The following is a 223,998-nucleotide window of genomic DNA, read 5'->3' on the forward strand; positions in this document are numbered from 1 at the left end:
AACTTTGCTTTTTATAGCTATAATAATCATGGATTAAATAAATAGCCTAAATAATAATTCATTTTAGAAATGGAACTTGGATCATATATTCCATGACTTCTATTGAGTTTTTTTTTACTTGTTTACCTTGAGCATTTTATCATTAATAATTTTTCAAAAATGTGAATTTTAACATTTTATAGTACCTCTTCATGGGATGTTTAAGTTATTTAACCATACACAGATTACTGGAAATTTAGGTTGCTTCCAATCTTCTGCTATTATGACAGTGCTTTTAATTCGTTTGCACACAAATGTGTGGCCATATTTCTGATTATTTCCTTTAAACTGAATTCTAGTTCTTTAAGTGGATATAGAGTAGATATTTACTTCTCAGGAAGCTTGTATGAATCATATTCACACCATTAGGAAAAGAGTGCTACCAGTTTCACTGGACTCTGCTAGCAAATATGAGCTTTAAAAGAATTGTGACTTTGATAAGTAGAAAAACCTCACCTTTGTTTAAATGACACTTTATAAAATGAATATTCAAGTGAAACATTTTTTATGTTTTTGGTCATTAGTAGTTTTGTGGTTTGGGTGAGTTCCTTATCCATTGTTCTGATGAGATATCTTTTTTCTTATTTCATAAATGGCCTGAAAATATTTTGCCATATTTGTTCCAGATACTTTCTTCAGTTTATTATTTGCCTTTTAACTTTTCATGGTACTTTCAATATTCATAGGTTTAAAATTTGTATATAATGAAATATGTCAATCTTTCTATTTTCACTTTTTTCGTTTTTGCAAAAAGTCCTTCCTCATCCTTAAATTATTTCAATTTTCCACCACAGTTTCATCTATTTTTCAATAGGTTTGTTGTTCATATTCTCTCTCGTTTGATTTATGTTTTGATATACAGTATAACATAAGGACTTGATACTTTCGTTCTAATACTTTTCTTAACACCATTGTTTAATAATTCATATCATCTGCTGTGTATGGGTATCATTCTGGGAGTGTCTTCATCATATACTTAGCTTCATGTATTCCAGAGCCTGTCCTCACTCTTCAGCTCTTTCACTGATTAAGTGACTCCAAATGGCAACCCACTCCAGTGTTCTTGCCTGGAGAATCCCAGGGACGGGGGAGCCTGGTGGGCTTCCGTCTATGGGGTCACACAGAGTCGGACACGACTGAAGTGACTTAGCAGCAGCAGCAGCAGCAGCAAACTAATCCCACACCCTATATGATGACAGCACCATAATGCTAAGTAGGGCCTTCTGCCTTGTCATATTCTCTTTCAAATTATCCCCATTCTCTACTTTCTGTTCTTCTAGATGAACCTTGAAATCATTCATTTAAGTACTCCTGGTCTCTAAAACATTTGATAAAACTATGAATTTCTTTCTGTAAAGAATATCAGAACTACATGTATGATAACCAGACTTTCCATGCAGGAGTATGTCTCTATATGTTTAAATATTATGTCAGTGATCTTTTTTCTTCATTAAGGTCACTCCTAAGTATTTAAATCTTCTAATTGCAAGGATATTTATTTTGAAACCAGCATCTTACTGAGCATTCTTTTATCAGTCCTAGGAGATTATTATATTATCCATTATCTCTTTTCCCCTAGCTATAAGTTTTATATGTTCATATTTTGTTGCATTGACTAGAACTTCCAAGTGGATATTAAATAATAGTAGTAACATTGTGTATCCTTGATGATTTAATCTTAATTTTATTGTGGAGTCCTTTAAATTTTAATGATTCAACATGAACGTTGGCTACTAGTTTGAACTAACTATCAATTCCTTTGATAAGACTATACCAAGTAACCAAACTGGGAGTATTTTAAAGATGAAGAGTAGATACAGTCCATATAGAAGCATATCTCAGAGATATTACAGGTTTGGCTCCAGACCACAGGAATAAAGTAAATATTGCTATAAAGTGAATCACACAATTTTTTTGGTTTCCCAATACATATAAAAGTTATGTCTGCACTATAATATAATCTATTAAATGTGTAATAATATTATGTTTCAAGAAATCATTTATACAACCTAATTTAAAAAATACTTTATCTCTAAAAATAATAACCATCAGCTGAGACTTTAGAGTCATAAGCTTTTTGCTGGTGGAGAGTCTTGCCTTCATGTTCATGGCTGTTGACTGGGGTTGGTGATTGCTAAAGGTTGGCGTGGCTGTGGCAATTTATTAAAATAGGATCACAATGAAATTTGCTTGATTTACTCACCCATTCATGAATGATTTCTCTGTAGCATGAAATTCTATTTGTCAGCATTTAGCAACAATAAAACCTCTTTCAAAACTGGAGTCAATCCGGTCACTGCTTTGTCAACTAAGTTTATATAATGTTCTAAACCTTTTGTTACCATTTCAACAATTGTCATAGCATTTATGCCAGTAGTTTCCTTCTCAAGAAAGCACTTCCTATGCTCAGCAATAAAAAAAACAACTCTGCATCCATTCAAGTTTTATCATGAGATTGCAGCAATCAGTCACATCTTCAGGCTAAACTTCTAGTTTTAGTTCTCTTGCTATTTCTGCTTCGTGTACCGTAACTTTCTTCACTAAATCTGGAACCCCTCAAAGTCATCCATCAAGGTTAGAATCCACTTCTTCCAAACCCCTGTTAATACTGATATTTTGACCTCTTCCAGTGAGTCATGAATGTTCTTAATGGCATCTAAAGCACTGAACCCTTTCCAGAGATTTCCAATCTACTTTACCCAGATCTAGTAAAAGAGTCACTACTTATGGCAGCTATTGTCTCACAACACACAAGTCCTAAATTATAAGACTTTAAAGTTGAAATTACTCTTTGATCCATGGGCTGCAGAAAGGATGTTGTGTTAGGACATGAAAACAGCATCAATCCCATTGTACATTTCCATCAGTGCTCTTGCGTGACCAGGTGCATTGCCAATGAGTAGTATTTTGAAAGGAATCTTCTTTTCTGAGCAGTAGGTTTCAATAGTGAGCTTAAAATACTCAGTAAACTATGCTGTCAACAGATGTATTGTCATCCAGGCTACCAGCGTTCCATGTATAGAGCACAGGTGGATGAGATTTATTATAATTATAAAGGCCCCTGAACTTTCAGAATGTTAAATGAGCACTGGCTTCAACTTCAAGTCATGAGCTGCATTAGCCTCTAACAAGAGAGTCAGTCTGTCCTTTGAAGCTTTGAAGCCAGGAACTGACTTTTCCTATCTAGCTAGGAAAGTCCCAGATGATGTCTTCTTCCAATATAAGGCTGTTTTGTTTACACTGAAAATCTTTTTAGTGTAGCCACCTAGTTAGATCTTATGGAAAACTTGCTGCAGCTTCTACATCAGCACTTCTTGCTTCACCTTGTACTTTTATGTTATGGAGATAGCATCTTTCTTTGTTGAACCTCTTGAGTCAAACTCTGGTAGCTTCAAACTTCTCTTCTGCAACTTCCTCACCTTTCTCAGCCTTCACAGAATTAAAGACAGTTAGGGACTTGCTCTGGATCAGGTTTTGGCTTAAGGGAATGTTAAGGCTGGTCTGATCTTCTATCCAGAAGAAATATAAAGTTTCTCTATATTAGCAATGTAGGCTTCCCTGGTGACTCAGATGGTAAAGAGTCTGCCTGCAAATCAGGAGACCCTGGTTTGATCCTTGGGTCAGGAAGTTCCGCTGGAGAAGGAAATGGCAACCCACTCAAGTATTATGGCCTGGAGAATCCCACTGATGGAGGAGCCTGGCAGACTCCTGGGGTCGCAAAGAGTTGGACATGACTGAGTGACTTCACTTACTTACTTATATCAGCAATGAGACCTTTTCACTTTCTTATCATTTTTGTGTTCACTGGAGTAACACTTTGAATTTCTTTCAAGAATTTTTCTTTTGCATCCATTCCTGCCTAACTATTTGGTACAAGAGGCCTAGCTTCCAGTCTGTCTCAGCTTTTGACATGCCTTCCTCACTAAGCTTAATTACTTCTAGCTTTTGATTTAAAGTGAGAGATATGCAACTCTTCCTTTCACTTGAACACTTAGAGGCCACTGTCAGGTTATTAGTGGGCCTAATTTCAATATTGTTGGGTCCCAAGGAATAGGGAGACTTGAAGAAAGACAAGATAATGGTTGTTTGATGGAACAGTCAGAACATACAAAAATTTTAGAGATTAAGTTTGCCCTCTTATATGAGTATAGTTCATTGCCTCCCAAAATGAATACAATGGTAACATCAAATACCACTCATCACCATAACAAATATAATAATTAAAAGTTTTCCATGTTGATAATATTAAACTCTCCAATCTAGTAAAAAAAAAAATAATAAAAAATAAAAGTTTGAAATATTATAAGATTATCAAATGGGACAGAGTCACAAATTGAGCAAATGATGCCAATAGATTTGCTCAGTGCAGGGTTGCCACAAAAAAATTAAAAATGCAATATTTGCAAACAATAAAACAAGGTACGCCTGTAGACAAACCCTGTATTGCTGCAGGGAGGAAGCCAATTCTGACTCCATGTTGGAAACTGTCTCTTTGACTTGCTTTTCATTGCTTTTATTATTATAATCATACTTAATGGCGTGCCTGGAGGACCCTGCTCCTCTGCTTGACTGTAAACTAAAGTGCCTTTGTTCAGCTCACGGAGAGAAAGTTTGTCCCTATCTACCTGTGAAAGGAGAGATTAACACACCCCTTCCAAAGGCAGGCCATTCCCTTGGAGATGTTTTGCAAGACTGAACACCCTTTCAACTTTACTTCCCCACTGCATCACCCTCTCTATACTGACTTTTGACTTCAGTTCCTCATTGCTTCTTTCTCTCTGATCTATAAAAGAACCTGTTATCCAGACCCCAATGGTTATTGTGAGGCTCTGCCTGCCATCTTCTCTGTCAGCTGGCTTTCTGATTAAAGTCTCTTCCTTTCCTCAGCACAACTGAGTGACTGAACAACACTGATTGACGTATTACATAAGTGACATATTATACATGTCATTTATATGTGTTAACATATATGTTAATTATACATGACATATAAGGTTATATGTTATATATATAATTTCAATTTTTTCAGCACAGTCTTAACAGTAGATACCATTATCTTTATCATAGAAAAGGAAATTGAGGCTCAGAGACTTATCTTTAGAAGTTATACACATTTCTTCAGCCAGATTTTCAATAAATCATCAGGAAAGAAAAAAAAAACTGTTCTAAAAAAGGTTTTTAAACAGCAGTGCTCTAGTAGTGTTCTAGTCCAGTGCTTCTCAAGTTTAAAGCGCATATGAATCAACTGGGGAGACATTGTTAAAATGCAGATTCTGATTCATAGATCTGTGATGGGAGCAGAGTTTCGGCCATCCTAGGTGGTGCAATGTTGACTGTAAGCAGACCACACTTTGAGTAGCAAGGCTCTAGCCTACTTAATTAAATCCTATGTGATCAGCCTGATTTGGACCTTAAAAATGCTTATTACAAAAAATCCCAAACCCAACCAGTCAAAAAAACCCAAAAACCCTACATTTATAAGAACTAGATTTGGTCACATCTTTAACACAATCCTTTGGTCATGGAAAAGGAAGAGTCTTGCAAGATACCTTTTAATTTGATCTTTCTGGTCATTTCAGAGGAAGTTGTATATGTAGATGAGGGATCAGAGCTGCTGGTTAGAAAAAGCCACAACTTCCTAAGGACCACTAGTTGCCAGAATGCTCACAATTCTATTCATACACTGGAGTACAGTCTTTTTCTTGATTTCAATATTAATAAGTACTATGAAATTCCCACAAGGGTGGCAAATGGTGCTGTTCTTGACAAAATGAACATTCTTCTTGGGGAATACTTTCACCTACCCAGGAAAAGATACAATCGCCATCAATAAAATACATTTTAAATACTTTTTCATTTTTTTAAATAATGCAAGCAATAGATCATTAACATCTTTGAAACTCATCTACTCCCTTTTCACCCCATTTCTGCCCAAAAAATTCTCTCAGATAAAAGAACACACGAAGTTGCTGTGTGTTCTGAAGTGGATAGTTCCAGTCCAGGCACTATATAAACTTAAACGCAGACTGAAAATTCTCTAGGTCTCAAAAGCCTTCTTCAGAGAGCTTTTCCAGTGAAGCACAACCTCTGTTCAAACCTAAGAAAATCTTGGAAGGATTTCTGAAGTCCTGTATACGTGGAAAAGAAAATGTGAAATGACAGAGAAAAGAGCTTGATTCTCAAAGAAAACAGGGTGCATTCTGGGCCTCACCTTTAAAACTAGTTTTGACTTTAAAAATAAACTTCAAAAAGCAACTTTGAATAGGACAGCCTGCTTTATGGTTGTAAGCCCAGTAGGAAATTTTGCTTCTTTACAAAAAAGGAGTGTGTGTAACCATATTTTAGATTTAAAACTTAGAGATAAATGCAGAAAGTAAAAGGAATAATCACAGGACATGAATGAAAAGGTGAGAACACAAAAGGAATATATTTTAAAGTAAGGAGTGCGTGGCGAGTGTAAGCTAGAGAAAGGAAAGGAGAGTCTGAGAGGAGGGGAGAGTCTACTTCTATTTAAATGTTACAGATAAGCTTAAAGATGGTGGAGAGGACAAGAGAAGGACACTGGTTTGGAGAGAAACTTCAAGGGAATAGTACAATCAGGACCTGTAGTGGATGCTGTTTGGAACACAGTGCAAGTAACACTCTAGAATGTGGAAGGAAAGCAATGCCAACTTACACCTGTGCAGTGTTTTATGTTTTTCACATGCTGCTATAAGTGCAAACAAAACCAGGGTCAGTGGATAGGAGACAGACGGAAGGGGCTGATGGCCCTAAGTACGGGGAAAATCACCAAAGGCGAGAAAGAGCTGTTATTAAAGTGGCCATTGAATAACTGGACGTGCTGGGGATGGGAGTGGGGAGGGGTGGGAGAAAAGTTACAGAGAAAGGAAGTCTGCAGGAAGGCATTGGGGGTTGACCGGGAAGAGGTAGAATTTGAAAGTGAGACTGGAAAAGGTCAGTCTTCATTCCAATCCCAAAGAAAGGCAATGCCAAAGAATGCTCAAACTACCGCACAATTGCACTCATCTCACACGCTAGTAAAGTCATGCTCAAAATTCTCCAAGCCAGGCTTCAGCAATATGTGAACCGTGAACTCCTAGATGTTCAAGCAGGTTTTAGAAAAGGCAGAGGCACCAGAGATCAAATTGCCAACATCCACTGGATCATGGAGAAAGCGAGAGAGTTCCAGAAAAACATCTATTTCTGCTTCATTGACGATGCCAAAGCCTTTGACTATGAGGATCACAATAAACTGTGGAACATTCTGAAAGAGATGGAAATACCAGACCACCTGACCTGCCTCTTGAGAAACCTGTATGCAGGTCAGGAAGCAACAGTCAGAACTGTACATGGAACAACAGACTGGTTCCAAATAGGAAAAGGCGTGCGTCAAGGCTGTATATTGTCACCTTGCTTATTTAACTAATATGCAGAGTACATCTGGAGAAGGCAATGGCAAGCCACTCCAGTACTCTTGCCTAGAAAATCCCATGGATGGAGGAGCCTGGTAGGCTGCAGTCTGTGGGATCGCTAAGGGTCGGACACGACTGAGCGACTTCACTTTCACTTTTCACTTTCACACATTGGAGAAGGAAATGGCAACCCACTCCAGTGTTCTTGCCTGGAGAATCCCAGGGACGGGGGAGCCTGGTGGGCTTCCATCTAAGGGGTCACACAGAGTCGGACACGACTGAAGTGACTCAGCAGCAGCAGCAGCAGCAGCAGAGTACATCAAGAGAAACGCTGGGCTGGAAGAAGCACAAGCTGGAATCAAGATTGCTGGGAGAAATACCAATAATCTCAGATATGTAGATGACACCACCCTTATGGCAGAAAGTGAAGAGGAGCTAAAAAGCCTCTTGATGAAAGTGAAAGAGGAGAGTGAAAAGTTTGGCTTGAAGCTCAACATTCAGAAAACAAAGATCATGGCATCTGGTCCCATCACTTCATGGGAAATAGACGGGGAAACAGTGGAAACAGTGTCAGACTTTATTTTTGGGGGCTCCAAAATCACTGCAGATGCTGATTGCAGCCATGAAATTAAAAGACGCTTACTCCTTGGAAGGGAAGTTATGACCAACCTTGATAGTATATTAAAAAGCAAAGACATTACTTTGCCAACAAAGGTCCGTCTAGTCAAGGCTATGGAGAAGGAAATGGCAACCCACTCCAGTGTTCTTGCTTGGAGAATCCCAGGGACGGGGGAGCCTGGTGGGCTGCCGTCTATGGGGTCGCACAGAGTCGGACACGACTGAAGCGACTTAGCAGCAGCAGCAGCAGCAGTCAAGGCTATGGTTTTTCCCGTGGTCATGTATGGATGTGAGAGTTGGACTGTGAAGAAAGCTGATCGCCGAAGAATTGATGCTTTTGAACTGTGGTGCTGGAGAAGACTCTTGAGAGTCCCTTGGACTGCAAGGAGATCCAACCAGTCCATTCTAAAGGAGATCAGTCCTGGGTGTTCATTGGAAGGACTGATGCTAAAGCTGAAACTGTAATACTTTGGCCACCTCATGCGACGAGTTGACTAACTGGAAAAGACTTTGGTTCTGGGAAAGGTTGGGGGCGGGAGGAGAAGGGGACGACCGAGAATGAGATGGCTGGATGGCATCACAGACTCTGTGGACATGAGTTTGAGTGAACTCCGGGAGTTGGTGATGGACAGGGAGGCCTGGCGTGCTGTGATTCATGGGGTCGCGGAGAGTCGGACACGACTGAGCGACTGAACTGAACTGAACTGAACTGAGGTCTAAGAAGCGGAGGGAAGTGAGAGGGTGTAGTCTGAGGGAAGAATTTTCTCAAGACCAAAGTGTGAGCGGCAAGGCCGGGGACACCGCACTTCAAAAACGTGACGCTCTAGGCCTCGCCTCTCTCCGGGCCTTGCCCCAAGAGCCCAGTGTCTCTCACTCCGGCCAGGGGCCGTGAGAGTCTAACGGTTACTCGGAGGCCCGGGACTGCCCCCAGCTTCCAGATGGGAAGCCTCCACTGTTTAGGGTCCCATGACCCCTGCGCCCATTGGTTCTGCCCTTTCGGCCGCTCCCTCTGGAACCAAGCTGATTGGTGGCAGCGCTGAGCTGTCTCAACCAACGGGAGAGCGGCGAGTGAAGCAGGCGGGGCGGGCCTCCAGTGGGTACTGGAGTGGCCCAGCCTGGGGCAAATAGTTACAATATTAGTAAATAACGACAGTCGACTTGAACGTTGAGTGCTGACTTTAACGGTCCAAGCGCCGGTGCAGGTATAATTTCATTCAATATTCACATCTCCACTTAGCCCCATTTTACAGAAAAAGAAAAGGAGGATAAGAGAATTTGCCCAAGATTACAAAGCTGAGTAATTTACAAATTACAAAGCTAATTTAAAAGAATGTAAAGCCAAGCCTGAAATGCAAAACCTTTAATTACTGTATTACACTTTCTGATCTACCCTCGGCTATTTAAAGGACAGACAGCTTCTGGATGTCACTGATAGACAGGTCAAGAATTTGCCTTATTTCTGACCTTCCCTCTCAGACCCTTACTTCCCCTCTCTTCCCTCTCCTCCAATCCTCTCCTCTTCTGTTCTTTAGGCCTCTCCTTCCTGTCTTGCCAAATTCTTACCTTCATTCCATCGAGAAATGTTTATTGAGTTTCTCCTGTGCATTCTGCTAGTCAGTTGAAATTGTCGAGGGAAATAATAAACCAGTCTATTCGAGGAATAGAAAAGAGATTTTTTTTTTTTTTTTTTTAAGCCATACTGAGGATTAAAGGCTGGGAGACAGATTCAAGAAGCACTTGAATTGTGTTCCACCAGAGAACCAACCCTGCTCACACCTTGATCTGGGACTTCTAGCCTCCAGAATTGTGAGGATAAATTTCTGGTGTTTAAGTCACTCAGTTTGGGGTATTTTGATAATGGCAGCCCTAGCAAACTAAGACAGGCATGGAGTCATAATCAGACCTGAAGGCTCCAAGGTGGATGTGCTTATTACCTCACTCTGCTGCTGCAATAATAGAGCTAGTAAAAAATAAAAACACACCCTGCCTCTCCCTTCCCAAATAAATGGCACAGTTCAGTTCATTTCAGTTGCTTAGTTGGGTCCGACCCTTTGTGACCCTGTGGACTACAGCACGCCAGGCCTCCCTGTCCATCACCAACTCCTGAAGCATGCTCAAACTCGGTCCATCAAGTTGGTGATGCCATCCAACCATCGCATTCTCTGTCATCCCCTTCTCCTCCTGCCCTCAATCTTTCCCAGCATCAGGGTCTTTTCAAATGAGTCAGTTATTCGCATCAGGTGGCCAAAGTATTGGAGTTTCAACTTCAGCATTAGTCCTTCCAATGAATATTCAGGACTGATTTCCTTTAGGATGGCCTGGTTGGATCTCCTTGCAGTCCAAGGGACTCTCAAGAGTCTTCTCTACCACCACAGTTCAAAAGCATCAATTCTTCAGCGCTCAGCTTTTTTTTTATAATAATAAATAAATGGCACAGTAGTCAAATAAAACATTGACTACTCTTTTCCAAAGGGAGTAGGAAATAGCAATCCACTCCAGTATTCTTGCCTGAAAAATTCCATGAACAGAGGAGCTTGGCAGGCTACAGTCCATGGGGTCGCAAAGAGTCAGGCATGACTGAGCGATTGAGCATGCACTCTTTTCCAGTATCTGTATTTTGTGCTCTGGAAGCCCCTCTTTCCTAATTAAGAGGGGGCTGAATGAGTGGATGACCTGGACAGACAATTTTCATAGACCTATAGACTAAATCCACTAACCTACTTGACTCTGATCATGTACCCCTTCTAGGGCTTCAAAATCCCCATAGTTAATAGATTTTTGACAGCAGCATCATCCTTCAGATATTAGTAATATCCAAATTTGTGCTGTTTCCTTTGGGTTAAAATTAAAAGGATGTGTCCTAAGAGTGACAGTAGGGACAGCAACCCTCCCGGTACTCATATTAAGTTAGTCCAGACAGAAAAAGGGAAAAGGCTCTCCAGGTGGCTGCGCGACTGGCCCTGGGCTATGGAAAGGAATCTTGAGAGAGCCTGTTCTGGAATCTTGAGCAAGCACTGGAGCCCAGGCCACAGGCCCTGAAGTATTGAAAGTCGGAGCCTCGTGACTGCGGCTAGGGCTCGCCTGCCGCCGCCAGGGCGCCGGGCGTGGGAGGTCAGGGTCTGGGTGGGGCGTGGATCCACTAGCCTGCAAAGTGAAGGCTACCATCCTTCGGAGTCAGGGAAGGGCTCTGAGGATTTTGAGCGTCATTTGTGCATCTTCATATGTCAGCACCTCTTGGCCAGCACGATGAACTCTTGCACAGTCGCCACCTGAGGTGTTTTAATTAATACTTAACCCCCACCAAACCCGGAAGGCCGGCGCTGCGTCAGAGCTTACGGGGTGCGGCCGTAATCGCCCACCAGGCGAGCGGGCTGCGGCGTGTTCTTTCTTGCAGAGGGTGGGGAATGCAGCAGAGTGTGGGGTAGGGCCGCCCCAGAGGGCTTCTGCGCGCGGGTTTGCTTTACTTCTGATAGGAAGGGAAGGCGGGGCAATCGACTTTTTAATTCGCCTGCAAACTCCGGGGCCAGCTTTACCTGTGCGGCGGCGAGATGTCCGGAGGATCAGCTAGGAGCCTGGGCAAGGGTGAGACCTGCCGACATTGATCCGACGCGTGTTGGGGGGTGGGGGCTGGTTCTGCTTCGGAGCCGAGCGGCCCAGGAGACTGCACATTCGCGGGAAACCGGCCAGAGGCTGGATGTCCCCAGTGCAGTTCAGGCTGTAACCGCGTCCGCTTCTCTCCGCAGGAAGCGCGCCCCCGGGGCCCGTCCCCGAGGGCCTGATCCGTGTCTACAGCATGAGGTTCTGCCCTTACGCCCAGAGGACTCGCCTGGTACTGACGGCCAAGGGTATCCGGTAAGGACCGAAGCAGGGGCCGCTACCAGCCGGGCCGGGAACCAGCTGCTTGGGGAGGCCCGGGGGCGGGGGATGAGCATCTCTGATAGGGTCCCCACAGCTTCCTTTACTGCCAAATTCTCAGCCTTCTGCGGGGTGATAAAGGCCTAGTGGTAAAGAACTCGCCTGCCAGTGCAGGAGACAGAAGAGACTCGAGTTGGATCCCCGGGTTGGGAGGATCCCCTGGAGGCCGGCATGACAACCCACTCCAGTATTCTTGCCTGGAGAATCCCATGGAGCCTGGCGGGCTACAGTCTACGGGGTTGCAAAGAACCATACAGTATTGAAGCGACTTATTGCACGTATAGAAAGCTGTGAACTCTGTTCCCTAGTGGGGAGTGAGAGGAATGCCACAGACTGCACCAGTTGAGGACATCTCTTTTAGATTAACCTAACCGTTTTATGGGTCAGCAAAGCTGGGGCTCCAGTAAATTGGTGGCATGCAGAGATCACTGGAATGGGAATCACCGATAGCAGCTCTTTTAGCTCTGGCACATCCCTGATTCCTTCTGTACTTGCCTTCTCCATCCCACTTCATTCACATCCTATTTATCTATATATTGTTTGCTGTTATTCTGAGGATATAGCCCTTTCCTGAATAGAGGGTAATTTACCCTACTACAGACTCCAGACCTTGACCATCCTACTGGTAGAGTGCTGAATTAACTATATGGTGCATTTTCTTATAGCTTGGGTTTTTGAATAAAATAAAGTGTATCTCTATCTTAAGATTCAGATTTGGGGGAAACCCCACAGAAACTAGTTATCTACAGGAAATAGCCAAGTCACTGACTTTTCTCTGACTTGAACAGCCATTGGAACTGCCTCTCTTCCAGTGACTTTTGGGATCTATTGAACAGACATTAAATACCTGTGATGTGGGAGTTTAAAACATAGCCCCCATTCCAAAGAAACTTTCCATCTATATGCTTAGAGTTTTTAAACTAATTTTGGCCTTCTAGAGGGAGAATTAAGCAGGCAATACTTTTCCCTAAAAAAAAGTAAGCTATATATTCTAAAGAAAAAAATTTTTTTGATTAATCACTTCAGTAACTCTTGCATCTTTAGATGAAACTGATTCTAAATACATAGCAAAATATTTAACATTCAGTAACATTTATCAATACATAGTAGATATCCAATTCAGTTGGATTGAAAAATGATATATCTTGTGCTCATACAACTGAAAAGTTCAGGATCAAGACAGCTGAATTAAGGTGGTAGACTTTACCACATGATAGAATCTACCAAAGCACAGTTTTCTCTAAAAGACGTATCTTCCAACTTGTTGCAGCAGGCTCATCATTACCAAGATAACCAAAATGCATATGTACTCTGAGAGCCTTCTTTATTACAAAAGCCCAGGATTTACCTTTTCTTTTCACAGTATGAAATTTCAGAAATCTTGATTGGCAGGGAGCCTCATTGTTCTTGCAGTGGCTTGTATCTGAGTGTACAGTAATCTGTCAGCAGACGAATCTTGTAATACATACACACAGATGCCAGTATTCAATCTGGCTACTCCTTTGTTTCCATAGGGGAGAGGGTGAGGTTGGGTATTTAATAGTACCTCAAGCTAAATGCTATTGTAGCTTCTGAGGTGGATGGGGAGAAAGGAAACAAAAGATGTTAGGGTGTATTATTTCTGAGTAATCTGTTCTATTGAACACTCATCCAGCTTTGGCAATGATATGGACCTGGCTGTAGCAATTAAATGAAACTTCCCTTCCTCTTATTTCCCCTAAAATCTCTCAGACAAGAGAGAAGTTAGATCTAAAAACAATCTTAATATAGTCTGGACTTCACCTGTTTCTTCTTTATGGGTTTACTTAGTGTGATTTACCCAGGTGGCAGTTTAAAAAAATATCAATGCATGGAGATTTAATCTGGGAGCTTATTTTGTGGTTGAATTTTTTGAATTCTCTAATATTATAAAAAATGACTAGCTTTCTATTCAAATTATCAAAAGGAATTTAATTTTATCATATTGATTCTCTACAATGGGTGTGGACAAACTCAATTAGTTGGCTGATTTATTTTTGCAATTAAGATACATCTTAGTCCCAAATGGAATATCTAATTGACAATCTTGAAGCATTTCCACTTATTTATTCAACCAGTGTGTACTGAGTACCTATCTGAAAATGTTTATATTTTTTCATAGCATATAAATCTGTTTAAAACTTTGCTGATTTACATGTTTGTTTATGAATATGACCAAGACGTACAAGATCACTGCTTTCCTGGAGCTTATTTCTAGGGAGGTGACATAACAAACATGTAATTAAGTGAGCAAAGTAATTTCAGTTACATATCATCAGTACAATGGAGAAAATAATTCAAGAAATATTAAAAAAAGGTCACTGTGGCCAGATCATAATGACCAAACCAAAAGTCATAGGAAACATGTGACAGGTAAGCAGGGGCCAGATCACATGGCATGGAAAGGGGTTTAGAGTTTATCCTCACTGCAGTGAGGAGCACTTGAGAGGCTGTAAGCAAGCAGGAGGGTGGCCTCATCCAATTTACTTTTGTAAATGGATGTGGAGAATGAACTATAGGGAGGTCACAGGGGAAGCACAGGGGCCAGTGGGACTGCTGTAGAGGTCCAGGTGGCAAGTGTTAAAGCTGAGAAGCAGATGAAGTCAGACTGATTTGAAGGTCAAGCTGACAGGTCTTGCTGATCCATGCAATTTGAGGAAGAGGAGGCGGGGGAAAGGAATAAAGGCCACGCTGACTCCAAAATTTGGGGTCTGATCAGCTAAGTGGGTGATGGGACCAATGACATTTTATTCAGGAATACAAGATTACTGTCTTCACTGTCGTCTGTGTTTTTCAGGCATGAGGTCATCAACATCAACCTGAAAAATAAGCCTGAGTGGTTCTTCAAGAAGAATCCCTCAGGCCTGGTGCCAGTTCTGGAAACCAGTCTGGGTCAACTGATCTGTGAATCTGCCATCACTTGTGAGTACCTGGATGAAGCATATCCAGGGAAGAAGCTGTTGCCAGGCGACCCCTATGAGAAAGCTTGCCAAAAGATGGTCTTTGAGTCCTTTTCTAAGGTGCGTGTTTATGAAATTTCAGCTCCTATTTAAAATGCCTTTGTTTTTAAAGCTGAATCAGTGCTGTCACTCTTGGTTCAGTGATTTGGGAGGGAAAGAAACAGGATTATGCTCTTGCCGGCTCTGACATGTCCTATGAGCCCTTTCATAATCTGGACCCTGTTTACTTTTCAAAGTTACATCTTTTCACTCTTCTCCTAATACTTTATATTCATGTCATGCTGAATATTTTTATTTTTCCCAAACTTGCCACCTTCTTCTCTATTCTTGCTAGAAGACTATTTCTCCTTATCACTTTGCCAAATTGTCTTCAAGTCCTCTTTCATGTACAGTACATGTCATTCAGTGTCCTTATATTTGATTCAGACTCACCAAAATGGCTTATTTGCAGCTTATAAAATCCTGAACAGTACAGCATCTTTGGTGACAAAAATGTTTCTAGGATCAGTATATAAACTCTGTGAACAGGAACTGGTGCACATTTCAAGTGTATAGAATACCCTGACATGGACTATAAGGGTTCTATCATGCTTTTATGTGACAGAGTCAGTATGGTTAGCCTCAAACTGATAAACTAAGAAATTATTCTCTGTCTAGGTACCACCTTTGATATCGAGGATTCTTAGAACACAAAATAAGGAAGACTGCTCTGGCCTAAAAGAAGAATTGCATAAAGAAATCACCAAGGTAGAGGAGGTAATCAATCCCTTCTTCTTGATTCTTATTGGATTAAGTGATATATTATACCCACACTCATTTCTCCTCTTTTCTTCGTACTCCCATCTCCAAAATGACTTTAAGGTAATTAGAAAATAACATCAAATAGGAAACTTTAGTTTACAACAGATAAGCTGTTGTATTTAAGATACAAACCAAACTACCTAAAAATGTTTTGTCATGGGCCTGCTTTTAAAATTTTTTATTGCATTGACACCAAAATATTAAGGAAAAATTTCAACCAAATTTCCACAGCTTTATACCTGTTTGCTTTTCCATGCTTGTTTTCAGTCCTTGAACATATATTTAAAATGTTAATATAACTATAATCAGAACATAAGTCATTGTGGTTTTTTCCCACTTAATATTATATAATAAACTTTATAGAAATAAAATTATTTTATACATTAAAACAAATAAAATTATATAAAAATGTTTATTATATAGTGAACATTTCCCACAAGAGTCTGCCATTAGACAGACACTTGGGGAAATCCAGATGTGTTTTTTTCCTCCTTTGTGGGAGAGATGCTATTTGGACCTTTAAATGGAATTCTCTTCCATTTACACTCGGCCTTAGGTTTTTACTGAGGGAAGACACAGTTCTTATCTCATATGGAAATGCATCCTAACCTTTTATCAGTAAGTTTGAAGTTTACCATAAAGTGAGTGAAATCACTCTGTTGTGTCCAACTCTCTGTGACCCCATGGACTAAACCACCAGGCTCCTCTGTCCATGGGATTTTCCAGGCAAGAATACTGGAGTGTGTTGCCATTTACTATAGATTTTTTCAAAGCTTTTTTTCCCATTAAGAAAGTCCTATTACTAGTTTGCTAATATTTTTTAAAAAGTCAAGAGAGTGTTGGATTTTACTCAGTATTTTGTCTTCATCTATTACATCTGCTGAAATGTTCACTGAATATTTTCCCTTTAATCTGGTGAATAGGTATGGTAGCATTGACAGATTTTTTCTGGTGTTCAACTATGCCAGTATTACTGTGTAAAACCCACTTGCTTTCAATGGATTTTCATATATATTTTAAAACTAGTTGATATTTGATTATTGCATATTTGTTCATAAAAGAGACTACTTTGTTCTGATCATATTTTTGTGTTTTTTTGTTGTTGTTGTTATTGTTGTGGTTGTTTGTTATTTTGGCCATGCCAGGAGGCCCCTGGCAATGAAAGCACAGAGTCCTAACCACTGGACCTCCAGGGAATTCACTATTTGGTTTTTATATCAGGGATTTTCTCAACTCATAAAAAGAGTCGGGTTACTTTCTCTGGTTTTCTAAGTTCTGAAGCCATTTGATAGGGTTTGGCAATTTCTGTAAGACATTTGAGTCTGGTGTCTTTCATAGGGGTAGAGTTTTTATCAGTAGTTCAGTTTCCTTAATGTTAATTGATTTTCAGGATTTTTATATTCCAGTTTTGTAATTGGACTGTAATGAATTGTAATTCATTTGTAATGAATCAGTTTTGTAATTTATATTTTTCTTTAAAGTTACATATTTCATATTCTCATATATACAGACAGAAAGAGGATCATGTTTCCTAATTTAGAAAAATCTCTATGTATAACTATAGCTGACTCTTGAACAAGGTAGAGGTTTAAGGTGCCAAGTCCCCAGGCAGTAGAAAATCCACATACTACCTACTATATTTGGGGTTAGTTGGGGGATATATAATTTTCTTCCCATCTAATTTCAGACTCCAGGTTAAGGACTTATGCGTTAAAGTGAGTGGTACTATTTCCATGTTTCAGGCTGCTGAGAGAGTATTTCCTTCTGACTGAAACTATCATACTTAATTTTACTTATGCATAATATAATTACCAGGCACTACAACTTAAGGACAGACCTAGACAATAGTGGTTCAGTGTACAATTCTGAGTGCCTAATAACTGCAAGGCACTCTGCTGAACAGTATGGGAGGTAGAAAGTGAGAGGCAGTCCATACCGTTCAGATGATTGGTTTGATAGTAGACCAAAAATAAATACTCAGGTAGATATAAATAATCTATCTACAATGCAGGATGTTATAAGGGCCTGAGAAAAATCATGGATGTTTTATAAAACGCTTTGGTGTTTATTAGCCAGATAATATTCTCAATCTTCTGTTTGCAAAACCATAATGTCAATTCACCTCCTTAAATTTCAGACATATACTTTTGTACTTGGTTTTCAAAGAATTTTACGTGGCATTGTTTAATAGTTAATCTAGTTATGTCCAGTTTAAGTAAAGTTTTTATATTGACGTATCATATGCAGAGATTTACCCAAAGCGTAAGAGTATAGCTTGAATTTACAAAGTGAACACAGCCATGAAATTGGCATCCACATCAAGAAACAGAATATTAGTTTTGGATGATTTCTGTACTTTGTACAAATGGAATCATAATATACACTTTGGGGCCTGACTTATTTCATACAGTATCAAGTTTCTGAGGTTGTGTATATTGTATATAGTTCATTCCTGTTCTTTGTATAGTATTCCAGCATGTGACTACTGCACAGTTTATCCAATTTAGTCCTGATGGACAGTATTCTTATGCTGTTTAATACTCAGGTTCTGACTGATAAGAAGACAACCTTCTTTGGTGGCAATTCTCTTTCTATGATTGATTACCTCATCTGGCCCTGGTTTGAACGGCTGGAAGCTCTGGAGTTGAATGAGTAAGACATTTGAATATTTTTTGCATAATTTAGGACAATGATAACTGGAATAATATATACTAACCTTTCATATAGACAAAAATTAATGTATCACATTCAATTGACATGAATGGGAACAAGCAGACAGGAGGAGACTTGGACTTTCCAGAGCATGTCGTATTCCTACACTCACCATTTTCTCCCATCTCTGGGCTGGGCTGCTGCTGCTGCGAAGTCACTTCAGTCGTGTCCGACTCTGTGTGACCCCATAGACGGAAGCCCACCAGGCTCCCCCGTCCCCGGGATTCTCCAGGCAAGAACACTGGAGTGGGTTGCCATTTCCTTCTCCAATGTGTGAAAGTGAAAAGTGAAAGTGAAGTCGCTCAGTCGTGTCCGACCCTTAGCAACCCCACGGACTGCAGCCTACCAGGCTCCTCCATCCATGGGATTTTCTAGGCAAGAGTACTGGAGTGGCTTGCCATTACCTTCTCCGCTGGGCTGGGCAGGAGTGGGGAATTCTGTAACAGGTAGTAAAATGTTTGAAAAGTGATTTACTTCTCCCCTCCTGGTTAAAAATCCATAAGGATGCACATTTTCGTAAGGATGTCAGGCAGGATTATGTGACCAATGCCACCTTCCATTTACCAGCAAGAGGCCCAGACTGTTTCCTGAACTCCATGTTTTGAAGTTTAGCAGCCACCTTGGCTTATTCCTATTTCCTAGAGCTTAGAGCTGCTCAGTTACTATTAGTCACAGTCTGACCACAGAGTAATAAATATGTCATGTTCTTGATTGTCTTTCACATTCTCATTTTAAAAAGCTATCAGTCTCTTAGTTTGGACAAGTTCTCAGGTTAACCCATCAAGTCACTGCACTCTAGTTTTAGATTCCTCTTCCACAAAACAAGGACCTCTACAATATCTTCCAAATCTTATATTTTATGATTATGCACATCTTAAAGAAGTATTTCTAAAGAACTGTTTGAAAAGATTAGAGGAAAATGATATGAAACTGCAGAGTGATAGGAGCCTTTGCAATGCCTTCCTATTTAGCCTTGTTCATCCCTTTATTTTCATCTCCCACAGGTGTGTAGACCACACTCCAACTCTTAAGCTGTGGATGGCAGCCATGAAGAAGGATCCCACAGTATCATCTCTCCTCACTGATGTGAAGACCTTTCAAGGTTTCTTCAACCTCTACTTGCAGAACAGCCCTGAGGCTTGTGACTATGGACTCTGATGGGGACAAGAGTCAGCAATGAAGACACCGCTGATACTTTCCTTCACTAATATGAATAATACCATTGTTTTATTTTGAATCACCTCTGATTTGACACCAAATTTGGTCATACTGTGGGCTTTCCTCAGGGCCCTCCTGCAGCAATATAAACACATTTCCTATCTCAGGGTGTTCAGATGACTCTAAGGGTTCTATCACACTCCATGCTGAAAATGTCTAACTCACCTCTAGTGAGAGCTGGAAGTCAATCTGGATTTTTAACTGCCCATAGGACATTTCCACATGGATACTGTCTTGTCATTGCAAGAGATGCCCTTTCAAGTTTTTCTTCTAGGTTCTGAGTTAAGAACTTTTCAATTCCTCATTCTTTCATTTCCATATCTGACTCAGTTTCATGCCTTTCATACAACAGTAATAACTGCTGTTGCCACTGAAGTCCAGACCCACATTAACTCAAAGCCAGGTGACTAGGTGGTCTCCTATTGGTTCTCTCAGGCTTCAATCATTAACCGTTTCAAAATCCTTCCTACCAAATCCTATGCAGCCCAGCACAAAAGGTGTTCCATGTATATAACTAAATGCTGAGAAGGCCATATCCATTCTAAAATTGGATGAATAATTCGGAAATACTAATGTCGTCTTTATACACTTCCATAGCTCGTTGGGCTTCTCACTATTCACTTTCTATCATCACATCACCTCATGAGAAAGTAGGTCGCAGGGCATCATTTCATTCTATAGATGATTCAGTTAAGGTCCTGAGGTTAACTGAAGTCTTAAACATGCTGGAGGAAAGTGCTGGAGAACATACCCAGTACAGGGCTCTTACATCAGAACTAGGGAGCGGGCTTTCTACCTGCCCTCATACTCTTAAGTAAGAGCGCCTAGCAATCCCCTAAGGCTCACCCCTGGATTTCCGATTCGGTAGGTCCGGGTGGGCCCAGGAGTACACATATGAAATGGGTCTTTCGCCCTATGATGATGCAGGCGACCTGGGGGCCGCACCCTAGGAGGCAGCAGCGAACTGGTTGACTTCACAAAAGGTCTCCAGCCGCCCACCTCCGCCGCCACCAAAGCCCACGCTCCGGGCTGACCTATCTCTGCTGCCGTCCGCCTGCCCCACCCAACAAGCCCCGGTCGGCTGCGGGCGGACTTCAGTCGGATGTAGACCCGGGCGCTGAGGTGCCACCACCAGCCACTCTTCGGCTTCCACTTTGGCCAGCCGCAGACCCGTTGGGATCCAAGATTCCGGTACCCAGGAGCCTGTAACGCGGCCGCCCATTAGCTCAGCTTTGCACCGCTCGGCTAGAGCGCTTCCAAAGGCTTGGAGGATTGGTGAAGCTCCGGGCGCCGCGGCCAATTGGCGGAGAGAGTCGCGCTCTAAGGGGCGGGTTCCGCCTGGGCCCCGCCTCTCTCTGCGACTCTCCGCCCCCCCCGCCCCCGCCCCATATCCGGTTCCGTCTGCCGCGAGCCGGGAGGTGCTGCCGGGGCGTCTGTCATTTTGCCTGCACCGGGTGGGTTGCTGTGGCCTGCGTAGCACTTGAAGGGGGAAGGGGTTGAGGTGAATTCTGAATCTTGAGATTTTTCACGAATCTGGGGACCCAGAAGGGGATTGCCGATTTAAATGGCAACCCACTCCAGTGTTCTTGCTTGGAGAATCCCAGGGACGGTGGAGCCTGGTGGGCTTCCGTCTATGGGGTCACACAGAGTCGGACACGATTGAAGTGACTTAGCAGCAGCAGCAGCAGCAACACTTTTAGACGAAAACCCAACAACGAAAGCCCAACTGTCTTCACCAAAGTTTCACCAAAGATTTTAGCATAAAAAAAAGCTATTCTGAGAATAAGAAACAGGTCTTTAAAGCGAGTACCTTTAATTTAAAGGGGGGGGGGGGCGGGGAAAGTAGTCCGTTTTCTGATTTGACTGAGACAAGTAAAAGATGACTCCATGTCACTGATTGTCGGCCCTGCATTGGGCACCGCTATTTCAGCTACATTGTAGGGACCTGGGTTGGGAAGATCCCCTGGAGGAGGGCATGGCAACCCACTCCAGTATTCTTGCCTGAAGAAGCCCACGGAGAGGGGAGCCTGGTGGGCTACAGTCCATGGGGTCACAGAGTCGGACACTACTGAGCGACTAAGCACAGCACAGCACAGGGCACTGTTCTGTCTTGTCAGAACTATGGGTCTTCCATGCTACGTTCAGATAATAAAAATAATAGCTATTGTCGAATGCTTACTAGGTAATAGAGGGATCCTAAGTAATACAGGCTTGTCATCCACCGTCTGAATTAATTCTCCCCAAACCACATGATGTGTTGGTATCATTGGCTTGGAATTACACATGAGAACACTAAGGCATAGAAAGTTGCACTATGTCCAGGGTCACCGAGCTAGTAAATGCTGAAAAGGAGATTCAAATCCAGCATGAACTCTTATAGTCATTCAGATCAATCTGAAAATAAGAATATACCTGTGCCCCCAGACTCTTTATTCATCAACTTTTAGGTTTTAGACAGTGAGCTGGAAGAGGACTGAATCTACCTTTTTGACACACCGCTATTATGCCTGGGCTATATCAGAAGTGTTGACATTCCTTTTCGAAACCCAATGTGTTTTGTTTGATTTTACAAATGTTTGATTTTGGCTTATTTTAGGATCTTGAAAATCTGCCATTGCTTATTCAAGTGGAAAATCGTTAATTTTTTTGTTTGATCCCATAAGTTATAAAATAGGGATATGAAAGGAGAATCAAGTACTTAGAAAATCTCCTTTGACCCGGCCCCATTGCAAAGAGGATGCTTCTCCCACCGACAACTTTAGTAATCTTATTTAATGTCCCAGAGACATTAGAACACAAGATTCTGTATGATCCTAACTTCTTGGAAACAAGTCCTAAATCTCGGCCCATTTGAAAAAGAGCCTTTTTCCTCACTTGTCTAACTCTTTGAACTTGGTGAACAATAGTGGAACTCTCAGTAGCATAATCTGTTATGTAAATCAAGCTTCTGAAATATCAAGAGGAATGTCTTCCAAGTTCTTCCACTATCTGAGATAGTATGACAAAACAATTTTGAAAAATTGCAAAATGCAAACCCCATTTCCTCTCCTCAAAACAGAGACTCATGTAAATAGAGTGAAAGATGATTTCTGTGGTGGCACTTTTTTTCCTAGAAAGCTTAAGACATCTTCACCCAGGAGTGAAGATCTCCACATTTTCAAAACAGATCCGATCATATTTCAGGTCTCTGGAAACCAATTTGGAGTGGGTTTAATGTAGCCTAATTACCATTTATTCCTTGTTTGAGTGACTCAGTATAATAGAGGTGTAAACATGATATAATAACTAACAAGGGAAATTTGCAAAGAGGATTTCCAAGCGGTAATTACTGAGTCTCAAAGAGAAAATAGGGTTAAACTTAAATGTCACAATTAAAATCTTTCTAGGGTAACCATATTGTTCAGTGGTAAGATTAAAAATTGAAATATAACCTGCCGCATTCAGCCCATTCAATTATTGTTGAATAGGTAACTGGTGAAATAAGCATTCTGAGTTGAACTTTAATTCTGATGTGCAAGGCAAAGCTCAATTTCAGTGCATTTTATCTCTTTGGATATAAAATCAGAATGTACTATACTATTAAAAATGTGTCCTTATTCACTAGGATTAATCATTAATTTTGAAGTAAACTCTTACTATACTGAGGATAGCCACCTGAGCAATTGCATTTGATACTCAAAACCCATCAAGTAGGTACTTAGTGGTCTCATTTTACAGGTGAGGAAGATAAAGATCAAAGAGGTTAGATAGGTTGCCTAAGTGCCAAAGTCAGGGTTTGAATATAGTGCCAAGTGAGAACCTTGACATAATATTCCTTCCCTTCAGAGGAAAAACTTTTCACCCCGTTGTCCATTCTCCCCTGACTACATCAAATAGACCTTCACCCCATTACTTCCCATATATTAATACAAATATACAGTTGACCCTTGAACAACATGGGTTTGATTTGCAAGGATCCATGTATACATGGATTTTTTTCACTGAATACATGCTACAGTACTACATGATCTGCAGTTGGTTGAATCTGCAGGTGTAGAAGCACAGATGTGAAGGGCTGACAGTGGTGGACCAGTGCCCTAAAATCTCTAGTTGTTCAAGGGTCAGCTTTATTTTTAATAAACAATATTTACCAGCTCTCAGAGTTGTTTTTATTGAAAAGGTGGGAATAAGGAGACACAACATGAAAATACATTCTCTTCTAGTGTAGCAGAAAGATGGACCCAAGAACCTTTTACTTTTCAAATGGAATCCTCAGTTTGGTTGCTAATCCAGACATCATCAGTGTATACCAGGGATGGGCAAACTAAAGCCAGTGGGTCAAGCTGAGCCCACTGCTCATTTCTTTGCAGTTCAAGAGCTAAGAATAGTTAGGGGAAAACATTTCCCTGAAGAAGTGTAATTTGTAACATGTGAAAACTACGTGAAATTCACCGAGAGTGAGTCCAAATGTGAACCATAGACTTTGGGTGATAATGATGTTCAGTATAGATCCATTAATTGTAAGAAGTGTACCACCCTGATGCAGGATGTTGATGGGGAGGCTATGCATGTGTGGGGATAGGTTGGTAGGAAACTTCTCTATATTCTGCTAGATTTTTCTGTGAACCTGATTTAAAAAATAGTCTGTTAAAATATACCTGTATATGAAATTCAAATTTACTATTCATAAACAGTGGTTTATTGGAACATAGCCATGCCCATTTATTTGTATATTATCTATGGCTATTTTCACCTTACGAGGGGAGAGTTGAGTAGCTGAGACAGGATGGCTTGAGAAGCCTAAAATGTTTACTGTCTTGACCTTAACAGAAAAAGTTTGCCCATCTCTGGTATAGATTAAGATTCTAGATGGAGTGACTTGCCCTGGAAATCAAACTTCCAGGCTTCATAAACCTCCTTCCATCTCTTACTCTAGTTATCAGGCTTTTGACAAGTGACTTAACCTTGCTAGCCTCAGTTTACTTGTCTTTTTAAATGAGATAAGAAGAGAACCCTTGTAGGATTATTTTAAGGATTTAGTGAGTTAATACACATAAAGCATTAAATACATGTTAGTATAATTTACTTTGACTTTAGAGAGTTTCACATTCTTCATAAGGCCTTTCCCTTTAGAATCTGTTTATATGAAAGTCGACTATTTGAAATACTATACTTTCTTTATGTGAGTGCCACATTTACCTGATCAGGAGTCATTTCCTTGTCTACCAGAAGCTCTCACATGACATGGGTATGTTGACTGTTTCTTTTTTATGCACCAGTCAGTTCATTTCAGTTCAGTCGCTCAGTCCTGTCCGACTCTTTGCGACCCCATGGACTGTAGCATGCCAGGCCTCCCTGTCCATTACCAACTCCCAGAGTTTACTCAAACTCATGTCCATTAAGTCGGTGATGCCATCCAACCATCTCATCCTCTGTTGTCTGTCCCCTTCTCCTGCCCTCAATCTTTCCCAGCATCAGGGTCTTTTCAAATGAGTCAGCTCTTTGCATCAGGTGGCCAAAATATTGGAGTTTCAGCTTTAGCATCGGTCCTTCCAATGAATATTCAGGACTGATTTCCTTTAGATTGACTATTTTGATCTCCTTGCAGTCCAAGGGGCTCTCAAGAGTCTTGAACACCACAGTTCAAAAGCATCAATTCTTCGGCGCTCAGCTTTCTTTATAGTCCAACTCTCACATCCATACCTGACCACTGGAAAAACCATAGCCTTGACTAGACGGACCTTTGTAGACAAAGTAATGTCTCTGCTTTTTAATATGCTGTCTAGGTTGGTCATAACTTTCCTTCCAAGGAGTAAGTCTTTGAATTTCATGGCTGCAGGCACCATCTGCAGTGACTTAGGGTCAGAGAAAAGGCTAGTTACCCGCTTTATCTCATGTAGATGGAAGAGCTATCCAAGTGACCTCTGTATTGCTGGGCTGTTGGCAGTATGTCCTTGGTACTTAAAAAAGGTCTGCTCTGAAATGTATACTGGGAGTTGAAGAGAGTGCATAGATTTGTCTCTGATTCTAGATATCTTGTTTCCTATTCATTACCAGTTTTTCATAGCTTGAGTAAAATCTCATAAATAAGGCTGGAACTAGAGTAATGAGGACATAAAATTAAAGGAGACACTTTAGGGTAGGGCAAGATCTTAACACTAAGTTTTTCTTCTTATCTGCTAGATGATGGAAAAGTTTGGCCTTATTTTATAACTTGTTTATTTAGGCTGTACTGGGTCTTCATCGCTGCACAGATGGCAAGCGGGGGGTTACTCTTTAGTTGCTGTGCCCCGGCTTCTCATCGATGTGGCCTCTCCTTTCCAACCACAGGCTCTAGGGCACAGGGACTCGGTAGTTGTGGTTCCCAGGCTCTAGAGCACAGGCTTAATAGTTGTGGCACATGGGCTCAGCTGCTTCTGGGCATATGGGGTCTACCCTGATCAGAGATCCAAGTCCTGTCCCAGTGAGCCACCAGGGAAATCCATGGCCTTATTTTAAGATAAAGTACACTCATGTACAGAGTATGGCCAGGAGGGCGGGCTTAGAATGAGAAAGAAAACGTTAGTGTCACCCTGGTCAGTTTCTATTAAACTCCCTTGGAATAAGTGGAATTCACATGCCTGTTCTTCACAGATTCTTGATGCAGAGAAAAGACCGCGCAGGATGTTGTGAGTTCAAAGCAAGGGGTACTTCTCAGGTTTGTTTGTTTTTCCCACTCCTGGTACGCTGGCTTCTGAATCTGGGGCTCTGTCTCCTCAGGTTGAATTATCTTAGCTGCCGTCCTGGATCACTTCCCTACGACCCCGTCACGGCCCTGTTGCTCCAAAGTTGCATTTGGGGCCCACGGAGCACGCCGGAACGCTGCTGTCCTTGGACCCTGCGCCGGCGGCAGCAAGCCTCACGGCAAAGACTGGGAGCGTTGGTCGTTGTGCAGACGCCGGGAGAGCATGAGTGACGATGCGACCAGGACCTTGGGGAAAGGTGAGTCCTCTTGACAGTTGTCTGCGGGCTGGGGGTGCCGGCTGCCTGGATGTTGGCTCTGGAGAGGCGGTTGCCAGTCCTTGGCTCGCACACCAGAGCGGCGGCGAGGAGGATCGCGCTTCCTCCGCAAAAAAGCCACGTGCAAACAAACAAACAAAAAAAATGGTGTCCTCTCTGGGGCCCGGGAGGCGGAGGCCCGCTGCCCTCGTGGGGTCGTGGGAAGGCGAGTGAGCCCCTCTCCACACAGGGCTAATCCGCCTCCCCGTCCCCGCTCCACCCGCAGGGAGCACCCCCCCAGGGCCGGTCCCTGAAGGCGTAATCCGCCTCTACAGCATGAGGTTCTGTCCATACGCGCACAGGACGCGCCTGGTCCTCCGGGCCAAAGGCATCAGGTGAGCAGCGGGAGGCCCCATGGGGCTCGGGAACGTTCACCATCTGGGGCGCCCCGCTTAGGTGTCACAGGCGGTCTGTCGCTTTCTTCTGAGACGAAGTCAATAAACGGTTAGCAGAGGGCAGGTGGGTTCTTGAGTGGGCCATCCTGAAATGCAGAATCAGCTCTCTGCAGAAAACTGTTAGGACCACTCGGAGTAAACTGAATGATGGCTCTGGTGAGCTGGGTTTCTTCCCTAAAGTTTGTGAAAGAGGGGACCGCAGAGGCTACCGAGGCCTTCTCTGACAGCTCTATGAAATGCAGCCCAGACCCCACCCCAGGTATATTTAGGTCAGTTCTGTTCCCTTTATTGCACTAACAATGTTGCCTTACTTATCTGTTTTTCCTCCACCTCCCCAGCCTCATTTCTATTGCTCTTCCCCCAACACCCACACATCCACACTCACACTCTCTCTCTCTCTCTCACACACACACACACAAATGTATGTTCTTGAACTCAGGGACTTTGTCTTTCTTATTCATGGGCTAGAAGAGAACCTGGCCAATAATAGGCACTGAAAACTACTTTTTGAATGAATGAACAAATGCTTCCAAACAAAGAAATAGGAAGGACTGCTATCAAGAGGTTTCCCACACACCTGAAAAATGGGTGCACACCGGTCATAGAAGGAATTTTGCAAGACTAGCTCCTGCAAAGGAGGTCTGGATTTTGAAGGCAGAGCAACTTTACTGGAATGGGGGAGGCTGCACGGAGCCAGCTCAAAGCTAAAGTGTTACTCTAGCCTCCAACGTGTATCATTAGGGGATGACTTCAGAGTTCTGGATTTGTGTTATAGAGATGCAAAGACTATTACAGAGAGTTAAAAAAAAATTATGTAATTCTGCTCTGTAGAGTGTCTATGGCTTTTTTCCAGGTTCTTCCCTCTTGCTCAATTCTAGTTGGCCCAAAGGTTACTTTAAAAAAAAAGAAAAAGAACAATAGACTGATGTTTTACCCACAGTGATGAAGTGACAGTTTGAGAATTGATGGAAATCCTTCTTTAGGGCACAGTTGCTCACCCTCGGCACTGCTGACATTTGGGGCAGATGATTCTTGGCTTTGTGTGTTTGGTGAGGGGGAGGAGCTGACCTGTGTGTTGTTGGATATATTGCAGCGTCCCTGGCCTCTGCCCATTAGATGCCAGTAGAATCCCCCTCCTTCCAGTTGTGGCGAACAAAAAAATGTCTCCAGATATCGGATTTGTACTTTCAGACTTTAAAATGTACTAAAATCTGTGGTGCCATGGTTAAGCTTGTGAACTCTGAGTCAGACTGCCTGGCCTCCCATCTTGGCTCTGCTACTTCCTGGTGGGTGATATTGGGCAAGAGATTGAACCACAAGGAGCCTTATTTCTCAGAAGGGACGTGTTAAATGATTTCTTTGTCTTCCCTTGTTTGCACCTCATCATGATGCCCCAGTTTACCTCATGGGAATCATGAGAGCGAATGGGATAAGGCATAGGGAACATTGAACACATCCTACTGCTGAAAGGAAGAATGATGTTGTTATGTACTTTTCTTTGTACAAACCTCAACTTAAAAAACTTGTTGCAAATTTTATTTTATAGATTGATTGTTTCTGCTTTCAAGATGAGTGTCTGGGGATTTCCCTGGCAGTCCAATGGTTAAGACTCCGTACTTGCACTGCATGGGGCACAGGTTTGATCCCTGGTCTAGAAACTAAGATCTCACATGGGGTCTTTGCACTCTTTGGAAAAAAAAAAAAAAGATGAGTGTCTGCCTAATCCTCTCATTTTTGTTCTGTCCTGTTTTCCCTTTGCTTTATAAGACACGAAGTTATCAACATTAACCTGAGAAACAAGCCTGAATGGTATTTTACAAAGCATCCTTTTGGCCAAATTCCTGTCCTGGAGAACAGCAAATGTCAACTGATCTATGAATCTGTCATCGCTTGTGAATACCTGGATGACGCTTACCCTGGAAGGAAGCTGTACCCATATGACCCTTATGAGCGAGCTCGCCAAAAGATGTTATTGGAGCTATTCTATAAGGTATATTCATTAAAAAAAAAAAAAAACACTTAACACTCTTTTACTTTATATGTCTTTCTCAAACTCCAATCCATTTTAAAAGTCAAATCATTGGTGAAATTGACTTGTTTTAATACCTGTGTGTGCCTTAGGAGGATAACTGGTGTGGAATTATAGTAAAGCTGTGACCTCTGATATTAAAGGTTAAAGTCTTTGCCAATAGCTACTTTTCCAGTGGAACTAGCAGCCTCAAGAGTTATGATTATGGCATAGTTATGACTGTAACTTGAGACGAGGAATATTGAAAGAGTGGAAAACTGGTGATACTTTGAAGGAACTATTTCCAAGGTCTCAAGTGAAAAAAATATCGGGGTGTGAAAAAGGTAATGCACAGAAGGAGATTGCTCTTTATGGGGAACAAGAGTGCCAACTGTCCAGGAAGTGTTAAGAAGAGAGAAAACTGGACAGCTGTTGATATTGGGAGAGAATGTGGTGGAGAAATTTTATGATCGTTTTTTTTAAAAGAAACAAAAATGACTCAATGATATTAGTGACTGATGTCTACTGAGCACTAGCAATGTGCCGAGCACTAGCAATGTGCCTAGCACTGTTCTAACTATTTTATAAAGGTTAATCTGTTTAATCCTCATCACTGCCCTTTAAGGTGGGTACTATTCTTGTGTCCATTCTTCAGATAAGAACACTGAGGCTTAAAGTAGGAAAATGCCCCACCTAAGATTGTACAGTATGGAAATAGCTGAACAAGTCAGGCATACCAGAGAGCCCGCTTTAAAGCACCTTGTTTGCCAGTGTGCTGTGACAAGTGGACTCCTGAAACCACAGAGATGGCCATCAGGTGGCGCTGCTGACAGAGTGACAGAGCCCTGGCTGCACTGTCAGGCAGAGCAGGAGCACAGAGTGCCCTCGGGCTCCTCTGCTCAGAGCCTGTGTCCTCCGATCAGGTCCCGCATTTGACCAAGGAGTGTCTGGTAGCATTGAGATGCGGGAGAGACTGCGCTGATCTGAAGCTGGCCCTGCGTCAGGAGTTCTGCAACCTGGAAGAGGTAAAAATGGGGCCCTCTCCTGGCCAGATGTGGTGGATAAAGTGATGCAGGTCCACACCCTGGTCACCCTGACACCCTCCGCTTTCACAGACTTATGTACTGTTCCTGTCAGACTTTGATAAGTTCAACTACTAGTCATCTGATTTGTGGGTACTTGCGCTCCACTATCATCCTCTGGAATTTTTCTTGAAAATCTGGCTAGGGGTAGGGGAGGGCATGTGATGAACTTGTTCCTTTCCCAGAATCACCACATTCCTGACCTATCTCTGCACGGACTCTGTAGCTTCTGCTTCTGAGTCCAAGGTCAATATTGGTTAGGGATTGTGTTTGGCTTCTAGTATTGGTTTAAAAAATTATAAGGATTTATTCTTTCACACACATACACACAAACCTAGAGGTACAGTAGTATAAGGCCATTTTAATGGCTTCTTTATGAAGTTACCAGGGACTGAGGTTTTTTTTTTCTCTTCCTGTTTTGTCATTTTCAGTGTAAGGCTTATATCCTCAAAATAACAAAATAGCTGCTGGAACTTCAGCTATCACATCCAAGTTCCAGGTTATTGAAAGGACAGCAGAAAGGAAAAAAATTGGCAAAAGGCTTTAAACTGGCAAAACTCCTTTAAAGGCTTTCCTAGAAGTTCTGTCCAATGATTACTTAAATTTCATTGACCAGAACTTAGTCATTGAGTTATAAGTATCTGCAGGGGAGGTAAGGAAATTTAATCTCTTAGCTGGGACCACCTTGCATAAAATCAGAATTCTTTAATTAAGAAAGAAGGGGGAGAAACTTCCCTGGTGGTCCAGAGACTAAAACTCCATGCTCTCCATACAGAGGGCTCAGGTTCTATCCCTGGTCAGGGAACTAGAACCCACATGCCACAGCTAAAAATATCTCACATGCTACAACTAAGACCTGAGCAGCCAAATAAATAAATGTTAAAAAAAAGAAGAAGAAGGGGGAAGTGTCTATGGGTAATCAAGAAGCAATCTCAGTTATCAGATCCTCCATGTATCTAGCAGTAATAGGGCTACTTACCCTGTACCTCTCTTATAGGCTGAAAGGTGGTCCTTTGACTTCCTTTATCTTTGTTCTAGAAACTGATAAATTCCCCTATGGGTGGGTTGTAATTCTTTGGCAGCCAGGGAATGCTGTTTTTATCCCCTTAAAAGAAGGCTGATTACTAATATTCTTCCATCTGACCTTTGTGAAGTGGAAGCTGTTAAATTTATTTATAGTTACAGCTGCCTGTCTTAGATTTATAGAGTTTCAGCATTTATGGATTCAGCATTATGTGTAAGATGTCAGCCTTCGGTCCTGAGGACACAGACTGCGGTCTTAACTCTGGGGAGGCAAGCAGGATGAGGTGGAAAGAGTCTTGGCTCCTAGGCTTGGCTTTACGGGATTCCAGAACCTTCATCAAGGTTCTGGACCTCTCTGTGCGTTCGTTTCCCCATTCACAGAATGAAAGAGTCTTTTAAAAGGTGTGTTCACAAGTTTTGCAGAGGGACGGCCCAGTGAGAGGAGGTCTGGTGGTGGTTTGAGACCCTGCTTCAGCCCGACCAGCCCTGCTTTCAACACTGTGTTTACCAAGACATCTAATAAGTTTGAATTTGAAGAGGGAGGGGGACCTTGCTTTCAAAAAGTAGTTTGGTAGCTCTTGCCCATAGAGAATTTTTATGGTCTTTATTTTCAAAGATTAGCTGAACTGATTTTATCATGTCTGGTTACCTTCTTACAAGTTAAAATGCTGGGCCAGGGAAAGGAGCCTTGAAACAAAATCTTTTAAATTCAAAGATAATTGAAAACATACATTGACCTATCTCCTTCCTACTCTGCATTTGAATGATGGATGAACTTTGAAAATTACAGATTGCTAAGTAAATGTATTGGAGAAGGCAATGGCACCCCACTCCAGTACTCTTGCCTGGAAAATCCCATGGATGGAGGAGCCTGAAAGGCTGCAGTCCATGGGGTCTCTGAGGGTTGGACACGACTGAGCGACTTCACTTTCACTTTTCAGTTTCATGCATTGGAGAAGAAAATAGCAACCCACTCCAGTGTTCTTGCCTGGAGAATCCCAGGGATGGAGGAGCCTGGTGGGCTGCCGTCTATGGGGTCGCACAGAGTCGGACACGACTGAAGTGACTTAGCAGCAAGTAAATGTATAATATTACAATGGAGGCACAGTTCCTTAGTTTGCGTTCTTCCAGGGAAGTGAACCTGTATTTTTGTGCTAGGCATGATGCTAAAGTTGCTTTGCATACTCCTCTTATTTAATCTTGCCAGTGACCCTCTCAGATTAAGTAGCATCAGTGAAATTCTGGCTAGTTAAGGGTTGCTGCTGCTGCTGCTGCTGCGTCACTTCAGTCATGTCTGACTCTGTGAGACCCCATAGACGGCAGCCCACCAGGCTCCCCCATCCCTGGAATTCTCCAGGCGAGAACAGTGGAGTGGGTTGCCATTTCCTCCTCCAATGCATGAAAGTGAAAAGTGAAAGTGAAGTTGTTCAGTCGTCTCCAACTCCTAGTGACCCATGGACTGCAGCCTTTCAGGCTCCTCTGTCCGTGGGATTTTCCAGGCAAGAGTACTGGAGTGGGTTGCCATTGCCTTCTCTGAGTTAAGGGCTAGCCAGGCCTAATTAAGGACCACTGAGTATGCAATATTGTTCCAGATTTGAATTGGTTTTTGTCACATAGAATGTTAGTAGGAATTATAACTACAACATAGGTAATATCAGAATCTGAAAGATGCCCGCTGAGCTTGAATTATTTGATACATTCCTCTCGATACCAGTATATTCACTAGGAGATTCTAGTGAAATTGAAACTTGTCAGAATAATTCTAACAGAGATGTTTTCTCTCTATTAATAGAGATGTGTACAATTTTTTCTTCATGGTTTTGTACAATCAGGATTTTCTGTAAGTTGAAAATATCTTAAATATCTATGGGTTGTCTTGAGTGATAAGCAACTCAAGAGACCGGTGTATAATATTCCATGTTATCTGCAAGCAAACAGGTCAGTTTAAGTTGGCAACCTTATACTCTAATGTTTTCTTCTTTTTAAATAAATGCCGTTTGACTTTTACATTTTTCTTCCACCAAGTGTCACCAAAATTGAAGGTTTATTTGTGCTTGTTATATAACCTCATTTTTCCGTGTTGTTTTTATAGTTCTTTGAGGTACATTTTTTGTTGTTCAGTTGCTTAGTCATATCTGACTTTTTGCGACCCCACGAACTGCAGAGGCTGGGCTTCCCTGTCCTTCACTATCTGCCTGAGTTTGCTCAAACTCATGTCCATTGAGTCAGTGATGCCATCCAACTATCTCATTCTCTGTCACCCTCTTCTCCTCCTGCACTCAATCTTTCCCAGCATCAGGATCTTTTCCAGTGAGTCAGTTCTTTGCATCAGGTGGCCAAAGTATTGGAGCTTTGGCCCCATCATTCCAATGAATATTCAGGGTTGATTTCTTTTAAGATTGACTGGTTTTATCTCCTTGCAGTTCAAGGGACTCTCAAGAGTCTTCTCCAGCACCACAATTCTAAAGCATCAATTCTTCAGTGCTCAGCCTTCTTTATGTTCCAATTCATGTCCGTACATGACTACTAGAAAAACCATAGCTTTGACTAAATGGACCTTTGTCACCAAAGTGATGTCTCTGCTTTTTAATATGCTATCTAGGTTTGTCATAGCATTCCTCCCAAGGAGCAAACATCTTTTAAGTTCATGGCTGCAGTCACCATCCACAGTGATTTTGGGGCCCAAGAAAATAAAGTCTGTCGCCATCTCCATTTCCCCCCAATCTCTTTGCCATGAAGTTATGGGACTGGATGCCATGATCTTAGTTTTTTGAATGTTGAATTTTAAACCAGCTTTTCCACTCTCTTTTTTCATCTTCATCAAGAGGCTCTTTAGTTCCTCTTCACTTTCTGCATTAGGGTGGTGTTATCATCTGCATATCTGAAGTTATATGCACACATGTAAATAAACGCCTAGATAAATGTCTGGAGAGACTCACATCAGACTCCTGCTGGTGCCTACTACTGGAAGGGGATTAACCTGGGGTGGGAAAGAAAAGTGGTTAAGAGCAAGGATAGGAAGGGAGAGTCTTTGCCTTCTACACTGCTTTCTATGTTTTTTTTCTTTAATAATGAGAACATTTTTCTCTATTATATGTGTAATTATTAAAGATGGAAAAAATCACTTTTCATTCTGCATAATTTGGCATATGCATAAGCCAGAGTTTTGTATCCAGCACACTCGTTAGGGTTATTTAGATTGTTTCAGTTGCTTATCATTATTAATGATGCCTCCCAGAAACAGCAGCTCCTTTGCATAAAAAGCCCTTTCTTTGTTTTAAAATATGTCCTTAGGCCAGACTTCCAGGAACAGAATTACCGGATCAAAGGGTATGACCATTGTAGAAGCTAGAGCTGGATGTTGCTAAATTGCTTCCCCCAAGACTTGTGCTGCATACCCAATACCCTCTGAGTGTCGAAAATGCCCTTTGAACCAATCCCTTTTCACTGTTGGGAGATTTCATTTAAAAAGATACTTGCCTGTCTTGAGAACCATTAGTTTCTCATAGTTGCTTTAATGTATGTTTCTTTGATTGATAGGTGGTATATTTTCCCCAAAGTATTACATTTCTTTGTGTTATATTTGTGAAAACGGTCTGCTACCCATCTGTTTGTCAAGATCTTCCTGATTTTCCTTGTTAATTTTTTAAAGAGTTCTTTATATGTAAAGGATATTGGCCTGTTTTTAAGATAAATTGTTTTAACTTTTTGTCATTTTTGTACATATAGAAATTTAACATTAAAAATATTGTGCAATCTTCCCTGTTGTGATTTCTTCCACTGCTTTTGTACATAGGAAATCCTTTCCCCCTTCAGAAATTTGATAATATACTTTTATATTTTCATCTACCACCCATCACTTTAAAGATATTTGACTTGTCAAGCCTTGCCCCACTAGCTTTCCCCCACTATTATCTTACAAATATATTGCAACAAAAATAATTAAACCTATGAAAGGGATTCCAGGATAGAATTTTCAGGGTGGTCCTTTGATCACCTGCCAAATGTTGACAGATTGCATTCTTTTTTTTTTTTATTATTGGAGGCAAATTACTTTACATTAATATATTGGTTGGTTTTGCCATATATTGACATGAATCTGCCCCGGGTGTACATGTGTTCCCCTTCCTGAACCCCGCTCCCACCTCCCTCTTCCCCATATCCTCCCTCCAGGTCGTCCCTGCACCAGCCCCTGTTATGCCCTGAGTCCGGTCCCCCCATACTGGTAGAATAAGACACTCGCAGCAATGCAAAAGCAAGAATGGGGTTTATTTCTAGCTCGAGCTAGGGCTCATGCCTCCTCCAGTGCAGTGCAGTGCCGACAAGAGCCCCGAGCCCAGGTCACAGCGGTCTTTATAGTCTCAGATTACATAAGCACCTATTTTTGTTCAAAAGATCAAGCTGGCAGAAGCTCGTTGGCCAGTTCATGCGCGCGCAGAAGCTCATTGGCCAGTTTATACACGCGTGGGGTTTTTTCCGGGGGATTTCCCTTTTTCCTCTGATTGGCCTGATTTTTGGCGCAGGCGGGATTTTTCTAGGGAGGCGTTTCTTATTTTTGGCGCCGGCTGGATTTTCTTAGGGAGGAGTTTCTGTGAACTTAGCCTCCACCCTGTCTCCAGGAAATGGAAACTTAGGCCTAAGCAAGGTCTCAGGCCTATCATGGCTACTCAGATGTTAGGGCTCCTAACACCCCAAGCATCCTGTATCATGCGTCGGACCTGGACTGGTGATTCATTTCACATATAATAATATACATGCTACAATGCCATTCTCCCAAATCATCCCACCCTCACCCTCTCCCACATAGTCCCAAAGACTGTTCTATACACCTATGTCTCTTTTGCTGTCTCGTATACAGGGTTAAGGTTACCATCTTTCTAAATTCCATATATATGCGTTAGTATACTGTATTGATGTTTTTCCTTCAGGCTGACTTCACTCGGCTCCAATTTTATCCACCTCATCAGAACTGATTCAAATGCGTTCTTTTTGATGGCTGAAAAATACTCCATTGTGTATATGTACCAAAGCTTTCTTATCCATTCATCTGCAGATGGACATCTAGGTTGCTTCCATGTCCTTGCTATTATAAACAGTGCTGCAATGAACATTGGAGTACATGTGTTTCTTTCAATTCTGGTTTCCTCGGTGTGTACGCCCAGGAGGGCGATTGCTGGATCATATGGCAGTTCTATTTCCAGTTTTTTGAGGAATCTCCACCCTGTTCTCCATAGTGGCTGTACTAGTTTGCATTCCCACCAACAGTGTAAGAGGGTTCCCTTCTCTCCACACCCTCTCCAGCATTTATTGCATGTAGACATTTGGATAGCAGCCATTCTGACTGGTGTGAAATGGTATCTCATTGTGGTTTTGATTTGCATTTCTCTGATTATGAGGGATGTTGAGCAGTTTTTCATGTGTTTGTTAGCCATCTGTATGTCTTCTTTGGTGAAGTGTCTGTTTAGTTCTTTGGCCCATTTTTTGATTGGGTCGTTTATTTTTCTGGAGTTGAGCTGCAGGAGCTGCTTGTATATTTTGGAGATTAATTCTTTGTCAGTTGTTTAATTTGCTATTAATTTCTCCCATTCTGAAGCCTGCCTTTTTACCTTGCTTATAGTTTCCTTTGCTGTGCAGAAGCTTTTGATTTTAATTAGGTCCCATTTGTTTATTTTTGCTTTTATTTTCAATATTCTGGGAAGTGGGTCTTGGAGGATCCTGCTGTGATTTATGTCGGAGAGTGTTTTGCCTACATTCTCCTCTACGAGTTTTATAGTTTCTGGTCTTACATTTAGCTCTCTAATACATTTTGAGTTTATTTTGGTGTATGGTGTTAGGAAGTGTTCTAGTTTCATTCTTTTACAAGTGGCTGACCAGTTTTCCCAGCACCACTTGTTAAAGAGACTGTCTTTTCTCCATTTTATATTCTTGCCTCCTTTGTCAAAGCTAAGGTGTCCACAGGTGCGTGAATTTATCTCTGGGCTTTCTATTTTGTTCCATTGATCTGTATTTCTGTCTTTATGCCAGTACCATACTGTCTTGATGACTGTGGCTTTGTAGTAGAGCCTGAAGTCCGGCAGGTTAATTCCCCCAGTTCCATTCTTCTTCCTCAAGATTGCTTTGGCTATTCGAGGTTTTTTGTATTTCCATACAAATTGTGAGATTATTTGTTCTAGTTCTGTGAAAAATATCGTTGGTAGCTTGATAGGGATTGCATTGAATGTATAAATTACTTTGGGTAGTATATTCATTTTTACAATATTTATTCTTCTAATCCACGAACACGGTATATTTCTCCATCTATTAGTGTCCTCTTTGATTACTTTCACTAGTGTTTTATAGTTTAATCTTCACAGGAAACTCCTGGTTGTAAGTGGTGACCAGCAGGAGGGGCATGTTCAGCACAGACCCTGCTTCTCAGGCTTCTTTCCAGAGAAGTGGATTTTATCTATACTCTAAGTTTGTTCTGTATCTTTGGTTTGTTTTAAAGGGAATCTGTTTGTCTTCATTAGCTCAGCCTCAGCTATAGTATGTCAGTGGAGCAGACACCTGAAATTTGAAATCTTGAGAATCTTCCCTTATCTTGTACAAACTCAAAAGATATCTGCCCTGGAGTGGATGAGTGTTTCTGAACTGGTTAGGGTCTGCATTGCTGATGTAACAGCAGGTGGCTTTGTGTATTTTATAGGAGGGGGACTGATTCTGCTTCATAAGAACTGTTTCCATCAAGAAAAACCGCTTCCTTCCTACCCTAGCCAGGCCAGAGCCAGCATGCTGTCCTGGTTAGAGCCAGGAGACTTCTCTGTGTGCAGGGCAGGTGGTGCATTAAGGCCACAAATGCAGTTATTGACGTGGCACTTGAGCGCCCAGGACTGTAGACTGAAGATTCTTAGGATGTCTGGTTTGAGGGAGTCTGGGCTTCTCTTTATAATCTTGTCCCTAACAAAAAATTTTGCAGATTTCCTTTTCCTCCTTGGTGAACCTTCTCGCTGGAGAACCTTGGCCAGTGCGCCTCACCACGATGGCCACGCGGGGGAGCCCAGCGCGCTTCTTCCTTTTACGTGCGCTCTAGCGGGAACCTCTTTTTGTCCGCCTGGGGGAGCCCGAGAGGCCTTCGAGGCAAATAAGCGGCCATTCCAGGGTTCAAGTTCAGGGGTGGAAACAGCATACTCATATGTTACCAACCAGTCTCTCCCTCTTCATTTGCACGCTCATTCCTTTTTCCGAATCACATCCAGAAGCAAGAGAAGGATCTGTAGTCATTTTTCAGTGAACTGGAGAACAGAGAAATTTTAAAAATAGCGTTTTCTACTATTCCAGAACGTCAAATGGCTTTTTCCTAAAATAGCTCACGTCTTAATCTGAATGGAAGATTTGTTAATTCATTAATGAAATCCCAGGGCTTGAAGCTAGAGGCTCAGATTCTTCCCCAGGCCATGTGTGGCCTTCTGGGAATGCCTAGGGCCTTGGTGGAAAGTATCTTCTCTAAGAAGGCCATCTTGAAGGGCAGTATATCCGAGAATGAGAGAGTCCATTGTGAGAAAAGTTAGTCAACATTAAGAATGACCAGTATCACTTTGTGACAGGTGGGTGACAGAAATACCGCAAAACAGAGTTTGTTGTTGTTTTTTTTTAAAGACATTGGCTATTAACATAGCCACTGCTCAGTGGGTGGAGGCAAAGCTGCAGCTTCCTGTTCTGATGACAGAACATTTAGGAAAGATAAGACAAAGGAAATTAAGACTGTCATATTATTTACTTCTGACCGTCCTAAATTTGTCAAGATGTGGGAGTTGGACCATAAAGTTGCACTCTATACTTTGGAATAGCCACAAAATATTCCAACAAGAGTTAATGCACTTTGTGATTACCTCTACTAAAAGATAAGTCTCAATTAAAATCTATATTATTAAATAACACTTAGAATTGATGCTTTAGAACTGTGGTGCTGGAGAAGACTCTTGAGAGTCCCTTGGACAGCAAGGACATAAAACCGGTTAATCCTAAAGGAAATCAGCCCTGAATATCTATTAGAAAGACTGATGCTGAAACTGAAGCTCCAATACTTTGGCTACCTGATGCAAAGAGCCGACTCACTGGAAAAGACTCCGATGCTGGGAGAGATTGAGAGCAGGAGGAGAAGGGGACGACAGAGGATGAGATGGTTGGGTGGCATCGTCGACTCAGTGGACATTAGTTTGAGCAAATTCCAGGAGACAGTGAAGGACAGGGAGGCTTGGTGTGCTGTGGTCCATGGGGTCGCAAACAGCTGGACACGACTGAGGGACTGAACAACAACAAAAGGGACTTAGTTTAAACTGAGAATACAGAAGAACCATTTTAAGTCACGTTTCCCGAAGACCGTCTTAGCCATGGAGTGAGACAGGAAGGAGAGAATTTTGAGAAGCTCTTTTGCCATGACTGTATCTCCCCTCTCAGTCAGTTAGTTGCCTGACTCAGAGAGAATGAGAAGGAGGAAGATTGCGAGGCGGGGGTAGGGGAAGTCCTCACAGGGACTCTCAAAGCTGGGCCAGGGTTTCAGGGTTTGCTGATTCTGAGCTTGTTGCTGATACTTAAAGAACAGACAAAGAATTCACAAGAGACTTGGGAAAGCCTCTGTGATGACAGTCCTCATACATACATATTTGAAGTTGACACAGGGTTGACACTAGTCTGGGACTTAGGAGAATGTTGTCTTTGTCTTGGCTCTGGCACTAACCAGACAGCGCTCTTACTTCCCTGGGACGGAGTTTCCTTCTCTCTAAGCAAGAGTCTCTTCCATGGAGGAGACAAGAATCAGCTTACCAGCATGCTTTCCTCTCTGCTTGAACTGCCAGGAAACTCAAGTCAAATTCAAAGCTTTATTTATTAAGGAACTCTGCAGGAGCCTTGGCTTGATATCTTGATACCGTTTTCCTTCCTTATTTTGACCTTATGTTCTAACTTTTATTTTTCCCTTTCTTAGCATGTTATGATTTTTCATATTTAATATTTTAGGGTACACATTTTTATACACTGCACCTCCAATCCTTTGTCTAGTGAGCATTATATAAATAAATGGAAAAATGGAAGGGGAGTTATACTAGATGAATACAGGGGCCCTTCCAGTACTGAAGTTCTGTGATTCTCATGGAAAAGTCATTTTACATGTCTGGAATGTCTCAGGTTTGCGGAGAAGGGAGCTCTCCTACTGAAGGTCCTAAAGATGGTAATGAGCTTCCAAAGAAGCCTGACCAGGATGTGCCCCTGGGTCACTGTGATGTGTCTGTAGAGAAGCTGGCACTTTGGTTTATAGGAAGACTGCTTTTCTGTTGGGATATTAAGACTTGCTTTGTATGAAATCTGGTGGAGAAATGCCTGTTTGAGGCAGGGCTCAAGAATCTGCAGCTGTATCAAGAACTCCAAGGAATTTTGATGTCACACTTGGATTTAAGAAAGTCTGAGAGAATGTGTAAATGTATCACAGGGGCAGGGGAGAGGCTGGCGGAAGACATCAGTTTCATCCATATACTTATCTTGACTTTTTATTGTAATGAATACCTTGATAAAGGTTGAATTACATTAGTAATTCTTTTTTTTTTTTTTAAGACTCACTTTTTTTTTTTTGGACTACACTGCATGGGCATGCAGGATCTTAAGTTCCCTGACCAGGGATTGAACCCATGCCCCTTACAGTGGAAGTATAGAATCTAACCACTGGACAGCCAGGGAAGTTCCTATGAGTGTTTACATGGCTGAGGGTAGTTTTACAAAGATATTCCTAAAAAACAGAGGACAGACTTCCTTGATAGATAGAAGTAAAGCAGTTTCAATGGTTCCTAATGTTTGAATGAATAAGTGTACCATTCTGTTAAAAATTAATTGCATCTATATGATCATATGTATTCAAAGACATACTCTTATTTTGAGTAAATGAAAGGTTTTAAAATATACTAAATAAACATCAATTATTGAATTGTTATTCATTTTCAAAATATCTCATCACCTTAACGAAGGACTTATCATGGGTTCTAATAAATGTCCATAAATGGTCTGTTTTGATAAGGACTTTCTCAAGAGCATCTCTGCTCTGTAAAGCAGAAGAGTTATATAAAAGTTCCAGAGTTAATCAGTTTAGATTCAGTTCTGATTTGTGCCATGAAGGCCAATAATAAGCTGGACATATACGTTTCAAAGGCAGTGATAAATGTTTGGGTAAATATTATCTGATCCTGACCATAAAGAAGGTTTAGGGCTTCCTGGAATTCATGAAAACTGGATTGTTCCTTTTCCTTGTAAATCAGGTCTTACTACATATGATCGAAAATAGCCTCTTTTAAATTTTCATTGGCCAGGCTCTGCCGTTAAGTACCGTCTTCTTAAAACAAAATGATGCCACCTAACATTGTTTCAGATTAGTCAGGGGAAGTCCCCTATGCGATGCTGGGAGATGGTGAAGCCATAGACTTTAGGGTACCAAGATTTGCTTTCTCCTCTGAGAAGGGTGGTGGCGAAGGATTTACTTTCTGTAGATGTAACCTCTGGAGGGCTCTGATTTTTCATCATGAGAGCTCATGTTTATCGGTGCATGATTCCATCATTCCTTACTGTAACCTCTAAGGTGGGCAGTAACATTACCACCATTATACAAATGAGAGCACTGAGGCTTGGAGAGGAAGGTGAGTAAATTGTCTGGGTTTCATGTTGAATGAGAGGCAGAACCCAGGAGAGGACCATGTCTGCCAGCCCCAGAGTTCATTCTTAACTCCACCCCTAGACTACCTCATAGAAGCAACAAGCTGGCCTGAAGGATGAAGAATCAAGCCTGAGAGACAGGAAGTTTGAAATCTAGGTAAAGGACATGTGCTCAGTTGCTCAGTCATGTCCACCTCTTTGTGGCCCATGGACTGCAGCACTCCAGGCTCCTCTGTCCATAGAATTTTCCAGGCAGGAATACTGAAGTGGGTTGCCATTCCCTACTTCAGGCGATATTCCTGACTCAGGGATAGAAATCACGTCTCTTTTGTCTCCTGCATTGGAAGGTGGATTCTTTACCACTAGCACCACCTGGGAAGCCCAGATAAAGGATATAGGAATCTAGATAAAGGGTATAGGGATCTAGATCTTTTGCTACAGGGAAGTATTTAATCGATTATAAGTTATGCGGGTCTAAGAGAGTCTTTTGTTTGACTTTTACTTTTCTCAATGGGAAGAACTGGCCCAACAATAACCTCTGCTAAGTACTATTGCTTTTTAAATTTTCAAGTACCTCCCCATCCACTCCCCCCGCCACCACTGTCTTTGGCTAGCTCTTGGTCAAGAGTTTGTTTTCTTGATGGTTCATCTATCTGTATTGATTTGTCCCATTTGGGAATGAGAACGTTTGTTTTAATGTAAAAATTTGATAATGTTGAGTGGCCAACACACATGAAGTTCAAAAAGCTCAAATAAAAAAGGAAAATATGATAGACAGTATTGGGATTTGAGAGAGCCCATCAGATAGCCCTGCTTTTCCTTGCCTTAGTTTTGAATTGGCTGAAAAATGAGGCTAAAGAGGAAGACATGTGGAGACTATGGTATCCCCTTTATTACAGATAAACTGGATCCTGGAGAATGGCGGGGGCGCACAACCACAACAAGTGAGGTTCTTTATGTGGCCTCTCCCCCCCAGTAATGGGCGCTGGTCAGAGGCAGGGCCCCTTCTGCAGGGGCTGAGCCCTAGAAGGCTTAGAACAGGGAGCAGCCTGTTTTAGGCTGAGAGAGGCGGGGCTGTTCTTCCAAATCCTCCAATCAGATGAGCCGCTGGGGTACTCCAGGGTTGAAAGGAGGGCGGGGCTAAGTGTGGCCCGGAGCACAGACCCTAAAGGGGATGGAAGAAACTTCAGAAAAAGGGAAGAGGCATTTACCTAACCAAATGGAAGACGACTCCAAGCCTTGGGTCTCCTCCTTTGGGAATTAATTTGATAGTTGTATTTAGCGCCTATAAATACATTAGCAGATAGGTTAATTAATTTGCTTTTGCCCTGTTTAAACTTCCAGATTCTTGGCTATCAGAACACTGTCTTCTTTGGCGGAGATTGTATATCCATGATTGATTACCTCTTTTGGCCCTGGTTCGAGCGGCTGGAAGTATATGGAATAGCCGAGTAAGACATTAAGCTGTATGGTCATAAATTCCTAGGGTCGCACTGGGTAGCAGTGCTTCAAATGATCTTTGTGCCATCTGCCCTCCTCTGGACATGTTTCACGTGAATGTGGAACGGAGAGTTTTAAACTATGTGCTTCCTTGTTCAAAACGCACCTGTGCTCTTAGGCCGCTAACTGCGGACACATACTTTATCCATGTTTCTGCTGCTAAGACTGCATCCAAAAGCCTCCCTAGTGTTTCAGAGCCTGCTGGCTGTCCTCACCACCCATCCAGCACAGCCGGTGGTGAATGCAGAAGCAGGTGGACGGTCTCAATCACAGGGTTTTGGTGGCTTGTCTGCAGCTCCCTCGGTGGCCTTGTACCTGGTCCTGCTGTGTCACCCAGTGGACATCCCTTACAGGGCACCTTAGTTACCGGAGGAATCTTTCCCCAGATAGGCATACCCTTAAAAAACAAATGATTTTTAAAGTAATATATGCTTGATATCAGATAAACAAAATGGCCAGCCATACACCACACGAGCGTAGGGATGCTTAAAGTAGAAGAAATTGCCCTGTAGACTCAGGGAGACCGCATAGGGGCCCCGGACAGACATGTGCTTTGTTCCCACGACACTCACAGGAGAACTTGCACTTGTGCTGGCTCTGCTCTCACACCAGCCGGTCACATGGCGGGTGCTGGACCATTCTGGTGTTGGGGAATGCAGTCCTGCCGAGGTGGAACTGCATCTGGACTTTTACAGTGCACATGCTTGAGTTTACCCAGGATTCATCTTATGAGCTCCTCACTTAGGGCAGGTCAGATGTCACAGACTTGGATATTTTAAACCATGTCAGAACATAAACCTCACCAAAACCTGTCTCCTCTGGGGACAGAGCTTGAACCACACATTAGGAACCCTCTCCTCCTGGATTTTCCATTAACAAGTTTACTGTCTGGGCAAGTCACTACAGATCCGAGACCTACATGTCCTGATCAGTCCCTGAAAGGGCCCAGTCAGCTCCATTATTTCAAGGTTTCATGATTAGTTTTACTTATTTCTTTAAAAATGTGTTTTTGGAAACTTTTTCTTCAATCCCCCAAAAGTAAAATCTGAGAATGACTGAAGAATGTGTGTTTTTGTTGGTAAACACTGAAAAACAGATTTCCCCAGAGCACTCAGTCCACAAGTATTTTAACTGCAGGGTTAAAAACAACAACTTTGGTGACTCTAAAGACACACGGCCATTTCAAGAATCAGATTTTCCTCCAGTGAGTGACTGTGCTTAGTTGATAGGAAGGTAACTAAGATAGCTCTGTTGCCCCAATAAACCCATCTCTTGTAGCTTGTAGTCTAAAAAAGTGACTTGCGTCCCCCTTCACCTTCAGACCGGCTAACGCTTCTCTCCTGTTCTGCAGCTGTGTGAACCACACCCCCACCCTCCGGCTCTGGATTGCAGCCATGAAGCAGGATCCCACTGTCTGCTCTCTTCTCACAGATAAGAACACCTTCCTGGGCTTCTTGAATCTCTATTTTCAGAACAACCCCGGTGCCTTTGACTACGGGCTAAGTTGCTGAGCCTTGCAGTCCACCCCTTCACCACCCAGAATTCTCAAGCCTGTTGTGATTCTGCACTTCTTTTGGTGGGGCAGTCAGTCTCTCTTCATTTTCTTTAAGGTTCCAAATAAATGTGGAAACAGAATCATTTCCGATAATCATTTTATGACTCCTCTAGCCCCTAGCATCTAATGATTCTCTAGAAACCTCAGTGTTAATGTCCAGAGATGTTTAGGGAGACCGTGTGCCTCCCAGCTCAATGACCTTTGCCCCAGTTTGACCTCCAGGTTATTGGTGCTGATGCTGATGCTGAGGTTCAAGGCCGCCCCATCACTGAAGCTGTCACCACAGATTGGTCCCCTGCATATCTTCCTGGTGAGAGAGATGAGAAGGAAGAAAGCACTTCAAGTCCACATACTCTCCATTCGGCGGATGAGAGCTGCAGCCCTTGTGGGCGTGCATGAGTCTCACTCTCGCGCCAACTTTTTGGCTACAGGCCTGGGAGACACCAAGGTCTTGTGACGGAAAGAATTCCAAAGCAGGAAATGAAACACCCAGTATCACCCTGGACTAATGATGTCAGAATATCGCCGGTGCTCTCAGCACTCAGAATGGCTCACAAAATGTTCTAGAGTTGACATCCTGCCTTAAAAAAACACACATACCCTAAACCCGGTCGCAGGCAAAGGTCGTCCTGTTGGATGTGAGTCACAGATGCTTTCAGTTCACCCCAGCACATGCCCCCGATTGCCTGTTGTGTACCAATCCTGGGCCACGTGAGTGATAAAGATGACAGAGATCCTGGTTGAGGTTTTAAACCTAGAGCTTTGGAGCTGCTTGCCTTGTAGTGGGAAGGTTTCTCTTTTTAAAAAAGGTTGTTTAAACTGAAGTATAGTTGATTTACCATGTTGTGTTCATTTCAGGTATGCAACAAAGTGATTTAGTTATATACACATATTCTTTTTCAGATTCTTTTCCATTATAGATTATTACAAGATATTGAATACAGTTCCCTGTATTATATAGTAGGTCCTTATGGTTTATCTGTTTTATGTTTAGCAGTGTGTATCTGCTAAGCCCATGCTCCTAATTTATCCCTCCCCCATTTCCCCTTTGGTAACCATGATTGTTTTCTATGTCTCTGAGTCTGTTTCTGTTTTGTAACTAAGTTCATTTGTATTGCATTTCAAATTCTATACATAAGTGATATATAGTATTTGTCTTTCTCTGTCTGACTTACTTCACTTAGTATGATAATCTCTAGGTCCATTCATGGTGTTGCAAATGGCAATATTTTATTCTTTTTATGGCTGAGTAATATTACTCATTACTCTTTCTTGGTGGCTCAGTGGTAAATCTATCTACCAATGCTGGAGACGTGAGTTCGATCCCTGGGTCAGGAAGATCCCGTGGAGAAGGAAATGGCAATCCATTCCTGTATTCTTACCTTGGAAATCCTGTGGATTTCCATCTTCTTTATTCTAAGTGTCCACACTTAAGTTGCTTCTATGTCTTGGCTATTGTAAATAGTGCTGCTATGAATATTGGGGTGCATGTGTCTTTTCGAATTAAAGTTTTCATTTTTCCCAAATATATGCCCGGGAGTGGGATTGCAGGATCATATGATAACTCTATTTTTAGTTTTTAAAGGAATTTTCATTTGTTCTCCAGGGCAGCCACACCAGTATATTGGAATGCTTCCATTGGTCAGGTATGGCACCTCGGCGGGCTCTGTCCAGTTGTGCCCCCCTCCAAAGATGATAAGGAGCCCCAGAGGATGGCCAGGTGTGATGACAGGCGCCTTAGGAGTGGGACAGGCCGGGCCAACACCATTTTATCTCAGGGTCTCAAGATCAGCCTGTGATCATTTGCTTTGTTCACGTGGGATCTTTTCCCAGCCTCTAGCCACGCTGAGACCAGGCAGTGGCAGGAGTGATGTGGAGCAATGTTCAGACTTGTCAGTGCCCACGGAGGAGCTGTCTGCTACTCCTGCCTCTGACTCAGCCCAAACTGGCCCATTACTCCCCATGTCTCATCCTGACCTGGCCATCTGCTGCTGCTGGGCGGATTTTGACTCATGTAAATAGTTACCAGTGTGACTCCGTGCCAGCTGGACAGAGCAAGCCAGCTCAGGGAGGTAGCCAGTCTGCCAGAGCAGGCGCCACGTGACCGGGCAGTCTGCTGTGCCATCTGCTCAGGATGGGGTTCTCTGTTGCCATGGCGCCCAAGCCAACGTAGAGTGAGGTCTGCGAGTCACATTTCCTTGGGATGCTTGCTCGGTTTCCGAGGCTCTCCTGGGATTCAGGGACTGATCATCTTTGCAGGTGTAAATCCTGTGTGCTGGCCAGCATTTGGCACGGGACTGAGACTGCTGTTGAGATAACAAATAAAGGCCTGTCGCTGGATGGCTAAACCCAAAGATATTCTCTTCTGAGGCTCCACGAGCTAATTTAGAAAGCTTGGAGAACCAGGAAATAAAGGATGGAGGAGAGTACCCATGGGGAAGTGTGCAGGCTGGGCCTTCCCTGACTTCCTTCTCATTCCTTTATGTCATCTGTCTGAGCCACAGAGGGATCTGAATTATTGACCTCTAGATGAAACTAGGCACATTTAGCCTGGAGAAAAGAGACAATTAAATAAGGCTCCATGAGGAGCTTTCAAAATAACTACTTCTTTTATCGGTGGGGTAGGGGAGATAGAAATAATACATCAGGGTTAAAAAAATTTCAGTGAAAGAGAAACAGGAGGTTGTGCGTCATCCCATGTCCCAGAGAGAACCACTTTTGACAATTGGAGAATATCTTATAAAAAGCATGTTGAACTGTGGATTTAAGGTGAAATCTGTCCTCTATGACCAGCAAATTAGAAAAAAATAGTTTAAACCACCACATTGAAAGAGCCTCGTTGTCACAGATGATGTTAATATCAGAGCTGATGATCAGAGGAGTCATGTAGACTTCTTTTCTTCACGGTTCTGGACAGAAGCCCATCTGGGCTGAGTCCAGTTACATCCTGACACAGTGTGGGAGGGAGTGGTCAGGATAGCTGGCAGTGGTTATGGTAGTGGCTGGGTGGTGAGGATGGTGAGTAAGGGTTACGTGAGATTCCTTCTAGCTCTGAACCTTTCTGATGGTGGGCAGCAAGCAGAGTGGCTGGGTTAGAGTGGATTAAATCTAAACGGTCAAGTCCAAGGTGGAGCATCTTCACTGCTATACAGGGACTCCCCTCAGGTACCTTCACATTTCTCCATGTTGGAGCTTTGGTGGTCGGGGTGGGGGTGGGGTGTTTCTGTCCCTTAAGTTCTCACCTCATATACCACCTGGTCCGCATCTCCTCTGTTGGAGTCAAAGGTCTTCTTGATGGAAGGGGACATCAGCTCTCTGCCTCAGGCTCCTCTGTGGTTTCTGTCAGCTTGGTTCTGTTTGTTATCAAAAGTTATACAAACAGTCAACCATCCAGCCCGAGGGGCTTCTCACTGATTAGCCTTCAGTCCCTTCTTCCCCTCACTCACACAATGAACACTGGGCCCACCCAGGAGCACTCCCCTGCCCTCCACCACCATTTCCCTTTTGTTCACATCTATGAGTCCCTGGAAGGCTGAGCATCTGGTCTTCACCAACATTTTGCTTGCCCCTGCCTTGTCAGACCTCTAGAGCCTTTGCAAATGCTGCTTCCTCCATTCTCTAATCTTCCTCAGAGCAGCCTCCTGGTGCTTTTCTGCAACTAGATTTTCTTTTGCAAAGTTCAGATAAGAATTCTTCTTTGGGCAAAGAGGTGGTATACCATAGAGGATAAGAAGAGGCCTGTGTGGTCAGATGAATGGGTTCAAATTCTCACTCTGCCACTCATTAAATTCCATGGGCAAGTTGCTTCAGCTTTCTGAGCTTTAGTTTCTTATCTGTAACACGGGACCACTAAGGACCTGTACCATAGGGTTGTTGAAGAATGATGGGATCATCCATGTCAGGACTTAGAATCTGCAAGGGAAATGCTCAGTGAATGGACAACAACCCTAATACCATGGCAAGCGAGGCTTCTGCGGATGGTCAAACATGAACTCTGAGTTCATTCTCCCAACACTTCGCCAAACAGGATTGCACACAGCTTGATCCATGGTTTAGAGTTGTTTTCGGGTGGCTTTGGGGCTTCCCTCATAGCTCAGTTGGTAAAGAATATGCCTGCAATGCAGGAGACCCTGATTCGATTCCTGGGTCAAGAAGATCCACTGGAGAAGGGATAGGCTACCCACTCAAATATCCTTGGGCTTCCCTTGTGGCTCAGCTGGTAAAGAATCCGCCTGCAATGCAGGAGACCTGGGTTCAATCCCTGGATTGGGAAGATCCCCTGGAGAAGGGAAAGGTTACCCACTCCTGTATTCTGGCCTGGAGAATTCCATAGACTATACAGTCCATGGGGTGGAAAAGAGTTGGACACGGCTGAGCGACTTTCACTTTCACTTGGGCGTGTAGGTTTAATCTCAGATGCTCCCTTCCCCCATTCCCATTCAGTGCATCCAAAGCCTAGTTTTAATATCGTGCATCTTGGAATCTTGCCATGTTGCTGATGATGGTAAAATAAATACTCTCCCATGTTATGGAGGAGTACTCAATCCGGCTTCTCTACCCTCTTGGAGCATGTTATCACCTTACATGGGTGAAAGTATTAGGGGTTTGCAAGACCTGCCCAGCTACCAGATAGCTTGGATGTTGCATGGAACACAGAAGCACCTGGGACCATGCTGTTAATGGAAAGGATGATTACCATGTGCTCCAGACAACAACTGTGGGCTACTCTGCCCTGTCATTTCCTCCCAAGGATCCACCGCAACCAAGAATGCCTTCGCAGAGAGCAAGTCCCCAGCCCACTTTGTTAGTAGCAGCCTCCTCAAAGGGCCTGGTTGGAGAGCAGCAGTCAGCTCCCTGGCTTGGAGCCAGTGGGAAAGAGCCATTCACAGGCCCAACCATCGGCCACACAGGACAAGCAACTGGGGCAGGCTCTGTGCTGCCTGCCCTGGGGAGGCACCCCTCCCCCAGCAGCACAGGACTGAGGGCTGGAAAGCAAGAAGGGTTGATGTCTGCTAGCAGGGGTGTGTGTGCTAAGTCACTTGGTTGTGTACAACTCTTTTGCGATCCCAATGGACTGTAGTCTGCAAGGCTGCCCCGTCCATGGGGTTCTCCAGGCAAGAATACTGGAGTGCATTGCCATATCCTCCTCAAGGGGATCTTCTCAACCTGGGGCTCGAACTCATGTCTCCTGAATCTCATTCATTGGCAGGCGACCTCTTTACCATTAGTGTCACCGGAAAGCCCCCAGTTCAGTTCAGTTCAGTTCAGTCGCTTAGTCGTGTCCAACTCTTTGTGACCCCATGAACCACAGCACGCCAAGCCTCCCTGTCCATCACCAACTCCTGGAGTTCACTCAAACTCATGTCCATCGAGTCGGTGATGCCATCCAGCCATCTCATTCTCTGTCGACCCCGTCTCCTCCTACTCCCAATCCCTCCTAGCTTCAGACTCTTTTCCAGTGAGTCAACTCGTCGCATGAGGTGGCCAAAGTATTGGAGTTTCAGCTTTAGCATCAGTCCTTCCAATGAACACCCAGGATTGACCTCCTCTAGAATGGACTGGTTGGATCTCCTTGCAGTCCAAGGAACTCTCAAGAGTCTTCTCCAGCACCACAGTTCAAAAGCATCAATTCTTCGGTGCTCAGCTTTCTTCACAGTCCAACTCTCACATCCATACATGACCACGGGAAAAACCATAGCCTTGACTAGACAGACCTTGGTTGGCAGAGTAATGTCTCTGCCTTTTAATATGCTATCTAGGCTGGTCATAACTTTCCTTACAAGGAGTAAGCATCTTTTAATTTCCTGGCTGCAGTCAGCATCCGCAGTGATTTTGGAGCCCCCCAAAATAAAGTCTGACACTGTTTCCACTGTTTCCCCATCTATTTCCCATGAAGTGATGGGACCAGATGCCATGATCTTCGTTTTCTGAATGTTGAGCTTCAAGCCAACCTTTTCACTCTTCCTCTTTCACTTTCATCAAGAGGCCTTTGAGTTCCTCTTCACTTTCTGCCATAAAGGTGGTGTCATCTGCATATCTGAGGTTATTGATATTTCTCCCGGCAATCTTGATTCCAGCTTGTGCTTCTTCCAGCCCAGCGTTCCTTTCCTCATGATGTACTCTGCATAGAAGTTAAATAAGCAGGGTGACAATATACAACCTTGACGTACTCCTTTTCCTATTTGGAACCAGTCTGTTGTTCCATGTCCAGTTCTAACTCTTGCTTCCTGACCTGCATACAGGTTTCTCAACAGGCAGGTCAGGTGGTCTGGTATTCCCATCTCTTTCAGAATTTTCCACAGTTTATTGTGATCCACACAAAGGCTTTGGCATAGTCAATGAAGCAGAAATAGATGTTTTTCTGGAACTCTCTTGCTTTCTCCACGATCCAGCGGATGTTGGCAATTTGATCTCTGGTTCCTCTGCCTTTTCTAAAAACTGCTTGAACATCTGGAAGTTCACGATTCACATATTGCTGAAGCCTGGCTTGGAGAATTTTGAGCATGACTTTACTAGCGTGTGAGATGAGTGCAATTGTGCGGTAATTTGAGCATTCTTTGGCATTGCCTTTCTTTGGGATTGGAATGAAGACTGACCTTTTCCAGTCCTGTGGCCACTACTGAGTTTTCCAAATTTGCTGGCATAATGAGTGCAGCACTTTCACAGCATCATCTTTCAGGATTTGAAATAGCTCAATTGGAATTCCATCACCTCCACTAGCTTTGTTCGTCGTGATGCTCTCTAAGGCCCACTTGACTTCACATTCCAAGATGTCTGGTTCCAGGTGAGTGATCACGCCATCGTGATTATCTTCGTCGTGAAGATCTTTTTTGTACAGTTCTTCTGTGTACTCTTGCCACCTCTTCTTAATATCTTCTGCTTCTGTTAGGTCCATACCATTTCTGTCCTTTATCGAGCCCATCTTTGCATGAAATGTTCCCTTGATATCTCTAATTTTCTTGAAAAGATCTCTTGTTTTTCCCATTCTGTTGTTTTCCTCTATTTCTTTGCATTGATCTCTGAGGAAGGCTTTCTTATCTCTCCTTGCTATTCTTTGGAACTCTGCATTCAGATGCTTATATCTTTCCTTTCCTCCTTTGCTTTTCGCTTCTCTTCTTTTCACAGCTATTTGTAAGGCCTCCCTATACAGCCATTTTGCTTTTTTGCATTTCTTTTCCATGGGGATGGTCTTGGTCCCTGTCTCCTGTACAATGTCACGAACCTCCATCCAGAGTTCATCAGGCACTCTATCTATCAGATCTAGTCCCTTAAATCTATTCCTCACTTCCACTGTATAATCATAAGGGATTTGATTTAGGTCATATCTGAATGGTCTAGGGGTTTTCCCTACGTTCTTCAATTTAAGTCTGAATTTGGCAATAAGGAGTTCATGATCTGAGCCACAGTCAGCTCCTGGTCTTGTTTTTGCTAACTGTATAGAGCTTCTCCATCTTCGGCTGCAAAGAATATAATCAATCTGATTTCGGTGTTGACCATCTGGTGATGTCCATGTGTAGAGTCTTCTCTTGTGTTGTTGGAAGAGGGGGTTTGCTATGACCAGTGTGTTCTCTTGACAAAACTTTATTAGCCTTTGCCCTGCTTCATTCCATGCTCCAAGGCCAAATTTGCCTGTTACTCCAGGAGTTTCTTGACTTCCTACTTTTGCATTCCAGTCCCCTATAATGAAAAGGACATCTTTTTTGGTGTTAGTTCTAAAAGGTCTCCATGACCAAGGTAAGTGAAACCCAAATAAGAGAGTATTGGGCATTAGAGGGCAGACACACTGAAATCATAATCACAAAAAACTAGTTGATTTGATCATATGGAAAGCCCCCAGACTTTGCTAAATCTGAGTTTATACTTCCAAAGCTGTGGAATGTTTCATTTACACTTCACGGGTTTAGGAAAACCTCTCAAAGTAGGTGTGTGTGTATGTATCTGGGTATTTCTGTCAAAGGAGGAAAGTAGCAGGATGGATACTGAGGAAACTTATAAATGATCAGAGCAGGAGAGAGTTAAAAAATTCTACCCTGAAATAAGCATTGGCCATACATGTGCTAAATAGAAAGGCCCCCTTGGGGTCTTTATCTGGGACACTGTCCTGGTGATCTGCTGGCAGCAGGGGGTGGGGTACACAGTGTTCCCAGGTGCAGCGACAGGGGCACTACTGAGCCTTTAGCCCGGGGAACAGTTAGCTGAGGCTCTGCGGAGGAGGTGCCGGAGGACGCTCTCACCTAAGACTGGCTTTGGGTGTGTGGAGGAGGGAACTCAGGGTGGAGTCAGACAACAGAAAATCGTCCAATTACTGAGTGCTTGCCTGCCATATGCCAGGCACTTTACATATCCTAGTGATACCTCACAGTCTTTGAGGTCACTGCTAATTACCCCCATTTTATAGATGGGTAAACTGAGGCTTTGAGATGAAGGGACATGTCCAGATGTCACATGGCCAATAATGGGTGAAGTCCAGGTTTGAATGCAAGAAGTGGACTCCAGATGTCATGACCTCTACACTCCTCTGCTCCCCCTTCACCCATACCCACTTGACTCCTGCCCTCCTCTGACTTCTCCTTCTGCCTACCTCTCTAGACTGGGAGCTCTCTGAAGGTAGGAATATTGTCTCACTTAAATTTTGACTTCCTAGCAGCTAGCACCGGAGAAGGCAATGGCAAGCCACTCCAGTACTCTTGCCTGGAAAATCCCATGGATGGAGGGGCCTGGTAGGCTGCAGTCCATGGGGTCGCTACGAGTCAGACATGACTGAGCGACTTCGCTTTCCCTTTTCACTTTCACACATTGGAAAAGGAAATGGCAACCCACTCCAGTGTTCTTGCCTGGAGAATCCCAGGGACGGGGGAGCCTGGTGGGCTGTCGTCTATGGGGTCACACAGAGTCGGATGCGACTGAAGTGATTTAGCAGCAGCAGCAGCAGCAGCAGCAGCAGCTAGCACAGTGCCCGGCATATAGTAATGGTAGCCACTCAGTGTTTTGTAAAAGGGCAGACGTGATTGGATGGATGACAGAATGAAGGGGTGTATTGATGACATAGAAACCTGCACCCCCTTCAGGGGCTGCTTCCAGGCAGCTGTCATAGATGATTCCCCTCTTTGCTGTCCAGAAGAGCACCTGATCTCCCAAGAAACAGGGATGCTCTGCCTGGTACCCTCTCTCTGGCTCTACTGTTTCAATGCAACTGCTTGTCTAAGCTCTGGTTGTTCTGCAAAGGGACCAAGAAAGCAGAGGAGGCAGGGACGCCAAGCAAAGTGCCCCAGACACTATGATCAAGTGCAATTTCTGAGCATGCGCCTGGCCCTAAGGTAGGTGTGAAGGAAACAGGTCCTGCATGTCCCTCAGCACGAACCCAGGGAAGACAGACTCACGTGGGGAGAGTGGGTACCTAGGGACAGCCTCATCATCAGCGGGGGAAACATGAAGTAGGAATTTGGCTGTAAGGAGCCCTCCTAAGGGCAACGGTAATAACCGCTGCTGTTTTTCTTATTACTCATCAAGCCCTAAGCTACGGAGAAGGCAATGGCAAGCCACTCCGGTACTATTGCCTAGAAAATCCCATGGATGGAGGAGCCTGGTAGGCTGCAGTCCGTGGGGTCACTGAGGGTCGGGCACGACTGAACGACTTCACTTTCACTTTTCACTTTCACGCATTGGAGAAGGAAATGGCAACCCATTCCAGTGTTCTTGCCTGGAGAATCCCAGGGACGGGGGAGCCTGGTGGGCTTCCGTCTATGGGGTCACACAGAGTCGGACACGACTGAAGTGACTTAGCAGCAGCAGTAGCAGCCCTAAGCTAAGTGCTTCCCATGTTCCCTGTTCACTCAGTCTTCTCACTAACTCCACGGGATGGGCAGCATTATTCCCAATTTACAGAAGAGATGGAGGCAAAACCATGGCTCATAGAAATTAGTTGACTTGCTGAGCAGGACGTGGCACTGCTGGGACTTGACCACAGAGCCCAAGCTCTTAGCCTCTGTGCCATCTGCACTGTCTGGACTCTCAGTCTTATTGGTTCTTGCATGGCTTTGTCACAAAAATCTGGGTCTCCCAGGGGCAGAACCTCACAATGGCCCTCCAGTTTGAGCAGACACATGGAAAGGGGGCAGGGGGCCCTCCCTTCCTGTCTCTCTCTGGTTCCTTGAACACTCAGCTAAGCAATCTTACTGCTTGAGGTTTTGTTCAGTCCTGGAGGGGTGTGGCTTCAGTAGCTTCCCTGTCTGAAGGATTACAAAATACTGTGAGGAGGAGACATGTGTGGAGAGAACGTCTCGGGAATCCTTCTGGTGGGAGCTGTGTCGTCAAGGGAGCTGAACGCCACCCACCTCTCTGGCCTTGACTCCGGCTCCACTGAAGTTTTTGCTGTTGCCTCTACTGGCCCTGATTCTGGAGGTATCAGGAATTGGGGGCTAGAATAGGTTAACTCCTTGTCTCTGACAGGGAGTTCTTGGACCTGAGGTTCAACTCCTGGGGGCTGATTCAGCACTAGCCATGCCTTTTGGGAGAGATCCAAGGCCATTTTCCGCCTTTGGAGGTCCAACCAGTATCCCAAGAGACCTTTGGTCTAACATAGCTCAGTCCCCTTCAGCAACAGGTGAGAAATGAGACTTGGGGGCTGTGTGAGTCATCTCTGGGAAGACAGGCCCAAGGGAAGCTTGTAAGAAGTGGCAGGAAGTGGGTCTCTGTTTTCTATTTCTATTTCAAATAAACTGACCCTAGGCTCCAATACTTTGGCCACCTCATGCGAAAAGTTGACTCACTGGAAAAGACTCTGATGCTGGGAGGGATTGGGGGTGGGAGGAGAAGGGGATGACAGAGAATGAGATGGCTGGATGGCATCGCCGACTCGATGGACATGAGTTTGAGTGAACTCTGGGAGTTGGTGATGGACGGGGAGGCCTGGCGTGCTGTGATTCATGGGGTCACAAAGAGTCGGACGCGACTGAGTGAACTGAACTGATTTGGAATTAGCATGGTGGAAAAAATAGGAGTAAATAAAGGATGATTCAGAAAATTCACCTGGAGCTACTATCCACCCTAGAGATTTAGGAGATCTTATTTTATTTTTAAATTAAGTCCTTTGTTTCCTTCTTGCTAAAAATATAGAGTCCTTTTGCTCTGCTACTCAAAAATATAAACAGCAGCAACAGTACAAACAAGTTGCCAGCAACTACATTCATCACTATAGAGCATGTTTTGAAGGAGAATTAAATTATGTGTAATTAATTTTGGAGTTTCCTAGAGTCATAAAAACGTTAACCGAAGTCCTCTTTTTAAGTCTTGGACTTGGAGAACTTGCATATGGAAACAAAATAATAAAATCTTGTAGTTGGAATAAAGAATGTAATATGAAAGAACAATTATCCTAAGTCAAAGAAGACAAAATAGAGGATTCAGAAGCTCTAGCAGAAGGACATTCTCCCTAGCAATGGATCCAAATGTGGTGGGTTCTGCACTACTGTCGTGGTCAGGACGCGTGTTCACTCACTCACCCATTCGGTTAGAAGTGTTGAGTTCCTGCTACGTTCCCGCTGTTCTGCTACACTGGATCCAGATCTGCTAGGATGTGACAGTGATCAGAGCAGAAACGGCAACTACTCTCTTTACTTCTAAAACTGCTTATTTTGCGTAAGTTAATTATTTATGAAATTAGACACAATTATTTCATCATGTGGGTTCACTCATTAGCAATTAAGTATTTAACTGTCCTTGAAGAAGCACAAGCTGGAATCAAGATTGCTGGGAGAAATATCAATAACCTCAGATATGCAGATGACACCACCCTTATGGCAGAAAGTGAAGAGGAACTCAAAAGCCTCTTGATGAAAGTGAAAGAGGAAGAGTGAAAAGGTTGGCTTGAAGCTCAACATTCAGAAAACAAAGATCATGGCATCTGTCCCATCACTTCATGGGAAATAGATGGGGAAACAGTGGAAACAGTGTCAGACTTTATTTTGGGGGGCTCCAAAATCACTGCAGATGCTGATTGCAGCCAGGAAATTAAAAGACGCTTACTCCTTGGAAGGAAAGTTATGACCAACCTAGATAGCATATTAAAAAGCAGAGACGTTACTTTGCCAACCAAGGTCCATCTACTCAAGGCTATGGTTTTTCCCGTGGTCATGTATGGATGTGAGAGTTGGACTGTGAAGAAAGCTGATCGCCGAAGAATTGATGCTTTTGAACTGTGGTGCTGGAGAAGACTCTTGAGAGTCCCTTGGACTGCAAGGAGGTCAAACCAGTCCATTCTAGAGATCAATCCTGGGTGTTCATTGGAAGGACTGATGCTAAAGCTGAAACTCCAATACTTTGGCCACCTCATGCGACGAGTTGACTCACTGGAAAAGATTCTGATGCTGGGAGGGATTGGGGGTGGGAAGAGACGGGGACGACAGAGAATGAGATGGCTGGATGGCATCACCGACTCGATGGACATGAGTTTGAGTGAACTCCGGGAGTTGGTGATGGACAGGGAGGCCTGGCGTGCTGTGATTCATGGGGTCGCAAAGAGTCGGACACGACTGAGCGACTGAACTGAACTGAAGAGAAACCTTAAATATTACTGATCGGTGGGTTTAAAGAGACAGATGAGACTGAATTCTTCCTGACTCCCTATCCCCACCCCCACCCCCAGCCTGAACATCTCATCTTGTAACTTCTGAGACCTACCTGTTCTGATCTAGGAAAAAAGAAATATCTTTGAACATCACTGAGATTTATGTGGTTCCATCTTGGTGGGAGAGAATTTGTTGTTGACAGTTTTATCTTCTGGTCTCTTTGTGGGGCTGTAGAGAAACACCAAAGGGACAGAAAACACCACTGTCATCTCTAAAGCAGAGGTTCCTCATTGTGCAGGAGAAAATAAACCAGCCCCAGGGCTCAGATGAATTTAGCACAGGCATTTGGTGCTGGAACGACAATCGTACTGATTTGATTTCCTTTGGGGAGGCTCTTCATATTTTCCTGTGTAAAAGGACAAAGGGTCTCACTTGCACTTTGTTTTCCTAGCATCTGGCACAGTACCTGGCACAGTGATAGCCACTCAGTGTTTTGTGAAGGGGCAAATACATGAACACGTGACTGGATGAATGATGTCTTAACAGCTCAAACTCTAAGCTGATCCAGTAGCTCTCATATTCCTGTCTCTCTGCACAGGCCTCAGAACCATATTGGTTCACTTTCAATTACTTACCAGTCTTCATTTTTCTCTGGCTTACTTTGTGGACTTTGTTCTTACCTTCCTAAAAGACTCAGTTCCTTGAGAAAGAGCCCTCCCCTTGTTTTATATTTCTGTTCCCTAGAGATCATCTGACCCAGGGTGGAACACAAGCTGTTACTCAGTCCTTGGTTAAAAAAAGAAAAAGTCCTTTCCTCACTCCAGAGTCATGATGATTAAATAAATCCCAGAATAAAGGGATTATTCTTAAGATGCTTGGTGGTAAATCCATATGCAACAAGTTGGTGAGTACAGATTATAGCAATTATTAGCAGAGGTTCACTTCAAAGCAGGTTTAATACAGAGATGTTCACTGCAGTGTTGTTTAAACAACAACAAAAAAGTGAGGATACTTACGTGTTCCTCAGGGGAGGGTGGGTAAATTAGGGTACATCTACCACACAGGGAGATAGCAAGCAACTAGTTTAAAGACTAAAGTAGATCAAACAATCAAAAAAGATGTCCAAGAAAAGTTATATGTTGTGGTGCAATTTATGTGAAAAAGAACAAAAGGCCGACTTCCCCTGTGGTCCAGTGGTTAAGATTTCACACTCTGAATGCAGGGGGCATGGATGTGATCCCTGGTTGGGAAGCTGGGATGCTGTATGCAGAAGAGTGTGGCCAAAAACAAAAGAACAAAAGGGATGCATCCACACATGTGATACATACACAGAAAAATGTGCTTCCCAAGTGGTGCTAGTGGTAAAGAATCTGCCTGGGTGGGGAAGCTCCTCTGGAGGAGGGCATGGCAACCCACTCCCGTATTCTTGCCTGGAGAATCCCATGGACAGAGGAGTCTGGGGGCGGCTATAGTTCAAAGGGTCGCAGAGTCAGACACGACTGAAGCGACTTATCACGCACGCACACACCCACACAGAAAGATGTTGGAAGGATACACAGGTCACTTCCTATTCAACGCTGGGGGAAATGGGTTGAGAAGTCAAGAGTGGGGGCTTTTATCTGTTACTTCATTTTTCTGTCAGTGGCTGCAGTTTTTAATCATGACTACATTGTTTTTGTTTAAAAAAAAAAAAGAGTTAGAAAAACAAGCTATCTTTGGATGGCATGGAAAAATGTTAACTCTGAATGATGTCCCTCCAGGGTAGTGGGAGGGGGTGAGGCAGCGAGGCAGGGGAGGGGACGGGGGAGGTGAACTGAAGGCCCACACTCTGTCACTGGTTCTTGGCTCTCTCTGCTTGTCATCCACTGGCCAAACCAAACAATCTTCCTGCTCTATCCCAGAGGGCAGAGACCAGACAGGGCATGAGAATATTCTGAATCACAGTCTGCAGAATGACTTCAGTTAGAACTTCCGGGACATTTGCTGACTGCTGCCACCAAATCCGCTCTGGAAGGGTGCTTGGTGTACAGCAGGGGCGGCTTAAATGTTGCCTATGTCCATGGTGCTTTCCTGGTGGCTCACAAAGTAAAGAAACTGCCTGCAATGCAGGAGACCTGGGTTCAATCCCTGGGTCGGCAAGACCGCTGAGAGGAGGAAATGGCAACCCACTCCAGTATTCTTGCTTGGTGAATTCCATGGACAGGCGAGCCTGGCAGGCAGAGTTGAATATGACTGAGCAACTCACACACACACAGACACAGACACACACGCGGTGCTTTCTTGCTCTCACTCCATGGTTCTGGCTGAAATGCTTTTCCTGGTCAGTACTACCCAGCTTTGAGAAACAGTCTCCGGCAGTGCCTGACCGTGAGGCTTTCCCTAATCCTCCAGTTATCAGGGGTTCTTGGACTTCCAGCATCACCTGGGGAACTTGGCAGAAGGCAGATTCCTGCACTGAACTCTTAGAGACTCCACTGAAGTCTGCTGTGTGGCCCAGGAAGCCATGAGCCAGTGATACCCAAACCTGACCTGCCAGAAGGGAGTGCTCACCAGCTTTGCCTTCCGCATCCTCTCTGCTTCTCATACCACTAGTGCATTCTCAGAAGCCTGTGGGGTGCCAGATTCCCCTTGGACCATAGATCCCAAGCAAGCCTGTGGGGTGCCAGATTCCCCTTGGACCACAGATCCCAAGCAAGCTCACTGGCTCCTGTGTTCTAACAGTTTTGGAAAGAAAGTGAAAAGCCATGCTCAATCAACTAGGGGGTATCATCAGTCACTTGAGGGCGCTTTCGGAGCCTTACCTGGGTGCCCTGAAGGTTCAAGTTTGTGTCTGGGCATTTGACCTAGCTCTTCATGTTATTCTGATGACAGCCTTGATTACAAACCAGTGCTGGTTTTATTACAAAGCAGGTTCTCAACTTAAGCTGTGCTTTGACAAGGTAGAGAGAGGGGCTGGGGTTTTGAGGAGGGAGGAGGGGTCCTCCTTCAACCTAACCAACCTTGTGGCTTCAGGCCGGCCCTACTCATTTCACTTGCCAAGATGCACAGAAAAAGTCCTGGGCATTTGGCACAGCAAGTGAGCAGACACTGGGTAAAGTCTAGCATCCTTGGGAAGAAAAGAGATTCCTTGGAGAAAAGTTGTCCTTAGTGAAAAGGCCTAAGTGCCCTACAGGCCTAGAACGCTTTTGTTTATAAGGCAATCTGTTTTCTTCAAGCCAAAAGCTTCATGTTACTCCCAGGCCCCCACACTCTCTACACACAATCAGCTGTGTGAAACAAGGTTTTGTGCTAAAATCCACCCTATAGCTGGCTTTCAAAGGCCCTTTCTGAAACTCTGCAGGCTGCCTCAGAGATGGGCCAGAAATACTCTATTTTGCAATTTTTAAAAGTTTTCGAAAAACATAAGAAGAAAAAAGGGAGTGAAAGCTTCCTCTTGTCAATAGGAAATCCACCCTCTCCCCAGCTCTGCCCTGGGAAGCTCACAGATTTCCTGAAGTTAAAAACAAACACTGTGACCAGTTTCTACTCCTTGCAAGAATTTAATTCTTCCTTTAATATAAATAAGGCAGCATGAAACACCAAGAGTCCCGCTGCTTCCTGCTTCAGAAGCAGCTTTGGTGCATAAAAGATCCCCATTTCCCCACTGAGTTGTTGTCTCTGTATAAACGAAGAGGCCAGAAGGTAATTTTTTGGTGAATTTTCTCCTGGAAGCAAAGGGGAAGCTGGGGGAGACTGAGGCTTGATCTTGGCTTAAGGAGACTGGTTCTTGGTCACTGGGGTCTCTTCAAAGTACATCAGATGAGGATGAAGATCGGAAAATAAAGGCATGGGTGACAATAAATAAGGAAATTCACCCCAACTCTGGAAATGAATCCCCACAGAATGGGTGCTTAGGGTTATTGCTGGAGACCATGTGGGCCTGGGGAGGGGCAAGCCCCAGGCGCTGTTCAGTCTAACCCCAGCTCACATGGAAAGCTTCTTACAGCTTCCTACAGTCTGTAATGCCTCATCACAGCTGAGCCAACCACTGCGAATTAACCCTGTCAGGCAAACTGTCCATCTTCTGGAAATTTCCAAGGCTAGGTGAGCGCACTCCTGGGGCAGAGACAGGATCTTTTCTTCATTCATGGTAAGCCTGACACCCTCAAGGAATCAGGCATGAGTCTGGGAGGTATGGGCAGTCTCAGCCCTGGAGGGAGAGTGCTGGGGACGGAGCACTCATCCTTGCTTCCTGCTTGGCCCTCTGTATGGTGACTGAAGCGATGCCAAGAGAGGAGCTCCCAGAGGGCTAGTGAAGCCACAAACGGAGGAGGGAGCGGCTTCAGGCCCCCCTGAGCCAGGCCTAGAGACGGAGGCCAACTCTGACCACAGGCTCTAGAGCCTGCCCAGGGACCGCAGCCCAGTAGTGCCAAGGTGCCCTCTCTGAGGCCCGTGGGCTTTGCCTATGGTCTGTCTTCGTGTGTCCCAGTCAGTCAAGCCTCTGTCAGGCTCTTCGGGTGCTGGTCTTCTGTGTGGCCAGCAAAGCCCATCCAGAAAGGGGGGTTCTGTGCAGTGAGGGAACCCCACTGGAATGAACAACCAAGGGAATGTGGGGGTCTGCACGTAGAGCTGGGTTTCCACAACGGATCTTGCTTCCAGGCACCCTTTGCTCTAAGAATGGAACTTGGAGGGAAACCCAGGGCTATGGCATCCCTCATCTCTAAGATCTTCTCTGAACTGGGCATCTTCTCTGAAGGCCAGACTTCAGGCCAGACCCCAGCACCCCAGGTACCAGGCTCTGTCCTTCGCCCCAGTCACCCTGTGAGTGCCCTTTTCTCTCATCTTCCACCTTCAGTGCCTCCACCTCCCAACATACTGGTGGCTGGAGAGACCAGCGGTGGAGACAAATGAGGGTGAGAAGCCACTGAGCTTGTACCCACATGGTATGTGGCCCCTACAGGGTTCAAAACGCAGCATCCAAGGGGAAGGGGCAGAGAGAAATGGGTGCACCCTGAGTGAGATGTGGAGCTGAAACAACAGCCAACTTCAACTTCTCTCCGCCAGGTACCCACTTCTGTACAACAGAGACGTCAGCCACTTGGGCTGTGAATCTCCCCAAGTCTTTTCTCCACCCAGTATAAAAATGGCAGCCACAGTGGGGATCCCTATAGTGCGGGCTATGGGTGGAATGCTGCAAATACTCATATTGATGCCCACTGTTTGGCTGCAGATGCCTGCGGCCAAGGGTTACTGGAAAATCAGGGTGCGGGGTCTTAACTCAGGTTCCTGTTAGCATTCCTGTAGATCCTTTGTTGATATTCAAGTAAAGACTGAACCGGGGATATAAAAAGAATCACACCCAAATCGCTGTTTGCGCTGTTGCATTGTCCCATAACTCAGAATCCATAGAGTTCAATCATCTTTGTCATTGGTAGTGATCCAAAAGTCAGCTGCAAAGGATCAGTCCCTAAACCCAGACAATAGCTTCAACTGGCAAGTCCCAACGGCATGAAAGCAAACCAGCTTTGGCTTGGAATTGCAATTCCTCTGTGCTACAGGGTCTAGCTTTCCCGGCAGGCTGAGCCATGGCACCCTAAAAAGCCTGCCGTCTTCCCAGGACAGGGCCTGCAGATGCCCCCAGGGGTGTGAACGCACAGGATGCCCTGTGTCCTGGCCCTCTGGGTCATGGATGCTCTACAAGACGACAGTTTTCGGGGGCAAGCTGGCATGGTCTGAGGGGATATGGAGGGAGTACTCGCTAATGAGCGCTGGGGCATTCTTGAGCATCTCATAGAAGGAGTCCACTGTCTTCCGGTAGAGACTTCGCTGTAGGACGAAGGGCCGGAAGAGGTTGAGAGGCTCCGCCCTGCGCACGGCCTCAGGGAGCCCCATGGCTTCTGGCACCTTGCCGTTGCCGATGAAAAAGTGCTGGAGCTTCTTCTCCAGTAAGCTCTTCTCCAGGAAGCAGAGCAGCTCGTGGAGACGAGCGTCGAGCTGTTCGGCCTTCCAGTCGGCGGGCCGCCGGGCGAGCAAGAGGTGCAGAAGGGCGGTCTTCAGGTGGTAGTTGCCCAACCCGCTGGGGCCGGTCAGGCGGCTCTGCTTGGAGAGCAGGAAGGAGGCGATCTGCAAGCAGCTGAGGTGGCAGGCGCCCTCGGGCAGCGCCTTCGAGGTTACCCTGAGGAAGTGGCGCTCGTAGACAGCGAAGGACAGAAGCCAATCGGTGCTGGATGCCCGGGTCCCCCCGCCGGGCTCCCGGGCAAGGTGGGAGACGAAGTACAGGTCGGAGTCGTCACACTGGATCACGGGAATCAGGTTGAAGGGCATAAACTTCCCCGAGCGGAACCTGATCTTGAGGGACCCCGGGGTGTCCAGCTGGCCAAAGGCCAGGTCGAACTCGTACTTGTGCGCGATGCGGTGCCAGGCTCTGGTGAGGGCGGTCTGGAACCACTTCATGACGCGCATGGTGTCCAGGTATGGGGAGTTGGGGGCGCACAGCGGGTCTGCCGCCTTGCTGCCGCGGCGCACCACGTTGTTCCTGCCGTGGAGGAGACACAGCATGTCTTCTCCAAGCTTGGTCTTGCCACAGATACAGCCCAGCGTGTCCTCGTCGGCCCGGACCACCTTGATCTGGCCATAGCCCTGGCGATCCAAAGGCACGGAGCGGCTGGAGCACCAGAGCTCCGGGTGGAAGTGGTAGGGCTCCGGGGGCATGAAGGGTACGAAGAGGTCGCACAGCAGAGGCTTGTTCACCTGCCAGTTCTCGTACATGCTGTCCACGCCGATGAAGTCCTCCACCTCCATGTCCGAGTCCCGGCTGCACAGGCTCCTCAGGGCTTCCAACAAGTCATCCACGAAGCCTTCCACAAACTCCCGGGTGCGGGCGGCGTCAGCTGTGGCGCCCCGGATGCAGCGCTCGTAGAAGTGGTCGAGCGTGGCCCTGTTGGGCAGGGTGAGGCCCCGGAGCGGGGCGCCCTCCAGGTCGGGCAGCTCGTCCTCATCCGAGCCCAGGCACTCGGGCGAGGGCGCGTCCTGGTGGTCTTGCCGCCACACCTCGATCACCAGGAAGAGGATCATGCAGAGAGTGCTCCACAGGTCCCAGGCGGTGCGGCTCTCATGCTGCTGCTGGCCCTCCTCCGCCTCCCGCTCCAGGGCTTCCTTCTCGGCCTCCTTGTCGGCCGCCAGCCGCGCCATCTCCTCCTCCAGGCGCAGCTGCTCCAGCCGCAGCTTCTCCTGGTGCGCCTGCATCTGACGGATGATCTCCTCCTCGTTCTCGGGGACCGTGGCGTTCTCTCGCGGGAACAGCAGCGGGTGGTTGATGATGGCCGTCACCACCACGAGGCACACCCGGAAAAGCCCCAGGGCCATGGCGGCAGCTTTCCTGGGAACAGAGCGAGAGACACGGATGGTCACACTGAGCTTTCCTCAACACCGCGCACTCCCTGTCGTTCCCTCCCACTGACCTCTGCCCCACCCAACCCACAGCCCAGCTTTGTTGGGAACAAGAACCCTGAAATCCCACCCCAGCATCCTGGCTAAACCACCACTGTGGTGGACCTGTTTCTGTCTGCCCAAACAGTCCTCTTTCTGGGAGCAGCACCCACTTCCCCTGGGAACCGAATCTTTTCTACTCCTAGTCCTCACGATTTGGGTGCGGATGAACCCACCCCCAGTCAAGGGGTGAGGAGATAACCCCGGCCCAAGACTACTTCATACTCCTCCTCACTCTGGCAGTGGTTGTTTCCGGATGAGTTTATGACTTGCTCTGGCCAGTGGGAGACAGAGGTAGGATTTGTTGGGACCAATGGGGAGAAAGACACCCTGTTGCCTAGGGTTGCTCAGGAAACCCTGAGGGATTACACCTGTTATTGGCTCTCTAGCTACCTCAAAGGGAGATCTGCCAGAGAGAGATGCCAACATGGACCCATCTGTGCCTGAAGCCATTACCTCTGGACTTTGTAGTAATATAAGTCAATACATTCCTTTTTTATTCTGGCTGCACTGCATGGCTTGCAGGATCTCAGTTCCCTGAGATCAATAGGAATTGAAACTGGGTCTGACAGTGAAAGTCCAGAACCCTAATCACTAGGCAACCAGGGAATTCTCAATATATTCTCTTTCTGTTTAAGTCAGTTTCTTTTCTAACACTTGAAACCAAAATAATCCTGTATAAGACATCCTTTCTTCTCCCTCAGTGAATGGCTGATTCCTCGGTAGTAGGAATACCTAGGAACCTGCCTAGGAACCACTAGGTAGGTAGCCTAGTGGTTAAGAAAAGAAGGGCTGGGTTCCAAAGCCAGTCCTGTCACTCACTGAATTAGCTGTGTGACCTTTGGAATGTTAACTCACCCCTCTGAGCCCCACTTTCCTTACTGTACAATAGGAGAGCCAGAGCACCCAGAAGGTCATCACATTAATGAATTCACTGTTTATGCAAACTACCTGCACAGCACGGCACACAGCATGTTTACTGAGCAGTAGCTGAAACAGTCTTGAACCCTTATCTACCCTCAATGAAAACCTCTCCCACCCCAAATTCAGACACTGTTCTCCTGGCTGATCCTGGATCTTTCCCCGGACAATCTAGGGACCAACCAGAGTGACTGAGTCATTGACTTTCCTCTCACTAGTCATCCGAACTTCTAACCTGACTTCTTAATTGTGAAAGGAGACGTGCCATTCCTCCAGGATTTTTAGGTCTCAAGTGACTTTGGGGTAAGGACTAACCCCTTATAATACTTGCTATTCAGACTGTGCAGCTGTAACATCCCCTGGGAGTTTGTTAGAAATGCAGAACCTTGGCCCCACCCCAGACCCACGGAACCAGAATCTGCATTTTAACACCATCCACATTAAAGTCTTCGAAGGACTGTCTCACATCGTAACCCTTATATTATACCCTCTTTTCCCAGGCTGGAATCTTGGGAAGTAACAATTGGCCTTTTCTGCATTTGCCCCACCCACTTCCCGTTGGGGACCTCAGCTAGGAAAGCAAATGGACAAAGGAGGTCATTGCTGGAGAACCAAGAGCCCCCACCTCTGCCCCAATGCATGCCAACAGACCTGATAGGAGCCCCATTCCCTGACCTTGAATTTGCACCCTGAAAGCTACATGTTCTGGTTCTTGCCCTAATGGTACCAAGAAGCAGGTATCTATCACTAGGTTAAGAATACCTTGGGATGGTATCACCAGTGCAATGAATATGAACTTGGGCAAACTCCAGGAGATGGTGAGGGACAGGGACGCCTGGCATACTACAGTCCATGGGGTTGCAAAGAGTTGGACACAACTGGGTGACTGAACAACAACAACACCTCTGCAGGTTCTACCTGGCAGTGCCAGGATGTAGATAGCCTGAGTTTTCACACTTGGGCAAAACCTGCTGCTCAGAGGTGACCCCTCCTCATTAGCAGGAGCCAAAAGTGCTGGGGGTGGGGAGGTCCAGCAGCAGCAGAATTCAGTGTAGTTACATTCAGGCCTAAGAGGTGAACTTTGAGACACTTAGGCATTTCCACTTGAGAAGTCAATGGAGGACAGGAGAAAGTGGAGGAAGTTGGGCTGGGAGGGAGGGAGGGTGAGGAAAAAGTGCAGGGGGCAACCAGCCAGTTTCTCTGCCCCAAGACAAGGAACAGTGTGCTGGATAATTGCATGAACAGGCCAGCCCTGGTTTCTACATTAGAGAAACATCAGTGGAAAATTTGACCAGGGTGGTCCAGGATAAAACTGTAGGGCTGGCTGATAAACATGGATCAGAACTTTAGGATAAATGTGTGGAGTACTAGTATAGAAATGACAACCCACTCCAGTATTCTTGCCTGGGAAATCCCGTGGACAGAGGAGCTTGGCCGGCTACAGTCCATGGGGTTGCAAAGAGTGAGACACGACCAGGCGACTAACACATACAACCTACACAATAGTAGAACACCAGGCAGCAGTCAGTCAGGAGATAATTTGGGCGTTCTGAGGCCCTAAAGGGCCTGTACTACAGACAGCCACATTTGGGCACAAGCAGGCCCTGACAAGTCACAGCCAAAGTCTTTGGCAACACCTGATTCTTGAGGTCAGCTTCCAGGGTAGGACGCCACCAGCTGGAGAGTGGGTTGCCATCACTAAGTTCTATAACTGGGAGATCCTCCTCTTCTCTATCCAACAGCTTCCAAAGGGCTCCCTGTGTATGTCCTCATGCCTGCTGCAAGATGATGTGCTAAACTAGGGCAGGCAAGTTTCAAAACTCCAAATCAACTAGAGCAATCAACACTGTGATGAGAGGCTAAGAGGATGGACTCTGGAGGGGACAGACTGGGTTAGCACCATCACTTACACTACTAGATATGTGACCTTGGACAAACCATTCAACTTTTCAGAATCTCAGTCTTTTCATCTGTAAAATGGGAATAATAATACCTACTGTTGTAAAGGAAATAATGCACAGAAAGCACTCAGCAAAATGCTTGTGTGTTAGTCGCTCAGTTGTGTCCAACTCTTTGCGACCCCATGGACTACAGCCCACCAGGCTCCTCTGTCCATGGAATTTTCCAGGCAAGGATATAGGAGTGGGTTGCCATTTCCTTCTCCAGGGGATCTTCCCAACCCAGGGATCGAACCCAGGTCTCCTGATTTGAAGGCGGATGTTTAACATCTGAGCTACTAGGGAAGTCCAAAATGCTTGCCCCTGAGCAAATTTTCATATAAAAGGTTAGCTGTGATGGGGTGGGAGTAATAGATGAACCTGCCTGCAGGAGTCTGCAGATGCAGTGGGCCAAAAAAACGCCCCTACAGGGGATGCAGGCAGCCATAGGAACACTAGCAATAGTAAGGTTATGAACAAGACTCAAAAGGAGCAGGAATCACAAAGGACCCTGGGCTGTAGAGACAGGCCCAGGTTTGAACCATGACTCTGTCCCTTGCCGAGGGGTCGTGGGTGAGTCACTCGGCTTCTCTAGGGCTCCACTGCTTTACCTGTGAGATGGAGCCAACAGCAGGCCCTCCTTCATAGCGAGGGGAGGTTAAGCAAGACCATCCAACTCAGGTGCTGAGCACAGTGCCCAGCATGGGGTAAGCACATTACAACACTAGCTCCTTCCCCCTTGGCCTCTATGGGCTTATTATCTCACCTGTCAAGCACCCAAGTCCCAGGGGTGTGGAGGAACACAAGCTCAAAAGTGCTCTGAAAGCACAAAATGATCCCCTAAGCCTGCTGTTCTTCGGTAAACCACTCCATCCACCCTGCCCCCCAGTAACAGGGTGGCGGGGGTGGATGGGTGGGTGGTGAAGCCTTGCAAGCCTTGGATCCTCCTGCAGGTGGAGTTCCCTCTGACTCACTTCTAGTTTAAACCACCTCCGCCCTCCTGGGGATGGGATGGGATCCCAGCTGTTGTCTCGCTCCTGATACCCTTTGTGCAGGCTGGCTTTGCCTGCGGCGCCTAAGTGATGGGGAACAGGGCGGAGCTGCTGAGTGTGTGCTAGGTGGGGCTGGGTTAGAAGCCTCCATTACTTCCCCTCCCCAAGCCAAGTCACAAGAACTCTGCCCCAGGGTCCTCGGGGGTCAGAAGAATGAGGGAGAGAATCTGGATGTTGGGACTTTTGGAGACCACAGGGGCAGGACAGCAGCTAGAGCCTCTCACAAAACCGTGGAGACACACACAGACACACCTCACCAAAGTGTCCCTTTCCACCTCTGCCTTGGCCCAAATCTCTTACCTCTGCAAGGCTGCCCCATACATGTAGTCTGAGACATCCAGCTGGTTCAGTTTTGAATATAAACCTGGGTCACTTGGAGGACTTTTGTGGGTCTGCTTGCCAGGAAGTAGGCAGGAAACCTGCTGAGTTCCTCTCCACCCCCGCCCCTGCCCACAGAGCGTGGCAGCCCATGCAGGTCACAGCTAAACTTAGCCTGGCAAATGTCCAGGGTCACCGGGGCAGTAGGGGCTGGGGCGGAGCTCTGCGTGTGGTCAGCCCGGACTAATGGTCTACTCAAACCCTTACTCTGAGCCTGGCTGGAAGCCCCAGAGCCTGGGGGTGAAATCTAAGACCTCCCCTTCCTTCTGTGGGTCCCTCACTTACACATCCCCCAGGCCCCCAAGGCACCCCCGCCACAGCCTAACCCAATAAATGCCACTAAGGGTTGGTTAATAGTGGGACTTCTCTAGCAATCTAGTGGTTCAGACTCTGCACTCTCAATGCAGGGGCAAAGGTTCCATCCCTGGTCAGGGAACTAAGATTCTGCATGCCACACGGCCAAAAAAAAATAGTGATACACTTCATTTTATCAAGCCCTCACTAGGATCTGCGGCTTCCCTGGTGGCTCAGATGGTAAAGAATCTGCCTGAAATGCAGGAGACCCGGGTTCGATTCCTGGGTCAAGAAGATCCCCTGGAGGAGGGCATGGTAACCCTCTCTGGTACTCTTGCCTGGAGAATTCCATGGACAGAGGAGCCTGGAGAATTCCATGGACAGAGGAGCCTGGAGGGCTGCAGTCCATAGGGTCGCAAAGAGTCGGACATGACTGAAGCAACTTAGCGCTCATGCACAAACATAACACAGTGGAAGCAACTTGGGCTTTGGTAGAGGAAGTCAGAGCAGGCTTTCTCAGCCTAGCTGTGCCTTTTCTAGTTGTGTGGCTAGAAAATTACTTCTTATCTTGGGCTTTGGTTAACCCACCTGTGAAACAGGGGCAATACCCACCACTTAGAAGGTTACAGGGGTTGCTGTGAGCAGTGCCCAGCACATCCTAGTGAAGTAAAAGTGTTGGAATTCTCCAGGCAGGAATACTGGAGTATGGTGCCATGCCCTCCTCCAGGGGATCTTCCCACACTTAATAGTGTGCAAGGAACACGCTGGGTGATACAGGGCCCACAAAGATGAGGATGGCATGATCCTCAGTAGTGAAAACCCTACAATCCATGCAAGAGGCAGACAGATGAACAATAGGCTACAACATTGCAGAGGGAGTTTCATTGCTGTTCTTTGTGGGAACTTCTTTATCTGTAAATCTCCTCTGCGCACATCACCTGGTTCCATATCCACCACGCCCCTTTCCTTCCAGGCAGAATTCCAACATCAAATCGAGAACAGCAGGAGCCTGTGTCCAGCCCTATAACGTCACCCGCCTGGCTCTGTTACCCACCCGCTCTCACCTGGGGCTGGCTGACTGTGGCCTCAGCAGTGGGGGTACCTTTCTTAGCAGCCCAGCAGCCCAGGCCCTCTGCCTCCCCGGGACAGTGGTTCCAACAGGGTTGTGGCTCAGCATCCCTAACATCACTTGGAGATGTGTTAGAAAAGCACATTTTCAGGTGCAGCTCCAGACCTACTGATCAGAAATTCCAGGGGTGGGGCCAGCACCTCTAGGTGGCTCTAATGCCCACTCCAGTCTGAGATCCACCCCTTCCCAAGCCAGGCAGGCTTCTAGGGAGGAGGAGGGTGGGACGCCACAGTGTCCCTGCAGCCCAGATCCTGGCACTCGCCAAGGGTTTGTCCCATGCCTAGCCTCTCAGATGCAATTGGCTCTGCTAATTACCATGGCAAATGTAGCTCAGGCCCTGGCATCATCTTCAGAGCTGAAAGGAGAACCTATGTGTCATTACAAAATGGAATAGGGAGGTGGGCTGATGGCAGGGGAATGCACTGACAGCCCAGGTCCTGTGGGGTTACTGGAGGCCCTTTCTTGTTGCTTAGGTTCTGGGCCTCCCAAGAAAGAAGTGGCTAAAAGGAGACCCAAACGGTCCAAAGTTTGGGCTGAACCCCTCCTGTGTCCCTGGCCTTGTGCTGGAGTTTCACAGTCCTGGCCAATGAGATACATGTTGTTAGGGGGAAATAAATCCACAAATTTAAGAAAGTCAGAATTTAGAGTGGGACTCATCTAAGCCCCATTTTACAGATGGGGAAACTGAGGCATAATGAGGAGACACACTTGGCTGGGAGAGTGGGTGAAGGTGGAAGTGGTCCAGGTGGAAGTGGTCCAGGCGGACTGTGGACCCTCACAGGCAGAAGAGGATTAGTGAAAGGTGATGTTTTCATTAACAGCTAACAGGAAGCTAATTACTCCCCGTGTGTTTTGTCATTTAATTTTCAGAACACCAGACAGGTGACCGCATCCCTATCTTGTGAAGAGACTGGTGGTCAGGGAGCTTCACTGGGCGGCCTCTAAGATTTCCTGGACTGCAGTCTGTGATGAAGCCTGCCTTCCTCTCTCTGCTTTACTCCTTCCATCCCCCCAGGGGCTGACAGGAAACCTCCCCCGCCTGGTGACACTTCCCTGGCTTCCCTGCCAGTGGCGACCACCAAAATCATCAGGTTGGCTGACCCCAAGCTTCCTAGGCCTTGGAAAAACAGGACTATAAGCAAAGAGAGGTGGATTGCAGAGTGTGAGTTTGGGCCCCTGGAGCAGGCTGTCTGAGCCCTGGTGATGTACAGTCTGTCTGTTTCATGCCCGATTCCACTCTTCTCTCTTGGCAGAGGCCACGTCCCATGCTAGTGTCTGACCAGCTTCCCTGCTGTTCAATAGCACCCACCATTCAGGGCTGGCTCAGGGGTCCCTTCCCTGGGGAGTCTGCCCTTTCCCAAACCCCGTGGGTCAGGCCACATCCCTGCTCTTTACTCTATGGGTTTACGCTGTGTCCTTGCCTTTCTACCTGCAGTGCCAGCAAGGGCTCGAAGCTGAACATCGTCTCCATCCCCACCCCTACCTCCTCCAGGCACCACACATTGGGCTGGACACCTGCAGGCGCCCACCGTGTCAGTGGGAGTTGGCTTATCACCTACTTGGGAGGAATGGCCCTCTGTGTGAGTGATGGGTCTCCACACATTCCTTCCTCGCTGCCTGACTCTGGGCCAGGGGACAGACAGACTCAGCACAGACAGTGCCATAAGGGCAGCGCTGCAGGCATTGGCTGCTGCCTCTCAGGATGGGACTCCCCTGCTGGAGAGGAGAGAGGTCCCACCCAGGCAACGCAGACAGCCTCCACCAGTGTATTTCAGGCCGGGGTCTCTTCACCTGCACCCCGTAAGCAGTGAACGGCTCTAGGGTGGGAACTGGGTGCTGGCTGGCCTGAGGCCTGGGCAGAGAGGGGAGGGGCGGGCAAGGAAAGAGGAAGGAAGAGGACCAAAATCAGTTGAGAAAGTGGGTAGAAAGGGTGCAGTTTGGGGCCCCCAGGGCTTCCTCTTTTCAGGGTTTTTGCAGCAACCCCACCTTCCACTGCATCACCTTTAACTTCTCCCACTGGTGGGCAGGACCTCCTTCTTGTCTGCAGCCTGCCACTTTTGTGGCCACTGGGCTCCTTCCTTTATCTCTTTTTTTTGCCTTCCTGGGGGCAGGAGTGGTGGTGATGCGGGAATGGAGTGGGGAGGGGACACTTCCCCACTGTAAACAGCTCAGTGCAGGTGATGGACAACTAGGCCACTCAGGCCTTCTCTGGGGAAGCCCCCATACTGCATGTTCTATGTACCCAAAATGGCACGATCTTTTCTGTCTCCCCCAAGAGAAGTCAGAAATCTGCATTTGACCAACATCTCAATTCTACTCTGCTGTCCACTCTTTCAAAAATTCTTTGAAATCCATGTGAGCCAAATAAACTGTATCAGAGGGCCACCCAGTCTGCTGCCCCTCACATGCCTCCTCTCCCTGCCCACTGCCGCCCCCCACTCCCCACCCAGCATTCCACTCAAGGCTGCCCATGACCCCGGGACTCTCCTCACTTTTCCCCTCAGCCACGCCGCCACCTGCTAGCTAGAGCCTTTGCATCCGGGACTCCCTGAAATACCTCCCCATACCACTCACCCCCACTCAACTTTTCACTCCAAGTCCAGTGCTGACCCCATTCCAGGGTCTTCCAGTTGGCCCCAGCAGCTACCCTCAGTTAATCCTAACCAGCCAGTGCCTGGGGCTTGCATGTGCCTTCCCCACGGCTTCTCCAGGGACGAGAAGGAAAGAGAGTGACCATGTGGTCTAATGGGCAGGCACTGAGCAGCACTCAGATTATAGTCCAAGGCCCGTGGTTCCCGGGACCGAGAGCTGCACCCTCACCACCCCTTCCTAACCCAGGGAAATGCCAGGGGTCAAGACTGGCCCTGGCCCTGGTCGGGGTGGGGGAGCAGGGCAGAACAAGGGAGAGAGCAGAGCCCCCATACCCACGCCCAGGAAGCTGGACTCCCTACCGATGGGCCCGTGGGAACTGTACACTGAAGGGAGCAGCCTTTCCACTGATGGGAGCTCTGCTGTGGCCGCACGTGGCCATACTGGTCAGACTCCTTGAGGGAGCCCACTCACATCCTCCAGAATGTGGAGTTTCCACCAGGCCCACTCTCAGAAGAGGGAGGCGCTTCCACAATGCCACCAGGATGCCAAGCTCATCCTCTGGACTGGGGTCAAGCAGCCGGTCAGCCCAGGTGCAGCAAGGACAGTGGCCTGGACTCTGCCCAGGTGGATGGGACAGCCCACATCCCTCCTGTTCCCGCTTCTCCACCGCATCCCATGTACGTCCTTTGGCCGGCAAGGGATGGACAAGGCAGGGAAGCCATCAGTCTCCCAAGAAGGACAGGGCATCCTTCTGTCCAGCCATGTTGCCTGACTTCCCCACCACCGAGGCCCTGAACCACAGGGCATCATGGAATATCACAGTAAAATTCTTGGGATGGAGAGACAGACAGACAGACTAAGGCCTGGGGTCTCAGAGGCTAAGGGATAACAAGAAAGCCTGCGGTCACAGAGACAAGGAAGGGTTCCCCTGGCAGCCCTGAGTTGGGGCCCACACCCTCCTCTCTCATTCATCCTCCCCAAGGCTCCTGGAATACAAGTTACTGCTGCTGAATGGCAGACCTCAACAGGCCAAGTCCATGTGCTCACACCCAGACCCTGTGAATGGGGCTGTGTTTGCACAAAGGGTCTTTACACGTGTAATTTAATTAAGCATCTTGAGATACTTCTCGATCACCCTGGATGCAAAGACAACTGTCCTTCTAAAGAGACAGGAAAGGAGAAAACAGACAAAAAGGAGATGATGGAAGATGGAGGCAGAGGTTGGAGTGATGCTCCATAGCCCAGGAAGGTCTGGAGCTATGGGAAGCTGGAAGAAGCAAGAAAGGATTCTTCCTTAGGGCATTTGGAGGGAGCATGGTCCTTGGAGTACCTTGATTTCAGACTTTTGGCCTCCACAGCTATGAGAAAGCAGAATCCTGTTGTTTCAAGCCACCATGTTTGTGATCTTCAGTTACAACAGCCCTTAGGTGACCAATGCAGTCTCAGCACATCCCGGCTTGGCCACCCATCTTCCCATTTCTGGTCACCAGCAGCAAACCAGCCATCCCCTGGGATTCCAAGTGTCGGAGGCCACACTATTGGGCTCTCCCTCCTGGCTGGGTGTACCCCTTGGGAATCAGCTCCTCTGAGCTCTCCCCTAATTCCCAGCCCCCTCAGGTAGCCCTGGCCCTGGAGATCTCCCTGCCCCACTTCAGGGAGATCCTGTGTCCATGAGACACAGGTCTGAGATCTAGTTCAGTCAGGGGACCCCCTTTGTTCCCTTCCCTCCTGCCAGGGCCACTTCAAATTATCTACTGTCCTCTGAACACCTCCTAGACTTACTTCCCCACCATTTCCTACAACGTCCACACCTAACCCCATCATACATTTATCACAGTCAGCCCATTTCAGAAACCACTTCCCAAAGTCTTCTGGATCATCTCTTCCCCCAACTCGAGACAAATCCTTTTCTTGAAGGGGACAGACGAACAAGGGAAAGAGACAGCCTATTTACTAAACCTCTAAGTGCAGGCGGGCATCTGGCACTAGCATAGATGGTGTCTTCAGAAATGTGACCCAAGTAGGGACCCAACAAAGACCTGCTCCTCAAGGCTTTGTTCTTGGTTTTTCTGCCTGTGCAGCCACCCCATTTCTCAGGCAGGAGCCCAAGGCAACGAGAGGTTAAGCAATTGCTCAAGGTCACACAAGTAGGAAGTGAGCAGAGGAGCCAGAGGCCTGTGCCAGACTTGCGGTTCTGGACCTTGCCGTCTCCCCAGTCGACCCAGGCTGCTGCTTCATCACAAGGAGCTGTAGGCCTGAGCTCTGGTCGTATCCCCCTGCCTTCTGTGGTTGGGCTCCTCTGGGGTCAAGGTGGGCCTGTGTGCCTTGACATTCTGCAGAGCACCTGGCAGAGACCATATGCAGGGCCACCCGCTCACTGTGCCAAGGACATGGCAACCCTGGGGACCACCGGCTTACACCCTGCATAGAGAGACATTTGCTTTCTAAAGGTTTCTATAAACACCCTCCATGCATTTCCTACAGCGGGTGTGTACCCAAGGGCTTCCCTTGAAACCCAATTCCCACACCAGGTTTCTAGACATGAAGTTACATGGTGCGTTTTAACAACAGAAGTGCAGTACTAACCGTGTCCCACAGCGAAGCAGTCTTTAGACATTGGCTTGGCTTAAACTGGTGTTTCTGGGAAGCCTCCTCTGCCCCTGGGTCCCATCTCACTCCCAAGAACAGCTGCCCGGAGGGAACATGAACACTCACTTCAGGGTGGCCACACCAGGGCTCCCCAGACTGTCTGCTGTCTCTCCCTGCACCCTGTGTTTTCTACATCCCAGGCCTCCAAGCACAGCAGCAAACGCTCAGGGCAAACCCTGCTTTTGGGACACGGAGGGCAGTCTGCAGCAGGGGGTGGGAAGCAGTCTTCAGACCACAGCAAACACACAGGCTTAGGGGAGGGACTCAAGGGGGTGGAGCAGGAAGCTGAGAGTAAATACAAAGGACAACAAAGGGAAGGGACGGGAGGGCCCTCCCACCCACCCACTGCCCCCTCTCCGAGCTGAGCAGGGGATGGAGGGATTAAGTAGATTGTCAGTGCCCAGCAGCCACCTTCCCTGGGTTGGAACAAAGAGCCCAGCTCAGGGAGTCACCCGGGGCCTCTCTGGGCACAAGAGATGGGCCCCAGGGGCTTTTCTGTGGCCACAGAACAGCCAGTTCCCCCACTCCCTGCTTCTTCCCTCTCCCCACTGCCTCTTACTCCGTTCAGGCTTAGAGGGGTACTGGCGCCCACCACAGTGAAATCCCAGGCTGTGTTCCCACCCTGGTCCCCTGAGGCTTGGGCGTAACTGACACAGTGTCTGGGCCCCAGCTGGGCTGGGAGACGGGGAGAGAGGTGGGGAGGAAAGGAAGCACTCTGGGCCTCCTACACACACACACACACACTCACACTGTAAAGATCTAAAGACCCCTTTCATCTTAATAAAGGAGAACAGCAAGAGACTCAAAGGCAAGAAGGAGGCTAACCCAGCTGTAAAAAATATAAGAGCTGCGGTTGGCCTCTTGGCCGGGCTCTCCGCTGCAGGGACCTCCCTCACCAGGACCACACCAGTCAGAGCAAACCAGTCCTCCTCCTCCAGGGGGACCTAGGAACTGTGAGAAAAACGACCCCCAGAATCACCGAGGAACACAGTCACCCTCCCTGTGAGTTATACAAAACCACCATGGACAACCACACGGTTTTCCAGCCACAGGGTTAGAGCGATGACGCTGTTGTGAGGATGCCCACGCTGTCCTAGCTTCCACCCGAGGCTACACCTGGCACACAGTAGGTGTCCCAGAGCCAATGTCAGGTACACACGGGGCAGGCTGGGATGCGCTGCAGACCGCCACTGATACTGCCAAGCTCACTGGACATCCTGCCGCCCCAAGGCCACCCAGAAAGAAACAGCCCAAAGCTCTTCAGCTCAGAAGGGCTTAACACTTTGTAGAGGCTTCCTAGAGAAGGAAGGGCCAGACTCTGGAATCAGAGGCCGGGATTTGAATCCTGGCGCTCCCACTTGCTATAACAATAGCACCTACTTCATGGCATGGCAGTCACATGGTCGTGCTCCGTAAAGGACATTGTTATTGGCACTGGTATTGGTGAGGAGGCCAGGTCTCCGTTTTGATTTGTTAAATCCTGCTGGGTGCATCTTAGGGACTCCTCTGGGCAGAGGTGAGATGGCCTACATTCCTGCAGCAACCCCAGAAGCCCGGGGACAGGGGAAAGTTGTCACCTTTACTTCCTGTTTTCTTCTAAAGGCCCCAGGGGCTGCCACCAAGGGAGAGCAGGAAGTTTGGCACCTGGGAAGTTCACAACTCCCTGCCCTGCCCATCTGGCAGCAACAATGAGAGCTCCTCCACCATTTCTGAGCACCTAGAAGGAACCAGTGCTGGTCTCTGATACCTGGCATTAAAGGTGCTGCATGGATGCTTGCTGAATGAATGAGGTCAGGACTAGGAAGAGAAACTCACTGCCTGTATTCCCTGGAGGAGGAATTTGAAATGGGAGTGAAGTGGGGCATCCTGGATAAAGTAAATTCTAAGTTCTTTTTTTTTCTCCTGGGAGGCACCTTGCCATCTGAAAAGCAAAGTAAAGCCCTAACAGTGGTCAGTGCCTTGGGAAATGTGAGCACACCCCTAGGGACAGACCACAGCCACTTTAGGTCTGTACAGCCTTCTGCTAACTGCAGGCTGGCTAACCACCACCACTGACCACAATGACGTCTCAGGAATGAACTCTGACACAAGCTATCTGACCCTCAGCTACCTCTCCCTTTGACACCCACCTCCTCGCTTGAGAGCCTTGGAGAAAAGGAAGACAAATGAGGGATGACAGGGTGAGATGCAAATCAGGCAAGGGAAGAAGCAGGAGAGCAATCCTCGGTAGAGTGACAAGCAGCTTGGTCTTTCTGGAGGACACCAGACAAGCTGCAGGGCCCTGACACCCAAGGGAGGGCTTAGTAAACAGCAACCGAGGTGCTCCATTTATTGAGATTCAAGCAGGATGCAAAATACTTTGCTATATCATCCTCACAATAAACCTCAAAAGGAGGCACAGAGAGGGGTGGCCACCCACACCAACATCACAGAGCTGGGATTTGAACCCAGGACTGCTCAACTTTCAAGCCCCTGGTCCTTCTGTGATACCGTGCTGCTCAGTGATCTGTGAAACATCAGACATACACCTGTGGGCTTTCCTTCCCTGTACCATTTAGGGAAACTCTCTTGCTCAATGTGCTCAGTCCTGTCTGACTCTTTGCAACCCATGGACTGTAACCCACCAGGCTCTTCTCTCCATTGGAAAAACAGGTGACAATTTAGGTGAAATGTGGGCATGATGCAAGGAGTCAGACTTAATGAAGCTATGATTCTGGGTATGTGACCCTGGATATCTGAGATGGCTTTTCAGTTCAAAGGATGGGGAAGCCGCCTCTGCAGTGCATGGGGAAAGAGGAGTGAGGTCTCTTGAGACCCTGGGCAGTGCGTTTAGGGGTGAAGCATTAGGAGGAAGAGGCATGGATGCATGGGGGCATTCAGAGGAGGCACACAAGGGTGGAGCCCAGGCAACCCCGCTCTCTTCCCCTCCAGCCCAGGCAGGCCTACCTCCTCTGAAACAAAGTCAGCAAACAAAGGACCTTTTCAGGAACTCCAGGCGGGTCCCCAGACTGCTACTAAGAAGGCTATTGAAACAAACTCTCAGGAGAACTGTTTGTTATGAGCACGTGGTTTTGAATCAACCGGCTGGGCAATTATGAGGACAACGCCCTCCCTGTGGTTTGAGTCAGGGGTAGGAGACCCTCCAGCATCCGCACTGCAGGGAAGTGACCTGGAAGGAGGAAGCCCAGGAGAGCTACAAAGGGGAGCCCCTTCTCCTGGGCACAGCAAGGGTCCTGTTGTGCTATTCACCTGGAATTGAGTCTGTTAAACACAGTGGGCTTTGAATTTTTTTCTTAGGAGTTCTATCAGAGGATCTCAAGTGCACAGAATATTATCTGCTTCTGGTTGTTACTGTCCCCATTAAACAGACAGAGAAACTGAGTCCTGTGTGTCAATATCACAGAGCAAGAGAGGACCTGGGGTGGGCGGTCTGCCTGCTGTCCTCTCACCACTGACACTCAGACTTTGTCAGATTCTGTCCTTAGGCAGGACACCACGGACACCCACGGCTGTCCTCGCTAACACCACTCACCAAATCTCCGGTATATCTCAGACACCCTCAGATTCCTACATAAACTGCTGGGGAGGAAAGGATTTCACAGGTCTCACGTAACCCACTTGAATTCCACGGGGCATGCCAGAGCTGGGTGAGAGGCAGACTCAGAGACCTTGTTTCTATTTCCAGTTGGTAGCCACCCCTGGGGCAGTGGATTTCTGCACAATCTTCCTCTGTGTGCATCTGATCACAAGGCCCCATGAGGCTACTGGAGCCCCAGCACAGTGTTGAGCACTTTGTAGGTAAACAGTAAGAGCATACTTGGTCCATCAGTGAATGAAGGTTCTCTCTTAGGTCAGCCTCCCCAGGAAGGAGGCCATGTCTCTTACTTTCCTTTAGGGGGAGGAGGTGAAGAAGAAGGGAAAGCCCCTTTCCTGACCTCCCCATCACTACTCCTGTCTGCTCTTCCCCTACTCCCTTTGTGGACTGATTCAGGTTGTAGAAGGGAGGCTCAGAGCCATGGAAGCCACAAGAAGCCCCTCAGGAGGCATCCTTCTTGTTCTGAGTTGCAGCTCAGAGACCCAAACAAGAAGGCAGCTGTCAGTACTTCGGGCCTGGAGCAAACCCAAGGCCCAAAGACCCTCTACCAAAAGGCTCATAGCCCAGACCTCGGATTTGCATCCTTGCCCTCTTCCCCGAGCCCATCCCGAGGAACACACCTGTGGATGTAGCACTTTGAGCGCTCCTTCCCTTCAACGTGTGTCTTACAGTTGGGTGGTTCTTGCTCCTCCCATTATAACTTAAGGTGGAGGTGTCTGTTGCCTTGGGCAACAGTGATGTCACTGGTGAGGTGCTTCCATTCTGCTGATGTCACGGGTGGGCCATCGGATGAAGGGGCTTGAGCTTCCTACAGGAAGATGTCCCAGGTTCCAAACTGCCCAGGTGGACCCTGTACACTTCGTGGGTACAACCAAACGATCCTCTTGCTGTCCCAGAAAAACCTCACCCTCTCTCCCCTCCGGGTGCCTGTTCAGGCCATGCCTCAAACCTGGTTTTCCTTCTTCGAGTGTTGGCGGAAAGGTCTGGATGGGTAGCTTTACCTTCAGCTCTGAATGAACCCCACACCAGGGCACCAATCTCCTTTTCACCATCTGGGAGCGTCTGGGTCCCTGTGGCCTTGCCCTTTACCCAGAGCTAAGAGGAGGAAGCAGTGGGGAAGTGAGGTCCCAATCTGGCAGAGAATGCTGATCCTCCATTGATCTCCACTGTCTTTCAGGGCTCGTACCAGCCAGAGCCTGGTCTGCACCAGGCACCATCACAGTGGCTTATAAGCAGGCCCTGTGAGGGGTTGTCCACATTTTACTAATGACAGAGCTGAGGCTTGGAACAGTCAAAGCACTTGCCCAACTCCTGAGCTCTGGAGCCAGGACTCAACCCAAGCCCGCCCTAAGTCAAAGGCGATGTGAGTCATACCTCCTTGGCTCTGGGGCACCTGGAGGCTGTGGCTTTCTAAAGAAGAGCCATGAGGGGGCCTGGACTGAGACCAGAGAGAAAGCTTTAAATCCAAAGAGGCCAGCTGGGCAGGCAGGTGGTTCAGCCAGCCAAGGCAAGGGCTTAGGACTGTGTCACCCTCATGCTCTCACTGGGGCTGTAGTCAGTGGTCAGTCCTGGCCCTTCCAGTTTGCTGAGTATCTGTGTTGACTAAGGACCATGTTTCTTTGCTCTATACTTGACTTCTTGTTGACCCATCCAGGCCACCTGACCATCTCCTTGGTTTGCATTTACCCCTGTGGCCTGAACCTACAACCCAGAAATTTTACAGTAGTTATTTAACTTATGCAAATACAACTTAATGTAGCTGGGAGCTACTGCTTAGAAAGCACTAAATGAAATAAGTAAATAAAATAAAAAATGCTAAATGATGCATGAGGGCAGGGGGACATCCTACTGGCAAACACTGCCCTTGAGGGATTGGCTAAGGAGATACACATAACATATAGGACTGCTGATCTACCTGGCAGACATCTTTCCATTGGTGATGGGGCCACAGAAGCGAACAGAGTCCATGCTATTGGACCACTGCTGACCCTGCCCTCTGCCTCCCCTGACCTGAACCCAGCTTTGCCAAGCACAAGCTGCCTTCTGATTTTGTTTCCCATGTGGCTTGTCCCAGAGAAGGCAATGGCAAGCCACTCCAGTACTCTTGCCTAGAAAATCCCATGGACGGAGGAGCCTGGTAGGCTGCAGTCCATGAGGTCGCTAAGAGTCAGACATGACTGAGGAACTTCACTTTCACTTTTCACTTTCTTGCACTGGAGAAGGAAATGGCAACCCAGTCCAGTGTTCTTGCCTGGAGAATCCCAGGGACAGCAGAGCCTAGTGGGCTGCCGTCTATGGGGTCGCACAGAGTCGGACACGACTGAAGCGACTTAGCAGCAGCATGTGGCTTGTCCAGGACTCAAGAAGCCAGTATCACTGGCTCTACAATGGTTACAAAGTCTTCTTGCAAATTAATATGCAGGCAATTTTATTTGTACACTTTGTAGTGTACAAGAGTTCTCTGTAGATGACTCAGTAGCTCAAGTCCAAACTGTTCTGAAAATTGTGGAGACAGGGTTTCTGAATGTGTGCAGCTAAGAGCCAGATTCTGGGACAGGTTACATGATGTGGGAAATTGGCTAGGCACCAGTCGACCCTTTCCAAGGCCATGATGAATTTCCAATTAGCTGAGAAGTCTATTTTGTTTAAAATACTGTCTATAGACAGCCGATAGTAAAATGCTCCGTTCCAACTAATTAAGTGCTGTAATGTATAGGGTGAAAAATAAGTGACCATATATACAGAGCTGCGACATGCAGTTTTGGAAAGTCTTTCTGGATGAGTTTGGGAAGGGCGTTTGCAGACAAACAGCACTGGACTGGGATAGGGGCTGTAGAGCTTGCAAGTGTCAGGATAGCGTGTTCAGATACTTCTTCCATTGTCCATTCTCTCAGGCATTCTCTGCCCAGGTCAGGGACCCTGCATGGCCCCTTTCCTTTGCACCACACCCAGGCAGCACTTACTCATCACCCTCAGGACAGGCCCCAGACTGGATGTGAGATGTCACACTGCCCAGTGATTAAAAAGGAAAGACATCCGAGGCTTGGGCCAGCCCTGCCTCTCTCTTTCCTTTCTTTCAGCTGCCAGGTAAGTTTTCCATCTTCCTCCATCGGAGCTGATAGTGGGTTTCCTTCCTCTGACAAAGAAAAGAGAAATCGCTCTAATCTGTTTCTCATGAGGGGCCCCAACCAAACTAGCTTTTGAAACTTCACCTGCTTCTTGCTCTGTGAATGCTCAGCGACTTCCAGGCTTCTGAACACTATACCTCTCTGTGACTTAGTTTCCTCAGCTATAGAATGGGGATACCAATATCTATGTCACCGGGCTACTGAGAAGATTAAATCAGTTAATACAGACAAAGTGATTTTTGGGGAAAAAAAAAAAGCCTGGCAAATGTTAAGTCCTCAATAATTGGTTATCAGGCTGCTGAGTACGGTTGTATGGGGGGTATACTGCTCAAGAACACCTGGCTGGGAGAGTGGTAATGACGAATCAAGCTCACATGCCAGCTTGCACAGCTATGTGCCTTGGCTCTGTCCACCCAGATGAGGCCCCTGTTTTCTAAATGATACCAAGGTGCCATCTTCTTGTTAAGAGAAAGCACCTTATTCTAATTCATGCAGATGATGGAACATGCTAGCAGCAGGCTTGGAGGTTATTATTGTCAGCTCTTGGCACTCTCCCGGCTATATCCCTTTCCGCAGCAAGACAAGATTAGTCCCAGCCACAAGTAAGGTCCTGCTCCTCAGTTGTCCAGCACATCTGGAGCACTTACCCATCCCTTAGCAGGCTTGTGGGGTAAAGCTTTCCCCAAGGGCCCCCCAGGGCTGCCCTCCAATTGAGGGGACTCTGCACCCCAAACATGGAGCCACAGAGTCTTGGACTCTGGAGGGACCATCTCCTTCATAATTGTTGATGGCCACCTGTCTCCTGACAGTGATGGCAGCGCCTTAACTACTGAGGCGCTCCAGTTGTCATCAAGTTCCTCCTTATTTCTGAGTAAGTAAAATCCATCTCATGCTTCTCCCACCCTGTGAATCTCTGAGGCCAGACAAAGCAAGTCTCCTCCTTCTTTGAGTGACAATGTTGGAGATTCTTGAAGGCCAGAGCCACCTTCCCCTAGGTTTCTCATCTCTGGAGGAAATACTGCCAGACATTCCCTTCTCCCTGACAAGAAACACTTTCCCAACTCTCGTAGCATTCCATCCTCTCCTCTGCAGACAAGTGAGAACAGGGCTGTGCACTCCAGCCCTCCAGCCAGAGATACACTTTCTCCTCCAGAGAGAATCCTCCATTTTTTCCCCTTTATTGATCCCAGGGGGGGGTCTAAGAAAGAAAAAAACACAAGACCAGGTTCCTCCCAGACGATACCTTCTCAGGTGGGTAATTCTGCTAGAAGCCTCTCCCAGAAGTTCCTTCACTTTTTGCCCTCAGATAAAAAGTTCACGCACACACCCTCATCTTTGTTCCTCTCGTGCGTGCTGCAGGAGCTGGGAGGCGTTCTTGGTGACAACTTCTGGGCTGATGGCATGAGGTTAAAAGTTCAGATCCTTGCCACCCGAAAGTTGGAGCTTGAAACTGCTGCATCTTTGAAAATTACCGAGCTGGAGGATGGCACTTGCACAAAACTCTTTCCATTGGAGAGTCAGCCTAACCACTTTATGGTTACCCACAAGTGGAAAATATGAGGGCAGGATGGCCTGGAGCAGCAGCAGCAGCACACAGGGAATTAGCAAACAATGAAAGCCACTTAAGGCATGCAAGCTGCAGAGAGGACTCAAAAGCACAGCTATAAAGGAGAGGTGAATGGCAGCAATTCTACCTGTGCACCAGGTCTTTTTGCAAGGCTAGCTTGGACCTGGGACTGCACCCTGCACAGGTTTGCTTTACCTGGCAGCCACTCAGCAGCAGAACTAGTTTATGAAAGGGAATAAGCCTGGGTCAAATCCAAAAGAAGAACCTCCCCACCAAAATAGGACTCTGAACTGATTTAGATTCAAAAGGACAGGGTCCAGGCTCCACCAGTACCTGGTACTCTTCTAGTTTTGGGGAGATGGGGAGTGTAAGGAGGGGTGGTTCTTAAACAGCTTTCAGAGGAGCAAAAGGCAAAGTGTGGTCCCTGAGGGGTTCAGTAAAATACTAGCCCTTCCTGGGACACAGCACTTTTGTTTTTAAAGAAAAGGAGTGTTTTGGATGGGAAGCCCAGTTCTAGGGCATCCAAGTTCCTCCAAATCGCAGCCAGGAAGTTGGAAACTCTGGGAAAGGGTCTGGGATGCTACTAGAGGTCAGGTGGAGACTAGCAGCAGCCCCACAAGAAAGTTCTGCACGGCGTGGGGGCTCCTCCGCTAATAGCCCAGAAAGAGGAAGCGGCGGGGGCTTTATCCCGCCTCCAGCAACCTCATGGCTTCACTACGTTAAACCTAGAAAACAAAGACTTCATACCTACTCTCTCCTTCCAGGAGGGGGAAGGAAGGATGCCAGGGAGCTGGCTAAGAAGCAGTGCGACTCGACTACTCTTTCAGCTCCAGAGCTCTGCTCACACGGTCCAAAGTAACGGATCTTCGGGGCGGTAGAAACAACAGCGTGGTCCCGCTTCCGGCATCGCGGTCCGGTGAGCCGGGAGGAGGGGCTGCCGCCGCGCGGGGCGGCGACGCAGCGCTCACTGGGGTCTCCGCGGCCGGGGAGACGCCGGAGAGGAGAGGCTGGGATGCAGGACCCCGCACGGCGCGAAGAGGGAGCGGACAGCTCCCCGCCCGCCTGTGCTCGGGCGCCGCCCCCGCGCCCCCCAAGGCAGTGCCAACCCGGGGGGCCGAGCGGGCGCGCCGCTCCAATCCGCCTCCGTCTCCGGCGCAGCTCCGCCTGGTCCCTCTTCTCCCTTCCAGCGCACCAGATGCTCCGGGAGGACGCAGAGCCTCGCGCCCGCGGGCCCGGCACTTACCTTCGGCTTCGGTTCCCGCTCCCGGAGGCGGGAGGGATCGCGCGAGTCCCGGCTGCGCTCGCGGGTCCCGGGGGCCCCGGAATCCGCTGTCTGGCCGCGGCTGCGGCTGAGCGTCCCGCCCGACAATTAGAGGGACCGGGGCGGCGATACCTCGGCCGCCTCCCGCCTTCTGGCCCCCGTCCGCCGGGCTCTAGAGGACTTCAGAGTTACTCATTTCCTAGATGTCAAAGAAACTTTTCCTCCTTATAAGAACAAAACACCCGCCTCTCCTCCCTGCCGCCGAGGCTCCTTAAGGTGGACCGTGAGAGTTAGGGGGCGGCTGACCCAGGGTCCGCCGCAGAGATCTGCCCATCGGCCACCCCAGAAACTCCATAGGGGCCAGCAGAACTGGAGGGTGATCGGGCAAGACGGAATCTGGCTGCTGGATTTAAACGAGCGAATGGACAGGGAGTCAGGAGAGGACGCCCTTAAAAGTCTGTCGGGGCGGGCGGAAAGGAAGGAGTTAAGTCTGCACGCCTACACAGGGTTTTCCGCGGCGCGTTTTACAAGTGGTAGGATTCCAGGGGCCACTTATTTTGTCCTTTGGAGGAAAATATAAGTCGAGACACAACGCCGGTCCTTCTTTTCGACTTCTAAGTGGATTAAAATAGCTCACCAAATTCTATGATAATTGAATGCATCTTTGCCTTTTCCCGAGTAACTAGGCACAAAGGAGCATCGTTACTAAATACTTTCATCTGTAGAGGGCGCTTTAGTATCCAAAGCGTGTTTACAGTTGGGATGTTAGACCACTATTTTAGAAGGAGGAACTGAGGCCAGGACGGACTGTAAGTATCCTGGTCAGACTTGATGGGTTATGAAATCCATAACCTATTGTTTTCACTTTGTGACTTGCCCAAATTCCACAGCCATTAGAAGTGGCTGGGAAGGGCTTGAATAAATCCTAGGTAAGTGGCTTTGCAGGAATTAAACGCCACCGAGGGTACATTGGGGGAAATTATGAGAACACACTTTCTGAATGATTATCACCATTGCCACTGCTGTTTGGTTTTAGATCACCTTCTTCCTCTCCTCCGCAAGCCAGCCAAATAGCTTTCACAGTCGCCTGGAAGACATTAGGCTGAGTCTGAAAGATAAACAGGCAATGAGAACAAGTTCTAAAAATAGACCCCCTGGCCCTTGGCCCAGGTTACTCTTGTTTTCAAGCTTCTGCTGCTGCTCACAGTTCTTTCCGTCTATCAGAGACAGTTATGGTAGAGTTTTGGAGGGCTGTTGGGGAGAGGTGAGCAATGGGGTGATCTGTGGAAACCTTCCTGAAAGGGTGGTGATTTTGAAAATGTCTGCCAGTGAATACCTCACCCACCCATCCCCCAAGTAAGGGGGGGGGGGATTCCTGGGAGGTGGGGACCCTGGACTGAGCACCACTACCCTGCCTTGTAATCCTTGGGGTAGAAATCAGGGTTATATTATGTACGGTGAACATGAAGTCGCTCAGTCGTGTCCAACTCTTTGTGACCCCCTGTTCTGTAGCCCACCAGGCTCCTCCATCCATGGGATTTTCCAAGCAAGAATACAGGAGTGGGTTGCCATTTCCTTCTCCAGGAGATCTTCCCGACCCAGGAATTGAACCCAGGCCTCCCGCATTGTAGGCACACACTTTACCATCTGAGCCACCAGTAGAATGCCAAGAATAGTGCTTGAATGCCCTCTGGGATTGTCCTATATGCAAAGTTGTTTCAGTGTTTTCTAAAGGTGGCTTATATTTACTGATGGGGCAAGACATCTATTACATTTGTTTCTCTTTCAGAGCTGTTGATTTCACTCTCCGCGACCTCATGGTCACCTCCAGCACTACTCTGTTTTCGGCATTAAGTCCACTTTCCTATCTAGGCACATGAGTGGTTCAAGAACTGGCCTCTCTTAATACTTATCTTACCAAGCACATATCTCATTCCATTTTCCACACCAAAATTCTTGTAGTTCTTGGAACTTGTGCTTCTCCGAATGTGATATGAGGTTTGTTTTCCCCCCTTGGAGGTTCACATGGGCTCTATCTTCTGTCTGCAACCTTCAGGCCACCTTTTCCTCCAACCTATCATCCCCGATGTACACATACATTTTTTTTTTTTTTGTATGGCTAATGTGTGCTTAGTCTCAAGGTCTCCGAAAAGGTGATTTCTTTTCTAGGAAGTCTTCCTTGAACCCCCACACCTGGGTAAGACACTCCCCTCCCTCGTGTAGTTTCCATAGCACCTGTGCTTATTCTAGAACGGTTTTTTAAAAGACAGAAAAGTACAGGGATTTCCCTGGTGGTCCAGTGGCTAAGACTCCAAGCTCCCGGTGCAGGGGGCCCTGGTTGGATCCCTCCTCAGGGAACTAGATCCCACATGCCACAGCTAATAGTTTGCATGCCACAACTAAAGATCCTGAGTTGTTTTTTAGTTGCTAAATTGGTCCAACTCTTTTGCTACCCCCATGGACTGCTGCTAGGCCCCTCAGTCCATGGGATTTCCCAGGCAAGAATGGGGTGGGTTGCCATTTCCTTCTCTACGGGATCGTCTCAACCCCAGGGATCAAACCTGTGTCTCCTGCATTGGCTGGCAAATTCTTTACCACTGAGCTACCAGGAAAGCCCAAGTTAAAAAAAAAAAGATCCTACAGGTTAAAAATAAAAGATCCTGTATTTCGCAATGAAGATTCCTGCGTGCTGCAACTGAGACCTGGCACAGCCAAGTAAGTAAAAGTTTTAAAACTAAATATTTTAAAAAGACAGGAATGTGCAAAGATTCATCTTCTGGTAATGTGAGGGGCCAAGAATTCAGGGAACCTCTGTTGAGTACAGAAATGCTGGGTCAAAAATCAACAATTGAAAAAAAGAAAGGGGGATCACTAGGTGTGAAACAGGAAGAAGGAACTTAAAGGCAAATAGGGTTTTTTGACATGAATGGAAGCACAAATGGCTAAGGACTGGGGTTGGTACCCACACAAACCTTGGGTTCTAGAAAAGCAGAGATCTGGACTTGAGACTCCTGCCTAAAGCTGACACCCTGGGAAGGATCTTAGGAGAAAAAAGTCTCCCACTCATCCAGGGCCACACCAAAGAAGTTTGTGGTTTGTCTAGGGCCTCTGGATGAATTTTAAAATATGTGCTATAGAGACTGAAACCACTAGCGTGCCTTTGCCATGATTCGTTGTGAGGTCCCAATATTACCCATGTGTTGAGAGACCCCTGGAGTCCAGAAAGAATATAGAAGCTGATTCCAAAGTGATGAATCCCCCCAATCCTGTCAGAAGCAAATGCAAAACACAATTTTTTCCCCCTGATCTCTGACAGATAAAATTGGAGATGAGTTTATAATAAGAAATTATAAACCCAACTAGGAAATTAACCACATGAGGGACTGGATCGGTGATAAACAGGAGAATTAGCTCCTTAAGAACTTGAGGCCATAGAACAACTTGACAAAGACGAAAATAGTTGTGTTCAACATAATTACAGAGACAGAAGGATAGAACATACCACTATGAAAAAATAGGGCATATTTGGAAAAGTACAAATATAATATTTAGAAATAAAATTTTAGTCATTTATATTTTAAAAACCCACAATGGGCAGAATTCTTTATTTTTTTTTAAGGCAATGGTAATATATCCAGCAAAAATCCAATGAAAATAATTCATTAAAAAGGGGAAAATAAAAGTAACATACTAATTTCACTTGTGAATACTGTTTTATAAATTCTAAATAAAATATTAGCACAGAATTCCATAGCATATCAAAAGAACATTACATCACAAATAGATCAAAAACAAAAAACTGAAAGACCATCACTAAGATCTGAAAAGCCATTAGAAAAAATTCATCATCCAAATACAGATAAACAGTTCTGTAGTATGATAAAAGCAGAGAGTGAAATTCTTCTCCAAAGCCAATATTACGCTTAATGGGAAATGTTAAAATTAGTGCAAGATGAGAATGCCCTCTCACCACCCCCCTCCACTTTTTTAGATTTGCCAATTAGGTATGTGTTAGGTTACAAGGAATAGATTACCTGACTATAATTTTATGTGTGTCTAAGACAAGAAATTAAACAAATAGGGCTTTATTTTTCTCAAAGGAGAAGTCTGTATATAGGCTGCTTTTGTTCAATATCTTCCTAGTTTCGGGGCTGGTCGAAGGTTATGCTTATTTACTGTTTTGCTATTTATTGCAAAATTGTCCTCCAAAGAAGTTTCACCAATTTAGACTCTCATAAAAGCATGAGAATGTTTGTGTCCCTGCATCTTCTTCTGCATTGACTATTTTTTGACTTTAATTAGTTTGCCTCTTTTATAGGTAAAAAATATCTCAATGTCTTGCTGTGCATTTCTTTAATTACAAATGGGGCTAAACAGAACATTATTACTGACCATTTTGTTTGTGAGTAATCAGTAATAACTTCACCTGTTTTTCTGTGGACTTCTTTTGTGTGTGTGAAAGTAAATGGAATTTTTTTTTTTTTTTTATGATCTTTGGTGCTAAACTGGGCTTCAAATTCCACAGTGAAAGGTGACTTGTGATCAATCCCAGAACAACTGCAGGGCAGCCTCACACTATACTTCACAGTCAGGAATGTTGGAAACAAAAAAGCCAAACAAGCATGGGGACAGATTTCCTGTTCACCCTCAGCTATGGTTATCCCACTGTATGGAATAAAATACACGACAGTGGAAGAAACAGGAAGCCAATGCTAGTCATGCAGGGTCTGATGGATGGAAAGAAGAGCTTTTCCCTTGGTTTGATCAATCTCTCACCATCCTGAATTCACCTGTGCATGCAGTTTTGAGAGATAATAACAGGCTGCTTTGCCGAGACCTCAAAGGTGTCGTTGTACAGGACAGATGATTTGCATTTGCTTTCCTCAAGGTTTGTGTTGGGAAACCACTTCCCATCCCTTCTTGGAATGTTGCTGCCAGCAAGGCCTTCGGAGATCTTTTTCCAACAAAAATGAAACCAAGAGAATTTAGGTCACGTACTCAAGGTCACATTATTGGTTAGTGACAGCATGCGTGTGTATGTGTTAAGTCGCCTCAGTTGTGTCCAGCTCTTTGCGACACTATGCACTGTAGCCCTCCAGGCTCTTCAGTCCATGGGATTCTCCAGGCAAGAATACTGGAGTAGGCTGCCATTTTCCTCCTCCAGGGGATCTTCCCAACCCAGGGATCGAACCTGCGTCTCTTATGTCTTCTGCATTGGCAGGCAGGTTCTTTACCACTAGGGCCACCTAGGAAGGCCACATAATAATAGCTGAAATTTATACTCTGTTAGATGTTGCTCTAAACACTTCACATATGATAACTTGTTTAATTCTCATAATAACCATAATAGGTATTGTTGGAAAGCCTTGGTGGTTCAGAGATAAAGAATCCACCTGCAACACAGGAGACTCAGGTTTGATCCCTGGGTTGAGAAGATCCCGTAGAGAAGGAAATGGCAACCCACTCCAGTATCCTTGCCTGGGAAATCCCAAGGACAGAGAAGCCTGGTGGGCTATAGTCCATGGTGTCACAAAAGAGTCAGATATGACTTAGCAACTAAACAATAATAGGTATCATTTGCATTCCCATTTCACAGGTGAAGAAACTGAGGCCCAGAGAAGCTAATTAACTTATCCAAGATCACACAGCTAACAAGTGAGAGTCAGGGTTTGAACCAGGAAATTTGCTCCAGAATCTTGCCTTCAACTACTTTGCTATGAAGAAGTAAATCCCCTTCAAATGTACAAATACACTGAATTTCCCCAAGAATGGGATTATAGTAGAACATTTTCCCAACCTTTTTGAAAATACATTCTACCCCAGAATGGGAATACTCTCACATACAAGTACTTTACAAGTGAAAGACAGTTACCTTAGAAACAATCCTTATGCTTACTACATGTAATAGACTCTGGTGTATTCCCTCTTCTTTTCCTCCTTGCATCTCTTATCCTTTTTTGAAAAAAAATGCAGGCTACAACTTACTCAAGAGTCATGATCCATGGTTTGGAAAAAATACCTCTTTAAACTGATCTTCTGTTTCACATCTCTGTTATGAAAGCTGTTAATGGTTTTACTTGTTAAAGTTTCCATCCACACACACCACTTGGAGTGGGAAAGACTGTTGGATAATTTCTATCAAGCGTATTTCTGGTCAGGAGGTATTCATTGCTCTCCTTGTAGTTAATGTCTAATGATGGTACATGAACGCTTTAAGACAAATCACCGTGCCGTTACCTTAGAAAAATCTTCATTCCCTCATTCGTTCATTCAATATGTGGGCACCTACAATATGCCAGGCATTGTGCTAAATCAGGAGTTGGCAAACTCTGGCTGGCAGGCCAACTCCAGAGTGCCACCTGTTTCTATAAATAATGTTTTCTTGGATCACAACCAAGCCCATTCATTTATGTATTGTCTGTGGCTGCTTCTGTGCTTATGGCAGAGTGAAAATAGCTGCTACAGAAAATGTGTGGCCTGGTGAAGGCCAAAATATTTCTTAATCTGGTTGTTTATAGACCTAGTTTGCAGATTATGGTGCTAGATTCTAGAACACAATGGTATTCTAGGCTGGTCTGTTCCATCCTGGATGTTTGCATTGTCCTATTTAGCTTATGCTGTGTTTCAAGTTCCTTTGGTAGCATTGGAGGGGGAGGTGTGGAGGTTTTTTGCCTCCCTTGCACTGCCTCAGAGAACACCTGCTCACAGTAGATGCTCAGCAGGCATTTTTCGTTAGTGAAACTGTTAGGTAGATTTGGCAGCAGATACTGGAAATAAAGCAATCTATCTTCAGGGTAGAAAGAATTTATTCCTTTAAGATAGCAGAGTTTCACTTTACAGATGCTTATCTTTGCTGCTAAGAGAAGCAAATTGTAACTTTTGTTGAGTGCCTACTGTGCATTGAAACTTGTGGATAAAAAGAAAAGCCTTGGTTCTTTGACACTTGCATCAAAGATGGGAAGAGAAATGAGATACTTAATATTTCTATTTGAGGGCCTAGTGTATACTTGGAGATTATTTTATTTAATTACCTTAGAATCTTAAATGTTTATGATCCAATAGCTTTTAGCTGTTACTAATCACTCCCAAGAGTGATTGCTGTGTGCCTGAGTGCATGCTGCTGCTAAGTTACTTCAGTCGTGTCCGACTCTGTGTGACCCCATAGACGGAAGCCCACCAGGCTCCCCCGACCCTGGGATTCTCCAGGCAAGAACACCGGAGTGGGTTGCCATTTCCTTCTCCAATGTGTGAAAGTGAAAAGTGAAAGTGAAGTCGCTCAGTCGTGTCCGATTTAGCGACCCCACAGACTGCAGCCTACCAGGCTGCTTATAAGCTGATTCTATTTTTCCTTCTTCCTTCCTTTCTCGCTCTCTCCCTTCCATCCTTCTTTCCATTTTTCCTTCCTTTAACAAACTTTCTGTTTTGAATGTCTCTTATGGGTCAGCACCATGGATGTATTAAAGAAAAGACTGGTCTTTCCAGACATAGATATAAACACATGATTACAATACAGTGCATTGATAGAGGGATGCTCAGATTTTCTAGTAATATAGAGAAGGTGTGCCAAACAGGGGAAGACTTCCTCGGGGAGGTGGCACAGAGTTGACTCTTGAAAAAACTCACTGGACAAAGGAGACATAAGATATTCTAGACAAGGCACCAGCACACGTAAAGACTAGATGTATTTGCAAATACGATGTTTTCAGGGGATAGAAGTAAACCAGAGCACTGGCCCATCATCAAAGGGATTTGTGCCTTGATTTTTTTTCTTTTTTTTTGCTTACAGCTCTCTCTCTTAAGGTGATTTTAAAAGTTCTGTTTATTTACTTATTTACTTCTTCATTCATTTAGTGTATTTGTTTATTTGTAGTGGGAATAGATTGTGTGGATCGATTCAGTCTTTTTCAGCAAGTCTGTTAGGTTAGCTGGTTGGTCTGTGTAAATCTTCACTAGTTTTAGGTAACACATCAAACTGCAACCTTGGCCTGGCCTCTTGGGCAAGAAGCACCCCCTGAGTGAGCTAGCTTACCTATCTAGTCACATCAGGAAGGAATTTGACCCAGTGGGAGAGGGGCAGTTAAGATGACTGGGTTGTGACATAGTCTCCTTGTAAAAATGATCCCAGGCAGTGGAGACTGCACACTGCTTCCACCTTGTGCCCAACCTTTCAATCTTCCTAATAAATCTGCCTGAGCTTTGCTGCCTCCTAGGGTATCAAGAGAGGCATTTGTATGAAGACCCTTTGGGAATCGATGTCAAATGCTCAGCAAATGTTCTCTTAGGTCTGCAGCAGTGTGGAAAAGGAGCAGATTAAAGGAATAAAATATGGCCCAAACAGTTTTGGAGAATACTAGCCAGCTGGGACTCTGTTTTGTAATTTAAGGTGAGCATGGGGTCATCTGATAAATGATAACAATTTTCTGTAACACGGGGGCTTTTAATCTTCCTAAAAGCCTGGAGGAAAAGTGTTAGTTCTGATGACTGGAGCAGTTTTTCCCATGTTGTTTGCGGCCCCAAATGCAGTGTTTAAATTTCATGGACATGAAATCCAGCGACATCACAGTGCCTGTGCAGATAGGACCTGTGTTGGTCCTATTTTTGTCTTTTTCTTTTGGTGGGGTTGGGGTGGGAAGATAAATAGTGGAAACTTGCTGCTTAAACAAATAAGGTGAACTTGTTAGGAGGATGCAAAATGTCCGGCAGAAGCCGAGAGAGCAGGTGTGCTGGGCCCCCTCAGGGACTGCACCCAGCATCTGAAAAGACATCAACAACCAAGGGAGCCACGCCTCCCCCCCCCCCCCCCCCCCGCCCCAGTTCTTCCTTCCTCTCTTGAGCCCGTGGAATCCCCTTCTTGTTCATTTATTCTTCCCTGTCTGCAGCCTGCCTTTCTCTGCCTCTTGGGTGGCATGTACTCAGTTCCACGGTCTACAATGAGTGACTTGCAACTTTTGGTCCTAATTATAAATTCCCAGGAAAGACAACCGGTCACATGGGTTAAGTCTCCACTCCTGACCCTTTCAGCTATGGCCAGAGGTGGAGCGGGGAAGTGGGAGGAACATATTTTTGGATGGGGATTCTAGGTTCCACAGACCCCCCCAAATTGCTTCTAGGAGCTCTCTGATCCATTGGAGGAGTAGGTTTCTTTTAGGACACAGTCATTTTGTATTGCAGGCTGGAATTTCCATGTGGAGGCGCATATCCATGTTTCTTTCTGCTTTTCTGGAGTTTCACTTCAGAGCCTCATGGAATGCTGTTGAAGTGGTGAGCACTGTGTACAGAAAATGCTGTTTTTATTACTGAGTCACAGCACACAGCAAGTCCTAAGGAAGCTAAACAAGAGGTGCTATATCCAGGTTTCAAAGCTATGGTTTCCAGTAGTCATGTACAGATGTGAGAGTTGGACCATAAAGAAGGCTGAGTGCCAAAGAATTGATGCTTTCAAATTGTAGTGCTAGAGAAGACCCTTGAGAATCCCTTGGGCTGTAAGGAGATCAAACCTGTCAATCCTAAAGGAAATCAACCCTAAATATACATTGGAAGGTCTGATGCTGAAGCTGAAGCTCCAATACTTTGGCCACTTGATGAGAAGAGCTGACTCACTGGAAAAGACCCTGATGCTGGGAAAGATTGAAGGCAAAAGGAGAAGGGGGTGGCAGAGGATGAGATGGTTAGATAGTATCACCAACACAATGGACTGAATTTGAGCAAACTCCAGGAGACGATGGAGGACAGAAGAGCCTGGAGGGCTGCAGTCCGTGGGGTCACAAAGAGTTGGACACAACTGAGTGACTCAATAACAACGGTATCCAGGTTTAAACAAGGAGCTTTGCATATGTATTACAGGTCATGATCATACATTTGAATTATTTAGCAGAGCAAATGGGTGCATCCTTTGCTGTCCCTGGTCCTTGAGTTTATAGCTATGTCTCTGCTAGTCTTCTAAAGGCTCCACATTCACCCAGACCCTCATATCAACATTAATGTCCACGAATCCCTGATATGGACCCCACCCTTCCTGGAGCATGATTTTTGCATTTTTACCTTGGTATCTGCCCGGTGCTATTTTCCACGCTTGGGATTCTTTCTCTTTTCCATGTCTCCATGTATCACTTACAGTCAAGTTTAAGAACCACATCTACCATGTACCTTTCCTTACTAATACCATCCATCCTTCACAGGTCTTCCTTATTTCAGAACTCGTTCAATAGTCATTCACTTAATAGTTATGTACTGAGAGGCATAATGGCCATTTGTATTAGTTTACTGGGGCTGCCATAATAACCACAGACTGGGTGGCTTAAACAATAGACATTTGCTCACAGTTCTAGAGGCTGGACATCCCAGATCAAGATGTCTGAGGGTTTGGTTTCTCCTATGACCTCTCCACTTGGCTTGCAGATTGTCGCTTTCTTGCTGTATCTTTCATCTGTGTGTCTGTGTGTGCCCAGATTTCCTTTTCTTATAAGAGCAGGAGTCAGATTTGGCCATTAAGACCCACCCTATGGCCTCATTTTAACTTATTCACCTCTTCGAAGACCATATTTCTCAAATATAGTCACATTCCGAAATACTGGGGGTTAGGGATTCAGCATATGAATTTTAGGGAGATCCAGTTTAGCCCATACTACCAATAGAGACAGGCTGAACAAGAAAGAAAGTGATACTTGTTCTCTTGTTGTTTGGCAGCCTGGTAGAAAAGATGAAACTGAGCAGGACCCTCCTGGGTACAAAAGCCTATCTCTCATTACTTAATTGTAGGAAAAAGGCTTCAGACTCCTAGACCCTCCCCGAGTACCAAAGAGCAGATTCAAACAGTTACTAATTGGGGAGTGGAGGGAATGCAGAAACAAAGAGGAACAATATCACAGCCATAAGGCAGGGCCCTAGTTCCTCCTCAAATGGTATACATAATAATGTATCTCAGATCTCTTCTGTTGGAGCTAGGGCATTCACCCGGGTCGGGGACTATGGTAACTTCTGTCTAAACACAAACAGGAGGAACCCAGACAGTTTGGAACCTGAAGGTTGATGATTGAGATTCCTGAAATACCACCTTTGTTACCTCATCACCAACCAATCAAAAAAAAGTCACACATTTTGTAGCCTGCCCCTGCCCCCCAAATCTTCAGGGATTTCTGGCTTTCTGAGCTCGGTCTGCCCATTAAATAAGGAGACTCTGATATTTCAGTGTATTTGGCCTCACTGTGCACTGGGGACATGAACTTGGGTTCAACAACAAGGACAGATATGAAACAATGATTTCCATGAATCCATAGTTAATTACCATTATGGGATGGTCCAAGAAGCAGAAAAAGAGGTACTTGAAAAGGTAGAGTGGTGTTGTTGGCAGGTCAGGAATGCCCTCTAAGTTAGTTAGATCTGAAGGAAGGATGGATAGGAGTCAGCCAGGTTGAAGAGGGAAGGTCGATTTTTCCATATTGGTAGCAGGGAAGAACATGACATATACAAGGGATCGAAAGAAGCCATTGCAGCAAGAAGTGAGTGGTGGGAGAAGGTAGCAGATGGCTGACGGGACCGGATTACACGGATATTCTGTCCTGACGTCCTCATTTCAGTGCTTACTGCATCGTGTCTTGGACTGATTTTTATGTGTGGCGGAGGGGGGCACTGCATGTTTTACTTCCCCTTCTGCTCCTTTAGAGAGGGGAGACTTGGTTCCTTCATAGTCTCCATGATGCGAAGGGATATAGTCAGTGCTCAGTAAACAAATTAAGTGGGTGTAATGAGAACTGAGATTGACAGAAATACTCTTGTCTAAATTAGGGGCTGATGCAGTCTAGAGAGAGACTCTCCCAAAGGCTCTAGAAGGTGAGGACTTTTGGTAGTACGATGCCACCTAGTGCTCCTTTTAATTACAGCAACAAAGGGGAGCCTGGTAGTGAGTAGTCTTCGACTGTAATCTGGAAAATTGGGACACAGAGCATTTTTTTTTCATCAGCATAAATTAATTTGTCAAGCCACCCATCCTCTCATTCACTCATCCATCCTTTTTGATGTCCTCCTGCATCTCTTTCCTGTGAATTAAAGATGTCATGTTCCTATCCATCTCCAGTGGTTCCCTGAGTGTCTGTGTTCTGTCTTTCTGTCCCCACATGATAAATAATACTCTCAGATATCAGTGTCTAGATTCCCTGAGCACTCATAGTGCTTGCTGTTGATAGAGTCTGTTGTAAATGACACCATCACATCATGTTAGAATTAATTGTAGATTTTTCTTTCTTTCTTTCCCCCAAAGCCAAAGGGCAGTGACTTTGTCTTACTCACTTCTGTGGCTCCTATGGCCAGCCTTGGGAGCTGTGGTTCTGTAGTAGTTGCTTAAAGTGTTTTCTGCACTGAACTGCTGCAACCTTGGCAGGCCATCTGCTTGTAAAACTGTCCCATAGGCAATTCCCAGGCAGTGGGAAGACACATAGCTCTCCAAGTGACAGCAGTACAAGATACGGGTGTCCAGGGCCCTCTAGGTCTCTCTTTATGGCTGTGTACCTTTAACAGTGTTACTATGGAGTTTCTCTGGATTATGGTGGCCCCATAACCACCCAGTGTTGTAATCGAGTTTTCTGTAAACACAGAGCAGCCTAAGTCATGGTTCCTGCTCCATCTCCACTTCATTTCTATTAACTTGGCTTAAAGTTTGGTTCAACCTGCTTCTCCAGCTTCATGTGCCACCTCTTTCACTATTTCCCTGCACATTATGACTCAGTCATATTTTGTTCTATTTGTCCACCAGATACACAGTTTCTGTTCATGGATGAGATATCATTGTACAAATGTTAATTTCCCTCAAATTAATTCATAAATTCAATGAAGTTCCAATTAACATTTGTCATGAGGAACTTGAAAAATATCCTGAAAACTTATATGGGGCAATAAAGATTCATGAATAGCCAATGCAATTTTGACAGAGCAGGGAGGCGTGTTCTGTCCTTTAACTATGATTACTGGCTACAAAATCATAGTAATAAAACCTTGTGGTGCTGACACAGGAATAAACCAGAGTTCAGAACAGACCCATCTGTATTTGGGGAAGATGTTGAAAAATGGACTCACTCCATTGAGAAAAAGAAAACTGGATCCTTATCTCACACCATATAGGGATGGATTAAGGAACTAAATGTGTAAAAGGAAAATTATTAAATTAATTGTGCTTCCCTGATAGCTCAGCTGGTAAAGAATTCACCTGCAATCCTGGAGACCCTGGTTTGATCCCTGGGTCAGGAACGTCCATTGGAGAAGGGATAGGCTACCCACTCCAGTATTCTTGGGTTTTCCTTGTGACTCAGTTGGTAAAGAATCCTCCTGCAATGTAGGAGACCTGGGTTTGATCCCTGGGTTGGGAAAATCCCCTGGAGAAGGGAAAGGCTCCAGATGGATTGAACTAGACATGTAAAAGTAAAATTAGTAAGCTAATAGAAGAGGATGATAGAGAATATATTTATAACCTTGGAATTGAGAAGGACTTATTAAATTATACTAAAAAGCATAAAGAGGATGAAGGGCTATAAAATTAAAGATTATTCTTCTACAAAGGAAATCACAAGCAACACGGCCAGTCTTTGAAAGTAGATTAATGTCTAGATGTTACAAAGACCTCTTGCAAATCAAAAAGAGCAGTAGAAAAATAGGCAAAGGCTATAAATAGACAATTCACAGAAGGGGACCCCAAGTGGTTTATAAATGTACGAAGAACTGCTCAATTTCACTCATAGAGAAATGCAAATTAAAACAATGTTCTGACATGAATTCCATGATACTGACACAAATTAGGAAACTGGCTAATAAGATGAATCAGTATTTGTAAGGCCCTGAGAATAGTATCTAACACTTAGTAAACACTATATGACTATTTATGAATAAATAAACCACTGCATGCTGGTAAGGATGGGAGTAGGGGACACCCTGGAATGTGGCGTAGGGCAGCAGTTCTGGTGTGCCATCTAGCAGTACTGGTGAAGTCAAGTACCCAGGGCTTCCACCAGGCTACTAGGCACCTTTGTGCCATTGGAAAATACTGTCCACCACAGTATGAATTTGAAGAGGGCATCAGTTCAGTTCAGTTCAGTTGCTCAGTCGTGTCCGACTCTCCGCGACCCCATGAATCACAGCACGCCAGGCCTCCCTGTCCATCACCAACTCCCGGAGTACACTCAAACTCATGTCCACAGAGTCGGTGATGCCATCCAGCCATCTCATTCTCCGTCGTCCCCTTCTCCTCCCGCCCCCAACCTTTCCCAGCATCAGAGTCTTTTCCAGTGAGTCAACTCGTCGCATGAGGTGGCCAAAGTATTGCAGTTTCAGCTTTAGCATCAGTCCCTCCAATGAACATCCAGGATTGATCTCCTTCAGAATGGACTGGTTGGATCTCCTTGCAGTCCAAGGGACTCTCAAGAGTCTTCTCCAACACCACAGTTCAAAAGCATCGATTCTTCGGCGATCAGCCTTCTTCACAGTCCAACTCTCACATCCATACATGACCACAGGAAAAACCATTGCCTTGACTAGACGGACCCTCTGGATAATCACAGCCTGTAGGTTCACGGCTTGACTAAGGAACAAAACTTTGGTGGGAAGGAAAGGACATGTCTTCCTCCAGCAGAGCACATGACATGGGCAAGAGGATGGGGTCTGTTTTTCAGCCCCCACTGGCTGGCTGGCTGGATGTGCCTGTGCAGGACAAGCTGAATATGATGGCCTCGTGCATCCCCTTTGGTTTTAACAATTTCATTCCTAGGCATATATTTCAGAGGAGTTTGTTCATAGGTCCATAAAAGACCACTGACAAGGATGACCATAGCTGCATTGTTTATGATATTGGAGAGGTGGAGCCAGCCTTGGTATCCAGCACTGGGGGGCTGAGCGTAATGTTATGCCCTGAGTCCGGTCCCCCAATACTGGTAGAATAAGACACTCGCAGCAATGCAAAAGCAAGAATGGGGTTTATTTCTAGCTCGAGCTAGGGCTCGTGCCTCCTCCAGCGCAGTGGAGTGGGACAAGAGCCCCGAGCCCAGGTCACAGCGGTTTTTATAGTCTCAGGTTACATAAGCACCTATTTCTGTTCAAAAGATCAAGCTGGCAGAAGCTCATTGGCCAGTTCATGCACGCGCGGAAGCTCATTGGCCAGTTTATAGGCTCGCGGGGTTTTTCTGGGGGATTTCCCTTTTTACTCTGATTGGCCCGACTTTTGGCGCCAGCGGGACTTTTCTAGGGAGGAGTTTCTTAATTTTGGCGCCAGCGGGATCTTCTTAGGGAGGAGTTTCTGTGGACTTAGCCTCCACCCTCTCTCCAGGAAATCAAAACTTAGGCCTAAGCAAGGTCTCAGGCCTATCCTGGCTACTCAGATGTTAGGGCTCCTAACAGTAAAAGGTAAGGATGTCCAACACAGAAAGCAGTGCCACAATAAGCAACAATGAACTGGGATTACAACACCTGCAAAACAGGGACAGAGCCTTGCAAAGACTGCTGAGTGAAAACTAGAAAACAGGATGATCCTTAAAGTCCAATACCACTGTTACGATTAAAAACATGCACTAATGAAAATGCTATACATTTTTTTTTCAAAAATATATACCCAGGCACATGTGTGCGGGCTCAGTCGCTTCAGTTGTGTCCGAACTCTTTGTGACCCTATGGACTGTGGCCCACCGGGCTCCTCTGTCCATGGGATTCTCCAGGCAAAAATACTGGAGTAGGTTGCCATGGTCTTCCCAGGGGATCTTTCCCACCCAGGGATCCAACCAGCGACTCCTAGGTCTCCTGGATTGCAGGTGGGAGCCACCGGGGAAGCCCATATACCCAAGCACAGTAGCATGAATTCCTATGGAAGCTGAAGTTGAGGTGTGGGGGAAATGAGAAAAAAGGGAAACAAGAGAGAGGTCTTTAATGAAAGAGTTTAATTACTCCAACCCTGCACCTGAAGTCTAAAGGAGTGGAGGAGGAGGGACAGGGAGGAAGAGAGAAATCAGATACTAGGCAGGTTTTCAGGACGTGTCCCCGTATTTTTTCAGGGTGCCTCGACCTATGCACCCTATTTTCCTCGCCACTAGTGACTACAGCCTTTGGGGGCAGATTCTGTGTTTCCTTTACCTTAGTTCTCTTCCCCCCACCCGCTCCACCCTATGTCTTGCTTCACAAGGGCTGGAATTGACGCGAACCGAGAATATTTCCTGCTCCCGTGACCATCACTTTGTGACAGAAGGAGACTGCCGGGCTTTCCTTCTTTCAAACCCTCTGATCCACATCTTCCAAGCGTCAGTCCTTGGTTCTCCGTTGCCGGCTCCCGGGTCTCACCCCCAGTCCCCTTGGTCTCGCGTGTTGCTCGCTTCCGCACACCGCGGGACTCCTCCCAGACGCTCGGAGACGCCTCGGCTCCTTGCCCCGGTCCCGCCCCATTCAGGATGCACGGGCGCCTCTGCGGAGCACAGCCCGGGGCCCGCCTCGGAGGCTCCGCCCCTTTCGAGCCTGCGCTAGCGCCCACGGCGGGCGAGGCGGTTGCCAGGCGACCGGGGGACGCGCGGCGCGCCGGGTCTCGGCCCCCCTTCTCAGCCTGCGGCCCGGTTTCCGCGATCGCCACCGCTGCGTCTGAGGCCCCCCGCAGAGCGCGCCAGGATGGCCGAGGTCAGACGTCAGCGCCCCCTTCTCTGTCGCCTCTCCTCCGACCCCTCCCCGTCGTCTCTCTTCTGCTGTCCCGAGTCACATCCACCGATTCCGAGTAGTCCCTCAGTCAGCATCCTACCCCACCCACAACCTCACTCCCTACCGCTCCCCTACTCCGGTTCCCGTTGGCTCTGGGTCCATTGTTTCTTGCCCCTCCTTCCATTGGGTGGACACCCCCCACCCCCGACCCCGTTAAACTAGCACGGTGCAAAGTGCGGTAGGACTTTCATAAGTTCCCCCCCTCACACATGACAGGCCCCCACTCCTAGATTTTGAGTCGAAAGGTGAAACCACAGGAGAGACACACACAGAAATATTGATGTCTTGCTGAATGGGGAGACCTGGAAGAAGGCTTCACAAATATCCAGTGCCACCCTTATTTACTGACCACGTCACACCAAGGTTCCCTATCAGCTGATCACCCATTATTCATTTCAGCCCATCACCACTGCCCTGTGCTGTCACTGACCGCTGTGTTAATATCTTACGCCCTCCTTTCACTCCCCCACTTTGTAGCACACTCCAACTTCAGCCTCACTGATGTGAGGTTATTTCCGCAACTCTTTAATGACCCCTTGCCTGTCCGTTGTTGTTCAGTAGCTAAGTCTTGTCAGACTCTTTATGGCCGTATGGACTGCAGCACACCCGCCTCCCCTGTCCATCAGCCTGCCCCTTAGCACCCTCATTTATAACCTGGACAACCTCAGATCCCTGTCCTCACTTGCCAGTCACAGCCCTCATCCATTATGGCCCTAATTCAAATCCTTCATCGCTCCATCAGAGACCTTCCCAATCTCGTTCATCACATGGTCAGTCCCAGCCAGGATCTGTTACAGAGTTTGTGCGGTTCAAGGAAAAATGAAAATGCAGAGTCTCATGTTTAAAAAAATTAACATGTTTGAGCAGAACAGTAAACTAAGGGTGGAGCACATCTTAGCAAGGAGGCTCCTGCAACTGAATACACACACCGAGGAAGCCAGGTCTGGTCCCAGCTTCCCTCACTACCGTCATTCCCCTGTTCTAACTCCTTCTTTCATATCCCCTCATCATTCCATCTCCTCCACACCCAGTCTGGCCTTGCAAATTCCATCTTCCTGTAGTCAACATCTTCTTCTCCTTATCATACAACCTCTCTCATACTCCATCTGCTTCCCTCTCTAGTCTCCATCAGTCTCATCCATCCTGCCAAATGTCTTTCTTTAAAAAAATTTTTTTTTAAAAATTTACTTTTAATTGAAGGATAATTGCTTTACAGTGTTGTGTTGGTTTCTGTTGTACAACAATGTAAATCAATCATAAGTATACATATATCCCCTCTGTCTAGAGCCGCCCTCCCTCCCACCCCTACAGATTGTCACAGAGCACTGGGCTGAGCTCCCTGTGTTAAACAGCAACTTCCCACTAGCTAGCTATTTTACACATGGTAGTGTATATGTCGGAGAAGGCAATGGCACCCCACTTCAGTACTCTTGCCTGGAAAATCCCATGGATGGAGGAGCCAGGTAGGCTGCAGTCTATGGGGTCTCGAAGAGTCGGACATGACCGAGTGATTTCACTTTCACTTTTCACTTTCATGCATTGGAGATGGAAATGGCAACCCATTCCAGTGTTCTTGCCTGGAGAATCCCAGGGACGGGGGAGCCTGGTGGCCTGCCGTCTATGGGGTTGCACAGAGTCGGACACGACTGAAGCGACTTAGCAGCAGCAGCAGCAGCAGTGTATATGTGGCATTGATACTATCTCAATTTGTCCCACCCTCTCCTTTTCCTCTGCTATGTCTACAAGTCCATTCCCTACATCTGTGTCTCTATTCTTGCCCTGCAAATAGGTTCATCAGTACCGTTTTTCTAGATTCCATGTTTATGCGTTAATATGCAATACTTGTTTTTCTCTTTCTGACTTTCTTTACTCCGTGTAACAGGCTCTATGTTCATCTGCCTCAGTTCAACTGATTCAAATTTGCTCCTTTTTGTGGTGGAGTAATATTCCATTGTGTATATGTACCACAGCTTCTTTATTCATCTGTCGATGGACATCTAGGTTGCTTCCATGTCCTAGCTATTGTAAATAGTGGTGCAATGAACATAGGGGAACATGGATCTTTTTGAGTTATGGTTTTCCAGGGTATATGCCCAGTCATGGGATTGCTGGGTCATATGGTAGTTTTATTCCTAGTTTTTAAAGGAATTTCTATACTGTTCTCCACAGTAGCTCTATCAATTTACATTCCTACTAACAGTGCGAGAGGGTTCCCTTTTCTCCACATCCTCTCCAGCATTTGTTGTTTGTAGATTTTTTGATGATGGCCATTCAGACTGGTGTGAGGTAGTACCTCACTGTAGTTTAGATTTGCATTTCTCTAATACTGAGTGGTGTTGAGCATTTTTCCATGTGTTTGTTGACCATCCAAGGCCAAAATTCTTACCTTCAGTTCCCACGCTCATTCATACCTCTTTTCTTCCCATTTCCTCCTCCTGTTCCTTCTAGTTCTTTAATTTTTCCTTTATTTCCTTTTCTCCCCCCACTAGTCCTCTTGGTTTATTTCATTCTTCTTCATTTTCCCTATGTAAGCCCCAGATATCAATACTATAAGCTAATTATTTTCCTGTCTCTCTTCCCTTTCATAATCTACTGTCATTTTTTCATCTCTTTTTCTTTTTATTTGACCTCAGTCAAATTTTCCTCACCTTTGCTTTCATATCCTGGAGAAGGAAATGGCAACCCACTCCAGTACCCTTGCCTGGAAAATCCCATGGACAGAGGAGCCTGGTAGGCTACAGTCCACAGAGTCGCAAAGAGTCGGACACGACTAAGCAACTTCACTTTTTGCTTTCAAATACTTTGGCCACCTCATGCGAAGAGTTGACTCACTGGAAAAGACTCTGATGCTGGGAGGGATTGAGGGCAGGAGGAGAAGGGGACGACAGAGAATGAGATGGCTGGATGGCATCACCGACTCGGACATGAGTTTGAGTGAACTCCGGGAGTTGGTGATGGACAGGGAGGCCTGGCGTGCTGTGATTCATGAGGTCGCAAAGACTTGGACATGACTGAGCGACTGAACTGAACTGAAGTCTTCGTTTCCATGCAGCCTCATTTTTCATTGCAGCTCTCTTTTTATTTTCCCTTTTCCCCACTACTCTCAGCTAATAGTACACACCCAAATCAGTGTTGTATGAAGGAGCATCACAGCTCTTTTCTGATCAGTTCATGTTGAAATCCTGCTTCTGAAGTAGATACTATTATATACTATAACAGTGTAGATACCAACTGGTTATTGGTCACAGCTAAAAGATTATTTTTGCTTTTCTTTGGATTGCAGTGTATTTTAAAATGACAGTACAAACAAATTTCTTTTGTTCATAAAAGTTTCTTTATAGCTTTTTTCCTTTGTATTTTTCCATGCCTGTGCTAAGTGCCAGGTGCACAGGGAAAACCTTTCTTGTGAACAAATCTTTAGGCTAGTGATCAAGTGTTGATGTTAATACCATTTCAATTCAGTTCAGTTCAGTTGCTCAATTGTGCCCGACTCTTTGTGACCCCATGGACTGCAGCATACCAGGCTTCCCCTATCCGTCATCAACTCCCAGAGCTTGCTCAAACTCATGTCTGTCAAGTTGGTGATGCCATCCAACCATCTCACCCTCTCTCATTCCTTTCTCCTCCTACCTTCAATCTTTCCCAGCATCAGGGTCTTTTCCAATGAGTCAGTTCTTTGCATCAGGTGGCCAAAGTATTGGAGTTTCAGCTTCAGCATCAGTCCTTCCAATGAATATTCAAGACTGATTTCCTTTAGGACTGACTGGTTTGATCTCCTTGCAGTCCAAGGGACTCTCAAGACTCTTCTCCAATACCACAGTTCAAAAGCATCAGTTCTTTGATGCTCAGCTTTCTTTATAATAGTCCAACTCTCATATCCATACATGACTACTGGAAAAACCATAGCTTTGACTAGATGGACCTTTGTTGCAAAGTAATGTCTCTGTTTTACTGTCTAGGTTGGCCATAGCTTTTCTTCCAAGGAGCAAGCATCCAAGGAGCAAGCGTCTTTTAATTTCATGGCTGCAGTCACCATCTGCAGTGATTTTTGAAGCTCAAAACAATAAAATCTATCACTGTTTCCATTGTTCCTCCATCTATTTGCCATGAAGTGATGGCACCAGATGCCATGATCTTTGTTTTTTGAATGTTGAGTTTTAAGCCAGCTTTTTAACTCTCCTCTTTAACCTTCATCAAGAGGCTCTTTAGTTTGTCTTCACTTTCTGCCATAAGAGTGCTGTGTCATCTGCATATCTGAGGTTATTGATATTTCTCCTGTCTATCTTGATTCCAGCTTGTGCTTCATCCAGTCCAGCATTTTGCATGATATACTCTGCATATAAGTTAAATAAACAGGGTGACAATATATAACCTTGACGTATTCCTTTCCCAATTTGGAATCAGTCTGTTGTTCTATGTTCAGTAAATACCATTTACAGGAAGGGAACCAAGAACATTGCTGGGATAAATGTTTGTTGTGTGTTCATGTTTAGCATCAACAAGGGGAAAGCATTGAGCAGCTAAACAGCACCATTCCTTGGAGAAGGAAATGGCAACCCACTCCAGTATTCTTGCCTGGAGAATCCCAGGGATGGAGGAACCTCCTGGTGGGCTGCCATCTATGGGGTCGCACAGAGTTGGACACGACTGAAGCGACTTAGCATGTGTGCATGCATTGGAGAAAGAAATGGCAACCCACTCCAGTATTCTTGCCCGGAGAATCCCAGGGATGGAGGAACCTGGTGGGCTGCCATCTATGGGGTCGCAGAGTCAGACACGACTGAAGCGACTTAGCAGCAGCAGCACCATTCCTTAATACGAGTTTTTCTTCTTTGTGGAATTGCTGTATTATGATCTTTGCAATAATCTGCTTTTTAATCAGGAAGAAAACCTCTGTTGAGTTTAATGTTAGTATTAATACTAATGTTATACAAAATGTTCTATAAATATGCTTGTGACTCCATATCTGGTTTAAGATATAGACTCTGTTTTGCTTGCATATCATATTTAGAAGTGTGATCAACAGTACTGGTGTTTTTGAAGACCAGTAGCATGTCGACTTTCTCTATGTTGGAAAAGACAGGTTTGTCAGGGCAGAAGGTAAACTAGACAACTTACCCAAAGTGTGCAGGCTGAATTTGAATTTTACTTTATTATTGGGATTAGAGATTGTGTCAGTTAATTTCTTTAACTAGCAATAGAGGTTTTTCTTAAAAAAATTATTGGAATATAATTGATTTACAATGTTGTGTTATTTTTGGGTGTACAGCAGAGTGAATCAGGTATCAGGTACATAATATACACATAACCCTTATTTTTAAGATCCTTTTGCCATGTAGGTCATTACATTGTGTATTGAGTACAGTTCCCTGTGCTGTGTAATAGAGGGTTATTAGTTATCTATTTTATATATGGTAGTATGTGTATGTCAATCCTAATCTCCCTATTTATCCCTCCCCTGCATCTTTTCCCCCCGATAACCATAAGTTTGTTTTCAACATCTGTGATTCTATTTCTGTTTTATAAATAGGTTCATTTGTACCTTTTTTTTAGATTCCACATATAAGAGATAACATACTATATTTGTCTTTCTCTGTCTGACTTACTTCACTCAGTACAACATTCTCTAGGTACAGCCACATTGCTACAAATGGCATTATTTCATTCCTTTTTATGGCTAAGTAATATGAGTAATATTCCATTGTATATATGTACCACATCTTTTTAGAGTTTTTATCATTGGAGTTTAGTTGCTTTGCAGTGTTAGTTTCTGCTGTACAACAAAGTGAAATAGCTGTATGTATGTATACATGTATCCCCTGCCTCTTGAGTCTCTCTTCCCCCCAATCTCCCTTCCCCCATCCCACCTTGTACCACATCTTCTTTATCCATTCCTCTGTGGATGGACATTTAGGTTGCTTCCATGTCCTGGATGTTGTTAACAGTGCTTCAGTGAACATTGGGATGCATGTATCTATTTGAATGAATTATGGTTTTCTCCAGATATATGCTGCTGGGTCATATAGTAGCTCTATTTGTAGTTTTTTTTTTTTTTCAGATTGTACGTAATTGTTAATCATTTTTGGCGGAGCAGCCTCTGGCACCCATGAAAAATTTCAAACTCGAGAATTCCTAGTAACAATCTTTTATGACAAAAATGAGGAATTTATAAATTCCTCATATTTGTAGTTTTTTTAAGAAGCCCTCATACTGTTCTCCATAGTGACTGTAGCAATTTACATTCCCATCAACAGTGTCAGCAATAGTTTTGATTTTAAAGCCTGTTTTATTGGAGATATCAAAGCATAATGTTACAAACATAAATAAGACCTTTCAAAACTTATCAGTTCTTTGCTCAAAAGGTTAAGTGGTTGCCCGTGGCTTCCAGAATTATTTGCTGTATATTCCTTAGAATGCTATTCAAGGTGTCCAGTCTGTCCCTAGCTCACTGTCTAGTTTCCGTCCCTCTCCACATCATACTTCTTTAGCTAACTTGAGCTTCTTAACCAATTTCAAATCACGGATACCTGCTTGGCCCTGAGTCTTTGATCAATTTTTGCCATGGGCCAGGAATGCCCTTTCTCTTCACCTCTACCTGTGAAAACTCCAATCTCCCTTTTATGCCTGCTCAAATGCCACTTCCTTTATGAAACTGGCTTTAATTCTTGCTGCTGGGAGTAATTCCATCTTCCTATAGGTCCTCATAGAATTTTGAATCGATTTTATGGCAGGTATCAAACTCCATGCTTCTATTTTCTGCATACATACTGCATCAGCTCTTAATGTATACATTTCCTACGGGAAGGCTGTTTATTCCTTACTTTGGTATCTCCTCCAGCCTCTTCATTCCAACTTATATACCGAAGATATTCAATCAATATTTTCTGAACAAATATATTAACCATACTCATTCTTTTTTATTATTATTATGCCGTTTGTAGTAAGAAATAGGTGTATTCGTTGGCTAGGGCATCTGTAACATAGTGCCACAAACTGGGTAGCTTAGAGCAGAAATTTATTATCTCACCGTTCTGGAGACTAAGAAGTCTGAAATTAAGATGTCTGCAGAGCTATGCTCCCTCTGAGACTATGGATAAAATACTTCCTTGCCTTTCTCTAGCTTTTGGTGGTGGCCAGCCATCCTGAGTTTTCCTTGGCATGCAGCTGTATCAGTCTAATCTCTGCCTCCATCTGTCACATGGGTTCTTGTGTGTGTGTGTGTATCCGTTTCCAAATGCCTCTCCCACTTTTTTACTGAGATATGATTGACATGTAGCACTGTATTAGTTTTAGGTGTATAACATAATGATTTGATATGTGTGTGTGTGTGCTAAGTCACTTCAGTCGTGTCTGACTCTTTTTGACCCCATGAACTGTAGCCCACCAGGCTCTTCTCTCTATGGGTTTCTCCAGGAAATAATGCTAGAGTGAGTTGCCATGCCCTCCTCCAAGGGAACTTCCCAATCCAGAGATCGAACCCGTGTCTCCTGCAGCTCCTGTGTTACTGGTGGATTCTTTACCACTGAGCTACCAGGGAAGTCCAAGAATACTGGAGTGGGTTGATATTCCCTTCTCCAGGGAATCTTCCTGACCCAGGTATTGAATCTGGGTCTCCCACATTGTAGACAGATTCTTTACTATCTGTGCCACCAGAAAAGCCCCCTTGATTTATGTATACAGTTTGAAGTTATTACCACAATAAGTTTAGTTAACATATATTACCCCACATAATTGTAAAAATTCCTCCCTTATTATAAGGACTCTAGTCGTATGGTATTAGGACCCACCCTACTCCAGTATGACTTCAACTTAATTGTATATGCAATGACTCTATTTCCAAATAAAGTCACATTCACAGTTACTGGGGGTTAGAACTTCATCATACCTTTCTCTGCTGCTGCTGCTAAGTCGCTTCAGTCATGTCCTTTCTCTAGGGTACACAATTCTGCCCATAACACTAGAGAAATATGAATTCTTGTATAACTAAATCCTAGTTCTCATCTAAGTCAGACTTGCTTGAATTACATCTATATGCTTTTATTTTAAATAATTTGCTGCTCAGCTAATCATGGAAAGCCAATGTGGAGAAAACCCATGACCGTTGCCCACGGGGCATTTCAAAATTCTTGTGGAGATGAACTAGGCTAATTTTTAAAGGGGTAAAAATGATGGAATATTTTAAAATAGAATACTCTACATTCTGGACAGGTTTCATTGTAAGGGTGATTTCATGGTATCTATGTTATGTCTGACCTCAGCATCCTGAGGCTTCCCTCTGCAGTCCTGGGGACAGTAAGAAGCAGGCTTGGAATAATCATAAGAGCTCTCAAAATTTATTGAGTACCTACTGTTTGCCAGGCACTTGGCTAAGTGTTTAACATGAATTATCCCATCTAATCTAATTGTTAGCACTATGTGGGAGGAAATATTAGGAAATATTATTATCCTTATGCTTATGTCTACATATATGCAGAATGCTTATGCTCGTTCAGTCGTGTCCAACTCTTTGCGACCCTTTGGACTGTAGCCTGCCAGGCTCCTCCAAACATGGGATTCTCCAGGCAAGAATACTGGAGTGGGATTCCATGTCCTCCGCCAGGGTATCTTCCTGACCCAGGGAACAAACCAGCATCTCCTGAGTCTACAGCATCGGCAGGTGGATTCTTTACCACTGAGCCACCAGAGAAGCCCACGTATATGCAGACCTTCATATAAATTGCCTGCTTATCAGTAACTTTTATTTTGCTGGTATCAAGGTCTAATTCACAGATAGTAACAGTCATTCCTGAATAGTGATGAGGTAAATATTGCAATCTTAATTCTCATCTTTGACTTTTTGAACAGGAAAAGACTGAAAAGCTAGTGCTGGAGGAAACTGCATATGAAGAAATCGAAAGGGATTTTCAGGAGGTTCTCAGTGAACTTTCAGGGGACAGAAGTTTGGAGAAATTTAGGGTTGAATATGAGAAACTTCATGCTGTCATGAAAAAGTCTTATGAAAATGAAAAGCGTCTGATGGCCAAGTGCAGAGAGCTGAACGCGGAGATCGTGGTTAATTCTGCAAAGGTCGCCACTGCCCTGAAGCTCTCTCAGGATGATCAGACCACCATCGCATCCCTGAAGAAGGTCAGTCATCTTCTAGAAAAGGAACCATGACAAGCTGCCATAAATGCATCCCATCTTTGAAACATCATCTTTTCATTATATTGGCCGCTCTGGGCTATAGTAAAAGAGTTATTAAGTAAAAATTTACATGATTTATGTATTCATTAAGCCTTGGGAAAAATGAAAGTTTTGAAAATTTTATGAAAAATAATGAAAATTTTCATTTTCAAAGAAAATAATTTGCTTGAGTGAATTTACTATGTAGAAAATAATGTAGAACCTTACTTACTTGGTTCTAGGAAATACTGGGTTAGCAAAAACATTTGGCCATAAGTAAGTGCAATATTAGGAATCTCAGTATCTCTTGTTTGAAGAAAGATAAGTATTTAATTACCTTATGATGATAGCTTGTTAAAGATATTTTCATATCCCTATTTTTTCCAGTATTTTGGGAGAGATTACCTTGAGAATTTCCAGATGGTAGTTTTTATGATCTTTTCTCTTATCACCCTTTTGCTTCTGCAATGATTGTCCCAGTTTCTCATAATGGGAGAATAGGGATTCAGTCTGAAGGAGTGGTTATTGAGGAAGTATGGCTTTATTTTACACTTTATTTTTTCATCCTCAAGTATGTTACATTGTTTTGAAGGTGAAACACAAACATTCCTTGTAGATTGTAGGGTGATAAGAGGTTAAGATGTTTTATTTTATAATTGAAACCCTAGGGCTGAAAAACAATCACAAAATGTTTAGATAAAAATTCCCTTGATATCATATAGTTAAACATATCCCAATTTTTTCAGTGTTTTTTTCTTTCTATTGTTATTTTCTTCTAATCTTTGCAGGAATACCAATATAAGAAGGTTTTAAATCATTTTATGATGAAAACTTCCTCCCACTTTTTATTGTAAATTACAAAACTAGAAATTAAAGTCATGGGTTGACTAAAATATAATTGGTGAAATTGCTTCAGATAGAACTTCATATAATCATATTTTTATTTAAATGTCTTTTTTTTTGTTTTGCTGAAAATAGTACATATGGCTGCTACAGAAAAAAATATCCCATGAACTGACATTTTGTTTTGAATCACTAAATTATGCGCTGCAGTTACTCAAGAATCATCTCTTTCTAATGTAATGGGATGAATTTATTTAATTAAATACTTTCTTCTACTCATTTTATTCTTTGTCACATAAAAGTAAAATATTTTCACCTTAAACATATAGATTCTTATTTGTGTAAAAGGGTTCACATTCCACTTGATGAAATTTTCCAAGAAAATTAAGTGGCAGGGCAAAACTCAAGTCTGTTGCAACATTTACTGTCCTTCATCCATGACCTCTAAAGCCTGTGATTCTCTTTTAACTATTCCTGTTAGTATTTCACATTGCATTCAGAGTAGTATTGCTTTTCCCCTATAAACTATTCAATGAGAAGGCCTAGGCTTGGGTTTCTGGAAATGGGAATTATCAAGGCTGTTGTGTACAATTAGGTGACAGTCAAGGCCTCATTTCTACGGATGGCTCTAAAGTTCACGTTGCCATCCAGAAGCTCACTTAGGGCCAGAGGGCAAAACATATTTTTAATATGGATTCTTTGAAGATCTTCACATTTAGGACTTGGATCCAAGACCATTCCTTTTTTTTTTTTTTCTATAAAATATCTGGACTTGGAAAGCACATAAACTTTCATTTTAGATTTTGTAAACATATCTTAACATCTTTATTAGAAAGAATCCTACTAATTCTAGCAACTCTTGCAGTATGTGAACCCTGTAACTACATTCACCTACACAAGAGGAAACATCCTTTGCCAGTTTCCTTCTTTAAAACAGCTCTTCAGTATTGACTAACTCATACCAAACAATGCAGTAAGTCAATATACATTTAATACATAGTGTATAAGGTATAATTTTCTGTTGCTATAAATAACTTCTATATTGTACTTGTTTTATTATTCTATTTATTCAATTTATGTTGCATCTGGAACCTAATTTGGTTTTTCTCACTGATATCCCATGGCTCATCTAGGAAATTGAAAAGGCCTGGAAGATGGTGGATTCAGCCTATGATAAAGAGCAGAAGGCAAAGGAGACAATTCTTGCCCTGAAAGAGGAAATAGTGAACCTAACCAAACTAGTCGAACAAGGGTCTGGACTGTCCATGGACCAAGATAGCAAGTAGGTCATTTTACTTTTGCAGAGGCCTCCTTCTTCAATAGACAGCTTGGGGCTGGCTGGTTCTTTGTGAATATGACACTCCCTTGTTGGGTTCCCAGAGATAGTTTCTTGTCTATCACTGTTTTTTTTTTTTTTTTTCCCCTTTTTAATACTCCCCTTTTCCACACTAAAGAACTTCTTTTTTTTTTTTTTTAATAAATATATTCTTTTTAAAAATCATTTGTTTATGTATTTGGCTGCCCTGGGTCTTAGTTGCAACATGTAAACTCTTTAGCTGTGGCATGTGGGAACTAGTTTGTTGACCAGGGATCAAACCTGGACTCCCTGCATTGGGAGTGCAGAGTCTTAGCCACCGGACCACCAGGAAAGTCCCCTCAGGACTAATTTGTGGTTATATCAAACTTCTGGCTCAATAAAATCAGTGATACAGTTTGCAAATGAGTAAAGATTTTAAGTTTATCTCTATGAAACTTGTATGGAATGGAAATGGCGATTCCCAGCGCCTCCCAAATGTCCCTTGACCCATGACTAGCTGTATCACCATCCTTCCTACTTCCTCAGTTTCTAGGCCAGAGAATAGTTTGCTCTTCACACCTGTTACCCCTCCATCCCTTAAAGTTTTTTCTTGTTGACTCAGTCTTCTCAGCATCACTTCATTCTTCCCCTCCTCCCCATCACCACTGGGTCCCCCATTCTCTGCAGGGTTTGGCAGCAGACTCCGAACTGTTCTCTCTGCCTTCAAGGAGACATCTCCCCTCTTTACCATCTTTCATACTAGCCTTATGCTTCTCAAACATGTACTACTACATGCTTCCATCACCAACACATTGCACCCTTGACAACTACCCATTTCCAAAGGATAAAGACCAAAGTCTTGAACGTACAAAGCCCTTCATAGATCTGCCCCAGTCAGCCTTGCTAGACTCACATCCAGCAGCACCATGCTTGCCCACGTCTCTATGCATTGGCCATACTGTTTTCCATGCCATGGATCTCTTCCCTCGTGGCTCAGAGGTTAAAGCATCTGCCTGAAATGCGAGAGAGCTGGGTTCAGTCCCTGGGTCAGGAAGATTCCCTGGAGAAGGAAATGGCAACCCACTCCAGTATTCTTGCCTGGAGAATCCCATGGACGATGGAGGAGCCTGGTGGGCTACAGTCCACGGGGTCGCAAAGAGTCGGACACGACTGAGCGAGTGACTTAACCGCACAGTAAACAACTATTCATCCTTCAAGACCCATCTTAAACACCATCTTAACTTTATCACCATCAGCTTCTCTATTCCAGCCTTGTCCCTAGCTCCAGAACTAATGACCAGGCAGAGAAGTCATTGTGTTCCCTGTTTTCCATAGGACCCAATAGTTCATGCTTGTGTGCTCAGTTGTGTCTGACTCTTCGTGACCCCATGGACTGTAGCCTGTCAGGCTCCTCTGTCCATGGGTTTATCCTGACAAGAATACTAGAGTGGGCTGCCATTTCCTCCTCCAGGGGATCTTCCCAATCCAGGAACTGAACCCATGTCTTTTGTGGCTCCTGCATTGGCAGGCAGATTTGTTACCACCTGAGGCAGGTGGGAACCCTGTCATAGGACCCAATGTTTCCCTCAAAGATGGCACTTATCATGTTGTACTTGAATGATTTGCACTTCTCTGCCCATTAAGCTGTAAACTCCTTGAAGGAAGAAAGCTATCTTGACCTTCCCTCTACGAACCTAGCATTCTGCAAGGCATGCAAAATCTTGCATTAATTAATGAACCAGGAATGAGCATGCACTTCCTTAGGCATCCTTGACAATGTTTACCTGCTGTCTAGTTTTCCTATGCTTTCTAGATACATTTATCCAATGTTGATAGATAGTTCTAAATGCAGGAGGGAATAGGAAAAATACACAGAAGATGTGGTGTTCATAATGACTCTGTTTTCTTGTTAAAGAAGTCACATACAATCAGAGTAGCTATTAGAGAGCAACATGAGGGAGCTGATTTCGTTAGGAGGAGTTTTAATGAAAATTAGAACATGATGAGTAGGAGAGCTGATGAAAGAATCCAGCTTGCATTTTATCTTCCACAGTGTACTTAGATGTAGCGGTCTATCTTTGCAGTAACTTTAGAATTCCAGGTTGTCTTTTTGGAGAAGAGTTTGAGATTTTGAGGGTTCCTTATTAAACAATCATATCAAAGGATGATCAATACATATTATCCAATCACTGTGCTTCCAATAGTCATTTGATGACTGTCAGCTAAGCATCTTAAATGCAATTCTCTGGTTCCTTAGCTCTAAAGTAGCTGCCTTGTTTTAGATGATTTCTGCTGTAGTGGTCTTATCAGACACAGTTTTTCTATTTTCAGAATGCTAATTCTGAAGAAAGTCATGACAAACCATATGTAATTATTTTTGAAATGCTGAGGTAACTGGTTTACAATTTATATCAACAAATATTACCGCATACCCTCCCTAAAGGCTTCCCAGGTGGTAAAGAACCTGCTTGCCAGTGCAGGAGACATAAGAGACGCTGGTTCAATCTCTGGGCCGGGAAGATCCCCTGGAGGATCTTGTCCATAGCGTTGGACAGAGTCGGACACAACTCAAGTGACCTAGCAGGCATGCATGCACCCTCCCAAAACTGGCATCACTAATCATTTTCCAAATTTTATTCTTGGGAACGTTTTATTTGGTATGTCCCTTTGGGAGAAATGAATCTCATGAGTGAATGAATAAAAAACTGATAATGTGTATTGTTTGGTTAAGCTTTTGCTTCATTTTAAGCTTTATAGCTGTGGTTATAGCGCTCCAGTGAATATATTAAGCAAATAATTTCCTAAATTGACATCTACTTAGGGTTAATTACAAGAGCTAACAATAGCTCTTGTTAACTATAGTTTTATTTTAACAAATTCAAATACAACAGGAATATGGGAAGTCAGAAGTAAAAATCAACTCTTCCACTTTAAACTTCATTCCTCAGAGATAACTGGTTATCAGTTTGGTGCCTAATCTTGATTTCTATAAAAATGCCTATAGCACACACACATGGACTGTAATTGCTTGAAAACAAGAAAAGGGATCATATTATACATATTATTACTGGAACATCTTTTTCCAGTTCAGTTCAGTCACTCAGTCGTGTCTGACTCTTTGCGACTCCATGAATCACAGCACGCCAAGCCTCCCTGTCCATCACCAACTCCCGGAGTTCACTCAAACTCATGTCCATCGAGTCAGTGATGCCATCCAGCCATCTCATTCTCTGTTGTCCCCGTCTCCTCCCACCCCCAATCCCTCCCAGCATCAGAGTCTTTTCCAGTGAGTCAACTGGTCGCATGAGGTGGCCAAAGTATTGCAGTTTCAGCTTTAGCATCAGTCCTTCCAATGAACACCCAGGACTGATCTCCTTTAGAATGGACTGGTTGGACCTCCTTGCAGTCCAAGGGACTCTCAAGAGTCTTTTCCAGCACCACAGTTCAAAAGCATCAATTCTTCGGCAATCAGCTCTCTTCACAGTCCAACTCTCACATCCATACATGACCACGGGAAAAACCATAGCCTTGACTAGACGGACCTTGGCTGGCAAAGTAATGTCTCTGTTTTTCAATATGCTATCTAGGTTGGTCATAACTTTCCGGTTAACAACTCACAAATAGCTCCCATGTCAAAGATAAAGATCTCTCTTTCACACTCGAATAGTGTTGATCCTTGACCGGAAGTCTTTCCCATGAAAATGAGTTCAGAGCATCATAAACAGGGTCTCTGAGCCGATGGCTGTGGCTGTTAAGTCTGACTCCCATGTTCTTCTTTCATAGTATCCGGGATTTGCTGAAGTTCAAAGAAGAAGTGACAAAGGAGCGAGACCAGCTGTTGTCAGAAGTGGTGAAATTACGAGAGTGCTTAGCTCAGACCACTGAACAGCAGCAAGAAATGGAGCGATCCAGGGAAGAGGCAGAGCAGGCCATCAGTCAGGTCTGCTCTGAACACGGAGAGAAAGATGAAGAAACATCACCTTCCAGAAGGACCTTTTGTCCTTCTCCAGTCTCCCTTCCCGTCTTGTTCCTCTCTCTGATGTACCCCCCTGTTCCCCAGATGAAGCATCCATGGTTCTGCTTGTTTCTCTGGTTTGTTTTTGCAAGAGCAGTTTTACTTGAATCTTTCTTCTCAATAGTCTTTGCCTGAGAAGTCACCAAGACAGGGCACTGCTTACATTTCTGGCCCAAGAAGGTATCCCCTGTGACAGCTAGGATGCCCTGCCTCTGGGGATGGTGGAAGCAGTTCCCTTGACCTTTCTCCTTTCTGAGGACGCCATCTAGCTGAATCCTTCTGTACACTTTGCTGTAAAGCCAGAGGTCAAATAGATAGTACACAAATGCAAGCTTCAGGAGAATAACAGGAGACTCCTTCGAGCATGAGATAAGATAATAACTTTTCATAGAACTTGGCCATCATGATAAAACTATACAGCACTGTGTTTAGCAATATCCAGGACTCACGGAAAACACATTTTTGTATTTAGGGTAGCTGGCTACATTTTATTTTGTTTCTGTTGATGGAGAGTTGGATGAATTCTTTCCATGTTTGACCTCCCTAGAACTCTGGGCTTCCATATTTGACTGGACTTTATACCTTTCTTTGTGGATTTGTTCCCACCATGAGGGTATACATTTGGCGCCGAGGCTCTGAAAAACAATACAGACTATTCTTGAAAGGTTTGAACATTGGGGTTCAAAGATGACTCTCCTACAGGAGAAATACTACTAAAAAATCACTGCCCTGAAAATATCCGAGAGGGAGAACTTCAGCTTGTTGACACTCGTCCTGGAGAGGCGCTCATCTCTTTCCCACCCCGTCCTTTCTCTGCCTGTAGTTCCAACAAGAAATCCAGCAACGTCAGAACGAAGCTTCACGGGAGACCCGGAAGAAAGAAAAACTAGAGAAGGAGCTCAGGCAGATTCAGACGGACATGGACAGCAGGCAGACGGAAATCAAGGCACTGCAGCAGTATGTGCAGAAGAGCAAGGAGGAACTTCAGAGGCTGGAGCAGCAGCTGAAAGAGCAGAAGGTGGGCTGGGCAGGGCTGCGCCGCGGGGCCTGGCCAAAGGTGGTTCTTGAATTTCCTCAGGAAAGCAGCAAATCCCTTCACTATGGATGTTGATGGATGTTGGTAACACAACATGTAACCCTGTGTTTGGTCTTTGAATGACTAATGGTAGATACCTCCTCCCTGTCCTATGCCCTCTCCCCCCGACCCCATCCTCCAACAGGTTAGTCTCTTTTTACCATTTTATTGATGTATAACATGACACATAGAAAAGTGTGTGAGTCACAGGTGTACAGCTTGGTGAATTTTCTGCCCTTGAACACATCTTGGTCACCTGTATCCAGCCTGGGAGAAACAGCACTGCAGGAGCCCCCTCGTTTTGTGCCCCCTCCCAGTCGCTCTCTCCCACAAAGGTCAGTTCTCTTCCTGAGTTCTGAGCAGACATTAGTTTCGCCTGCTTCTGTACTTTACAGAAACGAAACCACGCAGGAAGACTCTTCGGTGTCTAAGGTCTTTCTCCTCATATCCTGTTTGTGAGATTCATTTATGTTGTTACCACAGGTATAGAACCACACTGTCTAATGTGGTAGCTAACCACATAACGGCTATTCACATGTAAATTATTTAAAATCAAATCAAATAAAAAATTCGGTTCCTCAGTCGCACCATTTCAAGTGCTCATAGCCACATGGGACTAGTAGATACGCAGAACAGAGAACATTTAGCTCATTGCAGAAAGTTCTATTGGACAGAGCAATCCAGCCTGTAAATATAACATGATTTATTTTTAACATGCTTATTTTTAAGTTTCAAGTTTGGAAAACCACACACAGTCTTTATGGTTCTAAATATGAAACTTTTCTAACATTTCCTCTCTAGTAACAGTTTCAGTTCAGTTCAGTCGCTCAGTCGTGACCGACTCTTTGCTACCCCATGAATCACAGCACGCCAGGCCTCCCTGTCCCTCACCAACTCCCGGAGTTCATTCAAACTCATGTCCATCAAGTCGGTGATGCCATCCAGCCATCTCACTCTCTGTCGTCCCCTTCTCCTCCCGCCCCCAATCCTTCCCAGGATCAGAGTCTTTTCCAGTGAGTCAACTCTTTGGCTGAGGTGGCCAAAGTATTGGAGTTTCAGCTTTAGCATCAGTCCTTCCAATGAACACCCAGGATCGATCTCCTTTAGAATGGACTGGTTGGATCTCCTTTCAGTCCAAGGGACTCTCAAGAGTCTTCTCCAGCACCACAGTTCAAAAGCATCAATGCTTTGGCGATCAGCTTTCTTCACAGTCCAATTCTCACATCCATACATGACCACGGGAAAAACCATAGTCTTGACTAGACGGACCTTTGTTGGCAAAGTAATGTCTCTGCTTTTTAACACAAATACTAATCTGTCTTTTCTAATTTCTTAAAGAACCAATTCATGTAATTGAAAAAAGTCATTTCTTGAAAGTATGTTCTTTTCAGAAGTTTCCAAACTATTTTTCAAGCCATCCAGCATTTTTCTACTTAAAAAATTAGATATTAGAGCACATTCATTTGTCCATTGCTTTATTAATTTTACATAAAGCCAGCAATCAAATAGATACTATATGATGTACAATATCCATGAGAAAAATATCAGGCTTTCCTTGAGCATGAAAACCTTTCTTTGAGAGGTTTTTGGTCATCATAAAACAATAGTCAGGACTTTTGTCCTTATTGATGGGGAGTTGGATGGATTCTTTCTGTGTTTAACTTTTGTTTGAATGGAAGTTACTGGAATAAGTGTTTTCTAAACTATCTTCTCCCCCTTTTCCCCCCTTTAACCTTTTTGATATCCCTTCATCTCCCCAATATTTTCCCAACAGAAATGACCTCCCAAAATATGTGTATTTATAAATATGTATTTATGAAACTATATTTTCTCAGGATAGTCAAAGTAAGGAAGAGGAAAATCAAAACTGACTCTGAAGTCAGGCAGTTATAAATCATTCCACTACTGTTCTACAGTTGACTTAAGTTGGATTAAGGAGAATTGTCTCTTGTGTTGGTGTTTAGTGAAAGGTTCTGTTCACGAAAATACCATAGGCATGTTAATGCAGGATTTGCTTCTGAAGATGTAGCTTCTGAGCCCTGTAGCCGATAAAACCTGCTTGAATCTCTAGCTCATTTGCAATGATTATAGCAATTGTTGCGTATGCAAAGCCTGCCAAATGGCAAACAGGCATTAAAATATTTATCCACCACCTGTGAACAAGGCTTCCCAAGGCTCCCAGAAAAAAAAAAAAATTATGCTCTCTGTGTTATTCATTAGAAGGCATCATTTCCCTCAGCCATTTAATAGTCATCATATTTGAGTGAATTTGTGCTTTCACTGGGGAGAGAGAACCATTTCTGCAAAGATGGAAAAATGGGTGGTTGCCTTGCCTGTCCCAGGAGGTCTGCATGGCCTCCTGTGTGGGTATGCAGCCCCTGTAAAAGCATTAACCAGCTTGTTCTGCATCTTTCAGATACTTAATGAGAGAGCCGCAAAGGAGCTGGAGCAGTTTCAGATGAGAAATGCTAAACTTCAGCAAGAGAACGAACAGCACAGTTTGGTTTGTGAGCAGCTATCCCAAGAAAACCAGCAGAAGGCGTTGGAGCTCAAAGTAAACACTGAGTGACATATCTGTTCCTTTGGCGTGCCCTTTTTCATTACCTATTAGTATAAATACAGGTTGATCGATGCTGTTGGGAGCCCTTGGTTGCATAACCTGCATTACCCTTGGTCCATCAGAGGCAGGTGTAAACCTACAATGATTGCTTTATGCCCAGAAGCAGTTTAATATAATAGCGTCCATTCTTATAACATTGCAAAGCTGCTTCTTAGTCATATGATTAGGCAGATATTTTCCAAAGCGAGCTCAGATGTTCATCTCTGTAGTTCAGCCTTGCAAGTAACCAGCTGCCCAGAGCTAGAAACCATTCACATGTGAGTGACAAAGAAGTCAGATTATATTTCACTGCTTGTATGGAATGGGAGGGGTGGGGGATGGACTGGTACTGTTTGGTGTCTACTCTTAGGACTGCATAATCATGATTTTCACTTCTGTCCAGTGTAAATTTTAAGAATGGTCTCCCTTCACTGAAGAGTGCTTGCAAATTAAGTTTGGATAACCGTTTTATACTTGGATACATACTGTCTGCCTACATGCTTAGCAGAGTGGCTTTATGTTTATCAGCAGTTCTGAAAAATCCATAAACCTTATTCTATTATTCTTAGAATACTGGTCAATGACTAATCACAAAAATACATTGATTCGAGTAGTAAATCTTAAAAGTTTTTGTGTCACAGCCCCTTTTGGGAATCTGATAAAAGCATGTGTGTGCGTGCATACACACATACACACACTTACTAATATTTGTACATATTATATATTATTTTGCATGCAGTCTTAGAAATTTACAGAATTTTTCTGAAGTATCACTATGAGGTCTAGATTAATAACTACTGACTTAGAACATTTTATTTTTTAATTGAAAGTAATCTTAGATGAACTAATTTGGACCCCACAGGATCTGAGGCTGAGGAACATTTAAGCAGTCCAGAAAGGCTTGACTCACTGTTCTTTATGAGGATTCTCCAAGTTAAAGCAGAAATGAAATGACTACTGAAGGCAAAATAATGTATTAGCCCCTAAGGTGAAATCAAAGTAAAAATACTTAAGTCAATAATTCTCTCCTTTGGTAACATGTATGGGGCACCTTGAAAGATGGAATATTTTGTTATCAGATCCTAAACCTCTGGAATTCTGTTTCTAGCAGTGATCTGAGCATAACATGCCCAGTTAAGTGCAATCTCTTCATTGTCAAAACTGGGGATAATTGCTACTCTTTATTTGCAGAAAATCAACTAGTTTCTAAGAATGACAACTTTTTAAAAAATTTGTAAAACTTGAAGTCCAGAGACAAAATCCTGGTGCTTTACTTTGCTAGAATTGTCATTTTGATACCTTTTGATATCGTGTTGACTTGCTCATTAATGCCACCCTGTCCTCCTGTCCATATGGACAGTCATAGACTAACGTACTCTGCAGAAGTAGATGTTTTTCTGGAATTTTCTTGGTTTTTTTATGATCCAGCAGATGTTGACAATTTGATCTCTGGTTCCTCTGCCTTTTCTAAATCCAGTTTGTACATTTGGAAGTTCTCAGTTCACATACTGTTGAAGCCTAGCTTGAAGGATTTTGAGCATTACTTTGCTAGCAGGTGAAATGAGTGCAATTGTGCAGTAGTTTCAACATTCTTTGTCATTGTCCTTCTTTGGGATTGGAATGAAAACTGATGTTTTCCAGTACTGTGGCCACTGCTGAGTTTTCCAAATTTGCTGGCATATCAAGTGCAGTACTTTTACAGCATCATCTTTTAGGATTTTAAATAGCTCACCTGGAATTCCATTGCCTCCACTAGCTTTGTTCGTAGTGACGCTTCCTAAGGCCCACTTGACTTCACAGTCTAGGCTGTCTGGTTCTAGGTGAGTGATCATACCATCGTGATTATCTAGGTCGTGAAGATCTTTTTTGTATAGTTCTTCTGTGTATTCTTGCCACCTCTTCCTAATATCTTCTGCTTCTGTTAGGTCCATACCATTTGTCGTTTATTGTATCCATCTTTGCATGAGATATTCCCTTGGTATCTCTGACTTTCTTGAAGAGATCTCTAGTCTTTCCCATTCTATTGTTTTCCTCTATTTCTTTGAAATTGTTCACTAAAAATTTAGACTTTCTTTCCTCCTTGCTGTTCTTTGGAATTCTGTATTCAGGGTGTATCTTTCCTTTTCTCTGTTGCCTTTCATTTCTCTTCTTTTCACAGCTATTTGTGAGGCCTCCTCAGACAACCATTTGCCTTTTTGTATTTCTTTTTCTTGGGGATAGTTTTGATCTCCACCTCCTGTACTGTATTACAAACCTCTGTCCATAGTTCTACAGGCACTCTATCAGGTCTAATTTCTTGAATCTATGTGTTACTTCCAATGTACAATCATAAGGGATTTGATTTAGATCATACCTGAATGGCCTAGTGGTTTCCCCTACTTTCTTCAATTTAAGTCTGAATTTTGCAGTAAGAAGTTCATGAACTGAGCCGCAGTCAGCTCCTGGTCTTGTTTTTGCTGACTGAATGGAGCTTCTCCATCTTTGGCTACAAAGAATATAATCAATCTGATTTTGGTATTTACCATCTGGTGATGTCCATGTGTAGAGTTGTCTTGTGTTATTGGAAGAGAGTGTTTGCTATGACCAGTGCATTCTCTTGGCAAAACTGTTAGCCTTTGGTCTGCTTCATTCTGTACTCCAAGGCCAAACTTGCCTGTTGCTCCAGGTATCTCTTGACTTCCTACTTTTGCATTCCCGTCCCCTATGATTAAAAGGACATCTTTTTATTGGTGTTAGTTCTAGAGGATCTTGTAGCTCTTCATATAATTGTTCAAATTCGGCTTCTTCGACATTAGTGGTTGTGGCCTAGACTTGGATTCCTGTGATGTTGAATAGTTTGCCTTGAAAGGGAACTGAGATCATCCTGTTGTTTCTGAGACTGCACTCAAGTACTGCATTTCGGACTCTTTGTTGACTATAAGGGCTACTCCATTTCTTCTAAGGGAGGGTTTTTGCCTACAGTAGTAGATATAATGTTCATCTGAATCAAATTGCCAGAATCCACTGGATCACAGAAAAAGCACAAGAATTCCAGAAAAACATCTACTTCTGTTTCATTGATTATGCTAAAGCCTTTGACTATGTGGATAACAACAAACTGTGGAAAATTCTTAAAGACATCTTACCTGCTTCCTGAGAAACCTGTATGCAGGTCAAGAGGCAACAGTTAGAACCAGACATAGAACAATGGGCTGGTTCCAATTGGAAAAGGATTGCGTCAAGGCTGTATATTGTCACTCTGCTTATTTAACTTATATGCAGAGTACATCATACAAAATGCCAGGCTGAATGAAGTACAAGCTGGAATCAAGATGGCCAGGAAAAATATCAATAACGTCAGATATGCAGATGACACCACCCTTATGGCAGAAAGCGAAGATGAACTAAAGAGCCTCTTGATGAAGGTTAAAGAGGAGAGTGAAAAACCTGGCTTAAAACTCAACATTTGAAAAATGAAGATCATGACATCCGGTCCCATCACTTCATGGCAATAGATGGGGAAACAATGGAAACAGTGACAGACTTTATTTTCCTGGGCTCCAAAATCACTGCAGATGGGGACTGAAGCCATGAGATTAAAAGACACTTGCTCCTTGGAGGAAAAGCTATAACAAACCTAGACAGCGTATTAAAAAGCAGAGACATTACTTTGCTAACAAGGGTCCATCTAGTCAAAGCTATGATTTTTCCAGCAGTCATGTACAGATGTGAGAGCTGGACAATAAAAAAGGCTGAGTGCTGAAGAATTGTTGCTTTCAGACTGTGATGCTGAAGAGTCCTTTGGAGAGCAAGGAGATCAAACCAGTCAATCTTAAAGAAAATCAACCCTGAATACTCATTGGAAGGACTGATACTGAAGCTGAAGCGCCAATACTTCACCAAGTATTCACCTGATGCGAAGAGCTGACTCATTGGAAAATACCCTGATGCTGGGAAAGATTGAAGATAGGAGAAGGGGGCGACAGAGGATGAGATGGTTGGATGACATCACTGACTCAATGGACATGAGTTTGAGCAAGCTCTGGGAAATAATGAAGGACAGGGAAACCTGGCATGCTGCAGTTCATGAGGTTGCAAAGTGTCAGACATGACTGAGCTACTGAACAACAACAAGACTAATGTACTCTGAGGAAGGGGAGGGTGCCTTTTCTATTGTATGTAGTTGTTCCACGTGGCAATGTGGATCCAAAAGACTCAATATTTTACAGCATGTTAATAACCTGCAAGAGAGATCACTTTGTGAGTCTGAAAGTTGGTAATCAATACAACGTTGGTACACAGATTTCACATTTATGATGCATACAGCTCAGCATTCTTATATTGTTTGATTCAATGATTCAATGGTATCTTGAGACATCAAGTGTCTTTTTCATTGTTTTTAGCTCATTTAACCATATATTTTATTCAGACACTAGAGTTTTTCAATTTCTCTCAAAAATTACACAGTGTGTGTTTTGATTTAATCCCACAGAATAATTCTGCACTGACCTAGAAAGAATGTTCTTCTGTTGATTCTGAGTTTACCATCATCCAGTCACCAATCCTTTACTGACCAAATATCCCTGCTAATCCTCTCTCACTAATTACAGGCCAAAGAGGAAGAAGTCCATCAGATGCGCCTTGACATTGGGAAGCTCAACAAAATCAGAGAACAAATCCATAAGAAATTGCACCAGATTGAAGATCAAAAGGGAGAAGTGGAACAGCACAAGGAAACCCTGAAAAATCAGATCTTGGGACTAGAGAGAGGTAAACCAAGAATAATTTTGTGTTTTGTTTTTTTATATTATAAGCATTTCATTGGTGATTATGTCTTTTGACAACTCCATGCGTGTAAGCACAAACCATGTGAAATGAATTCAGTGAAACAACATTGAAACTAGTAAGTAAATATTATGGAGCAGTCATCATTTTGTATACCTTGAACTTTCTTACCTTAAAAAGCTCTTCAATGGATTTTACTGAGCCCGAAGTATTGCTCAGTATTTGTCAATGAAGTAAGTAACAGCAGGAGACATAAGAGACACTGGTTTGATCCCTGGGTTGGGAAGATCCCCTGCATGAGCAAATGGCAACACACTTCAGTATTCTTCCCTGGAGAAATCCCGTGAACAGAGGAGCCTGGCTGGCTATGGTCCATAGCATCACAAAGAGTCAGACACTACTGAAGTAACTTAGTACACATGTATACTCTTAAGTCTGGGTTCTACATGATCTTTCCTTCAGTTTTCTTTTTCACAGAAGATGCAGGAGAAATGAAACTTGAATATTCCCCATGAGCAGTATATGAGACAATACTGTACCCAGAATCAGCAAGCCAAAAATAAATGGCTTCCAACTCCTTTCCTCTTCAGTTCAGTTCAGTTCAGTTGCTCAGTCGTGTCCGACTCTCCGTGACCCCATGAATCACAGCACGCCAGGCCTCCCTGTCCATCACCAACTTCCGGAGTTCACTCAAACTCATGTCCACAGAGTCGGTGATGCCATGCAGCCATCTCATTCTCGGTCGTCCCCTTCTCCTCCCGCCCCCTACCTTTCCTAGCATCAGAGTCTTCTACCCAACTATCACTTTGACCTGTGGAGGGAAAATTTAAGTGCCACAGGAGGCCAGGTAGTTTAGAAACATCGTTAAGGATACAAGACTCTGAAGTCAGATGTGCCTCGGTTCAGATCCCACTCCTCATTTAGCTTTTGGGGATGAAATGGCTAATATCAAAATGACAGTGCCTAGCATGTGGTAAGTGCTTACTAAATGTCATCTATTATTATCCAGATATATTACTGCTTATAAAAGTAATGAGAGGATGCTATCCCCTCCTGAAAAAGAATATAATTAAAAATATGGTATATACTAGTTAAATATGGTGTGGTAGAAACAGCTCAGAGACTTGGAGACAGAGGGACTGGGATTTGAATTCTGACTGCACCAGAAAATGTGAGGCAGGAACAGCTCACTGAACTCAGCCATAACTCACTGATGAGATGACACACCCACAAGCATAAACATGTACATTGCCTCCCTAAAAGTTAAGTAAAATCTAGATCTCTGGATAAGATTATTAGAAATATTTGTCAATAGAGTCTTTGAGAAGTGCCAATATATTTCCTTCTAGGACATCGGAAACAATCTTTTACTGAGGCACAGTTGCTGTTAATATTGATCATTTCTCCACTTATGTACTCATTCAATAAACTGAGTCCATACTGTGTGCAGGCATTATGTTAGGCATTGGGTGCGTGGAGGTTCCTGCCCTCAGGATGCTTACAGTGTAGCATGAGGTTACAATCTAGTATCTTCAGTGACAGATACACACACACACACACAAAGGTAGAACTGGTAGAGCACATTTTGTAATTGGCTTAGTGAATTCCAAAAGCACTCCCATATTAAATTTTCTGTATTTTTGCAGGCAATAGTTCTAAGCTGTGCAGAAAAAATTTCTCCATTAAGTATTGACCCCAGTTCTTCATTCTTTAATCATGTTTAAAGAAGTCATCATGCTCTCTCTTCTGGTGATTTTGTAGATCTTGTTAGCATCATTATTTCTTCTTAGGGAGCACTTCCTTTTGATGTGCCCTATCAGACAGTGGCATTGCACATAATGGTTAGGAGCACGAAGCCCCCATATGTTATGATTTCCTGCCACAAAATCCAAGAAGGGAACTGAAAAATTGCCAGAACTAACAGGAGTTCAACAGGGTGGCAGGTTATAAAAGAAATATATAGATATCAATGGCTTTCTTTCCTACAAAGAATCAGTTACAATGTATGATGGAAGACCCCCCTTTCACAATAGCAACTAAAGTAATAAAATATCTATGAATAAAGTTACCAAAATATCTGTAAGACCTATATATATAAAACACTACAGAATTCTTTTGAGGGGTATAAAGGAAGACTTGAAAAATGGACCAATACACCAAGTTCCTGGATGAGAAAACTCAATATGATATAGATATAAATCTGTCCAAATTAATCTGCACATTTAATATTTCCAATAAAAATTTCAGAGAGTTATGTTGCTTGGGACTTGAAAACTGATTCTAGGGTTCCTCCAGAAGAATAAACAGGTGACAATAGCCATAAAATTCTAGAAAAGAAGAGTAAGAAGGGAGTGTTAGCCTTTACCAGGTGTTTAAATGTATTATAAAGCTTTAGTAATCAAATAGTTTAGTGAAAATGCGTGAATAAACAGATCAATAGAAAAGATTGGAAAGGCTACAGAAAGACCCGTGATTATCATCTAAGATAAAGGTGTTGTTTCATACCAGTGTGCAGTATGGATTATTAAGAAAATGATAGTAAGACAATAAACTACTTTTTGGGAAAAAAAGTTAAGGTCAAATGTAGGAACAGTAAAGCCAAGATGGAGAGATTTAATGAAATTTAAGCTTTTTTTTTTTTTTTTTAGCAACAAAAGACTCTATTGCTGTTTAGTTGCTAAGTCGTGCCTGACTCTTTTGTGACTCCATGGACTAGCCTGAGAGGCTCCTCTGCCCATGGGGTTTCTCAGGCAAGAATACTGGAGTGGGTTGCCATTTCCTTCTCCAAGGGATCCTCTCAACCCAGGGACTGAACCCATGTTTCCTGCATTGGCGGTAGATTCTTTACCACTGAGCCACCAGAGAAGCCCCCAAAGACTCTGTATAAGGAGACAAATTGACTAAAATATTGCCAAAGAGTTAGTATCCTTATTATTAATATATATAAGGTGCTCTTTCAAATTCAAAAAGGTAAATAATTCAGGAGAAAAATGGGCAGAGGGCTAGTGTGGGCAATTTGAAAAACAGAAAACAAATAATTGATCATGAAACATGAGAAAGTAGTCGACTTCACTACCAATCAAAGATATGTGAATTAAATATAGACATACTGGTTTAGGAAAAGCTATCAGGTTGTCAAAGATCAAGGAGAATGGTAATAACAGTTTTAGTTTGGGTGTGGATTTAAACTGCTGTTAATTTTTGGAGAGAAATTCAGCAGTTGGAGAAAAAGGTCTTTAAAAAGAAAATCACTTTTGATTCAAGGACTTCCTCTCCTAGATGACCAAATGAGCAGGAACTTTCATAAGATTATTGCTTATAATTGCAAAACAAAAAATAAAAAGAAGTAATTTAAATGTTAAGATAAGGATTGGCTTAATAAATTAAACATTTTTATACAGTGAAATATGCAGTCTTTAAATGTTCTGATGTAGATACACATTTATATTATAGAGAGGTATTTATTTATATTGGTTACTCATAAAAGCAAGTTACAAGACTGTATGTGTGTTATGGCTCCCTCTTGGTGTATGTGGTGTATAAATATATTTATATACACACATGTATTTGCATAGGAAAATGTCAGGAAAGAGACACATCAAAATCTTAAGTAGATTCTTTAAATAAATTTTCCCTTTAGTTTATTTTTTGGAACTGTTTATTTTCCAGTTTCTTCCTGTGTTTCTAATTACTTGTATGATAAAAAATATTTCAGGAGAGCAAGGACTTTTGAGGCTTCCCTAGCATCAAAGTGGTAAAGAATCTGCCTGCCAGTGAAGGAAACATGAGTTTGATCCTTGGGTCAGGAAGATCCCCTGGATAAGGAAGTGGCAACCTACTCCAGTATTCTTGCCTGTGAAATCCTATGTCTGGAGGAGCCTGAGGGCTACAGTCCATGGGGTCACAAAAGAGTCAGACACAACTTAGGGACTAAATAACTAGGACTTTGTGGAGTCAGAGAGACCAAATTCCCAACCTTAGCCATGTCACCTCTTGGCTGCAGACCCTTGGTGTAAGGGTCTGTAAGCTTCAGTTTCCATCTCTTTAGCTGGATGGGAAGACTTGCCTCACTGAGTTATAATGAAGATCACGTACCACTCAACAGAAAGCAGTTTTATAGCTATAGATAAACATATAAAGCAGTTTTCATGCCACTTTGGCAGATTCTTTCTTGGCAGGCTCTCTTTATATTTATTATTGTTTTCTCTCTGGTGATTTAGAGGTGGAGGCCTCAAAGAAACAAGCAGAACTTGATAAGAAAGCAATGGATGAGCTTCTGAGAGAAAGGGACATATTGAATAAGGTGCGTTTGTTACAGTAACACTGGTGAATAAATGTCTTTCTTTAGTGCTATAATATTGGCCTATAACCAGTTGCAGGGGAAAGAAAACTCTGAGCCAAACAAAAGTAGATTAGAACTAATAATAGTGCTCAATTGTCCTCTAAGCAGCTGTCCACATCCATGTTCGCTGGCTGTGAATTGAAACCACAGTATCACCTGTGAGCCCAAAGGGACTTTGAGGAATTATCGTATAAACTAGCAGGGGATTTCAGAGAGTCTTGTGGTTTCTGTTCCTATTGCTGGTGTCTTATTTGGCATCTAAGCAGTTGATCAAGATTTCTGATTGTAATATCTATAATTTGCAATTTTGTGCCAATCCAGAACATACAAGTGAGTTCTAATTAACTTTTAGGTGTTTAAAGGATGGCTGGTTGACCTTACCAAGAGACTCTAACCTTTCCTCCATCTTTTCCAGAGTGTTGGAGGCCTTGTTTTCTGCTTCTGGAGCTTATTCCTCCTAGTCTTTGAGCCCAGTATAGTTCAAAGCTGAGGGAGAGGCTGTGGGGAGCTTAAGGCTTAGAAATCCTCCAGTCAAGGCAGACCCCGCCCCCATTCCCCTTTCCTCTCCTAGCCCCTTCCAGAGGATTACCTCCACTGACAGTCACTCTGAGGAGAGTAACTGCATTCAAAGATCTAGGGTACATGTTCCTGCTCAAGAATTCCCTCCAGGGAGAATGAAGCACGAAGCGATGGGCCAGGTGTAGAGTGGGGAGGCTGCTTCCATGGCAGACAGCTACTGGCTTTTGGTCAAGAGAGCTTCATCTTATCAAAGTAGATACAGCCTATATGCATTCATTTCAATTTTTGTATTACTTTAATATTTATTATTTTAATATTTCTTTAGGTTTCCCAGAAATGAATAAATGTTAATGAAGTAGATTATCCTGTAGCTTAGAGCAGACTGTTTAGGGAATCTCAGAAAAGAGTAGAAGATTAAGTACCTTTCCATGCTGAGCACTCCTTCAGAAAGTCATTGATTTTCTTTTTTTTGCACAATCCTAGAACTGTGCCTTTATTCTATACATTTATAAATAACATAAATATATAAATAATATAAATACTATTGTTGGATTTAGATTTAAAAAAAAATTTTTGTAACATATACAACATTCAGTCCATTTATATTTTGTATGTTCTGGTAAACTGCTTTTGGATTTTCTGCCACAATAGGACACCTAACACTTTAATTTTACACCTATTTGTTTGATTTGACTACATCAGCTTTGTGTTGAGGGCAGATACTTTAAAAAATTTTTTTCTTTCCAAGCCATTGCATCCTTAGTGCCTGACAGAGTGCCTGCTCCACTGCAGGTGTGCAGTCCACCTTTACTGATAATACATTCTTGCCTCACTGACTTGAAATGCCACCTTCATTGAATGAATGAGTGACATAGTTTTGACAGGCAGCGATGTTCATGTATTTGGTTTTCTCGGTGTCATGTTGAAGGGACTTTATCTTTCATAGAGCAAATGTTTAATTCAGTACTTGAAAGTAAAGTTGACCTTTTCCATTTTTCTACGTCGTCATCCGACCAAGTTTTCATGTCCTTTTTTAAAAAAAAAAACAATTTATATTCCAGTGGTTTTCAGTCCTGACTGCAGGTTTGTATTGGTTAGAGATTTGGAAAGGGATTATGAAGTGCCTTGTGGAACCTGGGGGGCTTTCCAGGTGGCTCAGTGGTAAGGAACCCATCTGCCAGTGTAGGAGATATGGGTTTGATCCCTGGGTTGGGAAGATCCCCTGGAGAAGGAAATGGCAACCCACTCCAGTATTCTTGCCCGGAAAATCCTGTGGATAGAGGAACCTGGCAGGCTACAGTCCACGAGTTCACGAAGAGTCAGACACGACTTAGCAACTAAACAGCAACATAGAACCTAACGATACATTTGGGCCTCAGGAACGATGAAAACCTGGCCTTTCACTCTTGGGATGCACAGAAAGCCCTCTCCCTCCACCACTAGTCTTCCAACTGAGTCATAGATGGCTTCATTTCTGTCTTTCAGTGAAATCATCTCTCTCTCTCTCTGTTTCCCTGTCCAAATGGCAGAAAAAAGCTATCGCTAATAAACAGCTCCTGAGTTAACATCTTCTACTGAGTTACAAAAATCTAGAGGCTCTATTTTGGAAATCACTGGGTCCATTCAGCTGTGGCTATAGAAGCAGACTGCTATGGTCCATCATGAGCATGGCTGCAGAGTTGCACTGTATTAATTCTGTGTTCCAGAGGAACAACCTGACTTCTTGTGCAACCAAACCAAGGCACTTCCATTGTAGTAGCATCAGAAACCACCAGGGCAGCTTTCAAAAAAAAAAAAAAGAAAGTGTAGGTGCCAGAGTCCCATCCCAGATCCATGGAATCAGACTCTCTGGAGTTGGGATGTGAGCATCTGTGTGTGTGTGCGTGTTTTAAACCACGTTAATTCTTTTTTAATGTAGTAAAATACACAGAAAACAAAATTTGCCATTAGTGACATTTGGTACATTCACGATGTTGTGTAAAACATCATGAATCTAGTTCCAGAACATTTTCATCACCCAAAAGGAAACCCTTTACCTGTCAGGCAGTCACACCCCACTTTCCCCTCCTCCCATCCTTGGAAATTACTCATCGGCTTTCTGTTTCTGTGGATTTGACCATTCTGGATATTTCTATAACTGGAGTCATACCATATGTGACTTCTTATGACTGACATCTTTCACTCAGGATAATATTTTCAAGCTTCAACCGTGTCGTAGTGTCTCCTTCGTTCCTTTCGATGGATGAGTAGTATTCCACTGTATGGATGCAGCACATTTTGTTTATTTATTCATCCAGTTGATGAACATTTGGGTTGTTTTCCCCTTTTGGCTTTTACAAATAGTGCTGCTATGAATGTTCATGTACAAGTTTTTGTTTGAACACCTGTTTCAGTTCTTTTGAGTAGATGGCCAGAAGTGATATTGTTGGATCATATGTTAATTCTGGCTATCTGTATTTTTAATAAGAAGGTTTTTATTTTATTTTGTAGTCAAAGCCTGTGATACATGATTAGGTTCAGCTGTTCTAACTTCACAAGTGAAAGGCTAGAGTTGGACTAGAGATGGGCTTTGGGGTCAGCCAGCTCGGGATTCAAATCCTAGCCCTGTCACTCCCCTGTTGTATGAACTTGTGTGTGCGTGTGTATGTGCTCAGTCATGTCTGTCTCTTTGTGAGCCTGTGGACGGTAGCCTACCAGGCTCCTCTGTTCATGGGATTCTCCTGGAAAGAATACTAGAGTGGGTTAACATGCCCTCTTCCAGGGGATATGCCCAAGCCAGGGATCGAGCCTGTGTCTCCTGCTCCTCCTGTATTACAGGCAGATTCTTTACCACTGATCCACTGGGGAAGCCCATGAACTTGTAGGCAAGTAGCTTATCTTCTCATTCTCAGTTTCCTACCCCTAATATGGGAGCAATATAGGCCCACTTCCTAGGGATGTTGTCTCTTAGTGCCTTTTTATGTGTGTTTATAGTTTATAGTGCTCTGTGCAGAATTAACATAACAAGCTCTGAGTAATCTGTAGAAAATATGATTATTTTTATTCATCTCCCAAACAATGCACCTAATTATTTTAGGATTAAGGCAACAAGTAAATTTAACCAAAAACCCACAAACATTTTTCGGTGCTGTCCTCATTTTCAGAATATGCTTAAGGCGGTCAGTGCAACCCAGAAACAGATAGACCTGGTAAAGCTCCATGAACAAGCCAAGAGGAATCTGGAGGAAGAAATACAAAACTACAAAGAGGAGGCTCAGAAGCAGAGAAAGATCATCTTTCAACTGGAAAAGGAGCGAGATCGGTACATCAATGAAGCCAGTGACCTTACCCAAAAGGTAAGCTAGTCCTCCATGGTATGGGTTGAGCATCAGTGCATTATTTTTGATTGCCACACATTGTTGCAAAGACAGATTATTCAGACTTCAGCTTGTGGTTCACATGCAGATTTAAGATAGTGGGCAATAAGCTCTGCTAGCAAATCAGCTACTGCCCATTTACAGTAAACAAATGCTGATTAGATATTTGCAGAATATAAGTTTGGAGGAACACAAATGCATGTGATCAGTCCATCCCTGGCAGGACATGTCTTCCTTGTAAAAGATGCCCCGTGATCCTCATATCCCTGGTTGGAAGCCATTGTAAAACAGCATATTCCTCTTGCAACTTGATCATGTAAGAAGCTCCACTGATTGATTTACTGACTCTGAGAGGACTAGGTGTCAGTTCAGGCACTCATGTTCTCTAGTGTGGCTAAACTTGTTAGCCTCTGTATCCATCAGATTAAGTTGTAGCAAATAACCTTCAGGTCTCAGTTGTTTATTGCAACAGAGATCTATGTTTTATTCTCATTTATGACTTTTGAGGGTCAGCCACAGCTCTGCTTCACATCCTCTTCATTGCAGATGGACTCTGTTGGAATGTGTTGGCCTCTTATAGAGGGAAAACTGTGTAATAGTGAACCTTTGATATGCTATGCTCTCAGAGCTTCTGCTGGCAAAGGAAGGGTAAAGGGTCAGTCCACTCATATTTCATTGATCAAAGGAAATTACGTGATCAAGCCTGATATTCTCGGGCAGCAGTGTGATCCTACTAAGGGAGGGGCCCTACCTGGTGAGACAGAGACTATATCTGAACGGATATTCTGTTATAATCTCCTACGTCTTCCTTCCTGGCTGTCAGTCTTCCGCCACTCCTGGCCGCCATCACACTGTCAGAGTTGTTAAAAATTCCAATGAAATCTTATCATTACTCCCAGCCTTATAAACCTCAGTCATCTCTCAGCAACCTGGGGCAGTGCTTCCTAACATTCTTTGCATCACAGCATTGTAGAAAATAGCATGTGGGAATGAGGGGGATGTGCCTGTGCAGGGCTGGAGGGGCTCACCCAGGGATGCTAGCTGCCCAGGTCCCACCTGGCCCACCTATGGGTAGAGTGAATCAGTATTTTGTTACATACCTGTAACCCATGCAAGACACAGCAATTCATATATTTTGACTTATGCAACAGAGGCTAAGCTCTTTGTTTTATCTGGAAAGCCCTTTCCTCCCCCTTCTCTGAATGGAAAACTCTTATTCATGCTTCAGTACCCAGATCAAATGCTCATGTCTGGGGTCAAACCTATTTTAACTCCTTAGGCAGAGCTAGTCACTTCCTACTTAGTGGGTTTGTTGATATCTCCGGAAGAGCTCTTACCATCTCTAGTGTACTTATTTATTTATACCTTTGTTTGTAGTGAGCTCTTGGGAGCAAGGACTTAATCTCATTCTTCTCTTCATTTCCAGCACATAGTAGATGCTGGTAAATAGTAGGCACCAAAACTGGGTTGAACAAATAGATAGATGATGAGTGATAAAAAAAAAAAAGATTGCTGTCACTGATTTTAATATAGGATTGTGTATTTCTCTCTGTTTCCTTATAAAGGAGAGATACTGGTACCAAGTTTTGCTGGTAACTATTTTTCACAATTTCTGATGTTTAACTGCACAAGGTTACATAATGTCTCACCTAAATAATTTAAGCACACGTTCTTAAAATATTATTTATCAACTATAATTTTTCTCTCTTACTTAACTCCTGACAGCATGTATCATTTGCTACAGCAACTTGTGTCACCTCTGGACTTCTTATTAAAAACATGTATATCTTTTTGACACCTTCTCATATTTCTTTCTTTACTGTCACACACACACACACACACCCCTCATTCCCACAAACAGAAAGCTCCCTTTCATGTATGCTATTTATAGGAAGTTGAAGAATAATACCAGGGACTGGGGGAAGATGTCATGAAACTGATATTTTTATCTCCTTCCAAAGTGAGTTGTTCCAAGTTCATCCTTTTGACCCTACAATTTCTTTTATAAAAACTGAGTATATGAAGAATAAGGATGCAAAGATTTTTATGAAAGAGTATTCTTCAAAATAAATTGTGCAAATTTGCCATGTGCCATTAAAATCATGTGTTTGAAAAATATTTTTAAAATGGGGAATATGTTCACAATATGAATCTGATAAGAACAAAATGCAAAATTATTTATATGGTTTGACCTAAATTTTATCTGTGTGCAGACGAAAAGGATTGGGGTCATTATATCATGGGGTGGGTAGTGAAAATTAAATGAGGCAATGTCGGTAAAGTATTTAGAATGATCCCTGGCACATAGTAAATGCTATGAAACATTTCATAAATAAGCAAGTAAATAAATTAATTAATTTGTAGATAAATAGCCCAGAATTTTTGTTCAAAGTGGCATTTGAATGTAGCTATTTTCAACTTCTTGTTAAATGTCAATAACAGAGATGAAAAGTTTTAATGGCATCAAACACTAAGGTTGACATAAAGCCATGCTAAAATAGAAGAAAAGAGATTGGATGAGACTTTTAAAGCCAGTAGAGGTGAACTGAGGAAAATCCACCTGGCCCTCAATTCACAGTCCCTTGAACTGGCTTGCAGTTGGGAAGGAGAGGGGCAGTCGTGAGCAGGAAATGGGGGGAGATAGGAGAAGATGAGAGAGCAGGCTGGGCTCTTCTGGGAGACAGGATCAGTTCCCAGGGCAGGAATGACCGAGGAAGTGCTGAGCATGGGCCTCCGACGGTCACGTTTACATTCTTTACTGTGCTCCCTGCCTGCAATCTTCGGTGACGGTCTGCATCAGCCCTGGCTGGATTGTGCTTTGTGGGGCAGGGACAGGGTGATGAGGGATGTGGGATGCGAGGTAACACACCTACAAAAGGATCCATATGTGCCAGAGAAAAGTGCCAATCGAAAATCTGGAATTCTATTGAAATAGGAAATCAAAGCCACAGTGAATAGGAGAAATATAATTCCTCTAAGAATTCTTGGAGATACTAGGTGTCATGTTGGGCTTCCTAGCACACAAAATGAAGATTCTAGATCTTCTGTTGTTGTCGTTAAGAACAGTGTGACCCTGGTAGGATAGAGGACTATCATCTGGGTTATAAGTCCAAGATGAGATGACCTCTAAGACAAAACAAAGATGAAGAAAGGAAGTGATGGACAAAATAAAGAACAGTTGTAAAGAGACTAAAACACACGCAAACCCCAAACCAACCCAAAGCAAGCAATGGTAGATTTAAAATCCACATTGAAGTTAGTAAGTTAGTAAAGAACAAAACTGATGTGGAAAATGGAATCAGTGAAGGGGAGTGCAAATGTGAGTAGTTCTCTTAGAATGTTCAGTTCAGTTCAGTCACTCAATTGTGTTTGACTCTTTGCGACCCCATGGACTGTAGCACGCCAGGCTTTCCTGTCCATCACCGACTCCTGGAGCTTGCTCAAACTCACGTCCATCGAGTTGGAAATACCATTCAACCATCTCATCCTCTGTCGTCCCCTTCTCCTCCTGCCTTCAGTCTTTCCCAGCATCGTGGTCTTTCAAATGAGTCAGTTCTTCACATCAGGTGGCCAAAGTATTGGAGCTTCAGCTTTAGCATCAGTCCTTCCAATGAACATTCAGGACTGATTTCCTTTAGGATGGACTGGTTGGATCTCCTTGCAGTCCAAGGGACTCTCAAGAGTCTTCTCCAAAATCACAGTTCTTCAGTGCTCAGCTTTCTTTATGGTCCAACTTTCACATCCATACATGACTACTGGGAAAACCGTAACTTTGACTAGATGGACCTATGTCAGCCAAGTAATGTCTCTGCTTTTTAATATGCTGTCTAGGTTGGTCATAGCTTTTCTTCCAAGGTTTTCTTCATACTCTTAGACTATAGGTGGAAACAAAAGACAAAAATGATCAAAGAGAGGACAAGAGATAAGGACAGGGAATAAAAAGCATCCTATAGGACACGACTGAGCGACTGAACTGAACTGAACTGAACTGAATAGGTTGCTGGTCTCTGATGGAGGAACTGAGCCCCAAATCAAAGATGTAACAGAAAATATTTTCTGGAGATGAAGGAAGAACTGTACATGAAGATTGAGCATATTTCTGGCAAAATCAGTGACAGGAGAAATCTCATAGACTTGCTCTGGGAGAAAGTTGTGTGTGTGTATGTTGTTTAACCCACAATGATAAAGAAAAGTACTCTTTGAGAGTTAGGCAAGAAGAAAAAGCTGAAGTTTAGTTCCTTTTTTTTTTTAACAGGAAAAAGAGTAGAAGGTAATGGATCAATGTGTGAAAACTAGGTATTACTCTTGCCTGGAAAATCCCATGGATGGAGGAGCCTGTAGTAGGCTGCAGTCCGTGGGGTCGCTAAGGGTCGGACACGACTGAGCGACTTCACTTTCACACATTGGAGAAGGAAATGGCAACCCACTCCTATGTTCTTGCCTGGAGAATCCCAGGGAAGGGGGAGCCTGGTGGGCTTCCGTTGTATGGGGTCACACAGAGTCGGACACGACTGAAGTGACTTAACAGCAGCAGCAGGGATACAGATCATTTTTATTTATTTATTTTATTTTTTTTATTATTATTTTTTTTTGTTTGTTTGGCGCTGGTAGGCTTTTTTGTGTGTGTGTGTTACATATGATCTTTATTTATTTATTTTTTTAAATTTTACAATATTATATTGGTTGGTTTTGCCATACATTGACATGAATTCGCCCCAGGTGTACATGAGTTCCCCCTCCTGAACCCCCCTCTCACCTCCCTCCTCCCTTTATCCTCCCTCTTGGTCATCCCCGCACACCAGCCCCGAGTATCCTGTAGCATGCATTGACCCTGAACTGCTGATTCATTTCACATATAACAACATACATGTTTCAATGTCATTCTCTCAAATCATCCCACCCTCACCCTCTCCCACAAAGTCCCAAAGATTGTACGATACAACTGTGTCTCTTTTGCTCTCTCGTATACAGGGTTATTTTTCCATCTTTCTAAATTCCATATATATGTGTTAGTATACTGTATTGGTGCGTTTCTTTCTGTCTTACTTCACTCTGTATAATAGGCTCCAGTTTCATCCACCTCATTAGAACTGATTCAAATGCATTCTTTTTAATGGCTGAGTAATACTCCATTGTGTATATGTACCAAAGCTTTCTTATCCATTCGTCTGCAGATGGACATCTAGGTTGCTTCCATGTCCTGGCTATTATAAACAGTGCTGCGATGAACATTGGAGTACATGTGTCTCTTTCAATTCTGGTTTCCTCGGTGTGTATGCCCAGGAGTGCGATTGCTGGATCATATGGCAGTTCTATTTCCAGTTTTTTGAGGAATCTCCACACTGTTCTCCACAGTGGTTGTACTAGTTTGCATTCCCACCAACAGTGTAAGAGGGTTCCCTTCTCTCCACACCCTTTCCAGCATTTATTGCATGTAGACTTTTGGATAGCAGCCATTCTGACTGGTGTGAAATGGTATCTCATTGTGGTTTTGATTTGCAATTCTCTGATTATGAGGGATGTTGAGCATTTTTTCATGTGTTTGTTAGCCATCTTTATGTCTTCTTTGGAGAAATGTCTGTTTAGTTCTTTGGCCCATGTTTTGATTGGGTCATTTATTTTTCTGGAATTGAGCTGCAGGAGCTGCTTGTATAATTTGGAGATTAATCCTTTATCAGTTGCTTCATTTGCTATTATTTTCTCCCATTCTGAAGGCTGTCTTTTCACCTTACTTATAGTTTCCTTTGCTGTGCAGAAGCTTTTGATTTTAATTAGGTCCCATTTGTTTATTTTTGCTTTTATTTCCAATATTCTGGGAGGTGGGTCTTGGAGGATCCTGCTGTGATTTATGTCGGAGAGAGTTTTGCCTACATTCTCCTCTAGGAGTTTTATAGTTTCTGGTCTTATATTTAGCTCTCTAATCCATTTTGAGTTTATTTTGGTGTATGGTGTTAGGAAGTGTTCTAATTTCATTTTTTTACAAATGGCTGACCAGTTTTCCCAACACCACTTGTTAAAGAGACTGTCTTTTCTCCATTGTACATTCTTGCCTCCTTTGTCAAAGATAAGGTGTCCATAGGTGCGTGGATTTATCTCTGGGCTTTCTATTTTGTTCCATTGATCTGTATTTCTGTCTTTATGCCAGTACCATACTGTCTTGATGACTGTGGCTTTGTAGTAGAGCCTGAAGTCTGGCAGGTTAATTCCCCCAGTTCCATCCTTCTTCCTCAAGATTGCTCTGGCTATTCGTGGTTTTTTGTATTTCCATACAAATTGTGAGATTATTTGTTCTAGTTCTGTGAAAAATATCTTTGGTAGCTTGATAGGGATTGCATTGAATGTATAAATTACTTTGGGTAGTATACTCATTTTTACAATATTTATTCTTCCAATCCACGAACACGGTATATTTCTCCATCTATTAGTGTCCTCTTTGATTACTTTCACTAGTGTTTTATAATTTTCTATGTACAAGTCTTTTGTTTCCTTAGGTAGATATATTCCTAAGTATTTAATTCTTTTCTTTGCAACAGTGAATGGAATAGTTTCCTTAATTTCTCTTTCTATTTTCTCATTATTAGTGTATAGGAATGCAAGGGATTTCTGTGTGTTGATTTTATATCCTGCAACTTTACTGTAATCATTGATTAGCTCTAGTAGTTTTCTGGTAGAGTCTTTAGGGTTTTCTGTGTAGAGGATCATGTCATCAGCAAACAGTGAAAGTTTTACTTCTTCTTTTCCAATTTGTATTCCTTTTATGTCTTTTTCTGCTCTGATTGCTGTGGCCAAAACTTCCAGAACTATGTTGAAGAGTAGTGGTGAGAGTGGGCACCCTTGTCTTGTTCCTGACTTTAGGGGAAATGCTTTCAGTTTTTCACCATTGAGGATAATGTTTGCTGTGGGTTTGTCATATATAGCTTTTATTATGTTGAGGTATGTCCCTTCTATTCCCACTTTCTGGAGGGTTTTTATCATAAATGGATGTTGAATTTTGTCAAAGGCTTTCTCTGCATCTATTGAGATCATATGATTTTTATTTTTCAGTTTGTTAATGTGGTGTATTACATTGATTGATTTGCGGATATTGAAGAATCCTTGCATTCCTGGGATCAAGCCCACTTGGTCATGATGTATGATCTTCTTAATGTGTTGTTGGATTCTGATTGCTAGAATTTTGTTAAGGATTTTTGCATCTATGTTCATCAGTGATATTGGCCTGTAGTTTTCTTTTTTTGTGGGGTCTTTACCAGGTTTTGGGATTAGGGTGATGGTGGCCTCATAGAATGAGGTTGGAAGTTTCCCTTCCTCAGCTATTTTCTGGAAGAGTTTGAGTAGAATAGGTGTTAGCTCTTCTCTAAATTTTTGGTAGAATTCAGCTGTGAAGCCGTCTGGACCGGGGCTTTTGTTTGCTGGGAGATTTTTGATTACAGTTTCAATTTCCGTGCTTGTGATGGATTTGTTCAGATTTTCTATTTCTTCCTGGTTCAGTTTTGGAAAGTTGTACTTTTCTAGGAATTTGTCCATTTCTTCCAGGTTATTCATTTTATTGCCATATAATTGCTGATAGTATTCTCTAATAATCCTTTGTATTTCTGTGTTGTCAGTTGTGATCTGTCCATTTTCATTTCTAATTTTATTGATTTGGTTCTTCTCCCTTTGTTTCTTGATGAGTCTGGCTAGTGGCTTGTCAATTTTATTTACCTTCTCAAAGAACCAGCTTTTGGCTTTGTTGATTTTTGCTATGGTCTCTTTTGTTTCTTTTGCATTTATCTCTGCCCTAATTTTTATGATTTCTTTCCTTCTACTGACCCTGGGGTTCTTCATTTCTTCCTTTTCTAGTTGCTTTAGATGTAGAGTTAGGTTATTTAGTTGACTTTTTTCTTGTTTCTTGATGTGTGCCTGTATTGCTATGAACTTCCCCCTTAGCACTGCTTTTACAGTGTCCCAGAGGTTTTGGGTTGTGTTTTCATTTTCATTCATTTCTATGCATATTTTGATGTCTCTTTTGATTTCTTCTATAATTTGTTCATTATTCAGCAGCGTGTTGTTCAGTCTCCATATGTTGGCATTTTTAATAGTTTTTCTCCTGTAATTGAGATCTAATCTTACTGCATTGTGGTCAGAAAAGATGCTTGGAATGATCTCAATTTTTTTGAATTTACCTAGGCTAGATTTATGACCCAGGATGTGATCTATCCTGGAAAAGGTTCCATGTGCGCTTGAGAAAAAGGTGAAATTCATTGTTTTGGGGTGAAATGTCCTATAGATATCTATTAGGTCTAACTGGTCTATTGTATCATTTAAAGATTGTGTTTCCTTGTTAATTTTCTGTTTAGTTGATCTATCCATAGATGTAAGTGGGGTGTTAAAATCTCCCACTGTTATTGTGTTATTGTTAATTTCCCCTTTCATACTTGATAGTAATTGTCTTACATACTGCGGTGCTCCTATGTTGGGTGCATAAATATTTATAATTGTTATATCTTCATCATGGATTGATCCTTTGATCATTATGTAGTTTCCTTCTTTGTCTCTTTTCACAGCCTTTGTTTTAAAGTCTATTTTATCTGATATGAGTATTGCTACTCCTGCTTTCTTTTAGTCTCTATTTGCATGGACTATCTTTTTCCAGCCCTTCACTTTCAGTCTGTATGCGTCCCTCGTTTTGAGGTGGGTCTCTTGTAGACAGCATATATGGGGGTTTTGTTTTTGTATCCATTCAGCCAGCCTTTGTCTTTTGGTTGGGGCATTCAACCCATTTACGTTTAAGGTAATTATTGATAAGTATGATCCCGTAGCCATTTTCTTTATTGCTTTGGGTTCAAGTTTATACACTCTTTCTGTGTTTCCTGTCTAGAGAAGATCCTTTAGCATTTGTTGGAGAGCTGGTTTGGTGATGCTGAATTCCCTCAGCTTTTGCTTGTCTGTAAAGCTTTTGATTTCTCCTTCATATTTGAATGAGATCCTTGCTGGGTATAGTAATCTGGGCTGTAGGTTATTTTCTTTCATCACTTTAAATATGTCTCGCCACTCCCTTCTGGCCTGAAGAGTTTCGGTTGAAAGATCAGCTGTTATCCTTATGGGAATCCCCTTGTGTGTTATTTGCTGCTTTTCCCTTGCTGCTTTTAATATTTGTTCTTTGTGTTTGATCTTTGTTAATTTGATTAATATGTATCTTGGAGTATTTCGCCTTGGGTTTATCCTGTTGGGGACTCTCTGGGTTTCTTGGACTTGGGTGATTATTTCTTTCCCTATTTTAGGGAAGTTTTCAACTATTATCTCCTCAAGCATTCTCTCATGGTCTTTCTTTTTGTCTTCTTCTTCTGGGACTCCTATGATTCTAATGTTGGAGCGTTTAACATTGTCCCAGAGGTCTCTAATATTGTCCTCATTTCTTTTAATTCGTTTTTCTTTTTTCCTCTCTGCTTCATTTATTTCTACAATTCTATCTTCTAATTCGCTTATCCTGTCTTCTGCCTCTGTTATTCTACTGTTTGTTCCCTCCAGAGTGTTTCTGATCTCATCTATTGCATTATTCATTGTATACTGACTCTTTTTTATTTCTTCTAAGTCCTTATTAAATCTTTCTTCCATCTTCTCAATCCTTTTCTCCAGGTTATTTATCTGTAACTCCATTTTGCTTTCAAGATTTTGAATCATTTTCACCATCAAAATTCGAAATTCTTTATCAGGTAGATTCCCTATATCTTCTTTTTTTGTTTGTGTTGGTGGGCAATTATCTTGTTCCTTTACTTGCTGGGTATTTCTCTGCCTCTTCATCTTGCTTATATCGCTTTGCTTGGGGTGGCCTTTCCCTCTTCTTGCAGTTTGTGGAGTTCTCTTTATTATGTAGTTTCTTCGCTGTGTGTGGGGTTGGACGGGTGACTTGTCCGGGTTCCCTGGTTAGGGAAGCATGTGTCGGTGTTCTGGTGGGTGGAGCTGTATTTCTTCCCTCTCCTTTTGAAGACAATGGGGTGCTTTTCTGGGAGCCTGATGTCCTCTGCCAGTATTCAGAAGTTGTTTTGTGGACTTTACTCTGCCTTCAAATGTTCTTTTGATGAATTTGTGGGGGAGAGAGTGGTCTCACCATCTTATCCCTCCGCCATCTTGTTCCTTCCTCCCCAAAACACTGGATTCTTATATTCCACTTGGTCGTGGAGTATCTCTTCACAGCTGCTCCAGCAAGGTGCAGCCGCTGTACCTTACCTTGGATGAGGGGTATCTCCTCAAGGCCGCCCCTCCTGCTTTGAATGTGGAGCAGCTCCTCTCGGCCCTCCGGTTTCCAAGCAGCCACCGCCTCTTGGATGTGGTACAGCTCCTCTCGGCCGCCGCCCTAACCCTGGGCGCGGGGCAGCTCCTCTCAGCCACGATTCTGCACGTGGTCGGTTGCGCCGGAGCCAGGCGTCTCCCGCGTCTGCGTCTGCGCCGCCGGAGCCGGGCATCTCCCGCCTCTGCGTCTGTGCCGCCGGAGCCGGGCGTCTCTGAGATCATTTTTAATTTACCTCTTTTGTGCTTTTTGTGTTCTTCAAATTTTCTGAAATGAATATATATTACTTTAGTATCCTGATCCAAAGAAAAAATACTAAAAAACCTTGCCCTTCAGTCAAGGACCAATAAAACCTTAGAGGAGCTTTATTTAAAATGTTTTCTAATCCATCTGTACTTGGTTCCCCTCTGGCAGGTGAAGAAATCTGATATCATTACAGTATCTACGTTTCCGAGTGTGCCTCATGCCATTTACAAGTTCCTTGAGGGCAAGTCTTCTTGAGCTCTTTATGTTACTTATTCATTAAATAGGTATTCAAATATATTTTGAAAGGGTGAATGGAAAGCATAATTAGACAACTGAATCAACTAGTAAAAGATTTATTTTTAGGTATCTATGTTAAATTTTTCTTCAGTAATCTGTTTATCCCATGAGGTCACAAAGTGGACATGACTAAGTGACTAAACTTTCTTAAACTTATGGATCTGCTTGCCTTTAAATTCTTTTGAAATAGTTTGCCGTGACGGACAATGTTATCTGAATTATCGTTGGCAATTTTAGCTGTGAGTGACTTCTGGCCTGATCTTCTCTTCCTTCTGGGCTGCAAAAAGAGTGTCAACATTTGCTTTCTGATTCTTTTTATTTAGAAGGAAAAATAGGTGAAATCTAAGCTGCTGAAAGCCCTACATTACATTTTACATTAACTTGGAATTTGTAAATGAGAAAGAAAATGCCTTTTTGTGCCAGAATTGGATGGCTCAGAATCCCAAGCCTTTCCTTATGTGTTTGTCTCAGTCAACATGTGCCATAATGTTACTGCATAATAGGTCTCACCAGCATGCAAAAACAAGCACTTATTTCTCACTCACACACCTGCAGTTGACAAGGGTCCGCTGATCTGGGTTGAGCTTGCCTGGGCTTGGCCTGGGGCTGTGGGTTGGCTCCAGATTTGCTGAGTGCTTCTCATCCTCCAGGATATGCACACTGTTCTCATGGAGAATGGAAGGAATGAAAAGGACAGACACAACCACGCAAGCACGGTTCATGGGTCTCTAATTGCCTAATGTTCTCTGACATCCCATCAGCTATGTCACATGTCCAGGCCCATACTCAACAGCAAGGGCAAGTAGACTCCTCCCATAGAGGTGGTGGGAGCAAATATTCATGGAACCATGACAAGCTACTACAGTGTTTCAGCACTTATTCTTTATAGTTGGACTTTTTCCCTTTTATTATTGGAGTATAATTGCTTTGCCATGTTGTGTTAGTTTTGCTGTACAGCAAAGTGAGTCAGCTATATGTGTATATATATCCTTCTTGAGCCTCCCCGTACCCCATCCCATCCCTCTAGGTCATCACTGAGCTGAGCTCTTTGGGCTATACAGCAGCTTCCCACTAGATATTTTACACAGTATATATTCAGCACTTTTTATCTTCATGGTTTTTCCTCTGGTGCAGTATAAATTTTATTATTCAGCTATGAGTTTGAGTGAACTCCGGGAGTTGGTGATGGACAGGGAGGCCTGGCGTGCTGTGATTCATGGGGTCGCGGAGAGTTGGACACGACTGAGCGACTGAACTGAACTGAACTGAAGAGTGGCATTATAAGTTGCAGTGGTTTAGTTGCTAAGTCCTGTCCAGTTCTTGCGACCCTATGGACTGTAGCCCACCAGGCTCTTCTGTCGATAGGATTTTCCAGGCAAGAATACTGGAGTGGGTTGCCATTTTCTTCTCTGGGGGATCTTCCTGACCCAGGGATCGAACCCGGGTCTCCTGAACTTCAGGCAGATTCTTTACCGACTGAGCTACTGCTGCTGCTGCTGCTGCTGCTGCTAAGTCGCTTCAGTCATGTCCAACTCTGTGCGACCCCATAGACGGCAGCCCACCAGGCTACCCCATCCCTGGGATTCTCCAGGCAAGAACACTGGAGTGGGTTGCCATTTCCTTCTCCAATGCGTGAAAGTGAAAAGTGAAAGTGAAATCGCTTAGTTGTGTCCAACTCTTCGTGACCCCATGGACTGTAGCCCACCAGGCTCCTCCATCCATGGGATTTTCCCGGCAAGAGAACTGGAGTGGGGTGCCATTGCCTTCTCTGGACTGAGCTACTGTTCTGTTCTGTTCTGTTCCGTCGCTCAGTCGTGTCCGACTCTATGCGACCCCGTAGACTGTAGCCTACCAGGCTTCTCCGTCCATGGGATTCTCCAGGCAAGAATACTGGAGTGGGTTACCGTTTCCTTCTCCTCTAGACTTTTATAAATTTTAGGTAAGATCATTCCTAGTTAATGATTAAAACTGGGGAACATTCTGCACATTATGCATTTGGCTCATTTTAGGACCACCTTCTTTTTCATTCTAAATATTAAACTTCTAGCTATCCCCTCCCAAACTTCTTATATACTGAAAAGCATTTTTCACAATGAATTCCGACTGACAAGTTTCTTAGCTCCCTGCTTATTTGCCTTGTAACAATGTCAAGCAAAGCTATTGTAGACAGAGGTTCCAAGAAATGAATAATAATGTGCTTTCAAGGATTTAGAAGTAAGTGAGGATAGCAAAAGTTGATCAAAGAAATATCATTCACTGAATAGGTACTTCATAATAAAATGAAGTTTCTGTTTTTTCAATATTAATTTGAAGTTTTTAATACAGAGCATCTTTAATAGGGTAGAACTCTGGAGAGAGCCTTTAAGGGAACATACACAAATTATAAGCTTTTCATGTTATAATGAAATAAGTATACTATGGATCACTCTTTTCCTGGAGGAGAACAGAGTGATCCATAGAAAAAAACCAAATTGATTTTTTAAGTGCTAATATTATATAATATCACATAATGTTAACATACCATGATAGCCTATTAACATTTATTAAATGATTAAATTATGAAATGCCTGGTATTTATATTATGGCATAAATATAATTTTTCACACTTTTATTCTCATTAAACCCCTCCTAGGCAGATATTGTAACCTTCATTTGTAGCATAACATGTTATTAAAAACAGATAGAAAAATAGATATGTCTCCCTGAATTTGAAATAGAGGATAAAATAAGAAAACAAGACAGATAAAATTTCACATGACTGGGCACAAAGATTTTTTCTTTTTGAGAGTGAGTTTTCCAGTTTTATTATGGAAGTAAAGGCATTGTCAGCATTCAAACCATTGACACCAAGTCAGAAAAACTTACTTTAAAAGTTTATTGTACTGATATTTCATCAATTGCAAGTTAAAAGATTCCAAATTCAATGACCTACTTTCTCTTCCTGCCTTAGTACATATGATGTTTTGACTATGGCTGCAGATTTCCTGCACACGTTATTGATTTTTATCTCACTATTGTTTCTATTGGCAGGTTGTTTTAACAGAAAAAGAAAAGGTGGTAGGTTATAAACTGAGACTGTACCCTTATAGTGCACTGTAAGCATTTTCTGGTCTCCTCTGAAGTAGGCCTCCACATGCTAGGCTCTCCAACCCTCTGGCCGTAATAAAGCTCTATATTTGGATGTGATTTATCTCAGAGTTGGTTTGAGGTATCTAAAGTATAATCAATTAATTAAGCTCCAGACCCATAGCTGGCATTCTGCATTCTCTGATATACTCTTTTAAACTGGGAACATTTTGCTGATGAAGGGTTTTGTGTCCACTTAATACTCCACACATTTTATGAATTTTCAGGATTTGAACCTCTATGTGACATTGGTTTGAATGATTTCCCTCAAAATGAATTGAGTCCCAATACTTAGAACTAAATTGCTTTGTGAATTGTCTTTTCCCTTTGTTTCTGTACTTTTAAAATTTTTGCTGTCATTTAAATGAAATAACCTTTGATATTTTTGGTATCATGATGGGTTCCTGTTACTCCCAGCTTCAAGAATCTGGAAACAAGTTAGACTTTGTGCACTGTTGTTTGCAAAAAGATGAACCTGGCTAGCTGGGTGCCCCAGAAAGAAATGCCCTTGGTTACATCTTTTCTCTGGAGCGTTATTCTGTCTGTGCAAAGGATTATTCTTGCTGTAATATTTTTCAAAGTGATTGAACAAGCAATTATTTTCTTTTCTCTGATTTGCTGCTTGATATTCTGAATGCTGATGATGCTGTTCAAAGTATTTTCAATCTATTCATTTCACTGACCCCAAGGAAGGTGGTCATGTCCATAGAAAGGCTACATTTGGGGCTAAGATAGTGTCTTTATTTAAAAAAATCAAACAAGTAACAGATCCAGGAATGGATACCTTATTTAGGTTTCCCATTTGTTCCTAACCTAAACATTTTAGTTGCTAGTGGTGGTACCTTAAAAGGCCACCTGCTACTCATTTTCAAGGGATAGATCAAAGAGATGATAGAAGGAGTGAGATGTCTTTTCATTTCAGATCTACCCACATGCCTCTTCTGCAGACCTCCTCGTCTCAAGTTTTCTAATTTTGTTCCTTCAAGCCCCCTAACCAACAATGCAAGCCATTCATCACTGAGTCTGTATATATTCTTACCTTCGGCCATTTTCTTTCCACACAAAGTGGGTGAAGGAAATTAATAAAAATAAAACAGCAAAATAATATAAAATACTTTGTACAAGGACTTCCCTGGTGTCCAGTGGCTAAGACTCCATGCTCCCAATGCAGGGGGCCTGGGTTTGATCCCTTTCAAGGAACTAGGGATTCCCTGGTGGCTCAGAGGATAAGTGTCTACCTGCAATGCCGGAGACCTGGGTTTGATCCCTGGGTTGGGAAGATCCCCTGGAGAAGAAAATGGCAACCCACTCTAGTACTCTTGCCTAGAAAATTCCGTGGATGGAGGAGCCTGGTGGGCTACAGTCCATGGGGTCACCAAGAGTCGGACACGACTGAGCGACTTCACTTCACTTCATGGAACTAGATCCCACATGCTGCAAATAAAAGATCTTGCATGCTACAACTAAAGAACCCACATGCTGCCTTGAACATTGAGGGTCCACCTGATGCAACTAAGAGCCGGTGCAGTCAAATAAATTAATGAATGAATATTAAAAAATACATTGTGCAACTATGGTTGCACAAATGTAAAAGACTGGTTGAAATAGATATTTTTCTTGAAAATATGTACACACATCAAGGCTTGACTCAAGGAGAAGTAGAAACCATAGAAAGATTAATAACCATGGAAGCCACCAAAACATGAGAGAGAATTAGCTCCAGTGTTGTCACTGGGGGCCTAATTATTTTAGAATTGAGTTCCTTCAAACTTTTAAGAATCAGATAATTCCCAGGCTATGTAAATTTTTTTTCTGTGTATGAATTTAGAAAAATGTATTATGTATTCTTGGAGAAGGCAATGGCACCCCACTCCAGTACTCTTGCCTGGAAAATCCCATGGGCGGAAGAGCCTGGTGGGTAACAGTCCATGGGGTCGCTGAGGGTCAGACATGACTGAGTGATTTCACTTTTACTTTTCACTTTCATGCATTGGAGAAGGAAATGGCAACCCACTCCAGTGTTCTTGCCTGGAGAATCCCAGGGGCTGGGGAGCCGGATGGGCTGCCATCTGTGGGGTCGCACAGAGTTGGACATGACTGAAGTGACTTAGCAGTAGCAGCAGCATTATGTATTCTTGGGGGTATTTTTTTTTTTCTGTTGGAATTTCTTTATTTCATTTATTTTTCTTTTTTAAAATTAATTTATGTTTTATTGGAGGATAATTGCTTTACAGTGTTGTGTTGGTCTTGGGGGTAATATTGATTGGCATTACTTTACTGACCTAACCCATGCCTTCTGCTGTGATAATGAACAAAAACTCCAGGCCTTGGAGAAAGCTTGGGGATGAATGAGTCGTTGGGTGGGATGATCTGGGAACAAGAAGGAAGAGGTAGTTCTCACAAATTATGTAAGTACCAAATATTAACTTCTTAGATAAGATGTGTATGGCCACCCTATTATCCTCCCAGTGTTGAATTCTCTCATAACATCCAGTGCATATCTCAGATTATTGGCTGTGTCCATTCCTTGATTATCATTTTACAGTGGAGTCACTCACTAGAAGTGAATGTGAGGGTAGGGAGTGCATCTTATTTTTCTTTACATCACTGGTGCTTTTCTAGTGCCTGCCATAGATGGGTCCTCAATGCGTGTTCAGTGAGTCAATGAGTGAGTAGGCGAGCAGTTGAATGAATTAACCAAAGGGTACTCAGCTCACTTTATGAAACCAGCAGAAATCCTGATGTTAAAATAAAACCAAAAAGAAAACTATAGACTTAGGTCACTTATGAATATGTATGTAGCATCCTAAATGAAAGTCTAGCAAACCAAATTCAACAGTACATTAAAAGAATCATCCAGTATGACCAAAGAAGGTTTATCTTGAAACCACAAGGCTAGTTTTCTATTAAGAAAACTATTGCTGGTGGTATAAAAATGTAAAATGTTACAGCCATTTTTGAAAGGAATCTAGCGGTGTCTATTAAAGTTAAAAATATATATGTCTTTTGAGCCACTTCTGGGAATACTCCTCTTCTGGGAATCCATCCCGACAGAAGTAAAAGAACAGGTGCATAAGAACACGTGTACAGAATGTTTACTGTAGCATGGTTCAGACTGGCAAAAAATGGAGACCAAGTGAATGCCTGTCAGAGGGGAGGGGTTCACCTGCACTGTAGGGCATTATGTCCCTTTTAAAGAGAATGAATTAGAGCTACTCTACTGGATTCCCACAAGGTGTAAAAAGCAAGGTGCATAAAAATATATAAGAGGATCCCACTTTGCTGAAAAATAAAGACCAAATTCAGAAAGCAAAAGGAAAACAAACCCCTCTGTCTGTATATTCACTAGTTGGCTAGCTGTGAACTATATTCTTTTGACTTCAGTTTCCTTATTTGTAAAATTGGGATATGATAATGCACATCTATGAGGATTTTTGTGAAGATTAAATGAGCTAATACCTGTAAAATCCTTGGTATTTAGAAAGTACCTGAGAAATATTAGCTATTATTATGATAATGACATTAGTAGATCTAAATAGAATATGCAGAAATATTCTATTATTTGAATAGAATATTCAAAGAAAAATATGGAAGAACGCATACTGGATCGTTAACCTGGTTTCTTTCTATGTCAATGAGGGACTGATGTGGATGGAAGGGAGAAGAAAGTTCAAGTAAATAAGGAAGAGAAAATAAATGTTTATTTTCCATTTATGCACTTATTTAGAATTATGGCATATGGGACTATGAATAAAAAAATAAAATCAGAATACTTGTAAAAGAAGATATTTGTTACTAAGTATATCAGATCAATAGAACCGATAGTACTGTAGTACAAAGTAATATATGCTAAAAAGACATTTATTAAAATTTGGTTCCATCCTTCCTTAAATATAAATCTAAGAAAACTTTGAAAGATATTGGATTTCACTGGTGGCTCAAATGGTAAAGAATCTGCCTGCAATGCAGGAGACATGGGTTCAATCCCTGCATTGGGAAGATTCCTCTGGAGAAGAGAATGGCAACCCACTCCAGTAACATTGCCTGGAGAATTCCATGGACAGAGGAGCCTGGTGGGCTCTGGTTCATGGGGTCGCAAAGAGTTGGACACGACTGAGCGACTAACACTTCTTTCACTATTTAAAGATAAAAAGGGAAATATATTAAACACCAGCCATCATTAACTCTGTTGGGGAAACATTAGAAGAGGGTTTCTTAGAATATATTTTCTGGAATACTAATTCTACAAGTACAGTGAAAGGATTCGATACTGCAATGACTGGGGATTGGGAACAAGATGCTCACAGGTATCTGAAACCTGAATCATAATATCAGCATGACAAAGAGCTAAGTCCTTTTTGACCTTTAGGTTCTAGGTAAATCTCTTCTTTCGAGGAAGTTTCCCTGGTGTATTACTTCAAGTACATCCCCTTCCTTCTTTCTCTGTCATGTTTCTCTGTTTATTTCCTTCAACTGCAGTCATTGATTAAGAGAATTCCACCGAAATGCAGTGAAATATTCTTAAGAATTTTCTCCTTGTGTGTTCTAGCTGTTGTTAAAGCATAAGCTCCATTCATTCAACCAGTTTTCCTTGCAAAATTTTTTTCTTAAGGAATTTTAGAAGAAGTTTGTCCTTAGATAATCAATTTCCGTAGTCATTGCAGCTAAGAGTCATGATGATATCATTTCTACTGTGTGGATTGCTTGTCGAGAAGCATTGGCTCAAGGTGGAATTTTGGGCCTCGGTTTTCCATACTTGCAAAAAAGAGGGAGCTACTTCTGCATCTCGTCTTGCCGCAAAGTGTTTTGCACATAGCAGAACACGTATTTTTATGAAGTCTTTTGAGTTTCCCTGATGGGAGTGAGTTTGACATTGGTAAAGACAGCGTTATGATTGCTATCAATGTCAGAGGTCACTTTTCTTTCTTGTGGTTAACCTTATAAAGCCACAACTATGGCCAAACAGCTAATCTATCTCTTACCCTTCCTAGTGCTTTGTGTTAAGATCTATTTAAGCTTGTGCTTTTTTTAAAATTCCTTTCCTTTTTTGGTGATTGGGGTGGGCAAGAGAGGTTTTCAGAATTGAAAGAGTTTATTTTCTTTTCTGTTTTGTGATCACAGAGTAACTATGCTAAGCCTTCATGCTTGAGCAGAACGGTGCTGTAGATAAAGTATATGTTTGCCCCTAATCAGTTGGGCTGAACTTCTGTGTCGTACCGCATGATTATAGCCACAGTCAGATTTTCTGATTGCTGGCATTTCTGCTCACTACCCTGAGATGCAAAATCTGTTTGTCCTGAACCAATAATCACAGATGGGCTATTTAACCATCTTTATTACTTCTTTCTCCTCCAGGTCCTCATGAACATGGAAGACGTAAAAGTCCGTGAAATGCAGATTTTTGACTATAGGAAAAAAATCGCTGAATCAGAGACTAAATTAAAACAGCAACAGAACCTGTATGAAGCTGTGAGGTCAGACAGGAATCTGTATAGTAAAAATCTGGTTGAGGCTCAGGTAAAGAATATATTTATGTCTTTACATTTTGCTCCCTTCCCATGCTCGGTTTGAAACAGTTTCTATTATTCCAATAGCAGAATTTACAATAGATTGAGAAAGAAATTGAGGAATTCACCTGAAAGAAAAGATCAGTTTATGCAGAACTGTCAGATTGTTTGAAATGGAAATGACACAACTTGATCAGATGTGAAGATGGAGGCCCTGGTTTTAATTATTATGTAGAATTGCCATTCTTCTGTTTCTCATTTTTAAAACTGCTAATAGCTATCATGACTCAGAGGGGAGCAGCATACTCTTGTCATTTAAATGCAGAGTTTTGCTTTATAATTTTTTAGTTAAAAATGTTTGTTGTGATTTCAATTTGTCTCTTATACAGTGAGGAGTAAAGCGTGTGCATGTGTGTATGGCATATTCATTATGTGTTTTTACATCTATCTCATGAAAATATTTGGAGAGTTAATGCTATGAAATACTTTGAGGTCTATGGGCACAAGATACAAAGATACCCAGTTGTAATCGATCAGGAAATCATTGTTTTAAATGAATCCCCCTTAAAAGCTCTTGACTATGTATTGAACTTCCATAGTGGATGATGTCTATTTAATTCACTTTCAAACATATCTCCTTTCATTTTGTTAGGATGAAATAACAGAAATGAAGAGAAAATTAAAGATTATGACCCATCAGGTAGATCAGTTGAAAGAAGAAATCTCAGCTAAGGAGTCGGCACTTGTGAAATTACATCTGGAACAGCAGCGCATAGAAAAGGAGAAGGAAACGTTGAAGGTACAGACCTTATAATAAAGGTGATGGACCAGTTGTCAGTCTATTAGACCCACTGGGGCCAGGCTCATACTCAGTGAGGATAGCCAGGGGCGGGGTTGGTGGGGGGCAGGGAGAACAACCAAAGCGCCAGGAGGATGAACTCCACCACCTCAAGGTCAGTCTTCCCTACAGGGCGTGCTCCAAGCTAGAATGGGAAGGGGCCAGTGGAGATGCTGAACTCCTAGATTACCTGTGCTGGTTATCATGGCATCAGTGGAAGAGAACCTAGCAGGTCAGCAGTGCCTAGGAGTCCTGGAATTTTCAGGCTCACTACTATCTCTTTGCATTTACAACTTAAGTCCAGCCCTTTGTTTGCACCCAACCCTCCCAAACTCCTCCCTGGGGCTTCTATGAGACAATGCTGGCAGAATCCTTTGTGCCGCTGCCCTGATACTTATTTACTTCATGTGGACGTGCCTTTTCTGCCTGCGACATCATTGTCTACCAGGTGTCAGACTCTGTCCTTACTTGTTTGGCCTTCAACTGGGTTCATGGATCACCTTACTTTTGTGAGTCTAAGAACTTTGCAGCCACTCCTCTAGGGAACCACCTTTGTCTTCACATATTGCTTAGATATATCCTTTTAAATCTACAAATTTAGAACATTCTATGTCTACTAATATAACATAAAGACTCATCCCCTGAATATATGCCAAATAATTATGCCGTATCAAAACTTTGAATTAAATACATTTTACTATACATATTCACTAAACCTAATGTTTTTACCTTTTCCTAGCCAATCCAATAAATTCCCCTTCTAATCCATTTGACCAAAGAATTAAAAAAGAAACTTCTAAGAGAATAGTGCCACTTTTATTTTTTAAATGTGTATGTTTATGAGCCATTTGCGGAAACTTCTACAGCCAGTGAAAGACTGAATTTCTGCACATGATTATCTTCAAAGATAGTTCCTATCTTGAAAATGAATATGTAGCATTGGACACATTTAATGTCAAATTTCCTTGATTCTATGATGCTGTCGATTGAAATACGCACTCTCGGTTTAACAATAGGTTTTGTCAACTTAATGATAGGTCTTCATGGAAATAGAACTACTACATTAAATTAAGTTAAGGTACATGAAAATGGAGAAAAATGAAAAGGTAGTGAAAGTGCCTTTACAATAAAGATATGGTAGTTGATATATTTACCTAAGACTTTCATCTCCTCACTCCAGCTCATGATAGAAAAAAACAGAAAATTCTGTACTAAAATTTATTTACATATAAAGAAGTTCAGTTCAGTTCAGTCGCTCAGTCGTGTCCGATTCTCTGCGACCCCATGAATCACAGCACGCCAGGCCTCCCTGTCCATCACCAACTCCCGGAGTTCCCTCAAACTCATGTCCACAGAGTCGGTGATGCCATACAGCCATCTCATTCTCGGTCGTCCCCTTCTCCTCCCGCCCCCAACCCAAGAAACATAACTATATATTCTAAAATTTGAAAATACCTTGCATCTTTGTCCTTATTCTCCTTGTTTGATAGCATATTAATAGTTTTATAGGAGGTTGTTTGTTCCACCCTGGAAGTCTACGGTGGGATGGTGTTTATTTATCATTGGCTGAATCAGAAGAATCTTACTGCAAACACTGCTTCACTCATAGGCCTCATGGACCCATGTTAGCAAGGCTTCAGTGTAACTGAATTTGATACATCATCTCTACCTTTCAGAGGATGACTTTGATCCTCATCTCTTACTTTCCAAGGAATGCTCTTTTCAAAAGATTAATTATTGCTGCATAATGGGGTCCAAGGAAGACAAAATCCTGCTTTAGAATAAGCAATGTCCTATGCAAAAAGGGATTATTCCTGATTCCTTAGTTTGACTTTGGTTAATATTTGTTTCAATTACACCCTCCATCATTAGATGTCTATACATATAGCTCCAAAGAAACATCATAATAAAGGAATAAAGTTTATAATAAAATAAAGTTTAAATCATAAACTTTATATTATTTTAATCATAATAAAATAAAGCTTCTGTTTCTTTGGTCCTGTGCCAGCAGAGTTGGCAGCTGGTGACTAAGGGAGATGATTAAAGGGCTACTGTTCTAGAAAGTCTGCTCCAAATGGTGAATCCTAGCTTTATGTCATCGATTATAGGAAGATGATTGCTTTGGACTTACTGTGAAACTAGGATGTCTTTTCCTCAGCTTCTCCCATTAAGGCAAGAATTAGGAACAGAAAAAAGGCTGCCTCCTTGATTTATTATTTGAGGTTATCCAACGGTGACTTGCAATGGTGCTTCGACTGGATAATTTTGGCCTATCATTAAGCCCATTTGACATCCTTTAGAAAAATACGACAGCTCAAATGTTGAGTTTCAGCCTCTTGACTTTTTTAGCCTCAAAGATGAATCACATTTACAGAGGTCTCTGAATTTCATGCATCTGAGCTTTGCAAACCAAAACCCTGGAGGCAAGGGCAGATTGTTTTTTTTTTTAGTAACTTTGCTCCATGAGAGACATGTAGCTTATTATAGTGAGTTATACAAAGCTATGTTGGTACATAATCCCTCCCGGAAGGGCAAGCCCTAGCCTGTTTGGTAGACTGTGAGATGGTTTTTGACAGGACAACCCAATTTATCGCTTCTCCAAGCCCACGACAAACAATTGTCCGTAAGAGATCATCCCCACCCTCATTCATCCCCCCGCCCCCGCCATAGAAAAGTCTTGCTTCTTCCATGTTTCTTTTTCACTTGCTGCCAGGCTGTACGGACTCCTCAGGATTCTAGACATTATCAGCACATGATGGTTATGACAGGATGTCAGTAGTTCCTTGTAGATGTTGCTGCATCTGTGTTCATCTGCCCATTCTGTCCTCGTCTTGTTTCATCAGCACTAAAGGGGCCATCTCATGTGGAGTGTCTGCCTTCCAGTCCTAACAAGCTCTCGATTCTGTTCATCACCACCCCATCATCCCACATCAATCTGACAGCACTTTGATTCCTGGTGAATAATTCAGCAGCAAATTCTCTGTGTCCAGAGCTCAGCGTCACATTGGCAACTGGCTTCAGGGCACCATATCCGTGTACTCAGTGGACTCTCTAGAGCAACGTGGATGGGAACTGTTGGAGGGAGGGGGAGGGAGAGAGAGAAAAAGCCTAATTATTCTCATGGTTAGAAGACTTCAGGTGGTCCTGTTTATTTTGCAGAATATAAACAGATGGTTTCTGTGAAACCCAGTGAATGTTAGGATCCCGAATGAAGGGGTCAAACTCCCTCAAGTATGCTTCTTTTAAAACAATTTTATTTATTTATTTTTGGCTGCACTGGGTCTTCTTGCTGCACAGGGCTTTGTCTAGCTGTGGCGAGCAGGGGCGGCCCTCTAGTTGCTGTGCGCAGGGCTACTCTTCATTGTGGTGCAAAGGCTTCTTACTGCAGTGGCTTCTCTTATTGAACTTGGACTCTGGGGTGCGCGGGCTTCCGTAGCTATGGCTCCCTGGCTCTAGAACACGTTCTCAGTAGTTGCTGCCGACAGGCTTAGTTTCCCTGCAGCATGTAGAATCTTCCCAGACCAGGGATCAAACCTGTGTCCCCATGTGTTGGCAGGCTGATTCTTAACCACTGGCCCACCAGAGAAGTTCCCAAGTATAGTTCTTGAGATATGATTTATGCCCGCAGTCAGACTAGGTGATACATATGCCACGAACACCTATCACAAAACTGTATAATTGTAGAGGTAGTGACTGAAGAGCATGTCCTGCCATCGTATTATAACTTTATGCCTCGGGTCCCATCTAGAATGTTGCTTGATGAGCTTTTGGGTGCACAGTAGTTATTACCATCTTTCCTGGATGAGACAGCTCAGATTTACAACTGCTAAATGCATTAGACCTAAGGTATTTTGTTGATGCTAACATTTGCTGCCAATGTCTAATGCCACATCTTGTTTACAGCCCATAAATTTATGACATAAGGAGACCACTCAGAATTTTGATATATTAGGAAAAAAAGCACCAAGCAATGCCAAACACACGAATGGTTTTACATTTCAGACAGATACTTTTACACACCATTGATTGCATTTTAATATAACAGCGGTTTCATTTTGTTCTGCTGATGGATTCTGATCAGCTCTCGGCACTTAGGAACAGGGAAGTGAATGTTGCACATCTGGGAAAATAAAAGTTTTATTAAAGAAAGCATGAGCCAAACAGGTATTTTATTGCTGTCTTCGCTGTCACCTTAAATGATTATAGAAATAGAAAGGCTGGTTCTTGACTCTCTTTCCTAACAGGCAATCCCCCAAAGTGGTAAATACAATACCATACCAGACCTTTTCTCACTGTTTCCCTTTGCTTATCCCTGGACCAAAATATATTTCATGAATGAGCAAACAAACTGTCATAAAGGAAACCCTATGTTTTACAGTAGCTAGCTGCATTTAGTTTGTGATATTATAGGTCTATTGCTAGGTGTGTGGCGTCTTGTACTGTTTGGATAAATTTGAGCTATGGGATAATGACTCTTGGTCTTCATGGATTAGAGTCTGGTGGTAACTAGAGTTGGGCTGGTTCATAGGCACTCACTTGCAAATATTTGGTTTTCTGTCATCCCTTTTGTGACATTTCTGGGTGGGTGGAGGTGGGGGAACCCAATTCTCCCTTGAAGGAAAAAGTTACTAGCTTTTCATTTTCACATGTTGACCTGCAGGCCATTGAAAAGTTGGAGGCTTAATATTGTCTTGTCCTCTCCCTTGTGATTTCGGGTGTGGGTGAAAGTGAGTTCTTCCTCTGTCTTTCCTTCTTGTGCTGACCTGGCTGTGATACCACCTGTCCTTGTATGGGCATGGAACCTCGAAGCTGTATTCTTTTTTCCTCTAATATGATTAACTCTCTGGCTCCCCACTGCATACTCTCCACAGCCCATGGCATACAAGGCCCTTCTCAAGTTGTCTCAGCTGTTTTACCAGGCTTACTTCCTGCTGTTCCCTACCTAGTACTCCAACTCAGCCACATTGGATGTTTTGCCATCTGGTAAACACACCAGGTGCTTTATAGTTTGCATGCCTCTGTTCACGTGAGCCTGACCACTGACTGCTCTCCCCCAGCACATACATCTCCCTTTTGGAAATAACTGTAAACTGCCAATGCCCAGACTTGTTTTTCTCTCTAATCCCCGGGAAGAAATAGGAACTCTGTCGTGTACTCCCATGTCCTTTTTCACAGTACTGTAGGGTGGTTGGTTATATTTGTCATCTCCAGTGGGTGGTAAATCCCTCACGTCTTACTCATCTTCTGTATTTGCCTTGGAACTATTGTATGGTGATAGCAAAGGGAACAGAAACTCCGGAATGAGAAACTCTAGGTTGGAATCTCAACTCTGCTTCTTATTAGCTGCGTGACCTTGAGCAGGTTGCTTTGCTCTTCTTTGTCTCTAATTGCATTTGTGAAATTGGGACAAGAGTAGCTAGGCACAATACTTAATATCATGCCAGAGGTGTTGTAAGCCACAAATATACTTATGGATTTGGAGCAAATGTGTCCTGTGATGAGAGGAATTTTCCTTCTGAAACTTACCAGTCAAAACATCCTTTTCTTGCTTCTCTTGGGATTTCCATGTAGCCCCAAGAGCCTCAAGATCTGAGTTCTTCCAGGAAACCTTCCTAACTGCTGCAGTCCTATGACCTCCTGTGGCATCAATTCACTGTCTGTGTGACAAAAAAATCCTGAAACATTATTGCCTGAACTTGTTAATATTTGCATAATACTTGTATATCTCATCTTCTCATCTAGATTGGAATCGTTTTAGGAGTAGGATCTATATATCTTTTTATACTATAACATCTCTTCTGTTCCATCAGGATGTTTTATAAGACAGTTGTTTGGTTGTTATCTTTATTAATTTACATTTTGCTTATAATAGACTTTATCTCTGCAGCTGATATGCTGATGATATTAGGATTGTTATAGGAGCTGATAAATACAGATATACTTCCACCCAGTCCCTCCCCACCATGCTCACCCCCCACAGCCTTCTCTGTACTATTTGTGGATTCTCCTCATGTTTTGCTGGTAAGAGAACTGCTGTTGAATACCAATGAGGTTCCTGCTATACTGATATAGAAAAATGATGGAAATCCCTCAAGGGCACAACTCATAGAATAAACATGATCACCTTAATATGCATTGTTGTTTCTTTACAGGCCTTGTGTGTGTGTGTGTGTGTGTGTGTTAAGCTTTCTTTGCTTGCGAGGGTGATCAAACCATGCTAAACGAGACATCACAGGGACATATAGGAAGCACACTATCCATCTAAATCTGGGCCCTGTCGACCTGGTTTGTGCTGTTACCGAGTGAGATCGGTCTATATCTTTCGCTCGTTGTCAGGCCGAGCTGCAGAAGCTGAGACAACAAGCCCTGGAGACCAAACACTTCATTGAAAAGCAAGAAGCCGAGGAGAGAAAACTCCTGCGAATTATAGCAGAGGCTGATGGGGAGAGGCTGAGACAGAAGAAGGAATTGGACCAGGTAGGAAGAGACCACACCTCCCCAGACCTGCAGACTCTATCAGCAGACACAATTGTTTGATTCATCTCCTCACAAAACCTCATTCTTTTTTGAGCTCTTCCATTGAGTCTCTCAGAACAGCCCCAGAGGCCCACTTCCTGTTGATTAATTATGAAATATCCATTCATTTATTCTGCTCTTATTTACAAACACTTCCTGTGTGTCACCAGCTCCTTTAGCCTCTGGGGATATACTGACCAACAAGAAAATAAGTTACCCTGCCCTCAGGGGGTTTACATTCTAGCATAATATCATTCATTGTTGCATATAATTACAAGGAATAATTACGTAATTTTGGGGGTTAGAAACTTAAATGCTTTCAGAGATCTAGCAGGTTAAAAAAAAGAGACATTGGCCTGTGCAAGACAGTGAAAGTGAAAGTGCTAGTCACTCAGTCATGTCCGACTCTTTGCGACTCCATGGACTGTAGACTGCCAGAGCTCTCCCCATGGAATTCTCCAGGCAAGAGTGCTAGAGTGGGTAGTCAGTCACTTCTCTAGGGGATCTTCCTGACCCAGGAGTTGAACCCAGGTCTCCTGCATTGCAGGCAGATTCTTTACCATCTGCGCCACCAGGGAAGCGTGTAGTACAAGACAGTAAGGAGTGGTAGAACTTGGCAAGAGCTTGCTCACCCTAAAGACGTTCAGATTTAAACACATACAATAACATGTTGGAAAAAACCCATGGGCCATGGACTATTATTACTAATAATATAATTTGTTTTACTCTTTTCAACAAGACTGCCAACTCTTGTGGGAGGAGTCCGCTATTGGCTGTCCGGCCCACTGTTTTCATTACCTCACCTACTGAGTGCCTAGCACATGCGGGCATTGGATGGGTGTTTACTGATTCTCTGAATGCTGCTGCTGTAATGAAACATGGGACATTTTGTCCCCTAGTGGCCATGCCCTACCCTACCTTTCTAGGTCATCAGCGAGAGAGATATCCTTGGATCACAGCTAGTTCGGCGCAATGATGAGCTGGCTTTACTCTATGAGAAGATCAAGATCCAGCAGTCTGTGCTGAATAAAGGCGAGAGCCAGTATAACCAGAGGTTGGAGGACATGAGAATCCTCAAACTTGAGATCAAGAAGCTTCGCCGGGAGAAAGGGATTCTTGCCAGGAGTGTGGCCAATGTCGATGAACTCAGGTAATGGAAGATCCCCTCAGAGGTGAGCGCATAGCAGCCTATAGGGACCTCCTAAGGACCTTATGTTCCTCCTATTGGTCACTGAAGGTCTTTTTTAAAAAAGATATTTATTTGGCTTCTCCAGGTCTTAGTTACAGCATGTGGGATCTAGTTCCTTGACCAGAGATCAAACCTGGGTCCCCTGCATTGGTCCCCCGAGTTTTAACCACTGGACCATCAGGATAGTCCTGGCCGTTGAAAGTCTTTTTCTGGTTGCATAAAATAATTTTTTATGTTGAAATGATTAGCAAATAATGAGAACAACTTTTCATAACCCATAATCTACATCGTGTCCATTCTACGTCACAAAAAATGAGTTCATTTCCTTTCAGGGGAACGTAAGCAAGTGCAAAAATGTTTTTTGAAAACTTTATTCTGGATTTAGTGAAAGAAATTTCAGTTAAATCATAACCACAAAGTAGTTACAATTCAGAAAAAAATTCCCCCAATGAGCTCTTTAGAATTTCTTTAATAAGGCAGTATGGAAGAGACGGAACATCAATATTTAAATTGAATCCTGGTAACATTTGCACATCTTTTTCTTGGAATTACACACAGAATGAAAAGAGGGGGAATTTTAATTTTATCACTACTTGAAAACTCTGTTTCCTTAGAAGGCAGTCAAATTTTACATCTCACTCTTGATTTATCTTCCGCAGCTTTCACTTGAGCTTAGTGTGCCGCCTTCTTGCTTTAAATCTTACATTATGCAAGATCTACCTTCCCTTTGGGAAAACATCACCATGTTTTATATGGGCAATTGCAGGAAACCAAATAATAGGTCTGGTGTTTTCTCAGTAACTATCTTATCCTCCACAGACTTGTGGATGAACAGTATCCTTGGCCACCTTGGGACAAGGACACAGTCTGGATCTGCTTCTTGAATTAACTGAATTAGATAGTTTTGATATTTAGACACAGTGAATACATTCAGGAATAGCCAGGGAAGTTGCCACCATCAAGGATAGACCAATACTCTCTTTTTTAAAGAGTTGTTCATATTTCAGATGATGAAAGTGATACAAATTCACTGTAGAAAATATGGGGCATGCAGAAAAAAATGTAAAGAAGGGATTAGAAAATCACTCATAAGTCTCCTATCCAGAGATACCACCACTGACATTTTGGAGGCAATTGAATTTACTCTAAGATGCTACTGAATGATCTCCAGGACCATCACTAAACTTGCCTGGCAGCTTAGTTGGTAAAGAATCTGCCTGCGATGCAAGAGACCTGGGTTCGATCCCTGGGTCTGGAAGATCCCCTGGAGAAATAAATGGCAACCCACTCCAGTATTCTTGCCTGGAGAATTCCATGAGCAGGAGAGCCTGGTGAGCTACTGTCCATGGGGTCCCAAAGAGTTGGACACGACTGAGTGATTAACACAAACTTGCCAGCCGTGTGTTATTTTTATTACATATGTAGAGCACCAAATTCTCCCCATTCTCAGTTTGTTGATGCTGCTGCTGCTGCTGTTGCTAAGTCACTTCAGTCGTGTCCGACTCTGTGTGACCCCATAGACGGAAGCCCACCAGGCTCCCCAGTCCCTGGGATTCTCCAGGCAAGAACACTGGAGTGGGTTGCCATATTTCCTTCTCCAATGTGTGAAAGTGAAAAGTGAAAGTGAAGTCGCTCAGTCGTGTCCGACCCTTAGCGACCCCACGGACTGCAGCCTACCAGGCTCCTCCATCCATGGGATTTTCTAAGCAAGAGTACTGGAGTGGCTTGCCATTGCCTTCTCCGTTGTTGATGCTACAGTTTATCTTTATAGTGGGAGGTGCACGTTCAGTCGCTTAGTCGTGTTCGACTCTTTGCAACCCCGTGGACTGTAAACTGACAGGCTCCTCTGTCCATGGGATTTTCCAGGCAAGAATACTAAAGTGGGTTGCCATTTCCTCCTCCAGGGGATCTTTCTGACCCAGAGATAGAACCCGAATTTTCTGAGCCACCTAGGAATTCCTTATAAAGGAATTTAATAAACTTAATAAAGATATTGGAGGCAAGCAGGCATGAATTCCAATCTCAGACTTGCCACCTACAAGCTGTGTGACCTTGGGTAAATCACAACTTATTTGAGCTTTTAATTAGTTAAAATTAAACACGAAAATGTAACATGCCTAGCACAGAATCTGATGCAAAAGAAATCATCAATCACAGTACCCAATACCCTTGCCCTTCTCTGCGGATGACACTCTAGAAAATAGTAGTGTTAAAAATATACTTTTAATTCTGAGCATCTTGCTCTGAGCTCCCTGTTGAGTGAGCATCATGCAGTTAATTCTAATGGTTTGTCTTGCTAATGAGGGGAAGTTGTATTATTGGTTTAAATGAAGCAATTAAGTAAAAGAGATGGCTTGGTATTAGTAATCTGCACACTGCAGCAGACGAGGACAGATAATAATATCCTTCTTGCCCATGTCAACCTGAGTGCTTGCCTCTGCTCCGCCTCCCAGCAAAACTTCTCGTTCAATAGACTGGCAGCCAGTGGATGGTTGTAGACTCTGCTTACCTATTAACTAGAGATTTGAGAAGTGTATTTGAGCCAGAGCTAGCTCTTCAGGACTTTTTCAGTCACCTGTATAGTTGTGGAACATGAGACAAATGATCCCTCCTAATTCAGTATTTTTCAGTACTGGCTGCACATTAGAATTACCAGCTGCTGCTGCTCCTGCTGCCGCCAAGTCGCTTCAGTCATGTCCAGCTCTGTGTGACCCCATAGATGGCAGCCCACCAGTCCCCCCGTCCCTGGGATTCTCCAGCAAGAACATTGGAGTGGGTTGCCGTTTCCTTCTCCAATAGAATTACCAGCAGCACTTTAAAAATCTATGAAACCCAAGCCTTATGCTAGACCAGTTAAAGCAGACTCCTCTGGGGGTTGGTCCAGGCAAAGGCATTTGTCATAGTTCCCCAGGTGATTCCAGTATGTTGCCAGGGTGGTGATACCCTGTCTTAATGGATGTCAGCTTTCACCTGAGCGTCGGTCGCTTGCATTGCAGGGCCGTACCTCATGGTAGAACATAGCTTGTTCTCTGGCTGCTACTGTAGGAGACATTTAGAAACGTGGAACACTATATTGAAATCCTCAAGATTTATCCCTTCCCTGTTCTTTCCATACACTTCTAAAATTCCCTGGGTATCAAGAATCGGTTGCTGGTACTTTTCTTTTCCCCCTAAAGCTGAATTTGCCCTCTGCAAGAATTGGTATCACCTGTGTTTTGCCTTCGGCGGCTGGTCTCAGTGTTCTGAAGTCTCCCTAATCCACCTTTTCTGTAAGATGTAGCATGCATGAAATCATGTAAAGAAAGGATACTCAAATACTGGGCAGAGAACTTATTTGCTAAAGAAAGTTTGACTTATTTAGGCAGGAGCTTTTTCACACGCAAAGAGAGTTCCTGAAGGAGAGGACGAGATGCCGAGCCTTGGAGGAGGAACTGGAGAACCCCATGAACGTGCACAGATGGAGGAAGCTGGAGGTGACATTGGGGAGAGCCTTCCTCCTACCCCCCAAATCTCTCTCTACCCTACTTGTCTTCTTACCTAAAGCGCAGTAACAAGCACAGTTTTGTTTAATCTGTGCCATTGTCACCCAAAATGTAAAAGACTGGATCAAATGTAAATTAGATTGTTCCAGATTTGGGTTTTGTTTTCAAAAGCCTTTGCATCCTTTCATTTCCCAAAAGGAAGTGTGGCTTTTAAACTTGCCCTCTTTTCAAAGAACTAGTATTGTGTTCGTCAGACTCCTTCTTTTAGGATCTGGGGACACAGCCAAAGTTCTTTTGGAAGATGATGGAAAGTAAACCTCTTATTTTATTTTATGACCTCCTGAGGTTCATTTCCACCAGCAGATAACAGTAACAGAGAAGCTCTGCTTATTCAATAAAAAGATGCCCATCTCCTCTAGTAGTAATGTGGGTGCAAGAAGGGCTTTGACTAAGTTAACAGTTGGAGTGTTGGGAGAATAGGCATATGTGATATCAGGAAGAGCAAGGAAAGGAGAAAATCAGCCAAGTAGGTTTTCATTTTTCATTTTTATTTTTTCCTTTAAATGAAGAAAGCATCAAGGATAATGCATTATAAATTGTTATGTAAACATGAGGCCTGAATTTTAACAGTGCCCCATCTTGCCAAGTGAATGTGTATGCCAAATCTACTTCCAAAATATGGATATCAGTTGGCACTGCTTAGTATTTCTTAAGCAAAGTCATAGTCAGTGGAATATCTCATGCCTTTTGGACCCTCATTTATTCCTCTTCAAATGCCAAGAGGGGGGTAGTTTACTAAACAATAACATGAATGTGTCTGGGGAAGAGAGATGAAAACTGTAAATTCATTTACTGTCACATTAGTTTATTCCATGTGTTTTCGAGCAGATCTTTTAAAGTTTCCAATTCCATGTCAATTTCTATTAAAAACATTGGAAAACAGAGGCTCTGGGAGGCAGTTGAAAATATTTAGCTGCTAGATTAATTCCAAATGTCAGTATAGTTGAAAGTAAACCTTTGGCTTAATGTCTAGAGGACAAATTATCAATGTATAACAGTAGATCTTATTTGAATTGTACACAGATAGTTATTGAAGGTGCATCAGAGCTTTACAGATTGATAATACCATTTGAAAGCTAAATGCCATGGTCATGTCCTGCTGCTAATAGTTAGCAGACTTCCACATCCTGGGAACTTGCCCCATCATAGGTTGTAATGAACCTTCTTGTTGACAATTATGAAAGGAGAAACCTGAGCTCGAATGAGTTAGGGAACCCTGTCTCATTCCAATGTAAACAAATGATGGTAGGGAAAACCTCAGAGCATAGTAATTAAGAAGCCTGGGCTTTAGAACCAGGCATGTCTGGGCTTGAATCTAGCTCTGACCTTTATCAGCATGGGTAAATGACCTCCTCTGAGCCTCAGTTGCCTTATCTGTAAAAGGGGAAGGTAATACTGTCTAACAGGACCATCGAGTGACTAAAATTCGATAATGTGTGAAAAGCACTTAACACAGTGCTCAGATGGTGCAAAGAATCAGGTATGAGGCCCAGGAGCTGCCATCGTTGCTGCTGTTATTATTTTCCCTGGTGGAATAAACATACTCACTTTCCACTTATAGGCTCACTAGGGACAACAGAGACGATACTAGCCAAACATCAGTCTGTTTTGATGACTGTCTCATCTACTGTGCAATGCACGTTGTTTTGTTTTGTCTTGTTGCTGATTCTTGTCTGTATTGGGTCTATAACTTTGCAATAGATTTTAATAGGATAGTAATTCTGTAGGGACCTCGGTGCTCTGAACCTGGTAATCTCAGCTGCTTTTTTTTTTCCCCTTGAATAGGCCAGTGACCCCAGTACCTTTGAGCTGATACAGAAAATACATACACTGCAGAAGCGTCTCATCAGCAAGACGGAAGAGGTGGTTGAAAAAGAGCTGCTCCTCCAGGTACAATTTCCATTTTCTGTGCTCATCAAACAAGCCTATTTCCTTAGCACCATCATCTCTAGTACTATGTTTTTAGAGCTAGATATTTGGTAGTGTTGCATGCCCCATTTTTAACTGTAGATGGCAACAGGGACTCACACTCAGAGAACAAACAACCTGATTAATTGGTCTTTTATGCTGCCATCACTAATATTTCAAGAATTCTAGAAAATTAAGTTCAAAGCTACATCTACCGCATTGAATAATGTGAGCTCCCCTCCCCCCAACTTCTCTGTAGTTTGTTAGATTCTTTTAAACGTTTTTCTTCATATAATGTGAAATGCCATGACTTTGATTTTGAAAACTAGCCTTCACAGAGAGCACAAATGTCCTCTTGAAGGTTTGTGAGAGTGAAATGGAAGGAAAGGTATCTTTTTGAAGATTTTATGTAGTAAGTTATTCTGAAGCATTCAACAGTGGTAACACCTTTGTGTATCTATATCTTTGCAAGTACCAGCTGTCCCTACTGTCACCATTGTCATCATCGTGCCAGATACTGTGCTGCTGGCTTTGTCCCCTCCTCCTCCATTGCTGTGCACAGTTCTGGGGAGATGGTGGGGTTTGCCATTCCCAATCAGTGAACGAGAAAGCTGGACCCCAGGAGTTTGATTGTGGATCAAGAATGCGAGCTCTGGTGTTAAGTGGCCTGGCTTGTAATCCTGCTTCCGCCAATCTGTAGCTGTGTGAAATTAACTTCTGTGCACCTGAAGGTCTTGATCTGTATTATGGGACAATACTAGAACCTGAGAAAAGGATGCTATTGGGACATTAAGGCTGTGTAATACTGATGGCTCAGATGCATTTGTGGTCACTGCGGCTCCTTCCAGGAACTGAGCACTTGTGGTGGTGCTTTGCTCAGTTGCTTTGAGCCTCGGCTGGCTTCGGTGTTTTATGGTGTAAAGCCACCTGAGCTGTTGGTCTGGCGCTCTCAGCAGGATTTCATTTTCTTTCCTAAGATGAATGGCACCAAGTAGTATTATTCCTTAAGCACAGCCAGCTCTGCAGCTCCGGTGTGCATAGATCTTATCCAGCACCCTCAGCCTTACACCCCTGGAACTCTGTCTCTTCTCCCAAGATATAAGGGTGTGTTTCTTGCTGGCATGACATTCCTTCAATTTAATAACATGCCCAGGTACTCTTCTATCTAAGGATATTGTACTGGACTAGGAGACAAAATGCACAGCATCATGGAGCTTGTATCCTAGTGAAGAGTGAGAAGGGAGTGGTTAGACTTTTTTGCTTCTTGCGGTTAGACAGGACCCTGAGGTATTAATAGTTTTGAGTAGCGGGCTGTGAGCAGGTATCTCACTTCCTAGCTGAAGCATTTGTTTGTTGGTGCAGGACTCTAGTGCTATCTTTTCCCGCCTCCTAAGCACATACAGAGAGAGGAGCCACAAGATCAGAACAATCTGGAATGTCAAGCCACTTATATTGGGGAGGGAAGCCTGTTCTGGAGAGACCCCAACCCTATAATGGACTTTGTAGGAATGAGAAATAAACTTTTACTGTGTTAAATCACACATAGAAAGACTGATGGCTCAGGAACCCCCTCCCTGACATTGTGCCTTGCCCTGTCTCGTGCACTCACAGCGATGCTCCTGGTCCTCACTCCCCAGAAGTGAGAAGAAAGCTGCTGAGCTTTGCTCCCAGCCCCTATCTCTGATTCCCGAAGGCAGCCCAGTATGGGGGAAGTCTGTGGTTCTCCCCTGAAATAAAATTAAGTAGCACTTGGCAGATAATTCTAGGATATAAGGCTCCTTGTTCCCAGGAGTTTAACCACTGAACTTCAACAGCTCCCTGCAAAACTGAGTAATCCAATGCGAGAAAAAGCGTGGCTTCACTCTGTGGGCAGCACAGAACCTAGCACGTAATCGTGTCAACAGAATTCATTTATCTCCCTTCACTTTACCAGTCCTCGGTCATCCTCTCAGGTTTCACCACTCTCATCCCGCCCCCATGTGGGGAAAGTGTGGCACTTCAGTGTCCTGGGTCACCATTTACCACATACCAGCCACAGTAGCTCCCTCCTTCACCTGGGCCCTCCATTAGGCTGGCCTCCTGCAAGGTGTGTGTCTCTGCTCATTGTTTTCTCTGCAGGCAATGAAACCTGAATGTGGGATATGTGTTGGATGATATTAAGAAATCAGTGTTGATTATATAAGGTGTAATAAGAGTAATATGGTTATGTTTTGTAGAAAAAAAAAAAAAGGCCTTTTCATATGAGAGATGTACTGAAGTATTTACAAATGAAATGATACATAGTCCAGGGTTTATTCTAACATTTTTCCAGTAAAGAAATGAAGGAAAGGGAGAAGCGATGGGAGACAAGTGGATGTGGAGATGGAGGATCTTTGAAATAAAATTGGCAAAATGTAAAAAAAATAAAAAAGGGATGTTGAAAGGAGGATTGAAAGAGTTTAACGTTATGCTTGACACAAAACTTGCCAATTATTTTTGATCATTCCAAAGCCCATAGTCTTAACCACTGGGTTATCGTTACTAAAAGTAGGAGCTCCTCTATATGAGCAGTGGGTATTTAGCTCTCTTCTTTTACATTTTGTATTAGAAAAGACATCTTGCCTGAAGCTGAGTGCACAGTGAGTGGCCAACAGGGATCGTCCTCCTTTTACGGATGAGCACAGGTAGCTAAGAGCACAGACTTTGGAGTCAGAAAAATCTGGTCTTGGACCATTTCTAATAGCTTATATTTCATGACTTGAGGAGAATTACTTACATTCCCCAAATTCTGGTTTCTCCATTTGTTTGTTGTTGCAGTTCAATTGCTAAGTTGCGTCTGACCCCATGGACTGCACCGTGCCAGGCTCCTCTGTCCTCCACTACTGCTCAGGTTCATGTCCATTGAGTCAGTGATGCTATTCAGCCATCTCATCCTCTGCCACCCTCTTCTCCTTTTGCCTTTAAAATTTCCCAGCATCAGAGTCCTTATAAATGAGTTGGTTCTTTCCATCAGGCAGCCAAATTATTGGAGCTTCAGCTTCAGCACCAGTCCTTCCAATGAATATGCAAGGTTGATTTCCTTTAGGATTGATTAAATGAAGATGATAATGCCCAGTTTCATTATGGGAGGAAGATACTCCTGTCTGAATACAGGACTCAGAGGTGCGTTTGTAGGATAATGAGTTAGTGCACGGGCACCAGGGTCCCTGATCCAGGGTTTGTCCTGTGGCTGGCTCCACCAGTGCTGGCCACAAGTCACACGCCTGAGGCCACGTAGCTGGTAAGAGATAAAGTAGGGACTCAATCAAGGCCATCAGCTCCCGCGCCCATGCTTCCTGTCACTTCATTACCCGGCCTCTCCTGTTCTTATCACTTTGTCAGCTTTAAAAGGAACCAAATTTTGTGTTTGCCAGACCTCTCTATTGGAAGCCTGTTTCATGCTTCATTGACTGCTCTAAGTTTTTTACGTCCATCTACGTACTTTGGGTTCATTCTGTTCTTTTTCTACCTTGTTAAGGTTGGTGCTCAGCTCCTTAATGTTCAGCCTATGTCTCTAATATAAATAAGCATTGACAGCTGCAAAATGTCCTTTAAAAACTTTAGTTTCTTCCCACAGGTTTTGAAAAGTGGCATTTTCATTTTCATTCAGTCCTAAATAGTTTCTCCTTTGAGAGTAAGTCTTAAAATATCCCCTATTTCTGTGGATGGCAGAAAATATCCACTATTTAAAACATCTACTATTTCTTCTATGGTAATTAGAGTACAAATTTAAATTTCCAATATATGCATTTAAGCTGCATGCATGCTATGTCACTTCAGTTGTGTCCGACTCTTTGTGATCCTATGGACTGTAGCCTGCCAGGCTCCTCTGTCCATGGGATTTTCTTACCTATTGTTTACTGTGACTGATGACTTTCATTCATGGTGTTCATGGTGGACTTTTTCCTTTTGTATTGGATTTTGGATTATGAACTCATTTTCAGAAAGACTTTATTTATAGTACTTGGGAATGGTCCAGGTTAAGGGGGTGTCTTTTCATTTGTTTCTGTCGGGTGCCCTAGGAAATATCACTTACTTGGGATATTTTTCTGTATTAGATTCTCGCTTGGGGCAACTTAGTTAATATATATTAGAACTCTGAACTCTTATGATTGAAGACCCATGAATACAAATTCTTAGGGTAGCCATTTTTTCCCACCCACAACCTGGGAGAGATAGTTAGATTTCATTGTGATCTTCCTGTCTCAGTGGATGAATTTCTTTCTGTTGTCTCTTTTCACTGAGGGTGTAACTCTTTTAAGTCCCTAACTTTATGTGGAGGAGTCTCTGTACCAACTGCCCACTTCATACAGGCTCAGCACCTCATCTTTTATCCTCTTATGGCCATTCAAATCCAAACCCCTTGCTCAGTAAGTCTGGCCACTTGTCCCAGTCAGCTCCCCACGGGAGAGCTGCAGTATCTATTTACTGTTCTAATGTGCAGTTCACCCTCTGATTTTGACACTTGAAGATCAAACTACTTGCAACTGCCATTTTGTGATTGAAAGGATTGTGTTGTTTTTTTGAGCAAGTCTAATGCTTTGTGGACTTTAGTTTTTGCATTATTTAGTATGCCATAATGCCATAAACAGAAATTTCTCATTTATTCTTATCCCTAGTTTTCTCATCCACAAACTGAGACCCACCCACAGAACTGAGTGTAAATACTCATACACGGTGATCAGTGTTTAGTTACCATTATCATTATGGTGATGATTATTAATATTATTAACTAACAAGCATTTTTTCCAGGTCTCCAAAGTTTAATAGCCTGCCTCACTCCCCTCTGTCCAGTTCCTCATTTCACTTTTTTTTTTTGGATGGTTGGGCTGCCCTGGGCCTGCTGTGAATTTTCTTCCAGAGCTTGAGCATCTGCAGAAACAAATCTTGTTATCTTGGTGAAACCCCAGGTGCTCCACAGGGTTTGACAGTTTCTCAATTTCTTCTGTTTTATTAAATTATTAGAGAGGTTCTCTGAATACACAACAGAACATTTTGCAATTAGGAAGTTTTTTGGTTGAATTCTTCTGAGTATCAGAACATTTAAAAAGTGACTTTAATTTGTTCCAGGGTGCTGAAGAGCCCCTATCATGTCCCGGCAGCAGATGTAAAGGAAGTCTATTTGCCCCAAGTAGACTGTGAGTCCTTTGAGGAAAGGCACTTGTTAATTCATCTTTCTAACCCCAGTGTCTGATGTAGTACCAGGAACATAATAGGTGCTCAAAAAAGATGGACAGGCTCTTTGCCTGGGCAACTCCTATTCGCCTTTTAGCATGTGTGTGTGTGCTTAGTCGCCTCAGTCATGTCTGACTCTTTGTAACCCTGTGGACCATAGTCTTCCAGGCTCCTCTATCTGTGGGATTCTCCAGGCAAGAATACTGGAGTGCGTTGCCATGGAGTAGGTTGTGATGCCCTCCTCCAGGGGATCATCCCACCCCAGGGATCAAACCCACGTCTCATGTCTCCTGCACTGGCAGGCAAGTTCTTTACCACTAGTGCCACCTGGGAGGCCCAGCTCTGAGCTTGAATGCTCGTTCCTCAGGGGTCCCTCTTAGATCTCTAGGTTAGGTTTCTTGGTACTTGACTTTGCTTTCTTACCACTGTCACACTTGTAACTGACGAGATAATTGTAACTGTGTGCTTAATGACTTTCATGCTTGACCATAAGCTTTGCAAAGCAGTTGCTGTATCTGTTGTAATGATTATTTCATCCCTCACAAATATTTGTTTAGTGACTGATTAAATCCTGCAAGAATAGTGGTTCTTTAGTGAGTAGTGTGTGGCGCAGTCATTTGAGTTCTGTCTTTGAGCTACGAGAGGTTACGGGAATTATTCTTCCTGTTGCCTTTGCATTTTTGTTATTAACTTCTAACTTTGCAGGAGCCTGGGATACACTGTGGTTTATGAATCAATAAGCTTGATGAGAACTGCTTTCGCGTGCTGAGGCAGGCTAATTCATGTGGTGCACTCAGATTTCTCCCTTTGTTCAGGGTGAACGTGGACATGGTTCTTGAACTTGGCTGTACGGCGTCAGTGGTAAGAAGTCTGTCTTCTTGCCAGAACTGGAATCTACAGCGTGGATGGGAAGGATTGTTTTTTCTTTTCCCACCAGGCCACCCTCCCATTCAAGGAAGTGAGGGCAATGCAAGCGTCGCTGAGATAGGCCTTCTGCTGCCCTCTCCTTTCTGTTTTTGCTCCATTTGTTTCTTATCTCCAAATCCCTCGGTAGTAATGATTTCTTTCTTTCTTTAAAGCATCTGCAGGATTAGGCGGGCATATGTGCCATGAGTAACTGCTGTCTGTTATTGGGGTATCATTACATCATCATCACATCAAGAAGGGATTCTAAATAATGGCATAAGTCCTGCTAGCATTGGAGTAGGAGGTTCTGATCCCTTGCCAGAGGCACTTAGAAACACAAAGAACATGTATAGCACCTGGGACTCATTTTGTCCAAGTGTTTAGCTCAGAAACCCTCACCTTCAGGGCCAGACAGGTAACAAGAAAGAGCAAGGTGAACTTTGTGTATCATGTTCCTAAGTGGCAACTGACAAGAGGCCTGAGAATTAGAGTCAGAAGGGAGTGGTGGGGACTGCAGCACACAGGGGGCTTTGGGTCCCCTCTCCAGGAAGCAGCTAACCTCACCCCAGCTGACTGCAGGCCCAAGTCATCAAATCTTTAATTTTTCTCAAGAATAGTTAGATATACGGATTTTTATGTTCATTGTATTGAGTTTAAAATATTGGCAACTTTAAGGACATTGCCCAGGCCTCCCAGAAATATATTAACCAACCACCCTTGACCCACAGGAGGCTAGTTTGCAGCCTCTAGCTTCAAGGCCTGGGGGAGAAAGAGATTTAAAGGTGCACCAGCAGCACGATCAGCTTTACTTGTTTCAATGTCTTTGATCTAGTCCGTTGTTATGATTTCTTGACGGAAGTACACAGCATGAGAATCAAGAGGGAAAGAGGAGCCAGGGAGGGAGGAGATGGGGGAAGCTGCGGGTTGTGTAGTGATGGACGGTCAGAAGTGAGTGAGGCTGGGCTCCTTGGAGGAGGTGAGCCCAGAGACACAGAAGGCAGGGTGTGTTTTGTGGGGGCAGCTGTAGGTGGGCTTAACAGAAGATGTCTTCTTAAGATGTCATTTCCCCTGCTGCTAATGACTCTACCTTAATTTCATTTTACAAGCTTTTCTAAAACAGAAAAGTGTTTTCTGAATCGAAGAAGGCAAGGGCTGCCTCCTGCCCCTCTTGATGCATGGGCAGCAGATGGATGGCAGGCATCCACTCAGCTAACATGCCAGGGTCCTGGGGTACCAGGGTGAATGAGACGACGTAGTCTTGGCCTTGACAGCCCTCCTGGTTCTGTGACCACAGGGCAGTGTGGCAAGTCCTGTGATTCTGCACAGGACTCAGTGCGACTCTGAACAAGGCTCTAGAGTGGCCGGGGGTCACAGTTTGGGCTCCCTTACTCGGAGACTGAGATGAGGGCTGGGGTTCTGGTGGTTTGGGGGTTGGTCTCAGGAAGCTAGAGGGAGGGAGCAGAGTGTGAGGGAGGGGAGGAGGAAGAGCCAGTGCAGGAGGGAGAGAGCTGGACATCCACTGTGGACATCCGAGTTCTGGTGACACTGGTGTTCCTCTGAGGAACCTCACTGGAACTGCTGCAGAACCGTCCCATCAGAGGAAGAGAGGCTGGTGCTGTCCATTCTCTCCCATCCCCCACTGGTTGAAGGTTGCCCTGGCAATATTGGGTGGAATGCCTGTTGGATTATTGTGTGACATGTAAAAATGATATGAAATTACAATTTCAGTGTCCACAAATCCAGCTCTCTTGACACATAGCCACGCTCATCCACTCATCTCCTGTCCACGACTCCTTTTATGCTACCACAGCAGAGCAGAGTAGTTGTGACACAGACTATATGGCCCACAACGTCCGCAGTAGTTACTCTCCAGCCCTTGATGGTAAGGATTTCCTGCCTCCTCCTAGAAACTTCCATCACTGGAATCCAGAACTGAGCCTCTCAACACTGTTCTATGACACCTCCTCCTGAAGCCACTAAACATCCCATTTCTGTGCCTGCTCCTTCTCCCCGATTCCAAAGGAATCGTTCCATTATTAATGAACTGCCTTAAGATGTGGAAGGTGAATTCTGACATCATGACCCAGTCGCCGGTGGTGTGACGGACAGCAGCCATGATTCTTGCCCACTCTGTTAGTGGATAGCTAAGTGAGCACCCTTCCCAGACAGAACTGGAATTGTTGAAGGTACTCCCTGCCTAGAGAGACCGATGCACTGAAAGGCACAGTTTGAGCTGAAGCTACTGACTAGAAGCCCATCTGCAGGCTTTTGCTCTGGTCTAATGTCAAAGGGAAGATGAATGAAGTGGGGGAGAAACACCTCCTGCAGAGCCTCGTCATCCTCACCAGAGAATATCTAACATGTTGGGAATGGTGTCAGGGGCTTCTTTCCCAGTGTGCTCCTGGGGGACTGCTGCTTCCCCGGCACCTCTTCCTGGAACTTCCCAGGGAATTCCTGCTTTCTGGCACATGCGGCTCCACGTCAGGGAGGATGGAAGGAGCAATCAGAGATAGATTGTTCAGAACACAGGAGGCTAATGCTGTGCACGCATCCATGTGGGCGGCCTGCCGGGCACCATATACCTCTGTCCACCTGGTTTGTCTGAGACGGCCTCAGTGTGAGTGCTTGGAGAGGGTGGCGCCACAGAAACCATTCAGAGCACCACAGCAACCATTGGTGTCTGGTGGGCACGTTATCAGAGTGCCTTCCATATATCTGTCTCAGTCGTTCCCAAAGGTTCCTCTGAGGATTGGGAAAATCTGTATGTTTCCAGACATTCTTTGGTCTATAATGCAATGAGCACAGTTCAGTTCTGTCGCTCAGTTGTGTCTGACTCTTTGCGACCCCATGGACTGCAGCACACCAGGCTTCTCTGTCCATCACCAACTCCCAGAGCCTACTCAAACTCATGTCCATTGAGTCATTGATGCCATTCAACCATCTCACCCTCTGTGATCCCCTTCTCCTTCTGCCTTCAATCTTTCCCAGCATCAGGGTCTTTTCAAGTGAGTCAGTTCTTCGCATCAGGTGGCCAAAGTATTGGAGTTTCAGCTTCAGCATCAGGCCTTCCAATGAATATTCAGGACTGATTTCCTTTAGGATGGACTGGTTGGATCGCCTCGCTGTCCAAGGGACTCTCAAGAGCCTTCTCCAACATCACAATTCAAAAGTATTAATTCTTCAGTGCTCAGCTTTCTTTATAGTCCAATTCTCACATCCACGCATGACTACTGGAAAAACCATAGCTTTGACTAGACTTTGTTAACCGAGTAGTGTCTCTGCTTTTTAATATATGTCAATGAACACAATGTCTAGCATAAAGTCAGTTTTATTTTTCAGTTTTGGGGACCTCTGTTTTTCATGTCCTTCTTTCTTGCCTTTGGAGATATAAGATGTTATTTTTTGAAATGATAGTCTTTGTATTTATTTATTTTTGTGCATTCCTTTCCTTTATGAAATGATTGGTAAGAGTTCCTGACAGTTTCCTGGTTGTCAAGCATGTGGGTCCTGGAGCTGGATGAATGGAGTTTGAATCTTGGCTGCGCCACTAGCTTGTGCGAGTGTGCTTAGTTACTCAGTTGAGTCCTACTCTTTGTGACTCTTTTGGACTGTAGCCCACCAGGTTTCTCTGTCTATGGGATTTTTCAGGCAAGAATACTGGAGTGGGTTGCCATTTCCTCCTCCAGGGCATCTTCCCGATCCAGGGATCAAGCCCGTGTCTCCTGTGTCTCCTGCTTTGCAGGCGAATGCTTTACCCACAAGCCTGCCACCAACTCAGAAACACTAATTCAGTTTCTGTATTTGTTAAGTGGGGATAGTCATGCCTATCTCACAGCATTGCTGGGGAGATTATGTTCATATATGTAAAACATTTAGAACAATCCCAGACACAGAGCAAACACTACATTACCTATTAGACTTTCTCTTTTTCATGTCAAAACTTAGCAAAAGAAGATGCAAAATGATGCTTTCAAGATCTGGGGAGGGGACTTATTCAGATCCAAGAAATCTAAAATCAGAAACTACTTCTCTCTTAAACTTTGCAATGACCCCATTTAACAGGTCAAGAAACTAAAGGTCAGAGAGCTTTATGGGTCCTCAGAAAATGCCTCTGCCATTATTGGCAGCCCTCGGAGAAGGGGCAATCATGCTGGTTGTCCACTGGTCTCCTTTATGGGAGCAGGATTTTAATATGCTGATGTTTTGGTCTTTTCTGAAAATTGTGTTCAGCTTCATTTGAGGTAAATAAGTTCCTCACCCTGCATCTCTTCACACTCACCTAGGTATACTTAATGTCCCCAATTATCGTAGCCCTTTCCATATTCCCTCTCACTAGTTCTCTATAAATGTGCCAGCAATAACTTCCTCTAGCATTAGAGTCCTGAAAGCTTTAGGAGTTTCTTAAAAAGAGATTGGCTCTGGTAGGCTCCATTAGGCAGATGGAGGTTAAAAACCAGTTTATACCTTCAACCATAAGTACCTTAAACACTTGTGATTTCAGCCAGCCCAGGGAAATACACAGCTGACTGGTGGGCTAGACCTTTGATTGGGTTAGGAAGGGTTTTGTTCATGTTATGTGATTTGAAACAAGTAGTTTTTGAAAGGAGCTATCTTGATCGACTTCCTTCTCCTCACCTGTTTCATCTCAGTATTGAGTTAGGGTTGAGGCATTTAAAAAATGTCAGAAATCCAGAGCAAAGCAAGCCTGATTCCAGAGATTTCATTAGCAAAGAACGGACAGAGAGTAAGTCTGTGGTACACACTGAGGCTCTTCTCTCTCCTCATGGGAATACCTTCTACACCCATGAGAAGAAAGGGACTTCTGCCCAACTTCCCACCCATTTCTCCAACTCCTGTCAAGACTCCTTTTCCTCCTCACACTCATCCCCCTAAGACTGAAAAGGGGGGCATCGCTCATCTAATTGGTCATAGCCTGAGACTTGGGCCACTTGTTGCTGATGGGCCAGGTTGTCATCTGTTAGATAGCTCCTGCCTCTCTGCTGAAGCTCTCTTGCTCTTCCAGGTTCTGTGTCAGAGGTCAGCAGGCCAGAGCAAGACCCACCATGTCCACCATCCATCTCACTGTATCTTCAGTTGGGTGGTTAGGCTTCATTGTGTCTGCTCTGCCTGATCACATAAGACTCAAGAGAATATCACAGTCCCAACAATTCTCCAGCCCAATGGACAAGAGAAGCCTTTCATAGCAGATGGTATAGGTGATATCAGACAGAAAAGCGTAGTGATTAAGAGCTCAAACTCTTGAGCAAATCAAATGTGTTAGTCCAAGCTTACTCATAATACCATGTAATCTCAACCAACTTACTTTCTAAGCCTCAGTTCTTGATTTGTAAAATGTAGGTTATAATAATACCTTTCATATGAAGTTTTTGTATAGATTAATCAAGGTCATTTTTATGATCAAGTACATAATCTCATGCTCGCAGTGAATGAATGATACCTGTTAGATATCATAGATTGTACATGGGATGTAGATTTTAGATGGATTTCCAAACTACTAGCTTATAAATGGCTTAATATAACTCAATATTTCATAGGCAAACTCACTTTGGGAAATAAAGTCGTTTATTAGATTTTGATTTCTTCCGTTGGCAATTTAGGCTGGGCTCAGCCAGCCAGTTCTTCGGTTGGGCTTGCCAGGACTCACTTGTGTTTCTGCAGTCAGCTGGCAGGTTGCTAGGAGCTGGTTAACTTAGATGGCATCATTCACATGTATGGTGCTTGGTGCTGGCAGCTGGCTGGAGTGATGGAAGTGATAGATCACATGTGTCCACTAGGCTAGCCTAGGTTTATTCTCCTGAATAAACTGATATCAACTTCAGGGTTACCAAAAGTAGCAAGAAAAGACAAGCCCCAACATTCAAGTGCTTATTGAGCCTCCATTTATGTCATGCTTGCTAGTGTTGCATTGACCAAAGCTAGTCACAAGACTAAGCCCAGAGTAAATGTGGGAGAGGACTAAAGATCATGAGACATGCAGCCATTCTTGAAACAATATACCACAGTCTCCTTTCTTTGGTATATCTAAAGGGGAAATGCTTAGCGTTTAAGCATTCAAGTGGTACAAGATTTCTTTTTTTAAATCCTTTGTCAGATATGGTATTTTAATATGCTTGGCATCTGGTTGCTATCCTTGGATTTGAGAAATCCATTGCTGACATGTTTTTCTTTTCTTTAATCTTTTATTCCCTTTATTTGGGAAATTATAGTTTGCTGCAGGACATAGTTCTTTTTATAGGAGAAACAGCTGTGATGTCATAACAGAGCACGTTTCCTCAGGGATATACATTTATCCCTATGCATTTGGAAACATTATCTGTAATCCATTTGTTCATTTATATTTTGGTCTCTAACTTCATATTGAATAAGAGCAAGTATGTGAACCAAAAACATATAAATTGATACGTTAATCTTTTTTTAAATGTTTATAATTTTCTTTTGATTTCTGGTTATTGAGCTCTGATAAGGAAATGTTTTTTAAAAATTCAAAAAGAATTGCAGTAATATGGCTAGTAACTGAAAATGGAAACAGATTACTTAGAGTTAAAACAAAACATTTTCAATAAAGAATTTCTCAATGGAACATTTAAGTTCTTATTGAATCTGTACATAATTATATCTTACTCCCCAAACAAAACAGATTTCCAGTGATAAATGTTTCTGGACAGCAGCAAGATTCAATTCAGTGCATTTCAAGATGCAGATTTATTTGTGAAATTAGAAGAAAATAGTCACCAGCGAGAACCTGGGGGAGTCCTATCTATCTTTAGCTGTTATATTGGTATTTCACCCAGAAATATCTCAGAGATAGAGGTGCTTCTTGCAAAGATGAGAAAAAAACTGCAACTGGAGCAGAAATTAATTTGTATTTATAGTCCAAACGCCTACATGAATCCTTAATCTGCTTTTTTATGATTTTAGGGGAATTTATAGAATCATTTAGATTGGAAGAAATCTCCAGTGGGTCATCAAATTCCCCCTCCTTATTATGGCAGCACTGATTTTATTATCCTTAAAGCAGCTCTGATAGATGGGTGTCGAGCCTGGCTCATGTTTCATGCATTTAAAAATGTATATGCCCTACCGAGTGTATTTAATGTGGAAGAGAAAGACCAGGAGCTGCCTATATGCCCAGGAGACTTTTTCTGAGTTCCTGACTCACAGTCTTCTCTGGAATTGATGCCAAATATGTAGTATATTAAGCATTATATTGATGTCATCAAACCCAGTTTGCTTTAGGCTTCTGACAACTGGAAACATTTTCCTCAGTGTGTATAGGGACCCAGCTGTGCTCTCTCTTCTGAGAAGATAATAGAAGATCATTCATTCCCTCTTTCTCTCTTTGTCATGCTCTCTCTTCTGAGAAGACAACAGAAGATCATTCATTCCCTCTTTCTCCTTTTGTCCTGCGTACATCCAGGGACCTGCAGTCCCTCCCTCACCCCCTAGTTAAGAAAGCCTGCTTAGACCAACTATGAGCCAAAAGATGCTTTGGGGGTATCTCTAATATCTGTAGAAGTTTGTGAGACACAAAGAAATATAAGATGTGGTTCTTACCGACAAGAAATTTGTATTCTATTGGAGAAGATTCCTGCAGTATATCTGGGAAGAAATGAGACTGATCTCTACAAACAGTGTGTGTCCTTCATGGTGCCACTTAGTGAAGGATACCCAATTGTGCACAATCACATTATAACAGATCCCAACAAAAGTGAGTGCCCAATTATCCAGTGCAGACACGGTATAGGACGGTGTACAGTGTGTTGTGTGTCCTTTAAAACCACTGTAAGTGCCAAAGAATCAAGAGCAGGGGGAAAGCAATAGGAACTAGCTTCCTCAAGGATAAAGAAGATGTGACTGGGTTGGATTTTGACATATTAAGGTGACTCATCCAGCCATTGCCTAAAAATATGTGTTGAGAAAGGTTGGGGTAGCAATTGAGAGTTCAGACCTAGTTTTTGAGTTCTGAGTTTGCCAGTGGCAGACTTTGTGACCTTGGACAAGCAACTCACCCTCTCAGAGCCCCAGTGACTCCAGCTCTAAAGTGATGAGAATAGTAGTCCTTGTTTTTTAGGGCTGTTGTGAGGATGAAATGAGAGAATTCATTCAAACTGCCCAGGACAGAGCTGGACACACAGGGTAATAAGAGCTAACTGTGTGTGATGGTGGTGGTGGAGGGGTGAAAGAGGCACTGTGGAAAGACAAGGCAGGGAGGTGATGGAAAGAGTCCTTGAAGTAGGCATATTTGGAAACATGTGAAAAGGGCACATTAGGCTGAAAGAAGATGAAGAGTCAAAGTTCTGGGATAGGGGTGAGGATGTTTGGGTTCTGGAGATGGGGCTGAGTAGCATGGACCCAGAGCTGGTTGTTTTGTGTTGGGAAGTGCCTTGGATAAGTTGGGTGGGGACAAATTATATGGTCTTAGACACAAGCATAGGCATTAAACTTGCTCCAGCAGACAACTGTAGACTCTAATTGTGATAATGACCACAACTCTCATTGCAGAAGTTTTGGGTTTTGAATGCCTGTTGAATTATTGTGTGTCCAATCCCTAGTTAGTTCAGTTAGTTCAGTCGCTCAGTCGTGTCCGACTGTTTGCGACCCCATGAATCACAGCACACCAGGCCTCCCTGTCCATCACCAACTCCCGGAGTACACTCAAACTCATGTCCACAGAGTCGGTGATGCCATCCAGCCATCTCATTCTCTGTTGTCCCCGTCTCCTCCCACCCCCAATCCCTCCCAACACCAGAGTCTTTTCCAGTGAGTCAACTCATCGCATAAGGTGGCCAAAGTATTGGAGTTTCAGCTTTAGCATCAGTCCTTCCAGTGAACACCCAGGATTGATCTCCTTTAGAATGGACTGGTTGGATCTCCTTGCAGTCCAAAGGACTCTCAAGAGTCTTCTCCAGCACCACAGTTCAAAAGCATCAATTCTTCGGCAATCAGATTTCTTCACAGTCCAACTCTCACATCCATACATGACCACGGGAAAAACCATAGCCTTGACTAGATGGACCTTGGTTGGCAAAGTAATGTCTCTGCTTTTAAATATGCTATCAAGGTTGGTCATAACTTTCCTTCCAAGGAGTAAGCGTCTTTTAATTTCCTGGCTGCAATCAGCATCTGCAGTGATTTTGGAGCCCCAAAAAATAAAGTCTGGCACTGTTTCCACTGTTTCCCCATCTATTTCCCATGAAGTGATGGGACCAGATGCCATGATCTTTGTTTTCTGACTGTTGAGCTTCAAGCCAACCTTTTCACTCTCCTCTTTCACTTTCATCAAGAGGCCTTTGAGTTTCTCTTCACTTTCCGCCATAAGGGTATTATTTGTAAAACTCACAATAATTTTTATTACATATGCATTAGGCCAATTTTACAAATGAGGAAACTTAGGCTCAGAGTAATCAAGTAATATGATAAAGGTCACAGAGTTAACCAGAGGAAGACTTGGGGCTCAAACCCATTCAATCTGGAGTGAGAGATGAACCTTGTATTCTAGCCCAGATTGGCTGGCCTTCTAGGCATACATTCTGTAGGATATTAACCAGTCAAGAGGGTGACACAGTAAAGTGATAAGAAAGAAAAACAGAAAGGGACATGGATTAGGGAGTACAGCTGAAGGAGCCCCTAAGAGATGATTGTAATCTGGGCCCAAATTACTGAGGATATTGGCAAGGGACAGGACTAGGGCTGGGGAGAAAGGAGTAAATCCATGAACTCTTTAAAAGGATCAATTTATAGGACTTGGCAATTGAATGTCTGTGCAGTACAGAGGAGAAGAGTTGAGGTGGCTTTCAGTTTTCCATCCTTGTCAGTGACAACTCCCAGGTTGGCGCAGCTGGTTGCAGCCTTGGGGCCTGTTCTTCTTACTCTCCCATGATCTCCCCCATGTCCCCACCTAAACCCAGAGCTGCCCAGGCTGAAACTTGAACCACGAGTCTCTTTAAATCTTAAACAGAAGATGAAAACAATACAAAGCAAAACAGGAAAGAAACTCTGTGTCACAAAAAGGCTGCAGATAGTAACCATCACAGAAGAACGAGAGACTCCAATAATTCTTTCCTCCCACTTTCTCTCCTGATTGTGCCTCTGGTGGGCATTGGCAGTTAGGGTGAAAAAATCTCCCCCCCATTATGTGTTCCAGTTGGTTACTTCTGGCATGTTGGGAAGCTGTTGATTTTTGCATGCTTATTTGTATACAATCTACCATACTACATAGCTTCTCAGTAAAATTTCTAGGGTTTTTAGGTCTTCTTCTAAGAAGTGACGATTTCAATAATTATTCAATTTGTTTTAATTTCTTGACTCACCATTTTGTTTATGATATCAGTTATTTTAAAAAATTAGTTGGAATAGGGAAAACAGTGTTGATTTTTTGAGTATCTGTAGGAAGGATGGATTATAAATCATAGAGGCTAAAGATAGAGTGAATGGCCAGGAGGCTACTGCAATAGAATCACAATGTTATGATGCCCAAGGCAATTGAAATGAAGGAAATAGTCACAAGAGAAAATGGGCTGGCCTTGTTATTTTGGCCTGGGCATAAAAGTTGACTTTTAGGCCTCAAATCCAGAGTCTGGTAATTTAGAGTCACCAGGAACTTGACTCTGTTGTTAATAGAGTTTGAAGTTTATTGCATTCAATTCATTTGAAAAGAGGTGAGAAGATGGAAGTTAGTTAGAATTCTCAGTTTATAAACTGCTCCGTGAATGTGGATTTAAAAAAAAATTAGCAGGTATTTTAATTTTTTTCAATATTGCCATGGTCTGACTCTTAATCTACCTAGAGGCAAAACATCACATAATATAATTTATAAATGTTTTTCTCCAGTTGACAAAGCCATTTTCCATATATTGTCTCATTTTGTCTCCAACAACTCTGAGATAGATGATGCGAGAAAATCTAATGTTTGCTCAGCAAGTTACAGTTTGCAAAATTCTCCCACTTACACAACCTCATTGAATGCTCACCCTCACTGATTGCTAATGTGCACCCAAAACGCTTATCTAACTGTAGTTTTCTACATGCGGACTTTCTGTCTTTGAAAGTGAAAGTCCCCATGGAGAATGTCCAATCTTGTCTTGTCCATACACGCAACCCCTCTTCATTTCTCAAAATCTTGTTCAAGGAAGACATTATCTTTGCCTCTTCCTCACGGGAGAGAGGTGGAGTGGCGGGAAGCTGAGCAAAGTAGCTCAGGAAAGGAGAACTCAACCCTGTGGCCCTGGAAGGGGGGTGTATGTAGAGGACAGCTGACAAGAAGTTCCCTTGGCAATGCTGAGGGTTATGGATGCTTTGATGTGGCCTTATCACCTTTTTCTTTCCCCTGAAGTGGAGCCAGTGGAGAAGATGGTGTGAGAGTGTGTAGTGTGCGGTTCAGAGGGTGATGGCTCATAAGCAAATACACATACATGCGTGTAGAGGCTTCCATTCTGCAGCTCCTCTCACTTCCTTTGATTTTAGGAGAAGGAAAGGGAAAGCTCATTTGATCATTTGCAGGATCTTTCAGTGAAGTGTATCTGGTTTTATAATGGAACTCAGAGCTCATCTTGTAGAGGCCGAGGGAGGAGAGAGTTTCAAAGAGGGGCTAGGTCATCATTGTTGGTGTTTTTAAGAGAAGGACAGAGGGAAGGATGTGGCCACAAGGTAGTTGCCCACTGGTGCCCTTTAAGAATCTAGTTCTGGGGGTCGCTGGGCAGGGAAGCCTGGCCAGCAGGGGCTCAGAAGGGAAGAGACGTGAAAATGGAGGAAATAGACTTGGGTTACTTGTGTAAGACATTTAGTTACGAAGGATTGGGGGAACTTTTAAAAAAAAAATATATATATAAACTTATGAAAAATTTAAAAACATTAATATAAACTGTTATAAAAGATTCAAAGAACTTAGAAACACAGAATAAACCATGCAACACTTCTGACCTTTTTTGTTGCATCTCCAAGTGTAATGGAGTGACATGCTCTTTCAATCCTTGGTAAACATTTTAGAGAGAAAAGGTGAAATTCATTTGCATGTCAGGCCATGAGAGCAGAGGGTGAGCCCAGAAGGAAGGCATGATGTATGTGTGTGTGTGCGTGTGTGTGCGCGCTGGGGTGTGTGTGTGTGTGTGTGATATGTGTGGTTTTTGTGCATGGGTGTATTTAGTGTGATGTTAGTTGCTCAGTCATGTCTGACTCTTTGCAACCCCATGAACTATAGTCTGCCAGGCTCGTCTGTCCCTGGAATTCTCCAGGCAAGAATACTGGAGTGGGTTGTCATGCCCTCCTCCAGGGGATCTTTCTGACACAGGGATCAAACCTGGGTCTCCTGCTTTGCAGGCAGATTCTTTGCCATCTGAGCCACCAGGGAAGCCCTGGGTGTATTCTACATGCATTTATTTATACACACATACTGGGAGAGAGGATGAAGGCATCCAGCTCTTCATTTGTCATGGACAGGAAGGAAGAGAACATTTATTAGCATTGATGTCTTGTGATGAAGATTGGGGTCTCTTAAGACACCCCTGTCTGTTCAGATCAAGTCATCTGCTGAGAGGGAGTGTGACCAAGGTGAAATTGGAGTCCTGGGGTCCGGAGAGGCTGCTGGGGAGGTGACATCTGGGTGTTCACAAGAATGAAAGTGAAAATTGCTAAGCAGAGGAAGGAAGCAAGTCACCGTGCACAGCTTGACTTAGTGATGGCCCTGCTGGGTACGTTCATGCTGTAGTGGGCTCCGGCAGCACTGGGTAGTGTTGGAGCTGAGAAATCCCAACTGTCGGGCAGAGGTCAAACTGGGTGTATGCAGAGTGGGTGTGCAGATCGGGGAGGAGGGAATTAAGAGTGCAGAGGGCATTGGCAAGTATTTGACTCTGGGAAGAGGAACTCAAAAGCCTCTTAATGAAAGTGAAAGAGGAGAGTGAAAAGGCTGGCTTGAAGCTCAACATTCAGAAAACAAAGATCATGGCGTCTGGTCCCATCACTTCATGGGAAATAGATGGAAAAACAGTGAAAACAGTGTCAGACTTTATTTTTTTGGGCTCCAAAATCACTGCAGATGCTGATTGTAGCCATGAAATTAAAAGACGCTTGCTCCTTGGAAGGAAAGTTATGACCAACCTTGATAGCATATTAAAAAGCAGAGACATTACTTTGCCAACCAAGGTCGTCTAGTCAAGGCAATAGTTTTTCCCGTGGTCATGTATGGATGTGAGAGTTGGACTGTGAAGAAGGCTGATCGCCGAAGAATCGATGCTTTTGAACTGTGGTGTTGGAGAAGACTCTTAAGAGTCCCTTATACTGCAAGGAGATCCAACCAGTCCATTCTAAAGGAGATCAATCCTGGGTGTTCACTGGAAGGACTGATGCTAAAGCTGAAACTCCAATACTTTGGCCACCTTATGCGACGAGTTGACTCACTGGAAAAGACTCTGATGCTGGGAAAGGTTGGGGGCGGGAGGAGAAGGGGACGATGGAGAATGAGATGGCTGGATGGCATCACCGACTCTGTGGACATGAGTTTGAGTGTACTCCGGGAGTTGGTGATGGACAGGGAGGCCTGGCGTGCTGTGATTCACGGGGTCGCAGAGAGTCGGACACGACTGAGCGACTGAACTGAACTGAACTGAACTGAGAGGTAGGGGAAGCAGGACAATACAGCCAGGAAGAGGCTAATGGGCAGTGTGGAGCAGGAAGGCTGAGTGACAGTAGGTCCCCAGGAGGGTAGAGAGTGAAGCAGTGAAAGAAATAATAAGTGAGGAGCCTGCATTCAGAGAGGGGAACGTGGAATTGGGGCATTTTAAAGCCTGCTCTTGGATTAATAACATTCATATTAAACTGGCTATGGAATTTCAGGTATACTATTTCAACTGGATAAAAGCAAAGCAAAAAAACCCCACAAAAAACGAAATAACCACACCAGTGCCTATAGTGGTATATCACACTCTATTTCCTAAATTTGTTTATGAAATTTTCCTTGTTATTGAAGCATCCCTTAGTGTCATTTCTGAAAATCATTGTGTTTCCCAATGGCACATATTTGGAGAAGTCTCAATTTCTCTTTGATACAGACTATTACAGATGCTCTCTGACTTGTGAAATCCTTCCATTTCTACAAGGTCTAAGTAAAAGATGGCTACAAGGTACATTTTTATACCATGCCTTGCTTTTATTTTATAAAATGTGATATTTTAACATATTTAGCTACCTGTATTCCCTGATGGCTGAGATGGTAAAGAATCCTCCTGCAATACGGGAGACCTGGATTCGATCCCTGGGTTGAGAAGATCCCCTGGAGGAGGGCATGGCAACTCACTCCAGTATTCTTGCCTGGAGAATCCCATAGACAGAGGAGTCTGGCGGGTTACAGTCCATGGGATCGCAAAGAGTCAGACACCACTGAGTGACTAAGCACACAGCACACACCTGTGTTGACCCTTAGCCTAGCTTTGGCTGATTTGGACAGGATATCAAGTATAATCTTAATTTTTTTCCCCCACAACCTTTCCTTTTTTCTGCCTGCTGGAGAGGGTTTTGCTTTGCCCTCTCACTGTCAGCCCCTTCTCTGCACTTGGAGGAAAGGATCTGTCCTTGTCTGACTGGTTTTCTCCTGGCTTTTGAGTTACATAATCATGGTCTCAGTGAAGGAGGGATGGACAGACAGCACATGAATGAAGTTTTTCTAGGAATTGTTGGGTCAAGGATGTGAGAATAGCTGCAGATTATGAGGGAAGGGGGATTTTAAGAACTGATGTAGATAATATATCCCCTTTGCACTAGTTGATACCAAGGAAGTTGTGAAGTTAGTCTGAAATGACTTTTTATTACTAGTAACTTTCTTGGCCATGGTACTTCTCTGTGACTGGACCTCATGGGTCATAGTATCAAGAGGGCCTCATTAGCATCATCACTTTCCAATAAAAAATAGACCACATTAAAAAGAGAGTAACCCCAGGACCGCTGAAATAACATGAATTCATATAGGGATGATCCATGGGACAACTGTATTTACTACATTTTGGGCTTCTCTGGTGGCTCAGACAGTAAAGAATCTGCCTGAGATATGGGAGACTGGGTTCGATCCCTGGGTTGGGAAGATCCTCTGGAGGAGGGCATGATAACCCACTCCAGTATTCTTACCTGGAGAATCCCCACGGACAGAGGAGCCTGGCGGGCTACAGTCCATGTGGTCGCAAAGAGCTGGACACGACTGAGCGACTCAGCACATGGGACAACAGAAGCATTAGAAGACGGGCAACAAAATGCCATTTCATTGCAGCTGTTGTTTTTCATGTTACGTTCTCACCTTATGATCTTCTTTTGGAAATGAATCTACTTTGTATTACAGAACTTAATAAAAAATTTTCCACTTCCTTAAAATTTTATTAAGTGCTTTATAGAACAATTTGCGTAAGGTCTAATTTTCCGAGTTGTCGGCTGTGCAGCAAAATGACCTCATATTTTTTCATCTAGTTTCATGTCATTATTTATATAAGGAGGTGGATGGTATGCATTCAGATTAGGCATATGTGAAAAGTGAACATGTTTTTTTCTTCTGCAATTTTAGTTCTAAAACAACATTGTTTTTCTATTTCATTGCTGTCCAGTAAAAGTAATGTAAGCCATATCTGTAACTGTAAATAGTCTAGTAGTTTCAATAACAGGATAAAAAGAATCAGGTGAAATTAATTTTAATAGTATACATTTTTCAACCCAACTGATCCAAGATATCATTTTAACATGAAATGAGTTTTAAGTTATTGTGTGATATTTTACATTTTGGGGCTACTAAGTTCAGAGTATCTTAGTATGTGTTTCACATTTTTACAGCACGTAGCAATTCAGACAACCCACATTTCAAGTGCTTGATAAGCCACATATGGCAAGTGGCTGCTGTATTGATTGGCATCAGCCTGCTTTATGGCCACAGTTACTCGAGTGTCAACGTGGCTGCTAAATTCTCTCTGATTCACTGAGTGTGTTTATATAACTCGAATTTGAGAGAGAGAGTTATGCAGTCATTTGGATGAGTTAGCCATTCATTCCTTCATCCATCCTTTTCATCTGTTTACTCTTTGGCTCGCTTTTGTTGAGTCACTCACTCACTCACTCATTCGAGTCCTACTTTATATCATGGATTTTAAGAAATATTGCAAACGTAGAGTAAAATAAAAGTGAATTTCTATATATTCTTGGTAGGTGGGATACGCTCTCCTTCTGTTTTTCATTTGGAGAAAAAATGTTAATGCAGAAAAATAGAGTGTAATAGAAGAAAAGAACTCACTACCCATCCAGAATGGTAAATATTAATGTTTTGTCACATTTTTTGAGAGGGTTATTATAAAAGGTTTATTGTATTATAATAAACCTAATATAATATAATATACCTAATACACCTAATACAAACATATTATAAAAAGTTTATTACTCACACGATGAGGCTTTTGGGGGAGATCAGAATAGCTGTCAAGCACATCCAAAAATGGCTTGTGAGAGAGCAGTGGCAGGAAACTTGGTTGGAGTTTTTAGGGTGGTTGCAGGGAGACCAGGGTGCAATTTGTTTTTGATTAGAACATAGAGTAGATTTTTCACATTGAATGAATGCCCCTTTGTACCCTTTCAAAGTTCCATTTTTTCCCCCTGCCTTTCCTAGAGGCAACAACCATCATGAATTTGATGTTTATTCCTTCAGTATGTTTTTATGCTTTTACCACAAACTGATGCATCTACAAACCAACATAGAGAATTACTTTCATTTATACACATGGTAACAGAGTACATGTATTATTATTAATTTTTGTTTTTTTTCCTCCCCACTCAACATTATATTTTGAGAAATATCCGTGATGAATCACATAGATGCTCCAGGTAATTCTGTTGTATATTTCACTGTTATTTATCTACTATGTTTATTTTTTTACAAGCCACATTTAGTTTTTCCCCCAAACATTCACTACTGTGAATGTATTTCAGTGAGCTTTCTTATACAAATCTCCTGGAACACATAGATGAACATCCCTCTAGGTTATATACCTAGAAGTTGGGGAAGAACTTTCTAGTGTAATGCCAAAAGAAGAAATCACAAAAGAAAAGTGATAATTTTCTCTACCTAAAAAGTGTGAAACGTTATCAATATAGCAGAAAACACTTTAAAAATGAAAAGATAAAAATAGAAAAAAAAATTGCAGCAAATATGGCAGATAAAGCATCGGTATCTTTAGTATAAAATGAACTTTTGTAAATCAATTTGGAAAAGATGATCACCTCAATGAATAATAGAGATCATAAGTAAGCAATTCACAAAGGAAAAATATGAAAGGTTAATAAACATATAACAATATAATTAACACTACTAGTAATCAGAGGAGTGAAAATTAAAAAAAAGAATAGTTATCCTTTTTTCCTATCAGATGAGCAAAGATGATAAAAAGTTGAATATGCTTAGTGCTACTGAGAATGTCGGGGTAATAGGTACCTCTATATACTGTGGGTGGAGCTTGAATTGATGTAAATGTTTCAGAAGAGAATTTGGTAGTATGTCAGACTTAGAATTTCTACTTTTTTAGAAATTAATTCAGGGAAAATAAGTCAGTTGTATAAAATGTTGTACTGAAGATGTGGTGTATGTAGATATTTCAGTGTTATTTATACCATATATAAAGTTAAAGATGGACCAGTGATGAATAATGTATCATGAACTGAAGAATATGATTAAATAAATCCAAGCCTAAAGTACCCAAGAACACCAAGATAACACCAAAGATGCAGTTAATTAGAGGAAATTAGAAAGTCCTCCTGAGGAAGTTACTTTGAACAGAGTCTTAAAGGATAAGGTTTGACCAGGGACTGAGGAGGGACTAGACTTTCTGGAGAAAGGAGTGGCCAGAACAAAGGCATGAAGGCTTAAAAGAATCTGGAGGATTCAGTTCAGTTCAGTTCAGTTCAGTCGCTCAGTCGTGTCCGATTCTTCGTGACCCCATGGATCACAGCACGCCAGGCCTCCCTGTTCATCACCAACTCCCGGAGTTCACTCAAACTCATGTCCATCGAGTCGGTGATGCCATCCAGTCATCTATTCCTCTGTCATCCCCTTCTCCTCCTGCCCCCATCCCTCCCAGCATCAGGGTCTTTTCTAGTGAGACAACTCTTCGCATGAGGCAGCCAAAGTATTGGAGTTTCAGCTTTAACATCAGTCCTTCCAATGAACACCTAGGAATGATCTCCTTTAGAATGGACTGGTTGGATCTCCTTGCAGTCCAAGGGACTCTCAAGAGTCTTCTCCAGCACCACAGTTCAAAAGCATTAATTCTTCAGCGATCCACTTTCTTCACAGTCCAACTCTCACATCCATACATGACCACTGGAAAAACCATAGCCTTGACTTGATGGACCTTTGTTGGCAAAGTAATGTCTCTGCTTTTTAATATGCTATCAAGGTTGGTCATAACTGTCCTTCCAAGGAGTAAGAGTCTGTTAATTTCATGGCTACAATCAGCATCTGCAGTGATTTTGGAGCCCCCAAAAATAAAGTCTGACACTGTTTCCACTGTTTCCCCATCTATTTCCCATGAAGTGATGGGACCAGATGCCATGATCTTCGTTTTCTGAATGTTGAGCTTTAAGCCAACTTTGTCACTCTCCTCTTTCACTTTCATCAAGAGGCTTTTTAGTTCCTCTTCACTTTTTGCCATAGAGTGGTATCATCTATGGCAAATTGATATTTCTCCCAGCAATCTTGATTCCAGCTTGTGCTTCTTCCAGCCCAGCGTTCCTCATGATATACTCTGCATATAAATTAAATAAGCAGGGTGACAATATACAGTCTTGACGTACTCCTTTTCCTATTTGGAACCAGTCTGTTGTTCCATGTCCAGTTCTAATTGTTGCTTCCTGACCTGCATATAGATTTCTCAAGAGACAGGTCAGATGGTCTGGTATTCCCATCTCTTTCAGAATTTTCCACAGTTTATTGTGATCCACACAGTCAAAGGCTTTGGCATAGTCAATAAAGCATAAACAGATGTTTTTCTGGAAGTCTCTTGCTTTTTCAATGATCCAGCAGATGTTGGCAATTTGATCTCTGGTTCCTCTGCCTTTTCTAAACCAGATTGAACATCTGGAAGTTCACAGTTCACGTATTGTTGAAGCCTGGCTTGGAGAATTTTGAGCATGACTTTACTAGCCTGTGAGATGAGTGCAATTGTGCAATAGTGAGCATTCTTTGGCATTGCCTTTCTTTGGGATTGGAATGAAAACTGACCTTTTCCAGTCCTGTGGCCACTGTTGAGTTTTCCAAATTTGCTGGCATATTGAGTGCAGCACTTTCACAGCATCATCTTTCAGTATTTGAAATAACTCAACTGGAATTCCATCACCTCCACTAGCTTTGTTCATAGTGATGCTTTCTAAGGCCCACTTGACTTCACATTCCAAGATGTCTGGCTCTAGGTCAGTGATCACGTTATCGTGACTATCTTGGTCGTGAAGATCTTTTTTGTACAGTTCTTCTGTGTATTCTTGCCACCTCTTCTTAATAGCTTCTGCTTCTGTTAGGTCCCTACCTTTTCTGTCCTTTATCAAGCCCATCTTTGCATGAAATGTTCCCTTGGAATCTCTAATTTTCTTGAAGAGATCTCTAGTCTTTCCTATTCTGTTGTTTTCCTCTATTTCTTTGCATTGATTGCTGAGGAAGGCTTTCTTATCTCTCCTTGCTAATCTCTGGAACTCTGCATTCAGATGCTTATATCTTTCCTTTTCTCCTTTGCTTTTCGCTTCTCTTCTTTTCTATTTGTAAGGCCTCCCTAGACAGCCATTTTGTTTTTTTGCATTTCTTTTCCATGGGGATGGTCTTGATCCCTATCTCCTATATAATGTCACGAACCTCCGTCCAGAGTTCATCAGGCACTCTATCTATCAGATCTAGTCCCTTAAATCTATTTCTCACTTCCACTGTATAATCATAAGGGAGTTAATTTAGGTCATACCTGAATGGTCTAGTGGTTTTCCCCACTTTCTTCAATTTAAGTCTGAATTTGCCAATAAGGAGTTCATGATCTGAGCCACAGTCAGCTCATGGTCTTGTTTTTGCTAACTGTATAGAGCTTCTCCATCTTTGGCTGCAAAGAATATAATCAATCTGATTTTGGTGTTGACCATCTGGTGATGTCCATGTGTAGAGTCTTCTCTTGTGTTGTCTGAAGAGGGTGTTTGCTATGACCAGTGCGTTTTCTTGGCAAAACTCTCTTAGCCTTTGCCCTGCTTCATTTCGTATTCCAAGGCCAAATTTGCCTGTTACCCCAGGTGTTTCTTGACTTCCTACTTTTGCATTCCAGTCCCCTATAATGAAAAGGACCCCTTTTTTGAGTGTTAGTTCTAAAAGGTCTTGTAGGTCTTCATAGATCCGTTCATCTTTGGCTTCTTCAGCGTTACTGGTTGGGGCATAGGCTTGGATTACTGTGATATTGAATAGCTTGCCTTGGAAATGAACAGAGATCATTCTGTCATTTTGAGATTGCATCCCAGTACTGCATTTCAGACTCTTGTTGACCATGATGGCTACTCCATTTCTTCTAAGGGATTCCTGCCCACAGTAGTAGATATAATGGTCATCTGAGTTAAATTCACACATTCCAGTCCATTTTAGTTTTCTGATTCCTAGAATGTTGACGTTCACTCTTACCATCTCCTGTTTGACCACTTCCAATTTGCCTTGATTCATGGACCTCACATTCCATGTTCCTATGCAATATTGCTCTTTACAGCATCGGACCTTGCTTCTATCACCAGTCTCATCCACTACTGGGTATTATTTTTGCTTTGGCTTCATTTTTTCTGGAGTTATTTCTCCACTGATATCCAATAGCATATCAACCTGGAGGATTAGGGAGTGATAATGACTTAGCATGGTGGGCTTATGGGGAACATGAAGGGGAGCAAAGACGGAGCCCTCCATGCTCTGAGCCCATCCCGTGATGTCATGGTTCTATTTTTGCTTGGAAGCTATTTAGGATTTAATCACAAAATCTAAGTTACTTGGAGTTATTTCAAACTTGAGTATGTAATTCCATTAGAGTGCTTCTTATTTTGATATTGAGTTGGCTTACTCAGAACTATGTACTTTCTGAAGAATTTTCCATGTTAGCAAGATATCCCTGAGCTACCTTTCACTGGACACATAGCATGTTTTAATAACCTGGTTGTGTAGGGTGCTTTATGCAGCTGTTCATACAGATGCTCTATTCTCCCCTGATCCCTCACCTCTCTGGTTTGGCTGGTGCCTGAGAGTAGTGGAGGGAGGTTGTTCGGCAGTGGATTGGGAAGAAGCCAAGAGTGTGTTGGTCCAGGTTTGGAATTGCATTGGACTGGGTTAGAATCCTGCCTCTGTAATTCATAGGTGTGCTTGTGCAAGTTACTTAGTATTGCTGAGCCTCAGTTTCTTCATCTGTGAAATGGAGCATGTGTATGAGGATTACATGCATAGTGTCTGTATTTTTCAAAGCTTGTGATACATGCTCAGTAAGTGTTAGCTAGTATTATAGTGACTATTTTGTGAATAATTGGAAGCATCCTGTCTTTTCCTATTAATCCCCAAGGGATCATTTGTATGATAGGCCTAATTAATTTTTTTTATGATTCTAGGATTTCCTTTTTATTTCCTACCTCAGTGGCACTTTGGTGAGAGGAATCTTGACCTTCATTGTCTGGCCTGACCCTTCACCCCCAGGCTTTAAGGAGAAGAGATTAGGAGGCCCTAGATATGTGCTTGATTAAAGCATGCCCCTGCAAGGATATCCAACCAGTCCATCCTAAAGGAGATCAGTCCTGGGTGTTCATTGGAAGGACTGATGTTGAAGCTGAAACTCCAGTATTTTGGCCACCTGCTGCGAAGAGCTGACTCATTGGAAAAGACCCTGATGCTGGGAAAGATTGAAGGCAGGAGGAGAAGGGGACGACAGAGGATGGGATGGTTGGATGGCATCACTGACTCGATGGACATGGGTTTGGATGGATTCCAGGGGTTGGTGATGTACAGGGAGGCCTGGCGTGCTGCGGTTCACGGAGTCGCAAAGAATCAGACACGACTGAGCGACTGAACTGAACAGAACACTCTCTTTAGAAACCAAAAGTTCAGGCAACCTAATTCAGTCACTCTGAACAAATCACTAAGATGCAAGAATCCCAGAGAGAGAGGTCCAGGGGAAAGAAACATATGGACCCAGACAGGTGGCCTTTGCAGATGAAACCCTTGAGTGCTTGGGAAACTATATATATATTCTTTTTTCAGATTATTTTCCCTTATAGATAATTATAAAATATTAAATATAGTTCTCTGTGCTATGCAGTAGGTCCTTGTTGGATATTCATTTTTGTGTAGAGTTGTATGTATATGTTAATATCAAACTCCTATTTTACCTTCTTTCTCCTTTCCCCTTTGGTAACCGTAAGTTTGTTTTCTATGCCTGCAGGTCTATTTCTATTTGTATATAAATTCATTTGTATTATTTTTTTAGATTATAAGCAATATCATATGATATTTGTTTTTCTCTGTTTGATTTACTTCACTTAAGCATTATGATCTCTAGGTTTATCTATGTTGCTGAAAATGGCATATCATTATTTTATTCTTTTTTATGGCTGAGTATTATTCCATTGTGTGTGTGTGTGTGTTTGTGTGTGTGTGTGTAAATACCGCATCTTTATCCATTCATCTGTTAATGAACATTTAGGTTGCTTCCATGTCTTAGCTCTTGGAATTTATGTTTAAATAAATAAGTAAACAATTCCACTGGTTTCAACACTTGCCCTTGTTGACCTCAACCATATTTAATGCTATCAAACACTTTCTACACTTTCTTCTTCTGTTATCTCAGGGCTCACATGTTTGCTGATTCTCCTCCCTTGCTGACTGTTCCTTCTCTCTTCTTTCTTGGCTCGTTTTCCTCTTTTCTGCTTCCCTATATGGTCACCATTCTCTGAGGCATAACTGTGAATATTGCTTTTACTGCCTTCTCTTCCAAGGATCTTGTTCTTAATTAAGGCTTCAATTTTCACTTTTATATAGATACAGTCCCAGAGGCTAATCTAGACTCTGCTGCATTTTGGATTCATATTTCTTAATACTTGTTGGTCAAGAGGCTGTCCTATTGATTCAGTTTTTAAAACTGAGCTCATCATTTTCCTGAATCCAGCTCTTCCCTTGACTTGCATGCACATTTTCATGGTGTGGCAGTTTTTCCAGCTGTGAAGAGGCTTGAAATACCAAAGTCATGTCTAATTCCTCCATCCTCCTCCTACTATGTCAGTAAATTCCATCTTCAGATGCTCTTGCGTCTGTTTCTAACCTTATATTTTTGCCCCCAGGCACCACCTTTATTTAGGTCCTCATTTCTATTATCTTAGACCTGTGTTCTTCAAAGTGGAGTGCTTAAGACAATCTACTAAGTTTTGGAAGAAAATATTAGAATTTATACATATATACAGGAGAAGGCAATGGCAAGCCACTCTAGCACTCTTGCCTAGAAAATCCCATGGATGGAGGAGCCTGGTAGGCTGCAGTCCGTGGGGCCACTCAATTGGATACGACTGAGCGACCTCACTTTCACTTTTCACTTTCACGCATTGGAGAAGGAAATGGCAACCCACTCCAGTGTTCTTGCCTGGAGAATCCCAGGGATGGGGGAACCTGGTGGGCTGCCGTCTATGGGGTTGCACAGAGTCGGACACGACTGAAGCGACTTAGCAGCAGCATACATATATACATATACATAGTTTAATCTCAATCTTTAAAATGTTCTATTATATATATATCTCGTAAATAATTTGAGCCATACATATATACAATATAATAATATTGTATAAATACTATAATAATAATATATTAATATTGCCCACCAAGAAACTCTCAATGATTTCTGTCTGTTGTGTTGAAAATATAGTCATCTGCCTGTCACTCAAGACCCATCAATCCTTCTTTTTACTCTAGTGTTTGCAAGGTTTCATGTTCCTACTCTTTACCTTTATACCTTTGTTTATGTTTTTCTCTTCTTTTACTCTCCACTTGCTCTAAGAAGCAGTACATGTGTTACTTAAGAGCAAAACGGATATATCTCAGTCTTTGAAATATTCTGTTTCATATAGGTTCAGATCTTGGTTCTGCCACTTTCTAGTTATTTCATTTGGCTAAGGCCCTGATGCTTTTGAGCCTCAACTTTCTCATCTAGCAAACAGGAATAATAACAATCAGTTCTCTGGTTTGTTTTGATGAGTTATTGAAATAACATTCATATTGAGCTTAGCGTCATGTTTGGCACATCCATAATACCTGTTCTATAAATGGGAGCTGCTGCTATGGCTTACGATACCCTTTTTCCAGTTTTCTTTGTCTGATTCTCCCAAACTGTGTGATTGTGCAGGAAAGTGAATGTTGTCATAATGTAAATATGTTCACTAATGAGCTTGCAATTTATATGACTGTTATTACTCAGACCTCCTAACCAGCATTGCATGACTAACTCCTATCCATCTTGACATCACTGGTCTCTCTTTTTCAGTAGAATTGTCCAATGTTGTTAGTACCAACAGAAAGTGAAAATATGATGTAAAGTAGTTGTTAAGTAAAATTGTAAATTTTATAAAAGACGTCAAGTCTCATGAAGTCAATGCAAGAGCTACTAGAAAAATGATGCAATCACATACAAAGAATGAATCAGCATCTGATAGAAAAAGAAAATTTAAGAAGTAAAGTATAGGTACCTCAAAAGAATGTTTTATATCAAAGGATTAAGGGGATTTGGGAGGAATTAATGAGGGCTTTGAATATTTCTGCTGAGGGAAATCTTTTAAAAATAACTGGTTTAAGCACTTAACCAAGATACAAAAAGCATTAACCATGAAATAAATTATGGGTAAATCTTACTAAGTACATTACAGTTAAGAATGCCAGCTCCTTTAAAGAAGTCAAAGAAAGCAAGTCACAGGCTCTGTATATCTTTATATATAAAATATATTAAAAATCATAAGTCAATAAGAGAAAGACAACTCAGTAGAAAAAACAGGAGAACTATGCATGGGAATAGGCATTTCTCAGAAGAGGAAACGGGAATGATGAATGAACTTGAAACAAATGTTCAACTTTATTTTCTAAGCAGAGAAATGAAATATACAGCTATGTTGAGATACAATTTTGCAATTTCTAGAGGGATAAAAGATATTCATCTATTGCTCTGTTACAAATCACCACCTATTTCACAGCTTAATGCAATATAGATTATTTTATAATCTCAGTGGACCAGGAGTGTGGGTGTGGCTTAGTTGGGTACTATGCTGAGGAATGCCTGATGACATCAAGTAATGGCAAGGATGTAGATCAGTGGGGATTTTTACACAACGCTTTGGAAAATTATTTTACGTGGTCTTACAAAATTGAACATTCATGTGTCTTGAAGATGCAGCAATTCTACTTTTAGGTCTATATGCTGGAAGCACTTGTACTTCTGAGCTAGGGAATATGCACGAGAATGTTCCTAGCTACATTGTTGGTTAAAACAAAAACCTTCGAAACAGCCCAAATGCCCACCAACAGGAGAAAATTGTAAAATTTTCCACCAACAGGAGTAAACTGTAGAATTCTTATTCAGTAGAACATCAGGTGAACTACGTGAACAGAAACATATGATGACATCAACAAATCTTAGAACCATCATGATGAATAAAACAAGCAAGTCGAAGGAAACAAGATAGACTTGTATATGTTCTTATAAAGCTCAAAGCAAAACAAAATTAAAATAATAGGTATATGATAAAATCATATGAAAAAATAATGAGATTCAGAATGGTGCTTACCTTGACTGATGGTAACAGTAGTATAGTCACAGGGATGGGACAGAAAAAGGAATATACTGATTTAGGTATTAATGATGTTCTATTTCGTAAAGTTGGGGATTGATTAGTCATGAGCATTCATTTTGTTATTATGCTTTGTAGTTGTATATAGTATTGATATTCTTTTGTATGGTTGTTAAATAAGAAAAATTTAAGAAAATGGTGTATTGCAGAAGTCAGATATATGAAGTTAAATCAAATTGTGCTATAAAAATGTTAGTTATGTTAAAAAATCCAATCATTTAAATTGATTTTTGTTCTAGTAAGTAGTATATCATTACAGTTAAAATATAAAATATTAAATAAGACAAGATAAACTTCTTTTTATGAGTTTTAGATGAGTTTTTCAAGGGGAAACATCTCATTTGAATTTTCTTCCTTAATATTTCCTATGAAAAATGATCACATTTCAAGTGGATGGACTTCAAGTGGCTTTAGCTATTAAATTTGTCCTTTGATAGTGAGGCCCTTCGCTAATTCATGAATACAAATATTGCTACTACTAATACTATGACCAAAACCAATCTGAACTGTTGATGTTTCCCTCTCTGTGGTCCACCCAATGAATCTCATCTCTGCCTTTGAACCTACTCACAAACTGCACACCACTCCTACCACCTCTCTGTAGGCTTGGCATTACTGTCTTGCTTTATGGCTTATTTGTTTTTCCTCAACGGAATAGTAAGCTCCTTGAAGTTTTTGACCTTACTTGTCTTTGTCTGTATGACACTGGCATAATCATTTGCACGTGATTAGTCCTAATCACATGCAGTGGTAGTGGTACTAAATAAAAACTTATTTGGCTTGAATTTATCTAATCCTGTTTCATTACAAGCTTTAAGAAAAGACAACACTATCATTATGTAACATGTGCTAATTCTTCACATACATTAAGTTGCTAGGTAAGGTACAAAGGTATAACAAGCTAATAGTTGCAGTGATAAAGTTAAGGCTGCTCTAGACAATCATATGCTTTGTACAGGTCTTCTTAAACATATATTTGCATTTGGAAATAAAATCCCTTGTGAAAAGATCTCTCAAGAAAGTTTGTGTTAAAGAAGAAGAAAAATGAAAGTCTGCATTGCTTATATCAGAAAGCAATAGAAAGTATTTTCTATTGTTACAAAAATGGTGAAGGTTAGTGCATGCAGATTTCTCTCATGCCTCATAAAACACTTAATCATCTACATCTGAAGCCAAGAACCACTGTGTAACCAAGAGGTTCCATGCTCATAAGGAAGTCAGCTGTGCAATTCTATTTCATCCCCAAATCTAGCATCTCCTATCCTCTCCAGGGGGCTTTACTACTTCATGACATCATAAACAAGATAGGTCCAGAGTTCAGTTTAGCTGACATTTGTGTTATAAACCTAATAAGCAAGAAAGCCCCAAGGTATCAGCCATTATTTTTTCCTTTTTCAAATGCTAGATAGAAATGTAATATGTTTACAAAGTTTCTAATTTATTTTCCTACTAATGAAAACAGGCATTCCTAGATAAATTAGGCAGTGTTCTGGAGTGCCTTTATAGAGAGAGGGAAGCAATTTTGTTTAAAAATTTAAATCTGGCTTTCAGTTCAGTTCAGTCGCTCAGTCGTGTCCGACTCTCCGCGACCCCATGAATCACAGCACGCCAGGCCTCCCTGTCCATCACCAACTCCCGGAGTACACCCAAACTCATGTCCACAGAGTCGGTGATGCCATCCAGCCATCTCATTCTCCGTCGTCCCCTTCTCCTCCCGCCCCCAACCTTTCCCAGCATCAGAGTCTTTTCCAGTGAGTCAACTCGTCGCATGAGGTGGCCAAAGTATTGCAGCTTCAGCCTCAGCATCAGTCCCTCCAATGAACATCCAGGATTGAACTCCTTTAGAATGGACTGGTTGGATCTCCTTGCAGTATAAGGGACTCTCAAGAGTCTTCTCCAACACCACAGTTCAAAAGCATCGATTCTTCGGCGATCAGCCTTCTTCACAGTCCAACTCTCACAACCATACATGACCACGGGAAAAACCATTGCCTTGACTAGACGGACCTTGGTTGGCAAAGTAATGTCTCTGCTTTTTAATATACTATCAAGGTTGGTCATAACTTTCCTTCCAAGGAGCAAGCGTCTTTTAATTTCATGGCTGCAATCAGCATCTGCAGTGATTTTGGAGCCCAAAAAAACAAACTCTGACACTGTTTCCACTGTTTTTCCATCTATTTCCCATGAAGTGATGGGACCAGATGCCATGATCTTTGTTTTCTGAATGTTGAGCTTCAAACCAACCTTTTCACTCTCCTCTTTCACTTTCCTCAAGAGGCTTTTGAGTTCCTCTTCACTTTCTGCCATAAGGGTAGTGTCATCTGCATATCTGAGGTTATTGATATTTCTCCCAGCAATCTTGACTCCAGCTTGTGCTTCTTCCAGCCCAGCGTTCCTCATGATGTACTCTGCATATAAGTTAAATAAGCAAGGTGACAATATACAACCTTCACGTACACCTTTTCCTATTTGGAACCAGTCTGTTGTTCCATGTCCAGTTCTAACTGTTGCTTCCTGACCTGCATACAGGTTTCTCAAGAGGCAGGTCAGGTGGTCTGGTATGCCCATCTCTTTCAGAATGTTCCACAGTTTATTGTGATCCACACAGTCAAAGGCTTTGGCATAGTCAATGAAGCAGAAATAGATGTTTTTCTGAAACTCTCTTGCTTTCTCCATGATCCAGCGGATGTTGGCAATTTGATCTCTGGTGCCTCTGCCTTTTCTAAAACCTGCTTGAACATCTGGGAGTTCACGGTTTACATATTGCTGAAGCCTGGCTTGGAGAATTTTGAGCATGACTTTGCTAGCGTGTGAGATGAGGGCAATTGTCCGGTAGTTTGAGCATTCTTTGGCATTGCCTTTCTTTGGGATTGGAATGAAGACTGACCTCTTCCAGTCCTGTGGCCACTGCTGAGTTTTCCAAATCTGCTGGCATATTGAGTGCAGCACTTTCACAGCATCATCTTTCAAGACTTGTAATAGCTCAACTGGAATTCCATCACCTCCACTAGCTTTGTTAGTAGTGATGCTTTCTAAGGCCCACTTGACTTCACATTCCAAGATGTCTGGCTCTAGGTCAGTGATCACGTTATCGTGACTATCTTGGTCGGGAAGATCTTTTTTGTACAGTTCTTCTGTGTATTCTTGCCACCTCTTCTTAATATCTTCTGCTTCTGTTAGGTCCATACCATTTCTGTCCTTTATCGAGCCCATCTTTGCATGAAATGTTCCCTTGGAATCTCTAATTTTCTTGAAGAGGTCTCTTGTTTTTCCTATTCTGTTGTTTTCCTCTATTTCTTTGCATTGATCACTGAGGAAGGCTTTCTTATCTCTCCTTGCTATTCTTTGGAACTCTGCATTCAGATGCTTATATCTTTCCTTTTCTCCTTTGCTTTTCGCTTCTCTTCTTTTCACAGCTATTTGTAAGGCCTCCTCAGACAGCCATTTCGCTCTTTTGCATTTCTTTTCCATGGGGATGGTCTTGTTCCCTGTCTCCTGTACAATGTCACGAACCTCCATCCAGAGTTCATCAGGCACTCTATCTATCAGATCTAGTCCCTTAAATCTATTTCTCACTTCCACTGTATAATCATAAGGGATTTGATTGAGGTCATATCTGAATGGTCTAGTGGTTTTCCCTACTTTCTTCAATTTCAGTCTGAACTTCGCAATAAGGAGTTCATGATCTGAGCCACAGTCAGCTCCTGGTCTTGTTTTTGCTAACTGTATACAGCTTCTCCATCTTTGGCTACAAAGAATATAATCAATCTGATTTCGGTGTTGACCATCTGGTGATGTCCATGTGTAGAGTCTTCTCTTGTGTTGTTGGAAGAGGGTGTTTGCTATGACCAGTGAATTCTCTTGACAAAACTCTATTAGCCTTTGCCCTGCTTCATTCCGTGCTCCAAGGCCAAATTTGCCAGTTACTCCAGGTGTTTCTTGACTTCCTACTTTTGCATTCCAGTCCCCTAGAATGAAAAGGACATCTTTTTTGGGTGTTAGTTCTAAAAGGTCTTGTAGGTCTTCATAGAACCGATTAACTTCAGCTTCTTCAGCATTACTGGTTGGGGCATAGGCCTGGATTACTGTAATATTGAATGGTTTGCCTTGGAAACGAACAGAAATCATCCTGTCATTTTTAAGATTGCATCCAAGTACTGCATTTCGGACTCTTTTGTTCACCATGATGGCTACTCCATTTCTTCTAAGAGATTCCTGCCCACAGTAGTAGATATAATGGTCATCTGAGTTAAATTCACCCATTCCAGTCCATTTTAGTTCACTGATTCCTAGAATGTCGACGTTCACTCTTGCCATCTCCTGTTTGACCACTTCCAATTTGCCTTGATTCATGGACCTAACATTCCAGGTTCCTATGCAATATTGCTCTTTACAGCACCGGACCTTGCTTCTATCACTGGTCACATCCACAACTGGGTATTGGTTTTGCTTTTGCTCCATCCCTTTATTCCTTCTATAGTTATTTCTCCACTGAGCTCCAGTAGCATACTGGGCACCTACCGACCTGGGGAATTCCTCATTCAGTATCCTATCATTTTGCCCTTTGTCACTGTTCATGGGGTTCTCAAGGCAAGTATACTGAAGTGGTTTGCCATTCCCTTCTCCAGTGGACCACATTCGGCTGTGGTCCATGTGATCAGATCGGCTAGTTTCCTGTGATTATGATTTCAGTTTGTCTGCCCTCTGGTGCCCCCTAGCAATACCTACCGTCTTATTTGGGTTTCTCTTACCTTGGTCGTGGAAAATCTCTTCACAGCCGCCCCAGCAAAGTGCAGCTGCTGTACCTTACCTTGGACGAGGGGTATCTCCTCAAGGCCGCCCCTCCTGACCTTGAACGTGGAGTAGCTCCTCTCGGCCCTCCTGCGCCAGCGCAGCCACCGCCTGTTGGACGTGGGGTAGCTCCTCTCGGCCGCCGGCCCTGGCCTCAGGCGTGGGGTAGCTCCTCACGGCCGCACCTCTTTGTGTGGTTCGTTGCGCCGGGGCCGGCGTCTCTCGCGTCGCGTCTGCGCCGCCGGGGCCGGCGTCTCTCGCTTTAGTCTTTTGTTAAAAATTGTGGATGGGGGTGGGAGGATAAAAAAGGACTGAAGCCAAGCAAAGAGGCAAAAGTGTATTGCATTTTTAATTATGGAAAAGAGTTATGTGTGCAATTAGAATTTCTGTGTTTAAGGAGGTTGTTAAAAAACAAGTCAGCACATTATTTAGTTGAGGACTGTAGTTAAGAATTATGCTTGCATTTTCATTCTGACATGTATCAGTATGCACACGCACATACAAGCAAAGTTTTCAGAATTAAGTGAATACATTTGTAGGCCTTAAGAATTAAAAAAAGTGTTTGAAACAACTTGCACTATCAGGAAACCACTGTAAACATTTATCTAAAAGATCAAGTGATTTCCTCAATTACATACAGTATACACAATGAAAAGTTTAGCTCAAATCTATGAAACTTACAGTATTGGCTCACAGTATTGAATTATATACAAGCTCTGTTAACAGGAAGATGGTACCCAATGGCCTAATTCAAGTAAAAGTTCTCAACATAAATATATCTTACTTCTATTGATGTGTCCCACTAAAATATGATGGGCATAGTTTGCTGACAATATAAATTGCAAGCAACAAAATTACTGAGTACCTCGAATGTGTCTAGATTAGCAGTAGGGTTGAGAGGGAGCTTTAGAACAATCCATTGTGGTTCTGACCTTAAAGCCCCGTAATTCAATTGGAAAGAAAGAATGGACTCATAAAGATTAAATATTGAAGTAACACAAATGGCATCTGTTGACATTTTGGAAATGAGATTTTCTGTATACTCTGTGAAGTAGGCTTTCTCGGAAGTAGTGGTTATGGGATTAAAAAAAATCAACTTTGCCTGGAACCCATTGAGTGAGCAAGAGTGAAGGCAAGATAGGTGTCTCTTCCTTGGAATGTGTGACATCTAAACATCTGAGTGGGTGGTTTTCACCCTGGCGGATGTAGATAAGTGTGTGTATTTGGATCAGGAGGAGAGTTGCTTGTTGTGCATGAGTGAGTTAGTCCACAGGGTGCGGTAATTATTCCCAACGCTCGCCCAAGCAAACTGATGAATCCAGGGTGAACAGAATCAATGCACGGGCATTTGCTAAGCTCAGATTCAGATTAAAACAGAATACATTAGTTCCTCGTAGTCAGTTGTTGCCTCAAGTAGGTGAGCTGAAGAAGAAGAGCATTACGTTGCACACTGAATGTGAACTACCTTCTGTTTTCAGCTGAAGAGGCAAAGCAGAAGACATGGAAACAGACAGTGCATATAAAGCTGTAGCTCAGTGGGGGAAGGAGTTCTGTGAACAACTCAATTTATTCCTCTAAATTATAGCCAGAATAGCACTGACTCTTATTTGCATAGACTGTTCAGAACATAGACTTTTAATTTATTATTAGATGAAATACAAACACCTGAAGTCTGAGTGGTTCCATATCTGGCGTTTCCAATGTGGGGTTCAGACTGTCACCATGTAATGACATTGTTATTTGAAGCTAATACTGTAATTAATTTCTTACCACTGTACGCAGCCAATATTGACAATGAGCCATGCTGGTATCCAGAATCACTTGGCAGTGATTCTTGCAGCAGAAGAATCCATAAACATATCTTACAGTCTGTCCACCTGAGAGACTGGGATGTTTAGGAAGAGAGCATCGTTTCAAGGATGGAAGTAGTATGGTTAATGTTATGCTCAGCCAAAGAGAGGGCTAGTCTCTTGGTGTTAATAGCTGAGCTTTTTTCCCCTCAATATAACTGTTCATAAAATAATTTAAAGTGTGAAGCATGCTACAAAGTAATATTGATGTGCATTAAGCACAAACTCTGAATAAATAAAGAAGTGCCGACTCGAAGATGTGATCTTTTGTTGGCAGGGAAATAATAAACTATTTATGATTTTCTTATGATGTTCCATTGGCATATGGTGCTTCTAACTCAGTGACAAATTAATTGACGTGGTTTAAAAAGAAATGGATGTGGCTTAATGAAGAAGGACAGGATGTGTATTACAAGGCAGCTGGTTCTTCCACTGCTGGCTTATGGAGACAATATACATCGGACAGCTAATGAGTCTCTGTTGCATAAGATGGATTCTCTATATAATAGAATTGCATGCTTTGTCTCTAAATGGGGTTATTATACACACCATTGCACAATGTTTGAAGAGCTTGGTTGGCCCTTGTAGAGGGTTAGGAGAGAAATAAATTGGAAAACAATCGTACTTAAGACCTTCAATCCATCAAACACTCCATGTTTATCTAAATTACTAGCACGTTCTCCCCAAATACAAATCTGTATGATACACACGGCTAGAATGTTAATGCTGACCAGGCTTCACGTTGGTTTTATCAAAAGCTAGGTTTTCTGTTGTAAGCACAGACCCAAGTTCACGCATGTTGAAGCCTGGCAGCTCATTTCTACCACTAAGCTCCATTCCCTCTTCCCATTTCCACCACTAAGGTCCATTCCCTCTTCTACTGTCTTCATCCTAAAGTATCATTTGGTATTATTTCCACCCACCGTGAATGCTCATGCATCACTTGTCCTGGGTTATTTCACTCTCAGAACTTTCTGACTTTGAATACTCAGGCAATTTTCATAATTCACTCGATTTCTTCATTTCCGCTCCACACTTGTGGACCCTCACTCTTCAGTCACTCAGTTATCCTTTCGAATAAACCAATTTCATTTCATTTTACAGCCACAATAAAACCCCAGGAAGTTACAGAAGACAGGACAAGTGGAAACATCATCCACTCTGTGTATGAAGATTGCATGTCCTGTTAGAGGACATGGGAAGGCCTGTCCAGATGGTCTGGGTCAACAGAGGGGGAACCGAGTCATACTCTGACCTCTAATTCCCTCTCACCTGGCTTTGTACCTGGCTCCATTCTCCTACTGGTGTTTCTGTGTTGTTGTTGTTCAGTTGCTAAGTTGTGTCCAACTCTTCTCAACTTCATGGGCTGTAGTACGCCAGTTTTCCCTGTCCTTCACTATCTCCTGGAGTTTGCTCAAATTCACGTCCATGTAATCGTGTAGCCTTTCGGAATTCTGTAACTCAATCTGACCCTGGTTGGTTATGTTCAGGGTTGTAACACGTCTTCAAGCCCCAGAGGAGGTGTTGCACAGGAACAGTGATCCTTTGGTATATTACAACGAGGTTTTTGACTTGTTGAAGGAATCACACATACCACTCATTCCTATTGGCCTTGTGATTCTCACCTGTGAGGTGAGGAAAAGATATTTGCTTCTTGAAGGCTTTTCTGTGACTCATTCCTCCTTCCCTACCAGGAACAATTGAAAAGAATTATACCTGTGAAACGTTTGAGGGTTCTTGGAATAAGATGACCTTTTTCGGTTTAAGACATTATTATACCCCAAACCAGATTGCTCCCCCTCATCACTGGGAGATCCTTTACTTTTCAAGTCTTCCTGTACTCTGGGTATAGAGAACAGTGAGATTAAAGAAATGGGCAAAAGAGTTTCATGGGTTTCCCCACATATTTATTACCCTCTCCAAATTGAATCTTCAAGTCTTGTCAGAAGTGTTATTTTTCCAACAGAGCAGGTGTTAAGTGGCTATAGAAACAAACTCACCTCCTGATATCTTTCTCATTGCTGGCTGCATCCATTTACTGGGAAGGTTATATTGTGAGGTGTGACAGGAGGTGTTGTACAGTCAAGGAAAATCACCACTCTGTAATTCTATTTGTCTAAGTTTTCTTTTTTGTACTGGCTTTTGGGTTTCTGTGTCATTTCTGGAATTGTTTCTTAAATGGTAAGTATTATTTTGATATTTGTTTCTCTAGAAGTTTATTGCCATCTGACTAATTTTTAAGTTGAATACGCTCTTGCGAAGGTAGAGTCATGTTATTTGTAATAAATTTTCTATAATTTGCCCAGGAAAAGGAAAAATTAAAACAAATCTTACATTGTCATCAAGTAATCTGTTTTTTGCTAGAGAAAATAAATGTCATCTAAATAACAGGGAAAAGAAAATTCACTAACCAGTCATTTGATGACAATGTAAGATTACTTAGCTCTAGGTAAAAATTAGTTTCCATTTGACTGAATGTTTCATTTAGTGAGATGGCTATTACTTATATTTTTTTCCTTAAACATAATTAATTACCTTAAGGAAGTGAGTGGTAAGTACAGAGACAAATGAGTGGACACACCAGTCTTTATCGATGTTTGTTCACATGAGTGCAGTTTAGAGAAATGGGAATCCAGAATTGAGATGCCTTAGAAATAAATCTTGCTCCTATGTAATATCCTTAGTTCAAGGATTTGAAAACACGTTACAAGCAATTAAACTTCAGAGCACAAGTGGGAATTCTGTATTGTTTATTGGTTTAATTAAGTCATAGAATTATGATTTGCTTTGGAATCCTAGGAAGTCCTTTCCTTTAGTTCTACAAATTTGCATATCCTAGTTTTCCTGGATTTCTACTACTCCCTCAAACCAGTTCCAGATCTCTTTTCTTCCTATGTCATATTTCTTAAAAGACTCACTTTCTTTTTATTACTTCTGACTTGGTCTTCAGCCCCTGTGACCTTTGCTCCCCGTGTGTTACTCCTGCCTTTCTGACCGAGGTTGCCTGGTTGTCACAGCCCACCCCAGAGGCTGTGTTCAGTCTTCTCTTCCCATTTCTTCTCTTGATATCTTCTCTTTGGTATCACTGACCATTCAAAGCATTCCTGCTTCTTTTTTAGACATCTTTTTTTTACTCTCCCTCTTTCTGTTTCTCTGGGTCTCTCTCACTTTCCCACCCCTTCTATGCTGGTTTTCTCAGAACTCTGGTTGCCCTGGCCCTCCCTGTAAGCCATCCCAGTTGATGGATCCACCTTCGTGGCTCTGACAAGACCCATCTCTAGATCCAACATGCTCCTCAATTCTCAAGTCTGAGAACTTACTTTCAACTCCTCTTCTAGATATTCCCACAGGGCTTCAACCTTAACATTTCAGGAACCCACTGATTGTCAGCAGAGAATGTAGTAACAGTTCCCTCCCCTCTCTCTATCCTCCCCTGTCCCAGCCTCTTTGCCTCTACTGCCATCACCCTCCAGACTCCGAAATGTCCATGTTAAAGACTCTGGGGTCCTCTTGGCTCCTGTTCCTTCTTCCCTCACTTGTCTGGTCATTCACCAAATCCCCCTAGTCCTACCTCAGAACTCTCTTCACGTCTACCTACTTGCCCATTCTAGCAATCCTGGGTCCAGTTTTCTTCATCTTCTGCTTGTACTGGGGCTTATTCTGTTCTCTGATTTCCTGCTGGAGTTATTCCTCTGAAAACAAACCCAGGCATGGCTCATCCTTGGCTCCCAGTTGCCTAAGGATGTGGTCCCAAACCACATTGCCAACCTGCACACCCAGCCTTTGCTCTCTCTTCTCCCCTCACCTTCTCAGTGCACCTGCTGAATTGGACTTCAGTTCAGTTCAGTTGCTCAGTCATGTCCGACTCTTTGTGACCCCATGGACTGCAGCATGCCAGGCCTCCCTGTCCATCACCAACTCCCGGAGTTTACTCAGACTCATGTCCATAGGGTCAATGATGCCATCCAACCATCTCATCCTCTGTTGTCCCCTTCTCTCACCTCCAATCTTTCCTAGCATCAGGGTCTTTTCAGATGAGTCAGTTCTTCACATCAGGTGGCCAAAGTACTAGAGTTTCAACTTCAGCATCAGCCCTTCCAAAGAATATTCAGGACTGATTTCCATTAGGATGGACTGGTTGGATCTCCTTGCAGTCCAAGGGACTCTCAAGAGTCTTCTCCAACATCACAGTTCAAAAGCATTAATTCTTCGGTTCTCAGCTTTCTTTACAGTCCAACTGTCACATCTCTACATGACTACTGGAAAAACCATAGCTTTGACTAGAAGGACCTTAGTTGGCAGACTAATGTCTGCTTTTTACTATGCTGTCTAGGTTGGTCATAGCTTTTCCTCCAAGGAGCAAGCGTCTTCTAATTTCATGGCTGCAGTCACCATCTGCAGTGATTTTGGAGTCCAAAAAAATAGTCTGTCACTGTTTCCACTGTTTCCCCACCTATTTTCCATGAAGTGATGGGACCAGATGCCATGATCTTAGTTTTCTGAAGTCAACTTTTTCATTCTCCTTTCTCCTTTGATATTTCTCCCAGCAATCTTGATTCCAACTTGTACTTCATCCAGTCCAGCATTTCTCATGATGTACTCTGCATATAAGTTAAATAAGCAGGGTGACAATATACAGCCCTGACGTATTCCTTTCCTGATTTGGAACTAGTCTGTTGTTTCATGTCCAGTTCTGACTGTTGCTTCCTGATCTGCATACAGATTTCTCAGGAGGCAGGTTGGGTGGTCTGGTATTCCCATCTCTTTCAGAATTTTCCGCAGTTTGTTGTGATCCACACAGTCAAAGGCTTTGGCATAGTCAATGAAGTATCAATAGGCGTTTTTCTGGAACTCTCGCTTTTTTGATGATCCAACAAATGTTGACAATTTGATCTCTGGTTCCTCTGCCTTTTCTAAAACCAGCTTGAACATCTGGAAGTTCACAGTTCACATGCTGTTGAAGCCTGGTTTGGAGAATTTTGAGCATTACTTTACTAGCGTATGAGATGAGTGCAATTGTGCAATAGTTTGAGCATTCTTTGGCATTCCCTTTCTTTGGGATTGGAATCAAAGCAGACCTTTTCCAGTCCTGTGGCCATTTCTGAGTTTTCCAAATTTGCTGGCATATTGAGTGCAGCACTTTCACAGCATCATCTTTTAGGATTTGAAATAGCTCAGCTGGAATTCCATCACCTCCACTAGCTTTGTTCATAGTGATGCTTCCTAAGGCCCACTTGACTTCACATTCCAGGATGTCTGGCTCTAGGTGAGTGATCATACCATCGTGATTATCTGGGTTGTGAAGATCTTTTTTGTATAGCTCTGTGTATTCTTGCCATGTCTTCTAATATCTTCTGCTTCTGTTAGGTCCATACCTTTTCTGTCCTTTATCAAGCCCATCTTTGCGTGAAATGTTCCCTTGGAATCTCTAATTTTCTTGAAAAGATCTCTAGTCTTTCCCATTTTCTTGTTTTCCTCTATTTCTTTGCATTGATCATTGAGGAAGGCTTTCTTATCTCTCCTTGCTATTCTTTGAAACTCTGCATTCAAATGGGTATATTTTTCCTTTTCTCCTTTGCCTTTTGCTTCTCTTCTTTTCATAGCTGTTTGATAGGCTGCCTCAGACAACCATTTTGCCTTTTTGCATTTGTTTTTCTTGGGGATGGTCTTGATCACTGCCTCCTGTACAATGTCATGAACCTCCGTCTATAGTTGTTCAGGCACTCTGTCTATCAGATCTAATCCTTTGAATCTATTTCTCACTTCCACTGTATAATCGTAAGAAATTCGATTTAGGTCATACCTGAATGGTTTAGTGCTTTTCCTTACTTTCTTCAATTTAAGTCTGAATTTGGCAATAAGGAGTTCATGATATGAGCTATAATCAGCTCCTGGCCTTGTTTTTGCTGACTATATAGAGCTTCTCCATCTTTGGCTGCAAAGAATATAATCAATCTGATTTCGGTATTGACCATCTGATTATGTCCATGTATAGAGTCTTCTCTTGTGATGTTGGAAGAGGGTGTTTGCTATGGCCAGTGGATTCTCTTCGCTAAACTCTATTAGCCTTTGCCCTGCTTCATTATGTACTCCAAGGCCAAATTTGCCTGTTATTCCAGGTATTTCTTGACTTCCTACTTTTGCATTCCAGTCCCCTATAATGAAAAGGATATCTTTTTTTGGGTGTTAGTTCTAGAAAGTCTTGTAGGTCTTCATAGAACCATTCAACTTCAGCTTCTTCAGCATTACTGGTCAGGGCATAGATTTGAATTCTTGTAATATTGAATGGTTTTCCTTGGAAATGAAGAGAGACCATTCTGTCATTTTTGGGATTGCATCCAAGTACCTTGGACTATCTTCCCCCTGTTCTATCACTGAACATTGGCATAAAAAAACTCTTTTCTCTGTCTGCTTGGGGAAAAATCCTACTCATTCCTCAAGGGACAGTTCAAATGACATTTCTGAGAAATTTCCCCCAACTCCTCTAAATCAGAGTTAGTCACTCCCTGCTTTTATTGTCCATAATACTTTGTCGAAATTTTCTGTCATCTTTGTCTCTAAGTCATGCAATCATAAGTTTAGGTAGAGAGAGATGTTTTCTTCCTCATTTGTCTTATTATTCGTGTCTAAATGCTGCACATATCCTGGATCCTTGATCAGGGTTGGGATATGCACAATTTTCAAAAATTGAAATATGGTTGATGTACAATGTTATGTTCATTTCAGGTGTACTACATAGTGATTTGACATTTGCATATATTATGAAGTGATTGTGACACTAAGTCTAGTAACCATCTGTCCTCACACAAAGTTGTTGCAATATTGTTAACCAGTTTCCTTGTCCTGTATGTTATATCCCCATGGCTTATTTGTTTTGTAACTGGTGGCTCATAACTCTTAATCCTCTTCAGCTAAGGATCCCTCTAGCTCCCTCCCCTCTGGCAACTACCCAGTTGTTCTTTTTATCTATGAATCTATGTTGTTTTCCTTGTTTTGTTTTTCAGATTCTACCTTTAAATGAGATTATATGGTACTTGTCTTTCTCTGTCTGACTCATTTCACATAGCATAATGCCCACTAGATCTATCCATGTTGTTGCAAATTGCTAGATTTTATTTTTTTATGGCTAGTAATATCACTTTGTATACATATAATGCATCTTCTTTATCCATTTATCTATCAATGGACACTTAGGTTGCTCCCATAGCTTGGTTATTACAAATAATGCAGCAATGAACTTTGGTGTGCATATATCTTTTCAAATTAGTGTTTTTGTTTTCTTAAGGTAAATACCTAGAAGTGAAATTGCTGAATCATATGGTAGTTCTCGGAGAAGGCAATGGCAAGCCACTCTAGTACTATTGCCTAGAAAATCCCATGGATGGAGCAGCCTGGTAGGCTGCAGTCCGTGGGGTCGCTAAGGGTCGGACACGACTGAGCGACTTCACTTTCACTTTTCACTTTCACACATTGGAGAAGGAAATGGCAACCCACTCCAGTGTTCTTGCTTGGAGAATCCCAGGGATGGGGGAGCCTGGTGGGCTTCCATCTATGGGGTCACACAGAGTCGGACACAACTGAAGTGACTTAGCAGCAGCAGCATGGTAGTTCTATTTGTAATTTTTTGTGGAACCTCCATACTCTTTTCCAACTTACATATTGGCTGCACCAATTTATAGTCCCACTTCAGTTCAGTTCAGTTCATTTCAGTTCAGTCGCTCAGTCGTGTCCGACTCTTTGCGACCCCATGACTCACAGCATGCCAGACCTCCCTGTCCATCACCAACTCCTAGAGTTCACTCAAACTCATGTCCATCGAGTCGGTGATGCCATCCAGCCATCTCATTCTCTGTCGTCCCCTTCTCCTTCTGCCCTCAATCCTTCCCCGCATCAGAGTCTTTTCCAGTGAGTCAACTCGTCGCATTAGGTGGCCAAAATATTGGAGTTTCAGCTTCAGCATCAGTCCTTCCAATGAACACCCAGGACTGATCCCCTTTAGAATGGACTGGTTGGATCTCCTTGCAGTCCAAGGGACTCCCAAGAGTCTTCTCCACTAACAGTACACAAATACTCCCTTTTCTCCACATCCTCACCACCACTTTTTATTTATAGTCTTTTGATGATAGCCATTCTGAGTTGGTATCTCATTGTGGTTTTGATTTGCATTTCCCTAATAGTTTGTGATGTTGAGTATCTTTTCACGTGTCTGTTGGCCATATCCGTATGCCATCTTTGGAAAAATGTCTGTTCAGGTCCACTGTTTTTTAACTGAGTCACTTAGTTTTTTATTTTTTGATGTTGAGTTGTATGAGTTCTTTGTATATTTTGGATATTAACCCCTTGTCAGATTTATCATTTGCAAATATCTTTTCCCACTGAGTAGATTGCCTTTTCGTTTTTGTTGATAGTTTACTTTTCTGTGCAAAAGCACAGTTCTTTTTGTTTGTTTCTATGTGTTAGGTACATTGGTTACCTTTTCCAGTCTTGGGAAGATTGCCTTATGTGGGAGATCTCCTTTGGAATGACACACTCCCCTCTGGTCACCAGAGCTGTATGCTCTAATGGTACCCCAGTGTGGACTGCCTGTGTCCTCCTGTGTAGCAGGGTTGACTGCTGTGGGCATGCTGGTAGGTGGGGCTGGTCCCTGGCCAGGCTGGCTGTGAGGCCATTCCTCATGAGGTGATTGCCAGTCCCCTGGAGGGCAGGCTTTCCATATGGTTGGCTGCACAGCCTGGGGATCGCGAGGCTGCTGCTGACCAGATGATGGGCAGGGCCAGGACCCTCTATGGCTTGATGCTTGACTGGATGAATCTGCGAGTGAATGTAATCAGTGTGGCGCTGAGAAGGACCTTAGGGTGATCCCCAATCATCCCGACCATGCTGTTAAAGTCATTGTCCTTGTCTTGATGGGACTGTTTATCTCCACTTGTGGTTATGCTCTCCACCAGGAAAAGGAGAAACTCTATGTGGAACTAAAGCACATCCTGGCTCGGCAGCCTGGACCCGAGGCTGCAGAGCAGCTGCAGATCTATCGCCACACACTGCGGGAGAAGACCAAGCAGCTTAAAGTAAGTGGTAGCCTCTGCGCCTTCCTAGCTGAAGGATGGCCACACTCTGGGGAACACCCCTGGACAAGTCTACCTCTGCGGCATGAGGAGCCAGTCTCCCAAAGGCTGCACTCCATTGACATCAGCTTTTTTAGTGCTCCAGTCCCAGGGCAAACCTCAAAGCTACCCCTCTGCTCCTAGACTAATAGACTCCCACAAAACAAGTAGACGGACAAGTGGAGAAACAGCAGGAGAGGATGATGGCAATGGAATGGAAATTTGGGGAATAGGGTTTGTGTGGATTATCTCAACATGATTTGGAAGATTTGGACGGTGGGGAAGAACAGAGGAAGTATTTTAACACTATGGCCCGCTGAAGCAGACCACTGTGTCAGAGCAGGTCTTTACTATTCATTCCACCTGAAATAAATGTACACAAAGCACAGGCCACTCCCCTGTCCCCAAGGGCCTTGCTTCAGGACTATCTAAATAAGTAGTCCTGAAGGGGAAGTTAAATCACTTTAGGATTCTGTTAGCATAAGTTCTCTTCTAAGTGACACAAGAACCTTAGTTGGGGCGATGGAATGTTTTACCGTTACACATTTTAAAGTTTTCTCAAAAACTGTGTGTTCCCACTCTATTTTCAGCTTTACCTCCTAAAAAAGTACTTAGATATTCTTGGCACGCTAGGGAAGCCTTAGACACACACATGCACAGACTGTAGCATATGTTAGCTGAATTCTGGCACTTACCTGCACGACGATGGTAATAGTCATTGCCTTTCTGCCTGGGGTAAAATAGATGCCGTGAGACTAATATGGTACTAATCCTTTCACAAAGAGAATGTTGTAAAATCACATCCTTTTACTTTAAAAAGGCAGATGAAACAGAAGTGTAATGAAAGCATTAATTTTCAACTTACCTCTCTAAGCATTTGCTTTATATGAGTATCCTGAGACATAATTTGAGTTTTGCAAGAGGCATAATCTTTTGATTATTTTCATCCCTTTAAACAATTGACTATAACAAGCAAAATAAAAACTTATTTTCTCAGTAGTTGGGTGTAGATTAGAAAAGCACATGTCTCTCTTTACGCTACTGTTAGATAGGCACTCTTAGCAATGGGTTGCATTCAGTGGTTCGTAGGAGGGTTTTGTCACTTTAACCCTTTATCTCAGGGTATCCAGATATTTTTCTCTGAATGACATGTGACCCCTAGTGGAAGATTCAGCGGTGCATAATACCAAGCTTGCCCATCAGTTCGTCCTCATGATCTAGACTCTGTTAAGAAATTCCACATTCATTATTTAGAAACAAGGTCTTTGTTCCCAAGTTCAGTTCAGTTCAGTTGCTCAGTCGTGTCCAACTCTTTGCGACCCCATGAACTGCAGCACACCAGACCTCTCTGTCCATCACCAACTGCCAGAGTCTACCCAAACCCATGTCCATTGAGTTGGTGACGCCATCCAACCATCTCATCCTCTGTCATCCCCTTCTCCTCCTACCCTCAATCTTTCCCAGCATCAGGGTCTTCTCAAATGAGTCAGCTCTTTGCATCAGGTGGCCAAAGTATTGGAGTTTCAGCTTCAACAGTTTAACTATTAAGGCAAGTTTTCTTCCAATATGAAAATCATTTTCTCCAGCTTATGATAACATGGTCAGAATCCTTAGTCAGATAGGATGGATAGATAGAATCACAACACTTAAGAGGAAGGAATTCAGAAGCAGTGTGTATGAGTATGTGAAGTTGCTTCAGTTGTGTCTGACTCTTTTCAACACTATGGACCAGAGTCTGCTAGGTTCCTCTGTCCATGGGATTCTCCAGGCAAGAATGCTGGGCCAGGTTGCCATGCCTTCCTCCAGGGGATCTTCCTGACCCATGTCTCTTACATCTCCTAGCATTGGCAGGTGGGTTCTTTACCACTAGTGCCACCTAAGACCTCTGTTCAGAAGCAGATGAACACTCAAAAGATAAAGATTGCCTTTTATGTAAATTTTTAAAAATAGAGAGCTAGAGGAAAAACAATTGCATCTATTGCATGTCTCTTACAATGATAGCCTCCCTTTTTCCCCCTTGATTTTTGTTGGGGGCACCCCTCACTTTAGCATCCTTTACACATTTGTTTAGATGAGTAAATGCCTTCATTTTTTTGTCCAGCCTGAAACCAGTAGCATCTACTGAACACAACAGAGCAAGAGGCAGGTAATTAGGCTTCCTAACACAGCCCCTCACATGTAGTACCTTCTCCCATGCATATGTCGTAGCCCTCTGCATCTTAGGGGTAAATATCCCAGTGCTCTGATAAAGAGAGAACCTGTGAATAGTCCCAAAGGGTGCAGTAAAGAGGTGATTGACATTCAGCAGAACAGCAACCTTGGAAAACACATAAATTGAATACCTACTTAATGGTGGTGGTGGCAGGATGATTCTGAATAGTTTTTACAATAATCCTCAGATGAATCACACTGCCTAGTAATGACTTTTCTGAACATTTAAAAAAAGGCTTTAAGAAGCAATTTTATAGTATATGTCTGGGAGTTTTTCTCTTTTGACTCTCACTATTCTTGAGTGCATTACACCATTCATATGTGAGCCTGTTTGCATGTGCCTGACAGCTCTTCTTTTAAGCAGGGGAATGAGGTTTCATTAAGTTGGTCACTGGATTATGAGTCTTCAGAACGTTCATTAGATTTTTACCCAGATACAGACCTTGAACTGGTAGAAGTGTGCAGATTAACCATTAAACCTAGGCTTGGTTTTGTATTGCTAGCCTCACCAAGGCAAGTGGCAGCAGGTTACAAAGATTTTTCAGAAAAGGGTATTGTCTCACCGTGTATCTTCTGTTAATGCTGCTTTATTTGTCATTCTAGGTTTTGTCTTCAGAACTGAATATGTATGAGTCACAGAGCCAAGAATACAAGTATGAGATCGAAAAACTTACCAACGAACTGCTGAATTTAAAGAAGAAATACCTTGCTCAGAAGCGGAAAGAACACACTCAGAAGTAAGAATTAGTCAAATGTTCCAGTTTTGTGGTGCCTTTTAACTGCTGATGAGAAAAATAATTGTGGACAGCTACAGAATCACAGGCCTCACTGGGGTGAACTAAGTCAGGGGTGAGCAAATGACTTTCTGCAGGGTCACTCAGTGGGTTGTTGTCAGAGCAAGAGGGGTGTCTTGTCTGACATGGACCCCTTCTTAGGACCCTAACAGGGATCCATTAATATAAGCCCTCTGGTGGACCTCCTGTGGAGCAGAGGAAACCTAGTGTGATATTCTCCCCCACATTGTTCTCACGGTTTGGGGCTGATCGTGCCAGGACTGTGTCTGCAAAGGAGGTTCACAGTCAACGTGGTGTGGGCTGAAGCATACTCACATTTAAAACCACAGGTAATTTTGTTAAGAGGTCTGGATTTGCTAAAGCTGTGCCTATTAATAACATAGCTGGACCACTGTAATTATGAGCAGTTCAGTTCAGTTCAGTTCAGTCGCTCAGTCGTGTCTGACTCTTTGCGACCCCATGACTCACAGCACGCCAGGCCTCCCTGTCCATCACCAACTCCTGGAGTTCACTCAAACTCATGTCCATCGAGTCGGTGATGCCATCCAGCCATCTCATTCTCTGTCGTCCCCTTCTCCTTCTGCCCTCAATCCTTCCCCGCATCAGAGTCTTTTCCAGTGAGTCAACTCGTCTCATGAGGTGGCCAAAGTATTGGAGTTTCAGCTTCAGCATCAGTCCTTCCAATGAACACCCAGGATTGATCTCCTTTAGAATGGACTGGTTGGATCTCCTTGCAGTCCAAGGGACTCTCAAGAGTCTTCTCCAGCACCACAGTTCAAAAGCATCAATTCTTTGGCGATCAGCTTTCTTCACAATCCAACTCTCACATCCATACATGACCACGGGAAAAACCATAGCCTTGACTAGACGGACCTTTGTTGGCAAAGTAATGTCTCTGCTTTTTAATGTACTATCTAGGTTGGTCATAACTTTCCTTCCCACACCCATAATTTTCACCTATGTTTTAGATAAACCATTTCTGAACCATTTCTCTGTCTAGTGCCTGACTTCTATATCTGATGTAGGGTATCAGCATGGGACACCCTTCTTCTCGGAGATGATATTGCATGTGTCAGGTGAACATTTTGGGTTTCAGGATGGCTATATGCCCAAGGCTTCCCTGGTGGCTCAGATGGTAAAGTGTCTGCCTGCAATGTGGAAGACCCGGGTTCGATCCCTGGGTTGGGAAGATCCCCTGGAGAAGGAAATGGCAACCCACTCCAGTACTCTTGCCTGGAAAATTCCATGGACTGAGGAGCCTGGTAGGCTGCATGGGGTCGCAAAGAGTCAGACACGACTGAGCAACTTCATATGCCCAAGAACAAATGTTCATTTTGTTACTTTTTTCCTAATCCTGGGGTGAATGAGGGGACCCAGAAGAATCTGTAAGTTTGAACCTTGGCTGTATGGCATTGCCCAAGTCATAGAGTTCATTCTGCAGAGGCTCACACTGTGAGTTGAAAGTCAGGCTTGGTGTGTCATCCACATGGACGTTTCAAGGACATGGTGAAAGAGGGTCTGAATGCATCCACTATGATTCATTAGTGGCAAATAGCTATTTAAAGTAGCTAGATGCAAATTCATTTGCCAGTAAAAATCCACCCTTTTTGTAAATCAGAGTATCCCCTCATTCCACATTTAGATGACAGTTCCTAGTTTCCTTTGGCCTTTTGATCCTCCTACCACACACACACACAGTTTTCTGGACAAAGAAAACATACCGACTGACAGAAGGACCCCTCTCTGAGAGCTCGGTTCAGTTCAGTCGCTCAGTCACGTCCAACTCGTTGTGACCCCATGGACTGCAGCATGCCAGGCTTCCCTGTCCATCACCACCTCCCAGAGCTTACTCAAACTCATGTCCATCAAGTTGGTGATGCCATCCAACCATCTCATCCTCTGTCATCCCCTTTTCCTCCTGTCTTCAATCTTTCCCAGCATCAGGGTCTTTTCCAAGGAGTCAGTTCTTTGCATCAGGTGGCCAAAGTATTGGAATTTTAGCTTCAGCATTAGGCCTTCCAGTGAGTATTCAGGACTTATTTCCTTTGGGATGAACTGGTTGGATCTCCTTGCAGCCCAAGGGACTCTCAAGAGTCTTTTCCAATACCAAAAGCATCAATTCTTTGGTGCTCAGCTTTCTTTAAGGTCCAACTCTCATATCCAACATGACTACTGGAAAAGACATCACTTTGACTAGACAAACCTTTGTTGGCAAAATAATGTCTCTGCTTTTTAGTTTATTGTCTAGGTTGGTCATAGCTTTTCTTCCAAGGAGCAAACATCTTTTAATTTCATGGCTGCAGTCACCATCTGCAGTGATTTTGGAGCCCCCCAGAATAAAGTCTGATAGCTCAGCCCTTCCCAGTGGCCCATCCACTAGAATTGCACTGTCCCAGGCAGCATGCCACTTTTGGCTATTTAAATTAAAGTGAATTACAGTTAAGTCAAATTAGAAATTCAGTTCCTTAACCGCACTAGTCACATTTCACCTACTTAGTAACTGCATGTGGCTAGTGGATGCTGTATCTGGCAGGCCAGGTACAGGGTTTTTCTACCATCATGGAAAGTTCTAGTACCCTGCTCTAGACTCTGCTTTTGCCTTGATCCTTATTCCTTGTGACTGACCTCTCCAGAGTGCATCAATGGTGGTTCCATTTAGTTGGGATCCATAAAGTGGAGGGAGACTGAAATATACGAGTTCTTAGGAGGAGAACAGCAGGAAGAAAAAAAAAAAAGATTAAGGAGCTGAAGGAAAATATGACCAGGCAAGAACAAAAGTGCTGAGATGGTTTAGACCGAAAGGAAGAAGGCTGAAGGGAGTCATTAGGATGGTCTATAAATACATTAAAAAGATCATGTAAAGGAGACATTATTCCCGTTAGTCGGCTTAGATCAGGCCAGAAGCATTAAGCGTTAGTTCCTTTGGAGAGGAAAATGTAGGTTATTTGAGGCAAGAGAAGGCAGGAGGAGGGGGGCCTTGCCTGCATCTAACAACAGTGAGGAGGTAGACAAGTTGTCAGAGTACTTGAAGGCGTCTTCTTTGCTGGATCCACTCAAGGCTAAAGCTTTTGTCCTATTTATGGAGGATGGTTGTTATAATAATGAAATCAATTCTGCTAAGAGACAGCTGAATTGATGAACCAATCCTCTACAGATTCTTTCCAAATGGAATAATTTAGAATACTCTCTGCGGATATTCTCCTCACACATACTCTTTATATAAAAGCAACTCATATCATTTTTACCTTTTTGCTATTTTTTTCATTTTTCTCAAACGCCATTTTTATTATGCTCCAATCCTGACCTATATACCCCCACCCACATGTCCTTGACTCCCCTACTCTATACCCCAGGCTGGCCTGGAGTCTGCAGTACAAGTCAGATTGTTTTGCAAAAAGTAGAGTTCTCTGAAGTAACTCATTTCTAGTAGTCAAATCTAATTGGTTTAAATCTTAGTAGTTGGCTCAATTTTTATTTTGTAAAAGGGACTCCAAGGATGTTTTCTATAAGACCCTGATTATACAATAGGTAATCTATATAAATTTAAGATACTTCTGCAGGAAACCTGAATATGTGTCTGTGTGTGTGTGGGGGGTCGTTTAAAGATCTATATAGAAGATATATTGTAGATTTTATGGAGTTTGTTCCTTTATCTATTGCCAAATGTACTATCTTATTTATATTTCCCAGCTTTTCCTGTGTTTTAAACTATTTCTAATAATAACTGCTGCTCATCTAAGGTTATAGGAAAATTTGTATTTTATTAATGTCCATGTTTGATGAAAATGCTCTGTGTGTGTATGTGTGTGTGTATGATAAATATTTATAAGTTTCCACTGAAACTTTGGAATATAAAAGTTGATAAATCATGAATTAGTCATTATAATTGAGCCAAGAGAAAGATTCCTCTGACTGATCTTTGGAACTAAACAAATGCTTTATAAAATAGGAAGATGATTACAAGTCAGGAGCTTCTAGGCACCAGCGCTTGAGCTATAATGAGGCCTTCTGTCTGTATTTAGATCAACATTAGGAAGGCATGTTTAATTGTGTCTTTCCCTAATTCTTTGTGTTATCAGTAACACCTAATTACATTTAAACCACCACCTTGTCTCAAACTGGAAGCTTTGATCAAAGCAGTTTTTAGTGGTTAACTCACCCTAAGAACTTAACACGAAACTTAGAAGAGGAAAAAGATGGTAAGCAAGTTAACTCTCACCTCCTCTCTTACAGAAACAAGGACAGAATAAGCATGGAGGACACCTTCTCAATGGCCAAACCAAGTGGCCCTCGTTTTACTGGGGGTGGATTTCCCCTCAGCAGGTCATCCAAGGCGAAGTCATAACTTGAAGCTGCTGGCTGGGTCCTTCTGAACAACTCATTGGAATTCACTCTGAAACATTTGGGAGGAATCTCTTTGAAATCCCTTGGATCATAGACATTTAGGGAAATCAGTCCTCAGATTCCAGGATGGAAACGCAGAACTATTATAGTCCTGTACATAGAAGAGTGATGACTTTCTATTTAATCCACATGGATATTAAGAGTGTAATTAAATCTATTCAATCAGGTTGAGTTATATCAATTTAACCACTGCATGAAGCAGGTCTTTTGTTACTACCACATTGATTTATTTTGCAATGCACCACATCTAGATACTCCGTATGGATGAAACTTTGGAGCCAAATTTCTCTGACAGACACTGGTGCATAGGTTTTACATTAAAATTTTTTTTTTTAAATGCAGTGCATTCTTATTAATAAGAATCTATTTTAATTATTCCTCATTAACAAGTCATTGATGAGATGAGAAAGGTGGACACACTAAACTATTTAAAAAGTGTTTTGAGAGTGATTTCTATGTGGGATTTCTTTTCAGGCCTGGCATATGAAAACCTATTCCAAAAAGACATACTAATAAATACTTCATCATAAAAAAATAAAAAGAACCCTTGTAGCGATCTCAATCTTTGTTTTGGTAAAGTACTTAAAGTTTAAAACTACTGTGAGAAATGTTTACCACAAAGATGTGACTCAGAGAACCAAGACTGTAAAATGAGGGGTTGGGCTGGTATTCTCTGAAGATCTGTCCTTTCTAGACCTCACATTTGGAGAGCAGAGTTACAAGGGATTGAGATCTGTTTGGTTTCCAGGCTGCAGGCCAGCATTTTGAGTCACTAAATCCATTGTATTTTCTTTATTTTGAAACCACAGTTAGGTGGGCACCAGTTCAAAGTTCCCCTGTTTAGAGTGTTCACTAAGTAATATTGGTGTGGACACTCTGGCCTTCTTTCTCACAATAACTTGACCTCTGTAATTTTTTAAAAAATGTTTAAGGAGTAAGTAGCTCATGGATAAGCAAGGATAGTATAAGTGGATAATTTCACTTCATTCATCATGAGGAGCAGGAGACTTAAGGATCCCAAGATGTTTGTTTAGATTGTCCAGAGAGGTGGGAGTTTAGAGGGATCTAAAATCATGTTCTTCTGTCCCTCTTGGTTTACCACCAGAAGTAGACCCAAGCCAATTATGGCCATGAAAGTGACTGATTCTGCAGTGATCCCAGGAAACACCCTAAGAGTGGGGACTTGGGACACCAGGCTAATGCACGAAGTCAAGTTCTGCAGTTGCAAACTTTGGCTGGACCTTGCAGGGG

General features: G+C 43.2%; 4 protein-coding genes across 12 annotated transcripts; 3 read left to right on the forward strand and 1 right to left on the reverse strand.

The window, feature by feature from the left end:
- Window positions 1-11,200: 11,200 nt before the first annotated feature.
- On the forward strand, window positions 11,201-19,799 carry GSTO1 (glutathione S-transferase omega 1). Its single transcript, XM_055424709.2, has 6 exons — window positions 11,201-11,651; window positions 11,813-11,921; window positions 14,800-15,022; window positions 15,620-15,718; window positions 18,309-18,415; window positions 19,480-19,799. Exons 1-6 carry the CDS (start codon window positions 11,618-11,620, stop codon window positions 19,631-19,633), a joined length of 726 nt encoding a protein of 241 aa, XP_055280684.2. The 5' UTR covers window positions 11,201-11,617; the 3' UTR covers window positions 19,634-19,799.
- Window positions 19,800-21,092: 1,293 nt separating this feature from the next.
- On the forward strand, window positions 21,093-44,974 carry LOC129555955 (glutathione S-transferase omega-2). Its single transcript, XM_055425914.2, has 7 exons — window positions 21,093-21,147; window positions 26,432-26,653; window positions 26,937-27,045; window positions 28,873-29,095; window positions 30,037-30,138; window positions 43,234-43,340; window positions 44,741-44,974. The coding sequence occupies exons 2-7, from the start codon at window positions 26,620-26,622 to the stop codon at window positions 44,898-44,900; spliced, it is 735 nt and encodes a 244-aa protein (XP_055281889.1). The 5' UTR covers window positions 21,093-21,147; window positions 26,432-26,619; the 3' UTR covers window positions 44,901-44,974.
- Window positions 44,975-61,029: 16,055 nt separating this feature from the next.
- Window positions 61,030-85,788, reverse strand: ITPRIP (inositol 1,4,5-trisphosphate receptor interacting protein). Of its 9 annotated transcripts, none has more exons than XM_055424702.2 (3): window positions 85,463-85,788; window positions 80,145-80,332; window positions 61,030-64,867 (listed from the first exon to the last, which is right to left on the reverse strand). In XM_055424702.2, the coding sequence occupies exon 3, from the start codon at window positions 64,852-64,854 to the stop codon at window positions 63,184-63,186; it is 1,671 nt and encodes a 556-aa protein (XP_055280677.2). In that variant the 5' UTR covers window positions 64,855-64,867; window positions 80,145-80,332; window positions 85,463-85,788; the 3' UTR covers window positions 61,030-63,183. The 9 variants fall into 9 exon arrangements, with proteins under 9 accessions (XP_055280677.2, XP_088698443.1, XP_088698442.1 ...); XM_088842317.1 differs by lacking the exon at window positions 85,463-85,788 and adding an exon at window positions 84,967-85,442 and having other exon boundaries at window positions 80,145-82,660; XM_088842316.1 differs by lacking the exon at window positions 85,463-85,788 and adding an exon at window positions 84,967-85,442 and having other exon boundaries at window positions 80,145-84,045.
- Window positions 85,789-102,015: 16,227 nt separating this feature from the next.
- CFAP58 (cilia and flagella associated protein 58) lies at window positions 102,016-223,078 on the forward strand. The gene is made up of 18 exons (XM_055424700.2): window positions 102,016-102,112; window positions 111,035-111,316; window positions 113,329-113,477; window positions 117,276-117,432; window positions 118,331-118,525; window positions 120,999-121,136; window positions 125,771-125,930; window positions 130,166-130,248; window positions 133,950-134,141; window positions 153,454-153,615; window positions 154,258-154,404; window positions 160,780-160,920; window positions 161,886-162,109; window positions 165,510-165,621; window positions 167,476-167,580; window positions 215,183-215,302; window positions 218,153-218,286; window positions 222,577-223,078. Exons 1-18 carry the CDS (start codon window positions 102,104-102,106, stop codon window positions 222,686-222,688), a joined length of 2,622 nt encoding a protein of 873 aa, XP_055280675.1. The 5' UTR covers window positions 102,016-102,103; the 3' UTR covers window positions 222,689-223,078.
- The last annotated feature ends 920 nt before the right edge of the window (window positions 223,079-223,998 follow it).

Source organism: Moschus berezovskii, chromosome 12, assembly GCF_049115385.1.
Source record: "Moschus berezovskii isolate FMDL1 chromosome 12, NW_MosBer_1.0, whole genome shotgun sequence".
Lineage (NCBI taxonomy): Eukaryota > Metazoa > Chordata > Mammalia > Artiodactyla > Moschidae > Moschus > Moschus berezovskii.

Excerpts from the sequence above, each read along its gene's own strand:
- GSTO1 (XM_055424709.2), top strand. The coding sequence starts at position 11,618 with ATGTCCGGAGGATCAGCTAGGAGCCTGGGCAAGG. Across the intron at positions 11,922-14,799 it reads CTGACGGCCAAGGGTATCCG|GCATGAGGTCATCAACATCA; the intron begins GTAAGGACCGAA and ends TGTGTTTTTCAG. Across the intron at positions 15,023-15,619 it reads TCTTTGAGTCCTTTTCTAAG|GTACCACCTTTGATATCGAG; the intron begins GTGCGTGTTTAT and ends TTCTCTGTCTAG.
- LOC129555955 (XM_055425914.2), top strand. The coding sequence starts at position 26,620 with ATGAGTGACGATGCGACCAGGACCTTGGGGAAAG. Across the intron at positions 26,654-26,936 it reads GACCAGGACCTTGGGGAAAG|GGAGCACCCCCCCAGGGCCG; the intron begins GTGAGTCCTCTT and ends CTCCACCCGCAG. Across the intron at positions 30,139-43,233 it reads AGTTCTGCAACCTGGAAGAG|ATTCTTGGCTATCAGAACAC; the intron begins GTAAAAATGGGG and ends TTAAACTTCCAG.
- ITPRIP (XM_088842318.1), bottom strand. The coding sequence starts at position 69,224 with ATGTCTCAGACTACATGTATGGGGCAGCCTTGCAGAGGTAAGAGATTT. Across the intron at positions 64,868-69,162 it reads AGATTTGGGCCAAGGCAGAG|GAAAGCTGCCGCCATGGCCC; the intron begins GTGGAAAGGGAC and ends CTCTGTTCCCAG.
- CFAP58 (XM_055424700.2), top strand. Across the intron at positions 111,317-113,328 it reads CCATCGCATCCCTGAAGAAG|GAAATTGAAAAGGCCTGGAA; the intron begins GTCAGTCATCTT and ends TGGCTCATCTAG. Across the intron at positions 167,581-215,182 it reads AAAAAGAGCTGCTCCTCCAG|GAAAAGGAGAAACTCTATGT; the intron begins GTACAATTTCCA and ends GCTCTCCACCAG.